The sequence below is a fragment of the Myodes glareolus genome, chromosome 5 (genome assembly GCF_982192425.1).
Source record: "Myodes glareolus chromosome 5, mMyoGla1.1, whole genome shotgun sequence".
Lineage (NCBI taxonomy): Eukaryota > Metazoa > Chordata > Mammalia > Rodentia > Cricetidae > Myodes > Myodes glareolus.
Window position 1 is genome coordinate 22,242,322 of NC_142030.1, and position 284,454 is coordinate 22,526,775.

General features: G+C 45.5%; 11 protein-coding genes across 22 annotated transcripts; 7 read left to right on the forward strand and 4 right to left on the reverse strand.

The window, feature by feature from the left end:
* Positions 1-7,522: 7,522 nt before the first annotated feature.
* Kcnj9 (potassium inwardly rectifying channel subfamily J member 9) lies at positions 7,523-16,208 on the forward strand. 7 transcript variants are annotated; one of them, XM_048448877.3, is made up of 5 exons: positions 7,524-7,708; positions 8,722-8,851; positions 9,156-9,291; positions 10,030-10,907; positions 13,418-16,208. In XM_048448877.3, the coding sequence occupies exons 4-5, from the start codon at positions 10,058-10,060 to the stop codon at positions 13,747-13,749; spliced, it is 1,182 nt and encodes a 393-aa protein (XP_048304834.1). In that variant the 5' UTR covers positions 7,524-7,708; positions 8,722-8,851; positions 9,156-9,291; positions 10,030-10,057; the 3' UTR covers positions 13,750-16,208. The 7 variants fall into 7 exon arrangements, with proteins under 7 accessions (XP_048304838.1, XP_048304837.1, XP_048304834.1 ...); XM_085687690.2 differs by having other exon boundaries at positions 9,163-9,291; XM_048448879.3 differs by having other exon boundaries at positions 8,752-8,851; positions 9,092-9,291.
* Positions 16,209-16,837: 629 nt separating this feature from the next.
* Positions 16,838-23,929, reverse strand: Igsf8 (immunoglobulin superfamily member 8). Of its 2 annotated transcripts, XM_087906125.1 has the most exons (7): positions 23,727-23,929; positions 20,102-20,479; positions 18,902-19,363; positions 18,206-18,613; positions 17,686-18,099; positions 17,271-17,401; positions 16,838-17,114 (listed from the first exon to the last, which is right to left on the reverse strand). In XM_087906125.1, exons 1-6 carry the CDS (start codon positions 23,779-23,781, stop codon positions 17,286-17,288), a joined length of 1,833 nt encoding a protein of 610 aa, XP_087762251.1. In that variant the 5' UTR covers positions 23,782-23,929; the 3' UTR covers positions 16,838-17,114; positions 17,271-17,285. The 2 variants fall into 2 exon arrangements, with proteins under 2 accessions (XP_087762251.1, XP_087762250.1); XM_087906124.1 differs by having other exon boundaries at positions 16,838-17,401.
* A 14,589-nt stretch (positions 23,930-38,518) lies between these two features.
* On the forward strand, positions 38,519-64,261 carry Atp1a2 (ATPase Na+/K+ transporting subunit alpha 2). Its single transcript, XM_048448884.3, has 23 exons — positions 38,519-38,675; positions 43,060-43,164; positions 43,347-43,406; positions 45,301-45,504; positions 45,965-46,078; positions 46,364-46,498; positions 47,390-47,507; positions 49,273-49,541; positions 50,525-50,723; positions 50,859-50,968; positions 51,157-51,291; positions 51,989-52,178; positions 52,313-52,488; positions 56,364-56,500; positions 56,992-57,142; positions 57,237-57,405; positions 57,608-57,762; positions 58,112-58,235; positions 58,426-58,571; positions 58,768-58,898; positions 61,113-61,214; positions 61,366-61,457; positions 62,424-64,261. The coding sequence occupies exons 1-23, from the start codon at positions 38,664-38,666 to the stop codon at positions 62,450-62,452; spliced, it is 3,063 nt and encodes a 1,020-aa protein (XP_048304841.1). The 5' UTR covers positions 38,519-38,663; the 3' UTR covers positions 62,453-64,261.
* Positions 64,262-75,185: 10,924 nt separating this feature from the next.
* Positions 75,186-110,444, forward strand: LOC125409729 (sodium/potassium-transporting ATPase subunit alpha-4). 2 transcript variants are annotated; one of them, XM_048448885.3, is made up of 23 exons: positions 75,186-75,301; positions 75,574-75,757; positions 75,940-75,999; positions 79,085-79,288; positions 79,819-79,932; positions 82,179-82,313; positions 82,768-82,885; positions 87,002-87,270; positions 88,599-88,800; positions 89,081-89,190; positions 89,387-89,521; positions 92,651-92,840; positions 92,954-93,126; positions 96,975-97,111; positions 97,511-97,661; positions 97,954-98,122; positions 99,568-99,722; positions 99,852-99,975; positions 101,362-101,507; positions 105,677-105,807; positions 105,910-106,011; positions 109,739-109,830; positions 110,129-110,444. In XM_048448885.3, exons 2-23 carry the CDS (start codon positions 75,608-75,610, stop codon positions 110,155-110,157), a joined length of 3,096 nt encoding a protein of 1,031 aa, XP_048304842.1. In that variant the 5' UTR covers positions 75,186-75,301; positions 75,574-75,607; the 3' UTR covers positions 110,158-110,444. The 2 variants fall into 2 exon arrangements, with proteins under 2 accessions (XP_048304842.1, XP_048304843.1); XM_048448886.3 differs by having other exon boundaries at positions 75,198-75,309.
* Positions 110,445-110,563: 119 nt separating this feature from the next.
* Positions 110,564-124,433, forward strand: Casq1 (calsequestrin 1). The gene is made up of 12 exons (XM_048448889.3): positions 110,564-111,885; positions 112,240-114,392; positions 115,991-116,075; positions 117,174-117,274; positions 117,913-118,024; positions 118,390-118,463; positions 118,788-118,918; positions 120,311-120,356; positions 120,736-120,790; positions 121,008-121,108; positions 122,252-122,326; positions 123,824-124,433. The coding sequence occupies exons 2-12, from the start codon at positions 114,114-114,116 to the stop codon at positions 123,983-123,985; spliced, it is 1,221 nt and encodes a 406-aa protein (XP_048304846.3). The 5' UTR covers positions 110,564-111,885; positions 112,240-114,113; the 3' UTR covers positions 123,986-124,433.
* A 2,967-nt stretch (positions 124,434-127,400) lies between these two features.
* Positions 127,401-137,132, forward strand: Pea15 (proliferation and apoptosis adaptor protein 15). Its single transcript, XM_048448898.3, has 4 exons — positions 127,401-127,538; positions 133,425-133,598; positions 134,836-134,991; positions 135,152-137,132. The coding sequence occupies exons 2-4, from the start codon at positions 133,427-133,429 to the stop codon at positions 135,214-135,216; spliced, it is 393 nt and encodes a 130-aa protein (XP_048304855.1). The 5' UTR covers positions 127,401-127,538; positions 133,425-133,426; the 3' UTR covers positions 135,217-137,132.
* A 1,116-nt stretch (positions 137,133-138,248) lies between these two features.
* Positions 138,249-185,012, reverse strand: Dcaf8 (DDB1 and CUL4 associated factor 8). 3 transcript variants are annotated; one of them, XM_048448892.3, is made up of 14 exons: positions 184,927-185,012; positions 183,777-183,844; positions 165,092-165,168; positions 159,120-159,772; positions 158,054-158,194; positions 156,358-156,452; positions 151,440-151,550; positions 147,069-147,141; positions 146,535-146,592; positions 145,947-146,054; positions 144,490-144,620; positions 140,804-140,923; positions 139,910-140,026; positions 138,249-139,324 (listed from the first exon to the last, which is right to left on the reverse strand). In XM_048448892.3, the coding sequence occupies exons 3-14, from the start codon at positions 165,138-165,140 to the stop codon at positions 139,208-139,210; spliced, it is 1,773 nt and encodes a 590-aa protein (XP_048304849.1). In that variant the 5' UTR covers positions 165,141-165,168; positions 183,777-183,844; positions 184,927-185,012; the 3' UTR covers positions 138,249-139,207. The 3 variants fall into 3 exon arrangements, with proteins under 3 accessions (XP_048304849.1, XP_048304848.1, XP_048304851.1); XM_048448891.3 differs by lacking the exon at positions 184,927-185,012 and adding an exon at positions 184,757-184,920; XM_048448894.3 differs by lacking the exons at positions 183,777-183,844; positions 184,927-185,012 and adding an exon at positions 184,757-184,920.
* Positions 185,013-194,139: 9,127 nt separating this feature from the next.
* Pex19 (peroxisomal biogenesis factor 19) lies at positions 194,140-202,240 on the reverse strand. Its single transcript, XM_048448899.3, has 8 exons — positions 202,105-202,240; positions 200,431-200,540; positions 199,841-200,006; positions 199,179-199,264; positions 198,849-199,010; positions 196,176-196,352; positions 195,747-195,791; positions 194,140-195,591 (listed from the first exon to the last, which is right to left on the reverse strand). Exons 1-8 carry the CDS (start codon positions 202,172-202,174, stop codon positions 195,508-195,510), a joined length of 900 nt encoding a protein of 299 aa, XP_048304856.2. The 5' UTR covers positions 202,175-202,240; the 3' UTR covers positions 194,140-195,507.
* Positions 202,241-210,640: 8,400 nt separating this feature from the next.
* Positions 210,641-255,193, reverse strand: Copa (coat protein complex I subunit alpha). Its single transcript, XM_048448901.3, has 33 exons — positions 255,035-255,193; positions 248,973-249,086; positions 247,994-248,067; positions 245,514-245,594; positions 245,171-245,247; positions 244,036-244,145; positions 238,274-238,383; positions 236,521-236,620; positions 235,291-235,426; positions 234,320-234,402; positions 230,818-230,968; positions 229,623-229,689; positions 228,458-228,533; positions 226,428-226,510; positions 224,798-224,937; positions 224,159-224,244; positions 223,917-224,055; positions 222,876-223,038; positions 222,630-222,776; positions 221,218-221,407; positions 221,005-221,100; positions 219,232-219,320; positions 218,922-219,045; positions 216,924-217,013; positions 216,273-216,382; positions 215,357-215,434; positions 215,118-215,186; positions 214,352-214,488; positions 213,906-214,092; positions 213,711-213,821; positions 213,228-213,389; positions 211,706-211,900; positions 210,641-211,294 (listed from the first exon to the last, which is right to left on the reverse strand). Exons 1-33 carry the CDS (start codon positions 255,072-255,074, stop codon positions 211,235-211,237), a joined length of 3,675 nt encoding a protein of 1,224 aa, XP_048304858.1. The 5' UTR covers positions 255,075-255,193; the 3' UTR covers positions 210,641-211,234.
* Positions 255,194-255,230: 37 nt separating this feature from the next.
* Positions 255,231-271,289, forward strand: Ncstn (nicastrin). 2 transcript variants are annotated; one of them, XM_048448902.3, is made up of 17 exons: positions 255,231-255,387; positions 256,720-256,824; positions 261,409-261,532; positions 261,927-262,048; positions 262,409-262,554; positions 263,717-263,867; positions 264,175-264,284; positions 264,493-264,645; positions 265,179-265,283; positions 265,422-265,499; positions 266,703-266,875; positions 268,357-268,459; positions 268,569-268,664; positions 268,965-269,052; positions 269,294-269,448; positions 269,726-269,938; positions 270,506-271,289. In XM_048448902.3, the coding sequence occupies exons 1-17, from the start codon at positions 255,306-255,308 to the stop codon at positions 270,626-270,628; spliced, it is 2,127 nt and encodes a 708-aa protein (XP_048304859.2). In that variant the 5' UTR covers positions 255,231-255,305; the 3' UTR covers positions 270,629-271,289. The 2 variants fall into 2 exon arrangements, with proteins under 2 accessions (XP_048304859.2, XP_085543818.1); XM_085687692.2 differs by lacking the exon at positions 255,231-255,387 and adding an exon at positions 261,183-261,295.
* A 7,893-nt stretch (positions 271,290-279,182) lies between these two features.
* Positions 279,183-284,442, forward strand: Nhlh1 (nescient helix-loop-helix 1). The gene is made up of 2 exons (XM_048448904.3): positions 279,183-279,453; positions 282,269-284,442. Exon 2 carries the CDS (start codon positions 282,440-282,442, stop codon positions 282,839-282,841), a length of 402 nt encoding a protein of 133 aa, XP_048304861.1. The 5' UTR covers positions 279,183-279,453; positions 282,269-282,439; the 3' UTR covers positions 282,842-284,442.
* The last annotated feature ends 12 nt before the right edge of the window (positions 284,443-284,454 follow it).

A 284,454-nucleotide genomic window follows, 5' to 3' on the forward strand; every position in this document is an offset into this window, starting at 1 on the left:
GTTTCCCCCATATTCTCGCTCGTGCCCTACCTTCCATCCCAGTACCTGCAAGGGATTTCTACCTTTGAGAGGCCCGACTGAACCCATCCTCTTTTCCCGTTCCCAGCCCCCTAGACCAAGGTTGGGAATATTCACGGCTTCCTTATTTCTGTGTAACTCCTGCTAAGCAGACCGAAAAGCTGACAATAAGCATTGGTCTTTCATGTTTGCCCTGTGTTCCATTCTGTGGCATGCCAACTCAGCCACCAAGCACTATTAAGTCTCCTTTAGTTATATCTCTCTAGGATGCAAACTGTCATTCCATGGCCAGAATCATGAAGATTACCATTAGCCCAGGACCTGACCCATCCTAAACCCTTCTCTTTGGTCTCAAAGGGAAATATACTGTTTCAATTAAAGAAGTCCTGTAGAAAGCCTAGAACCAAAACCTTGAACAAAGAGGGGTATAGTAGTGCACACCTTTAATCTCAGCACTCAGGAGGCAGAGGCAGGAGACTCTCTGGGAGTTTACATAACCAGTTTCAAGTCTGCCATAGCCAAGGCAACATAGCAAGACACACACACACACACACACACACACACACACACACACACACACTCAGTAAAAGCCTCCCTCTTACTCGTCCAGTCTCCTTTGCTTAACACTTTGAGTTCTCCTATGGTGGAAAGAGAGAATCACAGGGCAGGAAAGAAAATCGATACCCTAAAGAAGAAAAACTGTCTGGATAAGCCCCTTCCATGTATAGAGAGAAGAGCAGCCATTTGCCGAAGCTCAGAGTGAGGGTGAGGCGGTGTGGGGTGGAACTGGGCGGTTGAAAAGACTCAGATATTCTAGAGCCACAGCCTGGGGCTGTGAGGAAAGCAGCTTCTGTGGCATTGTCATGATTGCATTTTCAGAGACTTAAGTCGGGTTTCCATTCTTAAGGAATCATACTCTATTCGCAACTATATTCTCTGTGCTTATCATTGTCAGTTTTTAATATTTAACCTTTTGCCAAAGAGAAGTCCTGGAGCACACTACAAGTCCAATAGCGCCATCAGTGGTGGGTGCTTAACAAATTAGTGTTTCTGAGGGTTTACTTACTGCGCATGGTAAATCTGATTTTTGATCATTTTGTTTTCACTTTCTCTGTTTGAGACAGGGTCTTATCAGATAGAAGGGAAGGGAGAGGGAAGGGAAAATGTTTTTAACTACAAGGCTTATCTAGTACCTCTGAAATTGGGTCCATTGATGGAAAGTTTGTTAACACCCAAATACACTACAGAGAGGTAAGGAATGGGAAATCAAGAAACCACCAGAAGCCTGGAATTGGGAAGGCTGTCTTAGCCCTCATTCTTCTCTTGAGACCCTCTTCTCTAAGAAATGAGGGCTGCTCCTAGATCACCTCTAAATGCTAGTGTGTAAGTCCTAGTCTATCTCTAGACAGCCCCATAGACTGATGTGTGATGCTCTAGGGCTGAATCTACCTTTACCTGTTTAGTAAGACTTGAAGTCTCACTATATCGCTCTGACAGAACTGGAACTCACTATACAGACCATGGTGGCCACAAGCCCGCAGAGATCCACCTGCCACTGCTTCTCAAGTGCTGGGGTTAAACGCGTGCGCCGCCACACACAGACCCCTTTAATTTATACAAATTGTTATTTGAACTAACTTGACCTTCCTGCTCCACTAACTCACATCTTCAACCATCTCCTGCCTTCCCTTTCATACTTCCTTCCCCATCTCCACGCTTTAGCCCAGAATGTCTCATGATCTTGTTCAAGGAAGCCTTCCCAGATTGGCTGACCCCACAGCTGGCAACAAAAGCCACGGCTGCTGCGTGGGCCTGAGTGGAAGGCTGCATTGCGTTCACCGTGTACCCAAACTCAGAGCTGTCAGGGAAAGGAAGGGAATGCCCCAACCCTCACCTCAAAGCATCAACGATGAAACTCAAACTCTTCTTTAGGCTCTTCACAAGAACTGAGGTATTTGGAGGGAGCTGATTTTTTATTTCACACTTTGAAAAAAAGTGTAGTGTGTGTGTGTGTGTGTGTGTGTGTGTGTGTGTGTGTGTGTGTGTGTGTTAGCCCTCACCATGCAGGCATATGTAGAGGTCAGAGGCTGATGCTGGGGTTATAGATATATATTGTCATTCCAGCTTCTAAGTAGGTGCTGTGAATCCAAATCCAGGTCCTCAGCTTGCTCCGCAAATACTTTGCCCACTAACATCTCCCCAGATCTACACCAAAGTTCTTTTTTTTACAGTTTTTTTTTATTTCTTTATGGTTTATTTAACTTTATTTTATGTGCATTGATGTGAAGGTGTCAGATCCCCTGGAACTGGATTTTCAGACAGTTGTGAGCTGCCATGTGGGTGCTGAGAATTGAATCTGGGTCCTCAGCAAGAGCAGTCAGTGCTCTTTAACCGCTGAGCCATCTCTCCTGCCCCCTACACCAAGGTTCTTTATAGGCCAGCGGTGTGGCTCCAGAAGTGGCCTTCCTGTCCCCAGTGTCCTCGACTTCAATTTTCGCTTATTACAACTCCACTGACATAACAGGTTTGATTCCTTGCAGAACTGCTTTTGTTCTCTCGGTCCATAAAATCTAGGACCTTACTTACGTTTCTGTTTGCTAGTGACTTGTGAGGTTTTCTTTTCTCCTGCCTCAGTTCAAGCTAGATAAACAAGGAATTGAGGTTAAACTTAACAAGTTAAGTCCAGGACCTGGAGGATCTTGAAATGAGGTGGAAGAGTGTTGTCGTTTGTCAGCGAGGTTAGGCTTAGCACAGCAAGGATGGAGTCAGCAGGCTGCCTGACAACACCTAGAGGGCACTATCAGCTCTGTGAGTGTCCCTCCAGAAAAAGGGGCCAGTTCTATGCAAACATGTTCTTGCCCAGGACTTTGGTTTCTTCTCTCTGAGCTCCTGGCACAGTGGAGCCAACGTGAGCAGCCACTTGGCAGGGCAGAGAAAAGCAAGCTAGCAGTCCCCAGGCTCAGGTGACAGGGTCAGGCCCAGGAGACAGAGATGTTGACTGGGGCTTTAACAGTGCTGTTGATGCCAATCTCGGGCAAAAACCTGATATTTCCACTTGGAGCAACAAAAAACAGCCAACAGGATTGGAGAGGGGTCAGTGAACAAGGAGAGCCCCCTGCAGGCCTCACTGGGTGATGCCGGAACAGAGGAGGACAGCCCCGGCTGGACAGGGATCTCCTGAGTCCCCTGAGATGGTGAGGATGAGGATAATGATGACGGCAGCAGTGGCAAGGAGAAGACAGAGGGACAAAGAGGAAAACACAATATGTCAGGCTTTATGTAAACAATCCTCAAGAAATGGATACTACTTATTGTGGTTTCTGTATAAAATACCCTCCCCAAAGCCCCGGGTATTGGTGATTAGATCATGAGGAAGGAGCTCCCTTTGTTGATGATTGACTCCATTGACTGACTAACCCTGAATGGTCTATAAGGAACCGAAGGCCGCCTGGAGAAAATAGGTCACCAGTGGAATGCTCTTGAACAGGAACTCTCAACCTTTCTAATCCTTCGACCCTTTAATACAGTCCCTCATGTTGTGGTGACCCCCAACCAGAACATTATTTTATTTCTACTTTTTTAACTGTAATTTTCTACTGCTATAAATTGTAATATAAATATATGATATGCCGAATATATAATATGTGACCCCCCCAAGGGGTCATGACCCACAGGTTGAGAACCTCTGCTCTAGGGGACCAGTTCCTTCTCCCTCTTCTTGCCTCTCTTCCTTTTTCCTTTGCTCTTCCCTTCTTCTCTCCTCTCTCCCCACTGCCCACCTCTCCAGTCTCCATGAGGTCTATTTTCCATGCTATCCACTACAACATTTTGTCGTATATGGCCCGAGAAAAATGGAGTGAAACAACCCTGGACTGAAACTTCTGAAACTGGGAACTAAAATTAACTGTTCATCTTTTAAGTTGGCTCAGTTATTCTGTCATAGCAATGAAAAGTGACTGATACAACATGGCTATTCTCATCTCTTAGATTTACAGAAAACTAACATTTTTCAAGCATGGTGGCTCATGTGTGTAATCCCAGAACCAGAGAAGCAGAAGCAGGAGGAACTACCATTCAAGGCTGGCCTGGACTAGATAGTGAGTTCCAGGCCAGTCAGGAATTCATAACAAGACTTTGTCAAAAGAAAGAAGGAAAAGGGAAAAAGGAAGGAAGAAGAGGAGGAGGAAGAAGAAGAGAAAGAAGACGGAAGAGGAGGAGAAGACAAAACAAAAAAGAAAAAGAAAAAAGAATTAAAAATTCAAAGTCTCACACCTACTATCAGATGGAGTAGGATTTGAACTTACATCATTGCCTCTGAAATTTATATTGCTCCATATACCAGTCATATTTTTCAGTGCATTCCAGAAGCTCCTAGCCTTCTAACGTGCAGTCTTATTCCTGCTCTTCTAGTGATGTGTCCCTGCAATGTTAAGGCTCAGGAGAATGCATCGAAAACACCTTGCACATAATGATACTGGCGATAGCAATAATACCAGCTTGAATTTCTATACCATTCTTTGCTTTTAATTATTTCCCTGGGGCTGGTGGCTGAAGGATGGGAATGTAGTTCTGTGGCACAATCCTTACCTAGAATGCACAAGGCCCTGGGTTCCATCTACAGCAGTGCAAATAAATAAGCAGACGAAAAAATAAATTCTTAGAGGAAATTAACATTGAAATATTTTTGTTTCTCCAAAATGTTTTCTTTTTTTTTTTCTGAGACAGGGTTTCTCTTTGTAGTCCAGGCTGTCCTGGAACTCGATTTACAGACCAGGCTAACCTCAAACTTACAGAGCTCCTCCTGCCTTTGCCTCCTGAGAGCTGGGATTAAAGGAATTGTGCCACCACTGCCTAGCACGTTTCCGAATTTTTAATCAGTCATTTTGTAGTTGTTATCACACAATCATAATCAGCTTGTATGGACGTATTATGTTTTTATTTTATTTTCTTCCTTCCTTTTTTCTTTTCTCCTTTCTTTCTTTCTCCCTTTCTTCATTCCTTTCTTCCTCCTTTTTCTTTCTCCCTTTCTTTCTTTCTTTCTCTCATTCATTCTTTCTTTCTTTAACACAAGTTTTCATGTAACTGAGTCTGGCTTTGAACATGACGGTTGATCTTGAACTTCAGCTTCTGTTCTACTTTCTTATGTAGCATCACTCTCTACATGGAGATTCTCGCACATAAACACATCAACTGCTGCAGTAAACTATTACACTTCCTGAATGCTACAGTTATCACATTTCTGTGATGATGTAAAGCTCATGGCGCTGATGGCACCCAACACTGGCAAGGATGTAGAGCAACAGGAAAAGGAATGTGTTGCTAGTGAGACTGCGAAATGGTACAGTCACTTTGGAAGATGGTTTGGCAGTCACCTGCAAAACTAAACATATTCTTCCCATATGATAGTGCAACATACTCCTTGGTATTTACCCTCCCCAAAGCTGAAAACCTTTCCAAATAAAAACCCTGCACACAGATGTTTATAGTAACTTTATTTGTAGTTGACAAAAACCGGAGGCAAAAAATGTCTTTCAGGGGGTGAATGAACAAATCAACTATGGTACATCCTTTCAATAGACTATTATAAAGTATTAAAAAGAAATGAGTTATGGATCTATAAAAAGATATGGAACAACCTTAAATATACAAATGAAAGAAGCCAGTTTGAGGAGCTACATATTCTATGATTCCAACTCCACGACATTCTAGAAAAGGCAGAACTATGGAAATGGTTTTAAAAAAATCAGAGTTTGCCAAAGGCTAATGGGAGAACGAGATGACTAAGCAGAACGCAGAGGAGAGCACCCACTGTAATGGTGGATACATGCCATTATACACTGCTCCAGACTTACAGCAGGAGGAATTACACCAAAAGAAAGCTCTCATGCAAACTAGAAACTGACGATCATGCTGTGCCAATTAAGGTTTGTCGATTGTAACCAAGCTACTATTTCATTGGGGATGTTGATAGTGGGAGAAGCTATGTATATGCCAGGCAGGAGACACAGGGAACTCTTTGTGCCTTTCTCTCAATTTATGGGTATGTGTATACATCTTTGTGTGTGTGCGCATACGCATGTGTGTACACGCAGAGGCCAGAAATCGATATCTTTCTTTATCACTCCATCTTATTTTTTGAGACAGAATATCTCATTAAACATGGAATTCACCAGTTGACTGGCCAGCGAGCTCCAAGCATCCTCCTGTCTCTGTCTTTCTAGGATTACAGGCATTTGCCATCAGGTCCTTGTTTTTTACATAGGGGCTGGGGACCCAGAGTCGGGTCCCCATTTGTAGGGCATGCACTTTACTGACTGAGCCATCTCCCCAGGTTCCTCTCTTAACATTTATATTGCTGTAAGATTAAAACTGCCCTTCAAAAAAAAAGTCTTTTGTATGCACTTCTATAATCCCAACACGGAGGAAGTTGAAGCCAACCTGTGCTAGACAATAAGACCTGAGGGGAGGGGACACCTAACAAAACTATCACAAGTCTGCTAGATGAAAAACTTGAGGGCAGTGACATGATGCGGGGCTCTTATCTCTGTCCAACTCTGGAATTTAATAAGCTATTTTGCCATTTTCCTCATCCATAAATAGAAAAAAATAGCTGTCTCATAGGCATCAAATGAGCTGACGCTCGGTGGATCCACTGTAGCATGCAGTCGTGATTCTGTGCAATGTAATCCCGTGTCTTTCCTTCCCACGGCATCACAGGCTGCTTCTGGGCAGAGACCTCTCCACTTTATAATCACCTCTACCTAGCACAGTGTGTGGCATTTGGGCCCCAGAAGTCTGTTGATAGTGAGCGCAAGCCTAAATTTTCTCTCCTTTGGACGTTTGAGGGTTTTCTCAACTTTTTGCTATTAGCAAAATTCATCTCCAAACCCTTCTGTTTTACATTGCCTAATTTGGTCTGTATCCTACGTGAAGTAGGCAGAAGAAGGTTGTGTGCCCATACCCACACTCTGAGATAGGAAGAACAACTATGGCTTAGCGACGTGAAGGGACTTCTGTCATGTGTTGCACGGGTGACAACGACAGAACCTCTGGCCCCGCCTCTAGCCCCTACCTCCACAGACCTCTTTTCCTTCTAACCACTGCTTTCTGCAGCAGAGGTCTCTTCAAAAAAGAGTCTGTAGTGGTGAGCCTGGTCTAAGAGCAGCACCTTTACCTGTGGTCCCTCTGGGGGAACACAAGCTGTGAGCTCCCAGATGACCCCCCTGAAATCAAACGTTTTATTCCCAACACCTCCAGGCCTCTATTTTCCCAGAATGAGGAGCTTCTTAGAAAAGGGCGAACACGCCAGGTTCTCCCCCACCCCCACCCCCACCGACTTTTCTCCCTATAAAGGGGTGAGGAGACGATTCTCAGTGTCCAAGAGGAGGGACTTTAGCTAAAAATAGCAATGGCGTGTGGACCAGTCAGAGTGGTACCCAGGACTGGGAAAGGGAGGGGGACGCTGTGGAGCTGTAGCCAGACTGGTTGCCGTGGAAACGGGAGAGGAGCAGAGGAACCTGGGAAGTGGGGATGACACAGATACCAAGTCCTAGTCTGAGCGGCCGCTACATTTAGGAGTCTGCGGTTCCCACTCTCAGAGGGGACCTATGGTGGGGGGGACATGGTGTCAGGGACGTGGGCACCAACCCCCCAGGGTCTCTGCTGCCGGCTTCTCTCCTCTCCAGGCTCTGTGAGTTGAGTTGTGGGACTTGGGGTTCGGGCCCCGATTTCGAAGGCAAGTGGGGGCTTGGGTGGAGCTGGTTCCTGAGGGAGTTTTCACCAGGCAGACCTCCTTCCAAAAGATAAGCCTCCCCCCACCCCCCGTACTGGCCAGCACGCTCTAGTGGGAGAAAAAGAGCACGAAGAAGCATGCGGTCCTGGGATCTCACTGAAAGGGGTCACAGCATGCTCAAGAACTGTGGTTAAAAGAACTGTAGTTATTTGGAGGGAAAAGGCAGAAACGAAGCCCTTGCTCTTTAGGTAGTGGACAGTGCACACCTTTCCTGTCCCATGAAAAAGAGACCCTTCCATAAGATAGCAAGAGCTAGAACCCACTCAGAAGGTTCCCTGGGAAATCAGCGTTTTGGGGATGATCGGACACTGGGAGCCCTTCTTCATTCCTGGACATAGATGGAGGTCAGATTAGCTAAGACCCTAAGAAGAATGCCTAGAAGCCCACCTGAAGCTAATGCCAGGATGCAAGAGACCCAGGGTCCTGAGGCACTGAGTACTTACAGATCACTTCCAGAGGACACCCTGAGCTGCAGAGAGGGGAAAGCAAGCCGGCTGTTGGGGGAGGGGAAGATCTAATCTGCCATTGCCAAGGTGTTCCTGGGCTATGTCTCCTGACTGCCATGGAAGATAAGTGTGGGGGCCCTGAGGATACAAACCATCTCTTTGTGGTTTCTTCTTCTGCCTGTTCTTTAACATACAAACATCCTCCAAAGGTCTGGCTGCAGGACGCTTGGCTCAAAATTTAAAAATTGGAATGTAGGGCTTGTAGTTACATATCCATGCAGTTTCTCCCTAGGACCTGGTCATCTAAGCCATCTGTGAGCCTTATGTCACATTCCTGCACTCCCTTGCCCTCCCAGACCTCCTGCCTCTCCCCCCCCACCCCCAGGTTCCCTTGAAATGGGAGGAGATAACCAATCTCAGAAAAGAGAAAGGAAGGTTGATGACTCCTAAATCCTTGCTCTACAGACTTTGGTTCATATGGTCCATATCTCTTAGGGGACCCGAAGAGCCTAGGGAAGAACTCTGGGCATCCATCTCTCAGGGAAGATTGCAACTCAGAGTGCATCTCAGGGGGAAGAATTTGAAACAAAATCAGGTGGGTTTTGCTGGGAATCTGGGCTTTGCTTGGAATGTGGGTTTGGGGACATATGGCTGGTGTGGGTGGGGTTGATGTTAGGGTAGTAAATGCAAAACAGGAAACTGGAAGGGGGTTGGTGTGGGCGCTTGATGTTTCTCTTGGTGCCTTTCTTACCTCTAAGAAGTATAGAGGTTGAAAGCTACTAGACGAGCGTAACCCTGGATGGCCTAGCACGTCCTTTATCTTTGCTGTGGGCAGTTGATCTCACATGACCTCCAGCCTCCTAATGCCAACCCTTTTCTGCATGTCTCCTTTGGGAAAGAGCCCAGGCGATATCGGAGCATCAGTGACCACGGTTAAGCAGTCAGAATTGCCAATGGGAATTTCCTAATTTGGGGAACATTCAACCTTTGCACACTGGAGACTTTTTGTGCACAGCTGGCATTTCTTTCTCCTTGGTAAGTTTGGGGTAGAGAAATGATGGAGGAGGAGGTAGAAAGAGTGAGATTCAGACAGAGAAGAGAAGGGATAGTCTTGCTGTGACCTTTGGGTCAGATGATGAAGAAGAGTCCGGGCAGGAGGAAGGGATAATGGCCAGGGAAAGAGTGGTTTAAGTCCTCATGGCAGGGAGGGCTCTGCATGGAGAAGGAACTTCTTACGTTTTAGAATCCCAGGAGTCTGGTCCGGGCTTGTCTGTGAGGTGCTACGCTTCGGCTTGAGGTGGTGGCATCGAGATGGGCGACACCGACATCTCTAACACCTCCTCCCCATTGAACTTGCACTGCACTGCCCAGTTCGTGATCATTACCCTGTGTGATCCGTACAACTTATTCTTAACCTTCATTTTTATTTTATGTGTGTGGGTCTTTGGCCTTTATGTATATCTGTGCAACACCCTCAGAGGCCAGAAGAGGGCGAGAGATTGGAATTACAACCGGTTGTAAACCCACATGTGGGTGCTGGGAATCAAAGCCAGATCCTCTGGAACAGCAGCCAGTGAGCCATTTGAGCCATCTCGCGAGCCCTCCTGGCCCCCAGCTTTCTGAGTTTGTGGGCTTCTGGGTTGTTCCCATGACACCAAGTGGGGGAAATTGAGGCTAAGAGAGAGGAATGGGGTGATTCGTTCAGGGGCTACTCGCCATTGCACTGACCCTGAGTTCGGGGTGGACCCATCAACTCGGCAAACCTTTATTAAGTCCCCGCAGGATTCCGGCTGCAAGCGCCATGGCGCAGGAGAACGCCGCCTTTTCCCCGGTGTCGGAGGAGCCACCCAGGCGCCGTGGCCGCCAGCGCTACGTGGAGAAGGACGGGCGCTGCAACGTGCAGCAGGGCAATGTACGAGAGACCTACCGCTACCTGACCGACCTGTTCACCACGCTGGTGGACCTGCAGTGGCGCCTCAGCCTGCTCTTCTTCGTGCTCGCCTACGCACTCACTTGGCTCTTCTTCGGCGCCATCTGGTGGCTCATCGCCTACGGCCGCGGCGACCTGGAGCACCTGGAGGACACCGCGTGGACCCCGTGCGTCAATAACCTCAACGGCTTCGTGGCTGCCTTCCTCTTCTCCATCGAGACCGAGACCACCATCGGCTACGGGCACCGCGTCATCACTGACCAGTGCCCCGAGGGCATTGTGCTGCTGCTGCTGCAGGCCATCCTGGGCTCTATGGTGAACGCCTTCATGGTGGGGTGCATGTTCGTCAAGATCTCGCAGCCCAACAAGCGGGCTGCCACGCTAGTCTTCTCCTCTCACGCTGTGGTATCGCTGCGCGACGGGCGCCTCTGCCTCATGTTCCGCGTGGGCGACCTGCGATCCTCGCACATCGTGGAGGCCTCCATCCGCGCCAAGCTCATCCGCTCGCGCCAGACGCTCGAGGGCGAGTTCATCCCTCTGCACCAGACCGACCTCAGCGTGGGCTTCGACACCGGGGACGACCGCCTCTTCCTCGTTTCACCTCTTGTCATCAGTCACGAGATCGATGCCGCCAGCCCCTTCTGGGAGGCGTCGCGCCGCGCCCTCGAGAGGGACGACTTCGAGATCGTGGTCATTCTCGAGGGCATGGTGGAGGCCACGGGTGCGGGCAGGCTGGAGGATGGGAGCGGTGATGCAGGGCTCGAGCAAGAAAAGCACGGGGGAGCGGGAGGAGTGGGAGGAGGCGCATGCAGAAAGATGGACAGAGTGGGGTATAGGGCGACAGGTGGAGGAGGGGGGTATGCTGGGGGCAGGGATGGAAATGAAAGGGATGGACAGGGTGACTTTGCAGAGTCAAGAAAAAGCTTGGAAGAGTTCTATGAAATGATGCTAGCTTGAGGCCCTGGCCTGACAGGCATGTCACTTTGAATAGCCCTTTACATCTCTGAATTCATTTAATCCTAGCAAGGTTCCCCTGGAGGTTACTTTTTACTGTGCTCACTTTTCAGAGGATGAGTAGCCCCAAAGAAAGGTCCCATAAATAGCCCACTGTCACAAGCCAATAAATAGCCTAGATAGAATACAGGAAGTCTATCTTCAGTGTTTCCTAGTACGATGTTGGCATGAAGGTTACGTGCAAGGTTCTTGATGTGCAGAGATCCAGAGCCCTGGAATTTGATTGACGGAAGTTATTCTCCTAACTGAGGTGTGGAGAGGTGAGAACTGGTCTCACTTGGGCCTCAGTTACCCCAGCTGCCATTCTTAACTTCCCCTGATGTTGCCACTTCTAGTTCCTTTCCAGAAGGAACTGTGACGTCAGTGCCTTCACTCAGGCCTACACTGTCAAGAGCTTGCTTGGGACCAGTATAGGAGCAAAAACAGGTCCTTTAAGAGGTCCTAGCCACTGAAGAGGATAAGAAAATGCAAGTGGAGAACCAAAGTGCCACTAGGGGGAGCTACAGCGCTGCTACTGACAGACTTGCTCCCTGCTGCTGGCCTTGAGACCCGGTTCCTGGTCCTAGGCAGAAAGCCTCAGCTTTATCACTAACTCAGTTCTATCCACTCCCCACTCCTCCTTCACTCCGACTAGGCTGATCCTAGCTCTTCCCCTTCCCTTGCTACTCCCTTGTCTCGCCAGCTGTCCCTACTTTTTGACACTATCTTGGGCAGTTCTCTTACAACGACTTTTCCCTTTTGCCGCCACCTCCTACCCATGCCTACTCCCCCCAGCCTCAGCCCCATCTCTGCTTCTCAAGCCTTTTCTCTGCAGAAACCCTGTGGAGGCGGGCTCTCCTTCCCCACCTTGACAGATTCGTCTTATTCCAGCTTTGCCATAGAATACCAATGTCCCCAGGATATCACAGAACCAGACCAGTCATTCTCTGGTTGGTGATGTTTACATCTCTGTTTCTGAGATGATATTAGTTTGGGGAGACTCTGAGGTAGAAACAAAATGATCTGCCCTGAGGGAAGGGTGCAAAATCCCAGCAGGGAAGGCAGGACAGACCCAGGGCAAGGACTGAGAAGGGCAGTGTAAAGGACATGGGGTGGGAACGTGTTCAATTTTTCTAGAGATAAAACAGGGAAGGATGGTAGTATTTTGGGATTCAAACTGCTTTTGAAACTCAAGAATAATGAGCCAAAAACCCAACACGATGACATTTAAAGGGAGTAAATATAAAATTCTACATTTAGGCTTCAAAAAAAAAAATCACTTATGTAAGCCCAGGCTCTGGTGGAGAAAGAACTGGGGGTTTTCGTTGGCCACAGGCTCCCAGGCTTGCTGTAGCAACGTGATGCAGCTTCCAAAGGCATTTATGTAATATAATCATGGGCCACTTTGCTAGAGCCTCCTGGCCAGAAGCAAGAGGCGGCAAGCTTTCTTTTATGCATCGAGGAGGCCACAATTGGAAAAATCATCACACTTCAGATGGCCCCTTACCTGGTCCTCCGTGACCATTCTGATTTGCAATGAAGGCAGTAAATTTCTCAAAAGCCAGATTAAGTGGGAAACGCTCGTGAGTGTTCAATCTGAGAAAGAGGTCTAATGGAACCTGGGTCTATATTTACAGATACTAATGGAGCATCAGGTGGGAAGGGAGTGAAATGCAAGGGGTAGAGATCCTCGGGACAGGTTTTAGTTTGTATAAAAGACAGCCCAGAGCCAGTGAGATGGCTCTGCAAGCTAAGGTCAAAGGCCTGAGGACCTGAGTTCTCAGACTGTGGAGTGAACCAACTCCCACAAGTTGTCCTCTGACCTCCACATGCATCCTGCGGTGCATATGCACGCACACCTATGCATATAAACTCAAATCAATGCATATAAACACGCATGCATATAAACTCAAATCAATGCAATACACAAAGGACTGAACTCCTCATGAGGTGGTGAGCTTCCCATCCTGGTAGGTAACTGCCCATGGCTTGGGAATGCTCAGCAGTGGCGGGGGCGGCGAAGAGGCTCTGTGGGAAGTGGGAAGCTGGACCAGATGATCCCTAAAGTTAGTTTTAAGGTTGAGCTTCTCAAAGGGGAAATATAGGCTGGCAAATGGAGAAGTGAACTGACCAAAGAGAGGTGGGGCTCTTGGGGAGAGAGGGTTGTGGAGTGAGAGGCAGCAGAGGGAAGCTCAGGCCGGGATCCCTTTGATTAATGTGTCTTCCTCCTCCCCACAGGAATGACATGCCAAGCTCGAAGCTCCTACCTAGTAGATGAAGTGCTGTGGGGCCACCGATTCACATCTGTGCTCACCCTGGAGGACGGCTTCTATGAGGTGGACTATGCCAGCTTCCATGAGACCTTTGAGGTGCCCACACCCTCGTGTAGTGCCCGAGAGTTGGCAGAGGCTGCAGCCCGCCTCGATGCCCATCTCTATTGGTCCATCCCCAGCAGGCTGGATGAGAAGGTGGAGGAAGAGGGGGCTGGGGAGGGGGCAGGCGGGGGAGACGGAGCGGACAAGGAGCAGAATGGCTGCCTACCACCCCCGGAGAGTGAGTCCAAGGTGTGACTGGTTTTCTCCAAACCCCTGTGGCAGACCAGGGGGCTAGACACAGGTACATGGAAGCTGCGGAGTGGAGAGGGAAGAAGAGGAGGCAGGCAGTGTCCCAAGGAATGGCTAACGTTGGGAGAGGCCCACTGAGTCCAGGATCCAGTGGGGAAGGAAGAAGTCCTGGTTTGAAGAGAGGAGAGGGTGGGGATGAAAGAACACATCGGTCTGTCTGTCTGACCTTCACATCTGTTCGTGGGCGGATGGATGGACAGAAGGTCGGGCAGACAGAGACAGCCAATGGATAGCTTGGGTGACCTATGGATCAACAGTTGGTGACCCCAGGGCTGCCTTAACCTGCAGCACACCTTAGTGCAAAACCTACCAGTACCCTTTTCTTCCAGACAGAGGCAACCTCAAACCAGGGGACATGGCTAAACCAAGGGACATGGCTTAGGGAGTAGAGTGTCAGACCAATTGCTGTCCCCACTCACCTCCTCAGCTGGCCTCCCTATGTGTGACACACCTAGACACAGTGGCCACCATTGAGCCAGAGAAAAGTATGTGGAGGAGGGTATAGATGTGACCTATCCAGCTTCACTATCCCACTGTGATAGGCTCAGAAAGGTGTCCACAGCCTTAAACCCTCAGGGGGTAGGCAAACAAGCAATGGGGGTAGATGCTGAGCAGCAGCCCTGGAAGAGGACCAGGAGAGACTGAGGACAGCGGTGGTTTTTTGAGGCAGCCGAGTGAAACCTTGCAGGTAGGTACTGCTTTAGAAACAAGAAAGCAGAGAGACTCTGAGGTGGAAGAAAGACCAAGGGAGACTTAATAAGTGGTTTTATGAGGGAAGCCTGATTCCTGGGGAAAGTAGTTTATCCTTGAGGCACAGCGACAGGGGATCATTCGAAATAGGGATTAGTAGGTATCAGGTGTGACATTCAAAGACCTGGTCCTAACACCAGAACACAGTACAGGTGGAGGTCAGAAATACCCCACAGCATCTGAAGGAAGTGTGGCTCACCCTAGGAGCCCACGCAAGCTCTCAGAGTCAGAAGTGAGAGGGCATTAGCAACCCGGAAGCTAAGGATTGAGCAAGGGGGAGGAGCCCAGCAGTTAAGGAGCTTTGCGTCACTCTCCTGGAAGACTTGTTAAAACAGATTGTTGGGTCCCACTCCCAACATTCTGACTCAGTAGGTCCGGGATGGAAACCAAAAACTCTGCACATCTAACTAGTTCCCAGATCTAACAGGTTTCCCAGATCGTGCTGACACTGTTAGTCCCGGCACTGCACTTGGATGAGGAAACCAAGCGGAGGAGGAGCTGCAGGAGCTGAGACGGCGAGGACCCTTAAGAACAGTAGAAAGAAGAAGGGACAGGTCAGGGAGAGGGACCCAGGTCCAGGCTGAAGAGCTTAACTTTGGGTCCAAGAACTGAAGCGTCAGTGGTAACTTGTCAGTGACACCGAGGTGGCGTCTGGGAAGAGGAGCGGGCGACAGAGACAGGTGGGAACAGAAAGAAGGCCTTTGGGGACTCCTGGGGAGGCAGGGGGAGCCGAAGCTGAATGGGCCTCACCACAAAGGACCGACTGACTCTCTAACAGGACAAGGCAAGACGGACTAGGGTAGAAGACTGAGCTTATACTTCTGGGTATCTGCTGCCTGCCACCTGTCCTGCCAGGGCAGGGAACCCTGGAGAGACATCCTCCCATCCCACCTCCACTGCATCCTGCCCTTGTCCCCAGTCATCTCGGGCTGGTCAGGGGAGAACAAAGGCAAGTTGAGGAGCAGAAGACCCATCAAGGGACTGGAGGCTGGCCCCCTGGGGCTCAGTGTAGCCCAGGTGGACACGGCCTCTGATGGGGCCGGTTCAAACCTTGGCCCTGGCTGCACCCACTCCTGCCCTTGAATAAAGGTCTGCTGTTCCGTGCCAGGCTCAGAGACCAGCATCCAACCGGGCACTGTGCCTTCCTCCCCGTGCCCATCTGAGCTTGGGTCCACTCAGAGGACGCAAGCTCTTGCCTGTCCCCTTCAGTCGAACACTGGACTCGGGTTTCAGGACCACCTGGGTCACTCTCAAAAATGAGGCCCGTGAACAAGGGCCTGCTGGAGCCCCACGCACATACTGAACTAGAGCACAGGGAGGGGCCTGGGTTTGGATTCAGGGGGAAAGGCGGAGTCTGCGCAAGAGGGGTGGGGTGCTTGGCACCCTCATACAAAGCACTGGAATGGAGACATTGAAGCTGCTCCTGAAAGTCGCTGAGATGCAACCACTCAGGGAGGGCACCACTGACCAGGACAGTAAGGAGACCTGTGTTCTAGTGCCAATGCTGATTGTCACTAGTGACCTCCATGAGGACTCTCACTCTCAGCAAGGCACATTATTTCTCTGGGCCTTAGTTCCCTTATGTGTGAAAAAAAAAAAAATGATACCTGGCAAACTCATAATGCTCAATAAATGTTAAGTTGCTAAATGGAAAAGGGAGACCGGAATTCCACTTGAGGTGCAGAACAGCTGAGACTCCAGACCAGAGAGAGGTGCAGCGTGTGGAAGCAGATGCAATGACTCTGTGGACAAAGGACACAGCCCCCCACCCCAACTGCTCTGGTCCCTAAGTAGGCAGCTGCATTCTGGGGCTCCTATTCTGCTGCAGTCAGAGAATAATTAAGGTCAGGAAGAAAAAGACTGAGGCCCCAGGGCCTGGTGGGAGGAGTCTGCTCCAAGACTAGCTTAACCCGGAGAATGAGCCGGAGGAGGGCGTGTCCCAGTCTGGAGAGCTCAGAAAGACTTGTCCCTGGAAGCTGTGAAAGGGGCCAAGCTCAGCTGGAACCCACCCCTTGCTTCCTATGTTCCCCTTCCCAAACAGAAGCCCCATTAGGAGTTGGCTCAACACTGACAATTTAGGTGACAGATGGGACCCAGGCATCCCCTCCTGCAGTGGGTGGGTAGCAAGGTCCACGAAGGACAGATGGTGTTTACGATGGGGAGAGGGCCTGGGTTATCCAGAATAGGCTGACAACCCTCAACAACCTCCCTACTACCACCTCACCCCTACCCCGCCCCTGCCTTTTATAGCTTTGTGGTAAGGGAAGACGCAACCAAGCCTGGATTTTATAAAACCAGTTTATTCACATTTTAGAAAAAAAAAACAAAACTAGTTTGAGGACAGGAACTGGCCTTCCTACAGCATGAGTGTGAGACCAAGAACAGAGAACCAGAAGGAAGACCTTGTGGAAAACTGTGGGGAATGGGGGAGCCAAGTCTCCCACCCTAGGCAGGGACAGGTCAAATAAATTAAAGGAAGTTCTGGACGGAGGAGGGAGAGGGTATCCAGGCAACCGGGGGAGGGGCGGCGCTGGCTGGAAGGCAGTGGACACCTGCAGGAACTGGAGAGAGCACGTGGAGTAGCTGAGGGAAAGGGTCCCTTCAGCCCTCACCCTGCTCCACGGTCCTGCAGGACTGAGCTGGAAGCCGCTTGTCCAGATGGAGCACACAGGAAGTCGAGGAAGACGGGGCTTGGGGGGGGGGTCCCTTTCCCTCACCTGGGACGTTACAGATCACCGCTTTCGCAGCCTCTTCATAAAGCAGCAGGTGATAGTAGCAAGGACACTGGCGCCAGTGACTAGGGCGACTCCTGTACCCACCAACAGGGGCACGAACAGGGTATCCAGAGCTGGAGGAGAGGGGATAGCCTGCTCAGAGAGTGTCTGTCATACAGGTCGCTGACACTCTCCCCGGCAGGTTTTCTAGACTCAGTCCCTAGTCACAGGGTGCCATCCCTGCCCACGTACTTCCACCCCAATCAACACTGAGATCAGCTTAGGGATTTTCATGCAAAGGGATGCAGGGATGGGGGTGGGGGCGGGGGAGGCGGAGATAGCAGGGAAGACAGGCAAACAGAAGGGGGGCAAACACAACTGGAGCAGGGGAGGGGAGCGGAGGGCGGTTATCACTCACCATGCGTGTAGGGGTAGACTGTGACAGGCCCGGAGCGTGCACTGCCCGCCTGGTACCAGCTGTAGTCGGCATGCTGCACCCAGGCGCTTGGGGCGCAGTGGTATACGCCTTCATCCTTGGGCCCCAGACTGTGCAGTCTTAGTCGATGACTTCTGGGTCCCACCAGTTCCACACTGACAGGACCCCCTCCAGGCCGAACTCCCAGCTCTGCCACGCCGTCCTGACCCACTCCACCCACAAGCTGAGCAGGGCTGGAGCTTAACTCGCCCTCCTCTGGTCTTTCCACCCACCAGCTGGCTGCTAGTCGCAGCCCCGGAGGACCACCCCGCACAGAGATGTTGCACAGCAAGGAGGCAGTCTCTCCCCGGTACACAGTACCCCCTGCGAGCCATGCCACAGCCTCCAGCACCACGCCTGCAGAGTAAGGGACATACGGGTTACAGAGGGAAGGCTCAGGAGCTAAGAACTTAAGAAATAAGTTTGATAAGCTCTGAACCCTGCCAAGGGCTCGGCCTCTCACCTTCTTCCCTCACATGCACAGGGAGAGGCCGGGAACGAGCACTGGCTGCTTCACGAAGTCGGGTCCCAGACCCTCGAACGTAGGCTTTGGCAAGGCAGCGGTAGGTGCCTGCGTCACCAGGCCTGGCAGCCTCCAGTCGTAGTCGGTAGGTCCTGGATGCCACTTTCTCCATGGCAATGTGCCGGCCCTCATAGCCAGGGCCCAGGCTGCCAACACCTTCTGTGTCCAGCTGGGCCACCAGGCGGCCAGGCCCAGGAGCCCCTGCAGGAGCCATCTCCCAGCCCACTGAGTATGCAGCATGCCGGCCTGGTGGGGGCAGTGCCCCTGACACATTGCATAGCAGTTCTAAGGGTTCCCCTGGGCCAATCCGATGTTCACCAGGCCCCACCGTCACTGCCAGCTGGCTGGCTGAAATACAGCAGGGGAAGGGAGGGGTCATAGGGATGCCTGGGTTCCTATCTATAACACCTCTTTGCAAGAATTTAGAGGCCTTTTATCTGTCCCTTTCCCCAGGCCCTGAATTTCACCCTTCCACCATAGCTCTTATATCTCTACATCCCATTTCTGAGCAGAGAAAGCATGGATAGAGTGAATAAGGTCTAGAAGGCTGCTCACTCCGTGGAAGAATTCTATATGGTCATGTAGCACCGCCCCCGACGCCCACTGAGATGCCCCCTCAGGGGACATGGCACTCACACAGTGTCTGCACGTCCACATGGGCCAGGACCGCCCTCTTCTCTGCGATCTGGACCCAGGAGCCATCAGGATCCTGAATCCATTCAGCGGCCGTACAGTGGTAGGTGCCCGAGTCTGCAGCCTGGGCACCCCCGACCACCATGCGGTACCGATCAGTTCCTTCCTTGCTCAGCCGCAGCTCCCCGGCGGCCAGCCTCTCGGCATAGGGAGCACCAGCCTCCACAGCCATGTCGGAGCGCAGTCCCACGACTTCCTGGAGGGTGGCTCGCCCCACTGGTGCCTCAGGCTCGGCTCTCCCAAAGGACACCGACAGGTGTGTGTGTTTCTTCGTTTTAGTCTGAGCCAGGCAGCCCAGCGCCAGCTCCTGCCCCTCATGCACAGTCAGGCGGGAGGGGGAGGCTGCAGCCTGGCGTCCTCGGGGCCCCGGAGGGGCAGCAGATACCTGCAGCTCGTCTGGAAGAACTGGAGAGAGGCTTTGGTGAGAGAGGGCTGGGAGATGGCAGCCCTCCTGTCTCCTGTGTCTCCCACTTCACTACCTACTCTGTGAGCTCCTGGAGAACAAGGACCTTCTATAACTCAGTGGTCCCTAGCCCAGTCTGAGCACACTAAGATGCTGAATTTTACAGAACAAGCCTACTGACACCCACTCGGATGTCTGGGATTAACGCATTTTAAATACTCAAGAAAGGAACTCTAAAGATAAAGAGACTGGCGTGGGCCTATCATCCCAGCTCCCTAGGAAGCTAAGACAGAAGGAGCAAGCTCAAGGCCCACTGGGACAACTCAATCCCAGTCTGAGTAATTTGGAACGTCTCTGCATCTGGTCCCCATAAAAGAAAAGAAAGTGCTGGAAAGGCAGGCTTACTGGCACAGGAGCCTGACAGGAAGACCTCTGGGAGTTTTAAAGTAACCTGGGCTACATAGTGAATTGTGGGAGAATTGCTAGGAATTACAGGCCAACCTAGGCTAGTGGGTTGTAGGCCAGCCTGGGCTACAGGGTGAGACCCAATCTCAAAAACTAACACAGGAGATATAGCTTAGTAGAATACTTCCCTGGTATGCTCAACACTGTAGGTTCAATCTGGGGTGGGGGGAGACGGAAAGAGGAAGAGGAGGAGAAGGAATTGGAAGCAAGAGAAGGAAGAAGATGAAAACCCAAATCTGGGAGGCACTCTCACCACCCAGTTCAGAGCCCAGTACCTCTCAGCTCCACTTTGGCACTGTAGTTGCCCAGGTACTGAGTGTCTGTTGAGGGGGTGTAGCATTCATAAAAGCCAGAGTCCTGGGCCTGCAGGCGACCAATCTTGAACACCACGGAATCTCCTTTCAGGCGCTGCACCTGCAGGTCCCCAGAAGCCACGCGAGGCCCAAACACAGCATAGGAGAACTGGCTATCCTTGGTGCTGATGATGCCCAGGGAAGTCGTTGGGGCCTCAGGTCTGTACATGAACCATTCAAAGTCCTGCTGGGAAGGGCCCTCATAGGCACTCACGTTGCAAGAGATAGAGACAGTGGTGCCAGCCACACGGTAAAGAGGGCCCTTGGGGACATGCACCTGCCGGGCATAGCACCTGACTCCTGTGGGGAAAAAAAGTAGAAAGAATTGGAATTTTTTTTTTTTTGAAAGGCTGGGTCCCCATTCGATGCCCAGGCACAACAGCACCATTCTTGACGGCTACCTGTGAAGCAAAGGGAAACCTACAAAAGGTTAGAACATAGCCAGGCATAAGACACAGCTGAGGACAGGGAGAAGATGCTGGGATGGAAGGCATCAGCATCTCAGCATCTGAACAGAAGCCCAGAGCCACCCCAGAACAGAGGAATACTCCATCGCTAGCTAAGGAGAGGTAGAGCAGCTGTGTGAACAAAAGAGCGCATGGGGAGGCCGGAGAGACAACCCAGTAAGGAAAAGGCTTTCTGAGTTCAAGTTCCTGCAACCACGTAAAAAGCTTGGCATGGTGGCTGGTGAGGTGGTTCAGTGGGTAAAAGCAACTGCCACACAGGCCAGGCAACCTAAGTTCGATCCTCAGAACAGACCACGGCAGGAAAGAACCAAGTCCTGAAAGTTGTCCTCTGACCTGCACTCTCTCTATATAATTAATAATAACAACAACAACAACTAGATGGCTCCTGAGGTTGATCTCTGGCCTTTACATGAACACTCATATATGTGCACTTGTACCCATGCACACATGTGCACACCATATACCACAAACACACAGAATTTAAAATAAGAAATAAAAGAAGCATGTCTGACTCTTGACTCCCCAGTTCTTGGCTGGATCCTTCTCTCTCCCACTCATGTGTGGGGCATTCTCAGGTGAAGCCTCTAGCTAAGGGATTCTGAGACCTTTGCTGGAGGGGACCTGGCACAAACTCACAGAAAAGCTGCTTGGCTTGGTTCTGTCACCTGGGCTAGACAATGGAGCCAGTGGCCCAGGCTGGACGGGGCACCATGCTGAACAGGGCACGGGCCTGGTCAGTTCTCACCACACAATACCCTCCCCACGACAGCTGTGCCATGAGCTCACTGCTTCTCCTAGCCCACAGGGCTACACAGACAGCTGTGGCTTCTGGGGCAAAACTAAGGCTCTGCTCTGGCTTGGGGCAGAAGATCCCTTCCCCCCAGAGTCTGCCAACCTTCTGGATAGCCTAGGTTGCACCATGCACCCCCTCCCAACAAATGCTTCATTTACATATTATTTGCATGTGCTGTGCATCATTTATATTGGTCCCCTTTCTGTAAGGAGACCCTAAGCTCCTTCTGACCCTTACGTTCTTCTCTCTCTCTCCTCCCCCGCCCCGTTTTATCCCTACCCCTGTTCCAACAGTCAGTCTCAGCTCCTTTCTTCTTTCCACCATTCCATAGCTACTTCTAGGAAAAAAAACCACAGAATGCAAGGAGGGCTAGCAGTCATTCCACAGACAGGGAAATGATGTAACTCCCCCCAGCAAGCACATCTAGGGAGTGCCGGAGCTAGGATCTGAACCCAGATCTAAAGCTTTCTAACAGCTCTCCCTAGTCAACAGAGAAGAGAGGAAAGGCCTGGCTGGGGAAAGAACCGTCTCTTCTAGATGAGAAGTGTAAGAGAGTGGGATGTTTGGGTCAAGATCTTGCCATCTCTGGAGGGACTCTACACACCCCTGAAGAGGGACAAAACCAAGAAGATGAGACACTTTCAAGGCGGGGCCTGATTTGCCTGACTGTGTAATTTCCAGGATTCCCAGGGGAAGTCCACAGGCTTGCTTCTGCCCAGGAGGAAAACACCCAGGAGCCTGAGAGCCTGCCCTCCCGTTCTTGTTCCTTTCTGCTTCAGGCTGTGGCTGCGTCACTCAGAGAACACATGACCATCACTTGAAGCCGAGGCTAGAGTCAGGAAGCCGACACAGGACCAATTCTTTTCTCTCCCGGGCCTCCGTTTCTACCTTTGAGACCTAAGAGCTTCCAGTTCTGACTCTGAACCAGGGAAGTGCGTGACTCGCTCCAGGCACATTTCATAATCAGGATGATGTTAAAGACAGCCAAGCTGACACCTTCCCAGCTGCCCATGGGTAGAGTCTGCTCAAAAGGCCCCCTCCCACCTCGCTGGCTCCACAAGTGCTGATGCTTGGAGATCCCCATGGGAAAGCTGTCCCCACAGCCTCAGGAAACAGGCTGCAACAAGGTTCCCTCTCACCAGGCCACCTCCCTCTAACAGCCAAAGGCCTGATTTGGGAGTCAGATCCAAGTTCAAATCCTAGCCTCAACCCTCCTTGGCTATGCTCTCCGGAACAAGATATTTCATTTTCCTCATCTGTGACTTGAACGAGGTGGGCTTGGGTGCCAGCAGGTTCTTCTGCGTTTCTGCAACACTCACTGCTCCCGGCTTCCCCTGCCCCATAAAGCCCACTGGGGAAAAAGAAACCATCACTAGGCAACCAAACCCCACAGCTCCTTCATTTCTCACCATCACTCTGCCTCCTGCCTTGTTCCTCAAGGAGAGTTTTCATCCCCAGAGCCCAAGACCTGTGACTCTGTCACCATGTAGTTCTGGTCTAAGCCAGAGAAGGCAGATGGAGTGTCACAGACTTCTGCCTTGACTACAGCACCTCAGAATCTTCCCCATAACTACACCCTCCCCATATTCCCACCACACACACATACACACCATCATAAACACCAACCAGGGCAGACACTGGGTGTTTGGAGATCCCAGGTTCAGTTTCCATGGAGCCTGGTTTCACCTGGGGCAACGGATGTTGGGACAACTAGCCAAATATCTGGGAGTGTGGAAGAAGAGGAACTGGCCCAGGGTGGAGACAGAGATGGTAAAATGTGTGTTGGGGGTAGGGGTGGGGCTTGGGGAGACTTTCTTTAAAGACCGTGGGCAGAATCAGCCCCTGGGCCTCCAGCCAATTCTGGGGTAATTATGAAGACCGCCAGGCACTACCCACGCTGAGCAGGCACCCGAGGCCAGGCCTGGAGCCTAGAGTGGGGCAGAAGGTTGTCACAGTATTTGGGCGCAACGACCCCAGGGCCTGAGTGTAAAAGCTGAGAAGTGGCGCCTGCCTCGGGGGTCCAATGGTGTCTCAGGAGATACCTCAGTAAGTCGCTAATATGCCCCAACTCGGGGCCTAAAGCTAGGGCGCCACCACCCTCCCCATAACTGACTAGGCAGGCGGCCGCAAAAGGAAGCGAGGCGCCGAGCCCAGAGAGGCTGGAGACACGCCTGATGGAGAAGTAGGGATGCAACCAACTCGCAAATGCTAGAAAGGTGAGCTGACTGGATGCGCAGTGTCAGCACCTACCCGGCCGGGACAGGGACGCGGCGACCACTCGGCTTACCAAGCATTAGCAGCAGCAGCAGCGAACTCAGCGGCGTGGGGCTGGGGACGCCCATTCTGCGTAGGCGGCTCTGGGGAGGCTCCGGGGGTCGGCGTGGGCTCTGGGGGACCAGGGCCGCGGGGGGCACATGCCCGGGTGGGGGGCAGAAAGCGGAGCAGCGAAGCGTGGGTGCGCAGAGCCCAGATGAGCGGGAGCCGCCAACTCCCCGCCCTCCTCTCCTCTTCTCCTCCTCCCGTCGCTCTTCCCGCCCTCCGCAGCTCCGAGACCATTCCCGCCGCTCCCCGCCACCCGGCCACGCCCACACGCCAGCCCCGCCCCCGCCCCGCCCCTGGCCGCCGCAACGGCCAGACTTCGACCCTGATGGTGGCTCCGCCTCTGGCCGCAGGCTGGGCGAGCTGGCGGCACCTGGGTTCTTCTACCCCCACCCGCCCTCGCTCAGAGCGCACCCCGCCCTGCACCTGCCAGCCTTTCCGGGAGAATCGGTGCTTGCAAGGCCCCTGGGGATGATGGGGTGACTGTGGTTACGCACTCAGAATCCAGCTGGGTGATGTGGGCCGCTGAGTCTTGGCAGCAAACCCTGCTGACTGATGTGGGCATGGAGAGACCCAGAACTGCCTGGACGTGAAGCGGTTGGGCTCAAGAGGCCTCAGAACCCTGGAAGATCCCTGAAATCTGGCCTAATACCCGGTCAGAAAGCAAAACGAAAGGAAAGTGGGTTAGCCGTCCAGACATCCTAGCTGGGCGATCTCTTGGCCGGCTCAATCCCTTTAACCTCAGTTTTCCCCTCCACATACGGAACAGAGATTGTAAACACTCAGAGTTACGGTGATAATTAACTGAGACAACGCACTTAACGTTTGTTGCACAAGGTAACTAGGGGGGTGTTTTGTTTTTGTATTAAACTGCTTTCTACCAATTGGAGTCTCCAATAAGAAGCTATGGACACACCTCTCGGCTGGGAAGGGTGGAGCTAGCCTGGAGGTAGGAGAAAGGAAAGAGTCTTTCCTAGTGCGTGTCTCCACTGTGAAAAAGGTGTAATAAGGGTGGAGCCAGAATGGGGAGAAGGGACTGGCCAGCCCGCAAAACCAAGGCTGTGGAAGGGGCCATTAGTGGAAGTGGCCTAGACCACATCTAGGTCCTTCCCCTCCACACCCGACTTGCTCTCTTTATCCCTGTTCGCTCCGCTACTGCCCCCTATTGAGGGGCAGTGGGAAACTGGTTCAGGCCAGAGCTGACTTCCTGCTCTCAGAGTAAGTATTCCTGGGGCTGCCATTGAAGCTATCTTCAGCAACCACAAAGAAACACTGATAGAGTTTGGGAATCTAGGGGGAAATCAGAAGTTCAACCCTGGTCTCCCAAGACTGCCCAACACCAGGATAAATAAAGGACCAGCTGCTTTCCACAGGGACACATCCCAGCCTGGTTTCTCTATTCTCTAGAAGCCATGTGAAAACTGCAGAGCCGGGAGACTGGGAACAAGAGCAATCTCCCCTTAGCTGGAAGTTGAGTGGATTGAATACCATCTTTCCGGTACTTAAGGTTTGAAAGTGAACCATCATTGTCATAATAGCAGCCATTTATGGGATGGTTACGCATAGCACCGTGTAGATAATCATTCCCAGCCTTCACAGTTTATTTTACAAGACAAAGTAAAATCTGAACTTCAAAAACGGTTAAGTATCTTGCCCAAGGCTACACACATTTTAAGTTAACTGAGACTTGACTTTAAAGCTGAGGCCTGGTTTGCACACCTTTAACCTTAATGCTCAGGAGGCAGAGGCAGGCAGATCTCTATGAGTTCCAGGCCAGCCAAGGCTTCATAGTGAGACCCTGTCTCAAAGCAAACAGCCACAACAAATCCACAAAACCTCAGCCCTGAATCATCTTGTACCCCACTGTTCACTCCTTTTAGGGTGAAAATTCAGTCATGTAGCAGATACTGATTGAGCCAGGCCTTGTGCTGGGTTTTGGCAGTGCCCTAGTAAGTAAGGCTATTATGGTCTCCTACTCTGTTGTGTTAGTGCAATATCAGGTAAAGAGGTAGCAGGTAACACACAATCTAATCATTACTGGTGGGGGAGGAACACTCTTCAAGGAGCTTAGCTCATGACTTGCGTGACTTGCAACAAAGGGACTCCCACACCAATAAGTAGGGCTTAGGGGCTGGGCTAGTATCTCCAGAGGAGTTGGGGCCTAAGGAGGCCCCATACACCCCTCCTAAAACTGTGGAGTCCAGCAGTGACCAGCAGAGGGAGCCCAAAGTCCAGGGCCGACTCACCCGTAAGCCGCTTATGTAACTGGGAAAGTTGGGGGAGGAGAACAAATGCCAGGCACGAGGCACACCGCACACAGGCACATGTCCCCACTGACAGCAAGGGGCTTCACACGGAAAGGCGTTGCACACACACCCAGCAGGGCAATGCTCAAACACACGCGCATGCGGCCGAGGAAAGCCGGATCAATGTCAAAGACAGGAGGCAGCCCCTGTCCTCAGGCAGCCCTCCCATAAGGAAACAGGCTTATGCAGTCTCTGACTGGTGTCCTGGGGTGAGTGAGCAGAGAGGGAACGGAGCCTTTCAGGCAGTCTCAAGGTCAGACTAAGGCACGGAAGGAACGGAAGCCTGGGATTGTGGAGGCGCGGACACCGTAGTGACCGCTGGGACTCTGGCACCATGGTGCATAGCTGAGCTGGGCGGTCACTTTTCATCTTCACCAGTCTCCCACCCACATTACCATGTACTACCACGTGTGGGCAGACATCAGTCACCAGTCTTGTTTCATATGCTTATTTAACTCATCTTGCCTCCAGATGGCATATGTATGAGACATCTAGGTGACAGTACAGTGCCACGAGTATCATTAAAAGTAATTAAGACGAGGCTGGAGAGATGGCTCAGTAGTTAAGAGCACTGACTGCTCTTCCAGAAGACCTGGGTTCAAATCCCAGCAGCAATGTTATCAGCTCACAGCTGTCTGTAACTCCGAGATCTGACACCCTCACACAGACACACATGCAGGCAAACACCAATGCACACAGAATAAAAGTAAATAAATTTTTAAAAAGTAATTAAGACCCAAGATCTGCCCTAAAACGGTTGTGATCTGGCTGAATTGTCATATGCTACAGGTCACAGGCAAGGGGACAATGCTGGGCCAACTATGTAACACGGTCTTATTCAGTCCTCAGCACTGATACCCAAAGAAAATGAGGCTAGGGAAGGTTAGACTTGTCCAGTGTTAGCTTCCTGCAGTCCAAATATCACAGAAGAAAGAAACGAAGGAAGGAGGGAGGGAGGGAGGGAGGGAGGGAGAAAGAAAGAAAGAAAGAAAGAAAGAAAGCCCAGCATATACACACATACACATAGAGCTATAGATACAGGGATTGCTGAGACAAAATGGCAAGCACACCAGCCACTAAGCTAATACAAAAATGACACAAACACACACATAGTATTCCTCTCTCTCTCTCTCTCTCTCTCTCTCTCTCTCTCTCTCTCTCTCTCGTATGTGCAAACTCCAGCTTGGAGGGGTGGTAAGGACCACACACAAGACGTCCTGTGTTTGTTTTACAAAGCCTTGACCTGGGCTACACTAATGAACTACAGCTTTCCACCCTCCCCATAGGGAAAGTTGTCTCCACTAAGCTGTTGAGAGGTTACAAAAAGGGTCAGAGTCAAAGGAAGAGAAAACCCTACCCTTCACCTGGACAACAAATTCAGGCAGAGAATGGAGCAGGCGCATAAGCAAATACAAACATGCAAACATCTTCCCCACCCAAACCCATTCCCAGACCCACAAAGATGCGTCCCCCACAAGCACATTCCACTTCTTCCTTTCTAAGCCAGGTATGTGTACCCTAATAGAGTGTTCTCTCTCTCTCTCTCTCTCTCTCTCTCTCTCTCTCTCTCTCTCTCTCTCTCCCTCCCTCCCTCCTTCCCTCCCCCTCTCACTCTTTGTCTCTCTCTCTCTTCCTTCCTCCCTCTCCCCCTCTCTTCCTCCCTCCTTTCCTCCTTCTCCCTCTCCCCTTCCCTCTCTCTGTCTCTCTCTCTCTTCCTCCCTCTCCCTCTCCCCCTCCTTCTCTCTCTCTTCCTCCCTCCCTCTCTCTTCTTCCCTCCCTCCCCCCCCTCTGTGTGTGTGTGTGTGTGTGTGTGTGTTTGTGTGTGTGTGTCCTGGCCCCTCCTCTTGCCCTGACTGAGTTCACACTCCCAGTTCTCAAGCCCTGTGCCAAGTGGTCAGCACAGTTGTTCAAGAATAGAGGAACCACTATGCTACTTGGGCCTTGGCATGACCTGGTCCCGACCCACTGAGTGGGCCCAGGATGAGTGCCAGCAGCTTCCTACTTTGGAATGTCACACATGGATCCCTAGGAGCTGGGATCCCCTCAGTCTTCTCCTCTGCCAAGTCCTGTGTTCCCTCCTCCTATAGTCTAGGTATCTGGGCTCCATCCCCAAGGCTCCCTGTTCTTGTACCCTGTCCCCAGCCAGCTGAAAAGGAGCAGCTGGTTCAGATTTCCATCTGGAGGGTGTCGAAGAGCTGAGGCCACCCTCACTCTCACTGTATGAGATCCCGCGTGGAGTGTACAGCAATAAAGGCTGGGAACGGCAGCAGTTTGAGCAGACAGAAGTCTGCCGACTGGTTGCAGATGAGCCTCCGGGGGCAAGAGGTGGTTAGCGCCAGGTGACTGCCTCTGAGTCACTAGGTTGAGCAAGAGACAAATTTGAAGAAAAGGTCATTTACGGGTTTGACTGCCTCCAGCTGAGTCAGGTGAGGAGGAACAATGGCTAACGCTTATGCTTACTGAAAGGCTGCTTTGTGCTGGGCGCTGTGTACACACTATACACTACACGCTCTTCAGTCCTCACCACAGCCTTGGAAGCAATGAGCTACGCTTACCTCTATTAAAAACCAGGAAACAGGCATAGAGAACTCATGTAATTTACCCAAGTTTGCATAGCAAGCAAACCGAAGTCCTCACAGCAAAGTCTAACTAACTTCAGAGCTTAACTTTTCTGAACATATTTCTCCCTCCTATATTGTAACCTGCACACACGTAGTGTGGGTATGGGTTTGTGTGTGTGTGTGTGTGTGTGTGTGTGTGTGTGTGTGTGTAGCACACAGTGGGTGTTCTGTAAATATTTCTTGAATGAACGAATGCAGTGCTAGAAGCCACGGAGAAGAGGGAACAATGAGAGTTGTGTGCTGCGGATGTGAGGAGAAAAGAGGAACAAGAGTGTATTCCGTGCGCACACATGGAAGACTGACTCGCTTCTAACTCTGGGGTCTGGGCCGCTCACAGCCTCCTAGGTGAGGGAAGAGTGCTAAGGCACTCTGAGGTGGAAAGGCTTCTCTGTTCTCCCCTCCAACCAGAACAGAAGGCAAGGAGGTGTGAGGGGAGGTGTGGGAGGGGATGCACAGCCAGCTTAACCCATCCAGCTTAGCGGAGCTCGAATCCTCCCGCACTCTTACCTCCCTCTTACCAGCTGAGGGTCGGTCTTCCTTGGCCTCTTTCCCGTCAGCCCCTGCCTGTTCTACTTGTCCACCTGGCCTTTGTAGGAGGCCAATACCCCTTGGCTATTCTGGCTGAAGAGTGGACAGTTCCCTTTTTGCTTGGTCCAACTGAAACAAGGGTGGAATTTTTCCAAAGGCTCTCTATTAGGAAAGTAAAGGAAAAACAAAGCCAGAAATAAAAACTGCAAAAACAAAGAAACAGATGGAACAGTGGGGGTGAATGTGCTGGCCACGGGAGTGAGTGTGAGCTGGGTCCCGATGCTTAGACAACCCCCAACACACACGCACTCACAGCACCTGCCCTTGGCCCTTGGATGCCATTTTCCACATCCAACTGTCTACACAGAGCTTGTTTCAATCTGCCTCCCTGTCTTGACTGAGCTGCTCAAGGCCACTGCCAATTCTTGCTCTGCCTGGCAAGACCCAGACGTTTATGTGCAGAGCGACTAAGCAGTAAAAGAGAGTGAGGGACAACGAGAGAGAATCAATCTTTTCTCTCTGGGTACCCCATGGCCTCCACAGTGGACACTTTCGTTTTACCAGATTCTATCTCACACTGACCACTTCCACCCACAAATGAAAGCTTCTCTTTCTATTTCAGAACTTGAACTTCTGTCTTTCAGAAATCAAGCCACGCGGCTTCCTGAACAGCTTACTTAGGGCAGATTCTGTGCTCCAAAGAGGGAAGGTGCTAGATTCATGTCCAGCGGAAAAAGAAGTTGCAGAGCAAAGGCCAGCACCTTGGGAATGAAGGGCAAGAAGTAATGGCTAGGTTCATTGCACGCTTTTTTCTCCACGCTGAGTTAGTGACGACATAAACAGGTTCGAAAAACATTTTGCCCAAATTGTGGTCAGCCTAACATTTATTTTCTGGGCATTCTCACTTCATTTGCGGACAGGAAACTGGTGTCTGCGGCATGATGTGGGCATGGAGGTCTAAGTAGCTGCCAGCCACGGGGACAGGGAATCCCCGTAAGCAGGCACTGAGTGTCGGCACAGAGGACCCCATCTCTTGATGTTCTTGGGGAGAAGGGAACAGACAAAACAAACCTAGAATTTAAGGTCTGATTAGGTGGGCAAGGCTGCCAGGGCTAGCCAGTAAGGCTTTGGGCAGACGTGGTGCTCACAGCTGGTGGCCTTCATCCTATCACGGACTGTCCCTAACTTCAGGTTCATTATCTCAATAATGGGAATCATACAGTGTCCAATATTGACCTCATTGTTTCCTGGCGATTGTCAGGAAGATAAATTAAGATAAGCACGGGGGCTCGTGAGCAGCAGGGTGGGCGCAGCAGACAGAAGAGAGCCCTCTACACGGGCCCTGGTCCTCTAACCGCCACGCTCTCTCCTCACTTAGTTACCCACTGCCATCTTTGTCTTTCTGCTTCCTGAAGCACTCTTCCTGGAAGAGGGCGGCTTGCTTTGTCCCCAGCCTCCTCAGTGTGGGGTGAGGAGGTGTTGTTCCCAGGCTTTCTTAAAGGTCACACCAGTTACCTCTGAGGAGACCAAAAAAAAAGTAACCAGCCTTCATTTCCTTTTGCCATTTGAAACTTGGGTTTTAGAGTTCTTTGTTTTGCTCCTTGCAAGGGTCCTGCTTTCACCTGTAGGTCCTTCCACTTGGCCTAACTCTCCGATTTTTCTGGCTTCTCTGCCCCACTATCTTCTAGACGAATGATTCTCAATCTTCCCAATGTTGTGGCCCTTTAATACAGTTCCTCAGGCTGTGATAACCCTCAACCATAAAATTATTTCATTGCTACCTCATAACTGCAATTTTGATACTGTTAAAAATCATAATGTAAATATCTGATATGCAGGATCTCTGATATGTGACCCTTGTGAAACAGTTATTTGACTCCCCATGCAGGGTCCTGTGTTCCCCTCACCCATCCCTGCTCCTCCCTCATCACCCCCTCACCCATAGAGCTACCACTGAGCTCTTCCTTTCAGCCCCACACCTCACACCCATATGCACACACACACACACACACACACACACACACACCTTTCATTCAAATGAGTCTACCTAGGGCACAATTTGAATAAGATTATGTCTCTCCTCAAAAAACTTTAAATGTCTCCATATTGTTTATAGCAATATTTTTCAAACTTCCTTGGTGGTAAAAATACAGACTCCCACTCCCCACCCTCGCCCTCATGAATCAGAATCTCTCAGAGCCGTGCCCGCTGTTCTGTATTTTTAACAGGCATCCAGGTGACTCTTGTCATCACAGGTTTTATTTTCCGTTCTTTAACGAAACACTGACATTTAGAATAGCACTTAGTCTGGCATCCAAGGCTCTCTGTCCCCACTTCCAGGATCAGCTTCACAGTCGCCTCTGTACTCTGGATGCTGCTACTGCCCTCCCGTCCCTCCGAGCCAGGGTGCTCGGGTCTATTCAGAGCTAGCTAGAGTGCCACCTCCTCCATGAAGACCTTCCTGGTTCTTCTGAGAATCATTTCTCTTTTCTTGAAGCTGATGTCACCCTCTAGTCTGGGTGCATGTGTGTGCGATAAGCAGCCGTCACAGCCTGGCTCACAGAGGCGGGCTACTGGCCCTTTCCCCTCCCTCCCTTTATCCTCTGTGCTCTCTTTCTTGTCACCACAGTAGCTAGGAAACTTGAACCCATTTGACTTAGCTATTTAGGAGCTATGTGTGCCTCAGTTTCCCTATCTGTAAAACAGAGTTGGTATGAGGACTAAATTAACATGCACTGTCTTTAGTTTTGGAGCCTGGAAAATCCAATACCAGGGTACCGACAGATGCCACATCTAGTGAGAACCCATTCCTGGTTTGCACACAGCTACTATGATGCTGTGCCTCCCCATGGCAACAAGCAGAGGGAGAGGAACCAGGTTATACACATCTCTTCTCGTAAGAGCACTAACCTGCATCTGGAAGACATATGCTTATAATCCTAGCACTCTGGCCGTCAAGGCAACAGTACTGCAAGGTGAAACCTACATAGGGAGACTCCAGTTAAACAAAGAACAGTACAGAGCTCACCATGAAGCACCCGCATTGTGCAGTTACCTCCCAGAGGCCTTGTCTCCTAATACTCTCACACTGGAAGCTGAGGCTTCAGCCTGTGACCCAGGGAGGCTCAGTGCATTGATTGCTTTTTCTGTTGCTGTGAGAAAATGCTTGGCAGAAGCAACTTGAAGAAGAAAGCATTTATTTTGGCTCATTGAAGGCGCAGTCCATCACGGTGGGGAAAGCACAGCAGGATCGAGAGACAGCTGGTCATATTGTGTGCACAGTCAGGAAGCGGAGAGAGGGGTGAAGGCTGGTGCTCAACACCCTTTTCCTTTCCATTCAGTCTTAGACCTGCCCCTACCAGGCCCATGCAATTGTGCTGCCCACTTTTACAGTGGGCCTTCCTGCCTCAATCAACCTAATTTGGAAACTCTCAGAGACATGCCCAGAATCATCAAGTCTCCTAGGTGACTCTAGACCCGGCCAAACTGACAGCCAAGGTTAGACATCACATCCAGCATGCAGTGCGTGGCTAGTGCTCACTCAACATTAGCTATGATACACAGGACAGCTTGGGGACAGTCTGACTCAGTAACCCTCAACTCTGCCTGCCCATTGGAGAGCTTTGGGAACTCCAGAGGCCTAGGCCTGATCTCAACTGATGATCCTTGGGGTGAGGTCCAGGTCTGGGACATAAACATGAAGCTAGGGTGGGAATCCTTCATTTTACCCATAGGAGGTAGAGGACTTAGTCAAGTGTTCTTGGTAAGTACAGTGAGTTCTGCATTGAAACCCTTTCTTCCCTCATAGCCAGTCCAGCACAACTTTTAGAACAAAGACCCAGTCTTTGCAACTAGACTGGTGGGATGAGAGCATCTCCCAAGGGGACCCATGTGGAGCGCAGAGCCAGGGCAGTGGGGCTGGATAAATCGGAAGAAGATTAAGGAAACAGAGAGGAGAGATCTCAAAGGCTCAGCACCCACTCTGGGACCACAGAGTTAAAGGCTGCAGGGTGGAATTTGGGCTGGAGACTAAATGGCCTGGGGTTCTAAGCAGACGGACCTTAAGAGTGGGATCCTTGACTCTCTGGGTTGTGATGGTCTCTCTAGGACTGGCCCAGAATGGGGCGGGCACAAAGAGCTCGAGGAGTGTGAGCCGAATGTCTCGATGACTCAGTGGCATCAGAGGGACGCACACCGTTGACCATGCCACGTTTCTATAGGGAAAAGATCCTGGCAAGAGAAGGTGAGACACAGAGGAGGCCATGCTCCCCAGAATTCTGAAAGTCCATCACAAGAGAGAGGCCATGGCTCTGGGCGCCAGATGTTTGCAGGGCACCCTGTCCTAGATGGGCACACAGAATGCCAAAGGGATAAGCAGACAAATGGAACTGTATGCTGGGTGAAGAGGAAGGGGCATGGGAAGGAAAGAAGGAGGCAGGCAGGAAGGAGGAGCCCAGGGGCCAGGTCAGACTGCCTCTTGATAGGGAGAGAAGGGAGGGTGGAGAGCTCTGGGCCAGTGGCTGGGTCAGATCCTCAGCCAAAACAAACCTACCTCAGGGGGCTGGGGGGCCATTCCTTCCCCACACAGATGGAATCAAAGGCAAACAGGAACCCTGCAGGGCCCAGCTGTGACCCCTGCCCCCAAACTCAGCAAGGCCCATTAACCCCCTCCTCTGTCACTTCCAATAAAGAATTCCTTGAAACAGCCTCACCTGGTATTTGCTGCCTGAATGCTAGCCAAGAGATGCCAGGTTCCCCAGTCCCAAGGATACCCAGGCCCTGCCCACCTCCACAATGGCTCTGTATAAAATATTGAGGTCATCCTTCCTTAAAAAACAAAACCAGAAAACCACCAAAAAAAAAAAAAGGGCTTTTTTTCATTTCTATGTCAAGAGTTAAAAGGTTCAGATTCATTTTCCAGAATCACAGTAATCAAAGTAGACATACTTGTACCCTACTAACAAACCAGGCAGGAGCAATTGCCCCCTCACCTCCTCCCAGCCCAGAGTAACTGCTGGCTATGTCTACTGCTCTCCTGAGCTGGGCCTTGATTTAAGAGGAAGTGGTCCAGAATTTGGGGAGCATCAGAAGTGAAAAGGGATCTCAAAAGCTGTCTGGTGCCCCTCGGCACTCAGGTGGAAACATCAAGGCTAGCACAGAGCTGGTCCAAGGTCATACGAGTGGCTGGTGGACCCACTGAGACCTGACTTTCAGGCATGTTCCCACTGCATGAGACCATGAGACCATGACCTAGACCCCAGAAAGGGCAGGTGAGAAATGGGTAGAGGATACTGTGAGCCACCGTGCTCGAGAGAGCTGACATACAAATGTTTTTCTTTTTCATCTCCTTAACACTTCACCTGTGTGTCCCCATAGGCTCCCAGTGTGGACCTTTCTGGGTTCAGAGAAGTCAAGAAAGCAAAAAGACAATGGGTCGGGTATAAAGACGATGGCGACTGTTTCTCAGAGCCTCTCCCTCTCCCTTCTTTTTTTCTGAAATCTATACAATATGATTTGAATAATCCAAACAAGACAAAAAAAAACATCTGGGAAAAAGATTAAAGATGGCAGACCAGGAAGAAAACAAAGGAACCATTATCAAAGAAGAAATGAGAAGAAAACCCACATAGTCCTTGTGAGCCAGTGGGGGATTCAGGTAGCAGGGCCTATGGCAGCCATGTCTGTGACTTGGGGCCCAATCTTCCCACTGCCAAGGTCACTTGGTACAACTGAGGGAATGGGAGCAGAGGACTAGGGAGAAAAGAGGAAATGCAAAAATGCCTTTTGGGACACTAATTAAGGCCACCCCGGGCCTTCTAGACTCCCAACTAATTTTTTACCCCAAGAGGGTCTTTCTTTGAAAGCAATACAGTTGTCTCCCACACCCCCCAGAGGCTCCAGAAGTCTGGCAGCAGTAACAAGGCCAGTCAGAAAGGAAGAAGGGTACAGGGAATGGGAGAGACAAGACAGCCCAAGACACTGGCAGCAGGAGAAGCAGGCAAGAGGGACTGGGGCAGAGGAGTGGGGTGAGGGGGCGGGAGGAGGGCCGTGGGAGGGAGTGGTGGAGCCTCTCCCAGCTCTTCCTTCCCTCCCTCCGTCCCTCCCACCCTCTCTTTCATGATCTTGAAACAACCTTCAAGTCTGGGCTGGAGGCCCCAGGAGGCCAGTCACTTAGGAAACAAAACTGTTTCCTTTACAAGTCCATCTGCAGCTGAGCGCCCACTCTCCCCCTTGCACACTCTCCCATGGACTCTCACGTACACCCACAGTGCTGCACAGCCTTCCCTGTCGCACACGTGCACGCCTGCACACGAGCAGGTTCACATCACACACTCCTGTGCAGGTGACTAATTTGTAATAAACAGACCACACATCCAAGCAAGCACTGCCCTGTCCCTATCAACTCAAAAAAAAAAAAAGAGTTGGTTTCTCAATTCTCAACCCTGCTATGTAGTTTGAACTTCTGATCCTCCTGCCTCTGCCTCCCAAGTACTGTGATTAGAGGCATGTTCTACAAGCTGCGGTTTTGAGGGTATTAGGGATAGATCCCAGGGTTCCATGCTTGCTACGAAGGCACTCTCCCCACTGAGCCATACACCCAGAAGGAAATCCCTTTGGAAATAGCACTTGGTACATTCTTACCTACAGAATCCCACACCGCAGAGTCCCTTTTGGTCATAACTAGCACCCAACCTCTAAGTTAGTATGTCTTCCTGTGTCTCTCTATTCCCTACCCCTGCATACACACACTTCCCAACCAAACATGGCTCACACCTTCTCCATCCTATCCCTGGGGACCTCCTTCTAGTCTGTGTTTTCTCTCAAGACCACTCCTGCCTTCCCACCTCCGGCTTTCAAGTCTTTCTATCTTCCTCTCTTGTCCCTTTCTTGATTCAAATGAGTCCTTGAGTCCCCCTGTCTGGGTCCACAGGTCGCCAGCCCAGGATCAACAGATCAAAGGGCCAGATATTTACCCCCCACTGTGTTCTGGAGTCTGAAATAGATGCCCAGGGCCTCCACAGAGGGAGTGGTCAGGGAGGCATGGGTGAGCAGCAGCAGGAGGATGCCCTGCCTACCTTCACTTGTTGCAGCCCAAGTATGTGTCCTTGGGGCTGTAGTTACCCTAATGCAGGGCATGGCAGGGAGCCCTAACAGTCTGTGCAAGCAGAGGAAGGGCACAGCCCTTTCCGTTATTGAGCCTGGCTACAGACAGCAGAGCCAGGGCGTGGGAAGGACTGGGCAGCGCTGGAAAGTGCCAGCAGAGGTGGGAGGGAGGGGGGGGAGGATGAGCACAGGAGCTCAGAGCCTTGTGTTTCTCTTCCGCCTCACCTTATGTCTTGAAGAAGCTAGGGAGATTACTCAGGAACCCTAGCTCAGGAGTACAGATGCCCTTTGACCCCAAGGGATCGTCAATTCACCCCTCTACTCCACTAGCCTTTGGATAAACCTTCTGGAGTCCCCTTCACTCCGCTTTACATCTTCAGTTGTATGTCCTTGACACAGCGGGACTAAGTCCATTTCCTGTCACGATTTCCCAATCGCATCTATTCCAGACCAGAGGCCTGGAAGGGACCGCAGACCATGAGAAAATTCATGCATGCTTATCCTGCCCATCCTTCCTGCCTAGGCCCAGGAGGAAGCAATAGGGGCAGGTAGGATCTGACCCGCGGATGCCTGTCATGGAAAAATCTCAGCTGCAGACCCAGAGGGGGGCAGTTATTTAGGGAATTCAGATGTGAGCCTTGTGCCCTGAGAGTAGATTTCCTGGACAAGAGGTCTATAATCCCTCTACAGGGTGCTGCCTCCAGGGCCAGAGGGGGCCCAACCCAGCCAGCCCAGCCAGCGGGTACCTCAGGCCTCCTGCCAAACTCCCATTCCCTCCCTCCTTCTTCCTTCTCGGCCAGGGTTCTCAGACCTGGCCCTGCACAGCGGGTGTCCACTCACTACATCTCTGGGCCTGGAGAAATGGGGACGCTGCAGGAGAACCCTGTCCTCTGACTCTTCCGGTAGATGGGGACAGGACTTCTTCTCTGTCCCCCATCCTTATTCTTAGGGTCTTCATTAAATGAACTACACCAGCACCCCCAGAGCAGCTGGCCCTGCTGGTTATCTGCTCTGCCTCTTTTTCTATTGAGTATAACGCTGAAGACACCTTCCCAGCTAGAGGGGAAGCCCCCCTCTCTCCCCAGGCCCAGCTGCCTGTGCTTCCTTACACAAGACGCTCATGGAGATACCTCTTTTTCCTCCCAGAAGGAACCCAAGGAAGTCATTGTTCTTTCTAGTTCACGGACTTGGTATTTGAGGTGATAATGACTTCCACGCTCTCCTCAGAAATGCCACACCTTCCGGTTTTGGCTTCCTCCCATGCCATTCACCAACCTCAGACTCACCCCGAGCTTCTCTGTACCAGCGAAGGAGAGGCTCTCTTCCACTGCACACACACAAAATGACAGAGATGCTGTGCCTGGCTTCGGGCTGCCTTCTTGGTCCTTTCACCTTCCCAACTGTCTCTAGGTGCCCATAGTCTTGATTGTCCTGAACACTGGATGCAAGTGTGGTCACCTTTCGAATATCGTGACACAAAGTTGTCACCTACAATTTATTCACGTCATCTATAAATCATGCTGGAGAACGATACAATCCAGTTATCAAAAAAATTGGCCGTTATAAAGTACCTCATCATGTTTGAATTGAGTTCAGGATGTTGTGTTGGGCCAAATTCATAGCCATCTCAGGGTGCATGCAGCCCAAGGGCAGCAAGTCAGACATGACTGGCTCAGAGGTTACATCTCCAGACTTTGGTCCCTTGCAACAAAAGTTATCTTGTGTTCCTATTCTAACTCCCTTGGCCAGAGTGTCCCTGCAGCTTCCACAGCAGAGAGACCAGGCTGTTGCTTTTTCTGGGAGATTGGATATGGACTCAGGAGATTCTGATTCTGTTTTATCCACTCAGGTTGCTGAACTCTTACAGCCTCAGCATCTTCACCTGGAAATAGAAGACAGTCTGCAAGATGTCTGGCCTTGCATCCTAAGACCCTGAGCCCATGTCTCCCTAGGGGGCCACATCTCTTCCTCCAGCTACCCCCATCCCACCCCTTTCCCCTTGCTTCTCTCTCAGTTGTGGCTGCCCTGGGATGGGGAAGAGCTGAGGGGAGCTGGGGGGGGGGGGACACACACACCACGGGACAAAACAGGACCGTCAGCCAGGGCCAGTTGCTAAAGGGGCGGGAGGGGAGGAGTCCTCAGGGATCCAGTTTCAACAAACGTTTCTTTCCCCGAGAAGGGGAAGGCGGGGGTGAGGGGGAGAGGGACCTATTTAAAGCTACCCTGTTGCTCGGGCTGTCTCTGCCTGTCTGCCAGGGTCTCCAGCTGCCCCAGACAGGCAGTGTGGTCTTGAGATCCTCCTGGTGACCTTTTCAGCCTAGGTCCCCTCAGCCACTCTGCCCCAAGATGGGTCGTGGGGTGAGTATCCCCAAAGATCAGGGGCCACTCTCTGGAGGGTGAAGAAGACAATGGAGAAAGGGTGGGGTGGGAATGGGACGTGGAGGGAGGGTGAGGGACGCTGGCTGAGTGGGATGGTTTGAACTTGGAACGAGTCGCCCAGCTGCACATGCCTGTGGATTCCACAGCGCTAGCCCAAGTACTGTCCCCCGTTCTGCAGCCACCCTGGCCTCCTCGTCTCCCACAACTAGCCCTGAAGCCACCCAAGTGCCCTCCTAGGTCTCCCCACACTCCATCCTCTCATCTCTTCTGCCAAAATCCCTCCTCTCTCACCACAGCTCCTGGCTTCCCAGCTGAAGGGATGGTCGGCACTATTAGTTCTCTCCCGCCCTTGTTACCCACTGAAAATATCTATTCCTTTGAGGTCCTAGCCGGAGAGGACAGGGGGCCAGCCTGGGGTTGCAAAGCCGCTGTGGAACACCCCACTCCCAGGGCCACCAGGCAGCTTACTACACCAGCTCCAAGAGCCCTGCGTGCCAGAGTCAGCTGGGATGGGGAGCAGGACTCTATCCCCAGCCCTCACCCCAGCACCCCTCCAGATGTCCCCAGCAACACTGTCCTCGGCTCCAGGCCATAGTCTTTGGGGACCTTTCCAAAGGCTGGTGAGAACTGCCCCTGACCACAGCCATCCTGCAGCCATGGATGAATTTGCCAATGAAAAGATTAATAGCCATGTCTGGGCGAGCAAGGACAAGGCTTCCAGTTCTTGGAAATGAAATTCCCATATGAAGGAAAGTGATCCAATCCCCTTCCATACTGTGCTGGGCCGCCTTCCTTTTGTGGAATGCTGGCAAAAGAGGGCACGGAGGGAAAGGGCTTGACAAGGCGCTGCCAAGTGCGCGGGAGACAGTGCCATGCGGTGCTGTGGGCCAATTTCTGGGCCCAACGAGGAGTCAGGCAAGGACGTGTTGTTGCTCTAAGCTGAACAGCTGGAAACACTCTGAGCCTGGACACCAGGGTTCCAGAGTTAGGGTGGGAATTGGAAATAGAAGAGTACCGTGCAAATGTGTGCACGTGTGCACATGTGTGTGTGTGTGTGAACATGTGTATATGTGTCCACAACCTCACACACCTGAGTTCCCAGGAAGCTGGTAGTGCTGCAGACATTTATGAGTGACCCCACACTGTGTTTCAGCAGGTGAATTTGCAAATGAACAGCCTTTGGGCATTCAGGGGCACAAATGGAGGCAGGGTGAGGGCTGTGAGCCCACCCTTAGGAGCTATCTATGGGTAATTCATTTCCCTGAGGAAGTCGCCACAGTCGTGGGAAGATATTCTGTCCTGGGACCTTCAGGAATATGTCGCTATCTCCTGCTCCCCACAGAAAGGAAAGGTCCAACTGAGGTACAGAACCTCTGAGAAGTCAGGGCCAAGGCAAGTCCTACCTCCATCTAAGAGAAAAGGAAGATAGGATGCCCCCACCCCCACTCTTCCTTAGAGCAAGGTGAACCTAGCTCACACAGTTCTTTCTAATTGAAAATCTATTTGACCTTGAATTCCCCATTCTGAATCCCTCCCCACCCCCCACCAGCACCCTTGCTAGGTCCATACCCTCTGGCACCCCTAACCCAGTGGCTGTGAGTGACTGCTCTTGGTCTGGTCTGTTTGAAAAGCTGGGTTAAGTCTGGGAGCTTAAGGTTGGGAGCTCAGAGTCCTACCTACCAGGAAGACCTGTAGAAAACAAGCTCCCACTCTCCACTCAACTCTGGGGTCCGCTTCTTCACCTCCACTCCAACCCATCACTGTGTGGCTGTGAAGGGCAGTGTGGGAGCCGAGGGAAGAAATCACTCTGGTGGGAGGGAGCCAAGCCTCCTCCAGAAGCTGAGGTGGGGGTGGGGGGAGCGCTGGCCGATTTCCAGCTACCCCCACTCCGTCCCAGACTCTGGCTTTCTCAGAAAGAACTCTCTGTTCTCCTTCAGCATTCAAGACCCAAAGAGAGGGACTTGTGCTGGGGGAGGGAGGGAAGAACAGAGAGGGAAAGGGGGGTCTCCGCTTCCTCTTTCTTTCTTCCTTGGGCAGCCACTGGCCCCAAATCTCCGCAGGCTCCTGGCTGTGGAGCCTGAGATCCTTGCCAGGACAGGAGGAGGGGGAAGGGCAGTGTGTCCCAAGCTTTGCACTTATGGGAGAACAGGGTGGGAGCAGAGGAAAAGAAGGTGCCACATGGAGCTGTTTAGCTCAGCCACAATCAGCATACCAACATGCAAGAGCCAGAATATTTTTTTTCAGAAGCATTTGTTTATTTGTTTGAGAAAGCCTTTCACTATGTAGCCCAGGCTGGACTCAAACTTTCAATCCTCTTGCTTCTACCTCCTGATTTGTGGGAATACAGCTGTGCACGCCACCCCACCCTGCTCCAGAAGCGGGCGTTTGATTCTCATTTTCATGCATTTTCTTTGGCACCAAACGTGCCGAGAGTTCTCTGGGCTCTGCTCCTCGGCCTCCAGCACAAACATCTGCCATCCCTGAAGCCCCCAAGGATCTCACCGACGGCTGTCCAGATTGTTTTCCTACATTTGGACCTTTTGTGGGTTCCCATCCTTTATACAGCCCTGCCTGCCTCAACAAAGAGGCAAAGCACTTCAATCCATCCAATTAAGAACAGCCTCTTACATCACCTGGGGAAAGGACAGGTAGAGGTATTTCTGAGTCCTTCTCTACCATGCCAATGGCCACTTCAGTCTCCCTAGGATGCTTGGCCTTCAGAAGATCAAGACCGACTGAATCCGTAGGTATTTTGGATAGCGAACAGAGCATGATGTGTTGGTCACCTTTTCTAAACGGAGCATGTCTGAGCAACGCAGCCCCCAAGAACACACCTCCTAGGTCCCTGAATCCTGGAACAAGTGCCCATAATCTTGCATTGTATGTCCCGTCCCCTTCCTTGCTCCTTATTTCACGAGGCAGAATTCCATTACTCAGGGTGCTAAGTCCGCTGGACCGCTCTAACTCTGGATAGAATACGTTACCATGGAGCACTGAGGACCTAGGGTGGCACAGTCACATGCTAGAGAAACGGGAGGTCCACACTGATATACATCAGCCTAAATCCATAGAACATACACTGCCGGCCTGTCAGCTGTGGCCACTGGGAGGTAGTGATGAGACAATGTCCCTCTCCAACAATGTGAGATGCTGATAAGGAGGGAAGCTGTCCATGTGGAGGGGTAGAAAGTTCCTGAGCACATCCTCTACCCTCTACTCTCCACTAACCTTCGCAGTCAGCTAAAAAGTTGCAAAAGAAAGAAAGAAAGAAAGGAAGGAAGAAAGGAAGAAAGAAAGAAAGAAAGAAAGAAAGAAAGAAAGAAAGAAAGAAAAAGAAAACCAACTCCACCCCCCAAATGCATAATATTGAAAAATAAAACAAACAAAAGCCACACAGGCTATTGTTTCTACCGGGTGCCCATTCTTATCGGATAGAAAAACCACTTCTAAAAACTCAGTGTGGTCTTCATGGTCCACAGAAAGGTCAGAAGGATGAGTAGAAATTTAGCCACCTCCTGTGTCCCGGCGGAGAGTCATGGAGGGAAGATGATGGTATTTTTCACACTACCCATAAGCCCCCAGGTCTTTCCTAGTCCCACCTAGCCCATTCCTCCAACGCTGCCTCTATCTAAATGAAGAATCCCCGCCATCTCCCTCAAGAAGCTCCTATGAGACCCTGAACGTCTGCAGGAGCCCTGAAGAGAAGGGAAATGGGGACCTCACAAGATCACTATTAAAAACACCCAGCTGACCTGAACAAAATCTTTCTTTACTCTCCTATACCTATCTGGGCAAAGGGACCCAATTGTGCTTTGGGGTTTCAAGTTCTGTGACTTGTCTCTGTCCAGTTCCAGGTAAGCCTGCCAGCAGGCTGGTGAATGCTCCCAGCATACCCTGGGCTCCCACTTTATAGACATACTTGAACCTGTCACCATTAGCTTCTCTCAGTCCATCATCCCTGTCCATTCCATTCCCACCACCAAGCCTGCTTCTCTTCCCGTCCCAGGACTCTTACTCTACCCAGAACTCCTCTCTAAACTAGGCAAAGGCATCCCTCCAGGATACCCTACCCATCTGTCAACACAATGCCTGTCCACTCCCAGAATTCTCTCAAATCACCTTGGCTGGTGGTTTTCAAAATGTATGCTTTCTTTTTTATCTGGCAGAATCCCACATCACATAGTAAGCAGATAAAAGTTCAAACGTGGGGGTCCTCACAGCTCTGCCTGGGCTCTTCCATCTCCTGTTTCCATTCTCTGCCACCACCCTGCTTCCCAGTGCTGGGACATCCTCAAAAGCAGGTGGGAACGGGTGCCATCCAGCCAGTTTCCCTGATCATCCCTGCCCTCCCTTTCTTTTGTAGGCAGGGCGTGAGTACTCGCCTGCCGCCACCACTGCGGAGAATGGGGGTGGCAAAAAGAAACAGAAAGAGAAGGAGCTGGACGAGCTGAAGAAGGAGGTTGCCATGGTAAGGACCACGGTGCTCTCAGCAGGGCCATGGAGGAGCAGCTCTGTGCTGACAGCCACACCCCAGCAGCCATGGGCATCCAAACAAGCTTCGTACACAGGCCCACGTTCCTCACTTAATCCCGTGCCCCCAGTGTGTGTTTAGCCTCCTCTCCCAAAGTGTCTCCGTTTCCCTTTCCCCAGGATGACCACAAGCTGTCCTTGGATGAGCTGGGCCGAAAATACCAAGTGGATCTGTCCAAGGTGAGTGAAGCCATGAGACAGAGACAGAGACAGAGACAGAGACAGAGAGGTGAGCTTCAGGTGTGAGAGACTCAGAACTAGAACACAACGCTCTTTGCAGACGAGAGGAGCAGTCCAGAGATGAGAGACTTACCTAAGGTCATGGGCACAGTTAGTGGCACAGTCTGAAACAGACTCTGGATCCCTGCTTCCCCCTCTTTGCCTGTGTATCTGGAAGCTAGAATTCCTGAGGACCCAGGGTTCAGATTCTGGCAAGGCCCTGTGCTCTGCCTCAAGCAACTGCTCTCAGAGATGATGGACGTGGACCAGCAAAGTGACTCATCTCTGTTATGATAGCACTTGCTGACGCCCGCTACGTCGGTGGCTCTGTAATAAGATGCAGCATGGACATTTCTTTAATCCTCACCCTAGCTCTGTCAGGCATGATTAGCCTGTTTATGAAAGCAAGGAGAATCAGAAAGTGACTTGCTGAATTTGTACGCAGGCCCACGCTCCTCGCTTAATCCTGTGCCCTGAAGAGTGCTCGGCCTTCTCCCCTCCTTCCCCAGGATGGCCACCACCTGTCCTCGGATGAGCTAGGTTGTATAAATAAACACAGACCACAGTCAGATTGCCAAACCCATCATTTAAAAATATTTTAAATTGTTCCTCTAAGCTGGGTGCATGGGCACACACCTGTAACCCCAGCTACTCAGGAGACTGAGGCAGGGAAGATTGCAAGTTCAAGGCTAGAGAGGACAACTTAGAGTCCCCATCTCAAAATCAAAGAGAGCTATGTATGTAGTTCAGTGACAGAATACCGTGTAGCTTAAGTGATGCCTTAAATTCAATCCTTAGTTTAATATTTTTTATCCAAATGCTATGGTGGTCAACTGTAGTCCCAGGTACTTAAGAGACAAGAGCAGAAAGAACACTTGGGCCCAACAGTTCAAGACCATCCTAGACAAAGTATTGAAAGCCGGGCTCAAACAAATGAAAACACAGTAAAACCAGCCACAAGTTCAAGGCCAACTTGGGCTATAAAGTCACTTCCAAGCTAGAACCATAACTTGGCCTAAAAAAATTAACAGTACCCCTGGCCCATTCTTCTTGTGTCTCTTCCTAAACTGCTATGCTTCCATTCTTTGACGTTACTTTATTTCCTGTGACATTTTCTACTATCCGGCATCCATATGTATTTATTACTGTGCAGGTTTCCTCTCTAGATTGTGGGTGGGGCTTTGTTGATCTTGCCTGTCTCTAGATCCTTCCCATTGCTGGGCATGTATGTACTTGGAGCTCAACGTTCACTTATAAGGTAGACGAATGAATGACATGTAGGTCAGTAACAAGTGGGTCCTGCTCAAAGTCGGTAGCAAAAGAATCTAAAAACAAAAACCACACAAACAGAATTCCAGTATAGTAAGCACCATTCTAGAATCAAGCATGGAGGGGCTGCCTGGATCCAGAAAGAGGCCTCTGATCTAGTCTGGGGCCTCAAGAATAGCTAGGCTTTCTTAGGAAAGTGATAAGAGGTTGCCGAAGTCACATGACACTAAGGGTCCACGCTGCTGCTGGGCTTTCCCTGGAGCCCTGGCGAAAGGAAGAATCTGCAGGAAGAAAGGAGGGCGGTCAGAGGAGGAATCTTTCCGGTGTGCTTATGCATGCTGTCCCAACAAAAACACGTTTCAACCCAAGGATAACAGAAGGTGGAGCCACAGCGAGAGTCCTTTCTAGCCTTCAGGGCCCAAGTCTCATTTACAGACCCCAGTTCCTCTGTGTGGTCCTACCCCTTCCAACCACAGGAGATTTTTTTCTCTCTCCAGCTGGACATTACTCTGCAAGATGCTGAGAGACGTGGTGGGGGTAAGGTTTGTTCCATTGTCCCACTCCTATACCTTTTCTTACTCTCTAGGGCCTCACTAACCAGCGAGCTCAGGACATTCTGGCTCGAGATGGACCCAACGCCCTCACACCACCCCCCACAACTCCTGAGTGGGTCAAGTTCTGTCGTCAGCTTTTCGGGGGCTTCTCTATCCTTCTGTGGATCGGGGCCCTCCTCTGCTTCCTAGCCTATGGTATCCTGGCTGCCATGGAGGACGAGCCATCTAATGATAATGTGAGCCACGCACCCAACCCCTGGACCAGTCAGCCCTTGACTCTGCCCTCTGACTCTAAATCCCAGATAAGGCGAAGGGGTAAGGGCTGGGAAACAAGATCACAGTCCCAGTTCCTCAGGCTGAAGAGAGCCTGTGGAGCACCCCCAACACATTCAGTCAGTGATGAGACAGAGAGAGATCCTCCATACTCAGTCCACTAAAACAAACTGGTCTGTATGCCTGGGACTTCACTCCTAGAAAAGCCTCAGCCATGTGAACTCACGTCTTTGCTCCTCCGTGCTAGGGGTGTGGGTTAGAAGATGGGGGAGGCTGGAGAGAAAGACTCACTGTCTTACTCACACCTGGGCTCAGGTGAAGGCTGAGGATCCCACACAGTATGACTCTGAGCAGTCATCCCAAGTGACAGCCGCCCCTCGAGGTGAGAAATGTTAAGTGCGTCAAACTCTTTCTCCTTACCAGTTATACCTAGGTATCGTGCTAGCGGCTGTGGTCATTGTCACTGGCTGCTTCTCCTACTACCAGGAAGCCAAGAGCTCCAAGATCATGGACTCCTTCAAGAACATGGTGCCTCAGGTAGATGGCAGGGACTGGCTCCATCCAGCTTGGGGCATAAGGTTTCTGGGAGGACTCACCTCTCGGTAGTCTTGTGATCTGAAGTAGAACAAATATGGTCAGAAAACACCCTTTCCAGCTCTCCACACCAGAGCCAAGTTTTGCTGCTGAAGGTGTGTGTGTGTGTATGTGTGTATGTGTGTGTGTGTGTGGGGGGGTTCTTCTCCTCCTTCGGAGGGAGAGCAAGCAATTGGAGCACAAAGGTGGAAACGAACCTTGCATGAGGTGCTCTTGGCTTTTCCACAGCAAGCCCTGGTCATCCGAGAGGGGGAGAAGATGCAGATCAATGCAGAGGAGGTGGTGGTAGGAGACCTGGTAGAAGTGAAAGGTGGGGACCGAGTCCCTGCTGACCTTCGGATCATCTCTTCCCACGGCTGCAAGGTGAGGAGGTCGCCAAGAGCAAGTGGCTGAGTCTGTGCAGAGTCAAGAGAGGCCCTCTTGAAAGTTTAAAAGAAACGCATTTGCAAATGTCAAGGTTTCCCCTCAACCTCCCAACTCAGCCTCCTTCCAGTATAGGATGGCTACAGCTACCTCTGCATATCTGTGTTAGGAATGCTTTATGCTCTGGGATTTCTTTGATATAGGCATTTTATAGCTGTTGTATATGGAATACCATTTATGCAACAGAAACCTTACATACTCTATTCAGTTTCACTCTGAAAGATTCCAGACCAGCCTGGGCTACAGAGAGCCCCAAATAATAATTAAAAAAAAAAAAAACAACCAACCAAATAAATAAATAAATTTAAGGAAATAAAGAAGAAGGAGCTGGGTCTTCACACCTATAACCTCAGCACTCTGCAGGTGGAGGGTAGAAGCAGGAGGATGGAGAGTTCAAAGTCAGCCCGGCCTAGCTACATAGAGAGGGGTCTGGAAAAAGATGCTGCTGTGATGAAGGCTGCTGTATGTTGCCACCTGATCAACCAATCAGCCATAGGAGGTGGCACTGTCCCAGACTGCCTTGGCGGTGCTTCTGGAGCTGGGCAATGCCACGATCCTGTTTACATTCCCCACTTTGCAGGTGAACAAATGAAGGCCTTGTGGGTTAAGTAAATAACCCAAAGGCACATAAAAGTCAGGAAGAGCCGGTCTTCCCAAGCAGTGCAGGAGCTATAGCTGAGTAATGTCATAGATATGTGATGAGGGCCCGCGCAATTCCGTCCCTCTTGTCATGAAGATTGAGGGGGGTTGGATCTGGCTCAGGAGACAATTGTGCGCACATAGTGCTGCGGCTGCTGCCAGTTTGATGACTGTACCCCCTTTTCTCCTCAGGTGGATAACTCGTCCCTAACAGGGGAGTCGGAGCCCCAGACCCGTTCCCCTGAGTTCACCCATGAGAACCCACTGGAGACCCGCAATATCTGTTTCTTCTCTACCAACTGTGTGGAAGGTGAGAAGCTAGCCTCCCAAGAATGCTCCTCATCCCAGCACAGTGTAGGGAAGGGGCCGGCTCCCATAGCTGTGCTTATTTGGCAAAAGCTCTGCATATAAAGGGCACTGAGGAGGGAACAGGGCCCTGAACATTGCAGAAATCGTCATCTCTGGAGAGCAGGGCATTGGCCAAGGGCAGACTGCCTCTATTGAAAGTCACCTCTCCCCAAGAAGCTCTCTGTTCTGTTCATTCCCAGAATGAAAGCCTCCCACAAAACTTTCAGATAGTGGGTCAAGATGCCTTTCCCCCTATGTACACACAGACTTGACTCTTAGGAGGGTGGGGAGTCAGGTGATGTCTCCTAAGTCTGTGATTCTGGACCAATTGCTTCCTTCCTTTGCTCTTCATTAGAACCGGAGGCTCACTCTGGGTCAGGAGAACTTTCTGGTGAAAATCAGGTCCTCCTTCAGGTTGTATCATCCATCTAGGCCATGATGAGGAGAAAATTCTTGTGACATGCAGTCTGCCCTGGCTTTTCCATCTCAGTTCTGGGTTCTAGCGATGAGCACTGGTGGTGAATGAGAGCTCTGGGGGCTGTTATCACGTAGAATAGGAATCTGAGGACAACGGCAGCCCATACTCTGCTGCAGGAGGCAGGAGGTGGTAGCAGAGAGGCTTGCTAGCCCACAGACCCCTCGGTCAGTGATAAAGAATGGCTTCTTGCTTCCCAGCTCCATGCCTTTCCTTCCCTGATACTCTTTCTCCTCCATTTATTGGTTCTTTAGGCTTGGTTCCCTCCTTCAGAGAAATGAAATTACAATAAAAATCACTACACATTAATTTTCCTAAATTTTTAATGTGCTGAGGTTCTGACTTATCATACATTTTCCCATAACTGACTGTATTTGAAAGGTCAGATAAGGTGTTCTTACTGCTTATTCAGCAGCTAGCTCTGAAGAGAGGAGAGGAAATGGATGGAGGTCGCATGTGTTGCACGCCTGCTATGTGACAGGCACTCGCCAAAGCGCTTCACACAGTTATCCCGTTTGACTAAACAGGCATTCAAACCCAGATTTGGCTGACTTCAACATGCATGCTCTTCCTATGGTACCGCACTTCCTTTCCCAAAGACCCCTGTGATGTCACATATGGTGATTGATTGATTACCTGACTTCCCTTTACAGAGATTCATACCTAACACTGTGTGTGTGTGTGTGTGTGTGTGTGTGTGTGTGTGTGTAAGTGAGCACACTCATGCCACAGTACACATAAGGAAGATTCGCAGGACTTGGTTCTCGCCTTCCACCATGGTGGGTTCCAGAGACTCAACTCAGACCATCAGAATTCATGGGTGGTGCCCTTACACACCGAACTGCCTTGCTGGCCCAAGAAAATCTTAAGTCCAAACCATCCCCCAAAATCAATAAGTACTTTACTTCTGTTTATAATACGTTTTTGAAAAATAGCTAGTTCAAGATTGATTCGCTGAAATGTTGCAGGCAGTTTAAATTTCATTTATTGAATCTCTTCAATTTGAACTTTAGTATTACTTGCAAGATGTCTTCTCAGGCCCAAATACAAAAGAAAAGAATTTGCGATTGTATTAAATCTGAGATTGGTAATCTATGCCGGGAGGGTAAACCCAGTTTACTGAAAGTAGCCTCCCGGGTTAGAGGCTTTGACTTATTTACTCGGTGATGGTTTGTTTCCTTAGCAAATATGATGAGACTTCAGTCATTGGCAAGCCCAGAACACTCACCATCTGTCCTTGCCTCTACCACAGGCACTGCCAGGGGCATTGTGATTGCCACAGGTGACCGGACAGTGATGGGCCGCATAGCCACTCTCGCCTCTGGCCTGGAGGTCGGGCAGACACCCATAGCCATGGAGATCGAGCACTTCATCCAGCTGATCACAGGAGTGGCAGTGTTCCTGGGGGTCTCTTTCTTTGTGCTGTCCCTCATCCTGGGCTACAGCTGGCTGGAGGCAGTCATCTTCCTCATCGGCATCATCGTAGCCAACGTGCCCGAGGGGCTTTTGGCCACTGTTACTGTGAGTGGAGCAGGCTGAATTTCCACCAGTGCCAATCACTGTCCTCGTCCTTCTCCCCCTTTGATACAAACACAGTCGCTTATTGCCTCTCAGCAATGTTCTTCCCCTCAAGTCCCTGCGACCACATAGCGGACACTGTACACAGAAACGGTTTAATGCGTGCCTTGGAGTTAGAAGTTGAAAATTTTGGGGTTGAGCTGTATCTGAGCATTCAATTCCTCTTTGGGGGCTTGTGATGGTCATGTGTCTCACCATCTGCGGGCTCGTCTCCCGCTGCAGTCTGGGCCCCATCCTGTCTCACTTGCTGTAAAGACTCTTTCAAAGGTCACCGGTGACTAACTAGCAAAGCGAGTGACATTTCCCAGCTCCCATCCTTAACTCTGCTGCTGAAATGGATACTTCTGTCCACCCTCTTGCACTCCGCGCTTCATCAGCTCCCGTGACATTCTGATTCTCTTGTCCTGTGTCCTCACAGAAACTCAGTGGCTGACGAGCCCCAGACTCCGCTTTCCTCTTTGTTGCTCTCATTTTTCTCCACAGCTTCTGCTGTCCCTTCCGTGTAGGCGGCTCTCCATCTTTGTGTCTGCTCAAAGATGGATGTGTTCAGCTCTCTGCTGGGCATTTCCCACAGACATACCTAGGAACCAGTTCAACAAGCCTAATGGCCAACTGTCATTATTTGCTGCTAGGCCCCACCCAATCTTATCTGTGAGTAGGATTAAGACAAAGGAATAGAGCTTCAGGGTAGAAAAAGGTCATGAACACCTGTCACTCTAGACTTGGATTGATTATTTACTTATTTATTTTCAGGCAGGGTTTCTTTGTTTAACAGCTCTGGCTGTCCTGGAACTAGTTCTGTAGACCAGGTTGGCCTCGAACTCACAGAGATCCACCTGCCTCTGCCTCCCAAGTGCTGGGATTAAAGGCATGCGCCACCACTGTCTGATGACTTGGACCATTTTATTCTTCTCTCTGCGTACTAGGTGTGCCTGACCCTGACTGCCAAGCGCATGGCTCGGAAGAACTGCCTGGTGAAGAACCTGGAGGCAGTGGAGACGCTGGGCTCCACATCCACCATCTGCTCGGACAAGACAGGCACCCTCACCCAGAACCGCATGACCGTGGCCCACATGTGGTTTGACAACCAGATCCATGAGGCTGACACCACTGAGGATCAGTCTGGTGATTTGATTCTCCGGAAAGGGGGAAGGGGAGTGGCTAGTGCCAAGCCCCCGCCCCCCCAGCAGAAGCAGGAGATGAAGGTGTGAAAATGCTCCAACAGGGGATCAAGCTTCTTTCTCCCTTATTTCTCCCCAGGGGCCACATTTGACAAACGGTCCCCCACGTGGACAGCCCTGTCTCGGATTGCCGGTCTCTGCAACCGTGCTGTCTTCAAGGCTGGGCAGGAGAACATCTCTGTGTCTAAGGTAGGGGTCAGCCAGTGAGTGCCGGCACAGTGTTAGGGGACCGTCTCCAAAGGCCCCTTGCTGATGCCCAGCTTTCCCTCTCACATCCTGTGGCTATCTTTGGTGACCTCAGTTGATGCCCTATCTCTCCCATCCTCCACTCCCTCCCCTCCCCCACAGTGACACTGAATTCTATTTTCTTCTGGCAGCGGGACACAGCTGGTGATGCCTCTGAGTCAGCTCTACTCAAATGCATCGAGCTGTCCTGTGGTTCAGTGAGGAAGATGAGGGACAGGAACCCTAAGGTGGCAGAAATTCCCTTCAACTCGACCAACAAATATCAGGTCTGGCTGGGCTGCAGGGACAGAGAAAGAGGGATCAAAATGGGGAGAGTGAGTGGCCGGAGACTCAACAGAAAGAAGGGATGGGAATATTTGAGGGCTGTGGGCTCCCACCCCTGCTTCACGCCCAGGACACATGGAGTAGTTGCATGTGTGTTTGCCATCCATCATCCTCTGACTGGCAAACCTTACTACAGGCAACATGTCACTGCCTCCTCTTTTCTCCTGGTAGCCCCTCCCCCACCCGCCAGCCACGGTCCCCCAGCCCTGCCATCCATATAACTAAAGCACACTTCTGTCATTCCCTTACCGTATCTCTCAGTATCTCGGTGTTTGTTAAGGTCAAAAATAGTGTCAACTCTACTCTGCAGGCATCACAGAGGTAAAGGCCCTGGGTCACTGGGGGAATAGGGGGTGCTAATAAAAGCCATCCAACCCCTAGCACAATGCCTGCCCTAACTGATCTTAATAACTATTTGTTGAATCGATCACCATTCTGTGGAAGTGACTCTCAGATTTTAAGACTTGGGACAACGTGCAAACACCTTCCACACATAGTTTCTCCTTTGTTGACACTCTCTGATGATTAGAGTTATGTTCTTAAGGAAACCTTCCGTCTTGGAAGCTGCTCCCTAGCAGACCCTGTGCTAAACCACCAAGTGAGTATGTCGCCCCTTGTGACTGCCTTTCTCCTCTCCAGCTGTCCATCCATGAGAGAGAAGACAGCCCCCAGAGTCACGTGCTGGTGATGAAAGGGGCCCCAGAGCGCATCCTGGATCGGTGCTCCACCATCCTGGTACAGGGCAAGGAGATTCCTCTGGACAAGGAGATGCAGGATGCCTTTCAAAATGCCTACATGGAGCTGGGAGGACTCGGGGAGCGTGTGCTAGGTGAGGGAGCCGGAACCGCAGCAGGGCCGAGAAGGGGGCTCCTGAGCCTCGCTAGCATCTGTAGCATGATGAGCCCTGGAGGCCACCCGGCAGCCACTCTGCTGCTCTCACTCCTCCCTCCTGCTCCTCCTCAGGCTTCTGTCAGCTGAACCTACCTTCTGGGAAGTTCCCTCGGGGCTTCAAGTTTGACACGGATGAGCTGAATTTCCCCACAGAGAAGCTCTGTTTCGTGGGGCTTATGTCCATGATTGACCCGCCCAGGGCAGCTGTGCCAGATGCTGTGGGCAAGTGCCGAAGCGCAGGCATCAAGGTACTAACCTCCTTCCCGTCCACCCCCACCTCTCTACTTGGAAGCCTGACTGCCAGAGGTCAAGGGACCGCAGCAGCTGCTGTTCTGAGGAGACATAGGCTCCTGGTGGCCTCCTTCCCTCTGACCCAGAGAAGCTGCCCATCTGCCAGACGAGAGCTCTTGCTTCTTCCTTTTGTTCATGCCTATCTATCACCTAGCCCAGCTCCCTGTCCCACCTACATGTGCACCCCTCCCTCCTCATTCTAAGCACCATCTGGCACTTCCATCATGGATACTTGGTTATCTGAGTGCCCAATTACTCAGTCTACCCATTCGGAACGGGGACTAGAAAGCTCTTGTCTTCCTCAACAAGCTCACCTTATCATTCCGTATTCTCCTCACTCATCCACGACTCCACACTGAGTCTTTGTCCAACCACAACCTCTTCTCACTGAATACATTCTCTTATTTATTTGGCTTGTCTTCATCCAGAAAATATATATTGCTTGTCAACTGTGCATCAAGTACTGTGCGAGGTGCCAAGTTATTTAATGAACCAACCAACCAACCGACCATCCAGGAACTCAGTTTCCTATTTCCAAGACAGGTCCCTGACATCTTTTTTTTCTGGTCATCAATTCTGGTGCCATCATTTGCTCTCTTCTTCCTCCTCCTCCTCCCCCTCCTCCTCCTCCTCCTCTTCTTCTTCTTCTTAAACAATGCAACACAACCTGCTCTTTGTTTCCCGCTGGGAACACAAAAATGAATAGAAACTGGGCCTGGCTTCCACATCTCAAGATCTCTCGGTGGGGGGGGGGGAGCTGATGCTTCTAAACATATCATAGAACAGTCTTAAGAGTTGAGGTCATTGAGTAATCTATTGGTCAGATGCCCTAAGGATAAGTTATTTTAATTTTTTAGATGCATCAGATACTACTTTAAGCACTAAGCATGGCGGCCTTCTAGGTAAGCACAAGCATCTTCCCTGTTACAGAGAGAGAAACTGAGGCACAAACAGCAAGCCCAAGACCACACAGCTAGTAATTTGTGAAGTCAGAATTTGAAACAAAGCAGTCTATTTCTTAACTACTACACCAGAAGGCTTGGTGCTGTGTGTGTGTGTTAGTTTTGACTGCAGTAACCAACCAGCATGGAAAATAGGCATTTATTACCCCCATTGTAACACACAAACACTCAGAAACTCAGAGTAGGTAAATAGTTTCCCCAAAATAGAACAGTCAGTAAGAGACGAACTGGGACTATGAAGCACAGTTGGCTTGTCTGGAAGCCGCGCGCCTTCTTTCTGCCCAGTCAGGTGCCTCTCGGCATGACGAGAAATAGCACAGAGGCTGGGCAAGGACTCTATGGAAAATGAACTGGGAGCTGTTAATTCTGCCTCTGAGAACTAGACGGGGTTTAACAGAAGGGATGATATTTGACCTGGGCCTTGAAGGCTGCTGAGGACTCAGTAGGCTCTAAGGGAAGGGGAGGCTAGATCAGGGAACAGTACGTACCCGGACGTGCCGACACTATCAGGAGGTGGAGGTGGACAGGTCAGTGGGGGAGAGATGATGAAAGATCACTGGGGATTGGGGCCGATACACTGGGTCAAGGCCAGTTGGAAGGATTTCCTTTAAATGCCAGACTCAAGCTCTATCCCGTGTGCCACAGATTGTGACCACAATTGTCACAGATATAGCTTTAAAGCTACCTAGCAGAGGAGGGATGAGGTGTGGGGATAAGCTGAAGTCAGGAGCAGGGAGACAGATTAAAACGTGCACAATAGTCAAGCGAGGGGTGAGGATCTGGACAAGACAGAGGAAAAGGGAGTGAAGACACATAGTTGGGGTGGGAAGATAAGAGAGAGAACAGGACCCAGTGAATCCAGCAGATGGTCTATCTAAGGGGAGAGGAGCTGGAGGGGGTGCAGGGGGTGCAGGCAGTGGTGCAGCATGAACCTTCCGTTTAAAGCATCTGTGAGAAGCACACGGAGAGGGAGAGAGAATATCTGGGGACAGTTGGAATATAGTAATATAGTTTGAGTTCAAGAAAGGCAGTCAAGACTGCAGATTTAAATCTCATTAGCATATGCATACAAACTAAAGGTTTATCAAAATATTTATCATATTGTTCAGGAAGCGATATGTCAATACGCAAGTAGTCAAGGAAAGCGTGAAGAATGAAACCCTAGGTTCACCAACATTTCTGGGGAAGGGGAGAAAGAGAAACCAGTGGGGTGGGCAGGACACAGCTAACATTTATTGTGTGCCTACATAATGCCAGCCTGAACTGATGCAGCTCGCCCCGTCCGTTGTGCTGAAACAGAAAACTGACTTGTCTAAGGTCCAACCGTTGGTGAAGGTCAATGTTTAAACTTAGGCTTCTGTCCAAAGGCAGCACTTACTCCACTCTGCTAGGCTCCGTTCTGCCACCTCGAGGGGGCTTGACAGAACAGGCTGCCAGGTAGGGGTACAGCCAGGGCAGAAATGAAGGAGGTGCAGAAGCCAAGGGAGTGAGGGGCTTCAACGCCTGAGGGAGTCAAGGACAGCGAAGTTTGCCGAAACACTTGTTTTCAATAGGAGGCATGCTGCGGGTAGTTTCAGGTTAATAACGGGGGTGGGAGAGAAGGCAGCAGGGGCCTGAAGAGGTGTCTTGCCTCAGTTCTGTGGGACGTCTCCCACAAGCCCACATATGCCGATCTGTCCTCATCCAGCTTTAATCACTTTATGCTGATAATAGCCTCTTCCCAGGCCTCCTCCCTTCCCATCCCACTCCATGCGTTCTGCAACAGCAAAGAACATTAATTATCCCCGCTAAGGCAAGAAACACTTCTCCCCATACCATGCAGGGCTGTTGGAAGCTGATGGACATGTCAGCAGCTAAATACTGTCTCCACCTTAGCACTACTCTATCCAACCACACTGCTGCCGTCAACACTTGAGACACCGGGAGAGTCAAACCTTTGTTCAGGGTCCCTGTGACTTTGAAGAAACTCACAAAACTTTGGTCTCCCTAAGTGTATTCAAAGGGAGCTGTTTGAGTCTGGAGAGGTGGCCCAGCAGTTAGGAGCACTCATTGACTGCTCTTTCAGAGGACTCACATGGCAGGTCACAACCACTCAGGGTATTAGATGCCCTCTTCTGGTCTCCAAGGGTGCCAGACACATATGTGGTCTATGCATAAATAGTCAGACATACATGCAGACTAAACACCCACACAAAATAATAAAAGAGGGGTCAGAGGAGGAGAAGAAGGAGGAACTGTTAAAGGGGGTACCCATCCAGCTCTGACAGCTTCTTTTCCCACATAGCCAAACTCCTAAAGAAATTCCCCAGACAACCCAGGCATGGGAATGTATGCCCACAATCCCAGCACTTGATAGACACAGGCAAGAGGATTCTGTGGGTCTGAGGTCAGCTTGGGCTACATACTTAAAGATCTGTCCCAGACAGGGTGGAGGAGACACACACACACACACACACACACACACACACACACACACACACACACCACACACATACACCCACCATACACATACCACACCACATACACACACCACACACACACATACACCCACCACACACACACCACATACACACCATACACACACCACATACACACAACACACACACAACACACACACCTCACACCACACACATACCACAACACACACACATACACCCACCACACCACACACACCCACCACACCACACACACACAACACAACACACACACACAACACAACACACACACACAACACAACACACACACACACCTCCTCTCTTCTGGCTGGGATTCACCAGCCTCAGACACCTAATAGTCTAATTTTACATGGTTTAGGGAAAGGAATAGGAAGTGAAGCTGAACACTTTCTTTTTTTGTCTTCTTCCTATCAGGTGATCATGGTCACTGGGGACCATCCTATCACAGCCAAGGCCATCGCCAAAGGTGTGGGCATTATATCAGAGGGTAACGAGACTGTGGAGGACATTGCAGCCCGGCTCAACATTCCTGTGAGCCAAGTCAATCCCAGGTAAGGGCTTTACAAAGACCCTGTTCCTAGCCAACACATCCTCTCCCAGAGGCTGCCAGGGTTCCTTAGGGATATCTGGACAGCATCTCTGGAACCCTTAGACTAAAATCTTTCCTTTGCCTGTCCAATGGCCATTTCCACCGACAGCTTTGTGTCCAGCCTGTACCAGTGATGAGCTGTGTAACCTTGGAAACATCTTAAAGTCCTGAACTTCCATTTTCTCAGTTATGGAATTGAGATGCTGTCCATACTGCAGGGTTGCTATAGGGATGGGATATGCCTAGCAAACAGCCCTCATGCTTGTGTGGTACTGCACAGGGAGGACGTAGCGTTGCCTTCTCTGAGAGAAATAGCGGAACTCAGTGTCATAGAAGAGGGCATGAAAGCACTAACGGAGTTCCATCTCACAGGGGAACTAAGACACACGGGGCAGGGAGGGGCAGCAGGACAGGCGTGAGTGTGGATGGTCAGCTCTTACTGCTTCTACCCAGAGAAGCCAAAGCATGTGTAGTGCACGGGTCAGACCTGAAGGACATGACGTCAGAGCAGCTGGATGAGATCCTCAGGGACCACACGGAGATCGTATTTGCCCGGACCTCCCCTCAGCAGAAGCTCATCATTGTGGAGGGGTGTCAGAGGCAGGTGAGCGAGACAGCAAGAGGCAGAGACAGGGCAAAGTCAGGGGCCAGACAAGCAAGGACTTTGTCCTCAAGCACCTTTGGTGTCCTCCCGGCAGGGAGCCATTGTGGCAGTGACTGGTGATGGGGTGAACGACTCCCCCGCGCTGAAGAAGGCCGACATCGGCATTGCCATGGGCATCTCTGGCTCTGATGTCTCTAAGCAGGCCGCTGACATGATTCTCCTCGATGACAACTTTGCCTCCATCGTGACAGGCGTGGAGGAGGGTGAGGAAGCAGGGTGGGCTGTGTGACATCCAGGATGTCTGAAGCCAGACCTTTTGCTTCCTCTGATTTTCACACTAAGATTCCACACTGCTTCTGCCTTAAACCTTCCTCTTAGAAAAATGAGCAGCCAGCCACACCTCAGGGGTGAGGGCGGGGGAGAGTTCCTCTAACCTCCCTGATGCCCTCAGAACCTCCCCCACAGGCCGCCTGATCTTCGACAACTTGAAGAAGTCCATCGCGTACACCCTGACCAGCAACATCCCTGAGATCACCCCCTTCCTGCTGTTCATCATTGCCAACATCCCACTGCCCCTGGGCACCGTGACCATCCTCTGCATCGACCTAGGCACAGACATGGTGAGGCCAGAGGGTGGAGTACAATCCGACCAGGCAATCACAGGGCACAGGGGTGGGGTGAGCAGCAGACAAAGGAGCTGTGCCAGGGTATCAGACCAGACCCGGACCAGTAGGCAGCAGATGATTAACACAGGCCTGGGGAAAACAGGAAGTTTCTCCCCACCACTCTACAGTACTGGGGATTGAACCCAGGACTTCTGCATGCTCTCCACCCCTAAACTATCACCCTAGTAATGACAGGATCTTAAATACTGCTGTGCTGAATTCTGCTGATGCTTCACTGAGCAGTTGCTGCTCTAGCTACAGATCTCTTCAGATGCCTCCTCCCACCCGCGTCCTCTGTACACAGGTTCCCGCCATCTCATTAGCATACGAAGCAGCTGAGAGTGACATCATGAAACGGCAGCCACGAAACTCCCAGACGGACAAGCTGGTGAACGAGAGGCTCATCAGCATGGCTTATGGACAGATTGGTGCGCTCAGCCAGGGGCTTGGGAGGGTGTCCCCAAAAGCTTCGTCCCATGCCTGAGAGAGATGAGTGGAATTTCGAGAAAGAGTCCAGCTCCCTGAGAGACAGAGACTTCCATCTCTGTCCCCAAGGGGTGGCCCTTTGCTGGCTCTTTCTCTGCTCAGGTCCCACCTTCTGTTTACAACCTCTTCCAGGCATGATCCAGGCTCTGGGTGGCTTCTTCACCTACTTCGTGATACTGGCAGAGAACGGTTTCCTGCCGTCACGGCTACTGGGTATCCGCCTTGACTGGGATGACCGGACTACCAATGACCTGGAGGACAGCTATGGGCAAGAGTGGGTGAGTGGGGCTGTGTAAGTGTGATGCCAATGAGAAGAGGTGGGGCTAAAGGCCTGGCAGGAATTGGCTGGGAGCAAGCTAGGGGCAGCAGATGGGTTAAGTGCCAAGCTGAGCGACTGCCCAAAGCATGCTGTCTGTTGGTGCCACCTATCCCTTCCACTCACACTTGACCTCTTCCCGCCTGCCTCCTCCCCAGACCTATGAGCAGCGGAAGGTGGTGGAGTTCACATGCCACACGGCCTTCTTTGCCAGCATCGTGGTTGTGCAGTGGGCTGACCTCATCATCTGCAAGACCCGTCGCAACTCAGTCTTCCAGCAGGGCATGAAGTGAGCACCAACCACTCCCAGTACCTACCACCCAGACAGTCCTCCAGATATGGTCACCAACCCATCTAGGCCAGGATTCCAATACCAGATCACCTCAGCTCCCAGGGCTCAGGTTTACTCAGAAGGTATCTGGTTGTAATAACCTAGCTACTTATCCATAGACAGGTTTGAAATGTGCGTGCTCTCTCTCTCTCTCTCTCTCTCTCTCTCTCTCTCTCTCTCTCTCACACACACACACACACACACACACACACACACACGAGGACAGAATGGCAAGGCTCTACGGAACTATACTCTATTGTCATGTTTTCCTACCTTCATGTTCATCTTAGTGTCCTCTCACCCCTCCTTCTCGGTTCCTCTTCCAGTCCCTGTTCAGGTGGCACCTAGCCACAGTCTTTGCCCGGTTCTAAACCCAGGGTCATGTCTCCTGTTCTCCACACCAACACTTGGCACTGCCCTGTGGTTCTGCATCCGCCCAGGGGGCACATTCAGGCCTTCCTAGAGTGTGGTGCCACAAGCCAGGCTGTGAATTAAGTGCCTCGCTCCTACTCTCATGACAGGGTCTTCCAGGTGGGTATGACTGTTCACAGCCAGGGTAAGGAGTCCTCCAAGGTTAGAGGACAAGGTCACTCAGCTGGTCAGGGCCCTCCAGGTTGGTCTCCACCCCACTCTGTAGTAGCTCACTTGTCACACATCCAACACCCCATCCCCTTGTGATTTGAACACAGATGGAGGCTGAGTACCAAAGGGGCTACATTGGTTTCTTTTCTGTTTCTTACCATAGACAAAGGTGGCTATTCCCCCAAATAAATTTTGTCCCAGAGAACCTAAGAAATTAGGCACAGTCCTGTACCAGACACTTACAGGGCAGCTTACGGGTGACACAGGAAGGTGGGGACAGAACCAAACTGATGAACTCAGACCACCCAAGAGGCAAATGAGAAAGAATCAATGTGACTCTGGCTAAGTACAGGGAAGAGATATTAGTACCCACAAAGCACCTGACCCAGAGGCAGCCTCAGTGTGCCTGTGCCTTGGGCAGTTAAAAGTCCTCAGAGATACTCTCAACGGTATTTCAAAAAGCCATATGAGCCAGGCTCTTACTTGCAAGAAACCGCCAGCTTTTCTAGTGGGCCATCCTTAGGCAAACCCCAAGAGGACAGTGATGACTTCCTCTAGACTAGTTACTCTAGTTCTGCTTGGAATCCTCAAATACTTAGAGTAAATTCTAATGTAGTTATCACTCACTAGGAAGTGTAACTTGGGAGGCAAAAATCATTTAAAATGTGGATTGTGTGGAAGAAAAGCAAAGAGCTCTCCCTATGTCCTTCTCAGACACTGTCTGATGCTCCATGTAACCAAAGAAAACCTGTCTTTTTATGCTTATTGTGTGGAGAGAAGAAGTGTGAGGCTCTAAGAAATTAGGCCCTTTTCAACTCCCCAAAGTCAGGGAATGGCTAAGCTAGTGTACACTGGACAGGTCTGGCTCCAGAACCTGCTCTCAGAATTTTGTTCCGCCATGCTGTTAAGTTCTGATACAGTGAGTATATACCAACTACTTCCTGCACACAGGAGCAAACGCTGGCTGGGCTCAGCATTTTGCAAACATCCTCTTCACTCCGTGTCTATGATGCACAACCACCTGGGTCTGTAGGAGATGCTGAGAAATAGAAGACACCAATGGGCTCCGCCCAGAGGAGCTTTTAAAGATCCCTTGCTGGGAAGACGATATTGTCCCAGCTCATGGGCCTAGAGCAACAACAATTATAAGCTGTCTGTGTTGACTACTACATCTCTGGTACTGAGTTACATAAGAAATAATTATTGAACAAGTGAACAGCCAGGGGTGAACAGAACAAGCAGAAGAGAAAAACTTTTTTTGGTTTTTCAAGACAGGGTTTTTCTTTGTTAAGTCCTAACTCTCCTGGAACTAGCTCTGTAGATCAGGCTGGCCTTGAACTCACAGAGATCCACGTGCCTCTGCATCCCAAGTGCTGGGATTAAAAGCATGCACCACCACCGTCAAGCCAGAAGAAATTTTTTTCCTTTGGTTACATAAAGCATGAGAAGAGGTTTGAAGATGACAGGAATGAAGAAGCCGTCCTTCACATCTCCTTCCCTTCTGCTCCAAAGGGTGCCCCTGGAGCTCGCCTCCCCACACCCTCCTCCAGCGATACCTGGCTACCTGCTTTCTTTTCTTTGCCTTTTTAGGAACAAGATCCTGATTTTTGGGCTGCTAGAAGAGACAGCTTTGGCTGCCTTCCTGTCTTACTGTCCGGGTATGGGGGTGGCCCTCCGAATGTACCCTCTCAAGTAAGTGTCTCTACAGGTGGCTGAGGGAGTGGTTGGAACAGAGAAATCCTGGGCTCCTTTTGGGACCCAGGCTCTAATTCACTTTTGTTCTACTTTTGTGACACCGTGCCAGCCTCTGAGGCCCCTGACACTTCCCTCCACTGTTTTTCAGGGTCACTTGGTGGTTCTGTGCCTTTCCCTACAGTCTCCTCATCTTCATCTATGATGAGGTCCGCAAGCTCATCCTGCGGCGGTACCCTGGGGGTAAGCGTTCCACTGTGCAGACAGCTCTGACCCTAAGGTCCCAGAAGCCCCGAGCAGGCCCACCCTGGCCACTTCCTTTCAGATCCTATGTCTCACCTAGAGCGTGGTTCCCAACCTTTCTAATGCTGCGACCCTTGGACACAGTTCCTCATGGTGTGGTGACCCCGGACCATAATATTATTTTCATTGTTAACTTCATAACTGTAATTTTGCTACTGTTGTGAATCATAGTGTAAATACCTGATATGCAAGATATCTGATGTACAACCCCTGTAAGAAGTTTGTTTGATCCCCAAGGGGTCACGCCCCACAGGTTGAGAACCACTGCTCTAGGATCACAGACCACCAGATTAGAAGGTCATCTAATCATCTATAAATTTCGCTGATAGAAAGATGCACGGAGGGGATTTATCCACTTAGGATGATAAGGCAAGGAATAGAAACTGGAACCAGGACACAGGGCTCCTGATTTCCCGGCATCAACCAAGAGTTGGTTTATTTTCCCTGGAAGCGTTTTTGATCATTGGCTGGACTGAAATGGATGACCTACAAGCCACATACGGTCCATGAATGGTGTTTGGGCCGAGAGGTCCAATATTTTAGATGTGTGGTCTTCTAATGGATCCAGCATCTAAAACTGGCATTTTTACATAAAGTCTGAGATCTGATTTCTAAAACAATGGAAAGCACGGTCAGTCCTCTGGCGCAGTTCCTCGCGGCGCCATTGGTACAGCTGCTTCCGTAGACACTTGTTACCTGAATGAAATACAAGTCTCCCCAGAAGACAGGCTTGTCCCCTCCATCCCCTTTATACAGCCCATCCACCAGGCAGGGGTTTGTCCCTTCCCTCTGTGCTATTCCCCAGACTTCTCCTTCCCTCTGATCTCAGTTATTTGAGCCCTGGGGAGTTGAACTTTTGCTTCCTTTTATGTTCCTGCTGCAACTTTTATCCAATCTCTCTCACAGGCTGGGTGGAGAAGGAGACATACTACTGAGATCACTGGAGAAAGGAAGAATGAGAGAGATGGGGTGCTCTGGAGGTGTTGCTGGGATGGTGGAGGGAAGGGATGAAAAAACTGGGCTGGTATTTTAGGGGAAGATTTGGGGGAGACAGAATAAGGCAATGGGGTGAGCTAAGCTGGGTAAATAAACTTGAGGTGACTGCTCCACAGGTCCAACTGTGAACCCTCAGACAGTGTGTTCTGGGGTCCCCTCCTGAGATCCCTCCCGTCCCACTGTACCGTGTCCCCTACTTTTCCCGGAGCACTAAGGGCTGCCCCAGTCCTCCTTGTGTCCCAGCCCTCACCTGTATTCTTCAAACAGATCACCACCCAAAGGTCAGTCCTGTCTACTCCAGAAGGAAATCCTCTCAGACCAAGTGTCTATGTCTCTGGCTTCATTCCTCTTCCCATTCTTGCCTTCCTTAGCTTCCTTCCTGAACCTGCCCCTGTTCCTCCCTTTCCAGACCTTAAAAACACAAAATTCTCCTTCTGGAAGTGCGAGAGTCCGAGACCAGAAGGGGAAGCTGGTTGGGGAGGTTAGGAGTGTCTCCCAGACAAGGCCAGTCAGGAACCTAGGGAGGAGAGCTGGGCTGGCAAGGAGAGATTGGAATGTACTGACTGAGGGAGACAGCCAAGGAATAAAGACAGGTGGTGACCGTAAGTTTGTCACCTTTAGTCTCCAGGTAGGTGGTATGGGTTCTGGCTCTGTGTCCTGCCTTTATAGACACAAGTAGATCAAATTCCCATCTCATTAGACTAGCAACGAGGGGCAAGACCAGGAGGCAGTGTGGCCACCAAATGCCCCAATGACCCTCGGATAGTGGTCCCCTTTGTCCACAAGGCCAGGAAGGTTCAGCTCTCGGGATCACATGCTCTTGGGAACATCCCCTCTTTATAATAATTTCTCAAGCATCACTGTTCTGAGACCCCAGTTAGCTGCCAGTTTCCATCTCCCTGCTCTCCCACTACCTTCCCCTTCATGCCCATCCTGCTGAACCCACATCATTTCCTGTATTGCCTAGCTGGCCATTGACAGGAATAATCAGCTTAGGTCATGACACTGTCAGAAGCATTAGACATGAGAGAAAATCTGCCTTTGACCTCTTAGATGGCAAGGCCACTGCTCCCAGGCAAATGCCCACTTTCCTTGAGACAGGAAGCTAGCTTCAGGTTCCTATGGAATAGAGTTGTCTTTCCTTACTCCCTCTCTGCTAACATTTTCGCTCTGCGAACAGCTGCTCTTTCTCTAAGCCTGGCCTAGAAAGCATTGCATAGCTGGACCTAGATGAATGAGCCAAGCAAGTGAGAGACAGCAAGAAAACCGGAAGGCCTAAGGTGGGAACATGAAGGACAAGACACGCATTAGGCCAGGCCCAAAGGCCTTCCCAGAGCCACTGTCTCATCACAGTGGAGTTTTGCTTTATCATACGTGCATTGAAATTCAGAAGTCAAAGGCCTTGGGCTGGAAGTCTAAATAAGACACTATATTTATTTGGGCCCGATTAATTTGAGATCTTGACTTTGAACAAGCGTTTACCTTTGCACAATCAATAAAGAAGTCATTTGGTCAGTAATTTAAGTGCACAAACAGTATTGCTAGGAGTGGCATATTTAGTCTGTCCCAAAGTATGCTTTTCAGGCACTTTAGAATCAGCAAGTGCATAGGCTAATCATCTTCAGTCCTGATATATCTGTTAAAGGGACAGCTACAAGATCCTTACTGGTGACCTTCTGTAAGACTTTAGCTTGAGGCACTACATATGTACTTGAGAATAATAAAGCTGCATTTTCTTTATGAGTAAAGGGAAGTGACTCCCACAGTTGATTTCTATACTTCATACTTGCCTCCTTCTCAACTTGTGGTTTTGGATGTGTGCTGTGGAAGGATTTGGCTCGGAAAGGGAACCGAAAGAAAGGGCAAATGTCCGGAATAGTAGGGAAATAATCTGGCCACAGGCGGTACTGTGGGGGATGCTGAAGAGGAAGATGTTAGGTTGCAAAATAACCTAGAAGAAAAAGGTAATCAGAGCTCTCTTCCTCATGGCAGTCCCAGCAGGAAGCCACAAGAATTTATCCAGAAGAAAGAGCGCCTGTGGGTTTATGAGAAACACGGTCATTTCTGCTTCTTCCATTTCAGATCCAAATCAGCCCACTCCCAGTCTGAGAGGCAGGGAATGGGGATGTTCAGCCCCCTCCCAGTCTGAGAGGCAGGGAATGGGGGTGCTTGCTGGGGCTATTGCAGCCAAGTCTGCACTGATTATCAGTCTATACTGTACTCAAAGCCATCTTTAGGGGGTGCGGTAAAACACAGACAGCCTCGAAACCTACCTGAGTAGCATGCATGAGATGGGCAGTCGGGGGGAGCCCTGTGCACTGAGATGGGGAACAGTTGCATGATCCACATTTCTGCAGGAGTCATGGGAGACAGAGAGACACTGGCTCTTACGACCTACACCAGAATCTCAGAATAATCATGAGAAGTCAGCTCCAGCATAAGCTCTGTACTGGCCCCTTTGTTATAACTATCACTGTTGTAGTAGCAGTGGTGGTAGGAGTGGTCGTCCTAGTGGCTGTCACAGTGACCGCAGCTCACTCCATGCCTTTAAAATGACAGTTTTCACTGTAAACGCTAAGAATAAAACCAGATTAAAGCTTACTTTGATCTCATCTCAGGGTCTGTGTTCTTGATGGATCCTCTGCCAAGAACACTTTCTTTTCCCATGCTTGGCTTCCCCACCCTCTTCATTCAGACATTAACTTAGACATTACCTCTCCTGGGAAGCACCTCAGGCAGCTAGCATTTCTGACATTTCTTTTCTACTCAATTTCCTTTTATTAGTAAATACTAACTCAAATTTGGGTATGAAAATGGATGGGTGGATGGATGTATAAATGATGGATGGTGAATGGATAGATGGATGAATGGATGGATGGGTGGGTGGATGGATAGATGATGAATGGATAAATGATGGATGGATGATGAATGAGTGGGTGATGGATGGATGGATAATGGATGGATAAATGATGGATGGATTGATGGATGGATGGATAATGAATGGATGGATGGATGATGGATAGATGGATGGATAGATGGATGGATGGATTAATGTGTTAAGGTATATTCACATGATGGATGGATGGATGATGGATCAATAAATGATGAATGGCTGGATGATGGATGAATGGATGATGGATGGATGGATGGATGGATGGATAATGGATGGATGGATGGGTGGGTGGGTTCATATATTAAGGTATATTCACATGATAGAGACTAGAGAGATGACTCACTGGTTAAGAGCACTGATTTCCTTTCAGAGACAACCAGGATTTAATTGCCAGCACCCACATGGTGACTCACAACTTTCTGTAGCTCCAATCCCAGATGGTTAAGCACCTTTTTTTTTTTGGCCTCTGTGGGCACTGCATGCACATGGTACACAGACATACATGCAGGTAAAACACCCATTGTCTTAGTCACTGTTCTGTGGCTGTGAAGAGACACCATGACCAAAGCAACTCTTACCAAAGGGAGTTTGGAGGCTTGCTTATAGTTTCAAAAGGGTAGTCCATTATAATCATGACAGAGAGCATAACATGGACATGGAATTAAGCAGACATAGACAAGTAACTGAGAGCTACATCAGGCAGAGAGAGAGATTGGGCCTACCTAGGGCTTTCAAAACATCAAAGCCTACCCCCCATGTAGGCTACATCAACACCTATATCAACAAGGCCACATCTCTTCATACTTCACAATAGTCCACTAACTGGGAATATGTGAGCATGCAAATATGTGACCAATAGAGGGACCAATCTCTGTGAAATTACTGCATCACACACACAAAATGTATAAATAAACAAGAAGAAAAAATAGAGAGCAATTCGACTACCTTTGAGAGAGTCTTTGCCAAGGGCTAGGAGATACTACTGAAGGTAATGCTAGAAAGTAGAGCCAGCTTCCACCCAGGAAGAAGTACCCTCCATAGCATGACTCCTTTACCAAAAGAACTAGAAATGTGATAATTCACCAGAAAAAGACAGCCAGACGAAAGATCAAAATACTAAGAACATGCCCAAAAATGGTAGTAAATAACAAAGAAAGATACAGAATAGAAAAAAAAAAAAAACAATTTTTTTTTTAAAGAAACAAAGTCTCACTGTGTATCTCTGGCATGCTTGAAACTAGAGGTGTAGATCAGGCTAGCCTCAAACCCAGATCTGCCCGTCTCTGCCTCTGGAGTGCTGGGATTAAATGTATGAACCCAGCCCAAAAAAGGCTTTAAAAAACATCCCTTGAGCTGGGTAGGCTAATGGCAAATGTCAGTAATCTCAGCCTCCGGAGGAGTGTGAGTTCAAGACTAGCCTGGACCACAGAGCAAGACTGTGTCTCAACACCAAACGGGATGAAAAAAATGGCTCAGCAGTGAAGAACATTCGTTGCTCCTGCAGAGGACCCATATGTGGTTCCCAGAACCCACACCCAATGACTCTCAAATACATAAGACTCCAGTTCAAGGAGGTTCTAATGCCCTCTTCCGGTCTCTGATGGCACTTGCACACATGTGGTGGACATACCTACACTTGAGTAGACACATATACAAACTATAAAATAATTTTTTAAAAATTAGCTCCAAGATTCAAGTTTTATTTTTGAATTCTTTGAAGAATATATTATTTCAACTCTACTAGAATGTAGGGGGGGGGAACATTTTGAATTGCCTAGCCTATTTTATGAGAGACAAGTATCATTTTAATAAAATTTTATGCTTATAATAACTCCATGGGAATTCAAGGGAGTCTATTACAAGAAAAATGTTAGTAACAACTCAGACTGGCTGGAAACATGAACAAATAATCATTTCAAATGACACTGAGAAGTCTATCTGCAAAACTCAGCATCTACTCCTAGTTCAGATATTGAGGGAAAATCATACTTGGACCATGCAATTGTGTTCAGAGAAGAGAGAAAGGGATGAAGTCCAGAAATCTAACCACAACTATATCTTCACAACCCTGAGTAAGCAGTTAGCACTTTTAAAAAATGCAAACGGTGGGGACTGGGGAGGCAGGTCCCAATTGATAAAGCCCTTGCCACATAAGGACAAAGGACCCGAGTTCAGAACCCCCCACAAGCACACATGTAAAAAGCCAGGGATGATTGTATGTGGCTGTGATCCTAACACAGGAGGTACAGACAGGAAGATCCTGTTGCTTGCTGGCCAGCTAGTCTTGCTGAATTCTGCGTAAAGCAAGAGACTCTTTCCCAAAAAATAAGGTGAAGAGTGATTGGGGAAGACAACCAGCTTCTACCTGTGCACGTGTGTGTGTGCGTGCACACATGTGCACTTGAATCTATACACTCATGACCAATTTACATAAACAAAAATTTTTCAGTTAGCTAGCATTGTAAATCACATCTGTAAATCCTAGCATTTTGAATGTTGAAGACGAAAAACCACACATTTGAGGCCTGCGGAGGATACACAGTGAGACTGTTTTTTGAAAAAAAAAAAAAAGTAAGGAGTCAAACTATAACAAGTGAAAACCACATTAATTTTTGGAAGAGCACAATTGCCTATGACACCAAGAAAGACAGACTGCGGTGGGCAGAATGAAAATAGTCTCCATAGGCTTCTATATTCACATGCTTGGTTGCCAGTTGGCAAAACTATTTGGGAAGGATTAGGAGGTGTGATCTTGTTGGCAGAGATGTGTCACTAAAGGCCTTGAGGTTTCAAAAGTCCATGACATTTCTGGTTCGCTCTCTCACTTTCTCTGCTTTGTGGCAGTCGTTTCAACAGATAGGCTCTCCACTACTATCCCAGTACCATGCCTGCCTGCTGCCATGTTCTCCACCATGGTGATCATGGACTCGAACCATCTGGAACCGTGAACCCCAACAAACCTTCCTTTTGTAGGTGGGCTTGGTCATGGTGTCTCTTCACAGCATCAGAAAAGTAACTGAGACACAACTCACACAGAGGAACAGCAGCAACAACAAAAGGCTCTGAGCTGTAAGCTCCAAGTTATGGAACACAAACTTTAGCCAAATGCATCTTTAAATATTGGAAATAGAAAGCAGGGAACAAAGGACTTGCTTTTGCAACAGAATCTAAACAAGCCATGCTTGAGTCTCAGTGTGTCCAGCGTACTGTATTAAAGAAAATTTAAAATCAGAATGACAAAAATCAGAATGACTTGAACACATGAGGACGAATCCTGGCTGCTGTTCAGGAAGCCTGACAGTACAGAGACAAACAAGTTACTCCACAGGAGGCAATCCAACATCAACGCAAGTCTTCACTGTATTTTTATAAAACATAAATCACGGTTTGTGACAGTCAGGTGTAGTGGTAACCAGGCAAGAACCTGAGTCTTTAAAGAGTAAACTAAGCCAGGCACACACCTTTAATCCCAGCACTGGGGAGGCAGAGCTAGGGGGATCTCTGTAAGTTCAAAGCCAGCCTGGTCTACAGAGTGAGTTCTAGGACAGGTTCCAAAGCTACAGAGAAACCGTGTCTGGGGGAAGGAGGGTAAACTAATAGGAAATCTGGTGCTTAGCCTGTTTAACCAAACAGGTTTTAAACACTTCAGACCTCCCTCAGTGACTTCATTATCAAAGTCGTCTACAGATGGAAGCTGAAACCCGCCCCACATTTGACTTTGATTCGGGAACTATTTGTGGACTGGCTGCCCTGTGCCAGACAGCACTCCAGAGGCCGGGGATATAGCCAGTGGAGGTTGTAGGGAATAGGCAATTAGCAAGTCAACAGATAATGGGCAAGGCATCTCCGAGGGAGAAAGCATTGTGAAGTGATGGATAGGGCTGGCCCAAGGCACCACTTCGCACTCAGCCTTCAGAGATTTCTCTGAAAAGGTAAGCTTTGGGGGCTAAGATCTGTAACTCAGAATGAGCAATCCAGAAACAATTTGAACGAATTATGTCCCCTCGGCTCTGCCTCTGGGAATCTCCCAGGTTCACATCTAAGTGCCACAGAGATGCTGCATAAAAAGAAACTGTGATTTCAGCTTCAGTCCAACCTCATTCTTTTAATTTCTTTATAAATTAGCTCTACAAGTGTTTACCTGCAGGTGCAAATGTGCACTACGGTGCCCATGGGCCAGAAGAGGGCATTGGATCTCCTGGAACTGGAGTTACAGATGACTATGAGCTGCCATGTGGGAGCTGGGTGTGGGTGCTGGGAACTAAACCTGGGTCCTCTGGAAGAGCAGCCAGAGCTCTTACCCACTAAGAGGTCTCCCACTTCTACTAACTTTAAGACTTTTGTGATTGATATTAAAGACAAGATCTCATTAGGAAAGAGAAATAGAATAGATATTTATGGACGGATGGGGGGTCTGGGATGGGAGAATCAAGGAGGGAGGGAGAGGAGAGAGAAAGTTGTAGGAAGGAATATGGGGAAAGACAGCTAAAATTAAGGGGCATTCAAGGGGTGGTATGGAAACCTAATACAGAAGAAACTTCCTAAACTATATACATATATGAAGGCACTCTAAATGAAATTGCCAAATAATGATGGAGACAGAATCCCAACTGACCATCTCTTGTCATCAAATGAAGCTTCCAGTACCAGGAATGGGGTACATCCAATTGAATTGTTGGCCAAAGGGAACCTACAGGAACCCCCAGAAACCCAGGATATTGCCAAGATTATAGCTGTTCCCCATAAACTGACAGGAAGGCCCCACTGCTAAAGAGAACACCTATATAACTAACTGGACAGGAACGAGTCGAGTTGGTACCTACATAGACCCTTCACCCCTACGAGGGTCTTTGGCATAGGAAGGTACTCTGCATGCTATCAAAAGGGAAATGTAAACACCAAGCTAACCACAAACCCTTTGTCTATAATGGGGTACTCCCTGCACAAAATGATGGAGCAATGGTGGCACAAAGCTTGTGGGAGTAACCACCCAATAGCTGATCTGATTTAAGGCCCAGTCCATGAGATAGAACCCATATCCAACACTACTTGGGTAACCAAGAACCTGAGACTAGATAGTCCAGGGACCTGGGCAAAATCAAATAAGACTGGTCTATAAAAGAAAAAAAAATATATGTGATGATAAAACAATTTCTAATGACAACTAAACTTGAAGATAAGTAATTTGTTCAGCCATCATCAGAAGCTTCATCCTGAAGCAGATGGGAACAGATAATCCCACAGTCAGACATTACATAGAGAACCGGAGAACCTTGGAGCACCCAGCTCTAAATGGGATGCTTCCATCAGATTCTTCCCCACAGAGCTCAGGGAACCTCATGAAAGAGGAAGCAGTAAGAATGTAAGAGACAGAGGGCATGGAAGACACCAAAGATACAAAACCCGATAAATCAGCCTGGGCAAAGCTCATATGAACTCACAGAGACTGAAGCAGCGCACACAGGGCCTGCTCGGGTCTGCAGCAGGTCCTCTGTGTCTGCACTATGACTTCCAGTATAGTGTTTTTATGGAACTCCTGAGTGTGTGAACGAAAGGGTCTCTGATTCTTCTACCTTCTCTTTGGGTTCTTTTGCCTCTGTTGGTTTGTCTTGTCCAATTTTGATTTGTTAGGTTTTTATTTTTTCTGTTTGTTTGGGTTTTTTGTTTGTTTTGGAGGTTTTTGCTTGTTTGTTTGTTTTCAAGATAGGATTTCTCTGTGTAGCCCCAGCTGTCCTGGAACTAGCTCTGTAAACCAGGCTGGCTTGAACTGATCCGCCTGCCTCTGCCTCCCAAGTGCTGGGATTAAAGGCGTGTGCCCCCACCACCTGGCCGATCTGATAGTTTTTATTTTATCGTTTCTATTTTATTTTTTAAAAAAATAATGAATAAATTTGTGAAAACCTAGCCGCTAGGGTAGAAGTTAAGGACTAAGCTGTCATTTCTACCTGCTGTGGGAGGGAAGATGAGTTTTCTCCAATGGAATTACACTGAGTATACCAACTACTCCAGGGCAGACCTCATGTTCAGGAGTAGCTGACCTACATATAATGGGCTCCACTGTCTTTTTGTGTACTCCCTTTTGGTTACAGTTTGGTTTTTTTGTTTGTTTGTTTGTTTTGTTTTCTTTTTGAATATTGATATATTTTTTTATTCTAGGTTTTTGGAGGTTTATTCTTGTTTGGGTTTTTTTTGTCTTTTAGAAAGAACTTAAAGTTAGATGGGTAGGGAAGAGGAGAGGATCTGGAAGGAATTGGGGGAGGAATATTTAAATTTCCAAACTGTTTTATATAATAAAAGTGTTTTTAAAAGCTGAGAAAACATTTGCAGTGTAAATGGCAGTGGAGTCTAATAAGTCAATTTTTAAAAAGAAAACAATAAAATTGAACAAATGATAGTATAATTCACAGAAGGAAAACGGCAATCCAGAACACAATCCACGAACATATTGGAAAATACACAAACAATAACTTTACAAAATTAAAACTCTTGAGAAGTCAAGGTCACCCTGTGTGGAGGGTGGCCTTTGCTACATCTTACGGTTAAGCTCCAAGGCAATGCCCTTTTAATAGCAGTTGGCAGAATATTTTAAGACTTTAAATGAGCTTACCATATGATTCAGCAATGGAAATCGATTCTACAGAAATAGAGGCTACAGCTACCTCTAGCCAGTTTGCCTCCATGGCAATGTTTCTCATGGTTAAGAAAACAGATGGGAAATAGCCTCTCACCATCTCAGTCGTGGGAGTTACCGTACACGCCGTGGTCAGGACAGGCTGTGGAAAGCCTGCAGGAGCCGAGAGACAAGCATCATGCACCTGACAAGTTGATAAATGAGAGGAGAATTGAATAGCCACGTAAAGATTAAAAACGAATCTCCTCTTAGGTCTCTACTTGAACAAACATAGGAAAAACTGGAAAGATGGACGACCTTTTAATATCAACTGTTTTGGCCTTGGAACGGCTGTGGGGAAGGAAAAGGGGGATTTCTGACTTTCACTTTACACTTTTGCTTTATTTTATTTGTTTGTTTTTTCAGGACACGGTTTCTCTGTGTAATAGCCCTGGCTGTCCTGGAACTTACTCTGTAGACCAGGCTGGGTTTGAACTCAGAGATCCACCTGCCTTTGCCTCCTAGGATTAAAGGTGTTTGCTGCCACCATCCAGCCTACACTTTTTGTAAAATACAAAATCTCACCATGTAACCCAGGCTGGTCTCAAACTCAAGGATCTTTTGGTTCATCTCCTGAGTGTTGAGATTATTTCATTTTATAGATAGCAGAGGAGGGGTGTGTGTGTGTGTGTGTGTGTGTGTGTGTGTGTGTGTTTGTGTGTGTGAAGGCCAGCCACACCAGTGATCCCTAGCACTGTGAGTGCAGACACGCATCACTACACCCAGCTTTTCGTGTGGATGCTGGGGATCTGAACTGCAGGCCTTAGGCTTACATGGCAAGCTCCTCACGGACTGAGCTATGTCCACAGCCCCACTTATTTTCTTCTTTTTACTAAAGAAGGAAGACAGTCTCTGAAGGAAAGAGACAAACCCCTGTTCTGGCTGGGAAGGGGGAACCAGTGCAAAGGACGTCATTGGTGTGAGAGATGCTTTAAGTTCCATCATAACCAAAACCACACACAGTCAAAACACAGTTAAATATCAAATAACTAAAATTTATGTGATCTCATAACTGAAAAAAATATTTGATAGAAATACATAACTGCTGCAGATCCATTTAAATAAAATGTTAAAAAAAATAGGGGGCTGGAGAGATGGCTCAGCGGTTAAGAGCATTGCCTGCTCTTCCAAAGGTCCTGAGTTCAATTCCCAGCAACCACATGGTGGCTCACAACCATCTGTAATGAAGCCTGGTGTCCTCTTCTGGCCTGCAGACAGAATACTGTATACATAATAAACAAATAAATAAATATTTAAAAAAAATATTTTTTTTAAAAAAATGCACTAACAACTAGTTAGGAAAAAGCCATGGAACCTAAAGGAAAGTGGGAGAGGCATATGGGATGGTTTGAAGGGAGGAAAGAGAAGAAAGAAATGTTATTATACTATAATCTAAAAATTTAAAAATGATTAAGGCATAATTATCACATAAAAGTCAAGGCACTTAGTGAGATACTAGAGAAGGTAAACAGAAGAGATAAACACATAATTTAATTTCGTACATTTTTGTGTGTGTGTGCGGGTACATGACATGAATGTGTAGGTCAGTAGACATCTTGTGGAAGTTGGTTCTCTCCTTCCACCATGTGAGTTCTGGGGATCGAACTTGGGTCATCAAGTTTGGCAACAAGCGCCTTTACCTGCTGAGCCATCTTGCTAGCCAAGACATTTTAAAGGAAGGGGATACTGCGTATCATGTGGGACAGTTTTGTTTCCACAGAGAACTGCACATTTAGCTGCACATAAAACCATTAAGAGTGAATCCAAGATAGCCATTGGGCACACACCGTTCACTCTCAGGTTATTTTGTGCGTGGAGCAAGGAAGGCTTCTTCAAATGTTCCACGTGTGACCCCTTTTCTCCCAAGAAAGTGCTACATGAATTTGCATGCTCATGATATGAATGTGCTTGTTTACTTTTACATCATTAAATATTGGCTGAATGTTTGTTATTGCGCAACATTATTTTTCAGAGCTGATCAAAATTTTTATTTTATAATCAATCACCAATGCTGAGAATACCATTTCCCATCAACAGGCAGTACAAAATGGGAAAAATACATTTCAGAAACTGTTTTCTGTCATGTTTCCAAGAATAGAAAACTTTGCATGTATAGTAAAAACGCCGGGCGTGACTCGGCAGTAGAGGAACTTGCTGCCCGCCCCCGAGGGCCCAAACTCCAGCCCCAGGAGCCCAGTTGTCCTCTGTCCTCCACACAGGCACTGTGTCATGTGCGAGCATGCAACACACACACATATACCACACACACAGTGTTTAATTGGGCCACAGTATTTCCAGCGGCATTAATTACGCCCATGTAGCAGTACCAAGTGTGCATGTTGTGTGTTCAGAACCAAGGCTATGCCGAAGCTGCATAGCGTTACAGGAGTGGGCACTGCCAGACTCATCACATGCTTGATTTAAAATTGATCTGTCGTTATTGCATAATCAGAAACTTTTACTGTTGTCAATTTTTTTGCATGCACACAACCATTTAGCTACACAACCATATACAGGGTGGCCACACACAGTTTGAGAAGCTAGGAGGTAAAGTGCCTCGCTTTGATTCTTACGATTGCCACTTTACAAGGTGGAAGGTATTTTTCTAAACAGAAAAGGGAGTACGGAAAGGGCAGTTAATCTGTACAAAGCCATACAGCTATTAGATGAAGACACCATATTCAAACACAGGACAAATTCCAAAGTCCAGAGTTTATCTCCCTAGTCAATCTCCAAAACTGAAAAATTAAATTCAATATTGGTCAATGTCAGAGCATCACTAGAACTGGAAATGGTAGCCCACACCACTGATCCCAATACTCAGGGATGCAGAAACAAGAGAAGAAACATAGATCCTAGGTCAGTCTAGTACAGAGCCAGTTCTGAACCAGCAAGAGGCCCATAACTACACACACGCGCCACCAACTGGAGTATTCCTAGCCTCAGAAGACACATGACCATACAAAGACTTTGCTCGAGTTTTGCTGTCTGATCTAAAGTCTCTCTGTGGCAGAACCTGCTCCAGTCATCCTCACCCCGAGACAGAGAGATTTGTGTGTTCTTGATTAGAACTTTCATGAGCCCATTATGATGCTAGGCCTAGGCTGTTGCCATGGCACCCACAGGACCTGGGGCTGGGGCACCTGGCCTGCCCAGAAGCTCACTCTCACCTCGGCTCCCACCTGCACTTCCCACCTTCTGAGCCCCTCAGTCTTCATCTTTTAGGTACCCAGGTACCCTCCACGCCCATCTCCCTCTCTGTACCTCCACCCTTACCTACAGAGTCTAGGTTCACTCGGCCTGGTGCTTCCTTCTCCACCCTTGCTGCTCAGACCTGCTCCCTTCCGCACCTTTCCTTTCCCGTGTTGCACGGCGACTCCTCTCCCCATTGGTCCCACTCCTTTACTCTTTCTACCCCACTGCCCACCTTCAACTCCATGACCCTTCCTCCCGCTCACTCCCCCGCATCCTTACCCTCCTTGCTTTCTTCCCACTAGTTGAGCCGAGCCAGCTGTGTCTAGAGATCACATTATGGAGCCTGGAAAGGAAAAAGGGACCGCGACCCCTCAGGAGCCTAATCAAAGCCCAAGACCTGATGCGAGGTCTATAATGATGAATAAAAATCTACGAAAAGGGGGAAAGAAGAAAGATTTAGAAGAACTGAAGAAGGAAGCGGATATGGTGAGGAAAGGCAAAGCCAATCACCCTTGAAACACCCCTAGGCCTTCTGCTTGGTTGCCTTCCGCATCCTGTCTGGAGAACAAAGCACACTGCCTGGACTCTCCCTTTCCCGCTTCCTCCCTCCTCTCTGTACGTGACCTTGAGGTCACTATCTCACCGTGATGACTCTTCTGTCCCCTTAGGATGACCACAAGCTAACCTTGGATGAGTTGAGTGCCAAGTACTCTGTGGACTTGACCAAGGTGAGTGTGAACTGCCCAAGAGAGGCAGAGGTTCTCATGGACTTGGGGCCACAAGGACAGTGCAGAGACATCTCCTCCCCTCATCTTCAAACCCAACTTTGTACCTCTTACCCTCAAGCCCTGCAGAGTTCCATGAAACTCTAGCTGGAAAAGATGACCCCAGTAACTACCCCAGAGAGAGGCTACAGGTAGATCGGAGAGGCCTGCCTTTGTTTATCCTCAGGATCTGCTCAGTTCCTTAGAATTTATCAAGGACTCCACAGAGCTTTGGCTTAGGTAGAAATAACATTATCAGTATTTGCCACAGTAAAATTAAAGTTGGCAAATTTTAAATGTATTTTCCAGTTCCTTTACAAATAGAGTAGCGGTCAGGAATGTAGCTCAGTGGTAGACCCACTGAGTGGGATCATGAGTTCAACCCCCAGAATTTCGAAAGAAAGAGGAGGGAAAAAGGAAAGGTTTATTATAGACTAGTAGCAATAATATTTCAACCAAATAACTACATTTTTAAAAAAATTGGTCATTTTATATTTTACAAACTTCTTTTTTGTTTGTTTTCAAGACAACAGCTTTGTACAACCTTGGCTGGCCTAGAGCTCGCTCTTGTAGACCAGGTTGGCCTCAAATTTACAGAGATACACCCGTCTCTGCCTCCCGAGTGCTGGGATTAAAGGTGTGCGCCACCACCCCACCCACCTATATTTTACATAACTTTTTGGTAATTTATTACAACTTTATTTTATGTACATTGGTGTGAAGGTGTCAGATCCCCCTAGAACTAGAGTTACAGACAGTTGTGAGCTGACATGTGGGGGCTGGGAATTGAACCCAGGTCCTCTGGAAGAGCAGCCAGTGCTCTTAACCTTTGAACCATGTCTCCAGCCTCCAAACGTCTTTAATGAGTAGCTTTCTAATAGAAAAATCTGAATTCTTCTCTTTGGGGTATTAAATCTATTGGAACATGTCATGAAGACTGGAAATCTTGAAGTATCATCTTTCTATTAGGGGACAAAATTCCTGAATCTGCAGTGGACCCCATAGGCTCATATATTTGAGACCTTTGTCTCCAGTTGGTGGAACACTGGGGAAGGACCAGGAGGTGTGGCCTCGTTGGAGGAGAGTGTCACTGAGGCTTTGAAGTCTCAAACACCCAGCCACTCCCAGCTGTCTCTCTGCCTTATGCCTGTGGATCAGGATGCATGCTCTCAACTACTGCCTGCCAGCTGCCATGCTCCCCGCCATGATGGTCATAACTCTAACCCTCTGGACCTGTGAGCCCCAGCAAACTCTTTCTTGTATAAGCTGCATTGGTAATGTTGTCTCTTCACAGCAGCAGAAAAATAACGTAAGGCGGAGACAAACAGTGTAGAGAGCCATTCTGTCTCACAGCTCTGAGGGCTCCGGCCATGGTCTCTTGGTGCCACCATTTCTTTATTTTTAGTTTCGTTTAGTTTTTCGAGATAAGAGTTTCTCTGTGCAGCCCTAACTTTCCTGGAACTTGTTTTGTAGACCAGGCTTACCTTGAACTCGTAGAGATCCGCCTGCCTCTGCCTCCCAAGTATTGGGATTTAAGGCGTTTGCTATCACTGCCCAGTGGAGTCACTATTTCTGAGTCTGGGGGAGGGGGAAGGAAACAAGTGACTGAGCAAAGCTGCTTACCTCAGGGCAGACAGGAAGGTGGAGGAAGGATCCTTTCAAGGATGCTTTCCCATGGCCTGCTTCCTGTGGCCTACTTCCCATGGCCTATTTCCTGTGGCCAACTTTCTCCACCTATATTGTCTCCTAATATTCCTGCCATAAGCTGGGAACCAGGTTGCTTGGGGAACATTTAAGAGTCAATCCTTAACATCTATCATACACATTTGGTTTTTTGGATTTTTTGTTTGTTTGTTTGTTTGTTTGGGGTTTTTTGGTTTTTGTTTTGTGAGACAAGGCCTCATTATGTAGATCAGGCTGTCCTGGAACTTGCTGGCCAACCATCCATTCTCAAGAATGAGTGAAAAAGACAACGTATTATTAAAAGCTTTAGACCTTCCAGGATAGGCACCAATAACTACTGAGAAACCCTGTCTCAAAAAACCAAAATAAATAAATAAATAAATAAAAGCTTTAGACTTTATGGACCCCTAGAGAGTATTGGAGGCTCCTTGGGTCTTTTTGAGGAGAGGTTAAGGGAATGGCTGATAGGTTTCAGATTCTATTTTCACATAATATAAAGGAAAAAGCACAGAAGTATGTGCATAAGACTATAATAAACAAAATCTATCTGAGCAGTGGTGGTGCATGCCTTTAATCCCAGCAATCAGAAGGCAGAGGCAGGCAGATCTCTGTGAGTTCAAGGCCAGCTTGGTCTGCAAAGCCAGTTCTAGGTCCAAAAGCTACTCAGAGAAACTCTGTCCAAAAAAACAAAAACAAAAAAGAAAAAAAATCTATGCATTTGTGTCTTTAGTTTGATTTTCTCTTATTTCCAAACTAGAAGGCCAAAGTGTAAATGCTAGTATATTACCAGCATTGTGGATCATAGCCCTAGGTAGGCTGGGACACCATAACCATTTCTATATGTTTGTTTTCGACTTGAGCTCCCTTGGGATATTCTTTAGTTTCGTTGATTAATTGTGCCTATGTGTATGTGTGTGGGTGTAAAGACAGCACAGCATGCACATGGAGGTGGGACAACATATGGGATTCAGTTCTCTCCGCCCTGTGAGGCCAAGAGTTGGCCTTAGGTTGTCAGGCCTTGCTTCATCCACCCTTACTCATTAAGCCATCTCACCAGACCCTTGGAGTGGAGACAGTTCCTACTCAAGACCATATTCTCAACGCCTATCATACTACCAAGCCCCAAGGTAAAGCATTCAAGTTCAAATGTTTGTAAGTCAATTCATAAACAAATGAACAAATCGAAAAAGCTCTATATAAGCATGCTAAAGACACCTTTCATACAACACGACGTCTAAAATCCTACCTTATCCAGGAAGAACCTAGAAGGACGTTCAGAGGCCTGCTTTGGGGGGGGGGGGGGAGGCACGCCTATCCTTGATTGTAACTTCGCCTTCTCTCCAAACCCTATTTCTTCTCCACCCAGGGCCATAGCCTCAAAGACGCCCAGGAGATTCTGTTTGCAAACGGACCGAATGCACTAAGCCCTCCCCCGACCACACCAGAGTGGGTCAAATTCTGTAAACAAATGTTTGGCGGCTTCTCCCTCCTGCTGTGGACTGGTGCCTTTCTCTGCTTCCTGGCCTACGGCATACACGTACATTACAGTGAAAAGACCAACAAAGATAATGTGAGCTTCCTAACCTCCTACTGTCTCGTCTAGTCTGTGGCTAAGTCCCTGAAACTCCCAACAGCCTGGAACTCCCAAAGTCTTCTGGTCCAAATCCCCAAGAGTTCAGAACTTTCTAGAGAAGTTCTTGATCCATCTTGGTCCCCTGCAACCTCTTATCTAGGAAGCTTCTGGTTCAGCTCCCTGAGAAGCATCATCCCAGCCAGCCATAGTCTGCAGCCCTTTCCCTTACTCCCAGAACGTCGGCCTCTTCATCTCTCACCTTCCTTGGCTCATTATCCACCTCCCACCTTTATGGGGGAGGAAGCCACACATTCTCTGGCATTTTTCTGACCACTCACCGCAATGGCTCAGGTTTCTGTTACTAAGAAGCCGATTGTGCAAGCACCATCCCTGGTTCTTTTCAGCCCCTCTGCCCTGCAACTCAGTCCCATGATTTCCTCCATCCAGAGGAAGTTGTTGCCTTAGCAATCCCTGAGGATGAAGAGGGAGGAAAGGATGTGCTAATAACACTTTCTTTCTGTCTCCAGCTGTACCTGGGCATCGTACTTGCTGCCGTGGTCCTCATTACTGGCTGCTTCTCATATTATCAGGAGGCCAAGAGCTCCAAGATCATGGAATCTTTTAAGAACATGGTGCCTCAGGTAGGTAGGACTTGTGTGGGAGGGCCTAGTGGGAGGAAGTGCAGATTGTGACCAATTGTATAATCAGTCCCCTGGAGTCTGTAACCCACTGTGGGTGCGCTGAGTGAGGCTGGTAATGAAGGGGCCTAGAAACTACCAGGAAAAAAAACGTGAAACTCAGGTAATACCACCAAAGAATTGTCGAGTCTAAAGTGATAATCCAATAAAGAAAGACCCTCCCCAACTCAAACAAGAACATTCTACTAGCCAGGCAGTGGAGGCACACACCTTTAATCCCAGCACTTGGGAAACAGAGGCAGGCTGATCTCTGTGTGTTCGAGGTCAGCCTAGTCTACAGAGTAAGTTCCAAGAAGGTTCCAAAGCTACAGAGAAACCCTGTCTCGAGAAACAAACAAACAAACAAACCAAAAAGAACATTCTACTAAAAACAAAAGGGCGAGGCCAGTGGCTGGGCTGACATTAAAGTCTATGAACCTGTGGAAATGTTCCAGTTTAAAAGAAGCTGAAAAGATATGGGAGTGTGAATATCCTGGTAAAGATAAAGGTCTTGGGCCTGCGCCTATAGATGCTGTGCTCAGGAGGCAAGGCCTCCAAAGGTATTTTGGGTCAAGTGGCAAAAGCTGGAACGTAGAGTAGATGTGAGTACTGTATCAGCGTGAAACCTGCAGAAGCTACCACTGCCCTGTTGTATAAGAGAGCTCTACAGGGCCAAGAGATGGCTCAGCAGTTGAGAGCACTTGTCAATCTTTGTTCAAACTGCTTGCACTGGCTAATTTTATGTCAACCTGACACACAAACGAGTCATTTGGGAAGAGGGAACTCGTTTGAGGAAATGTCCCCACCAGATTGTGGGCAAGCTTGTGGTACATTTCCTTGACTGCTGTGGGAGGCCCCAGCTTGCTCTGGACAGTGCCACTCCTGGGCTGACTGTCTTGAGTGGTATAAGAAAGCAGGCTAAGCAAGCCATGGGGAGCAAGCTGTAAGCAGCACGCCTCCATGGCCTCTGCCTCAGTTCCTGCCTCCAGGTTCTTGCCTTGAGTTCCTTGGACAAATGGACTGTGATGTGGAAAGTGTAGGTGGCATACATCCTTTCCTCCCAAAGTTGCTTTTGATAGGGTGTTTATCACAATAGAACCCTATGATCCTGCTCTTGCAGAGGACCTGGGTTCAGTTCCCATACCCTAAAGGCGGCTTACAATCACCTGTAACTCCAGTTCCAAAGGACTTCCACCTTCCTTCTCTTCTGGCCTCACAGACACCAGGCATGAACATGGTGCATATACATACAAGTATATTTAAAAAAATCTTTTTTTTAAAGAGAGAAGATAACATAATTCTTGTAAAATAAACACAGAAGTGTTTGGCATAAGTTGTCATGATGCATGTAACTTAGAGACAGAAAAGGACAATGCAAATGAGATTAAAAGTTAGTGGGCGATGATGGTAAAAGTTTTACAGGTGTGCTTGTCACTATTTTCATTATGGAAACTTGTCTGAAATTTAAAAATTATTTTGAAGCTAAATTTTTGTAAGGTATCTGGAAATGGTATGACAGCAGATTGGAGTTCCTAAATACAGGTCTAGACGCTTAGAAAGTCTCCGGAATCTTGCAACAGTATTATCATGTTCTAGCCTTGTTGCTTAAGGCTTTCTTCTCCCTTCATAATTTAAACTTTTCCTCCAGTAAGAGTTTTGACGAGGAACTTGGAGTTTATCAGGTAGCACTGGTGGCCCAATATGCTGCCCCAAACAGGGCTTTTGTCTCAGTTTCGTGTCTGGGCTGTTGCTGTGGTCTGGGCTGACTTTAGCTTGTGCTAGGTAGAAATATAAAATAACTTTATTGACTCCCCTGGAACCTCAGTTGAAATGACTGGGTTGGTTGGGGCTCTGGCTTGTTCATGGGAGCAGAGGGGTTCCCGGGAATAGCAGGGAAAATCTTAGCATGAAAGGATTTCCAAGCCTGTTTGTACCACACTTGCTGATATCTCATGGGGTGGGGGTGGGGGCGATCACATGGCCAAGTCTACATTTAGGAATTAAGAGATAGATCCCACCTCTTAATGGCAAGGCCACCAAAGTCATATTGCAAAGGCTCTGGGGCAGAAGTATGCAATCTGCCGAAACACTTTCAAGACTATTATGGTGCAAAGCACAGAAGAAAGGAGATGGAAATGGAAACTTCTAGGGTTGGAGCAGGATGGGCAAGGCAGGAAGCTGCATAACAATCCTCCGTGATCTTCCTCCAGCAAGCTCTGGTAATTCGAGGTGGAGAGAAGATGCAAATCAATGTAAAAGACGTGGTTCTGGGAGACCTAGTAGAAGTGAAGGGCGGAGACCAAGTCCCTGCTGACATCAGGGTTATCGCTGCACAAGGATGTAAGGTGAGGAGGTCTGGAAGGCTAGAGGAGGGAGTCTAAGGCAATGTGTAGTTTGAGGGTATGATAAGGACCTGGGCTTAGGTACAGAAAACATGATCCTACTATTCAGAACCTTGTGATGAGGATGGCTTAGCTGTAAGACAAAGCTGGGCGGTGGTGGCGCATGCCTTTAATCCCAGCCCTCGGGAGGCAGAGGCAGGCAGAGCTCTGTGAGTTCAAGGCCAGCCTAGTCTACAAGAGCTAGTTCCAGGACAGGCTCCAAAGCTTCAGAGAAATCCTGTCTCGGAAAAAACAAAAACAAAAACAAAAAAACAAGTGTGACGACAAGGAGCTGGAAGGACATTTGCTTATCTCTGTCTGTTAATGCCATGATGGTTAGGACAGGTAAGGTGATGTTGTCTTCATAAATGAATCTCTCCTATGCTTGCCTTTTAACCTATCCTCCTTGCCACCCCAGGTAGACAACTCCTCCCTGACTGGGGAGTCCGAACCCCAGTCTCGCTGCCCTGATTGCACCCATGAGAACCTTTTGGAGACCCGGAACATCCTCTTCTTCTCCACCAACTGTGTAGAAGGTGAATAGTGCACCATACGCAGCACAGACTCAGAAGTAGAGGTGGAAACACAAGGCTTTCCAGCCTTCTGTCTCTAAAGGTTTTGGAGTAGGAAGACCTTTACCAACTTGGCTTCTCCATCGCTCTGAAGCTTGATAACCTTTGGCAAAAGGTCAACACCATCATTTCCAAATTTGCTACTAAATATTGTTACCCATAGATTATTTATGGACTAAGTGACATGAATACAAAATGCTTAGCCCCAGGTCTAATACACTGCAAGTGCCCTATAGCTGTTAACAATTGTTTTAGCTGGAGAGACTGGTTTTTGTGCTGAAAATAGGACAGAATGGAGGACAGTTATCCATCCCTTCTGGGTCATTCTCCTAACTTCATTTTACCTTGCAGAGGAAGATAGCAACCCTGCAAGTTTGAGTTACCAGGGGTCCCTCAAACCTTACCATTCAAACACTGGCTTTGTCACTAGAATGAAGGAAGGCACCCCGAACCAGAAGTTGGTTCTGACCAAAGTGGTGACAAAAGGCTTGACAACATCCTGCCAGTCTCTCCTCTGCCCTTAAAGAAACCTAAACAGACCCTGGAATCCACTTGCAAGCCATTACTAGTGTTTAAGAATAAATGCTTTGTTGTCTAGAGATAATCACTTTTTGCTCAATGCATAAACGCATGTAGTTAGTATCAACCACTATAAACATTTTTTTCTGATTCTCATAGTATCACACACAAAGTCTAACATTTAAAGAAATTACATGCGCACCATACTTAAGTATGACTCAGCCGAAAAGAGGAAGATTAGCCGATTTGAATGCAAGTCTGTCTCCCAAAGGCCATGCTCTTCTCCCCCCCTCCCTGCTGCTCCACTCTGCTCAGCACTGAGATTGCTAATGACCTCTCCTCATCAAACCATTTCACTGGGAAACACCTTACTAGTAACTCTAGTGCTCAGTGGACATTAAGGAAGAATCCAACCAGAAAAAGATAGTATCACATGATTTGTACACAATATATAAAATATATAATTAGGTGAATGGACAAAAAATGTAAATTAACAAGATTTCTCTAAAATTACTGGATTTCTGCTATTGCATTTTAGGAGGAGATTTTCTGAGATGTATCTTTCTGAAGTAGGTTTTTTTTCATCCACTAAGCACATGCCACTGATAGTTAGGGAAGAGTGGGTGAGGGCACTCCAGTCGAGAAACAAGAGTTGTCTGGGTGGAAGGGGGTTTATTTCATAGACAAGAGGGTGGAACTAGCTAGATTAAGCTAAGGAATTTTGTTTTTGAAACATGTCAGGCTTCACAATGCAGCTCTGACTATCCTGGAACTCGCTCTGTAGACCAGATTGGCCTTGAACTCAGAGAAATCCATCTGCCTCAGACTCCTGAGTGCTGAAGTTAAAAGAAGTGTGCGCACCCATATCTGCCAAACTAAAGAATTTTTGTGCAACTTGCTCAGTAATTTTCCTTAGACTAGCTCCCCCCATTAACCTTTGCCCTAGACCAATTTGCAAGTTAGTTTCGTAAATACCACTCTAGCCTTGTCTCCAGCTGTCATTGCTATGGACCTTGACGGGCAATGGCACAAATGCCTCTCTGTGATCCCATGTGTCTAGGGAGCCTGCGCTCTTTTTCTGATGATATATGGAAGGCATATGAGGGAAGAGTCTGGCCTAGGATACAGGATACCTGTCCTTGTCGGTCGTCTTCTAGTTTGATGCTAACCTACTCTATCTCTAGACACACAGAGACCATTTATTATATTTCATCTTTTCAAGCTAAATCATCCCACAAAATAGATGAAGATAACACTATAGCCACCCACACCTACCCTATCAACAACATGAAATCCTTTCAGTATCTTTCAGTCATTTTAGTATTTTCATGAAGGTTCAGAGCACTTCTGTCAACCAGTTCAAAGATTGTCTATGGGGTGTGTTATATTGTCACCCTTTCCAGGGTCTCCTTCCTCATAATACTGGCCTGCCCCAGCTGAGAACTCTACTCCTGGACTATAGATAGATAGATAGATAGATAGATAGATAGATAGATAGATAGATAGATGATAGATAGATAGATAGATCCATAGATATATGTCCATATACATACATTTTAGAAAGAGAGAGATTTTACATACATATCCCAGTGTATTCAGGAGCCCAAGGAGGTCAGAGGAAGTCATCCGCTTGAACTGCAGTTATATATAGATTGCTGTGAGCCATCATGTAGGTCTAGGCACCAAGGCCAGGTTCTCTGCAAGAGCAGGAAATCCTCTTCAGCACTGAGCCCCTTGCTCCTGGACTGTTTCTGACGGTGGTTCTAGAACTGGAGACCCCAAGCTGCTCCCTGCCCCTGTGGATGAGGGAGCTGCTCCTACTGAGCCAAACATATCATTTAATACTGGTCCTTCAGGAAATTCTTTAGTCAACTGAAGGTGAGAACAAAGTTGAAAGCCTAGCCTACCACATAGCCAACTTTGTTCTAGACTCTTTTGGACATTAATTACATTATTTGCTCAATTGATTACATTTAATTATATAATTTTTAGGTACTTTGTTTCCTCCTCTTCTTCCTCCTATTCTTCTTCCTCTTCTTCCTTCTTCTATTCCTTTCCCTTCCTCCTCCTCTTCTTGCTTCCTTAGACAAAGTCTCACACTGTAGCCCACACTGGCCTTGAACTCTGGGCAATTCTCTACCCCAGCCTTTCAAATGCTGGATTTCTAGGTTTAACCTACATCATCTGGGATGTGCGTCATCCCATTTTAAGTATGAGGAAGCCTGAGTTTCCGAGAACATAGTCCTTTGTATCAGGAAAAAGAGTTGTTTATGAAGTTGACCTTTCTGCTTTTTCTATGAGTTTCTTTTCTTGATAATTCTATGACTCGAATGGTGGGAATTACAGGCACTGTGGCAAAGCAGGAAGGATGGTTTTAAACAATCTTGTTTCAAGATGTAGGTGAATGTCCTGTACCACGCATGGGTACAGGTCCAAGTTGCCCTTTTAGATAGAGAGCAAAGCTGGTGGTGAGAAAGGGCCCTGGAAAAGCCCAGGGCACAGCTGTGATGGCCTGTGCTACCCAGCAGAGGTCAGACTAGCTCTAGCCAGAAAAGCAGGGAGGGGGCTCAGCAGGCAGAGTTTCTCAACTACCAATGCAGAGGACTAGAGAACTCTTTGTTTTGAGTGGAGAGTGGGGCTGAACTGTGCCCTGTGGGATGCTTAGCAGGCCTTGGCTTACACCCTTACTATTTCTGTCTGCATAGAATCCTGTGTCCTACTGGAGAGATTCCCTATCAGTTCCCCAAAACTCAGTCCAATTTTGACACTAACTGCCTCAAAATAGCATCAGATGAGGGCTCAATCCCATGGGACTCTTCTTGCTTCAGACTCTAATCCAAAGTAATAGGTTGTCATCCATACTTCTGACAGGTTGACTGTGCACTGGGATTCCCATGACTTCTTTCTTGAGGTTCACAGACCTCAGGAAAGCACTTGGCCAACATTTCCCATCTCTTACAGTTGATAGGAACAAGTGAACACCCAGAAGGGAGAAATGCGTAGGGAATGGCATGTGGGCTTCTGTATGTTCTCTGGGTGGAGCTTTTGGGTCCTCTCTGAGGATGCCATCCTCCAGACACCTCCATGTGTTGCCAGTCTGGAAGCTCTTCAAACCCAGTTGTCTTGGCTTTTTAATGGGTGCTTTATTATATAGGCATGACTGGTTATAACATTTGCTATTGGCAATCAACTCAGCCTTCAGCCTCACTCTTCTCAGAAGTTGGACTGTAGAACTGAAAGCCCACCATGTAACTACATGGTTGACTTCCAGGCAAATCCATCTTCCTGTGGCTGGCCAAGCACCCACCAAGAGCTGCCTCAGTAAAACACAAATTTCTCTTACCACCTAGGGAACTCTATGGCGTTTAGAAGCTCTATACCAATTTCTATCACTCCAGAAACTATGAAGAGTTAGGAACCAATTATAATAACAAAAGATTCTCCTAGCCTTCCAATCTAAGGATTTTAGAAGTTCTATGTCAATAACTGGGAGAAGATAGCAATGCAGGCATTTCTTAGTTTCCCATGGTATGGTATCACGGCTTCTCCCTTCATCCATAGGAACAGCCCGGGGTATTGTGATCGCTACAGGAGATTCCACAGTCATGGGCCGAATTGCTTCCCTGACGTCTGGCTTGGCGCTAGGCCAGACCCCCATCGCTGCTGAAATCGAACACTTCATCCATCTGATCACAGCTGTCGCCATCTTCCTTGGCATCACGTTTTTCTCACTCTCGCTTATCTTGGGCTACGGCTGGCTGGATGCTGTCATCTTCCTGATTGGCATCATTGTGGCCAATGTGCCCGAAGGGCTGCTGGCCACTGTCACTGTGAGTCAACAAGGTGGGGGGTGGCCTCTGGGCAGACAAGTAGCCCCAGGGGAATGAAGCCACTCGTATGGATTTGACTGTTGTTGAACATCTTAAGAGTGAGCAGTTAGCTTCCAACATTGCACTGACTTCCTCTACCCACACCTCTTTCTCCTCGGTGAAAGAGGAAGCAAGGCGCAAGAGAGAAAAAGGGTATTCTGTTCTCGAGCTGTTAAACTAGGCCAAATCAGTTCAGATCTCTGGGCTTCAAGTATCCAATACTTCAAAAATATTCAAGGTTTTTAGAGAAAGATTAATTTGGAATTACAGACTCACGCTGGAAAGGACTTCAAGGCCATTTAAAGTGAACCTTTGAGGCAACACCGAATGTCCTCTATAAAGATCCGTGGAGGATAATTGTGTGGTTTTCTCTGAGCATGGAGAACATAGCTCCTCTTTGTCTCTGCCTAGTTTGCTCTTGGATCACTTGGTTAAATTTCACTGTGTTGAGCAGGAATATGATTCTCTATTTCATCCTAGTTTTGCCAACCAAAATAAGTTGATTCTCCGTCTCCTATGTTCTAGTTCCCACCCCCTTGGATGTAGTCACCATGCCCCCTCAGATTCTCTAGGTAATCTTTTCCTTAACCATTCTTCTGTCATACTAACAGCTTGTTTGGGGTATACTCTAGCTTCTCAATATTCTTCTTAAAATAGAAATAAGAACAACATTTAGGGTGTGTTTGGACTGGTTTTAAAACAATGGGACTAGTGATTGCAGTTCCATAATTGGAATTCTATACTTACATATCCACAACACAATAATATGTTCGTTTTTAAAGCAACCTTGCATTCGGTTTATGATTAACAAACACTTTCTGATTTAAGTGATTTCTCAAGGACTTTTCAGTACTGTGACATTGCTTCCCAATATTATCATTCCCTCCTGCCAAACTTTTCTGAAACTACTGGCAAAATGCCCAGGTCCATACACAGCGCTGTATGCCATAATAAAGCATTACCTCTCTGTGTGGTCCTTGGAGAGACTGGATCTGAGAGAGAGGAAGCAGCCCAGGATGGAGAGAGGCTACTGAATAGAGGTCTAAACACCTTCTGGGGAAGGACTTTGTGCTCTGTGACAGCCATGCTGGTGAAGGAAGACCCTGAAACTCTTGCTAGAAAGTACACATCGAAATCACTCCCTCAATATTCAATATGATGATTACAGGTGGGGTTTCTAAAGACTGGGCAAGGATAAAAGGGAAATAAAAAACGACTGAATTTCCAAAGCAAAATGACGTGAGTAGTCCTCCCCCTCAATCCTTTCTTGCCTCTTTTGGTGACTTTAGGTGTGCCTGACCCTGACCGCCAAGCGCATGGCTCGCAAGAACTGCCTGGTGAAGAACCTGGAGGCAGTGGAGACCCTCGGCTCCACTTCCACCATCTGCTCAGACAAGACGGGCACCCTCACCCAGAACCGCATGACCGTGGCCCACTTGTGGTTTGATAAGACTGTGTATGAGGCCGACACCAGTGAGGAACAAACTACCGGTGACTAGTGGCGTGGGTAGCCAAAAAGAGGAGGATTTGGGCTGGGATCATTAGGAGAATGGCAAACCAGAGACAGCTGGAACCTGGTGATGGGAGGAGGCGGTACTTGGTTGTTAAAGAGAATACGAATGACCTCAATAACCTCGAGCTTCCGTGTTTGTTTAGCCTTCAACTCAATAAGTAGCTGGAGATGACCTCGAACCTCCTAATCCCCTACCTATCCCCACAAGTGTAATCCCTTGTATTAAATTCTGTTTGTTAACATTTCCTTCCTCCCTAGGGAAAACATTTCCCAAGTCCTCGGACACCTGGTTTCACCTGGCTCGAATTGCCGGTCTCTGTAACCGGGCTGACTTTAGGCCTCATCAGGAATCTGTTCCCATAGCTAAGGTATCAAATGGGAAGCGGGTACCTCAGTGACGAGTATATTTCTGCCCCTCTTCCCAAAAAGTCTGCTTCTCTGCCCGCCCTCGGTGATTTTCTACACCCCCTTTCCTCCCCCATTCCGCCTCTCTCCTTGAGACCACAGGTAAATCCTATGCCCAAATGGTGTACCCCTGGGGCTCATCCAAATCCTTCCTTGCAGCGGGCAACATCAGGGGATGCTTCTGAGTCAGCGCTCCTCAAATTCATTGAACAATCTTACAGCCCTGTGAATGAAATGAGACAGAAAAACCCTAAGGTGGCAGAGATCCCCTTTAATTCTACCAACAAGTACCAGGTACAGAACCCAGAAAGGTAGAAGAATGGCGGGCGGGGTATGGGGGACAGCGTGGACTCGCGGTAGGGAAGCTATGCCTTGGCTTCTGCTGTACTTCTGAGCAGGGCAATAGCTCTGGAGAGCCAGCAGGACAACTAGGAGGAATGCTCACCTCCAGGAAAGTGGCAGTGAAGAGAGGAGAACTAGGTGACAAGGGAATCGTTCCTAGTGGAATTTTCACCCCTGCCACTTGCAACGAAAGCATATCTTACAAGGCTCACTGAGGCTGGTGGGTGACGCACGCCTTTAATTCCAGCACTCAGGAGGCAGAGGCGGGTGAATCTCTGTGAGTTCTAGGTCAGCTTGGTCTACAGAGCAAGTTCCAAGTTTGCTGAGACGGAAGCAGTCAAGGTTGGCTGGTGGGAGTCACATCGGAGTCACAAACAGCTATTTTGTTTATGACTAGTCTATGCCAGTGTCTGCTATGTAGACAAAAGTCTGTCCGCAAGCCATTCTGTTTCCTTAGCCATCAAATAGCCCTTTTCCCTCCATAAAGTTCTGGTGCGGCCATCAGTGAGGCAGTTAGGGGTCACCGGTACAATGTGTCATATTTTTTATTTTCTAAAAGCATTGATTTATTATCCAGGGAGGAAGCAGGTAGGAAAGGGAAAGGCTGAGTCATGGCCAGTGGCACAAACAATGAAATCCGGAGAGGCTATGCATGGTGGGTCATGCCTATAGTCTCAGCATGGAGGATGGGGCTGAGGCAGGAGTGTTACCCTGAGTGCAAGGGAAGCTTTACTTATAGTATGAGACCCTGTCTAAAAAAAAGAAGGAGAAGAGAGGAGGAGAAGAAGAAGGAAGAAGAAAAGTCAAAATAACCCATGGTGGTAGCAAGAATGCAAGCCTAATTTGAAGACAGGATTTCAGTAGAAAGTAGGGGACAGTGAACAGCCTCTCTACAACTGGAGGCAGACCAGGCCAGTTCATTCAAGCATTTCAATTCCTTGTATTTCCATGAAGACCAGACATATGAGTGTATGGAAATAAGATTCATAAGTCAGTTTAGACTTTATGTCTTCAGACATAGCAACATAATCACAGTCTATATAGATTTCTTAATATTCAATTACTATTAATTTCTGATGGAACCCTAAGAGATAAGTAGGTCCATACTTCCTGTCTAAACTTGTCTCAGTCACTTTAATAAAACAGATCTCCCAGATCTGCAAATAAGCTACAACCCTTAGTCCCACTTTTTTTATTCCCCCTGACACTTGGTGGCCTTGCTAGCCAGACAGGAATTTTGTGGCTTGGCAGAGTGCAAGTAAAGTCTTTGGATGAATTAGGTACCTCTCCCTCTACGTGGTTAAAAATAAAAGTCGGGCATATTCATGGCATTGTTGGGATGTCCGACAAGCAACCATGCTCCCCAAAATTACTGTATGAGTGTCTCTGAGCTATTGAATAGCATTCAAGTGGCAGAACTGGTCTCTGTGGTACACGTGTGTGACAGGCCAATCCGCTGGACTCAGCCCCAGCAGACATTAGCTCTGGCCGACTTAGCGAACTGCTATAATTAGCTTGCTCCAAGGGCAAAGACTCCAGTCTTGGAAAGGAATGTGTCTTCCTTAGCCTGTCTGTCGTTTGCAGAGCTTGGTCTCTTCCCATCTCTGAAATGGAAATCAAATAGATTCTAGTCTGAGCATTTCTGTGTGACCAGAAGATGATCTGTGGGAACTGGTCCACCCCTTCCACTGTCAGTCCAGGGATAAAATTCAGGTCTTCAGGTTTGACCGCAAGCATCTCTATTTGTGGAGCCATCTTGTAAGCCCCTATCTATAATCTTCTATCCAGTTTTATTCCCCGTGACCAAGTTGATGAGTGAGAAGCTCTTGTGCTCACCTGAGCCTTTTATTCATTCAGCAAAGATTCATTGAGCACAGAGATGACTGAGCTTTGTCAATCTTACAACTTCCTGCTTTAAACAAGATTTTCCCTTTGAACCACTTAAGCACATCTTGAACGCACTAATTCTCTAGTCAATCAGTCGTAGTCACATTTTACGCACCAGTGGCTCACCCCACGTCCCCCGGAAGTGCTGTCTGGCCTCCTCAGTGTTCCCACAGTTCCTCTCAATTTGCTGATTCAGTCTCCAACAGGGGCCACAGCAGGCAGTTCCTATAAGTCAAACGAGGAACTCTACAGGGACTCCTCGAGGGAAAGGCTAAACACAAGCCACCTGACTGCTCCCTCTGGTGTGTGGTCTCTGCAGATTTGGGTCATAAACATATACCTTACTTACCCTCCACTATCAGGCATCCAGCCAGCCAGTACGCAGTCTTCCTTGGGGGCAACTCCAGCCTGTAGAAGAATGGCTATGGCTAAATTATTTTGTTCGTGTTTCAGTTTCAGTGTTTGGGGTTGTTTGTTTGCTTGCTTGCTCACTTTTGTTTTACAACCATCTCTCCTTAAAAACAGACAGACAAACAATAAAGGGGACTGGAGAGATGGCTCAGTGGTTAAGAACACTGACTGCTCTTCCAGAGAACCTAGGTTCAATTCCCAACACCCACATGACAGCTCACAACTGGCTGTATCCAGCTCCAAGTGATTTTACCCCCCACCTCTCTCTCTCTCTCTCTCTCTCTCTCTCACACACACACACACACACACACAGGCAAAACACCAATGCACATAAAATAAAAATAAGTCATTTAAAAAGAAGAAGCCCAATAAAGTAGGCAAGGTGTGTTCACCCTCTATGGAAGGAACTAAGGTTTCTCAGGCTTGACTGACCTTAGTTGAGCTCACAAAGTAGATAAGACATGATTCTGGTTTAAGAACACACTGGTCTTCGAACTCACCATCCAATCAGCCATCCAATCAGCAAGGAATCGGGGAGAAAGGAGAGTACCTGCTATGCTTTTGGAGAATTTCTGAGCAGACACTAGGTTCCAGTGCAAACGATTGGACTGGGCTCTGCTTGAGTCTGATTTGGCCTGATTGAGGGTGGGAGGTGGATATGAAACAGGCTGTCAGAGTCTTACCAAATCTTAAAAATCCCTCCGGATTTTTGCCCCGTGCCTCCCCTCCCTCTCTATCCCCCCCCCCCTCGCCCGGCTCTTTCACTACGTCCCCCCTCCCTAGATGTCCATCCACCTTCTGGAAGATAACTCCCAAGCCCATGTGCTGCTGATGAAGGGTGCTCCCGAGAGGATCATGGATTTTTGCACCAGTTTCATGCTGAATGGGCAGGAGTACCCTATGGACGAGGAAATGAAGATAGACTTCCAAAATGCCTACTTAGAACTGGGAGGTCTGGGAGAGCGCGTGCTGGGTGAGGAGCCATGGGGGCTAGGGGTGGCTTTGAAAGAATGCCATCAAAGTAACCGTTAGTGGGTGTGTGGCTAGCGTGAGAATGACAGCTGGGCCCTTCTTCTCTCTCTCCAGGGTTCTGCTTCTTGAACTTGCCTAGCAACTTCTCTAAGGGGTTCCAGTTCAATACAGATGAAATAAATTTTCCCATGAAAAATCTGTGTTTCGCGGGCCTCATATCCATGATCGACCCGCCTCGAACTGCTGTGCCTGAGGCTGTGGGCAAGTGTCGAAGCGCAGGGATTAAGGTAAATTCCTGCCCTCCCCCACAGCCCCTCACCCGGCACAAGGTGGAGCAAGTAGTAGAAAGCTTGGCCCAGAGTAGGTGCCCACTAACCTCGGTTCGACTGATTTCGGCCTAGGATGTTTCCCCCAGAAGCCTGTCTCTCACGGGTAGTTCGAATCACCAAGGAAGCATGAAAACACTAAGCTAAACCTCAGACAAACCCCAGGATGGGGGCTCTCAGGCATCAGTACTTAAAAGTTTCTGGAAATTCTAATGACCACACAGTTTGAAACCACTGTCAAGCAGTACTTCTTAGCCCAGTGTGGGAATATTTTTTTCCTCTCTCTCTCTCTCTCTCTCTCTCTCTCTCTCTCTCTCTCTCTCTCTCTCCCTGTCTTTCTCTCCTCACCCCACCCCCATCTCCTATCTTGATTCAGTAGATCTAGGAGGCCCCTGAAGGTTGTACATTTTGAACAAGCTCCTATACCACGCTACTGCTGCCCTACAGACGATAAGAGGAGCTAGTGTTGGGATGGACGGTAACACTGTGAGGCTAAGATGCCTGGTGGCTGGAGCAGGCAATGGTGAGGATGAGCCATGAAGCGAGCTGGGGAGCTGACGTGCAGTGAGCAGCTGCAAACCCCTGACAGTGAGCAGCTGCAAACCCCTGACCCTCCAAGAAAAGCTGAAACTGAAAGTGGAACTCCACTATCGCAGACCCGGAAGTGGAAAGTCTCTGGTGAGGTGGATCTTGGCTGTCATAGGAAGGCAGAATGGAATTTTCCCATTTCTGAGACTCTGTCTATTCATGTTTCTAGGTCAAAGGCTCATATAATTTTTTTTAAACGTTGACTGAATGATTGTGTGTGTATCTGTACATAGGTAAGTGAGGAACACACATGCCATGATGCACATGGGTAGTTCAGAGAAAAAGCTTTGGAAGTCAATTCTTTCTTGCCACCTTGGGTGCTTCAGGATTTGAACTCGGGTTGTCAGGCTTGTACAGCAAGTGCTTGTATCCGCTAAGCACTGGCCCAAGACTCACATCTTAAAAGATTAGATACTGGCACTTGCTGCTCCTACCTTATATTCTGAACCAGCTGCATCCTCTAGACGTGGGAAGAACTGGCTGGAGCAGAGACCTTGGAGGCACTTTGCGGGAGTAAGTCTCTCAGCTGGAGCTGCTCTTCCATTAGACCTGCGACTGTTGGCAATTTGTCTAAGAGTCGTCCTGAGCAATGGTTAGTTAAATAGTGGTTCCCTGCGGTGGAACTAAAGAAACGATGGGGGAAAATTAGGTTGCATCAATTTTTTAATCACCACCTTACAAAACCACCGAGGCAGTAAATTCTTTGAGGAGATGGCATTATTACAGAACATCTCCATACAATAACCAATGTTGATGTTTCCCCAAAGTGCTGTAAGATACCCTCCCATATTGTGGAAGAAAGCATTCATCTGAGTTTTCTGAGCTTAGAGGTAGACTATTAGAACAAGGAATAATATTATGACTATAGCCAGCAATTTATCTCATCTGGGGATTTGTGGATCTCTCTGACAGGAAGAAAGCCACAAGTGTGCCAACAGGTGGAGAGGCCCAAATAGGGAGCGAAGAAGTAATACGTATCAGGATGCCCAAAAGATCAGGATATCACCACAACCTGAGGCACAGCCAGCTCATTATGGTTTGTGAGGACTCGTAGGGCTGGCCATGAGCTAGGAGGCCTCAATGCTGTCTGAACAGCTCTTGTTTGGGGCCTGTTTGTAGGTCTCACTACAATTGTGTACCTCCGTCTGCACTCTAGCCTGATGGGAAGTTAGCAGGCTCAGTGAGGAGTTGTGAATCATTCCCTCTCCCGGTAGGGAAGTATAAGACAGAAGGATAGCAACATCTCTCAAAATGTACAAAATGTAATAGACACGTAGGAGTTTGTTCTGAAGCAAACCCTTCCCGAACCACCATCCCCCCACCAAGTGGTGGTGACACAGGTCTGATGACTGTCACAGACTACTGAATAAAAGAAACCGTATCATTGTTGCATGACTCCCAAAGCCTTTTACGGGGAAATGATTGGAGGATTAGACAGACAGCTGTATGCCCATGACTTTGAAATAAATGTGATTTTAAAAAAATTAAAAAATAATTTCATCATATTAATCATTAATACTTGAGTAGAATGGAGATACTTGGCACATTATAACCCTGGTTCCCTCTACAGAGAAGTCAGGCTTTGAAAGCTGCCCAAGGAATATAGTTTCCTTACCAGCATTTGAAGGCTTCTTTCAGATGGTCTAGACTGGGGGAAGATGGTAGAAGGGAGCATAGGGTAGCTGGTACAATGGTGTGGAAACATAAGAGGTATAGGCAGCACCAACATGTTGGGAATTAAATTCTTCCAGAACCTGATGCATTCCAAAAGCAGCTGGATCCCCTTCACTTCAAAGGGAGCTATTTTTTTTTTTTTTTTTTGTATAACGGCACTCCAAGTGTATGAGTGTATCTCATATATGAGTGTATGGGGGCTTAGTAAAATTGTGTCCGAGGAACTCACTCTTGAAAGAGCATTGTATTTTTATTTCTCTGACTTGGCAGGGAGGTAGTATGGCTGAAGCCACTAGATAACAGTCTATAAAATGGTCCAACATGGTGAGACACTAGGAATGTATGAGGGGGGCAGCATGCCTTGGGAGGCAGGTCCTAGGCCACTATTGATGAGACACTGGAAAACTTAGATTACAGTGCAACCCAGAATCACATGGCGAAGGGCGCGGCCACATGTAGACAGTCCTCTTGTGGGTCCGTCTTAGATCCTCGCCATCATGCAACCCCCAGGCCACGCTCCCGATGATCCACTGTCGCACAACAAGGCTGAACAATCAACATTAGGGCTTGGTACACCAGCTCAGCGCGGTCTCCCCAAGTCCTTGGTAATTACAGCCTAGCTAGCTTTGCTGCCTTCTTCCATCAAGCAAGGGGTGGTGATAGCGTTTCAGAAGGATGGGGGTTTGGGAAACCCTACAGTTGGTTCTTCGAGGAAAACCACTGCTGTGCATATTCCCATGCCTTGAAAGCATATTGACCTTTGTTCCTGGGAGCAGTGATTTCTTTGTTTCTGATTTGTCAGTGTTTTGCTTCTCCTTCCCAGTCAGAGCTTGGAAAATTATATGGCTGCCTAGAGGGCAGCTGGGATCCTTGAGGAGGAGCTTCTGGGGGAGCCTCCATCCACCCCTTCATTTCTTGTCCTGGAATTCTGTGTTGTTGACTTGTTAAGTGCAGGCCACCGCGGAGGGGCAGAGTACCTGCCCGTATCGCCCTCACAAAGGTCTCCGGCCAGTGGGGAAGAGGGCACACAGAGAGAAGGGCCAAGTGGTAGCACACGGAGGAGCAGAATGCTATGAAAGCGTAGGGCACAAGAACCTCATCTTTGGGTAGGAAAGGGACACGGCTAGCCTCCAAGTAGAAAGTGTAGGACCAGGCAAGGCAACGGGCAGAGAGAGGCTCTGTGTGCCCAGGGCCTGGGTGAAGTTTTGCTAGGCAACAGATTATTCCAGACATTCCTTTTCTTTGGTATGCGCTTCTGTGTTGTTGCTTAAAGTTGCAAACAGCTTCTGGAACAATTGGATGGAATTCTGAACTCTGCAGTATTTCCAAGTCACTGACTTCTTCCTGGGCAGTAGAGAACCTGAAGGATCTGTGTCATATCAGCTGGCATCCCTGCCTCCCTCCAAGGACTGGCACCACAGTAGCATGGCTCTTGGCCTGCATGAGTTGTGCTTGGAATTGAGCTTCTAAATGGGCTGTTACTTTGGGGGTAATGGATCCAGATCTTAGCTAAAACATTCTCCTTTTCCTTCCCTCTCCCCGCCTAGGTAATCATGGTAACAGGGGATCATCCCATCACTGCCAAAGCTATTGCCAAAAGTGTGGGCATCATTTCAGAAGCCAACGAGACAGCAGAGGACATGGCTACTCGACTTAATGTCCCTATCAGCCAAATCAATACCAAGTGAGACCCCAACAGCACTCAGAGTTGACATTTCCTCCTCTATCATCAACCTGTACCATCAAATCACTTTCTAAAGTTCTGGAGTCTCCTTCAGCAAGTAGGATTGTGGTATATACACTCTGCCAAAAAAAAAAAAAAATAACAGAGAAGTGACTTAAATGATTCAGTCATTGCACGCTGCATTTTCAGAGGAGACAGAAAAAGAAATAGAGGCAAAGGGAAGAGGGATTGGCAAGGGGGGGACAAGGATGGGATGAGTCAGTTTGAGGACACTACACACTGAGGAACAAAAAGACTGGGCGGGAAGGAAACCAGATCTTAAGGGTTCCGCAGAGAACACTGGAACCTAAGGTGAGTCCCCAGCACTCTGATCTAGCCTTTGGAAACTCCTCCCCGTAGGTCTGTTAAAGCCATTGTAGTGCACGGCTCAGAACTTAAGGACATGAACTCAGAACAGCTGGACCATATCCTCAAGTCCTACAAGGAGATCGTGTTTGCTCGGACCTCCCCTCAGCAGAAGCTCATCATTGTAGAGGGGTGTCAGAGACTGGTAAGGGAGTCAAGGCACCCCAGGGAGCCTGGCAGAGTCCAGCCACCCAGTGGGGCAACAGGTGGGCTTGGTAGAAGAGTCCTGGAGAGAATTCCATGCTGAGTCTCAGTGATGGCCTTTAGTTCGGAAGCTTTCGGAAAGCTTCCATAGCTCAGGGGAGCAGAGACAGGGCCGAGCATAGACAAATCAAACAAGTATTAAGGAATGAGATGCTGGGATCAAATTGCTATTTGGGACTGATCCTGCCTGCATCTAACACGTGTTCTTTTCACTCTTGTCTGGACTTCACCAGGGAGCCATTGTGGCAGTGACTGGTGACGGGGTGAACGACTCCCCCGCGCTGAAGAAGGCCGATATCGGCATTGCCATGGGCATCACTGGCTCTGATGTCTCTAAGCAGGCCGCTGACATGATTCTCCTCGATGACAACTTTGCCTCCATCGTGACAGGCGTGGAGGAGGGTGAGGAGGCCAGATACCTAATAGTGGGACTTGATCCTCGGAATGGGGCTTAGTGTACATTACCTTCATTGCCTTTGGTCACCATCCAACTTCCTAATCCTGTATGGACCGCAAAAAATCTTGAAAAGTCCATTTATCTTGGGCTGGAGGAACCTGGCTACATTAGTAGACTGCTTAGTTAGCATGCATAAAGCTCTGGCTTGAGATCCCATTACCCCAGCCCTCTGAAGAGGGAGGCAGGAGGAGCATGACTTGAAGGTCATCCTTGGCTACAGAGCAATTCTGAGGCCTGCCTGTGTGACATGAGAGGACCCATATTTAAAAAAAAAAAAAAAAGACTCAGCTAATCCTTAAGGCTGTTCTTTTTAAAGACAAAGTTGGAAGGTTTCCAGATTTGCCAGGGAGACCTAGACTCTGACATAACACCGTTCTTTCTTTATGGTCTCACGGGAATTCAAGTGTATCCACTACAAGTTTTTAGGGGTAGCCATACCCTGGGAAACTCAATGCTTCAGTCTTTAGCAGGGACCCCTAGGAACTTGTTGCCTGAATTACAAGGACATGTTAAGATCAATTGGAGAGTATCTGCAAATTAACATCATGAACCCAATTACCCTTTTTCCACAGAATTCTAAAGAGAATGCCCATTGAAACAGAAGAACCCCATAGGCTCCATGCCAGGCTCCCTCATTTCCATCTAAAACTGTCGTACTAAGACACGCTAATCTATTTTATTGAAATCTAGTGTGAATCTGACAGTATTTTAAATCTATTTAATTCAATATTTTTTTTTCTGAGCACCATTTACGAGGTACTATCCCGATACAGGAGACCAAAGACGGAAATTCCTGCTCACATACAATTTACTCTGTAGTGGGGAGAGACAGACAACAAACAAGGCAAATTCCGTAGTATGTTAAAGCAATGGGAAAAAAATAAAGCATGGGGCTTAGGGAGGGGTGACAGCCTTTAGAAGGGTAGCTAAGAAAAGGACTTAGCAATCTTGCAAAGCAGGAGAAGTTGCACTGAGAGACCTAAGGGGAGAGCAAGGTCACAAGTAAGGCAGAAAATCAGATTCAAACCCAAGCCTATACCAAGCTCAGGTTCTTTCCACTCAGTCATAATCTTGCAAAGTCTTTAATCCTGGCATTCTCAGACACCTCCAGGATTAACTCTACCCAACCTTGCTAGTTTTCAGAGATCAGGTAACACTAGCCATGTTGAATCCAAGAGCCAAGAGTGCAAAGTCAGACCATGGCTAATAAATCATGGCTTTGCTTGATGGTCACACAATTTACAGACAAAACATGGACCCGCCCACAAGTTCTTGGACTTGCAGACATTTTCATGGACCACTCCTTGCTAGCAGTCTCGCTGTGCAGGAGCTGCTTTACGGAGGCGTGTCCTCTGGTCGCAGCTCACAGACGTTTGGCCGTCCTCTCCAGGTCGTCTCATCTTTGACAACCTGAAGAAGTCCATCGCGTACACCCTGACCAGCAACATTCCTGAGATCACCCCCTTCCTGCTGTTCATCGTCTTAAGTATACCCTTGCCTCTGGGTACCATTACCATTCTCTGCATTGACCTGGGCACTGACATGGTGAGCACCGGCTCTCACTCTGGGAACTCCCAAGATAGGTCAAAATAGGGAAAAATGTGTCACAAGAGGGGACGAAGCTAGACTGTCTCTGTGTACCTGTACCTGTCGTTCCCACCCTGCCCCCTCCAGGTCCCTGCAATCTCCTTGGCTTATGAGACACCTGAGAGTGACATCATGAAGAGGCTTCCCCGGAACCCCAAAACTGACAATCTTGTGAACCACCGGCTCATTGGCATGGCCTATGGGCAGATCGGTGAGCCCAGAGAAGTGAGGGGTGGAAGGAAGGAGAGGGTCGCCTTGCCTGGCCATTTAGACACCTCTGTTTAGAAGTCAGGAAGATAGTTTCTCAACAACAAACTGCTTAGCCCTGGAACCACAAAGAACTGTTGGTCTCTGATCTGCCCATAAAGACCACTGATAAAGAAAAACCTACATAAAATGATAGCATTACGCCTTTTCACATGCTAAGCAAGAAGTAAAGACGTAGTGTGCTACAGAAGCACACAGCATGCTAGCTCACCAGTTTTGAAGAGACAGAGGTTTTAGGGAGGAGACAACTTAAGACAGAAGATAAGGTTTGGACTAGTAAGTAGGTAGGCAAGTATGCTGAGCCAGCAGAGAAGGGAAATTCACAAGGTGTAGTTAGTGATGGGCAAATTGTTTTAGTGGTGTTTAGTCTTGATCAGGAAGTAATGGAAAAGAAGGCTGTAGCTACTAGCAATAACACTGGGACCAACCTTGAAAAAATGTAAGAACCATATAAGGTCTCTGTCCTTTACCAGCTCAGTGTGATGGAGTGTTTCAGAGAGTAAGGTGGGGATGGATAGGGAAGAGATTAGAGACAGAAGAAACGGTTCAGGGAAGGAAATGTGTCTGAACAGCAGTGACGTAGGAGTCAGACCCGCTGGAGACCCGATTCACTGCTTGCTTGCCTCTAGGGCTCAGAAGACAACTGAGTCATGGGTTTTGATTTTCCTCCTTAGGACAACAGTTCAGAGCCGGGAGGAGCTATGTCCACAAGAACCTGTGTGCAAAGCAAAGCTCTGTGACGTAGGCAAATGTTACTATTATAGTGATTGCTGATGCCCGGCCATCACTCAGGGGAGAGAAAGAACGAATTGATACCAAAGTCCTTTTTAGTTTTAAAATTATTTGATTCAAGAGCTGGAGAGATGGCACAGTGGTCAAGAGCACATCCTGTCTTGCAGTGAACCCAAGTTCGATTCGCAGCTCCCGTTACCTGTAACTCCAGCTCTAGGGGATCTGAAGCCCTCTTTTGGCCTCTGTCAGCACCATAAATATCCCCTCCCCCGACCATACACACAGTGAAAACTATATGTGCGTCAAAGATGATCCTAGCTGGACCAAAACAAGACTGAAACCCAGCAGGGCAAACTCTAAATCCTACAGCTCCATGTTTGGTGTCAGAGGGGGCTTAAGGTGGCTCAGCTCTGCTGGCTTGGAGTGTAGAAACAAATGTCAGGGTTTGGAACCAAGTCTCTCAGAGATGGCAGGCTCAGAGCACTGATGACAAGAATCTTCATCACTAACCCAGCTAGTAGCAAGGACCAGCCCACTGCTTCAGCGATATGTCTTTGCCTCTGAACAGACTCTCTTCCCCTATGGCTGTCATTCACAGGGATGATACAGGCACTGGCTGGATTCTTCACCTATTTTGTGATCCTGGCAGAGAACGGTTTTAAACCTTGGGATCTGCTGGGTATCCGTCTATACTGGGATGATGCAAGCATAAATGACCTAGAAGACAGCTTTGGACAGCAGTGGGTAAGTAGAAAGGGCAGGGTCTGATAGCAACTGGTTAGACTGAGGAAGTCACCCAAGTGTGGTAGTATAACCCCAGCACTTGGGAAGCTGAGGTAAGAAGATTACCACAAATGGAAGGTCAGCCTAAGAGCATAGCAAGTTCAAGGTTAGCCTAGGCTATATGCTTGAGTCCTTGTCTCAAAATCTTAGTTGTTGAAAATATATCTCTTACATACTTGTGACTTCTGCTTTTGGAACCCCTTGAGCCATCAGAAGTCCATGATGATGAACTTCCAATGATCCAGCAGCCAGTGGTACCCAAAATCCCTCCTGTTCACCAGACCAATATCTCCCCTACCCTCAACTCAAGTTCTTGTCAGTTTTACCTTCCCTGTGGCCAAGATGTGGCATGATACTTATTTATAATAGATTAAATTTAATTAAAAATAATTTTACATGACAAGAATTTGCCTTACACACTGAAGACCTGCAAAGGTAGCAAGTGGCAGCTGTAGCAGCAGCTGAGAATGCACATCTCACATCTCGAACCACACCTGGAGGCGAAGAGTTCACAGGGGGATGACAGGAGGAACTTCAGAACCCACCCCCAGGAACAAGGCTATACCTTCTAACCTTTCCCAAAGAGTTCTATCAACTGAAGACCAAGTATCCAAACATGAGTCTATGGGGACCATTATCATTCAAACCGCCACATTTCACTTCCTGGGCCCCATAGGTTCCTGGCCATATAAGGCAAAATGTTTTTAATCCATCTTCAAAAGTCCCCAGTAGTCCTTCACAGTCTCAACACAGTTTTAAGGTCCAAAATTTCTTCTGAAACGCAAGCAATCTAACTGTTAACTCCTGTAAAATCAAAAAGCAAATTACACATGTCGAACATACAAAGGCACAGAATACACACTAATAGTCCAAAAGGGAGGAAATCAGTATGTAGTGAAGAAGTACTGAATCAAAGTAAGATTGAAGCCCAACAGGAAAAACCCTAGATCCTACACCTCTGGGTCTGGGGTCAGTGGGCTTAGATGACTCCACCTATCCAGCATTGCTGCCTGCAACTCACTTCTCATTCTTGGACTGGTTCTGCTCCCTGTCTGCAACAATCCTTGGCAGACATCTTGTGGCTCTGGTATCTCCAACATCTCGAGGATGCTTCCTTGATGCTTCCCTTGCACGTGGGATCTTACCCTGAGGGCACCCCTCCCTTTATCCCAATGTAGATCAGGTCTCTCCTTAGTCTCCTTATTGCTTTTAGCACACTGGGGGCAACATTAAACGTCCTGATAAGCTTTTTCTTCTCAAGCTGTACACTTGGTATTTCTTTTTTTTGCCACACTTCCTCTTTTTATTGTCAGCTTATGTAATAGTGATTACTAATAACCCTGTGACAGACAGAGTCAGTGTTAGGCTATCTTGAAATCTCCTCTGCCAAAGAAATTAGTCTGTTACTTTCAAATTTAGCCTTAGGTAAGTTCTTAGGATGGGGGCAGAAAGCAGCCACATTCCTTGCCAAGATATCACAAGAGTCATCTCTAGTTCAGTGGCTAATATTCTTCTCTCAAATTTTTTGTTTGTTTGTTTTTTCGAGATAGGGTTTCTCTGTACTTTCTTTGGAGCCTGTCCTGGAACTAGCTCTTGAGTCCAGCCTGGCCTCGAATTCACAGAGATCCACCTGCCTCTGCCTCCCGAGTGCTGAGATTAAAGGCGTGCACCACCTCTGCCTGGCACTCTCAAACCTCTTGAGCTAGGCCTCCACAATCTACATAGATCTTGTACTTAGCTCTTACTACTGTCTTCAAAACTCCTGCCTATTAAGCTTTGCTTACAACATTCAACTATTTTTCCAGATCAAAGTACCAAAGTCTTCCCTATTCCTCCAAGAAAACTACATGGGCAGGTCTGCCATAGCATTACCCTACTCCTGGTACCAATTTCTGTTTTAGTTACATTTCTTTTCTTTATTTTTTTTACATTTATTTTATTTTATGTGTGTGTGCTGTGTATGTGACCCATGGAGGTCAGAAAAGGTCCTTGTATCTCTTGGATTGGATTTAAGTGAGGTTGTGAACCATCATATGGGTTCTGGGAGCCAAACTTGGCTCTTCTGCAAGAGCAACAACTGCTCTTAACCACCGAGCCGTCTCCTGAGCCCCTTAGCTACTTTTCTTTCTTTTTTTTATTTATTAAAAATTTCCACCTCCTCCCCTCCCTTATCTCCTTTTCTATTGCTATGATAAAACACCATGACCAAGGAAACTTATAGAAGAAAAGGTTTATTCTAGGCTTATAGTTCCAGAGGGTTAGAGTTCATGATGGCAAAGCAGAAAGATCTCCACCCAGAAAGCAGACACTTACAGTTAAAGTAATAGTTCCTTATCTGCTACGCAACTTTCATTAATCCATGATGTAGGTGGGTCTTCTATCTATCTGTTGCGGGATGAAAAGCAGGCCTGCTTGCCTCATCACTACAAATCCCACTTATCAGAACCGATACCAGAAACTGACCTAGACCCTGGAGATATGATAATAAACTAAAATGGTCAAGTCATGAGTCTTTTTCTATGTAGACTAGGATGACCTCTAACACATTTACATGCCTCTTGCTTCTTCCTCACAAATGCTGGGATTAAAGGTATGCACTACACCCAGCCTATAAGCCATGGTTCTTACAGAGTTTACTCTAGTTAGGGGAGGAGAGGGTGTGTGTGTGTGTGTGTGGTTGTGTATGAGTGTGTGCGTGCATAAAACATACCAAGTTAACAGATTTGAAGTAAGTCCAAGAAATACCAGGAAATATTGAAATTGATATACTAGAATAAGATGGAAGGGTAAACATGGAAGATAAAGATTCTTGAAATTTAAATTCCAGAAAACTGTAGGTGCTGGAAAGGATTTAGGATAATATCTAAAGCTTAACTCTAAGAACAAGCTGCCCAGTTAGAGTGTGAAAGGCAACAGAATTAGAGGGGATAAAAAAATGGGAAGCCATGGTAATGGAAGATTATTCATAAATATGAATATTTAAATCTCAAAAAATGAGGACAGGAGCAGAAGCAGAGTAGCAGTGAGTCAGATGCTAAACTCTCTGAGCAATGACAGGAATTGTCACAGACAGTGGAGCGCACGCTGGCACACAGATAGGCTGGCTGGTCTTGGCCTATGCTCCATTTTTTGGCTCATCAAATTTTTGTTTGTTTGGATTTTTTGTTTGTTTGTTTGAGACAATGTTTCATTATGCAGACCAGGCTGGCTTTGAATATGGAAATCAGCCTGCCTCTACTTCCAAAATGTTGTTATGTTTAATGTTTAAGTTGTGTACCACCATACCCATATAATTTTTCTACCTTTGTTTTCTAGCCATATAAGCCTTTTTATTTCTATCCAAGCACAACTTTAGGTACATCCCAAGTGGTTTCATGGTTGCTATATTAATATTTTGCAAACTCACCTATTAATTTCTTATATATACTTAGAATCATGTTTTGTTTTTAAGCCTAGACTCTTTTCTCCAGCTTTTTGTCCCCAGTCTAATTTAGATGCACCTCTTCTGTGTTCCTACAATGCCCTTGGCTTCTCTGTTATAACTATTGTATTGGCATTGTTAGTAATTTTATGCCTCCTACTAGATTCTAAGTCCCTTATGTACAAAATACAAATGAAAGAACCTTGAAATGAATAAAAGAGTTGCCTCCTGTCTGCCCTCCAACGGGGCATTGGGCTTGCTAGGCCAGCACGCTCCAATTGAGCTACGGCCCCAGTCTTCTGTCTACCATTCTTTTGGGCCATTCCTCCCTACTCTGTCTTCATATTGCCCTCTGGATCTCCCTTCCCTTCTGACCTATGACCTCTGGATTCTGCGGGCCTAAGTCCACTTTCTTTAGTCATATTTCTAACTTAGTGGATTTAGTACTTACTGGGGCGTTCTACACAACATTCAATAGGCGAAGTATGATGAAGGGACACAAAGAACTTTCAGCCGTGTAGGGAAAATACACAAATATTAAATACAGTATAGAAAGTGCTAAGAAAGCTATGTACTCCATGCTGGAAGATTCCAGGCAAAGCAAAGCTCGGACTCTGGGTTCTGGAAGGTGAGAAAGGTAAGGAACTCTTGAGTCTATCTAAACTCCTCTCTGACCCAGATGTCACTTTTCTGCCCACCCTACCCCCAGACCTACGAGCAGCGGAAGGTGGTGGAGTACACATGCCAAACGGCCTTCTTCATCAGCATTGTGATTGTGCAGTGGTCTGACCTCATCATCTGCAAGACCCGCCGAAATTCGCTCTTCAAGCAGGGCATGAAGTGAGCATCCCCCAGTAGCCACCAAGCCTCTCCATGCTCAAACAGGCCGATCCCTTGCCTTTTCTTCCCACATCTATCATACTCGTCAATCTTTCCTCCCAGAAACAAAGTCCTATTGTTTGGAATCTTTGAGGAGACATTTCTGGCAGCTGTCCTGTCCTACACTCCAGGCATGGATGTGGCCCTGCGAATGTACCCTCTCAGGTGAGTAAAGGAAGGGATGCCAACACTGGGGGAACATTTGGGAGGAAGCGGGAGGAAATGTGTGTTTGAATGGGACAATCACCAGGTAGGGGACTGCCCAGATCGATGGAGCTACACTCAGTGACTCGGAGATGCTTTCACACTCCAATCTATGACCTTTATCAGGAGCAGTATTAGAGACTATGCCAAATGATCACATGCCATTGGGCTTGCAAATTCAGCAGACTTAGCAGTGTTTAATCGAGGGGAATTTTATGATGGCATCTGATGGAATTGGATGAAGATACGTATTTCTTAGTCCTAATGTAATAGTCTAATTTACCAGGTGGAGTGCATACCTGTAGTCACAGGAAGTAGAATCAGGAACATCATTGTAAACAGAGACTGCTCGTTCATTTCCTGGCTGCCCACGTCCAAATAATCACAGAGAGACTATATTAGTTACAAGACTCCTTGGCCAGTGACTCGGGTGTATTTCTAGCTAGCTCTTACATTCTGAATTAACCTATTTCTATTAATCTGTGTATCACCATGAGGCTGTGGCCTACCGGTAAGATTCCAACCATCTCTCTCCTTCAGCAGCTACACGGTGTCTTCTTGACTTCACCTATTCTCTCTTTCAATCTCTGTTCGGATTTCCCACCTGGTTTTACTCTGCTAAGCCATTAGTCAAAACAGCTTTATTCATTAACCAATAAAAGCAACACACATGCAGAAGGACATCCCATGTCACTTGGTTATATAGTAAGTTTGAGACCAACCTGGGGTAGAAACCCTGCCTCAAAACAAACAGCCAAATTTATGGTTAGCTTAACTAATACTTTTGTTATTATATAAGTCTGTTTTAATGTGAGAATGTTTTGATATATGAGATTATTAATATTAATAATATATCAATTTGTTTTAATATATGAGAATGAGCATACTGAAATTCTTATTGTCTGGCTCCCTGTCTTAGTCAACTCTCAGATTTTTATTATGTTTTGCTTTAACATTAATATATGCTTATCAGTGTTTAAGACAGGGTCTCATGCTTATGTCCCCAGGCTGGCTTTGCACTTGCTATGTAGCAGATAATGACCTTGAACTCCTGAACATCTCCCAGGGATTATAGGTGTGTGCCACTTTGCTTGGTTTTAGTTGGTAATCCTAAAAATACAGAGACACTGTGGGATGTAACTCAGTGATGGTATGCTTGCCTAGCACGTGCAAAGCCCCGGTATCCCTAGCATTGAAAATATAAATCTAAAACTTACCAAGGAAGAAGTCAAAGTGCCTTCCCCCTTGCCACCATGTCACCTGCACAGGCATATTCTTCCAATTCATTTCTTACATTTTCAGCAGCTTTGTTCCCCTACCCATCCCTTGCAGTGTTTACACACTGCTTCCTACAATATAGGTACTCAACTAATATTTAATGACGGGGCTAGCCTTAGTCGTTGACAATCCCAAGGTTGAAACTCAACTCTATGCTTTGTGACTTTGAGGAAATAGGCAGCTATTCTGAGCCTCAGCCACAGCACACACCTGGCAGGTGACCAGCACAGGCATAACATAGGCGAGACCCTAGACTTGTGCTCCAGCGCTGGGGAAAGTAATAGAACCTGGCAGAGTGTTGAGAATTACATGTAGAACTTAGTTTTAAGCACTGAACATAGTCGGTTCATGAAGGATGCTTTAATAGTAGCTTTGCTTTTGTTGCCATTGATGTCAGTAACAACTGAAAGCGAGCCCTGTTGTACTCTGTATGCACATTGGCCACAGCACATAGCACCTAAAACTATTTTGTGTGGCCCTCCATCTCTTTTCTCTTATCTCTCTGAACTCCTTGATATAAAAAGTCATCATGTGATCATTTTTTGTTTCCATGATACCTTACACAGATTCAGGGTGTACATACAAATGTTGTCCAATGAATGAAAAGGTGTTTGCATATTAGCATTTATATTTGTGGTATGTGTAGCAGTTGAGCCCCGACCTAAGTCTTCACAGTCCAATATAGTAGCCACTGTCCCTATGTGACTACTGAGCTCTTGAATATGACTAAGGAGCATGAAAATATGTATATGTAATTTTAACTTGCTTAAAGTGAAAAACTAAAGCAACACTAAATATGTCTGTAAACACAGTATGGGCTACATAGAGCAGCACTATAATCCACAGTCCCAGCAATGGAGGAGATTGAGGCCACCCTGGCAACATAAGACTACATTTTTAAAAAAAATTAAAGGAAGGAAAAAGAGGAAAGGAAAAGATAATTTTATTTTTTTTGCACTGTATTTCCTTTTAGTCATTGAAAATTTTATATCTCAAACCTGGTCATGGTGTATGACTGTGATCCTAGCACTTGAAAGATAGAGCCAGAAGGATCAGGAGTTTAGGATTATGCTTGGCTACACAGCAAGTTCAAGGCCAGTCTGGATGATGAGATCCTGCAGAGAGGGTAGGAAAGAATATTTAATAGCTGAGCTATGATAGGTGAGCAGTACATGATATACACTAGATTTCCAAGATTTAGTATTAAAAGAAGAATCTATACTCTCATTAGTAGTGTTTCTATTGATTGGCATGGGGGGATCTATGCCTGCTTCTCAGCACTCAAAGGCTGAGGCAGGAGGATCACAAGTTTGAAGGCAGCTTGAGTCATATAGAAAGACTGGGTCTTAAAACAAAACATAACAAAATAATGTTTATATTGATTATACACATGTTGAAATGGTATTTTGGATATATTGAATTAAATAAAATTATTAAAAGTTCTTGTGTTTTACTTATCTTAATACAGATATTAGAAAACTTTAAATTTCACACGTGGTTTGCAGTATCTTCTTCTCTTTCTCTTTTTCCTTTGTCTCTGTGTGTCCATCTGTGTGTGCATATGATATGTGTGCCTGAGTACCATGGTACACATGAGGAGGTCAGATGTCAACTTCTGGTATCAGTCTTCATCTTTCACCTTGTTAGAGACAAGAGTCTCTCTGTTGTTCACTGCTGCATGCACTGGGCTAACTGGTCTACCTGAGTCTGCAGCTTCTTCTGCCTCTGCCTTCCATCTCCCATTAGGGGATCACAGAGGCTTATGTGACTGCATCTGGGTTTTGCATGAGTCCTAGGAATCTGAACACAGGTAACCAGGCTTTTGCCACAAGCACTTCATCTACTGAGCCACTATCTCCATCCATCTTTCCACCCTTGCGTTATATTTCTGTTGAACAGGGCTGTTGATTTATGTACAGTTCTCTGTCACTCAAGGGTATAAAACTCCTTGGGTTCATCTTCCTGGTCCCTAATTATAGAAGAGACTCAAAGAGGTAGTAAAAAAAAAAGTGTCTATTTGGCAGTATGGGAGTACATATAGACACACATAAATAAGTGTATATATTCCCTTCCATAATTGCAAGGCTTAGACTATGCAGAAAAACAGCAGGGGGAAGGAGAGACTCTCAGCAGCTCATGAAAGTCAGCTGACAACCTCTTTAAATGCTGCCTTTAACTCTGGACATGACATTTATCGTATTGCCACTGGCATTTTAGATTTGTCTTGTGTCTTTTCTCTCTCCACCCCCAGTCCTTAGCACTCAGGTTCTGACCTCCTCAAAGGGAGCATCTACTGTATCTCAGTTCACCTCCCCAGCTCTAGCACCCAGCTCAGTCTCCATAATTGTCACGCACCATTGCTCTGGACCCTGTATCTTCAGCCACACTAACCAACTCTTGCTCTCTGCAGGATAAACTGGTGGTTCTGCGCCCTTCCCTACAGTGTTCTCATCTTCATCTATGATGAAATCAGAAAACTCATCATCCGTAGACGGCCTGGTGGTAAGGCTGCCCTGGACCTTGCTCTAGAGTGGTCACCAACACTCTAGCAAGTTTTCCCATCCCATCTGGCTTCCCCAGACCCACTGACTTTCTCTGTCTCACTGTCTGTCCTTTTCTCTTCCTGGACCCCGTCCTCTACACCTGAATCTACAGGTTCCCCCCAATGCTCGGGGACCCTGTTCCACATGTTCCACATGGCAGGCTTTCCACCTGACCCTTCTCTGCCCTTCCGCGGAGCTCCCCTGCAGACTCTCGTGATTATTCCTTCTTCTCAGCTCACTTTGCCTCTTCTCCGCAGGCTGGCTGGAGAAGGAAACGTACTACTAAGTGCAGCAGAGAAAGATCTTCACATGACATTGGTCTCCCAAGAGCTGAGACTGAGTGTAACACAACATCTGAGATAAAATCCAAGCGGGGGGCAGAGACACTGGATTGAATTCACTCTGGATGAGAGAGAGGCGTTCCTGTGGCTGGACCAGGAGCATCTGGTAGGAGATGGGGTGGGTTGGGGAAAGCCCAGCCTGCTCTATCTGGAGCCCAGCGAGGAGGTGCACCGTCCTGATACATCCAGTAACCAGTCTAGAGAGTAAACATTTGGAGCAGCCCTCGCCTAACTCGGTATGTAGGAGTCTGATTTGGGGGGACTAGAGGGTGCTGCAAAGTTCTATTCCCACACTTAAAATTGCAACTGGCCAAGGGAGACCTCCAGGGACCTGAGAAGAGGCTGGAAAGGTACTAGAATCAAGCGTCTGGGGCTGAGTGTGGTGGCATATACCCTTAATACCAGCATTTGGAAGGTGGGGACAGATGGAACTCTATGAATTTGATGCCAGGCTGTCTACAGAGTGAGTTCCAGGCCAGACGAGGCTACACAGTGAGACCCTGACTTTAAAAACAGAAGATTAGGCCCACTTGTCACTGAAGGGTATTTACCATTTTAAGATCAATCTCTCATGTGCTGTCAGTGTTAAGGGGCAAGAGAATGCCCCCAAAGTCTAGCTAGAACCAGCTGATGCTGAGCTACATCTTGTAGAGGCACCACAGCACCCATATCAGCACCCACATTTGGGGTGTGGGGTGTGGAGGAGCAAATAATCTAGATCTGACTTGGATTTTCTCAGGTCAGACAACAGGCTACAGTGCTGTTGCTCTCAAGGAGATCTAATAACGTCAGGTCCAGCTAGATTCAATGACTTGGGAATGGTCACATGGAGTGGCGGCGGGGGTCCTGTCCTCTAGGGCAGACCTGTCATTAGGACATCTCTAAGCTTTAGCCTTTCTCTCCAGTAGAACCTTGAAACAGGTGATGTGCTTGCTAGGCAAGTATTGTGTTGCTGAGCTACACCCTGAGCCCTGGACCCGAGCTTTCCCGGTCTGGTCTTAGCAAAAAGGTTCAAGTAACCTCTCTCCTACCCAGCCTCTTCCCGTGGCTCCTCCCCACTTTGTCTTCCCCCTCAATACCTTGTTTCTGCCCAGTGAGCACCTCTGCTTTGCTCTAAGACTCTGAGTTCCTTCTCAGGGACCTTTTTAGGGATCCGTGCCCCAAATGAAACAGAGGAATGCTGAGGAAAACCGGGTGGAACTCAGCTGCTGCTACCAAAATACAGCATAGGTACCATTGCACACCTCCCGACACTTCGGCAAGGGCTGTACCCAGCGTTGCTAGATTCCCACCACTACACTGTGTTTCGCAGAAGAAGCTAGAGCCTCATTCCGGAACTTGTACTATTAACCGCTTTTCAAACTACTCTTACAGTGGTACCAGGACCAAACAAAAAATAAATGGGATAATGGGAGTGGCGCATGGACCTAAAGGATGAGCTCTGTTGCAGGCTGGCAGAAAACAAAACAAAATAAAAAAAAAAATCCCTCACATTGAAGGGTGTAGCCAACCCCTCTTTCTCTGAATCGGGCTCCTCTCTGAGAGGTTTCCTTCCACCCCTTTCTTCTTCCAACACAAGGTCTCCTGGGGACAGAGCTCTAACAGTCTGGGGTCCTCCCAGGCTGCTGACGGGGCTGAAACAGACCCTGGAAGATGGAAGCAGGGGTGAGGAGGTATGTGAGAGAGATGGGGAGGGGGAGGGAGCAGCTCCTCAAGTTTCAGTAGTGAGGAACTTTGAGTGTCTGGTGGGTTAAAAATACTGACACCCCAACTCAGGGTCATTTGATATGGGTGGCTGAGGCATGTTAAATCCATCCAAAGGGCTGCACATGGGGAGCCCGGCAGGAAGGGTCTGAGTGGACAGCACAGAGGAAGCATCAGAGAGAAGAGGCCTAGAGTAGTGATGTAGGAGCCGAAGAGGTTAAGGGTGGAAATGGAGCCAGAAAGGGCCCCCGGTGGGGAGAGCTGGCAGCATAGGAGGAGCTGAAGGGGCCAGGCTCACCATGGAGTCCTGTCTCATTCCAAAGGTCTAATTCATGATGGAAGAAATCTAGCGCTCCGTTGTCTCTTCAGACCTTTGCCTCTCCCCAGAACCCTGCAGAAAGGAGGCACCAAGACTGGATCTACTCATGGGCAGGCCTGGGTGGCCTTTGCAGCCAGGGTTGTAAGCTCTGCCTGGCACATCGGGCACTCTCCTGGGAGGAGACAGGATTCTGAGATCACCCCAGCTCCAGTGACATGCTCTGGCCTCCCCTGCTACCGTGACAGCTGCCCCTCTTATACCCACCCCTGCCCTGTTCTTAAGAATCTAAGTTAGCCGCATAAGGTCTGTCATAGGGCAACAAAAGAAGCTATTCTGCTAACATAAGTTCATATTTCTACCTAGATGCAAAATAAACACTATCCTTCTCGAATGAGAAATACCTTGCACAGGGGACAAGGAGAGCTTCCTTTGGTGTGATCTCACGATCCTTGAGCCCCAGTGTGGTTCCTATCTAGTATGAGCCCTAGAAGGTCATAAAAGGGGTCTTGCTAGATACTTAAAGCTGAAGTCAGCTCTTCACCTCCAAGTGAGGTGAGCCTGACATTAGTTTTCACACCTCCAGCTCTGCTGTGGTCTCAGAGTCATAGAATTAACCCACAGTCCTGGGTAACCTTGCACAGGGCCCGACTCTTCCTGTTTAGCTCATGTTGATCTTTCCCATGTTTATACCGGATCATCTGGTGCCTTATGAAAGACATAGGAAGAAACAGTATTTTTTTATTATTAGCTCTCTTTAGAATCACACAGCCTGGACAACCCGCTCAGGCCCCTACGTCCTAGAAACAGAGTCCTGCAGGATCAGGGCGGAGAGCACTGGGAGGAAGCGGCCAAGCAGAATTCCCTTCCTCACAGTGGTCCTTGCCGGCTGAGCAAGCCCAAGTCCACATCCCCACAGGATGGAATCCGGGCCAGCCCCGTCCTTCCCCGTACATTCCTGAGTTAGGACTGGTGACTGAAGCAAAGGAAACTGGCTGGAGTGAAGCCAGGCTTCTGGTCTTGGACTCCGCTCCATCTTTTATTCAGAGAATGATCTCATCCTTGGTCCACATTCTTTAAAGGGAACTGCAGGGGGTTTCTTTCCTGGAGCCTGGAATGTGCTTTTATTGCCCCCCTCTCCTTCATAGGATCAAAGAAATAGACTACCTATGGATGATTGCCAGATTTTAGGCGTCAGAAGAAATCGCACATTTCCCCCCACTTCATCCTCAGCTTAGCCTCTGACCCGAACTGTGTTCACTTCTTCACCTACATTTCTTTCTGATTAGCCTTGTCCTACCCTGGGATCCCCCGTTACCCCTCTGTCTCCCCTCCTCCAGCCCCGGCTTCACTTACCCCTAACTCATCTGGTCTTATTTTTAGATCCGACATCTCTCCCTTTCCCTTTCTTAATATGGCGATGAGCTCTTAGGCCTGCATGGGGCCAGGGGCTGAGGAGCCCTGGCCATTGGGGGAGGGGGAAGGAAGGAGCTCCTGGGAGCCTAGGGAAGAGGTGTAGGAGGCGGGAGGATTCAGGCTCTCATGGAGCTGTCCTGGCCTCAGAAGGTTATCCATCTCCCCTGCCAACCACAGAGACATATTTAGACAGGACCAGGTGGGGACGGAGGGGTGCCAGTTTCAAGGGGCAGCTCCGGTTCCCTCCCCGCCCCTGCTCCTATTGCTCCTCCTGACCCTTTTCCACTTGGCTCTGTCGGCAGTTTCTCCAGGACCCAGCAGTGTCCTCCGTCCACTGCTCTGGCCCACTCCCTACCCCACCCCCACCCAGAGCCCCTAACTCAGGACTCTTGTATCCAGGGGCACCTCCCTATTGCAGCTGACCTCCTCAGGACCAGGAGAGCAGACCTAGATCCCACTACCTCCATGAGAGCTACTGACAGGATGGGGGCCAGGGCAGTGCCCAAGCTGCGGCTAGCACTGCTGTTTGTACTGGTGCTGGGGATACCCAAGTCAGGGGTCCAGGGGGAGGAAGGGCTGGACTTCCCTGAGTACGACGGTGTGGACCGTGTCATCAATGTGAATGCAAAGAACTACAAGAATGTGTTCAAGAAGTATGAGGTGCTGGCCCTCCTCTACCATGAGCCCCCCGAGGACGACAAGGCCTCACAAAGACAATTTGAGATGGAGGAGCTAATCCTGGAGGTGAGTAGAGAATAGCAGGCCCGAGGGAGCATGCCCAGTTCCTTCTGTGAGCCCCGTGTCTGAGGGTGGAGGCTGGGGTCAGAGCATCACAGGGCCTTTGTCTTCACGGAGAGCATGACTGGAATGCGGCCTTAGCCAAAAGAAAAAGACTCAGGAACCAGAGTCCTATGCTTCCTTTGGTAACTTTAGGGCAAGTGCTGTAGGGGTCTGTCTGTGCGGTAGAAGGCAGGGGTCCCAGGTTTAGCTGGGATGGAGGGGGGCTGCGTGCAGGCCTCTGCCATGTTCTCTCCTAGCCAAAATACATCCCCCTCACACACTTAGGGCTTTACCCCCAATACCCAGCAGGAATGTAAACAGGACTGATATTTACCTATGACTGACTTAATGACTATGTAGTTAAATATCTCCTGGAGGCCTCCCACGAGCCTCCCAGCCCAGTCAGTCCCTTTCCCTCCTCCAATTCCTCTTTTGTCCCTACTACATTAAACAAATGTCCTTTGGAAAATTCTTCAGCATGCCTTCCCCATCTTTTCTTTCAGGGAAGAGATTTCTTTACCCCCTCCCCCCCCAGACTTAACCCACAGCAGAGACAGTTAATACAGAGCACAAGGCTACGGGGGCAAGTTGCAGCAGGGAGGTCTTATGATTGGGATACATGGCCACACACCCCTTTAAGGGAGCTGCGATATCTTCATGCTTTGTTTTGTTTGGTTTTTTGTCTGAACCTCTCTGGTCCCTTCTCTGGCTTGGTGATACAAAGAGGCCCCACTTTGTATAAAAACCTTGGAACATTTCAGTGTAAGACACCAGGCCCCAGGCTTGCATTTCTGCGTGCCCTGTCGGGCTCTGGACACCGCTGTCTGATTAATGAGCCAAGTATTTTTATCCTGCGTGCTCAGTAGCCTCTGCCATCCACCTGCCACCCACCCTCCCGTTCCCCTAAGAATCACTGTGCTGCAGGACTGGGCGGAGTGCAGTGCACCCACAGCAGAAGGAGTCAGGGTGGATTGCTTGGGTGGGGAGGCTTGTGGGGGAGTGACCAGCCTGTGACTACCCTGAAGACTGGCTACAAATGCTACAGTACTACAGGAAAGGGGGAGACGGATCTGGAAGAAGAATGCTACTTAGTTTCTGTCCGTGGCTCTCCCTCCTTGGGTGATGAATGGTGACCTCTTGACTCTTGACTTTCTAGACTTTCCCAGCCTTCAGCAACATGACCAGCCGCCCCCACCCACCCCATCTGTCTCAGTTCTCACTTTGGGAGTTATGTGAGGGTCCCAAGGATCCTATATCCCCCTATGCTGAGTTTGGCCTTTGATCAGGATCGAAGGCAGGGCCCAGCCCTTCAGGGAAGGTGAGACTCCTCAGCTTCCCTCAGGAACTTTACAATGAGCAGTCAATACCCACGATCTTTAAAAACATTGCGCCAAAGACAGGCTAGGATTATGGGGTGTTTGGGGATAGTATGCATCTTAACGAATGGTCAAGGTCAAAGCTTAAGTTTCTTGGACCTCAGCTGACCTGATGATGGGAAAGCGTTAAATGGGGAAGGGGGTTAAATTCTAGGGGCTAAGTTTAACCCTGACTCCTTCTTCCAGTTAGCAGCCCAAGTCCTAGAAGACAAGGGTGTTGGCTTCGGCCTTGTGGACTCTGAGAAGGATGCAGCTGTGGCCAAGAAACTAGGTAAGGAAGGGAAGGAGGGGCAAGAAGCAGAAAGGGGATGCCAGAACAGAGATGCCTCAGTGGAGGACTTGGGGGAGATTCGGGGGACTTAGGAGTTCTTCTACCATATCTATTCTGGTGGGGAGGGGAGTCTGAAACTGGGGATACTCTATACAGAGACTTGTGCCTGCTCCAATCTGAGCACGAGATGGAGTGGGACAAGGTGGTAGCCATCTTTATCTAGAAAATGGTCAAGGCTGGACATGAGCAGGGGTATGGTGGCTCGTTCTTAGCCATCTTTATCTAGAAAATGGTCAAGGCTGGACATGAGCAGGGGTATGGTGGCTCGTTCTTGTCCTACTTGTACTTGGGAGGATAAAGCAGTAGTATTGTGGGCCTCCTCAGTTACATAGTGAAACAACCAAAAAAAAAAGTGAATGTAGATACTTCGCTCTGTATACTAACATTATTTAGTTTAAAAAAAAAAACACAAGAGAAGAAACAAAGAAAAAGAAACACAGCTAGATGTTAGAAAAAAAGGGGAAATCAAGAAATACAGGCATAGCCAGAGAGACCTTCTGCAAACACCTTTTCAACTTCTCTCCTCCCCCACCCTCTCCCTCATCCCTCCCCTCCCCCCTCTTAGCAGAGCACAGATGTTACATCACCCGGCCACCAGGCGGCAGCACAGGCTGGACACCGGATGTGGATGGGGGAAGGGTAGTTAGCAACAAGTCATCTGGACAGCCATAGCAGAGAAGCAGCTCCTAGAGTCTTCAGAGACGCTGGCAGGAATATTCATCCCCGGCTATGTAGGCAGAGCAAGGGAGCTGTGTTCCTAGAATCCGCATCTTTCCGGTTTCCTCCCCTCAGACCCTACCTGCTCCCCACAACCCCTCCTTGCCCCAGCTTCTTAGCCTGCTCAGCTGTGAGGTTAGCTCCTGAACTAAATCCTGAGGCATGGACATAGAATGCAGGGTGTAAGGAGTTGTTGAAGGTAGGTGGGGGAGAGAAATGGAGAGGCAGGGATGAGTCTGCTGGGATTATCCAGTGAGCTCTAACCAGAAGTTCGACTCAGGGAAGGCTGGGGTCGCAGCTCACCTCCCCTGTGTTCCTTAGGACTAATTGAAGAGGACAGCGTTTATGTGTTTAAAGGAGATGAAGTCATTGAGTACGATGGCGAATTTGCTGCGGACACTCTGGTGGAGTTTCTGCTTGATGTGAGGACTCTCCTGAGCCTGGCAGCCTTGACATTTCCAATGCCCCTTCGTCCCTACTGATCCACCCTACACCCCTACACACACACACCACAGACACCACAAACCAGACACACATACTACATATGCTGCACACATACCACATGCAACATACAATAGATATACATATTCCACACAGATCAGACACAATGCACACAAAACAGACATATACCATGCATATATGCTCACATGTAACATATAACACACATCATATATATACACCACATATACCAGACACACAACATAATACAATGCACATTCATGTGCAGCACACATGACATACAACACTCATATATCACACATAACATGCGACATACACAACTTTTATCAGATATATACCATGCAACTAGACCCATAAATAAACCACACATACAAAAACATATCACAAACCTATACCCCATGCCAAACAGAAGATACAGAACATACACCTCACACACATTGCACATACATCATTAATAGTGTACAGCACACGGGCCATATGCCCACCCTCTACCACCATCTAGTTCTTTATCCCGAAAAAGTCCCCTGCCTTTCCCTAGATCCCTCTCTGGGTCCTATCAGTGAGGACAGAAATGGTCTTCTCGATGTTCTTGTTCTTCCAGGTCCTAGAAGACCCCGTCGAATTGATCGAAGGTGAACGAGAACTGCAGGCATTTGAGAATATTGAGGATGAGAACAAACTCATTGGCTATTTCAAGAGCAAAGACTCAGAGCGTGGGTAACAGCTCCACTGCTCCCCTCTCTGACCCCGCTTGCCACCCGTCCTCCTGCCTCCCTCCTTCTGCCAGTGGCTCAGCATCTCTGGTTCTGAACTTCCTGTCTGTCTCCTTCCTTCCCAGGGTCAGCTCCTTCATCTGTCCTATCTCCTGTACCCTGGGGCATTCCCCAATCCTCCCCCTCCTCCCGCCCCGCATTCCAGAACTTCCGCTACAATTCAGTTGTATTTTATTCTCAAAGAACTAGAGGTTAGAGGAGATGGGCCTCCTCCTGAGACCCATGTGTCCAGAAAGATCTGCAGAGAAGCCAAGGGGCTGTTTCTTTGGCAGACCCCGAGAATGACTGTCCCTTCTTCCCCTCAGACTACAAAGCTTTCGAGGATGCTGCCGAAGAGTTTCATCCCTATATCCCGTTCTTCGCCACTTTCGACAGCAAGGTTCTCTTCCCCGAAACCGCATCAGCTCTCCCTACACCCTTAAATTGCCCCCAGCCTTCTCTCCCAAATTGATTGGGTCTTGGTCCCATTCTGCATGCCGGCACTCCCCCACCTGAAACTCATCCCTTTCTTCTCCTATACAGTTGAAGGGAAGAGGGGCATTAGATTGTCTACCCCGTCTTTGTCCTGTTAAAGTAGCCCAGGGAAGTTACACCCGCAGACCCACATTTTCTGACTCCTTTCCTGCAGCTCATGCCTCCTCTATACTAGGTCCCACTCGGACCCTGCATCTCCTACTCACGACTCTTGTCTACTTCCTCAAAGGTGGCAAAGAAGCTAACCCTGAAGTTAAATGAGATTGATTTCTACGAGGCCTTCATGGACGAGCCTGTGACCATCCCAGACAAACCCAACAGTGAAGAGGAGATTGTCAGCTTCGTGGAGGAGCACAGGAGGTGGGGACTGAGCAACCCTCTTAGTGGGGGCGGGTTCCTCTTGGGGCTAGAACACCAGTCTGTGAACTGGGCTGGGACACTTAAGCCAACCTGGAAGCCAGTGTCCGCTGGAGATGAATACTCTTCTGGACATTGGTGCTCACTGATACACTAGTAGTTCTGCATTATATTTTGTGCCCCGGATCTTAGCCCTGAGCCCTATACAAAGTCTTCTGTAAATGCATGTGGACTATGGGGCTGGTTACGATTTAAGGACTTTGCCAACAAGTGAGTAGTGATGCCTGTGTTCTGACCAGGGACTTAGAAGACTCCTCCTCTCTATTGTTGAATTGCATCCTTTTATCATTCTCAATGAAAGAGGCGTCAAGGGGAAGAGGAGTCAGAACTGGGATTTAAGCCTTAACTCAGTCCCATGCCTGCTCTCATTCTCAACGGTAGCAGAGGTAGAGGAATTGGTGTGTGTGTGGGGGTGTGCAAGGATTCTGCCTTCCAGTGGTTGTTAGGCAATGTTTCCAGGACATTTTTGGATGTGAGGAGTGTTGCTGGTATTCTAATTGGAGGCCAGAAATCCTATTAAGCTTTCTGCGGTGCACAGGACACCCCTCCCCTCTCCATCAGCGGTGCTGATGCTAGGAAAGCCTGCCCTATACTCACGCATAATTCTCTTCCTTCACGAGACTCCCAACTAGAAATACCCACTCATTAGTCTAAGTACCACTTACTCTCTCCCACTGGCTGCTGGCCTCTTTCATTGGGGCATGACATGTTTGCATTGTTTAACTCTACCCAATACCTAACTCAGTATTTACAATGTATTTCAGCCCCTCCCTGCTCCTGGTACTGGGAAGGGAACCCAGGGCCTGGCACACATTAGGCATGTAATTCTTTTTTTTGTTTGTTTTTTTGTTTTTTTGTTTTTCGAGACAGGGTTTCTCTGTAGCTTTGGAGCCTGTCCTGGAACTAGCTCTGTAGACCAGGCTGGCCTCGAACTCACAGAGATCTGTCTGCCTCTGCCTCCTGAGTGCTGGGATTAAAGGCGTGCACCACTGCCACCCAGTTTAGGCATGTAATTCTATTGAGCCTGGGTTGTCTTTTATTGAATGAGCAAAAAAAAAAAAAAAAAAAAAAAAAAAGACTACCCTGATACCCAGTTTTTACCGTTCCCCCCAGCTTCTCTCTTCCAGCCATCCCCTTCCCACCAGCCATTGTTTTGCAGCCATGCAATGATCTGGGCCTGACACCCAGAGCTTTAGATTTGCAAGCTGGCTTTGTTCTGGGGTACAAGCTGTCTATGGCCTAGGTCTGACCCAGAGGGGGTTTCAGCTGTGAGGACCTTCTGGAGGGAGATGTTCTTCTCACCCACTGAGCAGGGACCCTCTGTCTCTCTTCTAGATCAACCCTGAGGAAACTGAAGCCTGAGAGTATGTATGAGACTTGGGTGAGTGCCTCTCCCAGGACCCGGTGCTTGGGGAGCAGGGGTGGGTACGAGTCTTAGAAATGGCCATCCTTCCTCTACCTTGTGTCTTCCGCTGGGGGGTGGGGGGAAGAGCAGTATCTCGGTCAAGGGGCAAGGTTTCTGTACTGAAGAACACACCTCCGATGGCAGGCATAAGTGAATGAAGAGGTCACGGTAGTCTTGAACTCTGAGGGTAGAGATTACCAGAGCCGGAAGGGAGTCACTCAGAGAAGAGTCACCACCATGGAAATACAAGGTGGCATTCCATGACTCAGACTCAAGCAATGTCAAGGAGGCTGGATAGGAGTAGAGTAAGGTCGCCCCCAGCTCTAACCCTGTTCCCCTCCTCACCCTCCAACAGGAGGATGATATGGACGGGATCCACATCGTGGCCTTTGCAGAGGAAGCTGATCCTGGTGAGGAAAGAACCCTGACGTGGCCTGGGGGAAGCCAGGGGTGGGTGGTGTGATTGCTGGGTCATAGGACTGCGGAAGGCATTCCTGGGAGTTTGCGAGCAGCCTGGGGCGTGCAGTGTGTTGGTGTAGGAGGTGAGGAAACAGGCCTGGATTCCTGTCTCCTGTGTCCCTTTCCTTTCTGCTCCACCTCACTTTTCTCCCTTCTGCTCCCTCCAAGATGGTTATGAGTTCTTAGAGACTCTCAAGGCGGTGGCCCAAGACAACACTGAAAACCCTGATCTTAGCATCATCTGGATTGACCCTGATGACTTCCCCCTGGTAAGAGGCCCGGCTCAAGCACTGGGCTCCTAATCTGGGGACTTGGCCTGGGGCACCTTTTTTGTTTCAGAATTCCTAGCCCTACGTACTTCCTAGTTGGGGACCCAGAATATTATGCCTGCTTCGTGTTCATGAGCAATGTAGACACAGAGGGCATCCTGAGCAAGGGGAAGGGGGATGAGATGTGCTTGCACGGGATGTAGTATGTGATTCCCAGACCAGAGGCGGACAGGTGATTAGTGTGCCAGAGCTGAAAAGCGGTCTTCTGGCCAGCAGCTGGACACAGCACACTGCACATGAATTCAGAAAGTCAGCAGATTCCATGAGCCAGGAGATGGCTCCACTCTCAGCTGAACCCCCAACATCTGCCATTTGTTGTTGAATGAGCAAACAGGAACGTGACAGAATACTGATGATTGCCGGGTATAAGTACTTATGTTAAGACATGCAGGAACTGAGCTGGAGAGATGGCTCAGAGGTTAGGAGCATGCGCTGCTCTTCCAGAGGACCTGAGTTCAGTTCTCAGCACCCATGTCTGGTGGTTGTTCAACTACAGGGGATCCATACCATTTCTGAAGGTATGCACACACGTGGTAAACACTCAAACAAACACACATAAGTAAAAATAAAAATAAATCTTAAGTAGCTGGATGGTGGTGGCACACACCTTTAATCCCAGCACTTGGGAGGCAGAAGCAGGTGGATCTCTGTGAGTTCAAGGCCAGCCTGGTATACAAAGCAAGTTCCAGGACAGCTAGGACTGTTACATAGAGAAACCCTGTCTCAAAAAAAAATCAAAAATAAATAAATATTAAAAAGAGTGATGAGGGAACTGAGGGCTCTGCAAAGAGAAGTGAGTTGCCCCAAGGCATATGGTCAATCATAGGGAGACCAGGAACAAAGCAGAGTTTCTGATCTACTTCTCCAAAGGGAGAAGCTGCTTTCCTCATCTTTTTCCTTTGAGGTTTCTTCTCTTTCACTGATTAGCTTTACCTACAAGCTTGTGGTCCACAGCTGGGCTGTCCCTCCATTCATTAGCACAGCTCAACCTGCCTCCTTTTATCCCTGGCCCGAGACTCGGCCTCTGATGGGCTTGGGAACTTCTAACCTGTATTAAGTTGACGTTTTTGGTTCTCTCCACAGTTGGTCCCATACTGGGAGAAGACGTTTGACATCGACTTGTCAGCTCCACAAATAGGAGTTGTCAATGTTACAGACGTGAGTTCCTTTCCTCATTCCTGGCTATGCAACAGATCATCTCCCACCCAAGTACTAACGGGGCTCGACCTTGCTTCGCCAACAAGATCAGATGGAACTGGGTGTGTTTAGGGTGGTGTGGCCCTAGACAGCAGCAGCTGTCTCAGCATAGCTAGCTCTCTTTCACACTGCTGCTAACAAGCAAGCAAGCACTGCCCAGGAGCAGAAGACACTCTGGTCAAATGGCTGGACCCGTGGGGTGGAGACACGTGATCTGAGCATTTGAATCTTTCACTCGCTGGAATCATGTCATTCTTCAAAGTCCAGTTCAATTTCTTTGTCCTCTACTGAGTTTCTCTTTGGAATCATCCCCTCTACGGTACCCTGGGAGCCACTGGGATTAAGAGCTTCCCTTTAAAGCATCCTATCTCTTCTAGCAGTCTTGGAATATTTTGAAGGCAGACGTCTTCTGGTGACCACATAGTAGATACTTATGTGTCGAGCTGAATTGAGTAGTGCAGCTTTTGCTTTGGTAGTATTCTCAGTCTAACGGAATAGGCAAGTATTCTGTTCATTGTAGGGCTGGCTTTGGGAAGTTTTATAATAGAAATAAAATGCTAGCAAGGCTGGAATTTCTGCTTGAGAGACTTGGAGCAGAGTTTAAGAGAAAGCAGCCTTACGGTGGAGATCACATAGTGTACAAGATTTCAGTAGGAGACAAACTCTCCAAACTGAGAGCCAGGCCTGGTGGTCCATGCCTGCAACCTAAGCACGGGAGAGGCAAAGGCTGGAAGTACTCCGGAGAGTTCAAAACCAGCTGGGGTTACATGGCAGAGTATGAAACCAGCCAGCCAAGGTTGGAAAGCAAGTACACATTTTTTTGTTTGTTTTTATTTTTTGTTTTTGAGACAGGTTTTTATCCATACAGCCCTGGCTGTCCTGGGACTCACTCTATAGACCAGGGTGGCCTCGAAATCAGAGATATACCTGCCTCTACCTCTCGAGTGCTGAGATTAAAGGTGTGATTCATCATCTTAAAAAAAAAAAGAATGAGAAACAAACAAACCAACAACACAATAAAAACAAAAACACAGCAAAAAAAAGTGAATATCAGGTTTGGGACTAGGCAAGTATTTTTTTAAATAGAGTTTTAGACTTTAAGATCACTGAGACTATTACTAGAAAATCATTTTATGAAAACCTTGAATGTTGGCACTTCTGACATTATTCTGTTGGCCATGAGTAACCACTGGTGCTTTTGTATTATGGACGCAATAGAGATGCATGCTTTCAGCAGGTCAGGATGGCAACAGTAAAGGAAGACAGACCGAAGGGAGGTTCGTAGCCAGTTCATCTTGTCTTTCCACTCAGGGCCATCACTATGCTAACTCTGATCTTCACCAGCATAGGCGCTCTGGCCACGGAAGGGACAAAGGCTGTACACTACAGTGAGCGGGAGGACGAGGGCCAGCTCTGCACTAACTTTAGCTCCCATCCCCTACCTGTGCCATCACCTAGGCGGACAGCATATGGATGGAGATGGACAATGAGGAGGATCTGCCTTCCGCCGAGGAGCTGGAGGACTGGCTGGAGGATGTGCTGGCGGGAGAAATCAACACAGAGGATGACGACGACGACGATGACGATGATGACGATGACGACGACGACGACGACGACTAGTTGCCGTGGCAACCACCTACCAGCCCCACTTGCTCTTCACACGTACCTTCCTACCATCCGCGCACTGCCCCAAGCTCCTTGGGACACTAGGTCACTCTCTACTACAGGGCCCACTGTGGTCTATATACAGGGTGCTTGAGGTCCTGGTCTCCCCCGCTGATGAGAAAGGGAGCTGCTTTTCCTCAGATACCAGCCCAGTTCTTTCATCTCTCTCATTTCCATATCTACTGATTCTCTCCTCCCCATACTTTCTGATTCTCTTGCCATCCCTTCTCTGTCCCTTCCATCAATACAGTCTCCCACTTTTCAAATCTTAAACCTTTCTGGCTGTCCTGATCCAGGCCAGGAGGAAGGGAGGTACTGTGTTCAGGGATGTATCTCACCCATCTCTTGTTAATGTATTTGGGTCAAATGCAAGGCCTTAATAAAGAGATCTGGGGCAGAATGAGCAAGCGTCTGTTGTTGACGATGCCTCGCCCTGATGGCAGGAGGGAGGTGACCATCGGAGGGGAGATTTCACTGTGAGTGCCTTGTTAGGAGTGAGCTAGGAGCTGATCAGCAGTTATCCCAGGGAGGGCTGGGTATTTAGCTGCCTCCAGTCAACAAGCCTTTTCTGAACACATGGTGTTTGTCCAGTGCTGCTGCTGGGATCTGGAGGAACAGACAGCGCCAGGCCTGTCCCTGCTCTTGAGCTGACTAGCGTTGCTGGAAAGTTAAGCCTAGCACCCTTAACAGCCGAAGAATACCATAGCAATATGTAATTGATTATGTGGCTGCTTTATAGTGCCCTCCCAGAGGCTCTGTATTTGAACATTAAGACTGAGTCCACTGTTCTTTCTTAGTGAGGGTCTCTCCAGATCCTGGCGGTCCTGCCGTCTCCTTCCGTGGTCCCTGCTGCTGTTTCTGTGTACATACACCTACACCTCTGTTCTTATACTTGATGCACCCTGTTACTGTTCTGCTATTATACAGCCACTAGATTGAGTCCTGAGGGCAGGGATCCAGGCTTTCTCTTTATTTCTATAGGGCCTTGAACATAAAGACTTGCCCCCATGGTAGTTTAAAGAAAGAATGAAACAACAAGGTAGGAGAGGGGGATAAACATGGACTTGGTGACTTCCACAATGGAAGCAAACCTTCTCCAGACCTTCAACTGCAGAATGGGATTTGACGGGAGCCAAAGGAGTTGGGACAGGGGCAATCCAGTCAGTGGAAGCAACAACAACAAACTCGAAAGCATTAGCAGGGTGTGTTTGTCATTTTGGCGGAACCAGAGGTCAGAAAAGTGAAGAGAAATTCAAGTTGTGGCCACGGGATTGGGCAAGCGTAATGGGGTTGGTTTGTACAAGTGTTTGAACTAAATCCTATGAACTGGGATAGAAGGGCAAAAATAGCAAAAACCAGAATCGACTTGGGAAGGGGAGGTGATGCAAAGACAAAGAGCCCCACTCCTAATCAGAAACTGTATGATCAGTGAGCTGGGGAGAATCTGGACCCATGTGGTGGTCATGGCAACGAGGAAGTATTGCCTTTTGAACTAAGAGCATCCCCAGACTCAAACCTGTTAGAGTTTTGTGAAAAAGATTCACACACACACATCCTCCCACCCCCAGGATAGGTTCAGATGGGAGTAAGCACAAGGTTCTAAATAAAGAGACCTTGTTGTTTTTAGATAGGGCATCACTATGTAGCCCAAGATGGGAGTCCTCTTGTTTTAACACTCTGAATCTTGACATGGCAGGTGTATACAACGTTATGCCTCACCCTAGTTTTTGTGAAACCAGTGTAAAGTTAGTGGATGTCTAAGTGTGGAAAAATGAGCCCTGAGATTATAGACATTTTCACTCTCCACGGACAGATCTACCCAGGCAGCGTTCTTAGAGAAAATGGCCATAGTGTATAGAACAGAAACCAAATATCTGTCAACCTATTCACACATAATGGATAACTAATAATTGGGTGTTAGGTTACACCATAAAAGTATGGGGTTTGTTTAGTACAGGTCAGTGAAAGACACCACACTAAACAACTTCCTGTTTTTTTAAGCACCTATCTGGTACCAGTCCCTAAAGACTTTATATTTCTGACTGTAGGAAGAACCTTATATTGGCACAGCATCCTCATTGGCTGGTGGACACTGAACTTGATGAACTTAGAGGAAACAGTAAGCAGGAAGCTCATAGTCTCTGTGTCTGCTGTCTGATTTGCTTCATTTAAATACAACATGTTATACAGTTGCTGAGTCTCAAAGATGGGTCGACAAGATAGATTTTTGTTTCTACGACACAGAATTAGGTACAAAAGCAAATTCTGGGGGGGTATGTTATCTTCAAAGGGGCAGCGGCCAGCCACACTGGGGAAAAAGAGCAAAGAGAAGCCCTGTGAAATTTAAGGTGGCAGGAACATGACCTGCTTCTCCCAGAAGGAACGACTCACTGAGGCTTCTGGAAGGGTCTCCTGCCAAGCTAGAACAGTGGCAAGATGAGACATTCTAGTGGCCTGCAAACACGGAAGGATGGTCATACTTTTCAAGGCCAGACACTTCCAAGGGTTGAGCTGAGATCCCTTATGCTAGAGATGGAGTGGATATCGAAGGCTTCTCCAATTCTCCCTTCCCTCTTTCAGTCTGGCTGAGACTATGGGGGAGGAAAGTCCCTGAGGTGGAGGGGAAGTGAGAATTATCACACTGGGCCTAGGCAGAGGGACAGAGCTAGGAGACAGCTAAGTGTGGCTTTGTTAGTTGTCTATATTTGCATGCTGAGCTCATGGCTTTTTTCCCCAGAAAATAAAATTACATCATAGTGTGTGTGTGTGTGTGTGTGTAGGGGGCGAGTGTGTGGGGTTTATTTGGGAAAGGCAAGGCAGGAGGAGCACAGGGGTCCAGCTGCTATTATCCAGAAGAGATCATGGCTCCAGGCCAAGTAAAAGAGATTATTACCCTGTTGCTGCTCCTCCCCACCCCCATCCCCATTTCTATTCCTAGCATGGATAAACTTGATCATTTTCTACTGCTCCTCTGACCTATAAGGCCAGGAAGGAGGTTTTTCCAAATACCAAAGCAAAGTAGCCAAGAGAACCCAGAGGTCACAGGCCTTCCAAAACCCCCAATCCAAATTGCTTCCGCTTTCCAGGGGTCCTGGCCACCGTGATCATCCAAAAGTCAGAGGGCACAAAAGCGACCCACTGGGGAAAAATTAATCTGAGGACCGTTCCACAGTAGAAGTGGAAGAGGCAGAGTCCATACTCCTGTCCAGTGCGGTCTGTATCTAGGAGTCTTCCAGAACCCCAGCCCACAGTCCATGTCCCCTCCTGCCTCCCCTCCCCCTTCTCTCGCCGCTCCCCGCCCCCCGCCCCTCCCCGGCTCTGACATCACCGGCCAGCCGGGTGGGGTGAGGCGGTGCTGGGCTCAGGCTGTGCTCCACGGGCGGAAGAGGCGGCGGCGGCAGGAGCAGCGGCGGCAGCGGCGGCAGGAGCCAAGGAGCAGGCTCCAGACGCTGCTTAGGAACCGGGGACCCACGAGTGCCCGCACCCTGAGCGCTCAGCTCCGGAGGCGGTGAGAGGGGCAAAGGGGAGATGTGTCGTGGGGAGGAGGTAGATTGGGAGTCTGGGTCTAGAGAGGTCACGATCCTGAACCCGGGGGATAAATAGGGGAGCGTGAGGATTCAGACAGGTCCACGGTGTCAGGCCCCGTGGGGTTTATGCCGGTGTATTCAGAGTCTGGATTGTGCTGCAGGCAGAGTGGCTTCGTCTGCCCATTCCGTGCTGAACAGCAGTTTGGGAGTCCTATGGGGCCTGGGGATTAGGATGTAGCCTGCTTCCCGCCCAGCCGGCCGGGCCAGGCCAGCTCCCGCCCCTCCCTCCTCGCTGTTGCTTCGGACTCGCCTCTGCAGGCGGTCTCCGGGCTCAGCTCAGCCTAGCCTCAGCTCCTCCGGCAGCAGGCAGCTGGTAGGTGTGCTCTCACACCCAGCCTACTGCGTCTGGGGAAAGTGAGATTGGTGGAAGCTTGCCCGGAGGAAAGGAGGTAGGAGCTGGGGGTGCAGAGGAATGATGGAGACTACGTAAAGACCCTAATTTAAAAAAAAAAAAAAATCAGTGTCAAAACCGACAGGGACACAACACACCTTTAAGAAAAAAAGCCAACCACACAGTGACACACACCCATGTGACTTACACACATCCTCTCATACAAACCAAATCACAACATCCCTGCACTACGCATCCACCCACCCACCACAACCCATTCCCTCCCGTGTGGAGTCTCCTTGACCGGTGGCTGTGAGACATCCCTCTTAACAGGAATGTTGAGTAGTGGATGTAAGCAGCGGCCGCTGTCCACAAACGCACCCAGATTTTATGAACAGCTTTAGCAGACAATACCTCAAAGACTGGTGAGCCTGTGCTCTTACCCGGGTGAGGGGCTTCTTGTGACCTTTCTTGCTGACTGCACGTTTAGAGCATGGAGTACCTGGGAGTGGCTAGATTCTGGCATCAATGTGGCCAAAGGATGGAGGAGGGAGCAGAAGCAAGGGAGAGGGCGAAAAGAATGAGTCAGCCACGGATGGAACCCAAGTTAGAGGGAGGGTGGAGAAAAAGAACGAGAGAGAGAGAGAGAGAGAGAGAGAGAGAGAGAGAGAGAGAGAGAGAGAGAGGAATGTGTGAGAGGTAGACATGGAAAAAGGGACAGATCCAGAATCAACCATGGAGAGGAAAGGAGAGAGGGGTGGCCTGAGGAGGAACGGGAGAATGCTGGAGAGTAGGCTAAAGAGGACCAGAAGTTAGGGAGGGTGAAGAAAGCAGGGAGTTAGAAGGAACACGTGAACATTTGTGTCTTGTTTCTCTAGGTTGTGTCTGGCCCCAAGGCTGGATGAGCGATTAGTGTTAATTGCTCTTCCCTTTGCGGTTAAACACTCCAGTGGGGAAGCTGCCAGCATGCCCTAGGCTGCCAGCTTCTCCGGTTGCCTACTACTTATATGACACCTGTGCTCAGCAGGTGTACATATACTTCATACGTAAGGTCACAGACTCACACGACCTCACACACAGATCTTCACATACAATGTGAAGATAGTCTAGCTAGGTTTCTTCACTAGCTAGGCAGTAGCCAACCATCATATATTCCCTCCTGTCAACCTTCTCCCTTTTCAGTGGGGAAGCTGATCCCTTCCTAATGGTAGCTCTGGGTATTTAGGTGGGGACACTGAGTCTCACGAAGTTCCAATGTGTCCATGGCTATCAGCAAATGGGATGAGTGAATCGGGAGAGATGGAAGGTATGAGTGCCCATGGTGGAAAGAGTAAAAGGGGGTTGGGTAAAATTTAGCTCAGTGGGAGAGTGCTTGCCCGGTCCTCCAAAATGGGGCTAAAAAAGGTAGCTGAAAGAGGTAGAAAAAGAAACCAGAACCGACGAAGGAGAAAGGAAATAGATGCGAAGGGACAAAGCTGTGAAAGTCATAAACAGTCCAGAGGGAGAGTCACGGGGCCCATGCCCTGCTCAGTCGTGGAGCCCTCCTCTGCCCTGCCTAATCCAACGCCAGCTATCTTTGGCTACCTCCATCTTGGGCATGGCCCTTTGCAGTCCCAGAGGCAACCTGGTTTTCTTCCTAGGTGTACATTTTAGAGCCGTCCTCCCAGGCTGACCTTGGAACTGTAAAAACCCTCTTTGTTACAGGAAGAAGGGTGGCCGAGCTATCCAAAGTTGGACAAAAAGGTTAGGGGAAGAAGTCAGCTAAAACACTGAAAGAAAGAAACTGCCTGGATTGGGGGCCCAGACATCCCTTACATTACACTGGCTACAGCCCTAGCGCCCCCCTTCCCACCTGTTTCCGTTGATTACTTCCTCCAGCTTCCAGCTCCAGACAAGACCAACTGACTGGAGTGAGTGCCTAGGAATCCCCTCCTGCCTATTAAAGGCACCTTCAGGTCCTTGCATCTGTACAGGATGGCCCCTCCCCTCAACGGCCAGCAGCTGTAACAGATGTGGAGGAAGGGGTAAAATCTAATCCTCAGGCTTCCTTTTTAAGTTTCCTATGTGGAACCAAAATGCTGGGGAAAGGGGATAATCGACCAGACTAGTGTCAGAATGCTCAGAAATAGTTTCGGTGCTGCCACCTCCACTACAGGTGCTTATCCATTTGCGAGGCTTCTCTGAGCAACACACGACTTACTGTCTAGTGCTGTCTTCCCAATCCGCACCCTCAGTGGTCAGGGCTCAGCCGAGAGCCACCTTTGGAGAGGTAGGAAGGAAGGAAGGAAGGAAGGTGTGAGGAAGCAGTGAGCAGAATACAGAATGAGATGGGAGGGAAGGGCACTGACTTCCTGGCAGCCTGAGCTCCAGTTCCTGTCCTGGTATCCTGTCCCAAGAATGGCCTCCACCCGGCCCCCTGTGCTGCTCCAGAGATGAGAATTGCCAGAGCCAGGAAGGCAGACTTCTTGATCAGCCCTTACGAATTCTAAATCTTTGGTGAGGATGAAAGAGGCAAGCTCTGCCAAGCCCCATCAGACTGACCAGCCAGGGATAATGGCTGATTAGTGAAACCCGAAAGTCATGTAGGGAAGAGTCCCTTAACTGCCCTGCTCTTGCCTCTGTCACACCCCGCCATGGGCAAACAGCAACTTCAGATTCTCCTTACTCTGCTCCCTCAAGAGAACCTAGTCCTCTTTTCTGTCCCTTAGCCCTTCCCATACTCTTCCCATTGGTGGTGTCATTGTCCTGATGATGGGGGGTTTTACTCTCAACGGAAGTTGCTATGGTAACAGCTGAGTGGAGGCTGCAGCCTTGTGGACTCTGTGCCTATCTCCCCCCCCCCCCCCACATACACACTGAATTCCTCCTGCGCAGCCTTTCCCAAGGCCAGCTCTCTTCGGTCACATTGTGGGTTCCCTCACCCCTCTGGATTGAGTCTGTACTTTCTTGCATACTCTCAGCTGGTTCTAACACAAACATACATCCCACAGAGGCTCACAGCTAGTGCCCGCACATACCTCCATTACCAGACCATCCAAACACCTACTCTATCTGCCACATACCTGTCTTCCCCCAGGAAAACTCAAGTGCGTGCAAACACATATGTACACACTGCCTCTCACTAGCCACCTTATATATTCCTACCCACATCCCTCTTAAGGGCCTCCTTGTATGTATTCCTCTTGGAAAGCTCCTACCCGCAGCCCCCAACCTTTGTGGGTGTGTGTGTTACACACATTAATCCCTTCCCGCCTACCTCCCCAGCAGATCTGATCCAGAGCCCTAAATCTTCACTCCTCCCGAGAGATTCACACACAGCTACACACGTTCCTCCCACAGCAGCTCTCGTATTTACAAACTCCTCTTCCCCACGACATCAAGGCTGTATGACCCCTTTTCCACTGAGACTTTGGTCCTCGTGCCTCCTTTGGGGCAGGGTCGTCTTGTCTCCATCCTATGCTATCTTCCAGCCCATCCCCCACACCCCCTTTTCTGCCCTAGGATTATCAGTGGAGGCGGGGCTGGGCTCCAGCTTGCTGCTATGTGACCTAGATTTCAAGGCAGAGATGGTTCCTGGTGCTGACAGTCAGAGAGCATTGTCCCTGGCCCTGCCTGGTAGGACCACCACTGGGCCCTTCTGTCTGGTGGCACCTGGTGTGAAAGTAAAAGTGTTTCTGACCAATTCTTCCATGGGTCGTGCTAGCCCTGCTGTCTGGCTTATTGTCTGTTTGTGTCACGATGCCTGCCACCGAGGGAGAGTATTATTCTGAGAGTTTATTTTGGTCTAAGCAGGGGGCTGAGAATAAGGTGTTCTGGGCCCATACTTAAGCAATGCCCATAGCTCTGCCTCAGTTCCCTTGCAAGAGAGGCTAGAAACAAGGAAAACAGGTTTGTCAACCTGCCCCTTTGATCTGCAAGTTTCAGGTCAGAATTGGGTGATGCAGGGGCAGCTCTGGTCAGGTCCAAGGCCAATCAGTTTCTTGCCCACCTTTGGTCTAGCCACAGAATGTTTATGATGTAGTTACTTTTTAATGCTTTAATTTTCAGAATATAAAAATATACTCATTGCAAAAAACAGTTCCTTACTTGAAATAAGATTTTGCTATGTAGTCCAGGATGACTTTAAACTTGCAGCAGTTCTGCCTTAGATTGCTGAACGTTGGAACTACAGGCATAGGTCACTATGCTCAGCCACTTAGCTTACCACTGGCGTTTTACATTTTATCAAATCCATAAAGTTCATTCTAAGGTCTGACCTTTCTTTTTTTTTAATGTACATTGGTGTTTTGCCTGCTTATATGTCTGGGTGAGGGTTTTTGATCCCCTGGAACAGGAGTTGCAGACAGTTGTGAGCTGCCATGTGGGTGCTGGGAATTGAACCTTGGCCCTCTAGAGGAACAGCCAGGGCCCTTAATCACTGAGCCATCTCACCAGCCCTAGGTCTGACCTTTCTATTTTAGCTATTGTCCCTATCTTAGTGAAGGGTGTCCTTGAGTGCTCCCTACCTCAACTAAGGATCATGAGAGGTATGAAGGCCTACAGTAGGTCTAGCCTTGCCTGTAGGCGGCTAGGTTGGAGGTAGCATCAGAGTATGCTGATAAAAGGTTAGCAGCCCCCTTCCTGCCAGATTTCTGAAAGCCACATCTAAGCTCCCCTCCCCCCATCACCCAGCCTGCCTGGGAACTGGGCAAGGGGCCAGAACCAGCCGCTTGGTATTCTTGGGCGCGGGGGCTGCAGGCAGAGCACAAAGGCTAGGAGGGCTGAGTTGGGGCCTAGTAAACTATAAAGGGAGAAAATGGGTTCCACAAAGGTGGGGGTGGCCCACTGCTCCCTGCTACCCTAAGACCTAATAATCTAATGCAGGGGTAAGCATGGTGGGGACAGGGATCCATCAGACCAAGTAATTAGGCATCCATCCAAAATGAGTCATTGGCGGGGTGGTGGGAAGTTGAAATGAGGAACCCTTTGCTTCTGGGGAAGAACGGAAGATGGAATGCACGGGGCTTCAACCAAACATTTTAGTGTCTCGATGTTAGGCAAGCCTGTGACAGGGGGAGGAGTTGTAGCTAGGTGGGGCAATTGGGAGGGGGACTTGGAGACTGCAAGAAAGTCTGGAGAATGTTGCCATGGCAACCGCCTCCTCAGTCAGGGGAGCTGTTGCCAGGGTTACTGTTAAGGGAGGGAAAAAGAAAAAGATTGTGTATGGGGTGTGTGTGTGACTTGTCACTCTAGACTCCATGATGGCTCCTAGCTTTCCTAAGTTTCTTCGTGTGTGTCAGAGGTTTTCCTTTTCTCCCTCCAGATCTGCTCTCCTGAACCTTCCCACTTTAGGTACATACCATCCTGGCGGGACAAAGTGCTCTCTCCTGTGTGCGTGTTGCTGGGGATGGGGATAGGTGCAAAGAGCAGGCGGTAAGTGAACCAGACCCCATACACTAAGCTCAGCTTTCTCTCCCTTTATTACCCTGACTACCAGTCATGGCAGAGTACGGGACTCTCCTTCAGGACCTGACCAACAACATCACCCTTGAAGATCTGGAACAGCTCAAGTCAGCCTGCAAAGAGGACATCCCCAGTGAGAAGAGTGAGGAGATCACTACAGGCAGTGCCTGGTTTAGCTTCCTGGAGAGCCACAACAAGCTGGACAAAGGTTGTGGAGGGGGAATCTGTTCATTTAACAAATAGAAACAAACTAACACAAGCCTCTTACACAGAGTGAAACCTTATGATGGGGCAGGGTAAATGATACACACAAGAGACAACAGGGTTCTAGGGCAGTAATCATTAGACATGTTTCCTTTATGGCCCTTTTTAGTACAAAATGTTTTTCAATACTCCTGTGCTATTGCTACATATATAACAGCACATGAGAATGACTTCAAGTGGTAAAACTTAAAGCCATAGTTCTAATGTTTTCTTACCTACTTTTAGAGGTTGCTGCTTTTTAACAGTAGGAGGGAGACACTGATTAGAGCAGTAACATGCAGCTGGGGCTTGCAGGGAGAAATGTGTGAGGCGGTCTCAAGTGCTGGCAGAGTAACCGGAAAAAGCACTTGCCATGCATGCTCACCAAGAGCTCAGGGCTCACAGTGAAAGAGGGGAACCAACTCCTCAAAGTTGTCCTCTGACCTCCATGTACTTTGCCCACACTCATGCACAATGATAATGATAATAGACCATCCCCAAGGCAAGTGGGATTCCTAAGGTAGAACCCAGAGAACCTTAGCTAGACTTAAAAGATTGGATCTGATTACCTGAGAATGTAAATCTTGAATTAGATGGGTCTGAAAGTGAAGTCAGAGTCCTTTGTATGAACTATTCTGGCTCTAGTATGATAGGTGGCAGGGAGGGACACTAAAGGAGGACTATCACAAGATTACTGCAGCAATCGGGGCAGGAGGCAGATGATCCGATGGCATACACAATCTTCACAAACCATCCTGCCTTTGTCAGTGCTTTCTCTAAGTAGCTTTTCTTACTGGGCACAGAACCTTTGATTGGCTCTAAATCTCTCCTTTTCTTCCACATGTGGTGCCTCGAATTCTCTGATACTCATTTGGAAAGAAAGTGGAAAAAGGACAGGATGGGTGTGGGCTAATTTTGAAGGCAGCTTTTCTATTGTCCCTTCCCAAGGATGGACTTGATATCTAGTCTTTATTTTCCATTTATGCCCTAGAAACTTTCATTGACACCTATCCTAACCTAGATCAGTCCTCAGAACTGCGTGGCTGCCTCAAGCTTTTTTTACTGGCTTGGCAGCCCCTTCTTTCACTGTTGTCCCCTCCAGTAACCAATGTAAGCAGTCAGTGTTGGTTCAAGAATACCAGTTTGACAGGGTAGAAGCTGACCTCTGTCGCCAAGTTCTGACTCAAGCTGCCTTTCTCCAGACAACCTCTCCTACATTGAGCACATCTTTGAGATATCCCGCCGTCCTGACCTACTCACTATGGTGGTCGACTACAGAACCCGTGTGCTGAAGATCTCGGAGGAGGATGAGCTGGACACCAAGCTAACCCGTATCCCCAGTGCCAAGAAGTACAAAGGTAACAGGCCATGTCTCGGGTATAGTTTCACTTCTGCTTTTCCTCTGACTATATTCTTCAGAGTGGAGAGTCACCCTTAATTTGGGGAGTGGAGATTGATGCTCAATGGGCCTGCCTGGTTAACTTCTATCCCTGGACACACCCATCTTTGCTTTTCCAGACATTATCCGGCAGCCCTCTGAGGAAGAAATCATCAAATTGGCTCCCCCACCAAAGAAGGCTTGAGCAAGGGGGAGGAAGAGGAGGAAGGTTGATCTTCATCAGACCACTCCCTTCCCCATCCTCACTGGGAGGGGCTAGGGCACTCCCCCTGCCCTGTACCCACTTACTAACTTGGTCCTAACCCCCTTACTATGCGCGCGTGTGTGTGCGTGTTCACACGCTCTGGCTGTCTGTCTGTCTAGCTCATCTAGTTCCTCCTCCTCATGAGGGGAATGGAGTCAGGGGAGGGGGGGCTTAATTTCCCCACTATAGGGGAGGTGGAAGCTATTTCTATGTAAATAGAAATCGGCACATTCCTCCTCCTCCTCTTTCCTCCACTCTTCCCCCACATCTTTAAAGTATGGAAGCAGAAAGGACCTGCATTTTCCTGCATTGAGGGGTTAAGGTGAAGATGAGGTATGGGAGAGATGGTTAGAGCTAAAGAAAACCAATGGGGAAGGAAGGTAAGAGGCAACTCAACCTCTACCTGGAAGGGGAAAGAAAAGCCAGGATTCAGTGTTTGTAAATCTATGCTGGACTGGCTGGAGTCCAGTTTCCTGCCATTCCTTAGGCTGAAGTCCTGAGCGCCACTAGGCCCTCTTTTATGCCCTTGACACAGGCCTGGGAATGGTATGAGCCAGAAATCTTAATGAGAAGACCACTAGATCCTTTCCTGGCCCCCCAAAATCAAACCCCATGGAGAAGCCAGCATTTGATGTCCCCAACTTCTGCTCTGGAGAGACTATGCTGGGACCAAGCACTACTGAGCCTGAGATAGGAATGCAGGCAGAGACAGGCCTACTTTATACTCCTTTATTACTAAATATAGACTGTTGAATATACTGACCCTGAGCCTAAGGAGGTTGGGGAATGAGATCTGTAGGTTTTAACCTCAACCTGCCCACACCTACAGGGTCCCAATATGGATATTGTAGGCAGCCTTCACACTCTGGAATACCCCAAAAAGAAGTTAATTACAGTGGTTTCCTTTGCGCTGATTACCACCCTAATTCAATCCAGGAAGGGACTTGGTAACCTTTCTCATTTGGGTTTGTGGATGCCGCCAAGCCAAGTCACAGTACAGTGAGTGAACCCAGCCTCCTACCTGTCCCAAGATGCCCTTCCCCATCTTGACCGTGCTAACTGTGTGTACATATATATTCTACATATATGTATATTAAACCCGCACTGCCATGTCTGCCCTTTTTTGTGGTTTTTAGCATTAACTTATTGTCTAGGCCAGAGCAGGAGTGGGAGGGGATTGCCACAGTGAAGGGACTGACAGAGCCAAATTGTTACATAGTCCAAATGGAAAAGAAAGCATTTAAAACAACCACAGCAAACATAAAATTTACATGTGAGCTCAGAGACTATTTAGAGGAAGTTGAAGGTAGTAGCTTCTATGATGTGGGAGTAAAGCTTCACAGGAGGGGAGGCCAGGCTGTCAGAAGAGGAAGAAGCCAGACTGGCTAGCTAGCGCACTCAACTCCTAGCCCAGCCCAGTCTGCCCATCCCCTCTGGCCACTGCTGCAGATACCTGCCTTAACACACACACCTCCAAGACTCCAGTTTTGCCTTAAAGGTCCTTCCTAAGTCTCCCTAGTCCTGTCTGGCTTCTCCTTTAAGAAAATAGAGACTTGTAAAGCTGGGAGAAAGGAACTAAACATAAACCATCCTTCCATCTGGGATGGTATAAGAGCGAGAGTGAGACGGAGCTTTCCTTATTTATGGGAGAAACAGGAGAAGAGAAAGGGTACTTTTCAGCACTTTCTCTGTAAGGCAAAAAAAAAAAAAAACTTTAAATAGACTAACCTGCCCTAATAGACTGACCTACCCTGCTATCCTTGTGCTGCCGTGAGGTTGCCCCTAGCCTGTGCTCCTGTCTGCAGCATGCACGGCCTTGTTCTAACCCTGGAATAAAGGTGACTGACTGTACTGTACCTGACTGATTCTAGAATTTCTGTGGGTCATTAAGAGTTGGGAAACCCCTGAATGACTGGGAGGGGATATGTAGCCATGTTTTCCCTATTATCATTCACTTCAGTATGAATCAAGGGCCTGGAAACACCCCTAAGTAGCACTGGCATAAACAGGCCCATACCACTTACAGGGACTTTGGAAGAATCAAACGTTTATACTGGAAAGAACCAAAGTACTCTATCACAAATAGATGGACCACATACCACACAAAGCAGCAGTCAAGGGGGGAAAGCTTTACTGAGAGAAAATACAACAAATTCCAGAGTGCATGGTTTTAAGCCCACCTCCTACTCCCGCTAGCAGTGAGGACATGAGAGTACCCGCTTCCTCCACTCGTGCCTCAGGAAGGAAGTACAGTAGCTGGATCTGGTCTGAGCTGCTAGGAACGGGGCAGGAGGAAGGAGTATAGAGATACCACCCTCTGCTCTTTCCCCCTTCATCCTGGCCCAGTGTGGTCAAATCAAACCAACCCAGGATACAGGATTCCTGATTGAACCTTGTGAAAACTAGGGGCAAAAAAATAGCAGCAAAAGCATTTAGGGCAAGAATTCAACAGGGACTTTAACACACAGTGGCCAATGGTTAAGACAGGTGTATACACCCCAGTCACCAGAATAATCTTCCAATTACTGGCTTGTCCCTCAGTTCACAGGAAGTTTTCCCTTCATCTTTCCATTAAGAAGGGAGCTGGTATGGAGTTGAATGGCTTAAAGAATCAAGCAGCTAATGGACAGGGGTTGAGTGTGCTTTCTGTCATCCACAGATCCAGGGTAAGGCCTGTAGCAGGGGTGCCCTCCAGAAGTCACACTTCAGCCATGTTTTAAAGACAGGCCAGCCTCCAATGAGAGGAGCAATCTTGGGATCCCTCAAGACTTAAGGGTATTAGGAGACCTGAGGCAAAGTTGAGAGGAATTTCTTGTCTTTTCATACCGCTGCACCAAGGCAGAGAAGGGCACAGCTAAATATTCTTGCATTTTTGAGCCTTGTAAGAACTAAAGGTAAGCTCCAGGCTCTGACAGCCGTATAGAAATGGAAGCTGGCCCCACCTGTCCCTTCTATATCATCACTCTCGCTCATTCTTCCTTTAAGTCCCTTTATTGCATTGTATTCATAGAGAATATATAGGTATTTAAACTTTTGACAATAATTTTAACTTGATACATCCAAGTTTAATTTGCTTTTTAATATATTTATAGATATAAAATTAGGCCTCTAACAGTGATAGGGACAGGGAAATTGCTGCCACTGAACAATTAAAAACAAAACAAAGAGATAACTTCTTCCTGTTTTTTCCACCTCTTGCCCCCACCCCACTTCTCCACAAACTCCACCACAGACCCCCATTCAGAGGGTGCCGGGACGGAGATGACAAAGTGGAGGAAACCTAATCAAGTGCACACACTGTGATAAGTACAGAGAATAAGTACAGTGGAAAGGGAAGAGAAAATACCGGGGTAGTTAGGGTCGTTTAAGGATTTCCCAGAAAAAAGAAAGAAAGAAAATAAAACAGTCCTGGGATGTGGTTGCTCAGGGGCAAAAAAATAATGGAACTGTTCAGATTTCTTTAAAAAAAAAAAAAAAAAAGAAAAAAAACAGGGGAAAAAAAGTGAAAAACCTAAACCAAAGAGAGTGGCATTCCTACCCTCTTCTCTGGCCCCTTGGTACTGACCAGCCAGTCCTTCCCCCACCCCCCACAAAAGAAACAAGGGAGGTTAAAGAAAAATAAGCCCCATTTCCTATCCAAGCCAGTTAACAAAAGGCTTTGTTTCTCTCCCCTAAACAAAGGCTTCAGGGAGAGGCCTGTTTCTATTGAGTCCTTTGCACCTTTCCATGGAAGCTCATACCGGCTGTCTCTCACTCCTAGGGGCTCTCTGCTGGTTCAATCTCCCGTGGTCTGTCCTCAGATATCTTTCTTTTATTTAAACAAAAAGTCCAAAGTGCATTTCTGATGAATATAAGGGCCTGGGATTGAAAAAGAGTTGCCCAGGCAGGATCGGGTTGGCAGCCCCAGCCCATCCCTCCTAAGTTTGGGGCCTCAGGATGGCATGCACTGCACCCGGTCAGGGCCCTCCTCCTCGTCCGATGTGTCTGAGGAGCTGGGAGACTCATCAGAGTCCGCATCTGTGGCCCCAACCCCAGGTTCTCGCCAGCGCTGTAGGATGGGAAATCCTTGTTAGTAATGTCCCCTGGATCAAAGACAAGACCTTAGATCTAGATTTTTTTTTTTTTTTAAATTAAATAACCTAGTGCGACCTGTTACTCCCAATCATCCTAGCTTGGCCTCACCAGTAGTTACTACTGTGCCTGGCTCAGATTTTTTTTTTAAAAGGCCAGACTGTAAATATTTGTGGGCATATGGTCTCTTTTTAGCTCTGCCTCTGTAACATGAAAGCACACAGATAGTACAGAGAACGAGTATGGCTGTGTTTTCAATAAAACTTTGTTGCCTGACCCCTGCTCTAGACCTCTTTTAGCATGAAGTTAACACAGGTCACCCAGAGCAATCAGTATTTCTTCTCTATCCCTCCCACCCATAAGCCTCTGCATATAAGGTGACAGAGGACAAAATCACAAACACCCTCCTCTCTACTAGTTGGTCTAATAGGGATAAAAGGCCAGTGGATGAGACACCCAGCCAAGACCATGCCATTCCTCTTTAATATAGTAAGGAAGTGTGCTTAGGCTTCTTCAAAGGCACATAATCCTTGGGAACTCACTTCCAACGATGATGGCTTACCCGATGATGACGTCTCTGTCTCAGGTGATGCATAAGGAACCAAAGCATGTGACTATCAAACAAGTCAGTGTGATGCAAGCTATCTTCATCCCGTTCTCGCTTGTTCTTCTTAATCACCTGGAACCCAAAAGAATTAGGAGAAGGGATAATAATTAATAGAAACCAAGGCTTGATCAACAAGACTGGTGCTGCTGTTTGCATATGACTATAACCCAGCACTGGGAGGTGGTGATAGGAGGATCAAATTCAAGACCAAGCCTGAGCTACTCATTAAAAAAAGCTTGTCTCTGAGCTGGGCGGTGATAGCGTGCGCCTTTAATCCCAGCACTTGGGAGGCAGAGGCAGGCGGATCTCTGTGAGTTCGAGGCCAGCCTGGTCTACAGGAGCTAGTTCCAGGACAGGCTCCAAAGCTACAGAGAAAACCAGTCTTGAAAAACAAAACAAAACAAAAAAAAAAGCTTGTCTCTGAAAACCAAGGGCTAGCTAGATCGTAGCTCAGTGGTAGTGCATGTGCAAGACCGAGTACGATCCCTAGCACTGTGGGGGAGGGTAGGGGGTGAGATAAGCAGACTGTGTCTTTAATTCCAATAAAACATTCCTTCTGATACCATTAAGCTAATGTAGCACTAGATTTGGAAAGGATGCCGAAGGTCAGTCACTGGCAAGGCTGGACACTTTACCATAAGACAGCTTTTTCCTAGCGATGCTTCCTACCTACTAACTAGAAGCACTTCAGAGCTGTTTTCTGGCTCAGGACTGTCTCCACAGAGGCAGTGAGAGGAAGAAGAGCTGTTAGAGAATGACTTTAAAGAACTGTCCTTCCTGTGACACTGAAGAACAGTAACAGTTACACACATTTGTTTCTACAAATGAATGCCTCCGCCATTCACTTACATCCTTTAACCCTGTCAGCTCAGTGGAAGCTTCAGCTGTGGGTGCCCAGATCTTCACATCATGGTCCAGGCCACTGGTTGCCAAGACAGGTAGGTGAGGATGAGGCTCAAGACAGTTTACCTGGTTTGGGAGGAAAGAAAGCAGTGGCTCAGGAGTATACAGGAGTAGGAATGTGAAAGCGACAGCTGCCTTGAGCCAAATAGTTGCCATGACCTGGCCTGAAACAGGACCACCTACCTAAGCCTAGACCAAATAGTTCTGGATACAAAATCTGCCTGCCTATCATTTCCAATATACAGATGAGGGGAGGTCACATCCCCAGACATAGCCCCAGGAGCAAGTGAATGAAAGGCCATGCATATTGCAGCTTCATAAGGTAACTGAGATACAGTGCATAACCTCATTCACTCCACAGTCTAAAGCTCCAACTTTCCCAAGGCTGAAAAACAAAAAAAATGGCTTTCATCAAGTAACAATTATGGGAAAAAAAACAAAACAACAACAACAACAAACCCTGTACTTCCAGAGAAAATGGAGAACAATTATATCCACTTGGGACTGTATACTAAGTGGAGAATGGGGAGGCTGAGGAGGCTGAACTAAAGGTACAGGGTAAGGGAGATTTGGGACTGTTTAAGAACACTGTATTACAGAAGGCAACATCCTGCTATCTGCCCTACGGCCATAGTAAACTCACTTCAGAGAAGGACAATGTAGCCCGTGCAGTTTCACCATTGAATCAATTTCAGTCACCCTCATTCACTGAACAGAAGAAAAAAACAGTGGATGGCAGACATTTGGTTTCAGACAGTTTCCTTTTGTCTAAAAGCACCCATGCCCTCTGCTGTCTGACTTGCAAACATAAGCTTCCTTAACCGGGCAGGGCAAGGCGGGGCAGGGCAGTTCCCATCCCCACCGGAAGAGCCAGTCCCAGATCTAGCTGCTAAAGCATTTTTAGGCTTTTAGTCAGATGAGGAACAGATAGGAAAAGCACCCCGCCTTGCTTCTGCTCTATAGTCCAAGAAAATAAACCCCTGGCAAAAGTCTCTTCTAGTTCTCTCCGGACCAAGTTGGCTGCTGTTATCTGCACACTCGGACCATAGCTAAGGAAAAGGAAAGGCAGACATAGAGACTTGGATGACTTCATTTTCTTTGAGTTTACAAGTAAGACACTCTCAGAAGGCCAAATCTAAGTCTGAGCCTAAGAGTAAAAGAGAAAGCCTGGTTCTCTTCTGCTTTGATTTCACATGAAGGTTTACTGCAGTTGTTTAGGCTGTGTAGTTTGTAGCCCAAGGACGCATTAGAGAACAAAGTCCAGCACGAAATGTTAGCAACAGATACTCACAACTTAAACATGCAGACCCGACCTTACTCATCCATTTCTTCATGAATCTTGCTCAAGACCTGTACTCTTGAGCTTCCCACAAGTGGAGAAAATAAGACCATAAAGGAACAATTCCTTGGGTGGAACTTAACCTAAGGGCAAAGCCAATGCCAAGAGGACAAGAGAATAAATTACATACAATGCCTCAGTTGGAGTCTGCAGGGGAAGCTGACAGAAAGCTTCTGGGCCAGGGAACCTGGTCACCTCACCAGACCTGTTTAGATTCCAGGGCTTACTTACCCTGTCAGTAATACTCTGGCAGAGACTCTGGCTTTAGAGGACTGGGCTGGGGAGGGGAGGTGAGTGGATGCAGGGAATGGGATAAAGCACCAAGTGCTCTTTGGGGAGTAAGGAGTTGTTCCTTGACATCATTTCCTACTCTTGTCCCTGGGAAGCTGAATGGGAACAAAGGATCCCAAAACAAGAATTAGGAAACCTGGGCGAGGTGAGCAATACAGTCTAAGATCCCTCTGATGCTAACATTCTACTTTACGATATAGAGAATGCTTCTTCTACTCCTAGGCTGGAATCTGGCGACCGCCAATGCTGAAAGATTGTAACAAAAAACAAAACTATCTCAGAGGAAACCAGTAAGAACCACACGAACCATTTGGCTTACATAAAGGGAAGAACAAGTAAAGAAACTGGAAGTGGCAGCCACTACATCTCTTAGAATCATAAAAACTCTGGCCTGGGGCTCACCCAACCTAAAAAGATCTCTTCCCCCGGGCACTAGATTAATCAACATATGCGGAAAGCAAACTAGCCAGTAGAATGCTTCTGGAGAAACAAGTGCTGGCTAGGAAGAGGGCATTTATCCCTGCATCTTTCTGGAAGAGAATGCAAGACAATAATTTCTGATCAAGAAAGAATTCACAGGCCCTTTTTGACTTACTATGTGCCCATTGCAGACTTTTATTAAGATTCCAATGTTTGAACTTGTTAACTACAGGTGACAAGAGAAGTGAGTAACCTTTGAAGGAAAGGAAACACAGGCAGAGAAGACACACCCTGAACTTAAGAGATTCCTCTCACAATACATTCAGGCTACAGAAGCTTATATATATATATATATACATATACATATATATATATAAATACATATGAGACATACATGTGCTAGGTTCAAAAGATTTAGAAGAAACCAGAATTAAATAGGAAATGGCCTCATAAACAAATGAGGAACACTGCACGAAGGAATGGGGTCCCGACACCAAAGGACACTTTGAACTCTACCACTGCTCTCTGGTAAGGCTTATCAAGTCATAGACGATCTCTAAGTTCCCACAGTGTAGAAGAATGAAAAGGATGAGAGCCCAAGCAGTTCTATCATTCCTTACAAGATGTATGTAGCCAAAGCATCTCGGGTAATTAATTTGTAAAGTATAATCTTTCAAACTCCTTTCTTCAGTGGCTCAAAACCTTGTTGTAGAAAGCTATTTAATTCTTTCCTAATGCTGGATCTTAAAAAAGAAAGGAAAAAATATATGGTAAGCTAGAAAAATCATAAGAGCTGACTGACCATTCTTCACTCTTTAACTTAATTTTTATGATTCTTGCGTCATTAACAAAGAGAATGCTTGCAAAACTCAAAGGACAGCCAGATATGAGCACATTACCTAGCAGGCTGTTCAGCTGTTCTTTTCAGAAAATATTTTATTACATTCGCTTTCCTTTCTACATATACAGGTACATTATGTGTATTTGCATCCATTTGACAATAAGCATAGCACTTTCTCCCTAAATACAACATGCATCCGTTAAGTACAATGACATTCTCCTAAATAATACATAAAATACATTTAATATTGAATACCATGTAATTTAAGTTACAAATCATAGCTACTTCCCTGAATGTTCAAAATGTTTTTTCTAAAATAAATAAAATAAATAAATTAATTAATTAATTAAATGTGCTTTTAACTTTTCTCTGCCAATTCAGGAGTCAGCCAAGGACATTGCTTGGCTTACTTACAGCCAAGGCAGTAGACATTGTAGAGGAAGGTCTGTCCTGAACTAATGTTTTCTTTTTTTTTGGAAAAAGCCCATGCTTAAGGTTTGTTCAGGCTATAAATTCTTCCTAAAACCCTTTCTTCTTTTTAATCAACTATAACCTTTTAAGGGCAGAAGGAAATAATAGAAGTATTCCATCAAAATCTCAGCACCCTTAAGGTATAATACCTTTAACTGTATGGAATGCTAAAACATGGTACCATATATTGAAAATTCAGTGGCCTACTGTAAAAACCTACCTTACTGACCTAAGGAATAGGGGCCAGCCACTCCAGCACACCATACTCACCACACCTCCCTTGTCTCCCTCCATGAACTGAATGATCTGGCAAGAGGACTTCTCCCAAAGGAAGATGTGCCCGCAGTCACTACCGCTCACCACAAACTCACTCTTGGGGCCATAGAAATTGACGCCTTTTACTGAAAGGATAAATGAGGGAAGAAACCACATAAGGGCTGGCACTGGGCCTGTATTTATTTACCTCACCGAGAATTTAGTAATTCACAAACTGAGTCAGCAGAATGCCAAATAATTCTTTTCATTTCTACAAAACCAATCAAGGGAGTATGTGTGTGATAGATAATTATAATAAGAATCACACCAGTCCCAGAGACTAATTATAGTTTCCCAAAGAGTTCTATCAGGAGTCTACTGTCCCTGGGCAACACTCTATTCAATTATACTGTATCAAGTACAGGCCCTATCTGTCCCAACTTGATTAATTTCAGCTCTGTACACTGTTTGGCCCTAGGATTATTCTTGGCCTATATTTTATTGGGACTCAGCCAGTGTTTCTTATGTCATCAGTTGACCTGAGGCTGATGAAGGTAGGTGGCACAGTCACCTAGAAGAAGCATCTGATTATGTTCACTACCAGAATTCAGTAAAAGGTCTCAAATCTTTAAAATCTGTATAAGACAGGAGTCCAACTATTAGAACCAGTTTCACATACCAGTCACAATACTGACACCTTTCCTTTTGCTTGCCCACATAATGAAATCCAAACACAGAACTCTGCCCCTCTTTCCTTCTTGCCAGCCAAGAAAAAAAAAAGTAAAAGGTTACTACTGTCTCCAAATCAAATGATAACACACAGCTGAGAGGAGTGGAACCAACAACGTGCCATAATTCTCTGCCTCCTCTACATCAGAACCAGTTAGGACACTAGAATTCCAATGCTCCAGCTGTACCCAGCACCAATTATATTGAATGTGTATGTCTGTGTGTGTGGTGGTGGAGGGGAAGATAGGCATCAGTGCTCTCTTACTAAAGACTGAGGTGAGTCCACTGAGCATCAATGTTTGGGAGCCATAGACAACTAAAACGCCAAACTTCACTGCAAACCTAGTCTAGATATCACTACTTTTGTCCTACTTTGCTTTATTCAAAAGAAGCATTCCCTTTTCTCCCTCTAAAGATACTATCTTACACACATTGTGTTAATTCAGTACCACAGCTTTCCCTGACTTTCAAAAAGGACCTCTGTGCTTACTTTACAGGATCTGAAATCACAGAAAGTAAAGTCTAGCTTCATGCTTAAACCAACTGGAGGCAACATCACCTCAGTAAAGACGCTAATGAGCTCTTCCCCGAATCACACTTTCTGAAAAAAAGAAAATTCCAGTCCAACTAGGCATAACCTCACACTACCCAAGCTGACACATGCAGCCTATTCCTTAGGGAATAAGATAACATAGGTTTTTCAGTGTGACTTGGGTCACAGAAACAGAAAAAGGCAGACTCACCTGTAGCATTATTTCTATGACCTTTATATCTCTTAATATATTGGGCCCCATCACTATGAGAAGAGTTGAAAAGGTAAATGTCTTCATCATTGTAACTAGCCAGGAGCTCTGCCAAGAACAAGAACACAGCAGTGAAGGAAAAAGGCTGAAAAATGCAGAAACCAGGAGATTCAGGAGATGGGGGGTGTCTAGGATGGGGCTTCTTGCTGGTAGTGCATCCTCTTAGCACCCAGATATAGCTTCCACCTTACTTAGTTTGCAGTGACATTGGGTCTATTGACGAAACAGTACCAGCCCAGAGGTAGTAGATGCAGGGGATCACACCCTCTAATTTATTAGGGAATCAAAGGCATTAGAATTTGCTTAGGCTAATAGCCCAGGCTTCAGGACGAGCCTGTGAAAGGTCATCTGAAGCATTTCCAAGGGTCACTGCTGTATCCTCCCACTCCATCCTCGCCATCAGTACTACTCCCAGCTGTCCATGCAGAGCTACAGTGCATGGTGAACAAGGAAGGCACACGCCTCACTAGCTCAGCAGCTTCCTAGACAGGAGGCATGCCAGCCTAGGGGTAGGCCCTGCTCACATACCTGTGCCGTCGTGGCTGTACACAAGACAGGTGATGTTTGCTTTGGACTCACTGTTCACCTGCAATAAGGAGCAGATACTGACTGATGCCCCCCACCCCACCCCATTTGTTAAATCAACTTCAGGAACAGGCTTTTTAAAAGACTCCTCTGTATCTTTCCTCAGAGACACACAAAAGATAAATAGAAAGAGGCAGCGGGAGGGGTGAGAGAGTGAGTGAGGAATCTAATTGAGGAAATATGTCCACCTCAAGGAGTAGTCTTAGGCCCTGTCTTGGTTCTCTTTTGAGTGCTAGCATTTCAGATGCATTATCTCATTAGGCCACCATGCTGGTGCCAATCTTCATTTTGTTGTTGAGAACACTGAGGCAAAAAAAAGTCAACTGGCTACCTAAAATCATAAAACTTGTGAGAAAACCAGGATTAAAATCTGTCTGACTTCAAACTCCAAACTCTTCGCATTATGCCAGTAAGTTTGGAGGCAGCAAAGAATGAAGTCAAAAAAGCCAGAAGCCACTAGTCCTTCAGGAATCTTACCAAGTGATGAGGACAGAATTTCTTAAGTACTCCGTTATTCTCATTCTCGTCAATTTTCCTCTGGTCATAAATCCTTTAATGAAAGAAGCAGTCAAAGTGTCAAAACTTACAAAGTGATCCCTTGCAGGGCTGAAAACGAGGCTCTTCTTTCCTAGTCAAGCTTCTGCTTCCTTCTCTTTCTTCTCTTTAGGAAAGGTGTCCCCTCTGCAATCCAGTTTCAAACTTTGCCTTATCCAGATAGTTTTCATAAAGCAGCAATCCTCAAGTACATCCATTCGGAATGGTTTCTCTCTCAAGTTTTATGTCACCTACTGATTATTTTAGTGGTGATATGTTACCTTGGGTGTCATCCTTTGGAACAGAATTCACATCCTTTACAGCAGGGTTTCTCACTGTTCTGGAGCTCACCAATTATACTAGAGCTGCTGGCCAGCAAGCCCCATGGATACATTGGGATTGTAAGTAAGTACCATCACATCCCACATTCTACAGACTGAACTATCCATCTCAAGCCCCATTTAGGGTTCATTTTCACTGAAGCAATTAATACACACTTTTTATACATATACTACTTATCCCAAAGCATTTATTACTCATGGGCAGAGGCCATTTTATATAAGTAGATCTTAAGTCCTTTAAAAAATTATTTTTATTTATGTGTATGAGTGCCCTGCTGCAGAGGTCAGGAATAGGGTCCCAGACCCCAGAGAACAGGAGTTACAGATGGTTGTGAGTTGTCATGTGGGTAGAAGAAACTGAACCCAGATCCTCTGAAAGAACATCAAGTGTTCATAACTGCTGAGCCATCTTTCCATCCCTCCTGCCTTAAACTTTCATTTGGTTTAGACTCTCTCTTACAGGCCCAAACCAATCTCCTGAAGTTACCTGTAGTCAACTATTCAAAATGTTAAATGAATAAGTCCAGAAAAAAAAAACCAATTTACTAGTTTTAATAAAAATTTCTTTACAGTATTTCTATAACATTCTACTTTACTATTAGTCATTGCTGCTAACCAATCACTGTGCCTAATTCATAAACTATCATAGATATATATGAGAAACAAAACAAACGCAGTACTTTTAGGGTTTATTACTATCCAGAGGTTCAAAGCTATCACCATGGTATGCATTCTTTATAGATTAGGGGAAATTACTGTACTTTCTTTTGATCAGGAAAATCTATTAGCATTTTTTAACTACCACTAGCTCCCTCTATCTGGAAATCTATTTTAAATCTGTGTCTCTTATTCTGAGTTCCAGACTTAACATCTGTAACATCTACTTACCAATCAGATGTTCTAATAATATGTTGTCCAAAAGCAAACTCATTTTCCTTCCAAAACTCTTTCTAAACCTGTCCCTAGCCCTCAATCTGTTAGTGACACTATCCTTAACACAGATGGCCAAGCCACATACAGGTCTCTTACACTTAAAACTTTTAGTTAGTTCTTTGTTAATTTCATACATGTATTGATGTGTGTGTGTGTGTGTGTGTGTGTGTTTAAAAAAACCCATGTTCATCCTTTCATTCCTCCCCAGTCTTTTCTCTCTTGTACAGTTTACTTCTTATCAGTTCCTCTCCCTGGGTATGCGGTTTTGGTTATATCTGCTTTTCCTACTTCCTTCCATCATATTTTGCTTACAAACTGTTGATTTCCTTCTGTTTTTCCTGCTCATGTTGTCATCAGAATTTTATACAAAGTTTTAAGTTCCCATTGAAATCTCCTCAGTAATTACTGAGCACTTTACAGGAAACAAAAGCTCATACATCTGCAGATCTCTCTGAGTTCGAGGCCAGTCTGGTCTACAGAACTACCAGGACAGCTATCACTGTTACCACTGTTTCACAGAGAAGCTCTGTTGTGAAAAACCAAACCAAACAAACAAAAACAAAAACAAACAAAAAACTTCTTAGAATGGGTGCCAATAGCTTCCTGAAGACCCTACATATATACCTTTTACAACCCTAAAATTCAGTAATAATTATAGGAAGCCTTAAGGTTGAGTAGGCTACCTCTCTTTGTAGACTGAGAAGAGGAAACTGTCAGAGACCTCAGTGCTAAAAGGACCTCTACTCATGGAGAGCAGTGTGGCTCATAGTCTGCATATGCTCCTGACAGGTATACAGGCTCCCATCTGCGAAGACATGGGGTGCACAAGGGGACTGAAAACACTGTCCCCCCCTTTTTTCTTTTAACTGCAGATAAAAGAAAAGATCTGAGTATTTTATTCCTGTTTGCTAAAATGCTAAAACAATTCTCAGTCCAATTTTAGCCTTGGGAAATTACAAGCTGTGGAATAGGGCACTGGAACTTTATTAAGATCTTCAGAGTGGTCAATACATTGAACTCAGCCATTCCTCTTTAAATGTCTTGGTCCTAGTGGTTACATTCTCCATAAGATACTTTTCAAGCAAGCTATTTCTCCATGAAAAAAAAACCCCAACCAGAAGTTCAGAGACGCTTCAAGCTTAACCCAGAAAGCTCCAACAATAGTCTTTTTATTATTAACAGCATCTTATATATATAAAAAAATAATAACAGGGGGCTGGAGAGATGGGCCAGCAGCTAAGAGCACCAGCTGTTCTTGCAGGACACAGGTTCAATTCCCAGCACCCACATGGTGGCTCACAACCACCCACAACTCCACTCCTAGGGAATCCAAAGCTCTTTTCTAGCCTCTGTGGGCAGCAGGCACACCATAATGTATACACAAAATAAGTAAATAAATAAATAAATAAAGCATTGCTATATATTTAAAGACTACGACTGAAAGAAACAAATTTTGAAATGAGTAACAAATTATTCAGAACTCTTGAACAAAGTCATGTATTTTCTGAAAACTTATATAACCTCCCTCCCTCCCTCTGTCCCTCCATCCCTCCCTCCCTTCCTCCCTTCCTGTTCGAGACAAGGTTTCTCTGTAGCTTTGGTGCCTGCCCTGGAACTAGCTCTTGTAGACCAGGTTGGCCTCGAACTCACAGAGATCTGCCTGCCTCTGCCTCCCGAGTGCTGGGATTAATGGCGTGCACCACCACTGCCCAGCTAAATAATTTCAAAATAGTTTTAAAAATGTGCTCTCATTCCAAAAGAAGATGTCACTTTTCAACTACCAGTAGAATAGAAAAACAAAACACCATTTTCCTAATTATGCTGTCCCTGTTTTCAAACTGAAAACCCCACAGAACTGTAGTTAAAATACAGCAGCTGGCTAGCTAGAGAATACGGGTCAGGAGGAAAACAACTGGTACAATGGGGACTGAAAGAATGATGTCTGTTTTCCCTTAGGATGTGTCTCAAAAGCCAGTGTTAAAAACAGATGTTCATTGTAACAAAGATATTACTACAGATAAAGAAAAATGGTCCAGGACAACAGAAACAAAAATCCTCAGTTACAGAGTGTTCCCGAGACAATATTTTTTCTAAATCTAACCAGTGCTCAAAAGTGCTAATGCAGAGCTGTCAACCAGGTGTGATTACCTTGGTAAACACACTTGCTGCTCAATGATGCAAGCCTCACAACCTGAGTTTGTTTTCCTGAACAAGAGTTAAGAACAGAATGACTCCACAATTTTGTCCTTGACTTCTAATGCATGTTAACGTGCACTATGGCATACACCCCTCATATATACATCACTCTCACAGATAATACTAAAATTAAATTTTAAAATTATTCGAAAAAGCCAGGGGGTGGTGGTTGCAGTACACATCTTTAATCCTAGCACTCAGGAGGCAGAGGCAGGTAGATCTCTGTGAGGTTGAGGCCAGCCTGATCTACAGAGTAAGTTCTAAGGCAGGCTCCAAAACTACAGAGAAACCCTGTCTCAAAAAACAAAGCAAAGCAAAACAAAACAAAAAAACAATGAAAAGATTGCAGTACAATGTTAAAAATAATAGTGGCATGTATGGGTTTTATGTCTGAGCCACTGTGTGGAACAAATTTATCAATCTTTAAAATGTGATAATCCCTGGGCTGAAAAGATGGCACAGTGGTTAAGAGGATTAGTTCCAATTCTCAGCACCCACATGGTGCCCAACCATCTCTAACTCCAATCCCAGAAGATTCGACCTCCTCCTCTGACTTCCTCAGGCACCACTCATGAACATGGTACCCAATTATACACAAGCAGACAAAATACAAATAAAATATATTAACTTTAAAATATAATCATCTCCATAACATGAAATTCCTCAGATTGTTGTCATAGGGAATAGAATGTCTCAGGTAAAGCATTTCCAAAAGAGTAAAAAGTTCAACAGTGTAGTTAATGAATTCCTACAGTTTGCTAACTTAGCACTGAGTAATATCTGGCAATATACAATGTACCATAAGTCTCAAACTCTGAAAGAGCCAAAGGACTGACAAACTCACCTTACAAACTGGTCTCGTCCACCTACTGCAAACTGGTGGGTATTGGCAGGGTTCACAAAGATTGTATACAGTCCCACTTTCTTCTCCTTCTCTTTTGTCACCACCAGTTTCCTTCAAAGAAAAGACAACAGTTACAGCGTCCAAAAGACCCAGATGGAGCTCAGCGTGAGATCTGTCATCCCAGCACTCAAAAGGTTGACTGCCCGAATTCAGGGCCAGCATAGTTATAGTGACTTCCAGGTCAACCTGGGCTACAGTGAAATGCCCTCTTTTCCTAACAAAACCCCCAAAACTAAAAGACTCAAGGTGGTCACGAGAAGTGAAAAATCAGGAAGTAAATGAAGACATGATTAAGAAATCAAATTCTAATCTGTACCAAAAAGGTTGTTTTTGTTTTGTTTTATTCCGTTCTAAATAACAAAATAAGAAAATACACTATGCTATTTTGAAGACTGGGGGAAAACATGAAGTAATTTTCTAGTGCCTGAGGAGAATAGCTGGAAATTATCAAGATAAGTAATTAAACCAGAGTCATAAAAATATACTGCCTGCTTTCCTCCATGATGGAGTAAGGGAAGAGAAAGTACAACAAGAGAGAGAAGAGGGCTGCCATCATGGCATGTCTGTAAGCCCAGCATTCAGAAGACAGACGCAAGAAGATGAGAAGCTAATGTCATTCTCCGCCATTTAAGGAACTGATAGTCTTGTCTTTACGAAGGAAGAAATAGGAGGAAGACTGAGGGAAAGGAAGATGCTTTATGGAGTGAGGGAAGAATCTAGGTGATGATGATCAAACTATATTACATGTACTTGAGCATGCAATAATGAAGCCATCATTCTGTAAAATAGATGAAATAATAAAAAATAAGCTGGGGATGAAGAGATGGCTTAGTGGTTAAGAGCACTGTCTGCCCTTCCTTCCAGAGGACCTGAGTTTGATTACTTCCAACCACATGGTGGCCTATCACTGTCTGTAACTCCAGTTCTAGGGCATCCAATGACCTTTCTGGCCTCTCCAGGCACTGCACTTATGTGGTAAACAAGAGATATATGCAGGCAAAATATCCATACACATAAAATAATAAATTAAAAAAATTAAACACAAGCTAAAAGCATGTGAATGAGTTAGTTACCATGGTACAAAACACCTGGAGATACAGGGAGTGCTGGAAGAATCATAGCAACAGGGAGCTAAAACGGCCTGGAGATCAAAGTTTATCTCCCAATTTTTAGAAAAATAAAAAAATAAAAATAATTCCCTGGAACCTGGTTTCGGGTTTGGAGAGATGTGTCAGTTAGTGAAGTGTTTGCTGTGCTGAGCTAGAGCTCTCACAAGAAAGGCTGGAAATGAAGATGTACCCCTCTAATCCTAGTGCTGGGCAGGCAGACAAGGGGCCATCCCCAAAGCTTGCTGACCAGATAGTTTTGCCAAATTGTTGAGCTCCAAATTCAGCGAGACCATTTCAGAAAAACAGGATGGAAACTGGCAAATGGCTCAATGGATAAGTAGCTAGCTGTCATGCATGACAACTTGAGTTCCAGCCTTGGGTTCCACAAGGAGGAAGGAGAACAGACTCCCTCAAACTGTCCTCTTTCTTTCACATGCACTCCTTGGCACAAATATGTGTACACATAAGTAAATAAGCAAATGAAGATAACTTAAAAAAAAAATGGGTGCCAGCAAATAAATATGGCTCAGTGGGTAATGGTCCTGAGTTTGATGCTCAGGACCCACATGGTGGAAGAAAAGAACCAACTCCCTCAAACTGGTATCTGACCTGCACATGTGTATTACGCATGCATACACACAAATAAATGTAATTTTAAAATTAAAATACATACACACTTAAAAACCAAACAATTGATTTCTAGAACACAAATAGGCCTAAATAAAACAGTATCCTTTCCCCTTACCTGAAACAAATTCGGAAGAGAATGGATTTATGAAACTAGCTAGTATAAAACTGAAAAGGCACTTCAAAATTACTCTGGTTGTAACACCAAAGTATGAGCTTTCTGAAGATTCTCATGCCATGGGGCCCAAGAGAACCTCTTGATTTTAAGAGTGCAGCTAATGTGCCATAATTTATCCCAAATTAAGTGTAGTTTTTTTTAATATTTATTTATTTATTATGTATACAATATTCTGTCTGTGTGTATGCCTGCAGGCCAGAAGAGGGCACCAGACCCCATTACAGATGGTTGTGAGTCACCATGTGGTTGCTGGGAATTGAACTCAGGACCTTTGGAAGAGCAGGCAATGCTCGTAACCTCTGAGCCATCTCTCCAGCCCATTAAGTGTAGTTTTTACAGAACTTTTCCTAGATCTAAGTGTTAATTTATCAAATATAATATCATGCCGATTAATAAACTTATAGGAAAGACAACTCCAGTTTCAGGGGATCTGACACTATCATATAGACATTCAGGCAAAACACCAATGCTAAAAATAAATAAATCATAAAAAGAGAGGAACCTAACTTAGTTTTTATTATTTAAGCTTTTATTCATTTTGGAATAATGGAAACAAGAAAAAGACAGCAAACATAACAAAATTCTTTGTTAAGAGAAATAATTTTAGCATTCTCTCTGCGTGGTCAAATTATTCCAGTCTTGAACTGTTCTGGAAAACGAGATTTTGATTTTTAAAATCTATACAGCTTTTCATTAAAAGAATACAGATGCTAGGCATGATGGTGCATATCTTTAATCCCAGCACTTGGAAGGCAAAGGTAGGATTATCAGGAATTCAAAGTCATCCTTAAATAAACTGTGAGTTCTAGGCTAGCCTGGGCTACATGAGACCTTACCTTGGTGGGGCGGGGTCAAAAGGCTGGAGAAATGGCTCAGGTTAAGAGCACTGACTTCTCTTCCAGAGGTCCTGAGTTCAGTTCCCAGCAACCACATGGTGGCTCACAACCATCTGTAATGAGATCTGGTGCCCTCTTCTAGTGTTCACACAGACATACAAGCAGAATACTATATACATAATAAGTAAATAAATCTTTCTAAAAAAGTATAGATGCTGGCATAACTGGATATCAACATGAGGAAGAACGAAAATAGACCCATATCTATCACCATGCACAAAACTCAAGTCCAAATGGATCAAAGACCTCAACATAAAGCCAGCCACACAGAACCTTATATAAGAGAAAGTGGGAAGTACACTTGAACTCACTGGCACAGGGAACCACTTCCTAAATATAACCCCAGCAGCACAGACACTGAAAGAAACAATTAATAAATGGGACCTCCTGAAACTGAAAAGTTTCTGGAAAGAAAGGACACGGTCAACAAAACAAAATGACAGCCTACAGAATGGGAAAAGACCTTCACCAATCCCACATCAGACAGAGGTCTGATCTCAAAAATATACAAAAACTCAAGAAATTGGACACCAAAAGAACTAATAATAATAAAAAAAAATGGAGTACAGACCTAAACAGAGAACTCTCAACAGAAGAATCTAAAATGGCTGAAAGACATTTAAGGAAATGTTCAACATCCTTAGTCATCAGAGAGATGCAAATCCAAACAACTCTGAGATTCCATTTTATACCTGTTAAGAATGGCCAAGATCAAAAACACTGATGACAACTTATGCTGGAGAGGTTGTAGGGAAAAGGGGACATTTCTGCATTGCTGGTGGGAATGCAAGCTGGTACAGCCCCTTTGGATGTCAGTGTGGTGATTTCTCAGAAAATTAGGAAACAATCTTCCTCAAGACCCAATAATACCACTTTTGAGTATATGTCCAAAGGATGCTCAATTGTGCCACGAGGACATGTGCTCAACCATGTTCATAGCAGCTTTGTCTGTCATAGCCAGAACCTGGAAACAACCTAAATGCCCCTCGACCAAAGAATGGATAAAGAAAATATGGTACATTTACACAATGGAGTACTTACTACACAGCAGAAAAAAAAAAAAAAGACATCTTGAGATTTGCAGGCAAATGAATATATGTATGTATTACAGGACTTCTAGAAAGGGAAGGAGATATAAACAAAGAAACTGAAATTTAGAAGATTACATAAAGATATTTAACTAGGCTGGAGAGATGGTTCAGCGATTAAGAGCACTGACTGCTCTTGCAGAGGTCCTGAGTTCAATTTCCAGCAACCACGTAGTGGCTCACAACCATCTGTAATGAGATCTGGTGCCCTCTTCTGGCCTACAGGCAGGATACTGTATAAATAAATAAATCTAAAAAGAAAAAAGATATTTAACTAGTAATGACTCGATTGAGATTTGATTTGATCTGCCTGGATCCACATAAGATATTTGGTTTTTCTAACAGAGAGATGGCTCAGTGGGTAAAGGCTTGTACAAGCTTGATGACCTGAGTTCAATCCCTGGAATCCACAGAAAGGTAGGAGAGAACTAATTCTAGAAAGTTGTAAGAATCTCTCCAAAACTTGAAGCTATCTCTTATCATACACAAGCTTAAAGGTACTGTGGTTTGGTGCACCTAAGAGTTAAACATTACCATGACATATGGAACATTTTTAAGGCCAAAGAATAGAATTCTGCAAAGAAAATGTGACCACAAGCTAGAAAGATGGTTCGGAGGTTAAGAGTACACATTGTTTTTAGAGGACCCGAGTTTGACTCCCAGCATCTGTGTTGAACATCTGTACTCATGCGTACATACCCGCCCCCACAGATACACACCTACACAAGATTACAAATAAAACATATCATTACTTCTAGGCCTTTTGGTTAAGAGCAAGTATAAAACAAACCTGTGTAACTTTGACTTTCCTGGAACTCACTCTGTAGACAAGGCTGACCTTGAACTCTCAGAGATCCATACCTGCCTCTGCCTCCTGAGTGCTGGGATTAAAGGCATGCACACCACCACCTGGCTAAAACTAATACAAATCTATAAAAAAGATATTATGGCTAAACTTACGAAGCTGGTCTGTCTTGTCTCAGATCAATGGTGAAGACAACAGCATCTTCACCAGCTGACAGGAACGTACAGGGAGAGTCTGGTTCTAGGGCCAACTGAAGGAGAGAAAGGGAAAGGATGTGGTTTCTAAATATTGAGAGGGAATCTTGTTCACTGACTTACCTTTAAGAAGGGAAGCAATTAAAATGTTTTAGCAGGCCAGGCATGGTAGGTACATACCTTTAATCCCAATTTGGGAGTTTGAGGCGAGATCTTTGTGGTCTACATAGTGAAACCATGTCTCAAAAAAAAAAAAAGTCTTAGCAAGTAAAATGTGTACTTTTTTGCTTTTATAAAACCCTGAAAGGGAAGAAGGGGATTGGAGAGATGGCTTAGCGGTTAAGAGAACTGGCTATTCTTCCAGAGGCCCTTAGTTAAATTCTCAGCAACCACATGGTGGCTCATAACCAACTGTAATGAGATCTGATGCCCTCTTCTAGCCTGCAGGCTATATGCAGGCAGAATACTGTATACGTAATAAATAAAATAAATCTTTTAAAAAAATCCTAAGAAGGGAAATAATTTAAGCTTCACTCACTCTTTTGTGTGAGTTAATAGTCCACTGATTCTATACAGGTAATTTTCTATTTTAACTAAATCACAATGAACGTGAACAGAGACAGCAAAGAAAACATCATTCAGTCAGGTGGTGGTGGCACATGCCTTTAATCTCAGCACTTGGAAGGCAGAAGCAGGCTGATTTCAGTAAGTTCAAGGCTAGCCTGGTCTACAAATTGAATTCCAGGATGACCAGAACTGTTAAACAGAGAAACTCTATCTCAAAAACCAAAAACTTCATTCTAAATTAAGTTCAGTTCAGGCATGCATGTAGACAATAATATTAAAAACTTCTTTCTTCCCTGGATCTTAACTCTAAAAATTAATTACTTAGTGGGCAGGAACTAGACTTAAAAATGAAAGTGAGGAGGGAAAAATCAAAGAGGTGGGTATTTTTCATATTTCTCAAGCCTTCTGGTCTCCAACTTTTCTTAGGTTTTGTAAGAGAGTATCATCCTTTGCATGGCATGAAAAAAACAAACAAACAAACATAATATCTACCTTGAGGCTGGGAAGCTCTCAGCGCCTCCCTGGCTGCCACCATGACTATCCACTGTATAGTCACAGCTTTAAATAAAGTTTTCAATAACATGGCTATTTATAGGCTAGTTGTGAGCAGGAAAATCAGGAATTTTCTTATCAGAAGAACCAACCACTAACACCTGGGACTCATTAAAATGATCTAAAAACGGTTAACTTCAGAAGACACAGGAACTCAAGGGTCTCTGAACTAACTACTCTCCACTTGGGGCTAGGTTTGTTTATTTGGGGGTTCTCAAGACAGTCTGACTCTGTAGCCTAGGCTAGCTCTGAACCCATAGCAATGTTGCCTCAGCTTTCCAAGTACTAGGATTACAGCGATAAACCACCACACCCAGCCAGGGGATAATCAACCAAACTTTGTCAGTATGTGAGCTGAAGGTCTTTCAAATACTTGGTTTTTCAGGAACTTTAGGACAACTGTTTTACTCCCTTCTTAACAAACCTACGGGCTGAATGAGGTAAGGTAGGTGAAGACAACAGAGGACACAAGGGAAAACACTGGTTAAGAGATCCATGGAGGATCTGGGTTCAGCCTTAGGAACAAAGGCTTACTGACCTTGTGAGATGCTCCCTTGTGCTGGGCCACACGCTTTGTGTTCTTGCAGCACTGTGTAGCGGAGAGTTCTGCCACACGGACCTGCCCATCCCGGGCACACATTGCCAGGGTGGAATCACCACTGTTAGGAAGAAACTTGGCCTAGAGTAGTATTAAGAATGAAAAAGGGACACATAAGTAAATTTAAAAGAAAAATGTGTTGATGACCCCTTGCCACCCTTTCCTTGTACAACTGTATGTTTCTTTCCTACTCTTTGTACAGACGGCTAAGCTCAAATCCTTCCAGCAGCAAAAGGAAGAGAAAGGAAGTCACTTCAACATAAAAGTGTATTCTGGAAGGTTCTGGAAGGGTGAATGCTACATGATTAAACACTAGTAAACTGCAATTATGCCCTAAAGGAGGAAAAGCAAGGAATAAACAAGGACATCTTTATCTACCTAACAAACATACTTGCCACAAAGGGAAAGAAAGGAACCTGGAAAGAAGAAAAGGGGCATGCTTATGGACAGGTGGTAGCACCACATGGACAATGGGATTAAGATGTAGTATCTCCATAAAATAAACATTATTAACCAAATCTGATCAAATGCAAGTAAACACCAGCCATAAATTTAAGTGCTTAGTTCTCCTTGCTTTCTTTTTCTTGAGTACTGGAGAAAGAACTCAAGAATCTTAGCAAATGCTCTACCACTGAACTATACTCCATATCCATACACTGTTAGTGCTGATGTGTTACAAGCCCTATTTCATAGATATAGAAACTCAAAGTGCAAGTTAAATAACTGTTCAAATTTACACAGGGTTAGGATCTGAAAACTAAGCAGTTTGGCTCAGGATCCCATGCACTGTATTACACTACCTTGTACTGATATACCTATATGAGTTTCAAGTATCCTATCCATAATGAGATAGGATGTTTCCTTATGTGTCATGGGTCTCTCAGTATATCATTATGGAGTCAAGTCCTGATACCTAATTCTAATCACAACTTGCTACTAGCTTCTTTCTGCCCTTAGCAGCAACTTAGTCTACCTTCCCGCTTGATTTTCTCAAGTTGCTAATTACCTGGAAGACATTACTTTTGTGGCCACTCTCGAAGTCCAGTACTGGTTGCCGCCGCACCCAATCCCATACCACCACCTTCAGGTCATCACTGCCACTGGCCAGCCAGGTGCCACGCTGGTTAAAGTGCAAGGTATTGACACAACCAGTATGGCCCTCAAGCCCATGCTGTAGGCGGAAACGCTGCACAAAGACTCTTGCCCCACAAGCCTCATACACGAAGCGGGAACTTGAACCCAGCTCCCGCTCCCGAAGGGCAGGAAGGGCTTGCCAGCGAGGTCGGGGCAAAGCTGTTGTTTCTGAGGATACCCAGTCTTCCAGGGCTCGCTCATCATCTGATGAGTCCTGATCACGGCTGGCCCGTTTGCGCTGTACACGGTGCCGAGGCTGTTCTTCCTCCTCCTCCTCAGAGTGGTCATGAACTCGGTTCTCATCATTGATGGAATAATGGCCAGTGTCCTCCATGCTGTCAGAGTCCTTGTCTTCACCTGAGCTCTCTGTGTCTGTACCTCGACTTTCTGTGCTGGTGCGGGTGGGGCCACCATCATCCCCAGTCAAGCTCAAACTGAGGTCTGAGGCCTCTACTTCAATACCTGAGGATGTTTCCCTCCCCTCTTCAGCTCCAGACATCTCTTCTGGACTGCTAGACAGGCTTCCTGGACATTAATGGATAGACGCAAAGAAAAAATATGGAAAAATAATTAGGACAGTGAAGACTTTTCACCTTGGTCTAAGAAACTATCACCCTAAAGACCAAGAAACAAATTTTAGTAAATGTGTCTCTTTCCAAATAGTCATCAAGAATAATTTCTAGCCAGGCAAGGTGATGTATGCTTGTAATCCAAAGTCATCTTAAGCAAGTTTTAAGGCCACTCTAGCTAATGTCTCAAAAAAGTGGAATGGTGGAACTTCTGAGAAGAAATCTTGATATGCTTTATTATTTACTTAGGTTTTCCAAGACAGTGTTTCTTTGTGTAGCCCTGGAATTAGATTTGTAGACCAGACTGGCCTTGTACTCAGCGATTTGTCTGTCTCTGCCTCCCAAGTGTTGAGATTAAGGTGTGAGCCACCACCGCCCAACTGATTTTGTTGTTGTTGTGTGTTTTTTAAGATTTATTTATTTATTATGCATTCAGTGCTCTGCCTACATGTATCCCTGCAGGCCAGAAGAGAGCACCAAATCTCATTACAGATGGTTGTGAGCACAGGTGGTTGCTGGGAACTGAACTCAGGACCTTTGGAAGAGCAGGCAAAGCTCTTAACTGCTGAGCCTCTCCAGCCCCCAGCTGTTTGTTTAAAATAAAAGATTAAGATTAAAGCTACACAGGCACTAAACATGGAAGCACATACTGGCAATTCCCATAGTCAGAAAGCAGAGACAGGAGGATTACCCCAAGTTCAATATCAGTCAGGACGACACAAAAAGATCCAATCTCCCAAACCCAAAAAGGATGCTGTGCTGGAATACTATATGAATCTGTGCCTGGAGGTAACTTAGGCCCATAAAGACAAACTTCACATGTACTCTCTCTTATGTGAATCTTAGCTTCAAAATTATAGATTATATGTGTTTAGTTTGGAGTATCTATACAAGTCAGAGGGAGGTGGATCTCTCTGAGTTCGATACTAGCCTGGTCTACAGAGTGAATTCTAGGATTCATAACTAGCAAATCTAGTTTACAGGGCTACAGAGAAAACCTGCCTCAAAACACAGACACACACAGAATAAATTTTTAAAATATTCCTTTAAAAAAAAAAAAGTGTGTGGCCAGGCAGTAGTGGTGTACACTTTTAATCCCAGCACTTGGGAGAAAGAGGCATTTATGCCTGTAATCCTAACACTTGGGAAGCTAAAACAGAAGCTTAGTGAGTTTGAGGCCAACCTAGTTTACACAGCAAGTTCCAGGACAGCCAGAACTTAACTGTTACACAGAGAAACCTTGTCTCGGAAAACAAACCAAAACAAAACAAAAAAGTGTTGTGTGTCTGATGCAACTATCTTGGATTTTGTCCTCTATGTGAGACAGGATCTCCCAATAAATGGCTAGCCTAAAACTCATTATGTAGATCAGGCTGACCTCCAATTGTGGCAAGTCTTCTTTTATACTTCCTGAGTACTGAGATCACTGGCATACACCACCATACACCTGGCTTTATGCTATGTTGCTTGATAGGCACCTACTGATTATAGCAAATAATTAAATTATCTACTAAAAAATTTTCAGTGCTGCCAAGCTGTGGTGGCACACGCCTTTAATCCTGGAACTCGGGAGGCAGAGGCAAGCAGAACTCTGTGAGTTCAAGGCCAGCCTAATCTACAAGAGCTAGTTCTAAAACAGGTTTCAAAGCAACAGAGAAACGCTGCCTCGGGAGAAAAACAAAAAAATTCCAGTGTCAGGCGGTGGTGGCACACACCCTTAATCCTGGCACTTGGGAGGCAGGCAGATCTCTGAGTTTGAGGCCAGCCTGGTCTACAGAGAGTTCCAAAGCTACACAGAGAAATCCTGTCTCAAAAAACCAAAAAAAAAAAAAAAAAAAAACCCAAAACAAAACAAACAACAACAACAAAAAAACCCAAAATAAAACAAAAAACATCCAGCAATAACAAGGCATTATTTCAATTGAAAAAAAAAACAAAACAAAAGAAAAAATATGTAGCAAGAACTACATAGCCACGGTAACTGACAAAAAGCACAATGGCTTATGCCATTTCCCATGTCAAGAAAGCACCTACCCCCTGCTGCTTCACTGCTAACTTTCTCCCATGAAGATTTTTTATTTTTAAAAAATGTATTCATTGAAGGGGTGGGTGTCACAGTGAGCATGTGGCCATAAAAGGACAACTTGGAGGACTGAGGTTCCTTCTTCCTCCATATGAGTTCCAGGATCAAACTCAGGCATCAACCAGGTAGCAAGCAATTTTATCCACTGAGCTATATATAATGCTAGTCAATCTTTTAAGTTCTTAAAACCCAGGAAACATGGAGTTGAAAGATTTTAAGTTGGTCATTATGATCACTTACATAGGTTTTCACTAGCCTCTTTCTAGCAAATGTGTATTAATTTACCTCAATTAGCTACACGCTGGCCTCAAACTCAAAGATTCTGTCTTGGTTTATCAAGTGTTAGGATTACAGGCATGAATCACTAAACAGTTTAGTAAATAGTAATATTTTTTTTCTTTTCTTCCATGTTTTCAGGGATCTAACTCAGCACCTTGTACTTGCTTGGCAAGGTCTACCCCTGAAGCTACATGTCCAAATCTAGCTTAAAATTTTCATACTAAAACACAGATTTCCAGTCTCTTTATTAAGAAATGAAATGGTTTAATTGAGAAACATTCATGAAGTTGGTAAAAAGCACGGCTACTTTAAGTGGTTTTTGAGAGGCTCGGTATACTGTAGGTCTGCTATCTTGGCATTACATAACTGATGACTTTCAGTGCCTACAATTAAATGTTGCATTCTCATCTAGCAAAAAAAAAAATCATTGCAATGAGCTCTTGAGCAATGTTCACACCCAATACAATCACAACTTCCAACCTAAGGTGGTCAGGGTATGGAAAAAAGAAAACAAGAAACGCTTTAAAAATGCTGTAACACTGCTTACTTTTGTCTCCTCTCCGCAGAGGAGTACAAATTCTATCCTGCTACAAGTCAAGTCGGAGAAAGATATACCAGTTGTATGACTCCAGTATAAGTTACTCAGGTCCAATCATGTTTACTGATGGACAGCTGGAGCACTTTATACTGCCTGGTTGTCTGGGCTGGAGTGGTGATTTGTGAGACTGCTCAAGAAACAAGAACTCTTCCCAATAAACTCTTAGAAAAATCCCAACACTGAAAACAGATAAAAGTGTTTTGTTTGAAGTAACAAGAGAAGGTTGAACAACACAAAAGCAATGCACAAAGCGGCATAATAGGAAAACTGGGCTAGCAGGTAGAAGTGGGGGGAACCCATAGAAATCTGAACTTAGGAAGCAGATTTGCTGAGAATTACAAATGCTGAGAAAGTATAACAGATGTGTTTAAGTTCAATTGGGCTAAATCTTGGCATTGATAAGAAGGGACAAAAACACACCTAGGGCTGAGGGTCTAGTTCAATGGTGAAGCACCCTTTTCAGTGTGTACAAGGTTCTGGGTAGATGTTAGGTACTATACCCCTGCACACAACACCTAACAGGGCCCTAGATGCAAGGAAAAGGAAAACCCCTCACATTCTTGGAATTTACTATTAAAATTATAATGAACAAGGACCAGTAAGATGGTATAGTAAATAAAGGCACTTGTCGTTAAGCCTGGTAACATGAATTTTGATCTCCAAGACCAAAAGGGTAGAAAAAGAACCAGATTCTACTAAAGTACCATGGCACAAGTGAACACTAAACAAATAAATGTAATATAAAATTTAAAGTTGTGTTAACAAATTCAGACTGAGAAGGCAGTAGCACATTAATATAACAGACAGAGTATACCAGTAACAGCCTGAAGAAGGGGCTCAGGGGTCACTGCCCAAGATCTACCTTAGGATCTGGCAATTTTTTTCCCTGTACAAGCTCAGATGGTCAAAAGTTGCAGAAGATCATTTATCACTGTCTCAACTACTGAACCTCACCCACACAAAAGCAACTCATAGATACTACATAAATACTATGTTTTGATGGACCCTTTTTTACATATTTGTATGTGGTATGCGCAAGTATATGCTGTATTCGTAGGGGAGGGGCGCCCACGCGTGTGAAGTAGCCGAAGGTTGACATAAGGAGTCTTACTCAATCACTTTCCACCTTACTGAAATTCTGAACCCAGAGCTTGCTGATGCAGTCAATCTAGCTTATGTAGCTTGTTTCAGGACCTCTCTGTCTCTACTGTCTGAGACTGGAATTGCACATGTGTGCCACTATGTCCACCTAGCATCTACACATACACACACAGGCACAGGCACGCTCATAGAGAAAGAGAGAGAAAAATATTAATACCTAAAATGTCTTTAGAATCCTATCCCTTTTGATTAAACACAATGTAAAGGGAGGGAAGGAAGACCTGGTTCTGGATAGTTTTGTTTTTAACTTTTTCCTCTCTTCCTCTTTTTGGCACAGGGGACTAAACCAAGGGTCTACATGCACTCATCATTGAGATACATTCCCAGTAACCTTTTCTTCTTCTTCTTCTTTTTTTTTTTTTTTTTTTTTTTTTTTTGTTTTGAGACAGGGTTTCTCTGTGTAACTTTGGCTGTCCTGGAACTCTATAGACCAGGCTGACCTTGAACTCAGAGATCCATCTGCCTCTGCTTACTGAGTGTTGGGATTAAAGGCATGCACCACCACACCCGGCTTGTAACTTCATTTCTTACCACTCTTTGACACTATCATCTACCATAGAAACCTCTTAGTAGTCATAGAAACAGACCTCTCAGTAGTCATAGAAACAGACCTCTCAGTAGTCTTCCCTGAAACGTCCTCTACCTTACTTTTTTTCCTTAATAGGATTTCATTAAGTATGTCCTTCTGTAAACAGGTTTTCAAAAGTCCAAACCACTTCACTAAAAAGTCAATAAATCTCTGAGGCTAGAGATGGCCCAGCAGTTAAAAGAATGGGCTGCTCTTTCAAAGGACCCAGGTTCAATTCTCAGAATCCACATGGTGGCTCACAATAATCTGTTAACTCCAGTTCCAAAGGACCAAAGGCCCTCTACTGGCCTCTGCGGGCAACAGGCACAAAAGTGGTGCATAGGCATATATGCAGGCAAAATAACCAGACATATAAAATAAAAATTATAAAAGAAATATTTTCTGAAAACAATCAGATAAAATTCAAAGGAGCAAAAGCAGCAGGCAGTCCATGAAGATTGCTGTGTGCTTTCCCATACTCAAGCAACACACGAAGGGCTCCTTGGTTCCACTAAAATTCAGGTCTCCGCTACCCCTTAGGGAAAGTAAAGATAGTAAAGAGTGTGACCTTTTTTCGATCCCTTACCATTAGCTAAATCTGTTCTGCCGTCTGTGCTGCTCCCTTTGCTGGACATCTTGAAAATGATATTTGCTGTATCCAGCCTGGATTGGGGAAGAAGGAAACAAAATAATTAGAAAAGCCCCTAGGAAAGACAATAAAATAGACAAGGACATTTAACAATTCATAGGTTTTACCATTTTCATAGGAATTAACCTTTTGTTAATATTAACTACTCCCAACCCCAACTTTCCTGGATCTAATTCCATAGAGAGACATACTGAGAAGGAGGTCAACTACCAACTCTTTGCCATCTTTCTTGAGTAGCTGATAGTGGTTTTTTTTTTTTTGTCTACATGGTTAAGAAGGATCTGAGATAAAATTTGAAACTGTAGGCGCATATCTAATAACAAGCTGCTAGCTAAGAACTTTAGCACAAAAAGGCTGCCTTCAGCACTGCCCTCGCCCCTGAGCAAGAATAGCCCACCGTAAGTAACACACGTTTCCATAAATTCTGTGAAGCTTCTGTTTTCACAAAACAAATACACGAGACAAGATTCTAAATCTCATTTTACACCACAAATAGACAGAAGAAATCAGGTTCTTGCAAAGCAACCTAACCTCTGGTCACTCAGATGTCAAGCCTATTATGAGTAAAGACACATAAGACTATAAGCAGAGGTTGAGCGATGGTGGTGCACACCTTTGATCCCAGCACTTGGGAGGCAGAGGCAGGCAGATCTCTGTGAGTGCCAGACTGGTCATACGAAGGTATGTAAAAGAGAATTCCCACTAAACCATCTTAGCTCATTTTAACATAGTGGCAAATATTACTTCAGCTAATTCTCCTAATTATCACCAGAATTACCTCTGTAGCAAAACCCTAAGTAGAACTAGGGAATGTATCTTATTTCTTTACTGCGCTGTAACACTCCCACCCCTCTCCAAGGCCTTACTGCCACCTCCAGCAAATTCCAAAGAGCAAAGAATAATATTATTCAGGCTAGAGTTTTGTTTAGCCCTTTCAGTGTCTTGAACAAAAGGCAGTGGTAAAAGACAGGGTATGATTATGAGCTAAGACAGAGTACCCAGGCACCATCCTCCAATCTTTCAACAGCCCTTTATTCCCCTAACAATTATCTTAGAAGTTCACCCTTATCCTCACCCTCTACTTCTCTCCTTTATAGAAACCTACACTGTTTCATAAAAACTGTCCTCTGCAGAGACAGCTGCCCAAAGAATGCTTGTAGCAGGCCACAATGAAGTTAAAATATACAAAAACAAAAACCAGGACTGCGTCTGGGAACACCTAAAAGAGCAGTGATGAAAGACACAAGATGTGAACAGTTGTAAACAAGCTATTTCCAGAGCAGATTACTTTTTAACAGCTGTGAGCCACCACAACTGGCTTCTTTCCCCTCCTTAAATGACGTGTATGTCATTTTAAACAAAGATTTTTTTGCTTGTATGTATGCACGCATGCATGTATGTAGCTATGTGTATCACACATGTGCCTGACTGAGAAGGTCAGATGATGGTGTTGGGTTCCCTGAAACTGGAGTTATAGTTTGTGAGCCACCATGCAGGCACTGAGAAACAAACCTAGGTTCTCCCAAGTCAAGTAAGTGCTCTTAACCTCTGAGCCACCTCTCCCATCCCATTTGGATGAATTTTGGTAAAGCATTTCCCACACAACACTTGGCTTTTGTCTCTCAATAGTCACTACTGACATTCTTTAGCACCTCAGTAACCTCCCCAACCCTGAATCTACAGGTTTAAGATTAATTACTGTAAAAGTCCTATGAAACAAGGAAAGTTATTTCATTACTGGTCATAAAGCAGATCACTGTATCATGGTAAATTAGGAGTAGCAGAGATATTCTTCCACTTCTAGAATTAAACCATCTACTATGTCGCATTCCCACTCCACTATTATTCATTTCAAGAAGATAAAAACAGCAGGTCCTGAAAACCTTTCTCATAACTAAAGAGCATCCTCTACAGGAGGTTGGGAATGTATGAACTTGTCGAATTGCTCTTGAAAAGGCTTACCCAGTCTCTGTGACCTGCTCTGAGAGGCAGGGAAAAGGGAGTCACAACGTTCATTTCATATCCAGAGTTCAAAGGATAGTCTTTTGGGAGAGAAAATGACCTAAGGTTCTTCCAAAAAAGGATCTTCTTTTTGAGATAAAGTTGACAGACCTTATTATTAAATTCAGAAGTGTAAAACTCTGTGAATGCTTATGCAAACCAGAGCAGATAGTATCTAAAGATTAAATTTTAACAAAATCAGTTCCAGACTAAAAAGTAGAAGTTGAAGATCCCAGTGAATGAGTGAAGCCATTAACAGACTGTACTCTGTATATGATGAGCTCATGATTCTTGCTAGACTTTGCTCTTTCCATCTATAAAATCACAGACAGAAGGCTGGACAGAGTAGCACATCTTGTAATCCCAGGACTTGAGAGGTGAAGACAGGTCTATGAGTTCAGGGTTACCTATCCTTAGACAGACAGCAAATTCTGTCTGTTGGTACTGTGGGCTACATGAGACGCTGGCCTCAAAAAGATAAAAAAAGAGTGTCCCTAGTTTGAAGTTCAAATGCCCCCAAATTGTGACACTCTTTGAGAATTAACATGATCCTCAATTAGTTTCAAATTTTAGAGCATTTCAGATGTTCCTATATTTATATGCAAACATTCCAAATCTAGTCTGAAAGTATAGTTTAATGGCGTGCTTGGCCAGCATGCACGACGACCTGGGCTCAATGCTCAATACTGCAAAAACAACAACTACGAATGTGACAAACTGAAACATAAAATAATTCTGGTCCTGAGCAGTTTAAGGAAGGGATAGTCAACCTGTAGCTATCAAGAAGAGTTATACATTAGTAGAATCTTATGTTAAAACCTGTGCAGATGGACTGGAGAGAAGGCTCAGAGCTTAAGAACACTGGCTACTCTTCCAGAGAACCTTGGTTCTATTTCCACCATTCACATGGCAGCTTGCAACTATCTGTGACTCCAGTTCCAGAGGACCTAACAACCTCACACAGACAGACACACATACAAGCAAACCACTGCAAATGAAATAAAAATAATAAAAAAAAACTGTAGAAAGAAGCAGTGATCAAATTTTATTAATGAACTTCAGTGTAAACTTTGGGCATCTACCCCCAATATATATTCATACACTTACAATAGGATTGTATTCAGTATTAAAGTTAGCCAAGCTTAGAAGCACACACTGGTAATTCCAGCACTTGAGAGTTACCAGCCTCAGCGCATGAGAACTCCTAAGAGCTAGAGGCCGACATGGGTTACATACAGATTAACAGCCAGCCAAAGCTACATATGACCCTATCTCAAAAAACACAAAATAGGGGAGCTGGAGAGATGGCTCAGAGCTTAAGAGAACTGGCTACTTGTTCAGAAGACCCAGGTTCAATTCCCCAATACCCACATGGCAGCTCACAATCATTGTTCTAAGGAACAGGATGCCCTCTTCTGGTCTTTAGAAGCACCAAGCACACATGAACTGCACAGGCAGGAAAAACACCCATACACATAATAATAAAATTTTAATTTTTAAAAATATAAAATAGGACTAGCAAGATAGCTCAGTAATGTACCTGACCTGGCACCAAGGCTACGAATCTGAGTTTGATTCATACTCAGATGAGTCATACTTGGGACTCAGATGGTGGAAGGAAAACGGGTTCCAAATTGTTCTCAGACCTTCACACATGTACCGTGGCATACACACAAAATAAGAAAAACATAATAATTTTTAAAAGGTATTTAATTTTTTTCTAGAATATATGCCAAACAAGTATTCAACATCTTTATCTATATACCACTGGATCATCTTATATATCCTTTAATGAAACTATAAATTCCCATTTTGGGAAACTATTTCTCTATAAAATCAAGAAATTATAGATTGAGATATGGTAAGCTCACATCTGTCACGCCAGTGTTCCTAGGAAAGATGGGAGCTAGAGAAAAAAAGAATTCAAGAAACTTATAGTCGAGTTAGTATGGTATACTCAGGCATAAGCAAAGACCCTACCACAAAAAAGGTGGAAAGTGACAACAGTCCCCTGAAGTTGTTGTCTCACACATGCTGTGGCATACTTGTATATCAAGTGTGTGCACGTATTCTCTCTCTCTCTCTCTCTCTCTCTCATATACACACACAAATTATGTCAATACAACTACTCTTGAGAGATGCTATAATTCTCCTTAGTTTCAGTTAAAATTAAATACTAATTTAATTTTAAACTAATTTAATTTAAAACTAATTCAACTCTAGTGCAGAGACTGCAGTAACCACCTACAATGTATATATGGAAAGCATAACTTCCAATGTGATAGCATTTAGAGATGGAGTCTTTAGGATACAATCAGGTGTAGAGGAGGTTATAACAGTGGATAGCCTCATGGCAGGACTGTTACCTTTGTGAGAAAGAGTCCTTTATTTCTCCCTTTTTCTCTAGCATGTGAGGGCACACAAAGAGGCAAAATTCTAGAAGGTGAAAGATATCCGTGGCCAAAAACCATCCACACTAGTACATTACTCTTAGATTTTACCCTCTAGAATAAGAGAATTGAATTCTGTTGTTTAAGCCACCAGTCATTGTTATTTTGTTCTAGCAGCCTGAGCCATTTTAGATAATACCAAACTAAAGCAGACAGAAACAATATAGCTGTGCCCTACAACTTTAATACCATAGTCACTGCAGAATCTCTTCCATTCATTAACAAATATATTTTGATTCAAGCCCCAACCACCTTTTTCATTTTTCAATGCATTACATACCCCCAAACTCTCCACTGTTTCTACTCTGGTCAATTAACATATAAAATATGGTCCAGAACAAACCATGCTGAGCTGAAAGAACTGATGAGATCACTGTCTCAGGTAGCTGGAGGAGTTTAGATTAGCTCTACTGCCTATACTCTAAAAATAGCCATGACTCCTGCCAAACTGAAGGTTAAAGAGTAAACTATTTGAGGATGGGGGGGGTGTGTGGATCCAGGTGTTATTTCAAGTTCAGTAATAAATCCAAGAGATTTAGTATGTTTTTTTTCCTGTATTAATAATAGAGTTTAAGTTTTGTTGTTTTTTTTTTTAGCTAACTCTATGACAAACTATTAACTGAATCTCTTATTTAAAAATTGTTGGTGACCAGGTTTGGTGGCACTCGTGCTTTTAACCCTAGAACTCAAGAAGCAGAAGCAGGAAGATCTCTATGAGTCTGAGGCTAGCCTGGTCTACATGTTTGTTCCAGGGCAGCCAGAGCTACATAAGAAACCCTGTCTCAAAAAACAAATAAATAAGTAAAAATAAAAAATAAATAAAAAGAAAAATTCAGGACTTCCCTACTGATGAAAGTTCTGTATAACAAACCACATGTGCTAGAACTGGCCATCACAACATAAACAACCTTGACCCCTAAACTGCATAATATCCATCAGCAAAAAAAAGAGGTATAGCATGTATAGAGATGTACACAGATGATGGCAGAGCACAGGCTCAGCACACGCAAAGCTCTGAGTTCAATCATAACATCCCTAAAAGTAAATAAATCAAAGGATTCACACAACTTTACAAAGCAAACGATGGAGTTTATCTTAGTAAACTTTGATTAGGTAACTATTTCTTAGGATAGGAAATAACCATAGCTTTAAAATTAATGAAATGGATTTATCAAAGTTAAAAGTCTTTCCAAGAGACTAGACAATGAAAAGGTAAGCTATAGACTCTTAAAATATCTATGAAACAAATGACAAACAGTAATCAATTTAAAAACTCTTACAAAAGCCTAGCCTGATGACACATTCCCTTTATCCACTAAGAAGGCAGACCTCTGGGAATTCAAGGCTAGTCTGGTCTACATGGTAGGTTTCAGGCCTGTCAGAGCTACAGAGTAAGCCCCTGCCCCAAAATAAAAAAATCTACAACAAAAAACTTCTTACAACATATAATGACCACTTGAGGAAAGATTCTGGACTTTATCATTAATTAACTAAAACTACTGAGACTACAATAACCATCTTACAGAGGATCAGCGTTCAGTTTCCAGAACCCACACTACACAGCTCACCACAACCTCGAACTCCTGTGGGATCCAATGCCTCTGGCCTCTGTGGACACCTGCATTCCCCAGACACATACACATAATTTTAAGAAATAAAAATAGTTTTTTTTTTTTTTTTTTGCTTTGGTTTGTATTTTGTTTGCCAAGACAGGTTTCTCTGTGTAGCTCTGGCTGTCCTAGAATTGCTCTGTAGACTAGGCCAGCCTCCAACTCAGAGATTCGCCTGCTGGTATATATCACCACTGCCTGGCTATAAACTGTTTTATTTTTTTTAAGCCACTAAATTCTCAAGGCTGCACCCTTACTATCCCTATTATTACTCTGGCACTTTATTTGGAGGAGGAAGATATTTGTTTTGTTTGAGATAAGTTATTATCACATAGCCCAGGGCAGCCTAGAACTCACTATATAACCCAAGTTGTTCTCAGATTTGCATTGATCCTTCCTTCCACCAGACCAGTACTGGGGTTACACACAGAGCAGCCACCACGGCTGGATAAAGCTATCATTAATATAAATTTATGAACATGGCCAATGCATCACAGCAACTAAGTAAAATGTCACATCTCCTAACCTAAAATTGCAAGTGCTAAATGGATTTGTGCCTCAGATAAAGCATTTATTTATCAGTAACCAACATAAATGGCAAGATGAATCCAACATAACATAAAGAACCTCTAACTTTACTGTTTTGGTGAAAACTAAGAATATTCTGCTAAAAACTCAAAAATGTATTTCTAGCAAGTGAGCTAGATCCTTACTGGTGCTAGAAATTGAGCTCAGGGCTCACACAGGCATGATAAACACATACCACCACTGAGCTACACCTCTATCGCCTCTATGTTGACATTATTTTGTTTTTTGAGACAGGTTTTCTCTGTGTAGCCCTCCCTGGCTGTCCAAGCTGGAACTCCATTTGTAGACCAGACTGGCCTCGAACTCCGAGATCTACCTGCCTCTGCCTCCTGAGTACTGGGATTAAAGGTGTGCGCTACCACTGCTCGGCTGACATTATTTTATTTTAACTTTCCTTAGATTCATGTTAAATCTTTCAGTCTAGGGCCTATAAAAACTAGTCTGATGACTTTACTTTATCTTGGGCCTGACAGAAACATCTCAATAACATTATGGCGGGTGCTGTCCTTGATCCTTTTACTAAGAACTTGCTTTTAGTCAGTTTTTTTTAAAAAAAGATTTATTTATTTATTTTTATTTTTTTTAAAAAAAGTAATTTTATTAAAAAAAGATTTATTTATTATGTATACAGTATTCTGCCTGCATGTATGCCTGTATAGATGGTTGTGAGCCACCATATGGTTGCTGGGAATTGAACTCAGGACCTCTGGAAGAGCAGTCAATGCTCTCAACGGCTAAACCGTCTCTCCAGCTCTTTAGTCATTTCTTAGGACTTCTATTTTTCCAGCATTCTCTCAGGACAATCCATGTTTCACTCTGCTATGCAGCTAACTCTCCTACATAAACATCTATATTTAAATGAGGTAAGGTTTTAGTTCCCACTAAAGACATCTGCTTTTCTAGATCCCATCATCATCTGGAATTAGTCCTCCTTTCCTTATTATCAATTCTTGTTTCCAAACAAAACCAGCTCATTTAAAATTCATTTTCTTCTGTCTCTTACAATCTGCTCTCCACCAGATGATCCCTAAGCTTTAGGTGCTGGAATTGTATTGTAGATGTTATCTGCTGGAATGGGGCCCCACGTGATCACCTGTTCTCTACTGTGAGGTTACATCTAGAAATTAAAGAAGCTACACCCATGAAGCCTCATTGTGGCTGCCTAAACAAGACCTGAAAAAAGGATAACACCAATAGACAAGCTAACATGGAATGGGAACCCTCACCAGGCCCCAGCCCTAGACAAAGAAACATTGACAGGGGAGAAAAAGACAATGGGAGAAATAGTCTTCCCCAGGGAAAAGAGCCCTAATTCATTATCCAATACCAAGTGATCAGACCTGAAATAATATACATACAAGTGATATTAAACAGACTGAACTGGTTATATTTATATATTTAAAAGTGTGTGTGTGTGTGTGTGTGTGTGTGTGTGTGTGTGTGTGTAAAACAATAATTAAAGAAAAAGAGACCAAGAATTTGAGCAGAGGAGTACAGGGAGGCATTGAAGAGAGAAATCAGAGGGGAGAATATATGTAATTATATTTTAATTTCAAAAACTAAAGATACTATCCAGGTGATGGTGGCACACGCTTTTAATCCCAGCACTTGGGAGGTAGACAGGTAGATCTCTGAGTTTAAGACAAGTCTGGTCTACAGATCAAACACCAGGACAGCAACAGGCACGGTTACACAGAGAAACTCTATTTCAAAAACAAAACAAAACAAAACAAACAAAAAAATAGATACTTTAAAAAATAAGTTAAAAAATTTTTAATTTTTCTTTTCTTTTTCTTTTTTTGGTTTTTCAAGAGAGGGTTTCTCTGTCGCTTGTCCTGGAACTCGTTCTATAGACCAGGGTGGCCTTGAACTCACAGGAATCCACCTGTCTCTGTCTCCTGAGTGCTGAAATTAAAGGTGTTACTACCGCTGCCTGGTAAAATTAAATTATTGACAAGAGAAAATATTCATTTTCTCGCTTTAATATTTTTCTTCCTCATAACAAATAATTCTCCAAGCCAATTTTCTAGTAATACTGCCAGTTACATTATTATAGTACACTATTTACTATCCTATTAGCACTGAAATACAAAGCAGGAGATTCACACTACATAAATTACATTTATGGGGCCAGGTGTGGTGATGCACACCTTTGATCTCAGCACTCAGGAAGCAGAGGAAGATGCATCTCTATGAGTTCCAAAACAGACTGTCTACATAGTTAAAGTTCCAGGGTGGCCAGGATTATGTCGTGAGATCTTACCTCAATAAATAAATAGATAAATAAATAAATAAATGGAAAAAAAATAAAGTGTTTATGGGAGGCAGGACTTTGGGTGACTTTCTATTGCTAAATACTTGGATGGAATGAATAACCATTTTCTCCTTTTGTATACTGGATACAGGAACAGAAGGAAAACTGAGTATTTTGGGATCAGGGCATCTATTTTCCACTGTGCAAAATTCTGACAGCACAAAACAACCCAACTGTACAGAGGTGTTGGGTAATCCATCCACATTATAAGACTCTTGAACTACCGAGCAGTCCATCTGAGACAAGCAAACTGGTAGGCATCAATGTACCAGTCAATAAAGCTGAAAATATATTATTATTATTTAAATAGAGTCTCAACATAATTTGGGTTAGTCTTGAATTTACAGAGTTCTGCCTGCCTCTGCCTCCCCAGTACTGAGATTAAAGGTGTGGGCCACCACACCTGGCAGAAACTATAACTAAATAATACCTCTATAATCCCTTGTATAGCCAACTAACCAACTGGGGAAAGTTAACTATACAATTTTAACAAAAGGATACAAATACCAAGAACATTAAAAATATATACAAGAGACCAAGGCTGGAAATCCTAAGTCATAAAACCAACCTGAGCTACACAGTGAGCCTGCCTCAAAAAGAAAACAAATTAAAATAAAATGTTACAATTAAAGAAAGTAAAGTGTCTGGTGGTGGCACATGCCTTTAATCCCAGCACTTGGGAGGCAGAGGCAGGCCTATGAGTTCAAGGCCAGCCTGGTCTACAGAGTGAGTTCCAGGATAGCCAAGGCTACACACAAAAACACTATCTCAAACAACAAAACACAACTGAAACAAACAAAAAAGGATTTATGTTTCCTCTTACTTCCATCACTACAAAGAAACATTTGTATACTACGAAAAGGTTCTGAGAGTGAGAAGCTATTCTAATGGAATTACCTAGGGAGCTTATTTGGGGGGGGGGTGGCAATTGAGACAAGGACTTATTATGTAGCATATACTCACCTGAAAACTTGCTATTTTAGCCCAGATTTGTCTCAAATTCAAAGTCACCCTCCTGCCTCAGCCTCCTGAGTGCTAGGATAACAAATGTATGCCACTGTGCCCAGCTAGGTGACTCTGTTATTCAAGGACTCAGCTATTTCTTTTCCGCATCCAAGGATCATAAAACACTAGGATTCGTCGGGCAATGATGACGCATGCCTTTAATCCCCGCACTCAGGAGGCAGAGGCAGGTGGATCTCTGTGAGTTCGAGGCCACCCTGGTCTACAGAGTGAATTCCAGGACGGGCTCCAAAGCTATAGAGAAACCATTGGAATGGGGAGGGGTAGGGGGACCCCACTAGGATTCAGTTAACTCTCAGTCAAGGCTGTACCGATGGCTCACAACTGCATCTCCAGCACTTATGAGGTGGAGGCAAGAAGCTCAGAAGTTCAAGATCATTCTCAACTAATTTGAGGCCCAGACTAGACTACATAAGAACCTATATTTTTTTTAAGGGGAGGAGGTGAGAAGCTGTTTATTCTATGGATTAATGTCCCATTCTCTATGCTAATAATACCAAATGCCAGGGCTTATACTTTTAGGATTTGATTCTAGTGGCATTGCTTTGGAGCACGTTAAGAATGCACTCTAGGCCTTTAAATCCAGCATTCGGGAAGCAGAGGCAGGCAGATCTCTGTTAGAAGCCAACTTGGCCTACAGAATAAGTTCCAGGACAGCCAGATTGTCACAAAAAACAAACAAAAAATTTTTAGAACAGTCAAACTCAGTTATCAATTTAAGTGATAATAAAGGATCATCAACTCCCAGTGTTTTCATTCCGATTTACCTTTCCTATCAGAATTCTGTCCCCATTAACACTGTTGGTCATTCATACTTCCATTTTCTCTTACATCACTGAACTGTACAGAAATTAAAAAGTGTGACTCCAAAATATTACTTAAAATAAAAAAAACAGGCTTAAAACAACAATAAGCAGGGCATGGTAGTACATTTCTATAATTTCCACACTCAGGAGGCTAAGCAGAATGACTGTTTCCAGCTTAGAAGGTACACAGAATATAGCCGCACTGGGCTGGCCTGAACCACATAGAAAGACCCTCTCTGGCACCAAGGCTTGCCTGAAGTTCAGAGATTAAAATAGCCAGCCACTGACTCTTACCTCTACCTCAGTTCAAAAAAGCAATCCCGCCTCCAGGAATCTCAGAATGAGACTGTGAGTGAGAGCTGTCTCTTCCGGTCTTATAGTCCTCTCTAGGGCTGAGATTAAATGTGCGCACCATTACCACCTGGTTTCTATGGCAAACTTGAATCTGGGGGGTGGTGGTGCACACCTTTAATCAGTATTTAACATGTTTAACTTGGGAGGCAGAATCAATGAAGGTCTCTGAATTCAAGGCCAGTCAAGGACAGCCAAGGCTACACAAAGAAACCCTGTCTTGAAAAACCAAAATAAAAAACAAAAACAAAAAAAAAAAAGGAAAAGTCACTATACCTGTCTGGAAATTATTTCTGTGTCTGTAAATTACCTCTCGCCTATATTCCTGCAAGTTGGATTCTGGTGGTATCTATACTTTAGTCTGTGATAGGCTCCCTATCTGAGGTGAATAGACCTGTTGTTTCTCCACAGGAAAACTTGTCACACACACACACATGAAAATAACATAAAAACAAATAAGCCTTTAAAAAATATATACAAGTTCAGTGTGGTGTCTTTCTGATGGTCCTTTATTAAGCACATCTCAGAAGCCACAGCATAACACTCTTGTTCTTTTCTTTGGGGCACGCAGGGTGCGCACACTGCCCTTACAGTCAAGATTCTCCTGCCTCAAAATGGATGGAACTAGAAAACATTATTTTGAGTGAGGCAACCCAGACACAGAAAGACAATTATCACATGTACTCACTCATGGGTGGTTTTTAAACATAAAGCAAAGAAAGCCAGCCTACAAAGCACACTCCCTGAGAACTTAGACAATAATGCGGACACTAAGAGACTTACATAGATCTAATCTACATGGAAAGTAGAAAGTATAAAAAGACAAGATCTTCTGAGTAAATTGGGAGCATAGGGACCTTGGGGGAGAATTGAAGAAGGAGGGGAGAAGCAGGGAGGGGAGCAGAGAAAAATGTAGAGTTCAATAAATATTAAAAAAAAAAATCAAGGAAAAAAAAGATTCTCCTGCCTCCTGAAATACCAAATACCTGAATATCTGGTATTTCAGGCATATACCTACCTTTACCTTACTGAGAATCTTCCTTTTTTCATTTAAAGGAAGCACTTACAACTGCTCTTCGTAATTTGAGTTGCTGACAACACCATTCTTACATTTAGGGGCCATTTACTTGAAGACAGACATTAATACAGCACAAGTGGTTTGATAACAGGGAATAAGTTGATGGAGTAAGTCACAAAACAAAACAATCCCACGCAAACTCGGAATTAAGATTAATAAAAGGGTTATTTATTTAAAAGGAAAAACTTACAGATCACCGTCCTAGACAACAGCCTCCTGCAGGGACAGGAAAAGCGTCTGATAGTCAGAAGCGGAATCCGAAGTAAGCAAGAGAGAGCGAGAGGCTGCGGCCGGCCGAAAGACACCACACCCCACCCCAGTGGGCTGGTACCTCAAAGGCTATTGGTTGAAGGAGCAGAATTAACTCCCGCAGCACCTCCCCCTTTTGTTTAAGTAAGAGAGTTCTAAACCTACTACAAAATTATGTACAATAAGAACAAATATCCTATTCTAACTATCCTAAGTCTTGTATAATAAATAACTTGGCCAAGTGATGAGTGGAAAGTAGCTACATTTATCTAGTCTTCAACCCCATTGAAGATCTGAGAAGGGAAATAATGTTACCTTAGTCATTAGGAAGTGCAATAAAACAACTTCCAAAATATGCAACAAATCACAGAGGCAACTGGCTACCTGGGCAATCACCCCAAGTTGCGTCTGCAGCGTTGAAGCAACCAACTTTGGCTAAGGCCTAACGTAACTGACATACCATTTTCAAAGGCAAGAAACTTTTCAAAACTATCTTACCCTGTCTTGGCAGGATATAACTAAGAGATGGCAAGTGAATGCAACTCAGATACAGGACCTGAAATGATTTAGGACCCAGGAAGTTGGGGTAGATTCCATCCTGCTACTCAGGAAAGCATACAATATAAAACTTATCAATAGTTTATTCTGTACTTTGCCAATTAATATTTTTATCCCATGGTTGACAAAAAAAAAAAAATCCCAACTACAAATCATGCAGCTCACTGTACACTCGGTTCTAAGACTTCCAGGCCTGCTACTGATCTCATTCACTCAGGTGCTTGGATTCTAAATAGGGGAAGGGAGTAACAGATTATCTCACGATTTACTGATAATCTATTTAAGAAAAGAAAAAGGCAAATTCAATTCTAAAGACTCAAGAACTCCAAAAATAAATGAATAAATTTAAAAACAACTCTAACACCAATGCTATATAGTAGAAACTTCAGACTGGATCTCTCTCTCTCTCTCCCTTCCTTTTTTTCTGACAGGGTCTCTCTATATATAGCTCTGTCCTGAAACACACTGTGTACACAAGACTGGCTCCCAAACTCAGTGCCTCTCCTCCTGAGTGCCAAGATTAAAAATGTGCACCATGATACCCAACACTTTGGATCCTTGCTGCTTTTTTATAACTTAGCCATTTCCTAGTTTAGTGTAACTTTTATACAGCAAGTACAATATAGTAGTAAATCTACCAATAACATAGTTTGACTAGTCATTTGATTTTAACAGCCTCTAATCTAAAGTCAGGCATGGTCACCCATACCTATAATGCTAGCACTCAGGACATTGAACAGTGGTGGTGGTGGTGGTGGTGGTGGTAGTAGTAGTGTGAGTTCAAGCTCACTCTAAGCTAGTAGTGAGCTCAAGATGAGGTCCTCTCAAAAAAATAAAATCAGGATGGTGGTACATGCTGTGATGGCATTAGGAAGGCAGAGGCTATCTAAGACTGGAAGTTCAGGTCATGCTCAGTTACATAATGAGTTTGAGGCCAGACTGGGCTACATGAGAGTCCATCTTTAGAAGAGAGAGAGAAAGAAACAACAACAAAATCCCTATTCTTTGGTAATAATCGGAACACTAAAATGTCCTTAGAAAGACAAGAATTTTACAGCTGTGATAAACAGACTAAAAAATAGGATCCAATGTACACCAAGATGCTACCTAAAACCTTTCCTGCAGGTTTTGGAAGAGGGTGGGGGTGGAGGGTCCTTATCCAGTAAAAAAGGCAGTAAAGGGTAGTCAAGTTATTCTTTCAACATATTTCCTTTTCTCCTCCACAGCCTTCATGCAACAAAAACCTCCAATCTCATAAAATACAAATGCCTAACTCATGACCACTGCCAAGAGTCCTGATATTATGATAGGAAATCTAGCCCCAGGGTAGTGGTAATAAAAGTTAACCAGCCCTAAAACAACAACAACAACAAGTCATCACTGGCTTGAAAGTGCCTACTTACTGTACTGTCATCAAACTTCAACTTTTATAAACCCTTGACTTTTCCAAAACAGATGTGTTAGAAAAACAAACCAAAAAGGCTTAAAATTCTTTATCTATACTGTCTAAAGATAGTGTAGATTCTTCCTTTTTTTGTTTGTTTTTTTTTTTTTTTAATTTGGTTTTCCAAGATAGGGTTCCTCAGTAGCTTTGGGGCCTGTCCTGGAACTCGCTCTGTTGAACAGGCTGGCCTCAAACTCACAGAAATCTGTCTGCCTCTGCCTCTGCCTCTGGAGTGCTGGGATTAAAGGCGTGCACCACCATCGTCTGGCTGTTATCACATTCTTAATCATCTGTTGGTGAGGTCCACCGCAGGGCTCATCATCTTGGAGAAAATTATCCCTTTTTTGCATCAAAACTGAATCACATAGGGGACAGTTACACATTATAGCAGAACTGAATACTATAAGGTATGTTAACAAACCAAGAGGAAGAAATCAATGAACAAAGAAATTATTGATGGCTGGCCAGTGGTGGTTCACGCCTTTAATCCCAGCACTTGGGAGGCAAAGGTGGATCACTTTGAGTTCAAGGCCAGCCCGGTCTACAAAGAGAGGTCCAGGACAGTCAGAATTATTAAAGAAGAAACCCTATCTTGAAAAAAAACAGAAACAAAACAAAATAAAAGAAAAGGAATTATTGATATTCGGTTTAAGAATGCATTTAGAGGGGCTGGAGAGATGGTTAGAGGTTAAGAGCAGCGGCTGCTCTTCCAGAGGTCTTGAGTTCAATTCCCAGCAACCACATCTGTAATGAGATTTGACGAACTCTTCTGGCCTACAGGCATACATGGAGACAGAATGTTGTATACATAATAAATAAATAAATAAATCTTTTTTTTTAAAAAAAAAAAAAAGAATGCATTTAGAGCCAGGCTGGTCTACAGAGCAAGTTTCAGGACAGCCTTGTATGGTGATGGGGGGGACAGAGGCAGAGATATTTAGAAATACATATATACAAACATTCCCTAGTCTTATACTCAGAAAACAGTTTTAAAAGATACCTCACATGAGCACTTACAAAGCAAACATCTGATATGAACAATTAAAACTAAATTTGAGGGGACTGGAGTTGGCTCAGCAACTAAAGTGCTTACTTGTCTTTGCAGAGGACCTGAGTTCAATTTCTGGAAATCACACGGCAGTTCACAACAGGTTGTAACTTCAGCTCCAAAGTGGCGCCAAAGTGGTGCCTTCTTCTGTTTTAGCCTCCATAGGCACTGCCCTTACATGCATAATTTCCCACACAGACAGATACATAAATCTTAAAAATGAATCTGAGGCTGTGACTCAGTAACAAGAGTTTACTTAGTATACCTAAGACAGGACCAGTTTTGTTTTTTTGAGACAGGGTCTCACTATGTAGCTCTGGCTGTCGTGGAACTCACTTTACAGACCAGGCTAGCCTCAAACTCAGAGTTCTGCCTACCTCTGCTTTCAAGTGCTGGAATTAAAGGTGTGCACTACCACCACCAGCTTAGGCCCCAATTCTTTTATAACAAACAAAACAAAAAACTAGAAGAAACTAGAAAGATGAGTGCTAAAACAAAACAAACACATGTAACTACTCCTGTGCACTGGGCCCCACATCTGCACACAGCACTTGGGAAACTAGAGAAGACTTACAGTTTGCAAGGTGAGCCTGATCTACACAGCCAATTTCAGGCCAGCCCAGGATAGTGAGTCCCTGTCTCAAAAATCAAATAAATGGGCTGGAGAAATGGTTCAGTGGTTAAGAGCATTTGCTGTTTTTGGAGAGGACCCAGATTTGATTCACAGCACCCATGGCAGCTCACTATCTATCTGTACCTCCAGTTTCGGGGTATCTGACACCCTCTTCTGATCTCCTCCTGTATCAGTTATGCAAGTAGTGCACAGATAACTGAAGGGTCTGAAGACAAGAATAAAAATATAGAAATAGAAATATAGACACTAAAGATTAGAAGGTAGAAGTTTAGGATGTAGGAAGAAGGACACATAAAGCTGTAAACCTAAGTAAACTATCAACAACTTTCTCAGCAGATCACAGATCAATCTTCACAGGGATTACTTTCTCGAATGCCTGGGAAATCTCCATCACGTTAGCTATTTACAACTGACTTTTTATTACAAGGCCAGAGCATCTCCCTGTAAACTGAGGGTAGTGTCTTGACTGTCCTTAACAAACAGTAGGTGTGAACTGAGTTTAACCCTTAGGAGACAGAGATATGTGACCTCTGAGTCAGACACTGTCTCTGTTATGGGAGACTGGCACTACCAGAGGAGAGGCATGACCTCAGTTTGTACTCGGGGATACCAGGAGACAGTGGATAAATAAAAGAAGGTTTTAATAAGCTCTGATAATGAAGGTTGTAAAGTATGGCAGTCAATTTACCTAAAAATAATATGAAAGACTTTTCTTCTAAGTTCTCAGTCCAAGAATCCTAATTTATTAACCTTCTAGTGTTACAAGCAGCCCCCTTTCTGACGAATTGCTAAAGATATCTGTTTTCTTGCAATTAGTGAGTTTCGTTGTAGTCTCTCCTAAAACATATTTCATGATGGCTGCCTAATTACTCATGGACACTAGCACTCACTCCCCTCTTTAGGGTCTCCGCTGACCAACCCAAGGGTCAGGGCAAGGTTGTAAAATTCTTTTGTTCAGGGATAATGCCTGGTGCCCCTGCTATAAAAAGTAGGTTCAAAAACCAGCCGTGGGCCACAGCCTAACAAACACCATTTCTGGCTGTGGTCTCAGCTAGCTGATAAGCTTCTGTGCCCCGCGGTGTTTTATTTTTATTTTTTATTTTTAAGTTTGCTTCTGGTTTTCCTAGGATCTGGTTTCTGGAATAAAGTTTGCTTCTGGTTTTATTAGACTTGGTGGTGTTCTCATCTTTGTGCGACCCCCCCTGGACCCAACAATAACCATGCAGGTAAAACACCCATACACATAAAACTAAATTTTAAAAGCTGTACTTTTATTCTTAAGGTTTTTTGTTTTTTGTTTTTTTTTTTGCTTTTCGAGACAGGGTTTCTCTATAGCTTTGGAGCCTTTTCCTCGAACTACCTCTTGTAGACCAGGATGGCCTCAGACTCACAGAGATCCGCCTGCCTCTGCCTCCCAAATGCTGGAATTAAAGGCATGCGGCATCACTGCCCAGCATATTCTTAGATCTTACATATATACATACATCATCACTAAAATTTTTATTTTAGTACATAATAAACATTTGCTGGCTTGGGAATCATGTGGAATAAGACTTAGCACAGTCACTCTCAAATTTTTAGTACTACAAATCATCAAGATCCTAAGAACTGGTCAGACTACTTCGCTTTTCTATTTTCTAGTAAGTCTTATGAGTCTCAAAAACAGTTCTACTCCGTACTACCAGAAATCTAAAAGCCTGGCAAAAACTACATTTACAACTGTGTTCCAACTCCTTCTGTGGCTTAGCCCACTTTGATGAAAGCACATGATGCTGTTTCTACTAATCAAAAGTTCTGTAAGCTAGCTACAAAAGGAGATACTTTTAACCAAATATTAACCACTGTGTTTTGAAAAGCCAGACCTCTGAGACTATCTGGACTTAGAGACCAACTAAATGGAGAATCACTCTTTACTCCTATGGCATGGATGATAACTTCTGGGTCTGGGAGAAGAGATCTGAACGGACAAAAGGCTAATTGCCTTTAATCCCAGCACTCAGGAGGCAGAGGCAGGCGAATCTCTGTGAGTTTCAAGCCAGAATGATCTACAAAGCAGGTTCCAGGACAGCCAGGACTGTTACACAGAGAAACTCGTTCTCAACGCCCCCCCCACGAAAAAAAAAACTAAACAGAATTCTGACAAACCCATTCTCAATTTTTAAACAGTATAAGACATGATCCACACAACGACAAAAACACAGTGCAAATGAATTAAAACCAAAAGAAAAACAGAGGCAGAGTGCTCACTCTAGGCTTAACTCAAATCATTTGTAGACACACAGCAACAGTTTAGGGTAGCAGGTCAAAACACAGCCAACTAAGTAATTTAATCAAAGCTGGAAGAAAGTTACAATAGCCAAACTTTTGGAAACCATGGTAAATTTGTTAAGAGTTTAGCGATCTGCACTTGAGCATCAGGAAGAGTCTGTCCTGGATTGAGGAATTGAATGTCTTCAACTCCCACTCACCTTTCCTCCTTTTGTCACCGATGTAAGGCTGGCTCCTGAGAAAACTGGTCTGGAGGTCCACTGAATAACTGAGAAAAGTTAAAGTTTACATGGCAAAGGTGTCTCTTCTTCTCAACTTAGTGAAAAAATTTATGACCACACTTTACTATTTTCTAGTCCGCCTCAGAACTATTTAAAACCAAAATAACTTACTTAATTCAATTCTGACTACTGTACAAACCAATACACGGAACTTAAAATACAAAGAATTAACACGAGATGTAAACGTCAGGCAAGTTATCTCCCAGCTCCACCAACACTAAGAAGTCATTTATCAGGAAAACCTGCATCTTTTCAACTCTACACCAAACCACCTCTCATCCACAAGCTACAGAGTGGAGGGGGGAGGGGGAGGACCCAGGGAGAACGTGATAGCGCTAGTGCCGGTTTGTTTACAGACTCTACCAACAATCATATGAGTCAGAAATTCAAGCCACCAGATGCTTTCCAACTAATAAGGACCAACTGGGGCCATTCTAAGGTTGTACTAAAAGATTTCGGGACAGGGGGAGGTACACTAAGAGAATCGTATCACAAAGCGTACAAGACCAGACCTCAAGTACAAACTGCCAGTTTCTTGGACCTTCCGTACAAGGTGCTGGGCCTGAGAACTTGGGAGGGGGGAGGGGGCACACTGCGCGGTGGCCCTGAAGTGACAGGGAGACGCAGATAGAACCGGGTCCTCAAATTATAAAGAGAGAAATGAGAGCATACAGATGGGTCACGGGACGAACGAGAAGTCCCCAAGAATTATGGGGGTTAGCTCTCGGGGGCAAAACCCGGGACTGACCTGGGCAAAGGACAAGCAGTCCTCCCAGCACTGACCCAGGTGAGGGGAGCAGAATCTAAACCCTGGGAGCTTAGGAAAGGGATAGGGCCCATCCTGCGGGGAAGCGGTCAGGGAGAGGGGGGGACAGGCCGAGCCGGAACGAGACACGGACCGGGTAGGTCAAGGGGAGGGCGTCCGGCTGGGACAGTTACAAGCACGGGAGTCGGCGAGGCTCGGCGGCCCGCTTCCCGTCTTGGGTCATCCTTCTGCCAGCGGATGCTCCGACTGTTCCAGGCCCAGCCGCCCCGTCCACTGCCGCCACCAACGCCGCCGCCATCTTACACTGGCCAGCGGCAGCCACCGCCGCCGCCTCGGGTCTCTACGCCTGCGCCTGCGCCGTCACGCTTTCCGGCCGCGTTTGCGACGCTGTGCTGGAGGAGACTGAGCGAGAACAGTCGCGCGAGCCCTCACCTCCCAACCCTCCCGGTGGCCGCGCAAGGGGCGGGGCTTACGGCCAACCGAAGCCACGAGGGGCGCGTGCGCGCTGCGGAGGAGTCAAGTTGTTTTTGTGGTTTCAGAGTGGTGGATTGGCTCCGGGTATTCAAAACACATGTGACTTAGGGGCTCCTTAGCGTTGTGACGGAAAATTAACCTCACTTTCCAAGGGACTGGCAGGCAAGTCACTAGACACCTCCAGTCCTGAGGTTCTAACTCTTGACACATTTTTTTTTAAATCTTTTTTTTGGGGGGTGGGGTTCGAGACAGTTTTTCTTTGTAGTTTTTCTGTCCTTGAACTCACTGTCGACCAGGCTGACCTCAAACTGAAGAGATACACCTGCCTCTGCCTCCCAAGTGCGCCACTGCCGTCCGGTTTAAACACAGTATTGACCCTCAAAGCACACATTTTTGTTTGTTTTTCTTTAAACAAGAAATGTGAGCCAGGTTTCAAGCTGGGCATAGCTAGCACTTAGGAGGCTGAAGCAGGAGGTACACAAGTTGGAGGGCAACCTAATCTGTAGTAAATTCTGGGCTAGAATGAGTCCTTCTAACAAACACAACATATACACAAAAATAAAATAGTAGATTTCCTTGTGGTGTTTTCTTTTTTTCTTTCATTTATTTATCTATTTATTTATTTTGGTTTTTCCAGACAGGGTTTCTCTGTGGCTTTGGAACCTGTCCTGGAACTAGCTCTTGTAGACCAGGCTGGCCTTAACTCACAGAGATCTGCCTAACTCTGCCTCCCGACTGCTGGGATTAAAAGCGTGCGCCACCACCGCCCGGCTCCTCATAAACTTATTTGTGTCACACTTGGTTCTTATTGGTCCCCTTCCACAATAACCTTCTTTCTCCTTGTTGGATACCTTCAATTGGTTACCCTTAGCTTTCACAACAAGTGTATATTTCACTCCTTTTCGTTTGTTTTTCAAGATAGGGTTTCTCTGTGTAACAGCCCTGGCTGTCCTGGAACTCGCTTTGTAAACCAGACCGGTCTCGAATGTGTGCCACCACCTTCAGTTCCCTTTCATCTCCTCTTCCATTCCCTCCCATTATAATCTCTTCCTTGCCTCTCAGGCTCCTTTGTATTCCTTATTAAATACGAATAAGTATGTGTAATGTGTATGTATGTGCCAAGCTTTGGACTTGTAAATGCAACCAAGTAAATTACAACTTTGTCCTTTTTCTTTTAACCAGAAGGTCAAGGTGCTAGGTTCAGACTCCTCAACACTGATCCATATCAATACCATTCTTCCCTCCCTCCCCCACTTCAGATCTTTGTTTTTTGAGACAGGTACTTAAGTATCCTAGAATAGCTTTAAATTTATATAACTACTGTCTCCATCTCCTGAGGGTTGGGCATGCACCACCATGTCTGATTTTATCCAGCAGTGGGAATATAACAGGGCTTCATGCATACCAGGGCAAGCACTCTACCAACTGAACTATGTTCCCAGCCACATTCTAGTCCAAACCATCTGTTGCTTAACTACCTGCTGTGTTAGACATGTGATTAATACTGTTAACTTGACAAGATTCATAATTATTTAGGAGATACACCTCTAGCACACCTGTGAAGGCTTCCCTAGGTTAGGTGAACTGAGGTGGGAAGACCCAGCCTAAGCAGGGGTGGCGCCACTCCGTGGGCTGGGGATTTGACTGAATAAAAAGGAGAAGGTGAACTGGGCACCAGTACTCATCTCTCTCTGTTTCTTGACTATGAACACGATGTGAGCAGCAATCTCATTCATACTCGTTGCCATGCCTTCCCCATCATGATGAACTTCCCCTCAAACTATGAGCTGAAATAAACCCTTGCTTAAGTTTCACAGGTCCCACGTTCTGTCCATTAGGAAAGCAACCGGTACAGTAATTTGTCTATTTCCATTAGTGCCCTGATGCCCTTAAACATAAGACAGTCAGAGTGTCTTTTAAAATATAAGTCACGTCATAGTTCCCTACCCAAAACATCCAAAGCTTTCCCATCCCATACTAAAAATCAGAATTATCTGAAGTGGAGAGATGGCTCAACAGTTAGGAGCACAAACTGCTCTTCCAGAAGATTCAGGTTCAAGTCCCAACACCCAACAAGGTGGCTAACAAAATCCAGCTCCAGGAGATGATGCCCTCTTCTGGCTCTGTAGGCATGTGCACAAAAGTGGTACATAGACACAAGTGCAGGGGTGGTGCACCCCTTGAATCTTAGCCCTGGGGAAGCAGAGGCAGGTGGTTCTCTGTGAATTCAAGACCAGCCTGGTCTATAGAGATCCAGGACAGCCAGGGCTACACAGAGAACTCTCTTGAAAAAGTATTTTTATATATACATAATAAATAACTCTTTTTAAAAGGGAGGGCGGAGACATGGCTCAGTGATTAAGAGTACTGGTTGTTCTTCCAGAGGTCCTGAGTTCAATTCCTAACAAGATGTCTGGCGCCCTCTTCTGCCTGCAGGCAGGTATGCAGATAGAACACTATACATAATAAATCAATCTTTTTAAAACTGTTAAATCAAAATTATCACAGACTTTACATCATCGGTACTGTCTTATTTCTGATTTTATCTCTTTCCTGGTTGCCTGGGTCTGTTTTAGCCTCATTACCCCCATTGCTATCACAAAACTCACAGTATGTGTCAGCTCCAGCTTGGTGTTTTACCTTGGAATATTTAGCTATGAAGTTTATTAGAAAGCATCTTTCCTCTTAAGTTAGGTCTCTATAAAACTGGTACTTTCAAAGAGAGGCAGCTCTTTTTTTAATATTTATTTATTTATTATGCATACAGTATTCTGTCTGCAGGCTAGAAGAGGCACCAGACCTCGTTTCAGATGGTTGTGAGCCACCATGTGGTTGCTGGGAGTTGAACTCAGGACCTTTGGAAGAGCAGGCAATGCTCTTAACCTCTGAGCCATCTCTCCAGCCCCCAAATCAGGGTAGCTGTGTTTGCCAGTTTTCCTCAGACAGTCCTAATTGATGTCTGTTCTCCTGACACTGTTATTATCAGTGCTTTCTTTTGCTTATTATGTACACAGTGTTCTGTCTACATGTATGCCTGCAGGCCAGAAGAAGGAGAGGCAGCTCTTGACTACTGGAAATAACACTTCACTATCTATTCACCTCTATCCCCATTCTGCTTTTATTTATTTATTTACTGACAGGGTCTCACTGTGTAGTTCTGGCTGACCTTGAACTCGAGTGCCTTCTGCCTCCTGAGTGCTGAGGTTAAAGGCACCGCCACACCTGGCTCTGCTTTTATTTTAAGAGAAGAGGCTTCACAGGTTGGGTGTGGTGGCCCATACATGCAATCCTAGCACTTGAGAGGTGGAGGCAGGAGGATCAGTAGTTTAAGGCCATCCTTAGGCTTATAGGATCCTATCTGAAAACAAAAAAAGGAGAAAGGCAGGTCTCCAGCTCTTGGACTCAAGTGATCTTCGGCCTCAGCCTCCATAGCAGAAGAAAAGATGCACACTACTGTACCCAGGCTGCGATACTTTTTCATAACATATTTTATTTTAAACACTTAACCTATAGTTATAGGCTAAAGTTAATGTATGGATGGGCACCACTGGGTGAGTGCAGTGCCTGTGGAAGCCAGAAGAGTGCATCAGATCCCCAGGAACTGGAGCTACAACTGATTGTGAACTGCCATGTGGATGCTGGAACTCAAACCGGGTTGTCTAAGAGAAGCCAATGCTCTTAATCACTAGGTCACCTCTCTAGTCTCCAATTACATATTTTAAATCTAACTGTATTATTAGAATATAAGTTACTGAAGACAGGAATTACCCCTTTTTCATCTTTGTAACCTTAACACCTATAGGAAGTCTAGTGAGCCAAGTAGTTAAGGTCCTATCACCCTACTGCATTCTTTCATCAGTCAGCAACTACTTCTGATTACATGAGAGGCTGCGATCTTGGCACAAGAGCAGTGAATAAAATAAACCAAGACTCTTTTGTTTACATAACCTTTGAGTGAAGGGGGAGGAGAGATACATAGACAATAATGTAAAGCTTGAAGATTGTTGTGAAGTTTAACAAGGAAAAAGCAGGTTTCCAGGTTACCAGGGTGGGTGTGCTCTCTTATCCTGGGAGTTCAGAGAAGGCCCCTTTGCTGAGGTGTGCTCAGAATAAGAACTTGAAGTGAGAAATCGAGCCATACACACCTGGAGAAAAGTGTTCCAGCCCAAAGGTTAAGTATGCTTACGTAGTAGGAAGCCAGGTAGTGCAAGAGGATATAAATAAATTAATAAATTATTTTTTTAATTAATAAATGTGGCATGATTTGATTTATAACTGAAGCTCACCCTAGCTGACTTCTGTAACTGCCTTCAGGGAGGCACAACAGAAGCTGACAGACTCGTTAGGAAGGTTATGGCAAAAGACCTGCAGGACTAGTACTGCAGTCCAAGTAGCACAAGCAGCCACACTGAAGATGCGCTCTCGAATGTGGTAAGGAGGTGAACTTGCTAATAGATTGAACACAGATGTGAGATAAGAGGAAAAAAGCAAGGATGTGAGAGTTATCTTAACTGAATAAAGAGCAATGCCTTCTTCTGAGATACATGTAGGGGAACAGGAGCAGGTTTTTTTTTTTTAGGGGAAACATTCAGCTGTCTGTCAAATCTCAAAGCATGGAGGTTTTTTGCTGCTGTTGTTGTTGTTGGGTTTTTGTTTATTTGTTTGTTTTTCAAGACAGGGTTTCTCCATAGCTTTAGAGCCTGTCCTGGAACTAGCTCTTGTAGACCAGGCTGGCCTTGAACTCACAGAGATCCGCCTGCCTCTGCCTCCTGAGTGCTGGGATTAAAGGTGTGCGCCACCACCACCCAGCAGCATGGAGTTTTATGCTACAGAAATAAACAGCCTTACTTCTCATTGGCTAAGACCGGAGATTGTAATGGTTCCTATTTTGGTTAATGTGTTTGAGCCTCGTTACAATGATTTAAAATTCACAATCCAAAAACACAGTTCCTTTTGCATCAACCTATTAAGATGGACCACCCAATCTTATGACTTGGTTGGTGTGACAATAACCAGCTGATTAAATGGGGATCTGTTAGAGTTTTTCAAAGGAAGAAACGATTTATTTTGGCTTATGATTTCAGAGGATTCAGCCCATGGTTGCCTGGCTCCATGTGCTTGGGCAGAACATTACAGCAGAAGGTGGAGTAAAGGTTGTTCTTGTTCTTGGCAGACAGGAAACAGAAATGGGATAACAAAGGAAGAAGTCATCCAGGTCTATAGCCACAAGGGCAGGTAGTGACCTACTTCCTCCAGCTAGAGTCCCATCCACTCCCAATAATTCATCATATCATGAATACAGTAAGTGAAAACTCCATTGATTATATTGGAATCCTCAGGATCTGTTTTTGGAAAGCTATGGTATTTCACTAACCCCAAGGTATTTTTTAACATTTTAAAAATATACTTTGATCATGTTTTCCCGTCCCCCAACTCCTCCCAGATGCTCTCCACCTGCCTACCCACCCAACTTTATATCCCTCTCTCCACTCAAAAAACTCCCAAAGCACAAGAAAAAAAAGAGTGAAAATGGACATGTTCAAGGTTTAAGACTGTGAATGACTGTTACTGATCCCTCACAAATACAAACTACTTCTGATACTTTCTGATGGGAACTGAAAGAGCATACATTCCCAACTGGGGATTTATGAACTTCAGTTCCTAAGCATTTTAGGCTTTGCAAGCCATACTATCTGTCACTACTCTACATGGCCAAGGTAGCACAAAAGCATTAAAAGACAGTACATAAATGATCAAGAATGCCAATAAACCTCTACAAAACCTGGAAAGCAATTGGCCTGTGATGGCTCAAATCTTTGGGTAGATATTGGCTAATAAAGGTGGAAGGAGAGAACTGATTCCACAAAGTTGTCCTCTGACTTCCACATGTTTATGGCCTCACCCCATATCTCTCTCTCTCTCTCTCTCTCTCTCTCTCTCTCTCTCTCTCTCTCTCTCTCACACACACACACACACACACACACACATGAAATAGTTTTTAGTTGGGCAACTGACCACATTTGACTTATAGGCTATAATCTGCTGATCCCTATATAGTTGTCACATAACCTGTTTGAGGACCACTACTTGGTTAGCTTGCAAGCTGTCCACTGTGATCCACCAGCCAGTTTCTGCAAAAGCCAGAAAGATTAAAGTAAATGAGAATCTAAGGTACCCTTTAAGGGTGAACTAATCCTTGCCATTTCCTTCACAACATAACATTATTTTTATCTTGATAGAGGTGGGAATATAGTCGCAGGAGTTTCTACTTGGTCTTTCTGCCAAACGCTAGGCATCTTCACTGGCAGGTCATACAGACACACACATTTGGATATTGCGGAAATCATCAGAAGACAGAATCTGTAGATCCACTGGAAGGCAGATTTGGTCTGGCATCCCACTTATTTTGTATCCCATAGTTTCCTAAATGAGGAAAGTTTGAAGAGACACTGCTGTGGTGCTTTGAATCTACGGACATGAATGCCTACAAAGACCTGTAATCTGTGTGTGTGTGATCTAATTTTTAATTTTATGCCTGTGTGTAACTGCATACATGCAATGCCCACAGAAGTCAGAAAAGGGCATCAGATGGCCTGGAATTGGAGTTACAGAAAGCTGTGAGCCATCATATGGACAGTGGGACCCAAACTGAGGTCTTCTGAAAGACCAACAAGTACTCTTAACCATTTGGTTACCTCCCAATCACATTGATGGCTTATCTTGATGTTCCTTTATTGGATGTGGAATCAGCCAAGAGACACTGTGGGCAGGTCTGTGAGGACATTTCTGTGAAGGACTAACTGAGAGGGCAAGGCCCTCCCCCAATAGGAAGAACCTTTCAGCTGAAAGTACTGTTTGCCTGCCTGCCTTCATGTTTTCTGTGTTTTCAAGACAGGGTTTCTGTTTAGCCCTGGCTGTCTTAGAACTCTCTGTAGACTAGGCTGGCCCCAAACTCACAGAGATCTATTTAGGCAGTGACTGCTCATCCATTTCCCAGCCACCTGAACACAAATAATAACGCAGAAACTATAATAATTACAACAGTGCTTGGCCAATACCTTAGGCTTCTTATTAACTAACTCTTACATCTTAAATTAACCCATTTCTAGTAATCTGTATTTTACCATGAGGGTCATGGTTTACCAGTAAGGTTCCAGGGCATCTGTCTCCTTCAGCAGATACATGGCATCTCCCTGACTCTCCCTACTCTCTATATATCTCTGTTCAGATTTCCTGCCGGCTATATCCTGTCCCGCCATAGGCCCAAAGCAGCTTCTTTATTAACCAACAGTAATAAAACATATTCACAGCATACAGAGGGGAATCCCACTTCAGATCTGACTCTGCTTCCTGGATGCTGGGATTACAGGCATGTGCCACCACCACCTGACTCTGACTTGATTGTTTTTTGAGACAGGGCTTCTGTAGCTTTGGAGCCTGTCCTGGAACTCGCTCTGTAGACCAGGCTGGCCTCAAACTCACAGAGATCTTCCTGCCTCTACCCTCCAAGTACTGGAATTAAAGGCCCGCACCACCACCACCCAACCTCTGCCTTGATTCTTTTTATTATTTTTTAAAAAGATTTTATTTATTTATTATATATATAGTGTTCTGTCTGCATGTATGTTTGCATGTCAGAAGAGGTCTTATAGATGGTTGTTTGACACCATGTGGTTGCTGGGAATTGAACTTAGAACCTCTGGAAAGCTGGTCAGTGCTCTTAACTGCTGAGTCATCTCTCCAGCCATCTGCCTTGATTCTTTTAAGTATGTCTGACCCATTAATGTTACTGCCATTAGAACCCAGCTCCTTTTGTGTCTCAAAGTTTCTACTCTCCAGAAACCTTCTAAGTAGGCCTTCACCAGACTGGGGCTACTGAGGCATCTAGCCTCCTTAACTGAACATGTTAGTTCTCAGTCTGTCCTTCAGATTAACAACCACTGCTGGACTACTTAATCCATGTATGGAAAGCAATCTAATAAATTCTCTTTGTAATTTGTAATATATTCATTCCATGGGTTTTGTTCCTCTAGAAAACCCCTATTAACAATGTATTACAACTTCTTTGGATGTTTTCCTGAGTGTGTTGGTAACTAAATGGATCTTGATAGTTTGTAACTCACACGCTGAGCAAAACTTAACACTCTTCTTTGACCTCGATTTTGAAGGTCTTATTTGTATTTCTTGGTTGCTTATCTGTCCTGCTCATAAGATCACCTGGGCTTTATTATCAGTCTCTACTCAAGCTGTTTCCCTGTAGAAAAGCTTCCTTCTGCTTTAACAGTTAAGTGCTGCGTTTGCCTTCCAAAGGAACACAGTGAATTTTTCAGTTCAACAGCAAACACTGCATGTCCACTTCCTGAATCCTTTTTATACATTTTTGTCTTACCTGTCATGTCTACTTAATGTGGGACAGTGGTTAAGAGCTACTTGCTTTTTCAGAAAGCCGGTGTTCAGTTTCCAGCACCCACATCTGGTGGCTCACAACCACTCATAACTACAATGCAGGGGATCAGAGGCCCAACATACACATACACACAGATTAATAATAAATCTTAAAAGGTTTTTATGTCAGATGTTTTAATTTTTTTTTTTAATGTGGGCCATTTTCTCCAAACTCCCCAAGCTTCCCAACAGCCTAGTTCTAGTCTTTGGGACATTGAAAGCATGTCCTAGGGTCATAGGAAAAAGACATTATCTTACATCTTATAAAAACTTGTTTCTTGTTTCATGAATCCATCTATCCAGTCAGAAATTTGTTACCCGAACACACAGAATTTTGGAAGAGAAGCTCTTATGAACTTTGAGAACAGTTTAAATATCTAAATGCTGATCAGTTCCCACAGGCTACGTGCAAGCACATTTCCTTCCAGAGAATGTGTGGAATATGGGATCTTTAAGAGTGACTTTAACCCAGGAGGCAGGGAGGATGTGTCAAAGTGACTTAAATGATAAATGTGAATTTGTTCTTGCAAAAGTTATTTTCCACGGGAGTGGATATGATCAAAATACATTTCATACATGTATAAAATTCCCAAAGAATTAATAAAAAACATATATTTTAAAAGTTATTTTCCAAGTGAATCAGTACAGCTAGGTAGGCTAAAAAGAATATCCATAAAATATATGGCAACCATGGTCCTTAGACCTACTGAGGTCATTTAATCCTAGGTAATTTAGAAAACATGTTAACAACATATCATTAACATCAACTATAATGTAAAAAGTTAAGAATGAACTACCAAGGAGACGAAGACAGTATCCTTTAACCAAAGGAAGGGCAGCCTGAGCTGGAGGGCGGGGCTATGGTACAGCCTAGCATAATATTATACAGAACTATCTCCTAACACTTCCCACTCTGCAGCTTCGAAGCTCAGGAAGATTAGAAACAGACCTGGATGAAAAATAACCCACACATGCACTCAGAATATTTATTAGATACTGTCCCCTGGGACTTGCAGGAAAAGAGACTCAGGCTACACCCCTTTCCCAAGCACCTTCCTGAACCAAGGATTCTAGGGACTCTGATATCAAGTAACCAGAATGTATCTGGGTAGAATGGCCATTCATTTACCAGATCTGACACTACAATTATGTGTTGGCCAGGGAAGGGAAGGGTCTAGTGAGAATGGTACAGGTACTAGATGAAAGGAAACAAGATTGGCCTTCATTAATCAAAACGTTGGTTCAGAGGGGCTGGAATAAATAAAAATCTAAAGAGAGGAGGTAAGAGGACAGCCAGGCAGCAAAGGAAGGTCAAGAGCTCGGTTCACCCAAATCAGAGAGCTGTAGAAAGAACCAGGGTAATAACTTGAGTTCTCAGGAGGAAAGGGGAACTAAGGGCGCAGCACCTAGGGACAGAAAAAGCCCAGGGCTTCGCTTATATCCTGACCACAGGTAAGTGCAAAAGTCCTTCCCCTTCAGAGAGTTCAAAATGAAGGCAAGGAGATGTGTTGCCAAACCTACAGCCCCAGGGCAGGCTACATTTCTCCCCATTCCCAGAGGCTCCGCCTATTTGAAACACAAAGTCTTAGGACTCAGCTCCTGCTCCCCAGATCCAAGAGAGGAAGTAGAAACAAGGCACGAAGTCCCTGGGAATAAAGGGGAACATGAGTACAGCCATATATAACATTATTTCTGGGACCGGGAAGGAGTGAAATGCTCCAAAAAGGATGCCTTCCTTCACCTGGCAATTAATTGGCCTGTTTCTACCAGCAGAACTCATGATGGAGTAAGGCTCACAGAAATGCCTACAGAACAGACCCTCAGCTGGTATGGCACAGTCTTGAATGGGATGTAGTGTGGGGCAGCCAGCTTCCAGAGACGACACTTCTGCCTCAGTTCCCAATGGTTCTGCTGACTCCAGATGTTCCCCATGGCTGGGACTCAAGGAAGAAAGCGAGCTGTGTTTCACATGACCAGACACTGTTCACCATTGGCACCTAGTGGGCCCGATAGATTGAGGGTATCCAGGTCAAAGTTGAGGCCAGGAGGCTGGAGAAGAGATGAAGGGACTGAGAAAACCACTCATATTTCAGGTCAGAGCTTCTGAAGGACCATCCCCAGCAGCCACAGTTATCACCTTATGTGGATTAACTGGGGGTTACTGGAGTCTGCAAACTGGGTTAAAATGTGAAAGGCATACTCACCATCTCCCCAGCCAGCTCTTTTGGAGGATGGCCTAAGTCTTGTAACTAGAAAATAAAAATATGAGATAATAAATAAATATCACAGGGAAAAAAAACACAAAAAAAGTAACAAAAGGAATCTGATTTGTGATCTGGATTTCTTTTTTTGAGACAGGGTTTCTCTGTGTGACAGTCCTGGCTGTCCTAGAACTAGTAGACCAAGATGGCCTCGAACTCACAGAGCTCCACCTGCCTCTGCCTTCCGAGTGCTGGGATTAAAGGCATATGCCGCCGCCACCACCCGTCATGATCTGATTTCTTCTGACCACGGTATATAGATTTTTTATGCTCCCTGCACACAGGTTTAGTCGTATAACACCCTTTCCAGACATCTCCTCCATTCAACACCCAAGTGGACAGCACCAGGAGGAAGGCAGTGAAAGGTCTTACCTGCTGCATAAGATCTAGCACCATCTCAAAACGAGCCCTTTGAGTAGCCTCGCTGTCCGTGGGTGTCTCTGCCTCAAACTGCTCACATATTTTGCCCATGACCCTGTGCTGCTCCTGATACTTTTCAAACTGCTCTGGAGGAATAGATTCCTGGTGACTCTGCAACCATTCCGGATACTAAGGAAAGAGAGGGAATGGGTGGGAAAGAATTAAGTGAACAAGGAGAGAAGGTGCTTAGAATGTGAAGAGAAGAGGACTAAGAGGAAAGAAGGCTAAGAAAGCAAGTTCACTGTGGAAAAGACAAAGTACGGTGACTCCAACAGACTACCTGGATATACTAATGTTTATGGTAACTACAGATTAGTAAACTCTGTCTGTGAAAAGCAAGAAAGTAATCATTTTATTTAGACTCTGAGGATTGCTCTAGTTTCATTCCTGTGACAAAACAACAAAAACAACTTGGTGAGGAAAGGGTTTACTTTATTTCATCTGATACTTCCAGGTAACAGTCCATCACTGAGGGCAGGAACTCAAGCAGAGACCATGGAGGAATACTGCCTACCGGCTTACTTTCTTCTTTGAATTTTTAGCTTTCTCATATAGTCTAGGCCCATCTACCTAGAGATGGTAGCACCCACAGTGAGCTATGCCCTTCCACACCAACCATCAATCAAGGTAATTCCTCATACACATGGTCACAGTCCAATTTGATCTGGGCAATTCCCCAACTGAGACTCCCTCAAATGACTCTGGGCTATGTAAACTTGACAGTTGCAGCTAACTAGAACATGGGTCACATGTGGTCTCTGTTGAACATTGTTCTCTGCTGTTTTTTAGATTTATTTATTTTTACTTTGTATGTAGAAGTAGTATATTACCTATATGTATTTGTACCATGTGCATACCTGGTGCACTTGAAGGTCAGAGAAAGGGGTGTCAGATCCCCTAGAACTACAGTTACACATGGTTATGAGCGACCCTGTTAGTGCTGGGAGCCAAACCGGGACCTCTGCAAGAGCAGCAAGTACTCTTTAACAAGCCCCCTCTAGCCGGGTTTTGGTGTGTGGGGGCATGGCACGCGCCTTTAATCCCCAGCATTTGGGAAGCAGAGGCAGGCATATCTCTGTGAGTTAAGAGGCCAGCCTGGTCTACAGAGTGAGTTTCAGGACAGCCAGGGGTGTCACACAGAGAAACCATGTCTCAAAAAGCAAACAAACAAACAACAAATAAAACCACATGAAAACACAAAAACAAGCCCCCCTGCTTTTTTATAATTTTTTAAAATTGTGTGTGTATACATATATATATATATATATATATATATATATATATATATATATATATATATATATATATATTGGTTTTGCAAGACAGGGTTTCTCTGTCCTGGAAACTAGCTCTTATAGACTAGACTGGTCCCAAACTCACACAGATCCGCCTGCCTCTGCCTTCCGAATGCTGGGATTAGGTGTGCACCATCACCAACAGGCCGAAATTCTATTAGTTTTTTATATGAATGTTCTGCCTGCTTGTATGGCTGTGCACCATGAGTGTCTGGTGCTCTCAGAAACTGGAAGAGGACATCAACCCCCCTGAAACTGGAGCCACAGTCCATTCTGAGCTGCCATGTGGGTACTGGAAATTGAACCTAAGTTCTCCGGAAGAGCAGTCAGTACTCTTCTTTTTTGGGGGATGGCAGGGAAGGGGTCTGGTTTTTTCGAGATAGTGTTTCTTTGTGTTAACAGTCCTGGCTGTCCTGGAACTCACTTTGTAGACCAGGCTAGCCTCAAATTCATTAAGATCTGTCTGCCTCTGCCTTCTGAGTGCTGGGATTAAAGGTGTGCACCACCATCATCTGGCGAAAGTCAGTGCTCTTAACTGTTGAATCTCTCTCCAGTCCTGTTGTTTTTAAACTTAAAAATACAAAAACCAGGGCTGAAGATGGCTCAGTGGTTAAGAAAACATACTGCTCTTGCAAAGGACCCCAATTCAAGTTCAATAGCCAGCACTCATGTCAGGTGGCTCACTGCCAGCTGTAACTCTAGTTGGAGGGTGGTCTGACGCCTGTGGCCTCCACAGGCACCTGAACTCATGTACACACACATGCACGCACATGTATGAACACCCACACACACACCCCTAATTAAAAGTAGGTATTTTTTTAAAAGAATGTAAAAATACTCTTGGAGTTGGACTTAGGCTCTGCAGACTCCTGGTCTTGTTACCCACTTCCCACTCAGGCACAGGCTGCCCTGTAATGCTAAAGAGCTTCTATTTCTCTACTTCGTTTCTCTAGGGAAACGATAAGCTTTTTAAGAGGGACTATCACTTCAACTACTCTCAAACTGCTCACAGCACCAGCACAAACCCTGTGAGTTTTTACTGGAGAAACCAATAAAAATTAGAGATACAAGAAAAAGCAGACCAGTTAGACTCACAGTCTTGAACTAATTTAGAGAAAACTAAAGCTGAAGAATTTGCCCCAGCATGAACGAACGATCAGATAGATCACCTATGTACCTTTATTCTCAATAACTTCTTCTACCTCCAACTAAGATAAGTTTGAAGAAAAGTACTTACTCGAATTATACTTTTATTATGCACAGTCTGGGCAAAGTAGCCCACAAGTTGATGCAATGAAAAGAGAAGAGGCAGAAGTGGAAATTCACAAACCTTTTCCGTGATCTCCTTCAGGGACGGGTACAGAACATCCTTAGACAGCAGGTTCTGCATGATACTCTGCATGATGGGGAAGATGTTCCCCTCCCCATCCCCTTCATCCATGCCCAGCCCTTCCATGGCTTTGGTGAGCTCCTCTTCAGACATGCCCGAGTTCTAGACAAGACCAAGGAGAGGCAAACAGGTTACACTGCACTTTCATTTGGGTGGGAAGAACTATCTAGATGTGCCTGTAACAACAATTAAGGCAGGGTCAGAGTCAGGGAGATCCCCTAGAGCATCTCCTTTGTGAGACTGCCCAGGAGCATCTGGGAGTGGAAGTACCTGAAGGTCAGTAGCATTTTTGGCTAGCCCACTTAACGTCTCCTTTAGGCAAGAAGTAAATTCTTGTTGCGAGTTTGCATCACTGCCTAGGAGAGACGAAAAGAACCAGGATTACCTAGGATGTTAACTGTCAACTTGTCTAGACTGACCTACTTACTAGTCTGGAGAGAAAATATTTATTGTCAAACTACTACCACTTCAAAATCTTAACTAGTCTTTTGGTTACCTTCATGGTTATGCCATAAATCTATATAATGTGTTAACAGTTCTCTACAGTAAACTCGCAACCCTGGCCTTTAAAACGGCTGTTTTGGGATAATCTTGTTTATTTATTTACTTTTGAGACAAGGTCTCATTATGTAGTTCTAGCTGTTCTGGAACTTACTAGGTAAATCAGGCTGTCCTGGAACTCACAGAGATCCACCTGCCTCTGCCTCTCAATGGTTAAAGGAATACACTATTATACCTGGCTGAAATATTTTTTTATTACTTTCCAAAATATATTAACCATTTCTTTCAGTAAGCAAGATGTCCACACCGCTTTCTCCTGCCTTGCCCCACACTCAATGGCTGTGACATTATGACTGTCAGTAATTTCACAATCCTGGTATTCTCAGCAATAAAGAGGTCTATCCAGTATTTTTGGTTTGGGGTTTCCTCACCCACTCTCCCAGCTGCCTCTGAGAGCTTTTGGAACTGTTCCACCAGGTGGGGCTCTTCTTCTGCCAGTTCCTTCATTGCCTTCTCAAACTCTGCAGTGGCTTGGGAAGCCAGCTCACTGTCAAACAGTTCCTGGAAAAATTTCTCTTGGGAGGCGAAGAGTGCATCCTGCAGGGGAGAAATGGACAGAATTCACCTCTTACAGCACCACCCTGAGTCTAGCCTCCTATAGGAGCTCAGATTGCGGTTTTGGAAAACGAAACACCTCCCCCACAAACACCTCTACTGAACATTCTACCTGTCTCTTCTTAGGGGGCAGCAGGCAAAGAAGCTGGCCACTGTAGGAACAGTATGAGGTAGCATACAAATCCAACCTCTTAAAACGGCTCTTTTCTCAAGTCACCTCCTTGCTATCCCTCAGTACAACCCTAGGTCCTTGTTTCACAAGAACTGAGGCCTGGAGGAACACTCAGCAGTGTGAGGCAAAAGTATCCTCCCACCCAGCCTTCTGGCCCATAGGGGGCCTGCTCCACCCCTGCTCTGAACTCCATACCCATACCCCACCCCTCCCTTAAGGGGGTAGAACTTATACTTTGGCAGTGTCTCCTGGCGATCTCTTCTGGGGCCCTGATGCATCGGGGGCCGAGGAGGTAGGAGGGGGTGCTGGGGAGGGTTTGGCTTTATCGAAGTCATCAAGAGCACCTTTGGAAACAAGAGACATGGTGGGTATGTTGGGGATGGATAAGGCTAGACAGCTGTGTGTTCCGTGCCAATTCTCAGGAAAACAATCACATAAAATGCCAGCTTTCCTGAACTCACTCTCTTTTCTTGGCGTCTCCCTTGCCTGGTCCACGGATCAACAGGTTTCCTACCTTCCTTGGGAATCACCTAACTTACTGTGACAAATTGGGAAAACAAAAAACAAAAAAACTTTTACATAGAACCAGTGTTCATCTCAGAACTAGGAGGAAAGGGTTAAATAAGCCATGAAGAGAAATCTCTATATGCATACTATAAAATTCCCTAAAAGTCCTACACAGTTATCTAACATGAATAGTGGGGAGAGAGAGAGACATTTCTTTGAACTCACTCTGAGGCCTGAAAGGCAAGAACCTCTCATAATAAAGCACAGGATAGCCCACTCAACATTGCACGGGCCCTACTACTAGTACAAACTCCACACATTCTATAGGAGGGCAGCAAATTCTTAGATTCTGTTCCAATTTAGTTCTCCCTCTGCAGGCACCTACAGGTTCCCTTGGCCTGATGTGCAGTAACCCTTGGCCAATCGAGTCACTGGCACGCCTCACCAGATCTGCTCATTTTCTGCCGGCCTACATCGCTGTGACTGAGTAACAGATAAAAGGTTCACCTCTGCCCTGAAAAGCTTGCCAGGACCCAGTGAAAGGGCACTGGCCTCACTCTGGGCTGGAAACCAGAGTGGAGGGCAAGAGCAAGCAAGCAAGCAAGATCCACCATCATTTCAAGAAGATGAAGTGTTTCCCTCACCGCCCCCCACCCCAGGGACTGGCTCACTCTCAGTTTCTCCAAGGGATGAAAAGGATGTCAGGCATGGTGGTGCGCTTTTGGTAATAGGCCAGAAAATCACAAGTTCAAAACCATCCTTGAGTCTGACGGCCAGCTTCGACTACATGAGACAGTCTCTCAAGCCAACAATAACTTTAGGAGTGGTTTCCTTGAACTGCTGACACGAAAGAACTAAGGGCCTGGTAAAAGCATAGGAAAGACTATGAGGTAAAAGGAGTTAGGAAAGCTACGTTGATATGATCATGGACATAAGGACTCTTGGAGTTAAAGGTTATTCTGTCAGTGCTGCTGCTAATAGGAGAGGAGATTTCAGTAATTTACTAAAGCCGGTCCTGGAGGCTCCAGCCCTTCGCAGCACTCCCAGAGGCTTCGGCAGGGAGGCTGTCCGGGAGTTCAAGGCCAGGCTGTGTTACAGGGTGACGTCCTGCCTCAAAACCAGCCCGACAATCTAAAGCAAGAGAAGTTTGGGGCGGGGGTGGGCCGTGAAACATCTCATTACAGTTAGTTTTCTCCTCCGCTGGGAGATTTGCGGTCTGGGCTGATCCGTGGCCAAGGTGACACCTAGCTCCCGCTAAAGAGAGCCGGGGTCGAAGTCAGACCACCTCCCCGCCAACTATTGGAGGGATTCTCCCGCTACTTCCCGAAATCTCAAGTTCATTTAATCGCCAATGGGTTCTCGTCCCCGACCGCTCTGGCCTTTCCCACCATGGGCTCTTACTTTCCAGAAGCTCCTCCAGTTCCCGGTCCGCTTCGACCCCTACATCGCAACCTTCCTCAGCGGCCGCCATCTTGCTGCCTCCGACTTGCCGTAGGAGGTGGAACCACTAAAGCCACCACCAGTCCCGCCCCTAACCCCGCCCCCAAGACTTGTGCAGCCAATGAAATCGTTCTACTGTGCAGGACCGCCATTTTTAAAGGGACAGGAAACCGTGGGTTTGTTTTTGTTTTTGTTCTGGAAATCTACCTAGGCCCTTATTCCTACTAAGCAATCACTCCACCCCTGGAGCTACACAGCCGCAGCAGTTGAACTTGGGCTAGAACTTGCGCAGGCTGTTCTAGAAATCGGGCTCCTCCGGTCTCTGTTTCCCAAATGCTTGACCCACCAGGCCAAGCTTGATGTGGGGGTCGAGATGCGGGGCAGAAGACGTGAGAGGATTTCTTTGCTTTCGTTGTTTGTTTATTTTCCCTTTCACACGGAACTTTTAGTCTGAAGAGGTTTTGTTTTCCTATTGCCTCCACCTCCCAACGGCAGAGGTTACACCACAAAGCTCAGCTAAATCTGGAGCTATAAATCCCCTAGTAACGCGCATTTATTTTTTAAGGCTGAGACAGAATTGCCAAGTTGAGGCAATCTTGGTTTCATCCCCAGAATCTGTATGGTAGGAGACCTCCACCGTGTGCTCTTATACAAACACAAAACAGATAAACAAACAGATTACCAAACCTATTTTTAGCGCATAGTGAGCATCTACTGTTGTATACAATCTTATTCTGAGAAGAATGAAATATGCAAATAAAATCACTGCCTCTAAGGGTTAACTTGAGGTAGAATTGGAAACATGAGTGGTAATTAATAGAATTAAAACAGACCCAAAAACAAACATAATTCTTTCTCTGTGGTCTTTTTCTTTTGTGTGTGCATTTGTTTAGTCTTGTTTTGTTTTATCAAGACAGGATTTCTCTGTGTAGCACTGGCTGTGCTGGAACTCACTCTGTAGACCAGAGTGGCATGGAACTCACAGAGATCGCCTGCTTCTGCCTCGAGAGTGCTGGGACTAAAGGCACGTGCTTTCTGTTCTTACTGTTGATAATCCTAGCCTCCTCCCTCAATGCTGATTTACCCCAAATACTCTTTCTGACTTCCTAATATATAATGAATACTGATAAAACAGTATTTTATAGAACCCCTTTCCCTTTCTTGCTTGCTTGAAGGGGCTCGTTTAGTGCAGGCTGGCCTAGAACTCCTCATCCTGTTGCCTACACACCAAGTACTAGGAATACAGATATGCACTATCATGCCTTGTTCTGCTCATAGCATTCTTTTCATATCAGTCTTATTGAGGGAGTTCATGGCTCTCCCCTGCTTATTGATTAACTTCAGATTCTTGACTTACAATTATTTCATATATATCCATTCTTATTTCCTCAGTTACATAAGTACAAGAAGCAAAGATTGTCAACTTTGTTCACAAAACTCACTTTAGAATGTTTGAGTACAATTTTGTAATTTAAATTTGTAAAATTATTTTTTAAAAAGAGACCTTTTGCAGAGGCAGGTGAGGCTCTAAAAAATAATATTTTCCTAAAAATAGGGGCTGTCTAAATAACCTGAAGATTACAGTTGGGTTTACTTTTTTATTTTTTTTTAAATTTTTTGGGGGGTTTACTTTTTTATTGAGAAAAAGATTTTAATAAAATTATTTTAGGTTTCAAAAAATATGTATATGAAAAAAAACTTTAAAATGTGTCAAATGAACAAAAAAATAACAAAGAATAATAAGTTTCTGTCATGTATAAAAGGGAAGTGGAGAAAACAAACGTATATCTGCTCATAAATATAAACCATAAGGCAACCAACTGGAAACTAGTTACCTGTTTGGGGAAAGGTGATAGAAACTGAGTGACTAAGGGAAAAAGGTACACAAGATAAACTTGTCATAATATAGTTGTTTTTAAAACACAATTTAAAAACATTTATTTTGCTTGAGTGTGTGTGGGTGGGCAGACACACTATGATGCCTGTATAGAGATTATAGGTCATCTTGGAGGATCCAGTTCTCTCCTTCCACTGTGTGGGTTTCTGCGACCAAACTCAGGCTGTCAGGCTTGACCTTAATGCCCTTACTTTCCAGGGCATTTCACTGGCCTGACAGCATAGTTCTAAATATTGGTGTTTGAACTACACGATTAAAGGAAAAAATGAATTTAAAATGGATTAAATGAAAATTTTGAGTAATTCCAGTACCAGGAAGTGGAAGCTGGAAGATTAAAAGCTCAAGGTTGGGTCTGGAAAAATAGCTTAGGGATTAAGAGCACTGGCTGCTCTTCCAAAGATCTTGAGTTCAATTCCCAGCAATCACTTGGTGGCTCACACCCATCTATAACAGGATCTGATGCCCTCTTCTGGCATACAGAACACTCATACATAAAATACAAATAAATAAAAAAAGTTAAGGTTGCAGAGCAGTGGTGGTACAGGCCTTTAATTCCAACTCTAGGGAGACAGAGGCAGGTGGATCTCTGTGAGTTCCAGTCTAGCTCCAGAACAGCCAGAGAAACCCTGTGTTGAGAAAAGACAAAAACAAAATAAAAAAGTTTAAGGTCATTCTTGGCTATACAGTTCAAGTCCTGTCTCAAGAAACAACGCAAAGAAACTGTTAAATACTTTGTACCTCTTTTTCCTGTGGATATAGATAACTCAGCAGTGGAAGACTTGCCTATCATGAGCAAACCTGGGTTCAATACCCAGTAACTAACTGAACAAAATTTCTACATTTATCTAGTTTTTGAAAAAGTTGTGTGCTACCATGTGTAGTACTAGGAACTAAATCCAGAATTCTGTACATACTAAGCCAGCACTCTACAATGGAGCATCTCCAGCTGTGTGTTTCTATGCAGCTACATGTGGGTTTTCATATGAGTGCAGGTGCTCATGAAGGCCAAAAGAAAACACTGGCTCCCCTGGAGCTGGAGTCCTCAACCACCTTGCCTGGGTGATCGGAACTGAACCCAGGAACTCTGGAAGAACAATATGCCAGTAGTCAGGCATCTGTACTGGTCTGCCCTTGAGGTTCTGACAGGACACGTCCTTAGCTGCAGCCACTAAGAGCATCTTCTGTGTACATTTGCTATGCTCCCTTTTAAAAGGTGAGCCTTGCCCACCTCCCCTCCCTTTTCCCCCATCTGTTCCTCTGTTTTTGCTTCTCTGTTTGTCTCTGTCTCTTCCCCAACCTCTCTGCCTGTTATAGAAGACTGCTTGTTTGTTCCCAGCTGCTCGCCCCAAAATAATCACATAGAAACCATATTATTTGCAATACTCTTTGACCAATAGCTTAAGCATATTTCTGGCTAACTCATATCTTAAATTCACTCATCTCCATCAATCTGTGTATTGCCACGAGGCTTACAGGTGAAGTTCTGGCATCTGTCTACGGCGGGGCTACATGGCTTCTCCTCCTGACTCTGCCTCCTTTCTCCCAGCATTTAGTTTAGTTTTCCTTGCCTAGCTCTGCTCTGTCCTGCTCAGCTATAGGCTCAAAGCAGTTTCCTTATTAATCAATGGTATTCACAACATACAGAGGGGAATCCCACATCACCTCCCTTTTTATGTTTAAATAAAAAGTAAGGCTTTAACTTTAACATAGTAAAATTACATATAACAGAACAGGTATCAAGCAAGAATTACAGTTAGAATATTTATATCTACTTTATCTTTTACTATAACTAAGGAAAACTATAACTATATATTCTTCAACTCCATCAAAGACTCCAGAAGGATATAATATTACCTAAGTAAACAGGAAGTATATCGTAAGCAACTTCAAAAAACTAGAATTGACAGAGACATCTTGCTGCCTGAACAGTCACCCAAAGTTCTTCTGTATTGTTGGAGCATCCATCTTCAGCCTACAGGCCCATAGTATCCAGCAGACTTTTCCACAAAGTAGGAAATTTGAAGATCTGTTCTGCTTTGTAATGGTAAAGTCCATCAGTTGATTTCTTCTGGGTCCTACAGAATGTCTGGCAGATTATTTCATGTAGCAGGAACCCCGAAGGACCATCTCACCTTTAGGCAAGTTCAGCAGTCATTATCTGTGGGTCCTGAATGTCCAGTTTATACAGTATAACATCAAGCAGTCCAGGCGGGAGTAGTTTCTTGCCCAAATGACTAACCAACTCCCTAAGAAGCCTCTTCGATGCTCATCTTCCTCTTGAAGTAATTTGGCGCTTCCAGGAGCACATGTGTCTCATTGTCATGAAAAGTCCTAAGTTCTTAAAACATTTTAAATGTCATATTCTAGTCTTTGAAAGGTTTGAAGAATGCCTATCCATCTGAAATATATCTCTGCACATGTAGAAAATGTAATTAACATGACTACAAGCTTGACTATTATAGATGATTATCTATTAACCTATATTTCTTAATTATACATTTTTAGATGAGCTGCACAAACACAATATCTTAATCAAGAGCAGAAATACACACACACACACACATATATATATGTATATATAACACAAAATTGACTTTAAATTTGTATCAATAGATCAAGATCCATACCAATGCAAATCTCTATATCATATCCCCCTTTAAATGTAAAGGAACATTTATAAACAATAGTTGGGAATATGGGCATAGTTCTTCTCCAAATTGCTTGCTGCTTTACATTGGGCAAAGTTATTTGTTTGAGGGGTATTCAAGGCAACCTTTCAGGGGTTCTTGTTCCATCAAACCATGTTAGTCTGGAAGGATTTCATAGGTTCTTATCCTCTGTGGAAACAAAAGAAGAACCTCTTTTCCAAAGCAACATATCCTTAGACCCAAATTTAGAAGTCAAGATACCTTTAGAGTATATATGCTGGTTTAGTTTAACAGTCTGTACAATGAAATGTCTCTCTATACTTACCTCATTCACAGTCAAAAAATTTAAAGAAAACACAATAGTATACATAATCCAGACTCTGTGTATGTTCCATCTTTGCATGGCTTATATTTTTCTTATTCTATTACTTTTTCTACAAGTTTAATATTTATTTTATCTTTACTCCTTTAATCTGTGACTGCCTGTATTCTTTTATATTACATTTACTGTCTCTCACTTTTTTCTTCCCTTTCCCAAGCCTATGTACATTTTTTAAACACTGTGTCTCAATTAAAGATCTTTATGTCTGAATCTGTCCTTATTGCCTATCTGTAATCCTTTTCTGACCAGGATGGCTTCTTAAAATGATAAGCAGCTAGGTTGCTTTGTCTTTTTGCTCCACTCAGTCCAACATGGTGGGGCGGAGGTGTGTTTAGCACGAGCCATGTTCATAGCCCCATTTTCAGGCACATAGCATGTCTATATTGCCATTAAGCAAGTTGTAGCACTCTACTCACAAACCCTATTTAAATGCTCCATAGCTGGACCTCATCAGATTTTGTACTGGCAGTAAGGCCCATGAAGTCACCATTTCAAAACCAAGTGGCTTTTTCTCTGCTACTACTAAATCAGTAAGACATCTCTTAAAGGAGCTGCAGCATGCCACCAGCAGCTGGGTTACCAAGAAGCCATGCTTAACTCTGTTCTTTTGCATCTAGAATTATTTTCTAAGCTTTCTGAAGTTTTACAAGGACATAGTCAACGATGGTACGCCAATTTGTAGTATGAGGCTGCTTGTTTGTTTCTGGCTGCTCAGTACCAAAATAATCACACAGAAACCTGTGCAATTCTGTATGGCCAATAGCTTAAGTGTATTTCTGGCTAACTCATATCTTAAATTAACCCATCTCCATTAATCTGTGTATCGCCATGAGGCTGTGTCTTACCCAGGTAAAGTTCCAGCATCTGTCTCCAGCTGGACTACATGGCTTCTCTCTGACCCCGCCTTCTTCCTCCCAGCATTCAGTTTAGTTTTCCCCACCTAGCTCTGTTCTACCCTATCTGATCAAGCTAGTTTCTTTATTAACCAATGGTATTCACAGCATACAGAGGGAAATCCCACATCACCTGCCTCTCTCCTCTTCTGCCACTTCTGAAACTAAAAGTTGGTCCCCTACTCTTCCCCATTTTTATGTTCCCTTTCCCCAAATTAAAAAAAAAAACAACAACAAAAACAACAACAAAAAAAACCAAAAAACAAAACCGGAGCTGGAGAGATGGCTCAGAGATTAAGAGCACTGACTGCTCTTCCAGAGGTTCTGAGTTCAACTCCCAGCAACCACATGGTGGCTCACAATTACCAGTAATGAGATCTAGTGCCCTCTTCTGGCATGTAGGTGGAACACTGTATACGTAATAAATTAAAAAAAAAACCTCCATGTGAGCTCTGCCATGTGGCATCTTTCTCTCTTGTGCTTTTTAAATCACAACACAATACTTACTCTTAACTGCTGAGCCAATTCTCTAATCTATCTTGTTATTTTTGAGATAGGGTAGCCTAGGCTGGCCCTGAAATAGCTGGGGTTATCCTGAATTTAATGATTATTGTGTGGTTGAATGTTTTGATGAGGGTGTAGGTTTGTGCACCATGTACGTTTAGTACCTGTGGTTACCTGAAGGGTGAGTTAGATCCCCTGGAACTGAAGCTATGGATGGTTGAGCTACCATATGGGTATTGTGGAGTTGAAACTGGGCACACTGAACAGCAGCCAATGCTTTTAACTGCCAAGCCATCTCTCTAGTCTCTGATATTTAACTTTTTTAGGTTTTTGGAGATAGGATTTCACTATATAGTGCTTGGTTGACTGGAACCCATTATGTACACTGGATCAGGTTGATCTTGAATTCAGAGGTTTGACTCTGCCTCCCAATTACTGGGATTAAAGGCATGTGCCACCAAGCCTGGCTGCTCTTAAACCTTCGGTTCTGTTTCTACTTTGCAAGTGCTAGAACAGATGGAGCCATCAGGCTGGGCCTGAATGTATTTTAAATCAATGGAGTAACATATCATTTCCCCAATTATTTAGAAAATATTACTATTTACAATAGGCAAAAATGCCCTATTGACAATTTTGATAGTCTATATCAATTTGACATAATCTAGAATCACTTGGTAGGACCTCTGAGGGGGCTGGAAAGATGGTTTAGTGGTTAGAAGCATTATTACTCTTCCAGAGGACTTGGGTTTGATGCCCAGTACACACATGGTGCGCACAACCATTTATGGCTCCAGTTCCAGAACATCCATCCAATACCTTCCAATACCTTCTTCTCACCTCTATGGACACACATACACAAATAAGTAAGTAAATAAGCAAGTGGGTCAGTGGTAGCACACTCCCAGCACTCAGGAGACAAAGAAAGGCAAATCTCTGTGTTTTGAGGCCAGCCTGGTCTACAGAGTAAGTTCCAGGACAGGCTCCAAAGCTATACAGAGAAACCCTATCTCAAAAAACTGGAAAAAAAAAATTTTTTTTAAACAAAAGGACCTCGGGGAATGTTTGTGAAGAATTATTTAATTTAATTAATTGATAATGGAAAGACCTGTCTACTGTGGGCAGCAGCATTTGCTGGGTCTGAGGTCCTGAATTTAAAGGAGAAAGCTACTTGCTTCTGCCTCCAGAGTGTTGGTATTGAAAAGAGGTAGATGTCTCCTTTTTCTTCACTCCTGTCAGTTCAGGGTCCGCCAGGTCTACATAGCAAGTTCCAACCCAGCTAAGTGAGACCCTGATTCAAAAACAAAACACAAAAAAAAAAAACAAACCAAGAAGAAACCTCTAGTTGAGTACTGGCAGGAATCCTTGAATTCACTGCCCTCTGCTCTCAACGGTGGCTGCTTCAGATTCCAGCCACCTTCACTTCCCTGCAGTGACGATTTAAGCTGGAATTGTGAGTCAAATTGATCTTTTCTCCCTGAAGTTGCTTTTGTCAGGGGATTTTATCGTAGCAATAGGAAAAGATGCTAAGACAACTATGTGCTTACTGTAAATATATACAACAGTGATGGACAGATAGGTGCTCAGCAAATACTGGCTGTAATTAGCAATAGATAAAAAATTTGCAGAAAAAAATGGAACAGAGAACTCTTTTTTTTAAAATTTTATTTTATTGTGTTTTGCCTGCATTTATGTCTCTGTGAGTGTTGAATCCCCTAGAACTGGAGTTATAAATTGTGAGCTGCCATATGGGTGCCGGAACTGAAGTTGGGTCCTCTGGAAGAGCAGTCAGTGTGCTTAACTATTGTGCCATTTCTCCAGCTCCAAGAGAACTTTTTTTTTTACCATTGTCTAACAATGTAGAACTAAAAAAACAGTATCATTTTTCTCCTTGCAGCGTATATAATGAGGGTTGAAGAGATGGCTCAGTGGTTAAGAGCACTGCCTGCTCTTCCAAAGGTCCTGAGTTCAATTCCAAGTAACCACATGGTGGCTCCCAGACATTTATAATGAGATCTGGTGCTCTCTTCTGGCCTGCAGGCATATATAAAGACAGAACACTATACATAAAAAAAAAGGTTCTCAAGCAAAGAATCTGTTCTTGTGAGAGAGCTACAAGGATGTGAACAGCGACATGAAAGTAAGTGTCCAAGAAGAAAACAGCAAACCAGGGAGCTCTCTTAGAAATTTATTTTATTTAGTGTGAGCAATAAAACACAAGAACAATGGTTATAAAGGACAGAAACAAATCAGTGAGAAATGGTACACATTTTGCAAAATAAAAAAAAAAAGACTTCTTTTCAGACTGTAAGCATCTGGGCCCACAGAGAGCAGGAACCTATTGATGACCAATTAAATGCCCAAGAAAAATACAGGATTGTTAGGAATTTTGTGTGGCTGAGGAAAAATGGCAGTTTTTACATTACACTGTTTTCTAGTGGAATGGAAACAAAGGTGATGGGTAAGAGAGGAATAAATACTGAAAGAATCTGCTAAACAAACGTTCAGCACAAGGTTTTCATTTGTCCCTTGCAAGACCCAAGCTGCAAGGCAAAGTCCTCTATGATCACAGCCACAGTCACCTTCAGGAGAGAGGTCTGCTGTACTAGCCAGAAAGTCAGGCTTGGAAATTCTCATTTGCCATAGAAGAGAAGGACATGAAATTTTAGGGAGAACCAAATGTCAACAAGCTGAAGTGTGAGTGTAAGGGGAAAGTGGGAGGTTGGAGGCTAGACTCTGAGGGAACAGTATGTGATTAACCCAAGGGGTCTTAGCGGAACTGAAGAGGACTGATCCTCAGACCAATCACATCTTTGCCAATCTCTGTCACCTGTGGAAGTGGAAAACAGGATCAAGTTAGAGATTAATAAGGCGGAAAACCCCAGAAAGGTTATTCCCTACACCCCACAAGGAGCAGTCAGATGGATGGTTGGTGCTGGGAAGTGAACAGTGGGCAGAACCTCGAGCTCTCCGCAGTATCGCTGCCTCAAGGAGCCGGGGCAAATATAAGGCGAGAAACCAACCACTATGTTTCCTTCTGCCCCTCCCCTCCTAGACACATTTTTTTTCCCCCCGAGAGAGGGTTACTCTGTGTAGCTTTGGAGCCTGTCCTGGAACTCACTCTGAAGACTGGCCTCAAACTCACAGAGATCGGCCTGCCTCTGCCTTCCTGGGTGCTGGGATAAAAAGCGTGTACCACCACTGCCCAGCTCCTAGACACATTCTTGAGGATGGTACTTACTGTAGTGACCCTGCAGATTTGCCCCTTGAACTCAGGGGAATAACAGGCTCCACTGAGTGGACACTTCTCCACTGGTTTTCCACGGTAGATGGGCCGGTAAGATGCAGCACAAATGTCAAAGGGGTTGTGCATGTCATAATTGAGTTGGCAGGCATCTGTGGGGTTCTTCTCACAGGCAGACAGGATTTTCCTGGTCTAGAAGAGGGAAGGAACATTTTATTTAAGAGGACAGAAAGCAGCACAAATAATCTCTGGGCATGATGGTCTAAATCTACAATGTCAGTATTTAGGAGCAGGAGGACCTCAAGTTCCAGGCTGGCCTGAGTTACATACTGAGACCCAGTCTCAAAAAACAGAACACAACAACAAAAGTAACTGTACTACAGGAACACAGGCACTGTCCCGTGTGTAGGATGTATGTGAAAAATTAACAATTGCCATTGCTTCTCGGTAGCACTCAGAAGGAGGCAGAAACAGGATATTCAGGAATTTGAGGGCAGGTTTGGGATACACAGTGACATCTTTCTCTTTCTCCACATGGCTCCATTGCTCTAAAGTCACAATCTAACAAAGTCTGGGGATTAGATTATCAGGTTTGGGCCCCAGAAAGAGTTAAAACAGATTTCTATTGCCCAAGAAAAATGTTTTTAGATGGCACAGATAATGGAATCTGTATAAGTACAAGAGGTCAAGATGTGCCACCTGGAGCTTAAGGACTGATGCATTATCCACAGGTGCACTGTAACTTAAGGATAGATGCATTATCTTCAGGTGCACTAGAGTTTAAGGACTGATACATTATCTGCAGGTGCACTGGAGTTTAACAACTCATGCATTATCTGTAGGTGCACTGTAACTTAAGGATAGATGCATTATCCACAGGTGCATTGTAACTTAAGGACTGATGCATTATCTGCAGGTACACTAGAATTTAAGGACTGATACATTATCTGTAGGTGCACTGTAACTTAAGGATAGATGCATTATCTGTAGATGCACTGGAGCTATTTAGGTTGCAAAGCGATTGAGCAGTAAGATGTAGCACAAATGTCAAATTAAAAATTAAATCAAGCCAGGTGTGGTGGAGCATGTTTTTAATCCCAGCACTTGGGAGGCAGAAGCAGGCAGATCTCTGTGAGTTCAAGGCCAGCCTGGTCTACATAGTGAATTCCAGGACAGTCAGGTCTATATAGAAAAAAAAATTGAGTCAAATTTGGGTAAGGTATTTTATTTTTCTGTATTGCTTTCTCATTACTAAAATACAGGTAATTATAGGCTCTACTCCATTTAAATACCTATATAGAGTATTTCAGAATGTCAATTACCCAATGCCATATCTGAATAAATTATTATTCTAGTTTCAAGGTTAAAGGTCGGTAAGTGGTCAGAGGGTGACATTCTATTGTTTTTTTTTTCCTTTCTTTCAGGTTGAATACTGTTGTTTTGTTTTAGAGACAATGATCTTGGGCCTCTACTCCTTCCATCTGATCCCCCTAAAGTCACTGATGGAATTCTACTGTACCTGCTGGGCCACTTCAGGCTTGGGCCCAAGTTCTAGCAGGCGCCGGGCAAAGGTGGCAGCTGTCTTGAAGTTCTTGAGCTTGAAGAAAAGGTTGAGGGCTGTCCGCAGCACTAGGATCATATGCACAGGCTGCAGGTTTGAGTGTGTGAAATAGGCCGCCATCTAGTGGACAGAAAAGAACACAAGGCAGACTGATATTCAGCTGTTTATAAACAGGTACACAATCATAAAAGAACACCACAACAGAAAGCAAACATGATAGACTTTTAAACAGAGATTAGTTCTACCTCTTAAAATATGAGAACTGATGATCTGAGAAACAGGGTGGAGAAATGGAGTACCTCTTCAAGGAGATGAACTCCATTTTTCCTTCCTCTCCAAAGCCAATAAAGTTCTGAACCAAACACTTTAGATGCAACTAGATGTAACATAGGAGGGCTATGGGGATGGCGCCTTTGCAGCGCTGGTTCCACACATCTTTACCTCGCAGATGCGCTTCTGCTGGTCCAGGCTCTCCTTAGGCAGCTTCTTCCTTTCTATCTCCATGCACAAACCCACAATATATTCTCGGCAGATGGTGATGAGCTGTTGGGCCTGAAGAGGTTGCAGAAGACAGTCATGACACAGACAAGGCTATGGAGGTGCCCAGGGATTGAGCAAGTGGCTAGACTCTCCTACCTCTGCAATCTCCTGTTTATTGTCCACGACAAGAAGAGGCACACTGAGCAGGATGGAACGGAATTTTTCCACAGCTTCCTCAAACTTGCCAACTGTGGTGAGCTGGTAGCACAGCTGCAATCGTTGGATCAGGTCATTAAGCTTTAGGCCCACAGCTGGTACACCATTCTTTAGCCCTGCATCCTTCCTGGAAAGGGAAAATTATGAAGGAAAATAGGATAGTCAAGAGCCAAGGACTCATGTTCCTAGAAACACAATCACCAACAACTCTATTGTGAAAGTAGCTCGGAACAGAATGGCAGCTGGTAAAACACCAAACTCCAAAGTAACAAGCCACTGATCCTTTCTTTTGGAAACCTTAGCTCTGGGGCAATTCCATGTCACTGTGGCTACCATTTGAAGTGTTTACACCACTTGGAGCAGGTAGCAGGGAGTAATGAACCTACCAATTGCGATTAGGGTAACTATACATGGATGGCAAGCAGGGAAGGGCTTGATAGGTGGTGCGGCCTCGAGCATATGTCTGCAGGAAAAGTTGCTTATAGGGGCCAAACTGGATTACTCCCACCTGGTCATGAAGAAGCTAGCAAACAAGAAAAAAGAAGAAACACAAGGATTTGTTTTCTTTCTTTCTTTGTTTTTTCAGGATAAGGTGTCTCTATGTGGCTCTGGCTGTCCTGAACTCTCTCTATAGACCAGGATGGCCTTGAATTCACAGAGATTCTAGAGTACTGGAGGATTTGTTTACTACCAATTATAAATTAAGTTAAACTTGGGCAAGGTATTTTACTTCTCTGTACTTTTTTCTCATTATTAAAATACAGAATCTACTCCATTTAAATATCTACATAGAGTATTTTTTAAAATCCATACATAGAGACAATAAATAATCATTGATATAGGTGTTATTGTCATTATAACATTTGATACCAGTGTGCAGAAGAAGAGGTGCTGATTTTACTAATGTAAGCCAGAAAGCAAAATGGCAGATCTCTGTGAGTTCAAGGTCAGCCTGGTCTACAGAGTGAGTTCTGAGATCCAGGACAGCCAGGACTATACAGAGAAACCCTGTCTACAAACAAACAAACAAACAAACAAAACAACAACAACAACAAAAACCACTCCCATGTGGTTAAATAGATAATCAACTATTCTCCCTGGAACTCTGGAGAAGACACTCGGGAGGGCAGGCCAAGATTTTTAAAGACTTACCCGCATGGCTGTTTCAAAAGAACCTGCCAGGATGTGATCAACTGGAAGCTGAGAGTTATTGCACCAGATCTAGTAAGAAACAGAAAACCTAAGCAAAATGAAAAATTTCCTCTTTCCAATTCTCCTCCTCCATTTCTGTTAAAAGTAGCCAATATTTATTTATTTATTTTTTACACAGTAACCAAATATTAACCAGCTCAGAAGCATTCATCCATGTATAATTGTGTTTTTCTGCTTACCTGAGTTGGGCTTGTTCCCTTGGTTGGGGGCACAAAGAACCCATCTTCAGCACCACTGGTGACCCCAGAGGGTACATCCTAAAAGAAAAGAAAGAAAGAAAGAAACAAACAAACAAAAACAAAGGCTTTATTTATTTGTCTGAACAGAGTCTGACAAAACCTCAAACTTTCCATGTAGCAAAACTAACTACTCCTGCCTCAACCTAGTGCTAGGATAATGGTCATATGCCACTGTGCCTGATTTATGTATTGTGGGGATCCAAACAAAGGCTTTGTGCACGGCAGGCAAGTGCCCTACAAGTGACTTATGTTTGCAAGTCCCAAATTAAGACATTTAAAAACTGTCCAGGTACCGGTGTTCTAATGAATCAAAACAAAACCATTTAGATACCTACCTCTGCTCAAGAAAAGATGTGATGGTTATGGGAGAGAGACAATGGGAGCCATCTCACCAAGGACAAAAAAGATACAATCTTTTAGATGCCTACCTCTATAGGAGAAAGGTGACATTATAAGAGGGATAGAATAGGGAACCACCTCACCAAAATGAAAGCAACATACCAAAATCTCCAACTCAGATTTCAAACACTCCCCTCTTTCAAGTGGAAGACAAGTATCAGATAGAGGGAAACTGCATCCCCTTCTCTTATGCTTGTTTCTTATGGAAACAAGGCCACAGACTCTGGCTCTCCTTTACAAAATATATACCAGAATGTATCAAAATATACCAGAATAGCATGTTATTCTGGACCCCCTCCTTTGTGGAGACTTCAGGATAGGCACCGTGTGTGTGTGTGTGTATGTGTGTGTGTGTGTCTGAGAGAGGGAGACAGACAGACAGACAGACAGAGAGCACACCCCTCTAGTTTTCATAGGGTGAAAAGGAAAGAAATTCCAGAGCTGGAACTTTACATACCAGCTCAGGTGGGAGCTCCAGATCTTCTTCTACATCCCAGCCACCTCCTTCTTCTTGTCCCTTGCCAAGAGCATCCTCTCCCAAACCTTCTGGAGCCTCCACAAATCCATCTGTAAGGAAAATTCAGGATCAAAATAGATTTGGGTGGTAGCATAGTCAGAAAAAAAAGCAAAATATTAGGGTCCTATTAGTCCATGAGTTAGAAGCTTACAGATTGCTGCACAAATAATTTCCACCCATGGAGTGCTGTGAAATAACCCCTTTATGCACTGCAAAGATTTGTTGCTGTGATTGGTTTAATAAACAAGCTGACTAATTAATAATTGAACAGAATAAGGTTAGGCAGGAGAGCCAAACTGAGAACGCTGGGAAGGAGAAGGGTAGAGTCTGGAGTTGCCAGCCAGATACGAAGGAGCAGGAGATGAACATGCCAAGCTAATAAAGGGACCGCATGTGGTAGAGAGTAAATAAGGAATATGGGTTAACTTAAAATGTAAAAGTTAGTAATAAGCCTGAGCATTTATAATTAATAGAAGTCTGCATGGTAATTTAGGAAGCAGCTGCCAGGTACTTGGGGTCAGGTGGTCGGGACAGGAAAGGTCCATTTACAATGGAGCCTATCATCTCAGAGCCCTAAAACAGCATTCTTACCTTCATCTAGCTGCAGTTCTGCATCCTCTCCCCAGCCTTCAGTACCAACAGTGTCAATGTCAATGTCAGCAGCCAATGCTCCTCCCTTCCCTACCAAAGGAAGGACAGAAGGGAGATGGTTAGAGACTAGCAAGTCTCAAGTCTGATCTCCTCTACAGGCAAGGCGCAAGCTTTCAAAAGCAGTTTTTCTGGGCTGTGTCATCAGGAGTGTGTGCTGCCCACTTAGAAAGTGGTAACTCTGAATGTCAGTAAACATGCATTATTGTGTTGTTAAGTCTCAAAACAAAACAAAACAAAAAAAGTCAACCAAGAAACAGTAACTGCGTCCTGTTCTGCCCAATTTTCTTTTTTTAAAATGTGTGTATATGTGAGTGGCTGAAATTCCAGTGTTGGGAACCCAAACTCAGGTCCTCACTCTTGCATGGCAGGTACTTTACTGACTAAGCCATTTCCAAAGTTGCCATCTGTTATTCTTTTGTCCCTTTAAGGGGAAAGCCACGCCCACTCCCAGCGACCCCTGACCTCTCCCCGCCATCTTGGATCACACACTCTTACTGTTCTCCCCGTTTCCCTTCCTGTCTCTCTCTGTTTCTCTTTCTTTCTCTCCCTCTCCTTCTCCCTTTCTCTCTCTGCCCCCCTCCCTTTCTCCTCCATAACCCTCTGAATAAATATTTCAATCTCACTCTACATGTGGTATCTGTCCATGTCTCCTGTCTCCCGAACCCGCCTGGGCTTCCACTGCTCTGTGAGCTCGCAGCCTGCTCACATGGCTCCCAGTCGTCTCTGCCTTGGGACTAGGGTCCGCCGCCTGCCTACAGCTGCCGCCTGGAGCACGCCATCATTTTTTAAAGTATAAAACCATCCATATATTATGTGGTATTGTTTCTGTTGTACATATGTTATGCTAACTTGCAACAGGTTCCACAAAGCGAGGAAATGGGACAGATAACCAGAGGTTGCTGTAGTTCAGTGGTAGAGAGCTTGTTTGTTATGCATGCGGCCCTGAGATCAATCCCTGTTGAGGTAGGAGAGAACTAACTCCCTGTTACCAAAACCTGGCTGTCGCTGGCTGCCCACTCCAAGAACTTCTTCCTGAAATATTTGTCCACAGACACACACAGCCCACAATGAACAGGAAACAGTGAGTGGAGATGACTGCAAGCACGGTGAACTTCACAGATGTCAGGGCAGCAGAGCCACCCACCTACATCATTTTCTAAATTTCTTTCCTTTTTGTTTTTTATTTTATGTATGTAAGTGCTCTGCATCAATCCCACTACAGATGGTTGTAAGTCACCATGTGGGTGCTGGAAACTGAACTGTGGAAGAGCAGACAGTGCTCTCTACCACTGAGCCATCTCTAGCTCCTAAATTCTATTTTGTTTGTTTTAGGTGTGTGTGTGGTGGTGGTGGTGGGGGAGGGCTAGAGAGCCAAGAAAGGGTTTCATGTGGCCCAGCCTGACCTTAAGCTAGTTATGTAATCTGTGATGGCTGGCCTTGAATTCTTGTCTCTTCTACATCAACTTCCTAATTGCTGAGAGTATAGGTACGTGTCACTGTCACATCTGGCTCACATTCTCTTTAATGCTCTCAAAAAACTTTTCCTCAGTTTGTGAGACTACATCCTAGCCCTGGCTAGCATTTCAGAAATTGAATTCAGAAACTTCACACAGCAAAAAGAACAGATGAAACTGTTACTTACTGGTACCTTCTAAAAATGTTTTTTGTTTGTTTGTTTTTAAAACATGTTCTCATGTAGTTCAGGCTGTCCTAAAACTGACTATGTGGCCAAGGATGACCTTGAATTTTTTAATTCTCTTACCTCTACATCCCTAGCTGGTATTGCAGGTGTGTGTCAGTTATGTGTATAATAGTAGGGACTGAACCCAGAGTTTCACATGCTAGGCAAGCAATCTACTAAGTATATACTCAGACCCATTTAGGATAGCTCTCTATAAAACTAGTAACAAGAGTGCTATCGGAGAAATGAGCACTCACCCTTGCTGGCAATGGAGCCTTCAAAGAATCCTTTGGACACAGTCAATAAGGGCCAATTGGTATCCAATGGCATGATAGGTGCAGGAGGCTGGAGCAGCTTGGCATTAGGATCGATCTCTGGGATCTGAGAGGTGGAATAATGGAGACATTAAGAACGAACAGCTCTCAAGCTCTCGACAGCATCACACAGAAAAGGTTATGCTGCTTCCTGTAGACATCTCTCAATAGTTTGCTGAGTAAAATTTATGGTTTTAAATTATCCCAAGATAATTTGAGTCCTGTTATCAGAGACACATGTGTAAATACTCACTGTCTCCTTCTCGGGGTCAAATGTTTCCTTCAGACTCTCAGCTTCCTCATCTAAGCCATGTGTAGCAGCTGTGAGATAGGCCAGGGATTCTAAAGAAAACACAGGCTTTGTGGTATAATTACAGTCCCAGTACATGAAAGGAGAACCAACTGCCATAAGTTGTCCTTTAACTTACACACACACACACACACACACACACACACACACACACGATAAATAATAAATAAGTAAATAATAAAAAATTTAAGAAAAAATATAAAATCTGGATTGAGAAATTTTGTTTTTGTTTGATTTTTCAAGACAGGATTTCTCTGTGTAATTGCTCTGGCTGTCCTGGAACTCACTTTGTAGACCAGGCTGGCTTTGAACTCACAGAGATCTGCTTGCCTTTGCCTCCTGAATGCTGGGATTAAGAATGTGTGCTAACACTATCCAGCTAAATTCAGAAATTTCTAAGCATTGTATTGACATTTAAGAAGTTGGATTTTAGCTAGTGAGTTCCAGACTGGCCAGGGTTACAATTGTTTGGATTTTGAAGCATTTCAAATTTTGGGCTTCATTTAGGAATATTTAATCTACACCAAGTTTTTTTTTTTAATTTATTTATTATGTATACAATATTCTGTCTGTGTGTATGTCTGCAGGTCAGAAGAGGGCACCAGAACTCATTACAGATGGTTGTGAGCCACCATGTGGTTGCTGGGAATTGAACTCAGAACCTTTGGAAGAGCAGGCAATGCTCTTAACCACTGAGCCATCTCTCCAGCCCCTACACTAAGTTTTAAGGTATTTTTTTTCCCAGCACAGCTCATTTCTTTCTAATTTCTAAAAATTAATTTTTTAATTTTTTTTTTATTGAGACAGTTTCTCTGTGTAGCCCTGGAAGTACTGGAACCCCTTCTGTAGACCGGGACAGCTCTGAATTCAGAAATCCACCTGCCCCTGTTTCCTGAGTGCTGGGATTAAAGGTATGCGCAACCACTGCCTAGCTTGGGCTGGTGATTTCTTACAAAGCAATTAGTTCATAATTAATCCAGTTATTTATCCTTAAGCACCATCATCAATGCTAGTAACAGCCTGGGACTTATCCCTGATTCCTCTCTATCAAAGCCTATATCTAGACTTAGTACTTAAATTTTTTTTTTACTAGAGATATATTTTATGTGTGATTTGCCCACACGTATGCATATACATCATGTGCATGCTTGATGCTCATAGAAGTCAGAAGGCATTGGATCCTCTGGAACTGGAATTAAGTACAGTTGTGCTGGGAACTGAACCTAGGTTCTCTGCAAGAGCAACAAGTTCTCTTAACAGCTGACCCACCTCTCTAGTCCTTTGTTTTTTGACACAGAGTCTTATTAGCCCAGGATGGCTTCAAACTCATGGAAATCCTCTTGCCTCAGCCTTTTGAATGCTAGGATGGGATGGGAGTCAATATTCTTAGAACTTGGTTAATAGATCTCAAATTCTAGCATATTTGGTATACAATGAGTTGTCAACAAACAAACAACAGCAACAACAAATCAAGTCCTGTAAACTGCATGAGTTTAATCTACAGTGCAAGTCAAGAAACAGGACTCCTTGTCTGGCTCCACCACCATTTGGTTTGGAAAAAAAAATTTAAACATGCTATTACTTCACACACACACACACACACACACACACACACACACACACACACACACACACACAGTGTACAATAAAGGGCAATTCCCAAAAAATACTTCCAAAGGTCTCAAGGAGGTTGGTGAGTCCTGGGTAGATACTTACTCTGTCCACAGTTCTTCAGGATTCGCACTCTCTCTGACACATCACCCAGGTATAGGGCATTCTGATAATGGCCACTCATGTCCTTTCGGATCTCAGCTGCATCAAGTCAATGAGAAACCAACATAAGCCTTCTCTCTAGAGATCTCTCTCTATTTACCTTCTTCCTTCCCCACAAGTTCCACACTTCCCAACCTTAGTTTTACAGGAACTCACCAATCTTCATCATTTTACGAAGTTTCTCCAAGTTGCCGGTAATAAGGTACAAGAAGGAAAGTTTGTCAAAGTTTTTGGTACGCTGATAGCACATTTCAACAATCTGGTGATTACCCTGTAGCAGGGCCACTTCTCCCAGCTTCTCCCAGCAGTTCTTGTCATCCAGGGCTTTCGCTGCTTCTAGAGCAATCTAAAGAATTCCCATGGTCAGTGTTTAGTGTGGGCTATGACTAAAAACCAGGGGAGTCTCAAAAGTATCGCCAAGAATTTCCCAAGGAATTCTCTACACTTGCAATCACTACTTCCATTCTATTTCTATCAAGAATTCTATGTACAATGTGATTTGGGTCCACCCCAGTGTTCTCGTCCTCTGAAATTTATTTGTACAGGACAGTCACTATCAGTTGACTATCTATCCACGGAGACAGACCTTGCTTATGCTATCTTATTTCCTATCTGCTAGCTCTAAAACTCCACAGGGGCTTTAGGGAAGGCAGAGCAAATAGTAAGAAGAGAAGAATAGGAGCTGAAAATCAGCTTTCCAAGGTCCTTTCCTCCTTGAAACAATGTTTGTACCTCTGTGCCTCAACAATCCCTAAGTACTTCATCCAGCAATACCAAGCACCAAAGAAAACAAAGCAGATTCTTGGGCTTCAATACTAGAAGTTCTTCTTCTTTTTTTAAATTGTGTTTTCCAGACAGAGTTCCTCTATGTTTCAGTCCTGGCTGTCTGGAAATTTACTTTGTAGACCAGGCTGGCCTTGAACTTGGAGATCCAGCTGCCACAGCCTCCCAAATGCTGGGATTAAAAGGTATGTGCCACTACTGCCCAGTTTAGAAATTCTTGAATTCAGTTTGAAAATAGTAAAAAGAGGCCATTTCATCGGGCAGTGGTGGCACACACCTTTAATCCCAGCACTCCGGAGGCAGAAGCAAGGCGGATCTCTGTAGTTCAAGGCCAGGCTAGTCTATAGAGCTAGTTCCAGGATTGGCTCCAAAGCTACAGAGAAACCCTGTCTAAAAAAAAAAAAAAAAAAAAAAAAAAAAAAGGCCATTTCCTGAAAACCCAGGAGAGGACCTGGCCAGAGTTCACTCTCCTGGCCAGTATTTAATTAAAGCCTGCTTCAACTTTGACAAAAGAAAAGAAAAAAAAAAAAAGAAAGGAAGAAAAGAAAAAGAAGATAATCACGAAAGTGGAAATACTGTGGCAGAAGAAGAGACGGAAGAATCAGAAACAGAAGAAGAAAATGGCTCACTTTAACTAAAAACATCGTAATTGCACTCTGGCTAAGGCACAAGGCTAGAATACCACTTCTGGAGAACAGTTTTCCATCTAGCCCTCTTTTACATTCCACTAACTGGAACTCTCCCTTTCTCTACAGCCACCTGGGACAGGATCGTATCCCTCTCACCTCGATGTTTCCGCACTCCAGAGCTAGGCTGAACCGAGTTTTCTCATCCTTCACAAAATGCAGGGCCACTTCAGGATAACCTTTCTTCTGGAGATACGCAATGATTGACTGGCCCACGAGTTTGGCATTCCTCACCATGTGCAGAACCTAGACATTTGGTTTGGGAAGCAGGAAGCAGAGGCTGCTAATAAGGAAAAAGGAGCACTGCCTCTTAGCACTTCCCATTAGGGCTTCCTGCCTCAATACCTCATCATACTTCCTGTTGATCAGGGCCAGCTTGAATTTGAACTCGGTGGGGTCAATGGTGAGTACCCGAGGACGACACTCCCTGTCCAGGCAGTATACATTGTTGCCCTTCACTCTTGTCACATAGATGGGTAAGTCCAGAGTTCGGATGATCCCATGGTCCCTAGGAATAGGGGGGAAAGGTACAATTTTCAGGAAGTGCAAGGAAACTCAGCTTCTTCTTCTTTTTGTTTTTTTCTTTTTGGTTTTTCAAGTTAAGATTTCTCTGTGAAATAGTCTTGGCTACCCTGAAACTCACTCTGTAGACCAGGCTGACCTTGAACTCACAGAGATCTGCCTGCCTCTGCCTTCCAAATACTAGAATTAAAGATGTGAGCCACCACCACCCAGCTGATGCTATCGACTTTTTATGTTTTGCAGTAAAATGGACTGAACCTAGAGTCTTGACCATTTTTGGAAAGCACACTACCATTCTAGGAAAGCACACTACCACTGACCAGTCTCCCTTAAAAATGTAACAAATCATTATTATATATGTGAGCACGATACATTGCATGTGTGGAAGGCAGAGGACAGCTCTGAGGAATCCGTTCTCTCCCTCTTTCCACCCATACAAGGGTTCTGGAATCAAACTTGGGGTGCTAGCCAGGCTCACACATAAAGCATTTTTGTTTAGACCTGATGCACCGTCTCACTGGCCCCTCCCAAATCTTTTATAATTTTTTCCTGAAGTTTTGAAAAAAATTTTATGTATATGTGTTTGTATGTGTATATAATGCGTGTGTTGGGTGTTGGAGGATAACTCTCAGAAGTAGTTGGCTCTCTCCAGCCACTTGAAGGAATCTGGGGCTTGAACTTGCCCGGTCTGTGAAAACCTGCCTCTACACACACACACACACACACGAATGTCTTTAGCACATATGTGCCCTGCTAGCTTTTTCATGGAGAATGTTAACAAAGAAATGCAGTTATATCTCTTGAGCTAGCACAGTGATTTCAAGAAGATACCTTCTCCTACTGTGTCCCAGATAATTAACTTACCCAGTGGTGACGGCATATTTGATGTGGTTGCTTGTGGTATAGATAAACACCCCACTCTCATCCCAGGCCCCACTCTTGACACGAATGTTCTCATGAATGTTACACAGAGCATCCAGCTTGCGGTTACAGATCACAATCGCTGTAAGAGGCAAAGGGCATGAGTGCTCTGTCGGACAGGGTGAGTGCAGCAGACTGGCAGGGAGGAAGTGGGTTCTAAGACGGTGGATATAATGAAGTCTTACCATGTTTGGCCAGTAGTGCTACATGAGACATGTCTGCTGACCAGATAACGTATTTCACCTTGGAAATCTTCACTGATGCTAGAGTCCTGGGACAGCAAGAGAAAGGTAATCACAAACTGGCCGAATTCCCTTGTCTCAAGCTAAGACCTATGTCTTTTCCATCTTTAATTAATGTAAAACTCAACTTCTCAATGTAACACCAAGGAAACATTGCCTACACCGTAGGTCAATGAGCTAAAATGTTCTGGCTCACACTCTGCACTGCCCCCTTCCTCATTCTTTGTCCCCTATTCCCTCCTATAGGCACTTACACCTATCAGTTTCACTACTAAAAGTATAAAATTCTTTAAGGACAATAACTGTGCTATTCAACTTGTATCCTTCTCACTCTACGACCTGAAAGCATTTGTCATTCAGGTATGATTATAAAAATACCTAACTACATAGCCTGTTGTTATACTGCTAGAGTGAATGCGCAGGATGGTGGAATTGCCATGGAAGGAGAAAAAGAACTACAGACAGTCTTGAAGAGTATAAGCAGCAGCTATGCCACACAGTAAGCTTAGGAAAAAGCTCCTAGCTAAGATTTCAACTTTCCCTCACTACATCTCTGTCTGTCAGAGGTCTCTGCCATGTTACCGCTTCTGCTGGACATCAAAGAGTGTGATGGAATCTGCATCCCGAAGCAGGAGGTTGCCAGTGCCAGCATAGAAGATTTCATCACAGTTGGGCACCTGAATTTTTTTGGTGATTTCATTCTTCAGATTCTTTATCAGAAGCTGAAATGAGTACAGGTGGAGTTATGAGAGGTGAATAAATCACATAAAGACTAATGACGTCCCTTAGCAATTATTCTTTCAATAAAGAATCTTTTTCCCTGTCCAAGCCATCATGCTGATTGCTCCAAGACTGTCTCCAGGGCCTTATTAACCTCTGTCTTGTCTCACTTCTTCCCCAACTCGCTCAACATTTATGCATATGTGGGTACACACAGACCATGGTGCCCATGTGTAGAGTCAGAGGAAAAAGTGAAGAAGTAAGTTCTCTCCTTCTACATACGGTTCCCAGGGATTGAATTTAGGTCATCTACTTGGAAAGGGTCCTTATCCACTGAGACATCTCAATGGCCTCTCACCTCTCTCTTAAAAAAGAAATCCTAGTTGGGTGGTGATGGTGCACGCCTTTAATCCCGGCACTCAGGGAGGCAGAGGCAGGTGGATCTCTGTGAGTTTGAGGCCAGCCTGGTCTGCAGAGTGAGTTCCAGGACAGCCAGAGATACACAGAGAAACCCTGCCTCAAAACAAAACAACAATAACAAAGAGAAAGAGAGACAGAGAGAGGAAGAAAGAAATCATGAGAGGCTGGACCTTGTTCTCGTGGTGGTGCAGGTTTATAATCTCAACCACTTGGGAGGCTCAGGTAGGACTATAGAACTACGAGTCCAGTCGAGGTTAAAGAGTGAGTTCATTCCTAGTCTACACGGATCCTCACTAGTCTTAGTGAGGTGCTCAAAATTACACAACACACACACACACACACACACACACACACACTTTAGAAAAAAAAAAGCTTGGGATATAGGTAAGTGGCAGAGCACCTACCTTGCATGAACAAGGCCCTAAATTCAATCCCTAGGACTCAAAAATCAGCAAACAACAAAAAAAGATATTCACCTAAATTTGATTTTCTCAATTAGTTGGAAAGAAACCAGGCAGGGATTAAGCTTTAGTTGAATATTTTATTGGGAGACCTTCACTTATCCTAAATTGGGCCTATCGTATTCATTCATTCATTCATTCACTCTTTCATTCATTTATTTATTTTGAGGTAGGGTTTCTCTGTGCAGCTCTAGCCATCCTGGAACTTGTTCTGTGGACCAGGCTGGCCTCAAACTCATAGAAATCTGCCTGCCTCAAGCCTTAAATATGTGCTACCCATGCCCGGGAATCTAAACCTATTACATTTTAAGTACTGATAAGGGGAGTGGGACAGGGAGGAAAATCTCTGTATATAAATGATATTTTATTAAATTAATTAAAATCTGGTGGTCTTAGCTCCTCTAAGTTCAGAAGCCCAGAGCCCTAGTAACATCAACCCAACAAATCAACTTTTCCTCCCCAGGGATTAGTCTAGGGCTAGAGCTAGAGGGAGACCCAGGACCCCAGGACCCCAACTGCTCTGAAGAGACCAAGGAAAAGCAGTGCTTGCTCTTCACTGTGTACTGCTGTCGCACTCCCTAAACTGGTTGCCACTTTTAACCTTAACTCACCGAATGCATGCGATCTAGGACAGCGAACCGATTTCGAGCAACCCAAACTGCTGTCAGGCCTGAGGATCGTTTCCCTTCAGGGGCTGAGAAGAACAAAACCAAAGTATGAGAGCATGTGGTGAGCCACTAGCAGGTGACAGAGTCAGGTGCCATGGAGCTGCCATTTTGGCTTCGCCAGTTCAGCTGCTTCCTAACTAATTCAGCCATAACCTCAGGCTACTGTCAGTGACTTTTCTCCACCAGTTCCCTCCAAACTCCAGCCCCCACCCCTGCCAACCCTCTTATCTCTAGGCCAAGTGGCTGCGTTTCAGCCAGCACCACATCCTGGCAGAAATGCTGCCCATCTTGGGAGACAGCATACTCCATCAAGCTAACGAGCAGGGCCTTCCTGGCCAAGCTGAGGCACAGCAAGCAGCCTGTCAAAGTCTAAGACCTCCTACCTAAGCAAGCTGGAGAAGTGACAGAACCCCACCCCAGGACGCAGCTGCTCGGCAGCTTTTAACATGCTAATGCTGGCCCCCTGGTCGAGCAGGGTGGGACACTGCACTTCCAGCTAAATCTTGACAGGCTCAGTGCTGGGCAACACAGCATCAAGCTGTTGCTCTGTGAATGTCAATTCAGCATTATCACCCTGAGGAGAGTTATAAAATGTTCCTCACTTTGCAGCTGATTAGAATTTTGAAATGGATACTCCACTCTCTGAGAAACTTGTAAAGAATATATTCAAACAGTCTTATCTGTTATAGTAATGGAAAACAGACCAGAGCATGCTGGCCAGCCTTGCTTTGTACTTTTCTGGTACCTGGAATGTCAAAGAATTTACAAAACAAATTTCTACCACAACTCATACTACATGAGCTTCTACTTTCTCTCTGATGTCCACCACTGGACCACACCTTTATAATTACTATCCCTCTTAAAGGATGGATAATAGAAGTTCTACTGATTGCTAACAGATATGGAAAATGAATAAAACTATGGTGGGTTGGGAGGCACCAAAATGTAAGTTTACTTAGGAAGACTTAACTGACTAATTTGTGAGGGAGACTTGACTTTATGGATACATACATACATACATATATATATATAATCTTGTTTCTTTCTTTCATCATCTCAGCCTGAGCATTTAAAAGGGTAAAGGGAGGAGACGGCATAATGTGTAATTCCAGTATTAAGGTCAACTATGAGTTGAGTTCTAGGCTTCTCTGGGTTATACAGTGAGACCCTCTCTTATGCGCACATACGCACTCTCCAAAACAACAAAACAAACAAAAGAGAATATTACAATGATAATGACCTCTTGGCACTCACAAAAGGGACAGACCTAGCAAAACATTTCTCAGAACTTTGGAGGGTATAAAATATCAAAATGTATTAGTAAAAGGCAGGGCCTGTGGAATAAGCTTTAGACTGTTTAAGGCCTGTAAATCCATTGGAAGAACTGCACTGAAAAGAGCATAAATGAGATTCCAATCCATTCTGAGAATGTTTTGTCAGCAAGTTCTAATAGTAAGGACATCAACAGGGGATGGTGGTGATGAAAGAGGCAGGCAGGGGTCTCAGCTGGATTCTGGGATCCCAGGTGGGTCATGGGGCTGTTAGCAGCCTCATCTTTCTGACATGCAAAAGAAAGCAAATCGGATCTGGATATAGAAAGGCAAGAATAAATCCCCAGGCCCAGGATGAGACATTGCAAGACTGGAGCCACATTTTTAAATAAATGAAACTACCAGGGTGAGAGTCACATCAGCTGACAATAATCTAGGATAACATGCTGTGCTGAAAGAGAAAATGGAGAGTTTCTAATAACCAAATTATAAAATATATATATCTAGCTGGGGTAATAAAATGGAGGCAGAACATGAATATTTCACACCACAATTGCCTCTGGTGCAACTGTCAGCAGCACCTGCCAACAGACATGAGTGATGTAGCCACGGTCTGTGGATGGGATATGAAAAACTTGAAAAGAAGTGATGATATTGGTGAGGAGAGCTGGAAGCAGAGTGGAGGAGACAAAGAGCACCCACCATCAGGATTCTGGGAGTCTGCATCTTTGGGGATGGTGTATAGATCATAGGTACTATTCTCTAAATTGCTTGCTCTCTGTAGGGAAAAGGAAGACATGTTTAGGAAGCAGCATTGAAAACACTGTTTTCTGACAGAGAAGACATCACTGCAACACAGACAATACTGAACTCATACTTCCATTACCTGTACCCAGAGGGTGTTTGAGTTATTTCTATATGTAACAATTATAACGCTCTTAGCCAAATAACCAAGCACTGATGGTACTATTTTCTTTATCCTCTAAAAATGCAGATATTATCTGAATAGACACAAAGATTTCTCTCTATTCCACAAATTAAAAGATGAGGAACCTGGTGCTTCATCTGAATAGACTTGTCAACTTAAAAGTATACTTGAAAAAAGAAAAGGAAAACAAAACAAAATCAATCTAAGAAGACATTCAAGAAACTGTCAGAAGAATAAGGCTGTGTGAGATACTAAATGAGCAAGATTACATATGAAAAGTAATATAGGAAAAGCAGTTTTTATTCAGCCACCAGTATACTAAAATTAGAATGTCATTTCTTCATTTTTTTTTTTTTTTCAAATTATGTGGCAGGAAACGGGGAGGGCCCTGAAAACTCAGAAGGTGATTCACTGGAGAATCAGCTTCCAACACAGGTCTTCTATGTTCACCTGAGCAGAAGGGACAGAAAAGGCACCTCCTGTGCACAACAAACAATTCAAACGTTCCTTCTGACCACTTCACAAACCCTTTGTAGGTTTGTGATCAACCTACATGATCATTTAGTGTGAGCTTGAGTATCCACTGTGTCAGCTCTTACAAAACATCCATTAGGAGCTCTATCAGGAAAGGGTCAACTTGCCCACCAGATTTACTTTTCAGTACTGAGGGGAAGGGAGGAGCTTTTAAGAGGCAGTTAGAGGCCGGGTAATGGTGGTACAGGCCTTTAGCCTTTAATCCCAGCACCTGGGGAGGCAGAGGAAGGTGGATCTCTGTGAGTTCAAGGCCAGTCTGGTATACAGGGTGAGTTTGAGGACAGTCAAAGATACACTGAGAAACCCTGTCTCAAAAAAACAAAAAAAGCCATTAGTGGCTCTCTAAAGGCAATAAGATACTCACAAAAACTGAGGAAAACCTAGAGAGATGCCATAATTACTTACAGTGCACAGCAGGACTGCATTTTCTGCTGGATTGTATGACATGTTGAACACTGGAAACTTGGAACCACTACATAAAAAAGGGAGAAATAGAATAGGTGTAAGAATAGAAAAGAAGGCTGGGCGGTGGTGGTACATGCTTTTAATCCCAGCACTCAGGAGACAGAGGCAGACGGATCTTTGTGAGTTAGAGGCCAACCTGGTCTACAAGAGTTAGTTCCAGGACAGCTAGGGCTGTTATACAAGAGAAACCCTGACTCAAAAAAACGAAAGATAAAAAACAACAGGAAAGAAAAAAAGAATTATCCCTTCAATGTCTACATGGCCACCCGATACACATATGTTCACTACTTCTATACTGAGGAAAAACAGATACTGTGTTTTTTTCTCTTTCCATTAAAGCTTGACTACTTAGTCGTCCAGTCAGCAAAGCACAAGCCACATTTCCATCAGAAGGTGGTAAGGGGGACAGTTCTGCCTGGTACAAATTCCTATGCATAACTGCAGTGGACACCACAGTGTAACCTGATGTGATTTCTCTGCCTGTTTTCTTCTGTCCCTGGAACTGTTCACAAAAACCCATTTTTTTGTCATAGTGAAGCTAGCGGGTGGTTATCACGCCTGCATGCCAGTGTTTGCTGCCATGAATGTTTCAGCATGCTGCAGCTGGCATTCAAAGCACAGGTCCTTTGGCCAGGCATCCCAGAGGTTATCATATCTTCAGAACTAACCGTTCCAGAGACACAGTTCTGCCTTTTAGGGTTGTGGCATTTTGCTGTTTAAAGGTTGAGTTCTGATATACAGTAATTTTTAAAAAATATCTTCCCTATTTTATTATCCTGAACTGTAGTCATTTAGGTTTATCACCCCACTCTGCCACAAGGTTCCTCAAGGCATAAATGAAAAAGGCCAAAATTTGCATTACCAAATTGGGTTACTTTTTAGCTAGGAGCTTTCTGTGATCTGCAAGAGATTTTGTAGGCATTAGTAGAATGTCCTTGCACAGAGTCATGAGCAGTCTCAACAGAAGACCTCCCGTTCATGACACCTCTGTATCTGTCATTATGGGATTTAAACTGAAGAGGTTTGTTCGATGGGAATCGATGTCTGATAGCTGAGACCCAAAAGGTTGGTTAAATAGCCCTGCTTGAGGAAGTGCAACAGACGAAAGGGTCTGGAAAGGAGAAGCCAGACTTGCCTCCTCAACTGCATCACAGCTACATCTTTGGAGCTGTTGAAGTCCAGCTGGCGCAGGAATCGGTCCTTTACATAATGCAGCATATTGCCATGAACAGCATAGGCTGGACGCTCACGTTCCAGCTTAAATACAATCATTCCACCATCATGGCCTAGAGAACAGAAGGAAGAGAGGAAACAATCATCTGTAAGCAAAAGGATGGTTAGAAATAGGAGATAAACAGATGAATATATTCACATGCTAAAAGGGTAGAGTGCATCTCCTATGGCTTGGAGATGGACTGTGCCTCAAGAGTTCACGTGTAGAAGCTTAGTGCGAGATGCTGAGGTGGTAGAATCTCCAAGAGATGAGGCTTAGTGAAATGTCACTAGGCCATTAGAGCACCCTAGGGAGAATGTTGCTATACAAAGAATAACCTGAATTCTCTCTGGAGTCTTCCCTGGTCATGTGATCTCTCCCTCTTGATCACTACTATCAAGATGCTTTGTGTCATACTGTAATTGAGCCAAAGGAATCCTCACCAAAGGACAAACAGTAGGGCTGCTCAATCTCAGATTTTCAACCTCTTTAATGGTGAAAAAAAAAAACCCCTTTTCTTTTTCAGATCTATATTATGTCTACATGTGAGTATCTGCATTCAAATTATATGTACATTGTATACGCCCGGTGCCTAAGGAAGCCAAAAGAGGGCATCAGATCCCTTGGAACTGGAGTCACAGGCAGTTGTGAACCACCACATGGGTGCTGGGAATGGAAACTTAGTCCTCTGTAAGGGTAGCAATTACTCTTCACCCATGAGGCATCTCTCCAGTCTAAATCCCTTTTTTCTTAAAAAGTACCTAGTGTACTATAGCTATAGATAACAGACTAACATCTAAATGTGTTCCTAAACTCTCACAATTCTTAGAATCTTTTTCCAAGTAATTTTCTGTCACTCATCTCCTTGCCCTTTCTTCTTGAACCCAGGATCTCGAACAAGCTGGGAAAGCACTTTACTAATGAACTATATTCCCAGCCCTGTATTTAAGTACACCCTTCTGTGTATTCCCTTAATACTTTGTATAAACCGCTGTTAGCATTCAAGTGTCTCACCCCCACTATTTCACATGTTCTTTGAAGACAGATTTAAATGATTTTTCATTCTTCCTCAGTCTTTAGCAAGTAAGAAAACCATAAAAACTATCTGCTTAAAAGAATGAATGTTTACTTTTTCTACATTTATTTGTTTACCGGGGGAGGGCATACAGTTTTATGTGTTTGGAGGTGGGAGGACTACTTGTGAGAGTCAGTTTTCTCCTACCATGTGGGTTCCGGGAATTGACTCAGGTGGTCAGGCTTATTGGCAAACACTTTTACCAGCTGAGCCATTTTGCCTGCACATGAAGTCAATTTAAGAAGCCTTTATGAAACAAGTAAATAAATTAAAAACAAAAAGCGAAAAATCTTTTTGCTTTGTTCTTTTTTTTTTTGAGACAGGCTCTCTCTATTATTGTAGAACTCACTTTGTAGACCAGGCTGGCCTCGAATTCAGAGATCCTCCTATCTCTGCCTCCTGAGTGCTGAGATTAAAGGAGTGGGATACCGCTGCCCAGCCTAACGAAAAACACTTTTATGATTGTTTTTAAGAAAATGTTTCCAGGTGGTAGTGGCACACACCTTTACTCCAAGCACAATGGAGGCAGATGCAGTCAGGTTTTTGTGAGTTCGGGGACAATTAAGGCTACATAGAGAAACCCTGCCTGGAGGGGAAAAAAAGTTTGTATTCTCCCAATTAGCATCATCCATTCCTTAAATAATCTCATTTTTATATTCCAATTGCTTGCTCTCCATGTACAAACCGGCTTTACTTTCAACTCAAAATCTTCCAATGGCTTCTTTTAAAAACTTGATCGATTTTTTTTTTCTGTGTATGAGTGCTTTGCCTACATGTATATCTGTATACCACATACGCGCCTCCAGAGGTCAGAAGAGGGCATCTGATTCTCTGGAACGAGAGTTATGGGTGGTTGTGTTACTGTGTGGGTGCTGGAAGTCAAACTGAGGTCTTCTCCAAGAATAACAAGGGCTCTTAACCACTGTGCCATCTTTTTAGCCCCTTTCCAGTGGTTTTTAATTCATCCAAGTAAATTTTGTTTGTTTTTTTGAGACAGGGTTTCTCTGCACACTCTAGCTGTCCTAGAAACTCACTGTGTAGACCAGGCTGGCCTTGAACTCACAGAACTCCACCTGGCTCTGCCTCTCAAGGGCTGGGATAAAAGGTGTGTGACACTGCCACCCAGTCAGAATAAAATATTAAGTTCTAGCCATTATTATGGAAAATGAGTTTAAGATGTGTTAAATTTGTTTATGCTGTGGAATATTTGTTTAATGATGTAAAGATGTGCTGCATTCTTTTATGTTGCATTTGTTTAGCTCTATGAAGCTGTGTTACTTTGACTGCCTAAAACAAACCTGATTGGTCTAATAATAATAAAGAGCTGAACAGCTAGGCAGGAAAGAGATAGGTGGGGCTTTCAGGGACAGAGAGAATAAACAGAAGGAGAAAAAGAGAAAAAGGAGAAAAGGAAAAGGAAAGGAAATCAGGGGCCAGTCACCCAGCCACCAACAGAGTAAGAAATAAGAAAGACACCTAGAATAGAGAAAGGTATAAACCCAGAGGCAAAAGGTAGATAGGATAATTTAAGTTAGAAAAGCTGGCTAGAAATAAGTCAAGCTAAGGTCAGGTATTCCTAATTAAGAATAAGTCTCCATGTATTTACTTGGGAGCTGGGGGGCAGGCCCCCAAAGAACAGAGTAAAAACAATCAACTACAAGCCATAGTTTATAAAACCAAGCAAAATCTGATGTGGTTTTACTTCCTACTATCTAATACCATATACTATGTTCCCACTGGCATTTTTAATATTCCCCTATCATGCTAAGAACTTCTCTTTTTCATCCAGTTCATGTTCTTTGCCTATGACAGTCTTCCTTTCTAATTCATTTTCGTTTTCCTGAACACTCAATATAAACCAGTAGGACACACACCTTTCTTTTTGCTTCATTTTTGTCCAAAGCGTTTTCAAACACATATCATTTTATATACTTACTGTTTACAGTCTATTTCCCTTAAAGTTCCATCAAGACAGGGACTTTCATGCACTGCTTTGATATCAGCACTCTAATATTTATTATATATTTGACAAATGAATGAAATAGACTGACTTCTATTTTCTCAGTGTGAGAACTCTTAAGTGTTCAATATTAGTCTCCTATGAGCTCCTAGGAGCACATCCAAGAGAATGAGCTTAGGGTTAAACAGATCTGGGATGAGAACACTAAAGAACACTTTCCCCAGAAGAGAGGTAAAAATGAGAAGCGCTTCAACTAGGTGGCTCTGAGAATTCTGCTTCTTTTTGTTATCTTATTACCACATACTGGAGACAAAACTAATGAAAACCCACTTTCAAATCTTATAAATGTTTAACTAAATCAGAGGGGTGGGATAAGAAATGGGTCTCACCTGCTGCAAACAGGTTAAGGTTGGGGTGGGCAGCTAGGACCCAGAAACGATCATGATCCCTGCGGAAGGTCTGAACCCCAGTCCTAGGAAATGAAAAGGTACACAAAGAAAACTGTTAATTCTGAAACTTCAGTACAGCATACACAAGAGATCGGACAGAAAGCATATAAGTTGACTTTGAAAGTGCATTAAGCACACAAACAGTACAGATGAAGTTGTGTGTCAGGATAGTCTTCAAGGACAGAGTGATCCTATTACTGCAACTTGTCAGCTTCTCCCTTATCACTTCCTACGCACCTCACTTCCCAGTTCTCACCTCCTTAGCTAAACATCCAAGAGGGAAAAAAAAAATCACATTAAAGTTTAGAGGAGAAAAAAGAATGCACAGAGATTTCTATCTAATAAATATGTGTTGATATTTCAGTCTCTAAGGGTTGTTTGCTTATTTATTTATTTAAACAGCAGTGCACATTAAATTTAGGGTCTCATGCATGATAGGCAAACACTTTTACCACAAAGAACTATACCCTTCAAATTTTCATAATGTAGGGTTTGATTTTTCTTCATGCTAAAGAGAAAGAAATATTCTAACTTTTCCCTTTCCTTTAAAAAAAAGTATTAACATATACGGTGTGCACATGTGCACATGACCTACTCATGTCAGAGGACAACTTGATTTTGGGAGATGGTTCTCTTCTTCTACTGCAGGCTCAGGGGTTAAAGCAGGTCATCAAGCTTGTATGCAAAGTGGTTTTACCTGCTGAGCCATCTCACTCATTTTTTTTTTTTTAAATTTTGAGACAGGGTTCCACGTAACCTTAGTTGGCCTTCTACTCTCCATACAGCAGAAGATGACCCCCTGCCAACACAGAAGTGCTGACATTACAGGTATGTGCTACCATGGTTGGTTTCTAATCTAATTTTCAAAGACAGAGAATAAGAAAGTCACGTAACATTAATAATTTCCTTACCGCTTAGACATATCCCAGACTCGGATACTCTTGTCCTCAGAATTGCTGAGGATCAACTCTTGGCGGGGGTGGAAAACAGCACAAGACACATTGTTGTAATGGCCCCGGCAGGTGTCAACCTCCCATGCCTTTGACTCTGAAGAACAAAAGGAGTTATTACAATTCTCTATAAGTCTGGCATCTATAAATCCAAAAACCTTTAAAAAAAAAAAGATTTTATTTGTATTTTTAATAATGTGTGTGTATCTGTGTATGCATTTGTGCATCTAAGTACAGTGCCCGTGGAGGCCAGGACAGGGCACTGGATCCCCCGGAGCTGGAGTAACAGGTGGTTGTGAGATGCCTGACATAGGTGCTATGTCAGGAACCAGAATCAGGTCCTCTGAAGGTCCACTGAGCTATCGCTATAGCCCCAATGTTTTGAAGAGACGAGGTTTTGCTATGTGGCTCAGGCTGGTCTTGTACTTGTGATCAACATCATACATGCTGAGACTGTAAGAATATACCACCATGTCTAGCTGAGATACTCTTAATCAAGTGTTAAGTATGATTGTAAAAATACTAAAATAATTTTTCCCCAAATGGGGCAATGATTTTATGTAAGTCTTTTCCTCTTTATGTATTGTTTGTCTGTGTGGTTTTGTTGTTATTCTGTCCCCAACACCCTCTTTTCTGAGGAAATACAGTTTTGCTGTATTGCACAAGCTGGCTTTGAACTCCTAGGAACAATATGGACTCAGCCTCTTGAGTAGCTGGAGCTCCTATCACATGCTATCTCAGCTCTAAACTTCCTAGTTTTTATGCACATCTCTGATCTTTTATTCTGAGCCCCTATTGACTACAATACCTATATTAAAAAATTCTATAAGCTTTTATTCTATTTTATTCTCTTTGTATGTATTACTAGCTGACATTTTAGAACAATATAAACTTTATAGCATGGAATTTTCTACTCACAATAATATAGAGTCCTGAACACAATCTGAAACAAAACAGTTACTATTTGTTAAATGATTGCATGTATTTTTTACTCTTAACTATGTTCATATCTCTTAATAAGGTAAAGCCATGAGGAAAAAAGGAAGAAATAATGACTAATCACTTAAAACTAGCAGGAAATAATCACCCAAGGAAGGAAAACAGATCCAAGTTCAGAAGACCTGGCTACTTTCCCTCGCTGGCCAGCAGTCCCTTTCTTGGATATGGTAACACCACCACAGCCTTACTCACCATTCATGCGCCAGATCTTCACTTGTCGGTCGTCTGCCCCAGATACAATAAGGGGCATGGTGGGGTGGAAGGCGGCCCAGTTTACTCCACGATCATGACCCTGTTAAAAAGACAAGGTGGGTCTTCCAAAACAGCTCTAAAGACACAATTCAAAGCAATCACGCTGGTATTTCTTTTTCTGCAACATGAGCACTCCATCTCAGGGCCTTGGATATGCTAAGACAGCATTCTACCACTGAGCTATTTCCCCAGCCCTCTGAAACACTCTTCAAGTAAAAAGACTCAAGGGACTGTGCCACTTTAAAGTCCATTTGTTGTTGTTTTATTTTCATTTGATATGGTTTTTAAAGACAGGGTCTTGTTGTATAGACTGAGTTGGGTTTAAACTCTAGACCTTTCTCCTTCAGTCTTCTGAAGTACAGGTATGTGGCATTATTCATGTTTTCCATAGGATATATGATAGGTGATGACATCATTGCTCTGACAGTTAATGAGATGTATGCTGACAGAGCCCATCTTTTTAAAGACCCTCAGTCTTAGGCTGGGGGTGTAATTCAATTCAATGGTAAAGCATCTGTTTACTATGTGCAAGGTACCAGGTTCAATTCCTAGCACAAACAAAAAAATAAAAACAAAAAACAAGGGGCTGAAGAGATGGTTCACTGGTTAAGAGTACTGACTTTTCTTGAAAAGGACCCAGGTTTGGTCTGTAACTCCAAGGGATCTAGTGCCCTCTGATGGCCTCTGAAGGCATCAGACATTCATTTGGTACAGATAAACTTGCAAGTAAAACACTTAAAAGTTTTTTAAGTAAAAATAGATTCTTCTCTCATACAACACATCCCAACCAATTTCCTTTCCCTCCACTCCTCCTTGTTCCCCCCAAAGTAAATCACTCTTATACATAAAAATAAAAAATCTGCTTCATTTAAAATATGGCTAATATTGACAGATATAAACTCTTGAGAATTCCTATATTCCTATGAAAGTTTAAGAATGATGATTCAAGATAGCCCCTATTCTATTTACATAGTTGTACTTCATTCTTTGACAGAAATATAGACAAGGCAGCTTTGATTCAAATAATATGTATTTAAGTGAGTAGTTATATGGTTTAGACTTTTTTTTTTTTTTTTGAGACAGGGTTTCTCTGTGCTACAGTCCTAGCTGTCCTGGAACTAGCTCTTATAGACCAGGCTGGCCTCAAACTCACAGAGATCCGCCTGCCTCTGTTTCCTGAGTGCTGGGATTAAAGGCATGCGCCAACACCACCCAGCTCCACCACCGCCCGGCTCTCACTGACTTTCTTTAGGAGCCTTCCTTCCACAAGCCTAATAATGGGTTCTGCTTTGTGACAGGGATGGAGCACATGTCCCGTTTTTTCCCTTGGTCCCCACTGGGTTTATAAGATGGCATATCTCTCCCTTTCACTGTTGGTTTACTTACAGTTCTAGTCTCCAAACCTCAAATGGTGCCCAATACTTACATATTTGCTGAAAGAATGAAAAATCGTTGGCCAGCAAGATGGCTCAGTGGATAAAATGCTCGCTCCCTAAGACACAGTTCAAATCCCCGGACTCATAAAAAGATGGAACCAACTCTACAAACCTGTCCGCTGGACTCCACACACGTGTTGAGGCTCACACCCACACACAGCACACACCCATACAGAGATGAAAATAAAACGAACAGCATACTGAGACTTCTCCCTAGCGGGTAGCACATACTCACCAACGGCAACAGAGATAAATACCTCGAGTACATGCTTCACCACTGCATCTGTAGTCCCAAATAGATCAACCCCGGTTATTCCTCTCACATCCGACTCCACAGCACCAGGAGACAAATTTTTTTTCCTCAGACCTTTGGAGGGTTAAGGAGTGGAATGAAAGATGCAAATATAATGTCATAAGAGCAAAGCAGCAGAATTGCAAAAAGGTATATCGAAAGACTAATATTTCAGATTAATAGCACTTTCCATTCTTCAATCTTCTCTCAACGTGGCCTCAAATGGCAATCACTCAATGTCTACTACTTTTAGGGTCATAAAACCTGTAGCAACTTTTTTCCATCATCTTCAAATTTTATTTTTTTACTTTTTAAATTTTTTTCAAAAAAATGTATTTTATTATTTGATGATAATAATGGGGGTTTGCCTGCACGTATATCTGTGGGACCACATTCATGACCAGTGCCTGCAGAGGTCAGAAGAGGGCTTCATATCCTCTGGAACTGAAGTTACAAATATTTGTAAGCTGCTAAGTGGGTGCTGGGAACTGAACCCCCAGGTTCTATGGAAGAGTGGTCAGTGCTCTTAAATGCTGAGCCATATTTCCAATCCTCAAGATAGAAGTAATTTGAAGAAATGCCCCGGGGGAGTTTGCGCTTTAGTGTTTTAGTGCTTCCCAAACTGGAAGCAATGTGCAGAGGTGTTTCAGATGCACTGCAGAACTACACATATTAAACAAAACAGTTATCTAGTTTAGAAGAACTATTATAAATACTATGAGAAGATACAGCAATAAGGTACTAGCAAAAAGTGTACTCACACCTACTTGCCTCTTGGACAAGACACCAAATAACTAGAACTGTTTGATTTCTCATGTTCTTGCATAAAAAGCTGCTTGTACATATAAATATATGTATTTTTGCATTAAAGCCAACAGATGCTACTTTCACTGGGGAGAATTATTAGCTGATAATTTTTTTGTTGTTTTTTGTTCTTCGAGACATGGTTTCATTGTGTGGCCCTGGCTCTCCTGGACCTCACTCTGTAGATCAGACTGACCTCAGACTCACAGAGATCTATCTGTCTCTGCCACCCAAGTGCTGGGATTAAAGGCATGAGCTGCTACCGCCTGACTGATAATTTTTAAATGATAGGCAAAAGACACCAGGACGAGAAGTGTCTTTTTTGTGTACAATCATGTTTGCAATTCATCTAGAAATCTTTAAAAGATAACTACTTGAAGTAAGTTGTGTTGGTTTATACATGCAATTTTAGCACTCAGAAGTTAGAGGCAGGAGGACTGCCACAAGTTGAACCTGGGCTATGTAGTGAGTTTCAAGGCTAGCCTGGGCTATAGAGCAAAGTCCTATTTCAAAAAGCAGTGTGGGCTGGTGGAAAGCTGACTACTTGTGTTAAAACCAGAAGCAAGGCTGGGCCCAGGCGGTGGTGCACGCCTTTAATCCCAGCACTCGGGAGGCAGAGGCAGGTAGATTTCTGTGAGTCTGAGACCAACTTGATCTACAAAAGCTAGTTCCAGGACAGGTTCCAAAACTACACCGAAAAACATTGTCTCGAAAAACCAACTTAAAAACAAAAAAAAAAAAGAAGCAAAATTACAGTACAAAGTATCAGTATCAGTTTTAATTCTGAAAACAACCCTTAGAGAGAGGTAATAATAATCATGTATACCATACCGAATTGTACACAACAAAATGAAATAGGAATGAAAACCCTTTAAAAATATTTGGAAGAAAAAAAATGGTAAGAAAAAGTTACTTCATATTTGTTATTTGTTAAATTTTTTAAAACAGACAGTATTTTAAAACAGGGACTAAATAAAACATATAATTGAAAATAAAACCTAAGAAGCTTCAGACTAAATGTGGTATCTGTAGAGAAAGGAAAAAAAAAAGTTAAGCTCAATGACTGAATTAATCGCCATTGTTTTAAACTATACTGAATTTCTTCTATTAGAATAGTACCTAACATCAGCATCAGAGAATGGTTTTAATTTAATAACTTAGCTTATGCCTAATTCAAGAGATTCTTTGTAGGTATAGAGACATAAAAGTTATGAAAAAAAGCACTCTCCTCAAGTTTCATTAATACACGGTCGCAAGTATGCTTTTGACTTATTTCATTTGTTCCTTTAATAGGGTCTGTCAACTTTCTCTAACGAGGCTTATGTATGAAATACGTTCAAAGACAGATACAAAAGCAGACAGCTGTGAGGATCTTCACCTCCAATAACCTTCAACAAATACATTAAAATGAGAGCTACACAACAGAATTAGTCTTTGTTGCACTTGCCTGTAATGATCCAAGAAAAGGGGAAGGGCGAAACAGATGAACAGTGACAGGCAGTGAAAAGATACTTAGAGAAGAAATATTTGAGCCTTTGACAAGCCACTCACTAGGACTGAGCGACAGATGGAAAATTTCTACAGCAGCTACCCAAATCCAGAGGGAGAGGAGAACACTCTCAGAACGGACCAGTTATTATATGCCTCCCAGTGGGGACGAGAGGAAGCAGTAAAGAGAGAGGAATGAGCAAAGGATTTGGCAGCATATTAATATATTCTAGTAGATATTTCAAAGAGTGAGCCTGAATTATATGGAGTTGACATGCAAAGGTGTAAGCATATTAAAATAATTTAACTGACAGTTTACTTGGAAGCACAAGCTGAAACCCATCTTCCACAGCTAGCTTTTAAACTGTTCCCCTAAAAACAAATGATTGTTTTCCAGGCTCACAGAATATTCAGGTTCTAGTAAGTTCCAGGGGGTAAATCCACATGGGAAAGATGTTAAGGGACTGCTTTGCCTTTAAAGCGTTCTACATTCTCTTGGTGTTACCTATTAATTTAGAGTGTTCTTTTCAAGAGAATCAAAATAATCAGAAATGTCACAATCCCCTAAATTTGGGTACATTCATTCCCTTAGTCAGAAGATCCTTTCCTGCCTTGGAAATGTTATCGTCAGTCCCTAAGAGACCAGAAAGTTGGTTTCTCTTACTGTTTTCAGACTAACCGGAACTAAAGCAAAATGGAATTCTGAAGAGTATGCTAATTTCGAGGACAGGAAAATGTTAAGTGTAAAAAGTCTAGCCCAAATGCTCTTCTACTTATTCAAATACCAAAACATTGCCTTCCACTCTAGTTAAAGGATTACTTTAAGTCAGCAGAGTCAGTAGAGAAATAGTAGATGCATTCACATTAGTATAGCAAGTTAGTACAACATTCTCACTACACCATCTACAAATTACAGCAACTGCAATACCACATAGCAATCCATGCAACCCACACATTCAAGAGCAACACAAAGCCCACTAAGGTCATACTCTCCCTTACTCTTCTAATCTAAGGTCCTTAACTTTGATATAAACATGCTTTCTGCCTGCAAAAGGTGAAGAAAGTACTTCTTGCCCTGGGCATTTCACGGTCACAAATGAGAACCTAGCCACTTTACTTCCCCAAATTGCTTCTTATTTTAATTAACAGATTTTTAAAAATGCATTTCCCAAGTCACTTTAGCTAGACCACAGGGAACATGCTGTGCTAGCAGCAGATGGCACAGCAGCACTTTTAAAGTGGCACGTTACAGGGCCCTTCTCAACTCAGTGTTCTGGGGATGAACCCCTAGGACCTAAAAACAACTGTGTAGGTATAAAATTAACACATATTCTAGGATAGAATTAGCTGTACACAATTTACTTCTTCCAGCACCTTTCTCACAGAACTCAAGACTATTCTACATAGCTTTCCCTGACAGCGGGGACAGCACAGGCTGGGAGCCGACCTCAGTGCGTATATCCCGAGCAGAGAGTGTGTCTTGAATGTGAGCATGGAGAAACCGTATGGAAAGCCACAGCCAGGTTACTGCAGAGTGAATGCTAAGCTCCCCAGTACTGGCAGTGAGGAGAGGGCACAGGCTCACAATGCCTGTACCGAGCTCCTCCTGTTGGCATGGCTGGTCACATCTGGGTGTACTTCAAATAGCCTAGTCAGTCTGACAGAAAACTGCAATGGCAAAGACCTAGAGGATGAACATAATGGCTGTATCTCCCAAACTGTCTTGTTTACACCACTGTCTTGCAATTCTAAGCTTTGGAAAACTGCAGAGACAGCATGATACAGTGATCCTACTCTCCAACTGCCCTCTTTTCTCCTTGACTTGTTTGGGTTTTGTTTTTTGTTTTGTTTTGTTTTATTTTTCCTTTGGTTTGGTTCTTTGAGACAGGGTGTCATATAGCCCTGGCTGGCCTTAAACTCATTATGTAGTCAAGAATGACTTTGAATTTCTGATCCTCCTGCTTCTACCTCCTAAGTGTTGGGATTATAGCATGCAAGACCGTGCCCAAATTCCCTTGGTTTATTTCTACAATAAATAAATTGCAAATGCTACTATAACATTCCAATCATTGCATTCAGGAATCCAAAGTCTGCACTTGCTGTTCACCGACGGCTTATAAAAGCAGCAACTCCTAAATGGCCCTAGCCTAGCACTGTCAGAGGAAGCTGAGTAGTTACCACTTTAGCACTTTATAGAAAGGGAAAGTTAACTCCTTCACTTCTACAGAGAAGCAGGTAAAGGCCCACAAGGGCTTTCCTATTTAGGGAAGAAATGCTGTTTTGCAGTCTCACATGACTTTCCTAAGAACCCAATCTCAGAATTTCTAAAGTGGCAAATAAAGATAATTCAGTGAGTGAGGTTTTTTGTTTTTTTGTTTTTTAAATTTAACTGAGCAGAGAAGCACAGTATTTAGAGTCTCGGTTCCCTATTCCAGCAAGAAGCCCCTCCATGCATGTCATAGACAGCATTCTCTCTCAGTATTCTCTGTGCAGCAACATTTTAGATCTCTGTTTGACACTAAAATTTCAATCTTTATCTCAAAAATCATTATATATAAATTACGACAGGAGGACTTGGCCTAATTATTCAAAGGGCTCAGAAAGCTTGTTTTTTTTTAATATTTATTTATTATGTATACAGTATTCTGCTTACATGCATGCCTGCAGGCCAGAAAAAGGCACCAGATCTTATTACAGATGGTTGTAAGCCACCATGTGGTTGCTGGGAATTGAACTCAGGACCTTTAGAAGAGCAGGCGGTGCTCTTAACCACTGAGCCATTTCTCCAGCCCTCAGAAAGATTATTAAAAGGTATTCTGAATACAAAAGTCACCAATTCCTTCCCATTCTATGTTCCTTATTATAGAAGAAATCTAATAGACTTTTCTATTTATAAATAAGGCAACAGGATTCACAAATTCCATTTACTTACATATTCTTGTTTTTGTAAAATATGTATCTTACTTGAGTGGAAAGCTTGGTTCTTAATCAAATAATTCAGATGTACTTTTTTTTAAAAATAACTTATTTAACTTTATTTTATGTGCATTGGTTTGATGGTATCAGATACCCTGGAACTGGAGTTACAGACAGTTGTGAGCTGCTATGTGTGCACAGGGAATTGAACCTGGAACCTCTGGAAGAACAGCCAGGGCTCTTAACTGCTGAGTCATCGCTCTAGCCCAGATATACATATTTAATGAAAATCTGAGGTAACTAAAGAAATCAAATTAGCTTCCTAGAGTAAGTCGCTTTCATAGAAAATACTGCTAATATGAACATCAAAGCAGATTCAATACCTTCAAAAACAAAGATATTATACAGAAATGGAAATTCTGAATTTTGTTGTTCGAAGCCAAATACCCTTGCTGTTTTAAGCAATTGCAGTTTTGCGCCAGACGTGACTAGATTGTCCCCTGAACTTGGGTAGCTCACCAGAAATATCCCAAACGCGGACAGTCTGGTCCAGGCTAGCGGACACCACCAGGTCTTCAGAGGGGTGGAACTGGGCACACATTACATAATGGTTGTGTCCCGTTAACACACTGCAAGGAAAAAACATTCAATTAAAGGTAGAAATCAACAGGCTTCTAAGCTAAATGCTTTCTTCACAGTCAGTGGATGCTTTTCTCATATTTTTATGGAAGCAATGGAAGCCATCCTAACAATTCTAAACTAGTAATAAGCAATGACACCCGTGCTAACAGTGGCTCCCTTTTTGTTTTGTTTTGTGGTTCTTTTAATCCCGAGTGCTGGGATTAAAGGCATGTCCAGCTAATAGCTCCTTTTTAAAAATATATAGTTTTTGACCAGGCAGTGATGGCACATGCCTTTGACCCCAGCCAGAAGGCAGAGGCAAGCAGACCTCTGTGGGTTTGAGACCAGCCTGGTCTATAGAGCAAGTTCTAGGCTAGTCAGGGCTACACAGAGAAACCCTGTCTCAAACAGACCAAAAAAAAAAAAAGTTATCTTCTTCTTAGTACAGCGGCAACAGTGGGTGCCATATAGTCAGTTTTCTCCTTCCCCTTTACATGGATCAAACTCAGGTCACCAGTTTTGCATGGCACCTTTTTGCTTTCTTCAATAATTCTCTTTCTAACACTAACTGTTTAATATTTAAATATTACTAATTTCATGGAACCAAGTTTACTCTCAGATTAAAGACTTATAAAAATATGGCAATTCATATAGGAAATATACTTGACAGATTTTAATAGAACACCTTTAACGGCTGAAGTTGGAAATTCTTATGGCAATTCTACTAGAGGACCAGCCCAAACACTAAGTGAGACTCACTGTCTATATTACAACTCCAGTTTTATGGACATAGTACTGAAAAAGGATCTAAATGTTCTACTCCAAAGGTCTGGTTTTATGGCCTATTCTTCTTAAGACATCACAAAATCTAGGCTGATATTACTATATTTAAAAGAATCCTACAAATATGATCAGTAATTAATCAGCAGACATGGCCTGCCTGGGAAGGAGGAAGACTGACCTGAGAAGAAGCTGACTGTAAGTATTTAGAAAGAATGAGACCCTTTTTTGAGGCTACTGCCTCTTGGTTTACCAGACACAGGTTCTAGATTGCCAGTTCCACACACGAATTGTTTGGTCATCTGAGGCACTCAAAATCCAAGGATACTCCTGAAAGACATTTCAGACAGGGCTAGAACAATCTCGTTCTGTCAGGCCAGACCCTTGTGTACGCTTGACAAGTGTTCTAGCATCACTAAGTTACACCCCAGCCCTTGTTTTTCAGACAGGATTCACTATGTAGTTTAGGCTAGCCTTAAGCTATGCAGACACAAGTGCCCAGATTCTTATTCACAGCCAGAGCTCTAGTGCCAGGCATAGAGATTACTATGGAGAAATTACAGAATACTGAATAATGAAGGTCAACAGCCACTTACATGATGAAAAAATGTGGTACGAATATAATCCAAGTGCCCAAGCAATGTGAAGAGGCAGCGCCGAAGTTTGTAATTCCAAACCTGAAAAGACAGAAATCAACCACGGAATAGGACATAAATACCTTGGACTTAAGAAAGTCTCACTGGGTTCCTTTTGTTTGTTTGCTTGTTTGAAACAGGAGTTTCATATACATAGAAATTCCTACACTCGCACTTGCTATGTGGCCAACAATGACCTTGAATTGCTAATCCTGCCTCCAATTCCTGAGTGCTGAGACCCAGTTTTATATGGTGCTAAACTTCAAAAACATTAGGTAAGCATTCCACTTAAATGAGCCACATCCCCAGCTCTGAAATCTAGTTTTGGAGATCCAAAGTTGCTGCACTGTATTTTACCGTTAGAACTGTCTGCATTCTGTTGACTATCTCACCTAACGTTAAGGTGTTACTATTACTAATAAACTCCTTACTCAGCAATCTAGAGGCTTCTTCTTCATCTGGATCTTATTCTGACGACTTCATTTTTCCCTAAACTTCCTTCTTCCTTAGCTTTTCCTTGTTTTATCTCCAAACTATAAAATTACTCTTTCCTATTCAGCTTTTCTTCTTTTTCCCGTCAAGTATAGCTGGTGTTTAATACAGAAAACTTAATGCAGACTTAAGCACAAGGGGTAGAGAAAGAGAGGACTCAGAAGAAAGTAAGGCACACCCAAGAGCACGAGTATAGGCTTCTCACAGAAAAGCTACAGAGTGTAAGACATCTACACATGGGGATGGGCTCACGGGGAAGTTGTCTCTCTCTGTCTTACACTATCATTTGTCTAGCATTCAAACTACTCCCTGTGCAGCATCTTTCACACTACGGCTTTAGCTCTCTGCTTACTACTGACAAATTCCAAATATCTTCAGTGAGTCTCCTAGGTACTTCAAGCACAGTAGAGCCAATACGGAATTATTCATTCTCCAAAACTCCACAAAACTGTACCTACTGCAGACTCGTCTTTCCAAGTTAGTGACCTTCTGTTAGGGCTGGGGATGTACCTGAGCCATAGAGTACTTGCCGAGCACATACGAAGTCCTAAGATCAGTCCCCAGCAGTGAGGGGGAAAGTACCACAACAGAATCTCATTCACATTTCTTTATCGTCCCTCTGACGCCCATCACAAACAACCACTGGTTTTTTTCCTTAAGCTTTCATATCCATCTACTTCTCTCCATTTCAGATGGTATTGCCTAAGTTCAGGTTCTGTTCTTCTGTTCACTTTCCCCAAGCATTTATAAAATAGTTTCCTCATTGGTATCTATGTCTTCAGTTCCTCCCAATTTATCCAATCTTTTATTTACTATTATTTAAGGAAAAAAAAATTTTTTTTTTTTTTGGTTTTGTTTTTCGAGACAAGGTTTCTCGGTGTAGTCTTGGCTGTCCTGGAACTCACTCTGTAGAGCACGCTGGCCTCAAAATCACAGAGATCTCCCTGCCTCTTACTCCCAAGTGCTGGGACCACTGCCCAGCTTCATTTGAGAAATTTAAAAAATAAAATCAATGTAAATCTTCTACCACTCCTCTATCTAAGCCCCAGTATTGGCTACACGCTTGTGTAATAACACGAGAACCCCTGAGCACTGCAAACGTGCACTCATGATCTTATCTACCTTCTAGATCTCTCTGTCTTCTGCCCTCTTTCACTGTCTCTAGATTTTATCTCTCTAAAAGGAACTAGAAATTCCCAAACACATCCAACTATGCATGTCCATTTCTGTACATGGACTGTTCTTTTTCTATTTTGAGTATTTATTATGTCATTCAAACTATTTGTCTTAGTTAGGGTTTCTATTGCTACAATGAAACACCATTGACCAAAAAGCAAGTTGGGGAGGAAGGATTCATTAGGCTTACACTTCAGCATTGCTAGTCATCACTGAAAGAAGTCAGAACAGAAACTCAAACAGAACAGAATCTGGGAGGTAAGAGCTGATGCAGAGAGGTCAGGAAGGAATCCTGCTTACTGGCTTGCTCCCCAGCCCACTCACCCCACCCTCTTATAGAACCCAGGACCACCTGCCCAGGGATGGCACCACCCACTATGGGTTGGGCCCTCCCTCAATGATCACTAAAGGAGAAAATACCTTACAGCTGCATCTTATGGAGGCATTTCCTCAGCTGAGGCTCGTTCCTTTCTGATGCTTCTAGCTTGTGTCAAATTGACATATAAAACCAGCTAGTATACTATACATGCTATTATTTGAGTGTACGTTTATCTCTTGTGTTAGAATAAAGGCTCCTGGAGAACAAAGGTTACTTTGTACTCATCTTTCAATTCCCACACAAAAGAAAAGTTTCTGATAAATTCAGTAAGTGTTTGTTGGATAAGTGCTTTGGATAATGTTAGAAGTCCAAGTCCTCTATAAATGAATTCTCCTGTCTTTCAGTTCCTTAGTTCCCAAACCTCACCATTCTCCTGTTATTCCCAGCCATGTACCTTAATCTTATAGTCATCTCCTCCAGAGACGAACAGTGGCTGCTGCTTATGGAAGTCGATGCCTCGCACTGGACCTAGGGAAGAAGGCAGGCCATGTATGTGAAGGAAAGTTATCCTCTTTATTTGTGTCTGTGTGGTGCACATGCAGAGGTCAGAAAACAAGTTGCAGTCAATTCTCTTCTTCCACCATATGGGCCACGGGGATGGAACTCACGAAACTCAGGCTTAGCAGTACGTTTACCCTCTAAGCCACTTCACCAGTCCCCCCACCCGCCTTTTTTTTTTAATTTTTATTTTTTGAGTCTTAGCTGTACTGGACTTTGCTTTGTAGACCAGGCTGGCCTCGAACTCAGAGATCTGCCTATCTCTGCCCCCAAGTGCTGGGATTAAAGGTGTGAGCCACCATCCAGGTTTAAGATTCTTATTTGTATAGACCAGGCAATGGTGGCACACGCCTTTAATCCCAGCACTCGGGAGGCAGAGGCAGGCTGATCACTGTTTGAGGCCAGCATGGTCTACAGAGTGAGTTCCAGGACAGCCAGGACTGTTTCACAGAGGAAAAAAAAATTCTTATTTATAGCTTTTGTTTGTTTGTTTCTACCTCTTTCCACAAACTAGGATTCTTATTTGAGGGATGATTAAATCACCCTATATAATGACAAATACTTGGCCTTTAAAAGTATTCATTTTTGGGCTGGAGAGATGGATCAGCCATTAAAAGGCTAGGCTCACAACCAAAGAATATAAAAATATTCATTTTTATTATGTGTATGTGCACATGTGTTCACGTGCTAGTGGCGACCAAGAGAGAGTATCCGATCACCTGGAGCTGGAGTTCCGGGTGGTTTGTGAGCCCTGGATTGATGTGGATAGGAAATTGAACTCAGGTCCTGCAAGAACAGTTTTCGCTTTTCACTTCTGAGTCACCTCTCTAGCCCCAATACTTAAATCTTATAATGTCCCCTAGAAACTAACTTACCATCATGTTCATCAAACTTGTCGATTAGAGTGCACATTCGATAGTCCCATAACTGGATGACCCCATTGTGTAAACTGGTCAGGATCCAGGGTCTTTTGGGATGGAAACTTAGGCCTGGAGAAAGGTGAAAAGCAGAAAATTACACAATGAGATAGGGTCCCTGATGTCTTCTTTTGTCAAGTCTGATAAAAAGGAACAACTAGATTAACCAGAGGCTATCTATTTATTCCTTCAACATGCTTGATAGCTTTCTCCCTAATTTTTAAAGTGTCTTTGTATGGCCCTGGCTGTCCTGGAACTTACTTTGTAGAGCAGACTATCCTGGAACTCACAGATTCGCCTGCCTTTGTCTCCTCGAGAGCTAGAATTAAAAGGCTTGCGCCACCACCTCCAGGCTGATAGCTAGCCTTTTATTGGATACCAAATACAATAAGCCTTATTGTTAGATATTTCTTTTTTAAGCATTGCTGGGCTTTGTTCTGAGGTGTATCTTAGCTGGAATCAGCTGACAGATAGGACCTAAAGTTTTGTTACTGTGGGTCTATAGCTGCCTTTATAGTCTAGGTCTAATTTGAAATCACTGCTAAGGGAATACCCACCAGAGGGTCTCTATAGGATGCTCAATAATGTCAGGAAATCTTTCTTTAACTGCTGAGCCATCTCTCCAGCCCCACAAAAAAATAAAATGAAAACCAAAAAAGACCCTTTCTATTTGTCTTATAGGAGCACAGACTATTTCCACCTTTGTGTGAGCTCCAGGGATAACTGTTCTGCTTTCTATTTCCATTCTTTATTTAAAAGTTATTATTAAGGGCTGGAGAGATGGCTCAGAGGTTAAGAGCATTGCCTGCTCTTCCAAAGGTCCTGAGTTCAATTCCCAGCAACCACATGGTGGCTCACAACCATCTGTAATGAGGTCTGGTGCCCTCTTCTGGCCTGCAGACATACACACAGACATAATATTGAATACATAATAAATAAATAAATATTTGAAAAAAAAAGTTATTATTAAGATTTGTTTTTGCCAGGCAGTGGTAGCGTATGCCTTTAATCCCAGCACTTGGGAGGCAGAGGCAGGCGGATCTCTGTGAGTTCAAGGTGAACCTGTTCTACAAGAGCTAGTTCCAGGACAGGCTCCAAAAGCTACAGAGAAACCCCGTCTCGAAAAACCAACCAACCAACCAACCAACCAAACAAACAAACAAACAAAAAAGATTTGTTTCTCTGGGGCTGGAGAGATGTCTCAGAGGTTAAGAGAACTGGCTGCTCTTCCAGAGGTCCTGAGTTCAATTCCCAGCAACCACATAGTGGCTCACAACCATATATAGTGGGATCTGATGTCCTTTGGTGTAAAGGTATACATGCAGATAGAACACTCATATATACATAAAAACAAATAAAAAAATTTGTTACTGTATTCTTTTTTAATTATGTGTAGGCGTGTGTCTGTGTGTGTGTATGCACTCATAAGTGCAGGTACCTATGAAAACCTACGAAGGCCAGATGTGTTGGATCCTCTGGAACTGGAGTTACAGGTGGTTGTGAGCCGTCTGCCATGGGTTCTGGGAACTGAACTTGTGTCCTTTGGAAGAGCAAGTGCTCTCAACAACTGAGCCATCTCTGCATCTCTGGAGCCCTCTATTACTTTTTTTTTCCTCTTTTTAAAAAAGACAGACCTCATTCTTATGTCTAAGCTAGCCTAAAAAGTCACAATCTTTCCATCTCAGCCTCCCAGTGCTCAGATTACAGGTATGTATAACTTCTAAAATTATCTATCTATCTATCTATTTATTGCTTTTGTTTTTTGAGACAGGGTTTCTCTGTAGCTTTGGAGCCTGTCCTGGAACTCTCTCTGTAGACCAGGCTGGCCTCAAACTCACAAAGATCCACCTGTCTCTGTCTCCCAAGTGCTGGGATTAAAGATGTGTGCCACCACTGCCCAGCTATCTCGTAATGTTTTAATATACTTTTTAAGTGTATGAGTATTTTGCCTGTATATGTCTATGTGCACCACATGCATGCCTGGTGCCTGTGGAGGTGAGATCCCCTGGAACTGGAGTTACAATGGTTATGAGCCACCATAACCACCAAGATGCTAAGAACTGAACCTGGGTCCTCTGCAAGGGTGCCAAGTGTTCTTAACCACTGAGTCATCTCTCCAGCTCCACAACTACCTCTTGATGGCTTTTTCTTAAATTTTGGATTTTTTTCTCACATGCATGTACCTATCAACACTCTAAGAAAGGTCCAAGGGGACCCATAGATGACCTCTGTCATTTCTGGTATTTTCCAAGCACATTTTAGCCATCTTTGTTGCCCCAAATGCTGAGCTCTTATTCCTGTGCTAGACTACAGGGTTTTTCCTTCTTCCTTCACTACTGCCTGGAATCTGTCTCTAAGCACTAATCTAAACAAACATAGGACTCACCCTATTTATTTACCTTCCCTCAAGGAATAATTTCCTGTACTCTTTGTAGTTTTGTTTAGTTGTTTAGTGATTTAAGGCAGGAAAACAAATCTATCCCTTGTTACTCCACCAGGATGATAAAAGGACAAACTAGAAGAAAAGAATTGTTAACAGTTTGGAGTGTGTCCAGGTTCTTAATGCAGCTACATATAAACACAGGCCTTACTATGTTATGGGCATGGAATTATACAATGCTATTTTGCAAACCTTTCTCACTTAAATATATGACATAAATCTTTTTTACACTTAATGGAAATTCATTCTTTTTTTTTTTCAACTGTAAGGAACAAAGGCACCGAACTTAAAATTTTTAATTACATTTATTTATTTACTGTGTGTATGCACATGTGTTCTCGTGTAGGCTCACATGTACCATGGTGCATGTGTGGAAGTTTGAGGACAATCCATACATATGTATATATGTAGGCTACATATTGAGACATTGCCTTAAAAATCAAAACAAAACAAAACAAAACAACAACAAAACCTTGCAGGTGTCAATTCCCTTCTTCTACCATATGGCCTTGCGACTGAACTTAGATCATTAGGCTTGGTGGTAAGAACTTTAACCACTTAGTCATCTCACTCGTCGATCACATTTTAAACTATCTTTGAATTGGAGATTTACTTCAGTGAGAGAGAGGTGGCTTGCCTGGGACTCAGTTTAGTCACTAACGCGCGCGCGCGTGCGCGCGCGCGCACACACACACACACACACACACACACACTCCCAAACTGAGCATGGTGTCACACACCTGTAATCCTGGCACCTATGAGGCTGAAGCGGAAACATCATGAGTTTGAGGCCCGCATGGGCTATATAGCGAGACACTGTCAATAAACAAACAAACAAACAAATGAAAAACCCACCTTACTCTTAGAAAACATTTAAGTTTCACCTCTAGTTTCTGGCTATCAAAAGGATCAGCTGAAGCCAAGTGGTGGCACATGCCTTTAATCCCAGCACTCAGGAGTCAGAGGCAGGCGAATCTCTGTGAGTTTGAGGTCAGCCTGGTCTACAGAGTGAATTCCAGGACAGCCAGGGACACACAGAGAAATCCTGTCTCAAAAAAAAAAAACCCAAAAAAAAAATCTACTGAAGATAGGTTTATATATAATCTAGACCAATTGCCTTAACAGTGCTTTAGGCTAAAAACTTGAAAATGGAACGGCTACAAAATAGAACACGTACATTAAAAAATTTGCACTACATTTATCTGAGAGTGTATATACATCTTTGTGTCCACATACACACATGCCATGTATATGTGTGTGAGAATCAGCTCTCTCCTTCCATGTAGGTCATGGGGATCACTTGGTGAGAGGCACCTTTGCCCACTGAGTCATCTCACTGGCTTAGCACATGTACATTTAATATTCTGGTAAACGTCTGGGTTTTAGTTTTTCAGAGCTAAGGTTTCTTTGTGTAGCCCTGGCTGTCCTTGAATTCACTGTAGAGACTAGGCTGGCCTCAAACTCTGCCTGCTCTATGCCACCACACCCAGCAATGTTTGGGGTTTTAAAACAGGGATTCACTTTGTAGTTTAGGCTGGTCTCAAACTTGCAACAAACCTCTCGCCTTAGCCTCCCATGTACTGGGATGACAGGTTGAGGGCCATCACATCCAACTCCAGTAGCTATTGCTTAGTTGTAAGAACACTGTACGAATATGCTCTATCAGCAAGTTTACAAAGACACCTATTTTGCATGGTGTTTGTTTTATTTTTATGGTATACTGTTAACATCTTTCTTTTTTTCTTTTGGACAGGTCCCACCATGTAGCCTCCAATGCACAGCAATTCTCCTGCCTCAGACTCTCATGTGCTGGGATTTACAGACAGGAACCACAGTGTCTAGCTTAGCACTTACATTTTTTTTATTTTTAATGATGTATATCTGTGTGGGGATTGTGTGCACATTAGTACAGGGGCCTGAAGGGGGACAGAAGAGGACACTGGATCCTATGGAGCTGGAGGTATATATAGGTAGTTGTGAGCCATATGACATGGATGATGGGAACCAAACTCTGTATGAGCAGTACGCAGTTTTAACTCTGATTGCACAAACTCTCAAATACTCACTCATTCCTCCACCCCTTCCTACTGACCAAGAAGATGTCTGAAAAGAACTAAGAGGAAACGAAGACTCACGTCATCTACTCAAGTACCGGAAACTGGTTTTGTTTGTTTGTTTGTTTTGAATTATGCTCAGGCACACCTGAGCTCAGGTGCACACAGAGCCCAGAAGAGGGGACCAGATCATCTGGAGCTGGAGTTACAGGTGGCTGTGGGCTTCCAAACATGGGACCTGGGAACCCAATACAAGTCCTCTGCAAGAGCAGTAAATTCTGTTAACGGAGTCATCTTTCCGGCCCCAGAGCCGTTTTTTGGAAGTGTCTCACTGTAGCTTTGACTGGCCTGGAGCTCAGTGTGTAGACCACACTGGCCTCCAACTCACAGAGATCAACCTGCATCTGGCTCCAGAGTGCTGGGATTAAAGCCACCATGACTGTACCAGAGATGATGGGTCTTTCTTTTTATTGCCACTGAGACAGGCTCTACATAACCATGATGGTAGTAGAAATTTTAAGGGTACCTTTCGTGATCAAATTTCTCACGATACTTAGAAACTGCTCAGAATATAACCTCACATTAAACAGCTTCTAGTTTTTGAGTTACTGAGTCTGGCCAGGCTTTATTATAACATATGCAATATACTTTCTCATTTTAATTCTCTTTATAAAAGAATGTTAATTACCCTTAGTTTTAAAAATAAGAATGTAGAAATTTAGAGATAGGCCGACTCAGGTCATGTAGTTTGTTAGTGGATGTTTCAGAATTCCTAAGCAAGACAACTTGACTCCAGAGAACAAATTCCAAACTACTCCACTATAATTCATTTTAGAAAATATTCCAGATATATCTTTAACCAGATTTCCGTAGACTTAATTCTGTTTTTCTAATTTCAACATTCTAAAAGACTGTGATCTCAGGCCTCTGTCCTTCAAAAATTATTACCAAAAAATTCTATGTCTGACATTCAAATCTAATACAAAGCATCTTGTATGTATCGAACAATCTTGCCAGTCTCCGGACTTGATGGGGCTGTAGGCAAGTAGGCAGTAAAGTCCAACGGAGGCACTGGACATCGAGATGTGCAGACAGGCTAACGGCGTAGCCAGTGCCTGACTCCAAAAAAGCTACAGTGACAGAGGTGTAGAACCAAACGCCAGAGGTACTTCGTATAACACGGTCATTAAAAATGCATAAAAGTCACAAGGCCTTAAGAACATAAAGAATAAAAGTAGGAGCACAGCCCTAAGAAGAGGTGGATGGAAATAATAGGAAGCGGGCCTAAGGGATCTCCTTCAATGCAGGAACCATTTTATAAGTAAGTCAAAGTTCCAGGACTCACTAAGAAGCGCAGACTGCAGAGACTCCACTAGACCTAACCCGCCTCCCTCGGGTATTCCTCCCGGTTCAAGCGGGCCCAATTCGGTCAGCGAGTCCGCCCATCCTCACTCCCTTAAGTGACAGCACCGCCCCTAACATCCAACCCCCGTTTTTCTCCTTTTCTTCTTCTTCTTCTTCACTACCTTTGACCCGCGCGCTCTTGGTCTCGAATTTGGTTAGCATCCTTCAGGCCTCCGGTTCCCAGGTCCGATTAGCCGGTACGGCCGCTCCCGGTTGTGGTTGCCTTTCCAAGGCCTCCACGTCAGCTACCCGAGGTCGTGGCTCCCGGAAGCTCCTCAACAGTAACTTCCGGTCTTTGGAGCGCTGGGCTACAGAGACGGCGCCGGTGGAAGCCTAGAGAGGCCGATACGAGACTGGAAGGGACCCGAGGCTTCCGCCCTGCGGAGAGGCAAGATGGCTACGACTAGGGGCGGCTCTGGGCCTGACCCAGGAAGTCGGGGTCTTCTCCTTCTGTCTTTTTCCATGATACTGGCAGGTGAGGCCACCCCACCCTCGGGCTCTGCTCTGTAAGGAGAACCGTCCGGATCGGCCCGTCGCCGAGCGCAGGCGTTGCCCTTCTGGTTCCCATTGCCCCTCTGTCCCCCCCGCCCTGTAAATCCGTCTTGTCTTTCGTTCCCATGACATAAGTTCCCCCTTTGACAGGACCTTCGTTTCCTATCTCCCGAGGCACGTCGTTTCGATCAGTTCTCTCCAGCCCTTATCTGGGTTTCCAGTTTGATTCTCTTATACCTTATTCGCATGCCTCGTTTTCTTTAAAGCCCCAGCCACTCCACCCACAACCAAAAGGGACAGGTGTAAAAAGCTCAGCCTGATTTCTTTCTCTGAGTTAGTATTTTTGAGACCAAAAGTCTTGTTTTGTGGGAGCTTTTGCAACACTGGGGTGTAGGGGAGTGGGGAGGTGGGGAAGAGCCCTCATTTCCTCCTGTTGATGGCTGTGTACTAAATATGTGTTCCTTGTTTCCTTTACTTACTAAAGTGAGGGTAACCTGGGCTTGGCTGCTTTAAACTGTTAAGAGGGAAGTAATGAGTCAAGGACTTTTAGACGTTTAATGTATATGAATATTTTCATTTTTTTCGATTTAATATTTATTTAGTAATTTCGCAATTACGAATTACAATCACTAACACATCAGTAATTCTTTATAGTGGGTTCAACTAAGAATTGAGCAAAGTGTAAATATTTCTTTATATGGTTATGGCTTTCTAGTTAAGTCTTAAAATGCAAACATTCCAGTGTATAACCATGACTAAATTGTCCCCTCCATTCACATTGTTTTCGACCTTCTTCAAGGAAGAAAGGGTAGCTGCCACATACTCTGGCTGTGTACACAAATGATCTGATGTTTGATCGAACAGGTGTGTGGCATAAGGTTTCTCCTAGGCCTGTTCAGATTCTTAGCTGGGTTTTGTTGTTGAATGCTTTTCTTTGTTTGGTTTTGGTAAGCTATATTCTCAGACCAGAGGTTTTTTGCTAATGGTAATATACATACAAGATAGAAAAACAGAAGTGTGTACCCATGCAACCAGACACTGACACAGCTCAAGTCAAGGACTTTTGATAAATCATTCTTTAGCTTTATTGTTAATTGGTCATCATGGAGTTTAATAACTTCCTAAGATACATAGCTAGGTACTCTTATACAACGCTTATGTTCCAATCATGCGACCAAGAAGTGAAAACAATAATCATTAATTCCATGTTAGAAAATATGACAGTGAATGATTTACCATGAACCAAGCTAATGATGATGGAGGCTAATACCAAATATCTTTCATTTTTATCTAATACCGTTTATCTTCTGGTCAGGATTGTGTCGGGGAAACTCAGTGGAGAGGAAAATCTACATCCCCTTAAATAAAACAGCTCCTTGTGTCCGCCTGCTCAACGCCACTCATCAGATTGGCTGCCAGTGTAAGTTGAAATTGCAGTTTATATTTGTGGCCACTAATAACTCAGTTTGCATCCTGGATATGCAGAAATCCTCGTATCCTGCTTAGGAATCTTGACATTCAAATCAGAGTGTTTCTATAGGAGGTGATTGGCATCTGTCAAACCAGGCAAGATAATAAGAGCTAAATTAGTAAATGCTGTTTCAATGTGTGCATTATATTTTTACCTCCACATCAGTCCCTGTTATTAATATTGTACAAACAATTGGACTAAAACTTACAGAAACTGCTCAGCTTTCCCACCATTATCGTGATAATAAGAGATCATGCCAGGATCTGAACCCTGGTGGGACTCTTAACTATCTTATCATAGAGTTCTCTAAGGAAGAAGAAATCCCATATTCTATGGAATCTAACCATCACTCCAGCATCTGAGTGATCTTTTTTGAGCCAAAGTGGCCTTTTTTTTTTTTTTTTGAGCAGAACCTTACTGTGCATCCCAGTCTGGCTTTAGCCTTCTGCTGAGTTCTGGGACTGCAACCATGCACCCCTATTTGTCTGAGCTTCTCTTGTTTTGTGATGCTGTTGATTGAATCCCTACCCCCAAGCTAGTATCCCCAGCTTCCAAAAATCAGCTTCTTCATGGGCAGTAAACTAGCTGAAGAAAAGGCATTAAAAATGCTAAGCAGGGGGCCGGACAGACGGTTCAGTGATAGAGAGGTTCAGTGATAGAGAGCGTTCGTTGCTCTTGCAGAGGGCTGACTTTTGGTTTCCAGCACCCACATGGTTGCTCTCAACAAGCTATTACTCTAGTTCCAGGAAATCTGGTGATGTTTCTAACCTCCACTGGCACTGAACACATGTGTGGATGCACATACATACCTGGAGTCAAACCACTCATGTACATATATAATTTTTTCAAAAAAAAAGTCTTTATTTTTATTTATTTGTTTTTTTAATGACAACTAAGGGCTGGGGATGGCTCAGTAGGTTAAAAAAAAAGCTCTTGGGTATGAATTTGAATCTCTGGAACCCACATTTTAAAAAAAGCTAGAGGCATAATATGATTTCTTATAATCCTGGCATTCCTCTAGAGAGACAGGATGCAGAGACAGTAGAATCAGTGGAAACTCACAGGCCAGGTAGTCTGTTGTGTACAACAGAAAGACAACAAAGAGATCCTGCCCCAAATAAGACGGAAGACAAAGACAGATAGCTGATGTTTTCTTCTATCAGGCATTTGCACATAGCACACACATGTTCACACAAATGCCAGATAAAGGCTGGGGATGTAAGTAGTCGGCAGAGTGCTTTCCTAGCAAATACAAAGTCCTGGTTTAAGTCCATAGCACCGTATAAATTATATTTAGTGGCACTGCTGTCATAACAGCCAGGGGGTAGGTTGCCAAAGCCAGCCCAAGATAGAGACCCTATTGCCCATGCCATCGGTCAAAAGAGAAATAAGTGAAGTATTTGGACTATCCTTGTACTTTGTAAATGTGTTCCAAAACAATACCATGAGAACACTATCACTCTCGGTACTGTATAAATTGCTGGAAGGGTAGCTCAGTGGTGGAGCACTTGCCTAATATGCACAAGGCCCTGAATTCTATCTCTTGGTACTACACATATTAAAAAAAAAATAAAATAAAAATCACAGCTGTTTTCTGCTTGAGCTGTCTGTTATCATCAGATTGTAGTCTTCCATGAACAGTTTCTCTGTCAGGATATATTTTTGCAGATAAGCAGGGCCTGATCTTGGCTTTATCATCAAATTGATCACTTTCTGAATTTTAATTTATCATTTTATTAATGGCTGGGATAGTGATACACAAAGCTGAAAGTCAAAGTATCTTTTTTTTTTCTTTTTCTGTTCTTTAAGACAGTATCTAATTATATAGGCCAGACTGGTCTTGAACTTGTGATCTTCTTCTCTCAGGCTTCCTAATGCTGAAATTGTAGGCATAGTCCTCCACTTCCTGCTTCAAACACTTTTTAAATAAGCGTCTATTGTTGATTTGGAGTAAAGTATCAAACAGTTTCATGTGATTGCCTTCCATCTTGGTTAAAAAGAAACTCAGTTACTAGAAAGTAAGGAATTTTCTCAGGGAGGTAGTCTATGCTTCTCTACCTATACTTCCGTGAGCTATACTACATAAAGTCCATACAGGAACTTCCGTTGCCCATACAGGAAACACCGCAGGTAGATTCGTTGGTTACAGACAGCCTTAAGGTTTTTGGATTTAGTTTCTCTTCTGAGTTGTAAATGAAGGAGAACTAGGTCCAGGGTAGGCTGAAATCAGACTGCTGGACATGTCAGAGCCTGACCACAAGGACCCCATCCTCCTGAAGCAGGGCTCTAAAAACTCTCCTTTGGAGATGAGTCACTGCCTTGCGTGTTCTCCGGGCAGCCCCGTGGGAAGCAAAGCAGCAGCCTCTGGAGATAAAGCCAAAGCCAGTGCAGAGAGAAGAGGGAGGGGCTGGACTCTGGCCACTTCCTCATTAGGATCGCGTTTCCCTTCCAATCTACTTACTTCTGAGTCTTGCTTCATCACATCTGCACATTCCTTCACAGGCAACACCTTGTAATTAGGGTTGGAGCATAATGAAACTGAGGAGAAAGATGAGCTCTAGATTTGATTTTCTGACTAATATGACCCACTTATTGGGTCCTTAAAGTGCTCAAAGAGAGCTACGTGTAACTGTTTCCCCTCCATCCCCACTGTAGAAGATGAACAGGGATAAGAAAACTGTTCCTTCCTGAAAATCCAGAGAAAGCAAACACATTACTTAAAACTCTGCAGTCACCAGTCAGGACCTGGATGGGAATCCAGTTTCTTTAGTTCAGCATCAAGTTTGTCTCTTCCCTGTCCTCCTTAGAGCTGGTTACCAGTTACCTTTATTTATTTCTTCTTAATTTACTACACTAACTTTTCTTTTTTTATGTTTTAAGAGCTTTAGCAAGTAGGAGACTGTTTTCTCCTTTCTATTGTTTTACTTAAAACCTTTGTAAATATCTGGATCTTAACTAAAGCCATCCCCAGCCCCGCAATTCTTCCACTACGTTTTATTGCCATGGCTATGATCCTGTTAATTATTTACTGTATATAAGGCATAGACAAATGTTGTAGACTCTTCACTTTATTTACTGTTTATTAGATGTCCAGGGAGACGAGTTCTCTTTAGTTAACAGTTGAGAAGTACTTGATGGTTTCCAGTCTTCTGCCAGTTGCAAGTCGATTTCAGTGCTGAGGTCTAGAAGCATAGTTCTTATGTCTGACTGTAAATAGCCAAGAATTACATCTGATAATTTTAGAAAATACATATATCCAGGCTCCACTGAGAGAATGCCCAAGCATTTATACTTCTTAAAATTCCAGTGGCTACGGGTACAGCTCATTGGTAGTGGGTGTTGTCCACAAGGCCTCTGGCTCAGTACCAAAAAAGCAAAGCAAAGAATACTTCTGCTGTAATTGTACTCCACAGTTTTGTGAGGGCTAGGTCTAAAGTAACTCTCAAATAGCACATCTAGTCTTCTCTAGGATGTCTCCACATGAATCCCTAGAGACTCAGGCTATCATGTTAAATTCTAGACATCCTGGACTGTGGATCATTCGTTCTCTGAGGCAGTACTTCCTAGTCTTTTTCATAATCATGAGATGCATAGAAATATTGGATTTGGCATCCTAAAATATAAAAATGGGTATTATTCATGGGTCATCCTGGGTAAATGAAGAGTCTGCTCTTGTTTTTGGACAGTTGAGGATCTTTTGAAACCCTAGATTCCCAGAAGGGAGTCAGTGATTATCAGCATGTCTTCAGTCCGTCCCAGGCCTATCAATTGGGAAGTTCTGCACTAGAGAGCTCAGAGTTCTAGATTAAAATCACCTAACACTGGCCAGGAGCAAATAAAGATATTTCCAGAGGAGGCTGGAAAATGGCTATTGAGGCCACAGAATCTGTGTCTTTTCAAAGGAAGATCAAATCTAGAAGTCTGAGCTGGCAATAGAAAGTCTGGCATTTTCTGGAGGAAAAATCAGATTTTTGGAACTTGAATGTCTAGTGTTCTAGAATCTTGTTATATGGTTAAGTGAGATTTTTGGAATTGAGTTAAAAAGAAAAGTGAAAATTTCAGTCTTTCCAACATCTAATGAAAAGGGCTGTAGAGGCCAGCAAGAAGACCCAAAGGTTTTATAAAAGCACTTGTTCTACAATCCTAATGACCCAAGTTCAAACTATAAAAAAAAAAAAACAGAAAGACTTCTAATGAGTCCTCTTGGGCTTTGTTCTCCTTTTCTTCCTTCAAATGGAGCTGGGGTAATTCAGCTCTTCTAGTCTAGAAGTGGCAGTGTTTACTCTAATATTTTGTGACATCTTTAGAGATAAAATCTACAGAAGCTGGATGTGGTGGCCTTGAATCACAGCACTTGGAAAACAGAGGCAGGAGGATCACTGCAAATTCAAGGCCAGCCTGGTCTACACAGTCAGTTCAGGTCAGCCAGGGTTACATAGTGAGACCCTGTTTTGTTTTGTTTTGTTTTAAAAAAAAAAATCTGCAGAATTATCAACCATGGGAGCTTTAATTTGACCCATTCTGTCCCGACAGCTTCAATTAGTGGGGATACAGGGGTTATCCATGTAGTGGAGAAAGAAGAGGACCTGCAGTGGGTGTTGACGGATGGCCCCAACCCCCCGTACATGGTTCTCCTGGAGGGCAGGCTCTTTATCAGGTAAGAACTGTATGTGTCGTTCTGGAACTATATATAGAGAAAGAAGAGATCTGCTCCTTGTACTGATGAGTGGCAGCTGCTGTTGCACTGATCTGGTGTGGGATAGGAAGCTGGGTTTGTATTCAGAAAAGAGGTAACATCAAAAGGAATCATCTTATTGATTTCAAAATTAGACCCTTCTTCAGGGAAGAAGGAGGGTTGTCCAAAATCATGCAGGGACAAGGTAAATGAAACCCTGAACTCAGGTTGGACCATAGTCCAGACTCAGAAGTTAAGCCCCAAAAGAGAAGAAGTAAGTTGGAGTTCTGAGTCCCTAATTCTCCAGTTGTTTCTGTCTTGAGTATTAGTCTCCCTGATACCTTCTTGTCTTCTCTCCTGTCCTTGTCCGTTCTAGAGATGTAATGGAAAAGCTGAAGGGGAAAACCAACAGAATTGCTGGTCTTGCAGTGACTCTAGCCAAGCCCAATTCAACTTCAAGCTTCTCTCCTAGTGTGCAGTGCCCAAATGATGGGTTTGGTAAGAGCCTCAAAAGCTCATGAGAACCTTCTGTTGTACAAAGCTAATTGTTACATCAGCATCAGGTTTCAGGGGCAGGGGGCATTGTCTGTGTGGGCTGTGTACAACTGACTGCTCCCCACTTCCTCTTCCACCATTCCTTCTTGTTACATGATCAGATACCTAATCTGCCAGCCTAGGCTTCCCTGATAGCAGTTTCTATCACTATCTAGTGGGGCTGGTGATAGATGCATGACTCTTAGAATCATTGTCTCTTTCTGTACTCTTAGCCCCAGTCCTATGATATCCTAACCTTCATACTTCTCCTGCTCCCTAAATACTTGGTGCTTCAATATACCCTTCCCTGCCTCCTTCCCTCAGGTATTTACTCCAACTCCTATGGGTCAGAGTTTGCTCACTGCAAACAAACACTGTGGAATGAACTGGGCAATGGCTTGGCTTATGAAGACTTTAGTTTTCCCATCTTTCTTCTTGAAGATGAGAACGAAACCAAGGTCATCAAGCAGGTACTGACTCTGCCAGCTCTGGCAATTCCAGTGAGAAACAGGATTATTTTTCCCATTGCTGTCCTGTTTGGTGGGTGGCTTGTTCTGCTAGTGCACACCTTGAAAGAGGTCAGCCTGGTCTGCAGAGCTAGTTCCAGGACAGCCAGGGCTACACAGAGAGACCCTGTTTCAAACAAAAACAAAAAAGAACCACATAAAAAGAACTTTGGACCAAGTGTGATGCCTCATGCTTAATCCCAGGCACAGGCAAGAATAGGTCCGCCTGGAGTGAGAGCTCGTCTGATAAAGGACAGAGCAAAAACAGAAAGAGAGAACATTGAACTAGGGGTTGAGCAGTTGAGTTCAGTAAATCCCTGAGGTTCTCTCTGTCTGTCTCTGTGTGTGATAGGTATGGATGCAATGTGTATACCTGACTATTTATGCAAAGGCAGAGGAAGGCATCAGGTATCTTGCCCTGCCACTCTCCACCTTACTCCCTTGAGACAGGAGACTGCACCTAGACTGGCAGCCAGCAAGCTCCTGCAGTCCTCTTGTCTTTTCTCCCAACATCACTGGGGTTATGGGTTCATGCTTGGCTGTGTCCAGCGTTTTACATGGGTGCTAGGATTGGAACATAAAGCTTCATGTTTGCACAGCGAACACCCTTACCCCCTGAGCCATCTCGGATGAGTTGTTTACGGCTCTGATGTCCTTGTTCTGTCTAGTCCAGCGTCTTCACTTTAAGATAAATTGAGAGATTTGTCTTTAGAATGACAAAGTGAGTTGCTGGCCAAGCTGTCCTGAATTTTTATTCTTTTTTTCGGAAGCCAGCACTGTAGTACACACCTGTACTGTCAATGCTTGTGAAACTGAAACAGGATTATGAGTTTGGGGCCATTGTAAACTGTGTAGCAAGACCCTGTGGTGGCTGAAGCTTGGACCACACCAGTTAGAATTGGATAAGTTTATCTGCTCCAACCAGTCTCTTGAGTCCATGTTATTTGTACTGATTGAGGAATTTTTCTCTTTGACCTTATATGGTTATCCCAGGACACCTGTAGCTTGGGGACTTATGTCTCCCAAAAGGGAATGGCTTAAGAATGGAGCTGGGCCTTCCTCTTCCTGGAAAGCGAGAGAGGGCCTCCACAACTAGCTGTCTCAGTGGGGTCCATCTCCTCTCCAGTGCTATCAAGATCACAACCTGGGTCAGAATGGCTCTGCACCAAGCTTCCCACTGTGTGCTATGCAGCTCTTCTCACACATGCACGCCGTCATCAGCACTGCTACCTGCATGCGGCGCAGCCTCATCCAGAGCACCTTCAGCATCAACCCAGGTAGGCAGAGAGCCAAGCCATGCAGGTGGACTGCGGTGAGCAGGGTGGACCCAGCCGGGGAGGTTGGTGAGATCATCCAGGGAAGAGTGGGCCTGGGGAGCAGGCACTGGGTGGGAGAATCTTGAAGACAAGAGGCAGCCTGCACCTGAAGTGGACGGTGGCAGAGAAGCAGAGCTAGAGCTGTTGAAAGTGGAGAAAATGGTCCTCGGAGTTTCTGGGGACGGAGTCTAAGCGATCTTGAAGGCATTCTCTACAACTGCCTTCTCCCTTAGTACTATTGATCTCTCGTTGTTTGTGTCCTACTCAGAAATCGTCTGTGACCCCTTATCTGACTACAACGTATGGAGCATGCTTAAGCCTATAAATACATCTGGGGCATTAGAACCTGATGACAGGGTTGTGGTTGCTGCCACCCGGGTGAGTGTTGCCCCTGTGCAGCATGGACAGGGCTCCCCCTTAGATACATCTGATTTCAGAGTGAGCACACTGGGGAGCCTTAAGTGGAGAGGGAGCTGGGCTGTTGGACTCCTTGGCTCTAGTACTTGTCCCACAGAGAAGGTGCTTACTTGGCTCTAATGGTCCAGTTTTAAAGTACACCACCCTATCTTGTCTTCTGCTATTCCAGCTGGACAGCCGGTCCTTTTTCTGGAATGTGGCCCCAGGGGCAGAAAGTGCCGTAGCCTCCTTTGTCACTCAGCTGGCTGCAGCTGAAGCTTTGCACAAGGCACCTGATGTGACCACCCTGCCCCGCAATGTGATGTTTGTCTTCTTCCAGGGGGTAAGGGCTTTTTCCTAGGGCAAGATGGCAATGAGGAAGGGGATGGTAATGGTGGGAGAGGAATTACTGACCTGAGCTGTTAACCAGAGTTTCTGCATGCGTCTCTCTGTTTCCCCTTTGGCATCCTCTGTTTTAGGAAGTTTAGATTTCCTGAATTGATGTGTCCCCTTCCATCCCCCATTAACAAAATTCGTTTGAGGCTTCCTTTTGTGTTTACTGTCCAATCCCTGTGGTGTTACAGCTTGGCTGAAGTGCACGGTAGTAGAAGCCAGAGCTGTGGAGATGGTGGAGAATCAAGAAGCAACTGTAGCAGCTGGTGTTTGCTTCTAGCCTTTACAAAGGCTGCTTTCCCCACTTCTAGGCTCAAAAATCCCGTGATACATGCATGTGAGAGGCAGCTGGGAGGTTGTGTGGGGGGGTAGATCTCGTGACTGTGAGATGACTGTCGACTAAGATAACCCAAGAAAGCAACCCACTGTGTTGACCTCAGACTGCCCCATCCCTTGGGAATCTCTCCTATCTCCACTCCTCAGGAAACTTTTGACTACATTGGCAGCTCAAGGATGGTCTATGACATGGAGAACGGCAAGTTTCCCGTGCGGCTGGAGAACATTGACTCGTTTGTGGAGCTGGGACAGGTGTGAGCCTCTATCCTCCACCTCTTCCTTGCACTTAAGCACCCTGTTCTGCAGCTGTCACCCATCCCTTAACGTCTGTCTCCCAGACGTGGGTCACAGCAGGAGACAGATATGCATGGCGCTCTTCATCCTTCCCAGGTGGCCCTAAGAACTTCCCTAGAGCTCTGGATGCACACAGATCCCATGTCTCAGAAGAACGACTCTGTGAAGAACCAGGTAACCCCATAGATAAAAGAAAGGATAAAATTAGGTGTTGGCTAAAGTTGAACATCACTGCTTTGTGAGAAGAATCGTAGAGACAGTGGTATCTCATTGATTCCCTGGAGTAAGTAGTTCTCTGTGGTCATTCAGCACCTAAATACTATCACTGCTGACTCGTGAGTGGCTGCTCCTTCTTTCTCTTCTCTTCCTTCCTTCCTTCCTTCCTTCCTTCCTTCTTTCCTTCCTTCTTTCCTTCCTTCTTCTTTCCTTACTTCTTTCCTTTTTTTTTTTTTTTTTTTTTTGTTTTTCAAGACAGGATAGCCCTGGCTGTCCTGAAACTCTGTAGACCAGGCTGTCCTCGAACTCACAGAGATCCTCCTGCCTTTGCCTCCCAAGTGTTGGGATTAAGGCGTACTTTACCACCACCTAGTGTGACTTGCTCGTTCTGTTCTAGTCTTGATGTCCCATGGACCCAGTTGTCAGAACTGCCTGCTGGAGTCCTGCCCGCATCAAGCACCTGCCCAAATTGCCTTCCACTTTATTGTGTGTGTGTGTGTGGATTTACAGATTTATTTTATCTTATATGTATGAGTATTTGCCTGCATGTATATTCACCATATGCGTGTCTGGTGCTCAGGGTCAGAGGAGGGGCAGATCCCCTAGAACTGGAGTTACAGATGGGTATGAACCACCGTGTTGGTACTGAGGATCAAACCTGGGTCCCTGCAAAAGCAAAAGCCACAAGTACTCTTAACCGCTGAGCCCTCTCTTGCCTCTGCCCTCCTCTTCTTCATGCTTATTCATGACTCTTCTGTCCTACCAAGTGCAGCTGTGTGCCTGCTTTTCTCCTTGGAGTGCTCTTGTTGCCGCTCCAGCCTTTGCTGTCATATCTGCTCTGGACTCCTGTAGCTCTTAGCGAATGACTTACATATTTGGCATTTTGTTGTTGATTGGCCCCTCCAGTTCTGCACAACAAATGATACAGGAAACACCCACTGAGGATAAGGCAGAGTCCTGAGGACAGAACTTACCTATAAATGTGGAAAAACCAGGCCTCTTTGTGATCTAATTTCCTAACTGTAGAAAGAACCATGGGAACTATAGGGAATTCAGAGTCTTGGTTTCAGGGCAGTTGAAGAATATATCTAGGAGAGCATAGGCTGATAGAGCCCTCCCACCACCCCGCCTCTCAGCGGTCTGCTTCTGTTCCTTCCTCAGGTGGAGGACCTCCTGGCCACTCTGGAGAAGAGTGGTGCTGGTGTCCCTGAAGTTGTCCTCAGGAGACAGAATCAGTCCCAGGCCCTCCCACCATCATCGCTACAACGATTTCTTCGGGCTCGAAACATCTCGGGTGTGGTTCTGGCCGACCACTCTGGTTCCTTCCATAACCGGTAAGTCACCTGGGCCCGCACCTTCTTTGTTCTCAGAGACAGTCTAGTCTGTAGTCTGGGAGGAAGATGCCGTCTCTTCCCACCCCATACACTTCCATCTGGGTGTTCTTCACCCGGTAGCCTGTCCACAGGAGGCCTGGACCCTGGTCCTTAGCCTTGAGCACTCCCAGTGCAGTCATCCTCTGCTGTGGGTCCACTCCTCCAGGTTCTCCTGGCACCTGCGCTCCCAACGGCTGCCGCAGAGATCTTCATCTCAGGCCAAAGCATGGGAAGCTAGAAAGGAGTTCTGTTTGGGGTCCACAAGCAGTGTTCTTACTCTGAAATGTAACATGTTCTCACCACGTGGTAGACGCACGTGGCGGAGCGTAGGAGAGGCCTCTGAAGATAAGAAGGCACCATGTCTCCACTCCTGGTTCTGGAGAGATCATCACGCTTTCCTAACTTGAGCCCAGGGATAATGGGGTTCTCACTCTCACTCAGGCTAGATGTCTCTCTCTCTCTCTCTCTCTCTCTCTCTCCAGCCTTGTTGGACCCAAATGAGTTTTTAAATAAAAATGTTTAAACTTTGATTCTCTGACCCTAGCAAAGATCCTTTCTCACTCACTCAAGGGGGTGATGGTTCTAGATTACTGTCACTATCAGCTTTTTTTTTTCCCTATGGGGTAAGAGATAATTCACTTGATTGTGTGACTTTCTTGGCTCTTTCTTGGGGCAACAATTCATACCTACATAAGAGGTATTTGAGTAGGAAGGCTAAGGGTGCTCTTTAAAATATGTTTCCTTGGCCTCACGGGGACAATTACAGTGATCTGGTCCAGAGTGTCTGTCTGTGAACATCCCTGGTTTTAGCCCCGACAGCCTCCCCTCTGTCATTGTGAGCATTTGTGGGAACACTCATATAGGGAGATAGTTCTCTGAAAAGCCAGGCAGTCTCCTGTGTGTCCAGAGCCGCCTTCTTCTTCTTCTTCGTCTTCGTCTTCTTCTTCCTTCTCCTCCTCCTCCCCCTTCTCCTCCTCCTTCCCCCCTCCTTCTCCTCCTCTCCTCTCCTCCTTCCTCTTTCCTTCTTCTTTTCTTCTTCTTATTTATTTATTTATTTGGTCTTTCGAGACAGGGTTTCACTGCAGATTTGGAGCCTGTCCTGGAACTCACACTGTAGACCAGGCTGGCCTCGAATTTACAGAGATCTTCCTGTCTCTGCCTCCCAAGTGCTGGGATTAAAGGTGTGCGCCACCTCCGCCCTGCTGTCTGGCTTATTTTTTATACTCTGTCTAGCATCAGAGGCTTTAAATTGCTTTACCTCACCATTATTCCTACTTCCCCATTTCCAATACTTTTTAAATAATGAAGCCTGATTTTCTCTCTCCTTTTCCCACTGGACAATGAAAAACAAGATAGCAAGTTCCCACATAAGGACATTTAGATAGGAAAGGGACAAGGACCTGGCTTCATATAGCCAGGGCTCATGCTGACTTTTCTGGCAGGTATTACCAGAGCATTTATGACACTGCTGAGAACATTAACGTGACCTATCCGGAGTGGCAGAGCCCAGAAGAGGATCTGAACTTTGTGACAGACACTGCCAAGGTAGCACTGACCTGGGCTGGGTGGAAGCATTGGAAATACGGCAGAGATGCCCCAAGTGAAGCCCTGGGCGACAGGTGAGCCATCCAGCCCTTCTCTTCACTCGCTGCAGGCACTGGCGAATGTGGCCACAGTGCTGGCTCGTGCATTGTATGAGCTCGCAGGAGGAACCAACTTCAATGACTCCATTCAGGCTGATCCCCAAACAGTAAGAAAAGATGGGCCCCTAGTCCCTCCTGTTTCTGTTAACACAGGCCACCACCCCCACCCCCTCCCCCGCCCCCGTGGTCCTTGCCAACTTTCTAAACTTTGGAATTTAGCATGCCTGTTCACGTCTGCAAGGATGATACTTGAGAGCTCTTGAGTGGGCTTCATCTACATCCTTGTGAATTGCCCACTGTCTCCCAGCACCGGGAGACGTCCTGTCTCATAACTGATCTCTGCTCGTTGTTTTGCTGGTCTTACTAAAAGTCACAACGTTTTTCTTTTCTCTGTGTCCCAATCATAGGTTACACGTCTGCTTTATGGGTTCCTGGTTAGAGCCAACAACTCATGGTTCCAGTCTATCCTCAGACAGGACCTAAGGTCCTATTTGGGTAAGCATCTGCTCTGAGAGGGGGTCCCTACCCGACAAAATGTGTAGAGAAAAAGGCGTCACTTTGGTTAATCTTTATCCTTTCCCTTTCTGCTTTCTTTCCCCATTTTCCTTTCTTTTTCTTGATACTTATTTTCTCTTAACCTGTTCTCTTCTGGCTCCTGCCAATTCTGGGTTCTTTCTGTTTCTGCCCACCTTGACCTCACCTTCCAAATCGTCCTTTCCCTTTGACCTGCAATCAGATGATAGGCCTCTTCAACATTACATCGCTGTTTCCAGCCCTACCAACACGACTTACGTTGTGCAGTATGCCTTAGCAAATCTGACAGGCAAGGTGACCGACCTCACCCGAGAGCAGTGCCAGGATCCAAGTAAAGTCCCAAATGAAAGCAAGGATGTGAGTGGCGGTGGGTGTCGGAGGTGTCCTGGGGCCTCTTTCCCTTGGAAGAGTTGGAAATCTGCTGGGCAGACGCGGGAATGGGCACGGGAAGGTAGAGGGATATAGTCTTTGAACCTGCATGTTGAGGAAGCAGTATCCTGAGTGAAACTGGGCCACCTGTGGGATGAAGTGTCAACCAGTTGGTGGGTTGGAATGTGGTTGCTAATAGGGAAGCAGGGAGCAAGTGAGAAGACCGTCACCTCAGCCCTGTGCTCTGACCTGTTTTATTGTGCAGCTGTATGAATACTCATGGGTACAAGGCCCTTGGAATTCCAACAAGACAGAGCGGCTCCCCCGGTGTGTACGCTCCACAGTACGACTGGCCAGGGCCTTGTCCCCTGCCTTTGAACTAAGTCAGTGGAGCTCCACAGAATATTCTACATGGGCTGAGAGCCGCTGGAAAGACATCCAAGCTCGGATATTCCTGATTGCCAGCAAAGAACTTGAGGTAAGACTGGGCTGGAGGGAGGTGGTAGAGTTCCACTGGGATCTTCTTAGCTATCTCTCATCTCAGTTCTGTTAGGCTCCTTTCTGTTGTTTCTCATTTGTCCTAGATTTACAGCAAAACCAGTGCAAATCTGTGCCTGGTCTGCTATTGCCTCCCTTTCAAAGGCCTCTCTGCGCTGATAGTGTGAATGCATGCTTATTTAGGAGAGCCCTGTTGTTCAATCTAATAAGTTCTGTTGTGTCTCCTACTCCTGCCTAGCACCTACTTTATGGCATAGCTGGGAGGAGTCAGTCGAATAGTTACTGAGCCCCTGTTATAAGTAAGTCATGAGATAAGTATAAGAGGACTGGAGCCTGAGTCCTGCCTACCTTCAGGTCACCTAAAGAACACAGACACCACTCTTTTCACCTAAGGAGAGCCCAGGCTGCTCATTCGCATGATGCTGCCCATGCTGGTTCTTGGTGCTTGAGTCTACTGTCAGAATTCTGATGTCATTTCTTCCTGAGTTACCTAAGACTGTGGCATCTGAGAACTCTTCCTTTCCTGCTCACACTTTCATCCTTGCAGTTCATCACCTTGATCGTGGGCTTCAGCATCCTCATCTTCTCTCTCATCGTCACTTACTGCATCAATGCCAAAGCCGATGTCCTTTTCGTTGCTCCCCGAGAGCCAGGATCCGTGTCTTACTGAAGAAGACTCCAGCTCTCCCTACCAGCTTTGGACTTCATTTCCTCGATCAGTTGTTCCACTGGGAACAAACCACTAATTTATCACTGGACTGTCTCTGGGTCTGTCCTAGACTGGAATTAACACACGGAATGAAACTGTGAGTGGAGATGGGGAGAGATGGACAAGCTGCCTCCCCTTCCCCGCTCTCCTTTCCTGTTTGCTCCCCCTTCTCTAATACCAGGGATTATGATAGGAACTTCCTTCTGCTTAACTCACCAGTTGCCCACCCTCGTCTGCCCTTTCTTGGGGTACCTCTTGTCTTTCCATCCTGCTCTGTACCTCTCTCTGATCCTGCTGTCACCCTACCCCACCCCTGTACCCAACCACCTGCTGGACAAGGAAGAAGGATGTAAAGGATTGAGCATCAGATTCAAACTGCCCTAACCCTTGGGGAGAAGAGCGGGTTCTCTGGCTGAGCCAGCTGTGTCTTTCTCATAGTCCTTTCTCCAGGTCCCCAGATGACATGTTAGGGTGGGCATGCCGTTAGGTGGGTATCCCACCTCTAGCCCACAGTGCTCAGTTGTACTTTTTATTATTAAACTGTAATATCTATTTTTGTTGGGTTTTTTCCTTTTTTTGTAAATATATAAATAGCAAGTTTCATTAAAATTATCCCATACAATGTGTATTTGTTCCTTTGTATTCTTCCCAGATCACTTTGTTTGGTGACCCCAGACTAGAGAACTGTGTGTGTAGCCTTGCCCTCCAGAAGTAAGATACTGTTACAAAACAGGTGAAATGCAGTGCTGGGACAGCCCCAGAGCCCCTCTTAGAACAGTATTAGTGGAGTTTCTACATATTGTATCCACTCTGAGCAGATGCAACCCTAAGCCTTGAGCTTAGGGTTGGAGTGAGAGACAAAGACAGCCTTAGAACCGGACGTACTATTGAGTGTAATAAACGGAGGCGTTGTGGTGTGCTGCAGATGGGAGTCAGGGTAATGAACATGACCATGAGTTAGGATTAGAATTCCCCACATGCAGAAGCCTGTGTCTGGACCATGGTAAGTGTACTCAGTGTGCATGAACCATGAGGGTGAGCAGGTGGTGAGGCTTGGGCCACACCGCAAGGTTCTTGGGTAACCTGCTAAGGAGTTTGGGCCCTGCACTGATGGCAGACTTTTTGTCGCTCAACACAAGAGTGGCTTGGGGGCTGCTTCAGGGAGACCCTCAGCTCTTGGAGACCAAGTCCCTGTGTCTTCATGGAGGTACAATTGTAGAGTAGAGCTGAGCAGAGCTGCAGTGATTGTGGGCCGAGGCTGAGTCAACAGAGGGTGGGGAAGAGAGCCAGCAGGGGTGGAAACCTGAGTGGGGCTTGCTCTCCTTGCTGCTGGCCAGGAGGCCACTGCTCACACGCGTCTGAAGACCAGCAGAGATGGAGAGCTGGTGTTTGCACAGTCCAGACACCGTTCCTTGGTTGAGCTGTTTACCTCTTCGAGAATCCTGCTGAGAGGAGATGATTTTCCTCCAGGTTTCTCTCCAAGCTCCCTGGAGGAAGCATGTTTAGGGTTCTGAGATAGGAAATATACCCTGCTGCTCCCCTGCCAGCCCCCAGTTGGAGCTGGAAAAGCTGTGTGCTGTGCTGGCACTGGTGGGAGCTGAGCACAGCTGCCGCCTTCGGCTGGGCCGGCTCCATGCCTCCCTTGGCCAACAGGTCTCCCAGCGGACAGAGCAGTAAACTCCCTCATCCTGCTGGCAGCTTCAGGAAGCGGGGACATGGCTGGGTACCAGAGAGGGGGCTAAACAGAGAAACAGAGGCTTAGGCAAAGTCAAGGGATCGGGGTAGGAAAAAAGAAGAGGACAAGATATTTCCTGGTCCTAGGGAAGAACACAGAATACAAGCTCATCTGTCCTCCATACTGCCTTGCTCCATGTTGCGCCATTCTTTATCCCTGCCCCCTGCCAGCAACAACAGAGCCCAGTTCTTCACGGTCTTTGCAGAGGCCAGACTCCATGGAAGGAATATAGCCACTGAGACCAACCCTCAGGGACTCCCAGACCCTCTCCCTCTCTCAGACAAGTGTGCTGGACTCTAAAGAGGTTACCCCTTGTGCCCTAAAGACCAGCTGGCCTGCAGCATCTTAGGACCCACATTTATTATAATCCCTTAGTCTTCCTTTGTCCCCGAGAAGGTCTGCACCTTCTGAAATGTGTCATTTTCTAGCCCCTTTCCCTTCCCCCAGGGCTTCTCTCTCACACTACTCTTTGTTAACTCCGTATTAGCCCTTTTCTCTGAGCCCAGGTAGGAAGTTGAATGAATGACCCCCTATGTCTCGATACCAGCCTGTCTACCCACTGTGATACCTTATCCCTCAACTCTAGCCAGGAGGCCTCCCTCCAGCCAGTGTCTTCTCCAGTCTGTTTGAATAGAGATTGCCGTTTTCTCTTTTTAACATCTTGGTGGTTGTTGAAAAGCACACCCTAGGAAGAGAAACTTCCTTTTGTGTATACGTGTGTGCATGCACGCACATGTCAGAGATGTCAGAGCATGTGTGTGGTCAGAGGACAACCCTGGGGAGTCAGTTCTCTCCTACCATGGGACCCAGGAATCAAGCACTTTGACTTGCCTAGCCATTTCTTTGGTGCTGTGCCCTAAATCCCACCTTACTCAATAGAACTTTTTGCCCTTGAGGGAAATTAATTAATTAGTTTTGAGGTAGGGTTTCACTATTGTAGCCCCAGCTAGCCTGGCACTTGCTATGTAGAACAGGCTGACTTCAAACTCACAGAGATCCACCTGCTTTTGAGAGGTAGAATTTAAGGAGTGTGCCACAACCAACTTTTTTTTAAAAAAAAAAATTACTTTTTTTTAAATTTAGTCATTTGTATTTTATGTACATTGGTGTTTTTTTCCTGCATGTATGTCTGTGTGAGGGTGTTGGGTCCCCTGGAACAGGAGTTACAGACACTTGTGAGCTGCCATGTGAGTGTTGGGAATTGAACCCGGGTTTTATGGAAGCGCAGCCAGTGCTCTTAACCGCTGAGCCATTTCCAGCCCTGCCAACTTATTTTTTTAGTTAGCATACAAAGCAGCGAGTTTCATTATGGCATTTTCATACATATGTGGCATCTTCTCTTCCTCTTCCCCCTTTGCTTTTTCCCATACTCTCTGCATCCAGGGACTTATAATTTCTAAGACCTTAGACTTAGAAATCACGTGTATTTTTTCCCCTCTTTTTTTGAGACCAAGTCTTAAACCCAAGTGAGCCTCAAATTTAGTCATTCCTGCCTCAGCGTCTCGAGTCCTGGAAATACAGGCATATGCCTCCATGTTCAGACGCTCAGCTCATTTGACTGATGAGCAGGGGAGACTAGCCCAGAGGCGTGATGCTGCTTGCACAGGGTCATCCTATAAACGAGAGACAGAGGGGGAGCTAGAACATGTCTCGTATCTCTGCCGGCAGCCATGGAAGTAATAAATATTTGCTGAGTGTGGCTACCGGGGAGCCGCTTTGTCCCCATATGATAAAAGCATAAGAGATATTGCGTCTTTTCTTGAAGATTCCAAAGTTTAGATGCAGGGAAGGGACGTGGCGCAAGATAACTCAGCAAGGCTGTGTATGCTCCATACTAGATCAGTCTCAGAAGGTTCTACCCAAGTTTGGAGGACAATGTGTTTACTTCAGGCAAAGGTCAGTGGAGAGGAGCCTCATGTTGTGGGATGAGCTCAGGAGCAGAGGTTTTGGTCTGCTGCCTGTGTGACCCTGGGAGGAGCATTGCCCTTCTCCGGGCTCCAGTGTTCTCTCAAGAGACTGCTCCAGTCCACACTGGCTCTGTCTGGTTCTGTGAAGGAACAACTGGGGTTCTAGTCTCTTCCTTTTCCCTAAGTTCCTCGGGGCAAGGACCATTTGAAAAAAATGATCAACTCATGAACTCTCAAGATAGCATAAGGATCAACTCTAGAAAGGGACGCTATTGTCTCCTAGCCCAGGAACAGGAGAAAATTGACAAATGTGGCTTCATTTCCTCAAAAGAAATAAAAAGGAAGGGAGAGAGGGAAGAAGGAAGGGAGGAGACAGAGGATAGAAGGAAGGAAGGAGAAAGGAAGGACAAAAAAGAAATAGAAGAAAAAATAGAGAAGGCTGTGGTTATGCTGGAGAATCTGAAGCCCGTGGAAGGCCAGGGTCAATGGGCTTCTGAATAAAATTTTATTTCTCATGAATTCAAACTCAAAAGGTATGAGAGCTTCACCTCCCGTGGTGCAGAAGGGCTGTGTAAGCCCTGGGCCAAACAGGGAAGCATGGAGCAAGAGTGGAGGGTCATCTCAGGGGGCCTGAGGAGAAGTCATTCACCTGAGGTGATGCAACTGTGAGCCAACATTACCATCCTCTGTCCCAACTAAGTGGTTGCTCAGGGCTTAGGGGCTGGGACCCTGGAGTCCTCACTCTGTCCCCAACTCACAAGTCAGAGGGGTGGAATTAAAACCTGAAGTGAGAGAAGACATGCTGGAAAAACAAGATTATGAAAGGAAACAGGGGAAGTTGGTTTCTTAGTAGGACCTAAGGAGGAAGGGGAGGGAGAGGGAACTGAGCCCAAGGGGGAGAAAGGCCAGGCGGGTGTGGCCAGGAGGGGAGTAGGCCCAGTGCTGGTGGTGACAGATGGAAAGACACAAAGAGGAGGGCTTCAGGGAAGACAGATGGGTGGGGGAGGGAAGGGAGGAGGTTGGGGGCTGGGGGTACAGTGGTTGGAGGCTGAGACTGTAATGAGATTGGAGATGGGCTCTGAGGTGAGTGAAGAGGAAGAAGAAAGGGGAGGCCGCCTTAGGAGACAAAGGCGATAAGGCCTAGGGGGCCAGGGGCAGAGGGCTAGGGCTGGGTGCTGGGCACGGGGCTTCCAGCTGGGCTGGCAGCGCAGAGAGTGACAGATTGTGTGGTTAGCCAGAGTGGAGACCCGCTGTCACCTTCTAGAGGCACAGAGAGGTAGAGGCAGAAAGACTGACAGAAGCCATGTGGCAACCAAGAGCAGAAACTGGAAGATAAAGACACGCTAAAGCGCTCCTGCCATTTCCAAGTGACAGCACCTCCTACTCAGGCTTCTCCTGCCTGCCTCTGTCTCTGTGACCCAGCACACCTCCAGTGGCTGACAAAATGACACTCTCAGGGAAGGGTCAGGCAGTGCAGCACAGCAAGAGTTAACACTGCCTGCTCTCCCTGCCAGCCATTTGCCTGGTTGGGTCCCCAGGGCTCCCTACATATGTCACCCCCTCTCCTGCCAAGCCCACTGCTTCCCAGCTTCTCCAGGCCCTCCCCTCACCCTCAAGGACCAGCCCCAGCCCCTGTGTCTAACCTACCCTCCAAACTCCCTCCTCTCCTCAGAACCTCATAGCCTGCCTAAGGATAGAACGAAATTTGTAATCCACAGTCTCAAAGAGTAGATGCCTATAAAATGCAAAATAACAATAACCCCCAAAGGTATAATCATTTTCTCCATCCCCAAAGCCTGCTCCTCATGTCTTCCTTGCAGGGAAGATAGCCCTACACAAGCATCAAACACACACACACACACACACACACACACGCACGCATGCACACATACACACACACACGCACGCACGTACGCATGCACACATACACACACATAGACATGCATGCACGCACACGCGCACACACACACATGCACACGCACGCACACACACACACATACACACACATACACATGCACGCACACATACACATGCACACACACACACACACACACACACACACACCCATAGCTCCCTCAGATTCCCTCGGTCATACTGCCTTACATACATATATGAATGAAACTTCCTATATCCTTTTAACCACCATGCATATGTAGAGAATTGGGGTGAACACTCCCCAGTTCACTCAGTGAGCTCCCACAGACTGTTTCACTGGGTGTCACAACAGCCCTATAGAGAAGGCAATATTATGCCCATGTTACAGACTGTGAAAAGAATCCATTGAAGGTTATGTGACTTGTCCAAGGTCACAAGGACTTGGCCCCAGGTCGAACAGACTCCAGGTTGAGTAGACATCGTGCTTTCTATGGTTCTAGGCTATTAGTTTCTCTTTACTACCTGCCTGTGTTCTTTTTAGCTACTGCCCTAAAAGGTAAAAACTGAATTCCTATATGAGGCCTGGGACTGGGACTCCCCAGAGCCTAAGATCTTGGGATGACAGATGCAGAGGAGGAAGAAATAGTCCCCAGAGCACGTGGGACAGCTAGGGCAGAATGCTTCAGGGACAGGGCTTGCAGGGCTGAAAGTATCTGAGCTAAATAGCCTGCAGCGGGGAGGCTGGCAACAGGAGTTTGGTTCCCTCCTCCAGTGTCCCTTCCCCACCCATCATTCCTCTCTGCTCTGTGGTCTCTCAAGACTCTGCTCCTGTGTTCCTCTATGCCTTACTCTTTAGGATCTGGGTCCCCATTTTGGTGACACCTTAACACTTGATGTTCGTGTCTCCCTACTTTATCCCATGATTTTTCTCCTCCTGACAACTGTCTGCTCTCTGCTTTCCCCTTGTCTACCTCTCCCTTCTGTCTGTGGCTTCTCTCAGACTTTCCCATTCCTGAGTCCATCCCTCCACACCTGAATCTCCATAACAGTCTCTTTTCAGATCCTCCCCCCAAGTTGTTTCTCCCTTCTTTTGCGAAGACTTGGCAACCTGGCCCCACCCTCTCTCTCCACCTCTGTCTCCCCTATGTCTCTGTCACCTGTGACTACATCCTCCCTCTTCTCCATGTCTCCCCGCATCTCAGCATCTCCTCTACTCTCCTTCATCATTTTCCTCTGCTTCTCCCTCTCTCCTATCCTCTCTCCCATGGCCCATTCTTCCGAGTCTCCGGCTCCCCACTCCTTAGATGGGTTGGAGGGCGGGAGGGTGGTGGAAGTAGGATTGTTGTTGCTGGGGGCTCATTAGGTAGAGATTGGTTTTTAATCAGCACCATGGCAATGATGATGCAAGAACCAACCCGCCACCTGATCCCCTGCCCCCCCACCCCCTCCTCAGGCCTTCTTTCCCCTCCAGCTCAGCCCATCTGCTGGCGCCTGGGCACCTGTCTGGGCCTGCCCAGGTGGGAGTTGGCACCTCCCAGGCCTGGGGGTGGGAAGAGGAGGGTGAGCTTGGGGAGGAATTATAGGATTCCCTATAGGGAAGGCCTAACCCTGGAGAGAGCCCAGAAAAGGTTGAGAAGGTACAGTGAAGTGGTAAATCTCTCTCACAGTGTGGGCTCCTACTAGGGTCTATGCTTATTACAAGCATTATCCACTTTGATCTCCATGGCAACCTAAATAGTTATAATTTACCCCATCTTAAAGGAAACAGACATTGAGGCCCAAAGGTCATTGCTTGCCCAAGGTCGTGCACTAACAGAGCCCCTTTCGCTGTCGCTCACTGTGTCTGGGGTCTCTCTAGTCATGGTATGTTCTGATTCCGAGGGTCAATGGATGCGTCCTGCAGCTGAGTACATGGGAGAATTTCCACGCTGAAACGCAGCCCACTGCTTCTCTGCTTCCCTTGGCCCCAGAAACTTGCTCCCCTCTCAGGCTACCCTGCAGCACACCCACACAGACACAAACACACGCATACGCACAGGCACAGACCCTGGAGGCGGCTGAGCTTTCCAAGTGAGCGTAATCAGTGCTCATTTGCACATGATTTTGTATCTACTTTTCTTGATGCTCATTTGATGGTCTGCACGCTCAGGCAGCCTGGACTGCCCTGCCCTCCTCTCCCAGAGTCCTTCCCATCTCTGTTCCGCCTCTCTTGGATCTCCTCCTTTCTCTCCTATTAGCTCTCCCGGCTTTCTTCCCAAGTCCCTGATTCCCTGTGGATCAGCTTGGGCTGACCAGTCTAGAATAACTCCCCGGGCAGAGGGGTCTCTATCTAGAATCTGGCCCCACTCCAGCCTGGTGATGGGGTAAGTGGGAGAATGGGGTACTTGAGTCCCAGGATGACAAGAGCTCGGACCTGAACAGTAGCGAGAAGCAGCCTGCCTAACTGTGCATCCTGTGTGTATGAGAACTTATTTACGGGGAGGACTTTCAGGTCCTCCTCCACATCTTAGTTCTGCTCTCTTAGTCTTTTCATAGTTTCGCTGTTAGTACTAGGGAGAACCTTCTTCCCAGAAGGGAGATATGGAGAACGGGCAGTCAAAGCCACTCTGGAACTCAGAATGGAACTATTTTAAATCCAGCTTCTTTGGAGACCCTGCCCTACTACCTCTAGTGCAGAGACTGAGGGGGTTCATCTGTGGTCCTGCCCTGGCTCTCGCCCCAGCCCCACCCCTTCCCCAGCTCTCTATTTCTTGCTTATGAAATATGCATGGAGAACAGATGTCCCTGCTCCCCCACTCCCCGCCCCCCTCAGGGCCAGCCCCCGCCCCCAGCTCCCAAGGGGTTCCCAGATCCCTCTGCCAATGGCTGCCTGGCCTGGCTGTTTAATATTGATGAGGGGGCTGCCTGGGCCAGCCAATGGAGAGCTAGGGGTGTGTGTGTATCTCCATATATATATACACATAAGGCTGGGCCAGTACAGGTGTGTATGTGTCTGTGAGTGTGTATGAGTGTGTGTATGAGTGTATGAGTGTGGGTGACTCCAGTGCTTGACTAAGACCCCTCTTTTGCCTAGGCCCCACATCTCCACCATGTGTACTCCTCTCATCCGTCCTGGAGCCTGTTCAGCCACAACAAGCTATCCCTAAGAGCTCTAGAAACTGACTACTAACTTTGCAGGCAGATGACCCTTGAGCAGCCAGAAGAGACTGGAGCGCTCTACACTGTACCCCTCGTTTGCTGGGTTGGATCCTTTGGCAGACTCCTTCTAGGTAAGGGGAAACCATGGGCTGGAAGGAAGGGTGGGCATGCCACTCCCAATCTCTGGTTGGAGTCCCCTCCTCCCAGAACCTTCCCCTAGCTGGGTCTCCCTCAGCCTCTGCCTCTCTCTCTCTTCCCCGGTTCTCTGGGATTCTTTGTGCAGCCTCTGTCAACTGCAGTTTGAAGAAGTAGGGTGGGAATTTCTGTCTTGGATGCTTGGAATTGTTGCGTCCCTGCTCCTTGGAGCCTGAAACTTTGAGACCAGACATGGAGGAAAAAGACTTGATGGGAAAATAGAAGCTGCTGCCAGGACTGGAGGTGGGGAGAAGGGAGGGGCAGGTGGAGATGGGTTGTGACAGATGGGGAGCATGAGAGAGAGAGGGAGGGCATCAGAGGGTGATGGAAGATGTGGGAACATAGGGATTGGTCAGGGAGGGAATCCAGTTGTGATAGATGTACTGGGAACTCCAAGGCTAAACTCTTGGTTCCAGCCCACCCTGGGAGTGGGGAATTATGGACTACTGGGAACTGCTCTCCCACCACCCCACACTATTTCTCCCCTCTCTTCTTTCTTTGGACCCTGTTCAGAATTTCAGCTTTAGTCAGCTTCTGTTTTATGGTGTGGTTGGTGTGTAGGTGTCTCTCCATCATCAGAAGCTAGTGATCTAGTGTCCCCTTAAAGGCTTAGTAACTGTTCTGGTCTCAAACCTGTCTTCTGTGTGGTGGGGTGGGGGCAAGCCTCGGAGAAAGAGTGGTCCTGTGAGACTGTCCGTCAGCTGGAAAGCCAGGGCTGGGGATGAAGGGCATGGTGACTGGGAAGGAGTCTCAGTGCCTCTGTTTCTGTTAAGGCTGAGCTCACTGTGAAAGACCCAGAGATTCTGGGCCAAGTAAACTTACCTGGTCTCCATAAGGGTAGCTCCAAGAAACTCCCTGTGTCCTCCTCTGCAGACCGTGTCGCAGGTGCAGGCTGTGGGTGAGTGTCCCCCGTCTACCTTGAAGGTTTTCCAAGAGACCATGAAATGGAAAGGGCTAACTGTGCTAAGGACAGAGCTGCAGAATTTGGCGGTCCTGGGCAGCAGGACGTGCTGAGGAGAAACAGCTTTCCTTGGTTCTGATGGGCAGGGTGGCAGGATCGAATGTCTCCAGCCGTGGTACTGAGAAAGTTGTACCAGGCTTCATATACCCCAGCATATGCAACAACGACCAGTCTCTGTGTTTGCTTCTTCTCCCCAGCAAGGAACAAGAGGACAGAGGGTCCCAAAGCCAAGGTTTAACAGTCCTCCCTTCACTGCTGGGAAAGGGCTAGAATTATATCCAACTTCCCTTGGGGCTATTTCTCTGTCTTTTCCCTTATTTATTATTATGTGAGCCCCCACCTGGCAAAAAAAACCCCTACACACACACACAACAAAATTTGCAATCACAGCAAATGAGGTTAGAACCCGAGAGTGTTGAGTATATTCTTTTATGTGGAATTGATCTCCAGAAATTTTTCATCTTTTGAATGTGAAACTCTATGATCCTTATAAAAGAACTCCCCTTTGCCTTCCCTCCAGCCCCTGGCAGCCACCACTCCACTTTCTGTTTTTATGAATTAGACGACTTGAGAAACTTAAACTAGTGGAGTCATAGTGCTTGTCTTATAGTGTTCTCAAGGTTTAATCGACGTTGCAGGATGACAGGAGTCCCTTCCTAGTCGAAGCTATAATGTATATATTTATATAATTTTATGTTTATTTTTGTTTATATAGAGATATATGCATCTATAATGTATACATCATATTTACATTCTGTTTATCCACTGCTCCACTGGTGAAGATTTGAGCTGCTTCTGCTATTATTATGAGCATGGGTGTGCCAATATCTCATGAATGCTAGAACACACTGTATTTTCAGTTTCGGGTGTTTTGTTGTTGTTGTTGTTGTTGTTTGTTTGTTTTTTTTGAGGAACATCAAGGCTGTTTTCAATAACAGTTGTACCACTCTACAGTCCTATAAACAAGGGTTCCTATTTCTTCACATTCTTGTCAACACTGATTGAGTTTTAGGTTTTTTTTCTTTCTGTTGTTTTGTTTTTTGTTGTTTTATCTCTAGTGAATGAGAGGTGATATTTTACTGTGGTTTTCATTTGCATTTTTAGTGACCAATGATATGCCATGTATTTTCATAAGCACGTTGGCCATTTGTACATCATGTTTTGAGGAATGTTTGTTCAAGCCCTTTTCCCACTTCAAAATGAAGTTATGCAATATTTTCGTTGTTCTGTACTTTCCTCTTTTGAGACTGAGTATCACTATGCATCCAGTATCAAATTCACAATCCTCCTGCCTCAGTCTTCTGAGTGCTAGGGTTACACAGACATATGCTGCCACACCTGCCTAAGAACTTCTTTATATGCTCTGGATATGAACTTATTACCAGATATATGGTTTGTGACTGCTTCCTTATTCCATAGGTTGAATTTTCACTGTGGTAATTATTCTTAGTGTGCTACAGTTAAGTTTGGTGTACATTTCTTTTTCTTTCTGCTTATGCTTCTAATAGTCAAGAAAAATGAAGGCCAAGTCCAATGTCTCAAAAGATTTCCCCTCTGTTTTCTTCTAGGAAGTCAGCGGTTTTAGGTCTTCAGTTCTCTTCTTCAGTGTCAGCGTGCCTGCTGTGTCTTCCCTAGAGCTTTCTCTTTCCTCCGTTTTTCCTCTCATTCTTTTCTGGCTGCTGGTCTCTCTAACCTTGGACAGCTCTGACTCCAAGTTTCCACTCTGTTCCCAACTCTGAGCCGCTCATCCCATTCAGCAGTCAATTCTTATTTCTCCTTCTCTGTTTCAGGCTCCAGGCTCGAATCCTGACCATGGAACCTTGAAGCGACTCTGCTTTCCTGAGCTTAGTGGTGGACCGCAGCGCTCCAGACCCTTCCTGCCTCTCCCACAGCCCGTTTTCAAGCTCCGAGAGGGAGGGGTAGGGGGTGATCCGGCTTTCACTAAGCTGGGGGTTTCCAACATGATGCTCAACTCTGACACCATGGAGCTGGACCTGCCTCCCACCCACTCGGAGACCGAGTCGGGCTTTAGCGACTGTGGGGGCGGGCCGGGCCCGGATGGTGCTGGGTCGGGGGATCCCGGAGTGGGCCAGGTCCGGAGCTCAGAGCTCGGAGAGGCCGGCCGCAAAGACCTGCAGCACCTGAGCCGGGAGGAGCGCCGGCGTCGGCGCCGAGCCACGGCCAAGTACCGCACAGCACATGCCACGCGAGAACGCATCCGCGTGGAAGCCTTCAACCTGGCCTTCGCCGAGCTGCGCAAACTGCTGCCCACTCTGCCCCCAGACAAGAAGCTTTCCAAGATTGAGATCCTGCGTCTGGCCATCTGTTACATCTCCTACCTGAATCACGTGCTGGACGTCTGAACTTAGCCCATCTCCCACCCTGGATTCTCCCCTCCTCCTGGGGCCTCTTCTGAGATCCCTGCCACCATGCATTATTTATGGTTGTCTTCTTCCCATCCCAGAGGATAGGGCTCACACCGCTGGTCCTGAAGGCCGGTTTCTTTTCATTGACCTGGGCATGTGAGCATGGGTTCCTTCAGAGAGTTGTTAGGGCGTAGCTGATCAGAGCTGCTTGCCTGAGTGGTCAGAATGGAGCCCTTGCTGGATTTACCAACTCTAGCCTCTGCTCAGCTGCTGCCTCTTCTGCCCTATGTCCAAGTTTTCAGAGACCTTAGACCCATATTCTCTTCTGGCAATGGTGGGATTCAGCATCAGAATCCAAAGGGAAATGACCAGTGGGAGAGTGAGGAGTGGGTTCCTAAGTCCCAGACTTCTCCAGCCATGCCTGGGAGAAGAACGGGCTCTTGGGACAGAAAAATGAGTGAGGTGACCCCTGGGTAGTCAGGGGCTATAGAAAAAGCCTGCCTTTCCTTTCCTATCTTATTCCTGAGGCTTAGAATTATACAGACCTCAGATCTTACTTGGTAGTGAGTGCCTTGCCTTCTCTAGGAGTTGTCTGACCGCTCCGCTCCCCTGTCTCTTCCCACTTCTGCCATTCCAATTTTCTCCTTTCCCCTGTGGCAGCTAGCAAAAGGAAAACCTCAGTCCTGGGATGAAAACGTCGTCTCCGAATAGCCCAGGGCACCTTGCAGAAGGCCCAGGCCTTGGGTGGGGCAGCTCAGCAGCAGCCGCTTCGGTCCCAGGAGACCTTGAAAACGTGCAAACCGCGTCAGTTCCTCCCTCAGATGCAAGGGGATGCCTGCTACGGCCTCCTGTGCATGCTCTACGGCCTTCTTATTATATCCTCCCCCCCACTTCCTTTCTGAAGCTGCCACGGAAAGGAAGGTGCCCCTCCCATGCTGCTGAGCCCCGCCCGTGCTGCTGAGTCCCGCCCATGCCTCTGAGCCCCACCTGCCCTTTGTAGTCTGTGCAACATGAGTCCATGGGTCTTAGAATCCCTGTAGAAGAGATGAACTCACTGCTTCTCCATGCTCCATCCACCCTCACAGCAAACTCCTAGCTCTACAAGGATATTTATTTATGTATTTATGTATTTATTTATTCATGCATTTATTTATTTATTTATAAATATTACTATTTATTACTGAGTTATGCACTTTGGGGTATGGTGAGGGGGGCTCCCCACAGCTAACTCTTGCTGGGACCCTCCTTTCTCCCTGGTACCTTCTTTCCTTTTCTTGCTCCTTCTCCAATGCAGGGATGTGTGGGGATCCCTTTACCCAGTATATCAGCACCCCTTCCTCAGCTCCGTCTGTCCCCACCCCCTTTCCTCTGGAATAGTGCCCCTCCCCCAGCCTCCCACCTTCTGGTGTTCTCTCTCAACCCCTCCATCCCTGGCAGTCCTGCTCCAGTCCTAACCACCTCCATTCCTTTTATTGACTCTGCTTTTTCCAGTACCACCAAGAGCAGACCCCAGAGTCCGGATCTGGTGTCCTGTGTGTAAGTCTTTCTCTGGTTACACTGCTAATTTCTTACAAAAAGAAAAATTAAAGTGACCTCGATCTAGTACCAGA

Coding starts and splice junctions, on each gene's coding strand:
- Ncstn (XM_048448902.3), top strand. CDS start 255,306: ATGGCTACGACTAGGGGCGGCTCTGGGCCTGACCCAGGAAGTCGGGGT. Junction 264,646..265,178: donor TGTTTGTCTTCTTCCAGGGG/GTAAGGGCTTTT, acceptor TCCACTCCTCAG/GAAACTTTTGACTACATTGG. Junction 265,500..266,702: donor ACGACTCTGTGAAGAACCAG/GTAACCCCATAG, acceptor TTCCTTCCTCAG/GTGGAGGACCTCCTGGCCAC.
- Kcnj9 (XM_048448881.3), top strand. CDS start 10,058: ATGGCGCAGGAGAACGCCGCCTTTTCCCCGGTGTCGGAGGAGCCACCC. Junction 10,908..13,417: donor GGGCATGGTGGAGGCCACGG/GTGCGGGCAGGC, acceptor TCCTCCCCACAG/GAATGACATGCCAAGCTCGA.
- Nhlh1 (XM_048448904.3), top strand. CDS start 282,440: ATGATGCTCAACTCTGACACCATGGAGCTGGACCTGCCTCCCACCCAC.
- Igsf8 (XM_087906125.1), bottom strand. CDS start 23,781: ATGGGCGTCCCCAGCCCCACGCCGCTGAGTTCGCTGCTGCTGCTGCTA. Junction 18,100..18,205: donor TGTGCATGTGAGGGAAGAAG/GTGAGAGGCCGA, acceptor CTTACTCTGCAG/GCGTGGTGCTGGAGGCTGTG. Junction 17,402..17,685: donor AGTCTACCCCTACACGCATG/GTGAGTGATAAC, acceptor CCTCTCCTCCAG/CTCTGGATACCCTGTTCGTG.
- Pea15 (XM_048448898.3), top strand. CDS start 133,427: ATGGCAGAGTACGGGACTCTCCTTCAGGACCTGACCAACAACATCACC. Junction 133,599..134,835: donor CCACAACAAGCTGGACAAAG/GTTGTGGAGGGG, acceptor GCCTTTCTCCAG/ACAACCTCTCCTACATTGAG. Junction 134,992..135,151: donor CAGTGCCAAGAAGTACAAAG/GTAACAGGCCAT, acceptor TTGCTTTTCCAG/ACATTATCCGGCAGCCCTCT.
- Casq1 (XM_048448889.3), top strand. CDS start 114,114: ATGAGAGCTACTGACAGGATGGGGGCCAGGGCAGTGCCCAAGCTGCGG. Junction 114,393..115,990: donor TGGAGGAGCTAATCCTGGAG/GTGAGTAGAGAA, acceptor TCCTTCTTCCAG/TTAGCAGCCCAAGTCCTAGA. Junction 117,275..117,912: donor TGGTGGAGTTTCTGCTTGAT/GTGAGGACTCTC, acceptor TTGTTCTTCCAG/GTCCTAGAAGACCCCGTCGA.
- LOC125409729 (XM_048448885.3), top strand. CDS start 75,608: ATGGAGCCTGGAAAGGAAAAAGGGACCGCGACCCCTCAGGAGCCTAAT. Junction 89,522..92,650: donor ATTCTACCAACAAGTACCAG/GTACAGAACCCA, acceptor CCCCCTCCCTAG/ATGTCCATCCACCTTCTGGA. Junction 97,662..97,953: donor TAGAGGGGTGTCAGAGACTG/GTAAGGGAGTCA, acceptor GGACTTCACCAG/GGAGCCATTGTGGCAGTGAC.
- Pex19 (XM_048448899.3), bottom strand. CDS start 202,174: ATGGCGGCCGCTGAGGAAGGTTGCGATGTAGGGGTCGAAGCGGACCGG. Junction 200,007..200,430: donor CGCCAGGAGACACTGCCAAA/GTATAAGTTCTA, acceptor TCTCCCCTGCAG/GATGCACTCTTCGCCTCCCA. Junction 199,265..199,840: donor AGAGGCAGCTGGGAGAGTGG/GTGAGGAAACCC, acceptor CGTCTCTCCTAG/GCAGTGATGCAAACTCGCAA.
- Atp1a2 (XM_048448884.3), top strand. Junction 51,292..51,988: donor ACTCGACCAACAAATATCAG/GTCTGGCTGGGC, acceptor TCTCCTCTCCAG/CTGTCCATCCATGAGAGAGA. Junction 52,489..56,363: donor GCCGAAGCGCAGGCATCAAG/GTACTAACCTCC, acceptor TCTTCCTATCAG/GTGATCATGGTCACTGGGGA.
- Dcaf8 (XM_048448892.3), bottom strand. CDS start 165,140: ATGTCCAGCAAAGGGAGCAGCACAGACGGCAGAACAGATTTAGCTAAT. Junction 158,195..159,119: donor ACAAAAGTAATGTCTTCCAG/GTAATTAGCAAC, acceptor ATACTACTCTAG/GCCAAGTTTCTTCCTAACAG. Junction 144,621..145,946: donor TCATAGAAATAATGCTACAG/GTGAGTCTGCCT, acceptor TTATCCTTTCAG/TAAAAGGCGTCAATTTCTAT.
- Copa (XM_048448901.3), bottom strand. CDS start 255,074: ATGCTAACCAAATTCGAGACCAAGAGCGCGCGGGTCAAAG. Junction 234,403..235,290: donor GTCTGGGATATGTCTAAGCG/GTAAGGAAATTA, acceptor TTCATTTCCTAG/GACTGGGGTTCAGACCTTCC. Junction 224,056..224,158: donor AGCACTACTGGCCAAACATG/GTAAGACTTCAT, acceptor TGCCTCTTACAG/CGATTGTGATCTGTAACCGC.